This window comes from Dipodomys merriami, unplaced genomic scaffold (genome assembly GCF_024711535.1).
Source record: "Dipodomys merriami isolate MVZ:Mamm:240054 unplaced genomic scaffold, mDipMer1.0.p SCAF_24, whole genome shotgun sequence".
Taxonomy (NCBI): domain Eukaryota; kingdom Metazoa; phylum Chordata; class Mammalia; order Rodentia; family Heteromyidae; genus Dipodomys; species Dipodomys merriami.
The window spans coordinates 22,414,604-22,702,961 of record NW_027203826.1 but is presented as its reverse complement, the minus strand read 5'-3'; the positions used below and the strand labels follow the sequence as shown (position 1 = coordinate 22,702,961).

Genomic DNA, 288,358 nt, shown 5'->3' with positions numbered 1-288,358 from the left:
TTCCTAGAGCAGCCACGCTCAACAGTTTTCTTGGTGGTTCCTGGGGCTGCCTTCGGGAGCACACCCTAATCAGAGACCCCTACATCCCACAGTACCTTCTTCTTGCCACCTAGCTCCATTACTGGCCCACCTGCCACCACCTACCCCCTTCATGGGGCTGAATTATGAAAAGGCGGAGGGTTTTTGAAAACAGGTCTGAACTGTTAAGTGAGGAAGGGGGAAGAGAAGCTTTCTGAATATTGAATTAAGGCTGGCTCCAGGAATATTGATATTCCCATAAGAAAGCCGTTAGCTTGACCACTACTTTAGCCTCCATGAATATTTCATTGGTTGATTTAAGCACTAAGATTTTAAAACACACACACACACACACACACACACACACACACACTCATATACACAGAACACAACACATCTTCCTGTACATGTTGTTTATCTGTGGTAGTTTTGAGACAGAGTCATCTGTTTACCTCACAAGGATCTAAATTTATATCTAACTAAAGACATCTAGGGGACCATGTCAAGGTTTCCAGAAGACAAACAGTGGTTTAGCATGCATTTGTGAGTCACTAAGGGGGCTGACTTCTCCAGCTACCCAGTGCTAGAGCGGCTACTTGTCCAATTAGCTTATTGTTTGTAGCTGAATTAAGGAAGGAAAAAAATCAATTTTAATTATGACATTTGAGAATAAAGGGTAATATTGAAGCTAAGACTGACATTACTCAGATCCTGGATAAGAATAGATGCTCTTAAGAGGATATATCTTTACACATTTCCTGTTTAATACCAAAAATAAAGAGCTTTACTACACCATGGTAGGCCACTTCAATACTTTGACATTTTCCTTTCTTCACTATGAACTGCTCATGTCACAGGAGAAAGGAGGACAGTCATTCAATACAATCCAGAAAAAACATTCTAATCATCTTAAAAGCCAATATCCAAATACTTCTTTCCCCTAAGCTGAGTAATAGAAGCTTTAGATGATATGTATAATGCCAGTCATAATTAATTATGTCACATTCATTAGGAGATGGCATGTGCAGTAGAAGGAAATGTATAGAGTTGGGAGGTCTGGCAAATAGGTTCAGTCGGCATGGTTACAGTCTTCAAAGCTCATTTAATCCATCAAGTATTTTATAGTTCACAGTCACTAATTGTAAGGTACTATTTTGCTCATAATTCTTTGTTGCCAGTAAAAAATATTAAATTATAATTCAACAGTAAAGCATGAAATAATAATTTCATAGAACCAAAAAGTCCAAGGGTAACTTCAAATACAAGTAGATCTCGTATAGGGTCTCTCTCTGTCTCTCTGTCTCTCTGTCTGTCTGTCTATCTGTCTGTCTGTCTGTCTCTCTCCTTCTCCAGTTATTTTCTGTATGTTTGCCACATTTTCAAACATGCTCCATCTTATTTAAGGCAATGTAACTACCAACAACTCTGAGCTTATAGCTTATCTACTCAGCTTTAAGTATAAATGGAAAGGATTTCCATTTCCTGAATGCCCCAGTAAAAGTCCTGGGTGTGACTCTTGTGCTTATCTGGTTTCTGGGCTCTACCAAGAGCTTATCACATTCATTAGAATGGGTGTGCCAGATCTAGTCCACTTGCTCAGCTCTGGATTCAAATGAACTTAAACCTATGTAATGAGAGAGGAATATGGATAAGAGCCTAAGAAAACTCAGGGCATTTATCCCCAAGTTGGAGGGAAGATACTAGATGGGTAAAGTTTATAGATGACCTTTCCAAGGTTACCAAATGTCCTTCATGATGTTGAATATTTTTGCTCCTTTTCTTGCACAATACTCAGCACCGTTTGAGAGAAGGGCTCCCTCCTACCATCTTACAATGTTATCTTCATCTGGACTTACATCCTTCTATACCTCCCAGTCTTTGCCCTACATCGAAGACTCCATTGCTTCTTTTTACTCTTCCTGGAGGTATCATTCAAGACCCAATGAAAAACCACATCAGTAATTCAGACAGAAAACAAAGAAAGAATTATTGTGTGCTAGTACATTGTTCTTATTAGAACACTTAGCAACAGTAAAAAGTGGTTAGAAGAAGGTTAAGAGAGGACTTGAAGGGATAAACAGTGCATATAAAAGCAGCTACTACTTCTGGGTTTGAGAGAGAAAAGAACAAGGAAGGAGCTCTTCCCCAGACCTCTCTGAAGGGGTCTTGGCCGCCTCAGGAAAGGGAAGCCTGCCAGTGGTGAAGAAACTTGACAGATGGCCTGGGCAGAAGCTGGAGGGTGTGGACTGCAGCTGATTAACAAGGGCTACTGAGGTAAAGCCTTGCCATCCCCTGAACCCCATTATCTGCAAATGGTACCACCACAAACCTATCGCTCAGGAAATTGTAACTCTGCCTTGGGACCTCTAAGGCCAAAACATTGGAGTCATCTTCTATTTCTTTTTCTGCATCATATTTAACATGTCAGCAAGTTCTTTTGGTTTCTACATATAGATCATATCTAGGATTGGACCTTCACCATGTTCCCTTCTTGGTCTTGCCACTGTGAACCCTCACCTGGCTCATGGCTCTGCCTCCTAATTAGGTTTCTTTTATCTCAACACTCAAAATGTTTCATTCCGTTCTTGTGTGTACCTAGTCAGTCTCAGTCTTTCTCTCTCTCTCCTTCTCTCTCTCCCTCTCCCTCTTCCCCCTCTCTTTCTGTCTCTCTCTCCTCTCCATCTTTCCCCTTTCTCTTCCTCCTCCTCCTCCTTCTTCTCCTCTCCTCCACACTCAGTTCTAGTATTTGAACTCAAGCCTTCCCTGTGCTTGGCCAGTTTTCTGCCACTTGATCTCCATCCCTAACTTGTGTTTAGCTTCTGATGAGATGTAGGATGCAATTCTCACCTTCAGCTCTCTGTGCAGACAGTGTTATTCCCTTTCTTGATTGTTTCAGGCTGTTTCTTTTTCTTTCTTTCTTTTTTTTTTGGTTGGTCGTGGGGCCTGAAAGCTGGGCCTGGGCGCTGTCCTTCAGCTCTTCAGCTGAAGGCTAGTGCTCTACCACTTGAGCCACAGCACCACTTCCAGCTTTTTCTGCTTATGTGGTACTGAGGAATCGAACTCAGGGCCTCATGCATGTAAAGCAAGCTCTCTACCACTGAGCCACCTTCCCAGCCCCTCAGGCTGTTTCTTTATCTTTACTTTTCTGTAGTTTGAAATTATATGCCCATCTGTAGTTTTTCTAGCCTTTGTCTGTCTTTATTGATGTTTTCTGACCTTCCTGAATCACAGTCTGGCATCTAACACTTAATTTGGGAAAAATCTCAGTCATTGTTCTTTTAAATATTTCTTTTATTCTTTTCTCATTTTCTGTTCTCTCTAATATCCCTATCATGTTAACACCTGTTGTATTATTTCCCAGCACTTGGATAGCCTGTTGCTTTTCCCCCTCCTTTTCTGTTTGCTTCTGATTTTCATAGGTTTCCACTGAGATGTCCTGAGGATTAGTGATTCTTTCTCAGCTGTGTCCAGGCTACCAGAGGGCCCTTCAAAAGTATTTGTCATTTTTTTTTCTAAAAATTTATAGCATTTCTCACCTCTAATGTTTAATTTTTGCTTCTTTCTTAACAAAGGTGTATAGGTTTTACTAATGTTAATGTATATATGGAGCGTAAAAGGAAAAAAGTTAAAACTCAAACAAGATGACATGGCAATGTAGATATGGAGATAAATTTTCTACAGATGACAGGACAAAAAATGGGGGTTGGGGACATCAGGAGTGATAAATTGTGGGAAATAGGAAAATACATCGGGGCTCACTAGTAGGAGGTAAAGGTTATTAATAAGGGTTATTTATGAAGATTCTTTTTAGTGTCCAGTCTTTTAAAAAGGGAACATTCTGACAAGTTGCCTTTCACTAAGGGTTCTTGACTCCCAAAATAGCTTATGGGCTTGTTACTGTCTCTGTTGGAATTCATTTTGGCCTCGTTAACCACAAGCAGGTAGTGGAATCAACCTCAGAAATAAATTGATGAATATCTAAAGCAAAAGTCCTAAACTATGATTAGAAACCTAATTATGAGAAATTCTAGAAATGCTAAATATCCTGGAAGCATTTTTATTATTTCCAATTTTCATTACTTTGTATAACTCCAGTTTTGTTTTTGTTTGTTTTTTAAACCAAAAAACCTGACACATAAAGATGTAAGCAAGAAATAGCCAAGTAGGTGGCCAGGGCTGAAGTCAATAGAATAAACATGGCCTATTCTGCACTCCAGTAGTCAGGCCTGGTGAGATGATTAGGCTGAATTCTATTCCCAGGAGTTCATTGTTTTGATTCTAATAAGCATTTATTGAGTGAGCATGTGTAAGGGCTTGTACAGGGGTTGGGGGCCAAAAGGAAAGAGAATACTGTTCCTGTTCCCAAAAGGATACAGAACCAAGTAGTGGTCAGATATGTGTAATAGCACCAGAGAGGTGACAAAGGAGACAGAGGAGTATGGAGAAAAGTAGTTGGATCCAAGCAGAGTATGACCACTAGTAAACTGTGAGACTCTGGACAAGTTGTTTAACTTCTGTAGATCTCAATACTGACATATATAATGCGTCTACATGCATTTTAAGGAGTTACCTAGTGTATGTATACATAGGTGCACACAAACATAAGCCAGCTCCCACACTCACAAATACAATGGAAATACTCATTTCACAAAACAGTGGTTACCATTGCTACAGGTGAAACATTCTGATTTTTTTTTGTCATGTTCTGTTCTATTCTGTACCATGAAAAAAATACATATCTTAGTCAAGTTAATTGACTTCAAGATCAACCATGAGCTAGGATTGGAGTTCAAACACCTTTAGTCTTAGAACTACCTCTACTCTAATATATGGTTTTCTAATGCTTGTGGTTGCATCCCAAGGGCTGTCATCTCCAGAGCCTTGAGTCAAATATCCTTTATGAATACTTTATGGGAAGTGGCTTCCACTCAGAAGTAACATGTTTTGGAGATATTACCATATTGATTTTCTGGGCCCTCCAAGGAGACTAGTGACACATTATTTCAGTTGGCAGGTAAATATCTGAAATCTGTAAGGATTGTACATATTTAGAGGTAATTGCAGAAAAGGGGTAAGGTCTCAGGCTAAATATTCCTTTTTGGTTACCCTCTTGAGAGAGAGCCAGGATCATGCTTGGCACATGTGTTCTGTAGTCCAGGTATATAGGATTAATTTTACAGATTTATTTTTAATGCCAAGGAATAAAGGAATAAACTGGCCAAGCCTCAGGTCTACTGCTACTCTCTTTGTAATTTAAATTTCATATTGATCTTTGGCACTAAGTGACCTTTATCAGTTTATATATTTGTCTTTCCACTAAACTATTAATTCCTTAACAGGACAAGCTAATTTTCATTCAACTATTTATCCCCACATTTACTATCCTGTTGTATATACTCAACAAATGCTTCACAAATCAATCAATTTATGTCATCCTGTGGAACAACATCCAAGAGTTTATCCTTCTTGGCCTCTCTATGTTGCAGCTAGGCCAGACTCTGGGATGTATGTGTTATCCCTTTAATAAAGACAAAAAGAATGGTGGACTTTTCATGTTAGCTCTTTAGAGATCAAGTAGTTAGGTAATGGAGGTATCTGGGGGTTTAACTGCAAGGTAGAGAAGAAATTGACATAGTGCTGAAGCTCCACAACCAAAGCAGTCACCTTTTCTATTTGCCTATAAAAGGAGATCATCCAAGATTATATTTGTGTGATACAGATGTAGAGTCACCAGGAAACTCATTGTAGGGCACAACTTGGTACTTGGTTAAATATTGCTATGTTTTTTCTTCTAAATATTTCATGTGTTCGTTGTACATGCAGGAAAGTACCACCCTTTTGTGCAGATTGCTTGGGGTTCAAATTTGCTTATGTGAACAGAGCTCAAAAAAGCCAGTGTCTGAATAAGCAATCCGTGGCTCCATCATGCTTTAGTGCTTGTTAATGTAACGGATTCTCTAGGCTTTAATTAGAAAAGTTCAGGAGACCCAGGTCACCAACTCCCTCCCTCCCATGTCATTTGATGGCTTTAGTAGAAACCCTGCACTCTACTTGGAACCCAAGATGCTCAACACTCCAAATATAGCTTGTCTCTTGTCACCACACATTCTATCTTAGAGAGTATTTTATCTACTGTAAGATACCTGCTAACTCACTGGGTACTGGTGGCTCGTATCTGTCATTCTAGCTGCTCAGGAGGCTGAGATCTGAGGATCATAGTTCAAAGCCAGCCTGGACAATAGAGTTCTTGAGACTCTTATCTTCAGTTAACCAGCCAAAAGGCTGGAAAAGGAACCATAGTCTCAAGTAGTAGAGTGCTAGTTTTGAGCACAAAAGCTCAGGACAGCACTCAGGACTGAGTTCAAGCCCCAGGACCAGCACACACACACACACACACACACACACACACACACACACACACACACACACACACACACACACACACACACTGTTTGCTAAATATGTGGTAGTCATCTCAGTGATGTAGTGTTGGGTTTTTCTGTGCCTTTACTGAGGCCTTAGCTCCTGACTGGTTTTGTTGTTCAAAGGAGAACGCATGAATCTCTTCTTCATAACTATGGCAAAAGCTGTGTAGATCTCGAGAAGTCAAAATAACTTGGTTCTTTGGTCAGATTTTATTAACTGCCAGGCACTGTAGAAAGACTTAGTAGTCAAAGGTGGATGGTACAGTCCACATATAAAACAGAACATAAAATTGTGAAGACCTATTCTGAGGCAAGTGGTCCACTATCACTATGTGTTAAGAACTGTAGCAAGTGCTACACTTCTCCTGTGTATTAAGAACTATTGGATTCCTGATGTGGAGAAATTAGCTTATCAACTGTTTTCAGATGCAGGCACATCTGGGCTATATTTAACACAAAGTTTTTGCATGAGCAAAAACACAGTGATGACTGACTTGTTTTGAAAATATAGATATAAATGTGGTCACAGGATAGACTGAGAATAATGACTAGAAAGGTATAAAATTAAGCTAAAATGTGGGTAGAAAGCATTATGAGAGATAATGAATGTAAAAAAGTATTGTTTGGATTGACCAGAGATATAACTGTAAAAAAGTTGTTTCTTTTTTTTTTACATTCACAATAAAGATTAGCATCAAATATGATTAAAAGTAGTGATATAAATCAAGATGCATTGTATTTATTAACTTACATGTTGAATGGTAACTAACCCTTTTGTACAACTACTTCAAGAATAAAAAGTCATTGTTTACAGAACCACTTTCACAGGTCTAAAATATCTTTGTGTAGAATAGCATAGAATAGATAATAAAAGAAAAAGAAAATCGTTCATTTGGACATTATATTTTGAGTAGCGTAAATATTCTCAAATTTTGTTCAGTGCATTTCCTGTTCTAGAACAAAAGTTTGTGGACGGGGATCAGATAAGAATCCATATTCTCTGCAAGAAATACTCAAAGACAAAAGGGGACGAGGGAAAGGCTGGGTTAGGTATTTTGGTTCTTGTCCCAAATTTCCCATTGCTGTAATCCAGTCAGTATTTTACTGGAAAGAAAAGAGTGAAAAGTCAGAAGTACCTCAGAAAACTCTGTTAGATCTTGCCATACAGAAAGAGACTTTTATGAAAGACATCCATTTACCTTCCTTCCAAATAGTTCAGCAGAGATCTGGACCCAAAGCATGGAACAGAACTATGAACAGCTGGTTAGGAAACCCGAAACATCCTAGCTAGGTATTCATTATTATTATTAATTAGTAGTAGTAGTAGTAGTCACAGACCTGCCTCAGTAATGCAATTGACTTACACTTCACCACCAGATGCACAGGTCTGGGAAGCCTAACTGTTAACATCATTACACAAAATTAAATTGAATTTTAAAAACCACTCAAATATTAAGACAAAACTATGGATATGTCCAAATATAAATTACACTGGAAGTTAAGTTGGATACTCTAAGAAGACTAAGCCACTAAACTGCACCACATTAGTTCACCCATCATCTAAGTTAGAGTGTGGAGTTTATTTGGCACAACTAACGAATTCCAGCATTTTCTTTTGTTAAAGCATTTTCTTTTGTTAAGGCCTAGACAAGAAATGGAATCCTGTAACTGATCATGAATTAGAACTGTGTGTTAGGGTTGTATCTGAAGCCACTGGGTTGGCGGTGTGTGGGGGGGAGAGAGGCGGAATCTTGGAATCATATTAAAGGTCTTCCTGCCATGGGAGGCCACACATAACACTTAGGCACAATAGTCTTGGGGCTTCTGAATTAGGCTTAAGAAATTTGGTCCTCATTTAATTATATGGCCTGTGCAATAGAAAAGCTTACCAGTAAAACAGAATTCTCTTGCATTCTTCTGACCCTTTGGGATTTAAATTTGCAACCTGCATCAGCAAGACTTTTGGCACTTGGTTCTATTAAAATCAAAGAGCCAAATTTTGCTCCTGTTACATGAGCACAGTTCTTACTGACGTCAATGAAAGCTGTGCATGCATATCTGAGGGCAGATTTTGGCCTGGGCTATCGACATATGAGATCTGCCACACTCTGCTCACATCAGAACTCTGTCCCTCTGGCCTTCAGATAAAATGGCCTCCTCATGTGTAATTTTCTCTCTCCATGAATGTCTTATTGGATAAATGGGTTCTCATGTGATGTGGTAATACTTTAAATATACACAGTGTTAACTGTGTACAGGCATTGTTTTATATTTATTTAACTACTTAATATCCCACTTTTACTTAATTACTTGATATCACACCTTATTTACTCCTTTGTAAATGGGGGAGACAAAACTGATGTTAAGAAATTTAACAGTTCTTCAAAAAATTAAATCCTCCAACAACAAATCCTCAAAGAAACAACTGCCCAATAAATAAGTGGGCTAAAGACTTAAAGAGAAACTTCTCTGAAGAGGAAAGAAGGATGGGCAATAGACACGTGAAGAAATGCTCAACCTCCCTAGCCATAAAAGAAATGCAAATCAAAACAACATTGAGATACCACTTCACTCCCGTTAGAATGGCTATAATCAAGAACGCTAATAACAACAGATGCTGGAGGGGATGTGGACAGAAGGGAACCTTACTGAATTGTTGGTGGGAGTGTAAACTTGTTCAACGACTTTGGAAAGTAGTATGGAGGTTCCTCAAAAGGCTCCACATAGAGCTCCCCTATGACCCAGCAATCCCACTTTTGGGCATTTCCCCAAATGATCACAAACAAGACCATACTAAAGTTACCAGCACAACTATGTTTATCTAAGCATTATTTACCATAGCTAAGATATGGAACCAACCCAGAAGCCCCTTAGTAGATGAATGGATCAAGAAAATGTGTTATATATACACAATGGAATTCTATGCCTCCATCAGAAAGAATGACATTGCCCCATTTGTTAGGAACTGGAAAGACTTGGAGAAAATTATATTAAGTGAAGTAATCCAGGCCCAAAGAAACATGGGTCCCATGATTTTCCCTTATTTGCAATAACTAGTATATGTCTGAGACAAGCAGAAAAGGTCAGAGAAGTTGATGTTAGGTGAAATAAACCCCAAGATAAGTATTCAACTGTTTTTTCTTTCATGCGGTTGTTTCTAACATATTTATAAAATGATTTCTTTGTTGCTTTGCATGTCCCTCCCCCTACAGTATAACCCCTGCTTTCACTGTAGTTGATGTTGGTATAATTTGTGAAGGGGAAGGGAAAAAACAAATCATTTAAATAGGGATACAGGTGGACCTATTGCAACAATGAGATGTACAAGTCATTATGTGGAAAAACGAACTTTACAACTTTGGCTGGGGGGGGGGGTGGGGGGGAGATGGGAAGGGATGGTAAGAGGAAACAAAGGAGGAGGAAACAATGCTTCATAAGAAATGTACTCATTATCTTGGCCATGTAATTGTAACCCCTCTATATGGTATTTTCACAATAAAAAATTAAAAATTAAAAAAAAGAAATTTAATAGTTCTAAGTTGTGGACCTGGGGTTTGAATCTAGGCATCTGACTCCAGAGGTCAAGCTATTATTCACTCTGCTCAACTACCACTCAGTTCAAATATAGGCATTGTTTATCATTAATTAGTCATTAGGTTAGTAATGTTTATTGATAGCTTGGAAATCCTACTGAGAAAAACAGAAACCTCTTACTAGTAAGAGTCTGTCAAGAACTATTTGTATGATCTTCATTGTCTGACAAAGAGTTTTCCTCCAAGCCAGACAGATTTTTTAAAGCAATATTATAACCTTCATGACCAACTAAGCATTTTAATCTTGACATTCTTTACTAGTAAGGGAGATCAATTTTTCAGTGGATTTTTAAGACAAATTTTATATATGCCAAATTAAGGAAATTAGTCAAGGTTCCATTGATTATCATCACCTAGATCTAATTTTTTTCTGTGGGCACTGTTTCCTTCCTTCCTTCCTTCCTTCCTTCCTTCTTTCCTTCCTTCCTTCCTTCCTTCCTTCCTTCCTTCCTTCCTTCCTTCCTTCCTTCCTTCCTTCCTTCCTTCCTTCCTTCCTTCTTGTAAATTAAATAAATCCAGTTTCCAACTGCTATATTTTGGCAATATTAAAAAGATTCTTATAGCTGGTCACTATGGTAGCTATTCATCCAAGTTGTCACTGAGTTTAAGAAATACATATTATTTGATGTATAATCCCTTGATGTGAAGGCTTGAAGGGCACAGCTCCAATTAGAAGGTGGAACTTTCTCCCTTACCCCAAATCCTACAGGCAAGAATACAAAGAGGACAGTCTTTGTAAAAGCACATATTTATTCTCTATAAAGGGGTTTATGAATTTTGCTTTGGTCTGTATGTCGCCTGTCTCTTAGTTTGGGTATCTGTTTCTGATATCAAGTAGGAATTCTTTTCTCTGTCCTTCTACCCTCAGATTCCATTTTTTCTCTATTTCCTCTTATTGCCCATGATGTCATCTCCCAGATCTCCCTTGTGGTAGTGGGCAAATGAGGGGTCAGTGGAGTGTAGGAAGAGGTCAATTTTTACTGCTTCTCATGACATTAAGAAATCAAGAAAAAGGAGCATGACAGGAAGGGAATGTGGGGATATAATTTTAACAACATTGAATTTGTAAGATAGTAAATCATATGAGTTGTTCGGGGAGTGAAGAATGTGACTTGTCCATGGTCATATGACTTATGAATAACAAAGCAAGGACAAGAATCCAGGACACTTTACCCCTTACACCATGCTCCCTTCATTCCAAATATTCTAAAGCAAGACATTGTGCCAAAAAGCTGTTTGCATGGTATTTTTTCCTTTTTTTTTGGTTGGTCGTGGGGCCTGGACTCTGGGCCCAGGGGCTGTCCCTCAGCAGGTCAGCTCAAGGCTAGTGCTCTACCACTTGAGCCACAGCACCACTTCTGGCTTTTTATGCTTATGGGGTGCTAAGGAATCGAATGCAGGGCCTCATGCATATGAGGCAAGCACTCTACCACTGAGCCACCTCCCCAGTCCTTTTTAACTAGACAAAAAGGGTTTTGAATTTCCATCTATCACAATCTTATTTCATTAGCAGGACATGCGACAAATACATCTTTAAGGTGGTCTTGTCTATACTTAGACACAGTGTGCTGTTTTACCGTTCTTCAGTCTTCCAGAAATGTGTCTAAATTTTAATGAGATCATATAGTTCTTACAAATTAACTCCTACTTCTTTAGAATCACTTTCAGAGGACATTTTCTGAGGTAATTTCAACAAGGAAAAATAGAAGAGATGGAGATACAAAATGCAATATATGCATTTATTCAAATGCCATGATGGAACACTTCTGTGTACAAGTTAATATGTACCAATAAAAGCCCATCTGTAGAGCTTTATCCTGGGCTTCACTAACCACCTTCTACAGGCTTCATCTGTATAATATTCCATAATGATGATTGACAGCTTCTAATATTGTATTTCTGAGGAAAGTACACATACTGTTTCAAAAAAAACTCCAGCTACTCTGTCATAATTAAAGAGTTCTGCTCACTATTTTATTTACACTGAGGTCACTATAATGATCCTTAAAAAAGGGGCACTCAAGGGCTTGAGTGCTAGTGCTAGATGTTCCTTCTTCCACAGAAATTTCAGCCTGGAAGCTCTCAGGCATGGAGAGCCCACATAGCGGTTTTTTTTTAAACTAATGATCCCATTTTGAAGAAACTGAGAGATTTTATAGAAATAAATTAAGTCTTCTGGCTTAAAAAAATCATGCAGTGTTATATCTCTATTCTCTCAGGGTAGACTTAGGTGTTCCTGGATGAGGAGCTCTTCCTTTAGAAGAAGGATAAATTCTTCCTAGATCTCCACTCCCTGATAGTTCCATACGCTGTGTCAGGGAGCCACTTGCCACTTATTTTCTTGTATGTATTATTGTTTTTCAAAATCTAGTTAGCTCCATGCCCTCATGTTACCTTTCTGAGTCCTGTAAGCATTTATTTAGATTTGGTCTAGACTCCTTTTAAAATAAGGCATTTAGAACTGAAGGGAAAGCTGGAGTCATGACATTCTATATTACCTTTTTCAGTTGTTTAAAAATCATGTGTGGCCAGGCACTGGTGGCTCAATGGCTATAATCCTAGATACTCAGGAAGCTGAGATCTGAGGATCATGGTTCAAAGACAGCTGGGGCAGGAAAGTCCATGGGACTCTTAGCTCCAATTAATCACCAGAAAAACCAGAAGTGGTGCTGTAGCTCAAAGTGGTAAGATACTCACTTCAAGTAGCTAAGGGATAGTACCCAGGCCCGGAGTGCAAGCATCACAAAAAATGAAAAAAAAATGTGTTAAGTCAGTAGGGTGAACATTTTTTTATTCTGTCTACAGAGCATCCTTCCTTCAACTAGGCACAACATGCTTCCTTACATGCTGTATTCTGGGAGCTGTTCAGTGTTTATGAGATCTCTCTCTGACCACAAAGATTTATTCTATTGTGAGCCTGTTTCATAAGGCAAGACAATCTATTTTCTTGAAACTTTTCTAACCAGACCATGAAATTCTGAGACCATGAGGATGTAGATCTGAAGTTGCAGGTCATAATCCTCCCTTCTTGTTAGAAATGCTGATCAGAAAGAAATCACCACATGGAGAGGAGTGGATAGAAAAGTTACAAGGAAAAATACAGGAAGTATAATTGAAGTACCAATTACAGCTAAAGTGGTTTCCTCATTTTGGTTATTCAACTTTCTCTTTCTTTCTTTCTTTCTTTCTTTCCTTTCTTTCTTTCTTTCTTTCTTCTTTCATTCTTTCTTTCTTTCTTTCTTTCTTTCTTTCTTTCTTTCTTTCTTTCTTTCCTTTCTTTCTTTCCTTCTTTCTTTCTTTCTTTCTTTCTTTCTTTCTTTCTTTCTTTCTTTCTTTCCTTTCTTTCTTTCCTTCCTTCTTTCTTTCTTTCTTTCTTTCCTTCTTTCTTTCTTTCTTTCTTTCTTTCTTTCTTTCTTTCTTTCTTTCTTTCTTTCTTTCTTTCTTTCTTTCCTTTCTCTCTTCCTTCCTCCCTTCCTTCCTCCTTTCTTTCTTTCTTTCTTTCTTTCTTTCTTTCTTTCTTTCTTTCTTTCTTTCTTTCTTTCTTTCTCTCTTTTATCTTTAAATGCTTTTATCTTATGCCCGTGTAAATCTCCTTTTTTTCCAGGTGTCAACCAAGCTTAAAAATATCCTACCTACCTAATATAATAGGAGACGTTCAGGTGATACAATTGCCTGAACAGACAAGTGGCCATTTGACTGAATGAGAAACTTGTCCCTCACTAGAGACGGCTGTGAATTTGTTGATGTTTAATCTACAGCAGTGAGTTCAGGGCTAAATATTTTGGGGAAATAGTTATAAAGCAACTTCCTTCAACTATGTTTTACTAATCCTTACTTTTAACAAATACTAAGTTAATATCAAATGATGGTTCAATTTAACTGGTTAGAATTTTGAGGTATGTAACCACTCATACCGTGGTCTCACAGCTGATCATAATAGTCTCAAGCTGACCTTTGAAGATTCTGCCTCATACTTAAATACCTACAAAAGGTAATTCATAGCATACATTTTGGGGGAAGTAGTTTTGTAATCCCTGTAGGGCCAGAAAGTTTACACCTAAGTTGATCTTAGGGAGGAAAAGGACTCTGTTTCTGTGGAGTGAATTTGTGATTCTTCAGTTTGATTTCTAGGCCAATTCTCTCTCTCTCTCTCTCTCTCTCTCTCTCTCTCTCTCTCTCTCTCTCTCTCTCTCTGTCACACAAAGCATTTTGTGGCCAAAAGGAACTACTGCAAAGTGGATAGCTTTCCTAAAGTTGGCTTTATTATAGACTATCCCTTCTGGACAATTGGCCAACTCATGCTTTAATTTATTGTGTGGTCAATAACCTTTTGAGTTTGTGAGCAGGTCACTGGCCTTCTGCTTGCTTTCCGTAACTGAATAGTGGTCTGAGTGTATGATGTGTCTCTCTGTGTATGTATGTATTTGGAGATCACCATGTTCTTTCAATAATAAATGAGAACACCCTGATCTAAGTTTGAAATATTTACAACTCTTTGCAATTTAATTAGAAACAAAAATCCTAAGTGAATGTTTAGAGACACATGGACAAATACACTTAAGTCAAGATAGAGGTGTCATTTAAAAAAATCACATTTCTACATGCAAATGCATGTAGAAAGTGGTGAGTCTTCATTTAGTAAAAATGACATATCTTCTGGATATTTTGCTTTTCCCCATATTCTTGAAATCAGGACTTTTTACTACGTATGTTTCTGGTCCTGGGCACTTACATTTCAAAGTAAGAAAAGCAATTTTAAGGACTATACAAACATAGGTTTTTGCTCCTAAACAAAATAAAAGTAACTTTAGTTCACTAAAAATTATTTTCAATTCATTGATATCTCTTATTTCTAAAGAGATTTTTCACTATAACACATTTTGAAGAAAATGTAGCCTCTATGTCTGTGTGCAAATATCCATAAGCAATTAACTTAGATTACATCTGGTGACTTAGGTGCTTTTACTGTTTTACAGTAGTCATTGTAGTTTCGGTTCCCTTATCACAAATCTCTTTGAACCAATAATATGGATTTAGAAAATTGCTGGCTGTATTAAGAAGCATATTCTCTTGTCACAATCAAATATAAACACTTCTTACTGGAATTAATCTTCACTAATGACAATACCAATTTCCCCTAATCTATATTTGTGATAGCATAAATATAAACCATGATTATTGTTGACATCAGTGCTATTAATTGGCTAATGTCTAACATGTCTGCCTAGCTTGTCCTTGAGAATTTTCCCTAGGCAGCTCATTTAAAATATTGACTATATGCTTTACTTTGCTAATGGTCTGAGTAATTTGGTTTTCTGTTGGTTATCTAGAATGCTGCTAGGTTAACATTAACTGTGCTTTAAAATTTTTTTATTAATGGTCTGAGTAACTTGGGTTTCTGTTGGTTATCTAGAATGCTGCTAGGTTAACATTAACTGTGCTTTAAAATTTTTTTTATTGTAAAGGTGATGTACAGAGGGGTTACAGTTGTATAAGTCAGGTAATGAGTGTATTTCTTTTTTAAAGTTTATCTTATTGTAAAGATGATGTATGGGGGGTTACAGTTACATGAGTAAGGCAATGAGTACATTTCTTGTTGAGAATTATCCCTTCCCTTGCTGTTCTTCCACTATCCCTTCCCTTGAACAGTGTTACCTCCTCCCTCATTTTCTCCTCGTTCTTTCCCTCCCTTCCGCTTCCCCAACAAGTTGTATAGTTCATTTCCAACATAGTGTCGGTTGAATTAATTCATCTTTTGTCTTTTAACCATCCTAATTTCCATTTCTATCTATTTTTCTATGTATCTATGTATCTATTTTATATCTATCCATCTGAAAGATAGATGCCGGCTCATAAGACTAAATCAAAAGTACAGCAGCAGCAGCAGCAACAAAGCAAGCTCTCAAATTTAATGAAAGTGTCTTCTCACAATTCTATTATCTCTTGAAAGTTAGTGCTTTCTAATAAATACTTTCTCATATTGTAGTTGTCCCCTTAACAATACTTTTGTTAAGAATTTGAATGGTAATTACCAAAAATAAGGAGTGACATGTCTTTGTAAGAAAATTTATTATTATTGCAAAATTGTTCTAGGTAAATTTGCCTTGTCCAGCTTTATTCTCAGTTTCGTTCCCCAGGCCTCTTTCTCGCAAATCCCAAATTCACACCCTCCTTTGTAGACAAACTAATGTAACACAAAGCTATAGGAATTTACTATGGGACCAAACAAGCTAATAATGAGCTACTATATCCCTTGGTGTTTGTAAGACCTTTTCTCTCTTGGCAATATAACTTTTCAGTCAGAAATGGGGAAGCTTTTCTTGAGGTTATGCCAGTACAAATGGTTGTAGAATAGCCCAGAGACTTTATTTCATTCTTTGACATAGTCAGAGAAGAATGATTGCTTCCTTGAATTTGTGGCCCTGATCATTCTTTAAGTGATTGAGTAAAAAATCAACAGCCCCATCTCCCAAGGAGATCGTCAGAATGGCTTTCCTGTGGTCCATTACCCCTGGGTGCTCCCCACACATCGTGTCTCCATGGTGACACAACACACTTCAGACTCCCTTAGAACTTTCTGTGATAGTGATGCCAACATCTCATTTATAAAATTAATGCACTGTGGTTCAACTTCACAGTTGCTAATAAAAGACACATGTATGTGTAAAAAAGTGATAAACATAGACTAACAAAAAAGTAATGTGGTAAGTTCTCTGTTATGCCTGGATGTTTCTTTCTTAAAAAAATAATGTAAGAAAGACTAACATTAATTGTTGAATTTGGGAATTATCTTTTTAATAGTAAGAAGAAAGCTATTGCAATTGCAATTTCCTCCAAACCTCTGATTCAAGACACTTTAGAATTTCTGCATCATCTTTCCAGAAGTCAGACAATTTGCTTGAGGCCATCAGAACAAAGTGGAGTTGCCAGGGACAATATTCTAGACATGTATCTTTAAACTTAAATGATATTAGTGGAATATGTAGCTGGTATTTTTATACAAGAAACTTAGATAGGTATGAAGGTAGAGTTGGAGTTAGTTTTGCCCCCAGCCATCCTGAAATAATTCTCTACCTAAATCCCCTAAATGATTAATGTAATTGATATCATTAATTGCTGGTTATTTTTTCTTAGAAAATATTTGTTTCATTGGGTTTTGCCATGTTACCTTGTATACATTTTTCTTTAAGTATCCTTACCTGTTAACTTTGATCCACTCCAAATGAAATAGATGTTACATCGGATCAAACTATCAAGTAAAAATGGGTCCTACCTTTGTGTCACCTGATATGGGAAACTATTAAGATGACAGTGTGAATAGTGGTATGTCTCCAGGTAAAAGGCAGGTGAATGCTGCGTAAAGCACATTCATGAGATGGTTGACTAAACTTCTGCCCTGCCCCACACCTTGCTTCACTTACAATTGACACAATCTATTCATGCATCCTCTAAAACTAATTGTGCGGCCTGATTATCAAGAGGATTTCCACCTTTTAATTACTTTGAAGGAAGTAGCACATGATCATGTCCGTACATAGAGTCCATGTTCTAGTTTTGCTTGTAGGCTTATAATGAAAGAAATTTATGTCTTGAGTAAGATTCTATTGCCATGTAGTTTAACATTGGGGAAGAAACCTACTGTATTACTTTCCTATTGCTGCTGAAACCTATTGCCATACATTTCGTGGCTTAAAAGAATGCCAACTTATTATATGTATAAATCTGTAGGTGAGAAGTTTGATGTTGCTATTAGTGAGCTACACAGGAAGTCTGTGTTCCTTCTGGAGATGGGAGGCGAGAATCACTTTCTGTGTTGATGCCATCTTTTAGAGGCTGTTTGCTTTCCTTCGCTGGTGGTCCTTGTCCCGTCTCAAAGCCAGAAGTAACTAATCAAGTCTTCCTTATATTTCATCACTCTGCAGAGATTCTTCTCCTGTCTACCATTTGCTCTTTGAGACCTCTGATTACAATGAGCTCACTTGAATTATGCAGAACAATCTTCCTATGTTTAAAGTCAGTTGATCAGCCATGGTAATTTCATTTGCAAATCTTAATTTCCATATATTCATTTTGTTTCTGTAATTTGGCCCCAGACATACTAACAATCCTTTTAGGTATGAATAAGTATATAACATATGAACAGATTCCAGGGCTAGTGTTTTTTTTTTTAAAGGTGCATAATCTTCAGGCCTTCACACCAACAAGAGAATTTTAAGTATGTTTAAGAAGACAAAACATATCCATACTTATAGCTCTGAAACTTCCTGGATCTTAGTGTTCTGGAAAGCTCTCTATGTTCCTATAATTGGGAGAGCGATATTGAAGAATGCCTCTTCATATTATAAGATAGAATAGTTCATAAGTGTCAGATTGTATTTTTTTCATGTATTTGGAAGACTATGCCCAAGTAAGTATTAAATTCTGGCTTCTGGGATGCGTATATTGTGAATTAAACTTCTTGATTAGTGTGGAATTTATAAAACAGTATCAGTGTCATCCACTTAAGGGAATAATTAAAATTTTTATTTCATATTTTTATTAGGTTGAAAGTCTGCGAAGGACTTTCTGTGAGGTAACTCTGAGAGTTCATTATTGAGAGATTCTGTGATCTCTGTTATGGTCGATCATGCTGCATTATGGTACTGTCTTTCATCTCTGTAATACATTAGAACAGTGCTGGGAAAATCAATAGGCTGATAATCAGTCTCTTCAATGTACATTAGGATGAAATTGTTACTAAACTAGAAAGACAGCCGACCAGTTGGGAAAAGGTGTTTACCAGCAATACATCAGACAAAAGCCTAACATCCAACATATACAAGGAGCTTAAGAAACTAACCCTGACCAAACTTAACACACCAATTATTAAATGCTACGAAGAGACTTCACAGAAGAAGGATAAGAATGGCACAGAAACACATGAGGAAATACTCATCATCCCTGGTCATAAAGGAAATGTAAACCAAAAGAATCCTGAGACACCATCTTACCTCAGTTAGATCGGCCAACAATTTGAATTACAACAACAGATGCTGGTGGGAATGTGGAGGAAAAACTAGGAATAAATCTTCCTTATGACGCAGACACACCACTCCTAGGCATCTAACCTGAGTTTCATGACCCAAGATATGGTAAGGACACCTGAACATCCATGTTCATTGCCACTATTCACAATAGCCAAGATACGGAAACAACCCAGATGCCCCACAATAGATGATTAGTGGATCCAAAAAATGTGGTACCTATATACAATGGAATTTTTCACAACCATTAGAAAGAATAAAATAATGCCACTTGCAGGGAAATTGATGGAACTAGAACAAATCATATTAAGTGAAGTAAGCCAAGATCAGAGAGACAAATGGCACATGTTCTCCCCGATATGCAAAAGTAAGTCTAAAGCACACTGGAATGTGACAAATTACGCAGGATTCTAGATACTCACATACAGTGAGACAAAAAGAGGGTAGTATTAGGAGAGAGTCACAAAGGACATTTCTCTTAATTTGTTTTTTTTTTCTGGTGATTCTATAATCTTTACCTTATATTTGGAATATCCATGTGCACATCTGTGGGAGGGTGCAATGAGGGCACAGAATCCAAGGAAAAAGTGCAGCACTGGAGACCATTGGACATTGATGAAAGTGAGCCATGCAACTCCTGTGTGGAGATGGGAGGGAGGGAATGGGAGAAAATGAGGGAACAGATGATGCCGTGCGAGAGGAAATATACTTATTGCCTGATATATGGAAATGTAACCCTGCTATATAACACCTCTGAAACAATAAAGTGAATTTAAAAATAGAATTTGATTTGAAACAAATTAATGAATTTTTAGACAAAAGCCAAAAGAATTTGCATCTATGAGATTTGAACAATTTGACATGTTAAAAGATCTTCTTGGGGGAAATTTAGGGGTACATAAAGAAATAATAATCCCTATATTTAAGAAATATGTGGAATTGGGTGTTGGTGGCTCTCTTCTTTAATCCTAGCTACTCAGGAGGCTGAGATCTGAGGATCATGATTCAAAGCCAACCTGTGCAGGAAAGTCTGTGAGACTCTTATCTCCAATAAGCCACTCAGAAAACTGGAAGTGGTGCTGTGGCTCAAGTGGTAGAGCACTAGCCTTGAGCTGAAGAGCTGAGGGACAGTGCCCAAGCCCAGAGTTCAAACCCCACTACAGACAAAAAAATACCCAAAGAAATATGTGGGTAAAATCTGAAACTTTATAGTTAACTCATGAAAGAGCCAACCGCTTGAGACAATACTATTCATGAATTTTGTAGTTGATAATGTACAAAGCTGTAAAGTATACATGTGCCAAGGTATACAAGTGTGAAGAGAGAAATAGAAATACACTGTGCTGATGTAGGAAGGATAGCAGCATCTATAGACAAAGTTTGATAAGTTAAAAATGTTAGATATTAAATCATAAAACTGCCATGCACACAACACTAAAACTAAATGAAATAGACATGGGGATAAGAAGACAAAAGTAAAGATAAAAAGCAACCATCAAAAGGTACAATAATTACTTTAATCCAAAAGAAGCCGAGAAAAGAGGAAAAAAAGCAGATACCAACAGCAGATACCATCAAGATCGAGAACTCAAATGAAACATATCAATGATTACATTCACTGTAAACATCCACTATCCCATTACATGTAAACCCTTTAACCATTTCACTTAATGGACTGACAATAGCAGAATAAAAAATCAAGAGCTTATTACTGTTTATGTTTTTTGTATGTTGACTATAAAAATATATGCTACGCCCATTTGTCCATTGAGGAGCATCTGGGCTGATACCTTGGCTATGGAGAATAGTGCTGCAATATAAAAAAATGGTTGTGTTGGTGAATTTACTACAACCTCTTTGTAATCTTTGGGTCAATGCCCAGGTGTGGAATTGCTGGGTCATAGGGTAGTTCTATGTTTAATTTTTTTTTAGGAAACTCCACACTGCTTTCCAGAATGGAATGGTTGAACAAATTTACATTCCCACCAACAGTGTATTAGGATTCCCTTTGAATAACATTCTTGCCAGCATCTATTATCATTTGTTTTCTTGATAATGGCCATTCTAATGGGGGTAATCAAAAAATGAAGTATAGATGCACAATGGAATTTTACTCATCCATTAGAAAGAATAGTATTGAACCATTTGTAAAACCATGGAAAGAAACGGGAAGAATTAGGTTAAGTGAAGCAAATCAGGCCTAGAGAGACAAAGGATGAATGTTTCCCCTTATATGTATAAGATAGACTTAGCTTATAAACTAATAATAAATATGCTGAATGGTATTCAAATATATAAAAACTATATTCACTGAAATATGATAGATTCAGGGGAAAACTCAAGTCATGTGATTCCATATATATTATATAATATATATATATAATTATATAATTTGTATACTATTATTTTGTATATAATATATAATTATATGTAATTATATATATATATAGTACATTTGCAGATATGACAAGTATTATGGACTGACTTGTGCTCTCCCTAGATTTGTATGTTGAAGTGGTTACTTCTAAAACCTCAGTCTACTTGGAGATACGAATACAAAATAACTAAGCAAAAGCAAGGTTTTAAGAGAGCACTTCCTCCATTCTGACTTGTGTCCTTGTAAGAAGAGGAGGTTTGGGTACACCAAGATGCAAAGCACACACAGAGAAGACCAGGAGAGACCCAGAAAATGTGGTCATCTACAAGCCCAGGAAGAACACCTCTGAGGAAATCAGCCTTAGTGACACGTGGAGCCTCCAGACAATAAATGTGACAATAAATTCTGTCTATTAAGCAGTCCAGTCTGTGGTATTTGATATGCTATCCCTGGCAAACAAATACAATGTGATCATGAAAAGCACTAATTTCCCCCACCCCCTGCTGGTCCTGGGGCATGAATGCAGGGCCTAGGCACTGCCCTCAATCCTCTTTGAGCTTAAGACTAGCTTACTACCACTTGAGCCACAGAGCCACTTCTGGATTTTTTGAGTAGTTTATTGGAGAAAAGAGTCTCATGGAGTCTTTTCTGCTTGGGTAGGATTCTAATGGCAATCTTCAGACCTCAGCCTCCTGAGTAGCTAGGATTACAGGCATGAGCCACTGGTGCCTGCCCCTAATCCTTACAAATACAGGAGGCCTAGTAAATATAACAAGATAATATAGCACAGATAAATATATAAAAATCAATCCATTCTGTAAACTACCAACAAATAATAAAATAGAAGAGCATTATCATAGCAACACACATGAAATCAGAAACACTTAAGGATAATTCAGCAAAATATTTCAATATTTATGCAATGAAAACAATGAAACGTTGATGCTCTATCATTCTTGTGGGTCAGAAGACTCAATAGGGTAGTCACTTCGTAGTTAATCTCAGTTAATAGAATCGTGATTATAATTCCAGAGGCCATTCTATACAAATAAAATGCTCATTGTATGTTTATGTGGAAATGTAAAAAGGCCTTGAATAGCCAAAAACATTTTGAAAAATATGTAGAAATATTTTCATTACCTGCTTGAGTTATTTTCAACAAAGGGGAAGTATTCAAACTTGCATGGAATTCATGTAAGGACCATTCATGAAAATAAAATAACATTCAGATAAACAACTTCCCTCACACATATATAACCAACAAAAGAACTAAGGAAATTTAATTGGAGGGAAAAAGCCTTTTAAACAAATGGTGCCACAGCTATTGTGTATTAATGTGAAAAATAGCATTTATCCTTAGTTTTGTCATTAGCTTATCTGAAATCGACCATAGTTCATAGATCATAGTTGTTCACAAGACAGGTAAGTGGTCATGAATATATACTTAATATAATTTCTCATCAGGAAAAGCAATTAAAACTGCAATGACATTCCACCGCATCTCTACCAGAGCTAACTTTTTTTTTGGGTCCGGTTGTGGGCCTGAACTCTGGGCCTGGGCGCTGTCCCTCAGCTCTTCAGCTCAAGGCTAGCGCTCTACCACTTGAGCCATAGTGCCACTTCCAGCTTTTTTTTCTGCTTATGTGGTGCTGAGGAATCGAACCCAGGGCCTTATGCATGCAAGGCAAGCGCTCTACTACTGAGCTACCTTCCCAGCCCCTACCATTTTTTTTTTTTTGAAAAATGACCACATCAAGTGTTGGCAAGAATGTGGAGCAATTGAAACTTTCAGACATTGTTGGTGGGAAGGTAAAATGGTACAACCAAGTTGGAAACCTTTTGGTAATTTATTATAAAGTGACACACACACACACTTATCATATGACTCAATAATCTCATTTCAAGGGAAATGAAAACATGCAAAAACTATTGTATGACAGTTTATTGCAACTTAAATCATAGTAGTCCCAAATATCCATCATCTGGTACCAGACTGTGATATATCCTTCCAAGGGAACAGCTCTCAGCATTAAAGAGGAAAGAATTACTACTACTATATATTACCATGTGGAGGGACCTCAAAAGCATTATTAAAGAAGCTGGACACAAGAGTATATACACACACACAAACACACACAAATCTCCCTGATTTAAAATGTTTGGGATACTGAAGTATTCAGAATTCAGACTTTTCCTCAGATTTGGAAACATTTGCATATACATGATCAAGTATTCATATTGAGGCTGCTAATGAATTCTTGTGTAATCTACACTTCAGGCACTTTTGACAGAAGGTAATTTGATAGAATATTTTTAGTGTGTCTGCATTTCCATTGTGGTCTGTCACATGAGATTAGGTAAAAAATATTTTTATTTGTGGTGTGAGGTAGGTGCTCAAAAAGTTTCAGATTTGCTCAACTTGAGTGTGTGTGTGTGTGTGTGTGTGTGTGTGTGTGTGTGTGTGTGTGTCTATGTGTATGTATGTGTATTTAACATGGGCATTTTAATTGATGACAATCATTATTCAGTACAGTTGTTTAAAATATTTATATATTTTTATCCTGGGGATTGCACCCAGGGTTTTATTTTACAGGTTAAGCATGTGTTCTACCACTGAAACAACTCCAAGTTGATTATAATTTCAGAAATACCAGTAACATATTGAACCCTTTACATTTCAACCTTGGTTCAAATTAGTGAAAGCAAGGAAGAGGTGTACTACCAGATCATAAAACAATGCTTCTGCAAGTCTCATCAGATATGGTTCAGGAGATGGCTAACTTTTTCAAACTTTAGTGAAGATCATTCTCCAAATTGAGAGGGAGTACATGCAGGACATATTCCAAATTGTGAGGGAGTTCATGCAGGACATATATACCATTGGCTCTTGTGCTTCTTAGTCTTTCACACTTGACTGAAGTTACCTGATTGGCTCCTGGAACTGGGGTTGCCTGCAGAATTGTGTGAGGTCATTGCTCTCTTTCTCTGTCTCTCTCCTTGTTGCTTTCTCTGTCTGTATTGGTTCTGTTTTTGACAAGGCACATTTTCCATTCACTGCTTTTGTCTTCTTTGTTTCTGCTACTGGGGTTTGAGCTCAGGGCCTTACTATTTCTTAGCTGGTACTTTACACCTGAGCCAAGCCTCTAGCAGCTAGCTTTCTATAGAGAACCATGATGAATACAGATTTTCCTTCACTTATTTTTCTCACTATTTTTACCATGTATAAACTCTTGCTATTTGATTATATTTCTTCCGAATCTTTAAATTTTTAATTTTCTTTTTGCCACTAGTTTGATCTAATTCTTCAATGGTTTCTAGGAGAGGACACATATAGCAAAAGAGAAATTACAGCTTTTACTCTGAGAAGGGAAATCACAACATGAATAGAAGTTGGGAGGCCTGTGCTCCTATCATAGTTCTACTAAGAACTATCTCTGGCTTCAGTTTCCTCACCCAGAAGACAAAAAGGTTTTTAATCCACTTCGTGCCTTGGAGTTCTTTTGTAAGACTTTAAGAAGCCTCACAGTTACCTACTTCTCATTTATGCATTGCGTTTCTGTTAGATATCAGTTCATATCTTGCTGGTGGCTCAGGAAGGAAATAAACAAGTATTCAGGCATTTTTTAGGGCTTGATATAAAGGCAGTCAGCTTAAGGAAATATGCACTGGAGAAGTCATGTCAACAACCATTTTCTTAAAAAAGCAACACATACACCCCCCGCCCCACACACACCAATATACACAAGGCTCTCACCTGTATGATTTCAATAAGAGTAGCTGGGGAATTCTTTTAAACCACAATTTCAAGGTTGACTGTTTCAGAAGTACCTCATTGTCTCCCTGCTTCATAGATCTTAACCCAGATCATCTCCTGGAGTCATTCCCATTACCTTAGGGATTTGGGTGAACAAGTCAAATCTCCTGCAGAAAAAAAATCACTCAGGCTTTCAGTCATTGGGACTCAAACCCCAATAATAGCATCTTGACAAAATGTAAGGTTTAAGAGAAGAGGCGTGCACTTCTTTCTCCATAGCCTTCTTTATGAAGTAAATCTGTTTCACAGAAATTTTGAACTTGAGTAAAATTTTGAACAACACTAAAATGAAAAAACAGCAACAACAAAGGATTCTTAGTAGATGCATAATAACAAAGATGGAGACCCTCCATCCCCTGTTCATCTGTAGTAGAGTTTGGGGGTTCTAAACTGATCCTCATCCTGTAAGCAGTCTCTCTTTCAGCTGCTAATGTTCGCTAAGCATTGTGGGAAAGACAATAATGAATGGGCAGAATTTGCACTGCTTGTCTTAATCCTATTTGACCAGTCACGTGAACATGGACAAGTTATTTGTGATATTCACTAGACTTTAATCTTCAGTCAAAGAAGGAGGATTAAAATAACCAACCAGAATTATCTGAAATAGAGCCCATAGACATCTGAACCTACATGTGGTTTTTGGAAAGTCTTCAGTGATTCTTAGAAAAGAGCATCATCGTTTTCACCAAAGAAAAGGGATTTAGGTATACTGATAGAAAAATACTTAAAGTAAGGAGCCATTATTTCTGACTAAGGTAGTGAAGATGGTTTCCTAGAGGAAGGACCATGTAAGTCCAAATGCTAAATGGGAGTTTGAAAGAAAAGGTAAAAGAACATTCCTGGTGACTAGGTTAGTAATTCAGTCCTTACATGGTCTCATCCAGGAAGAGTGATCACCTAAACTCTAAAAATACAGAGCCCAAATTCACAATGGAACATCAGCTGGGGAACAGTGGAAGATAATTAAACTGTAGCCTGTCTATGCACTTCCTGCTGAACCTAAAGCAGATCCTCAGACCAATGACTCATCAACAGGACAAACCATGTGTACCTGTTGCATAAATCTGGTCTACTTACTTTATTTTTATCTTGACTCTGGAAACCCTTTTGATTTCATTATTAATACCCAATTCCCTGGGCGAGACAGGCATAAAGATGTAATAAAATCCATTTAGAGGTTTTGTACTTGTTCTATATATTTTTATCTGTGACCAAGAAGATGAGTTCTTAGTCACCCTTTCTTGCTTTTCTTCTAGAAAATAGTTCTTCACCACAAAGTACCTCTGCATGGCCTTTCACACTTTACATGTAATTAGAGTTAGTATTTATTGAATTTTGCACATTAAGTCTTATCTTACTTTAGTCATAATAGTCTTCTGACAGAATTATTGTTTTTCCATAGTTTGAATGAGGCTTAAGGTAATGACACAGCCTGACCAAAGTAAGCTGACCTGATTGTGAGGTGTTCACATATCTTCTTGGTGATTCTCCTTGGTGACTTTAACCCTCATCATGATAAGACACTCATGACTGAAAGAAAAATTTGTAAAGAAAGGCAGTGGATAACATTCATTTGTAAGAATGACTCTCAGCTACTGTATACTGATATCTATCTCCACCATTTTTTTAGCACCAACAACACAGACAAAAGCTCGAAAAGACACGTACATTTTCAGCACAAATGACTTATACCAAATAAACCCCTATTCAATTGTTCCTTTCCTGCCAAGTTTATAGTGCCTCTTCTTCAACTTTCCACATTATACCCAGGAAAAAAATTAAAGAAAAGAACCAGAAGACAAAACAAAAGGTATTTAAAAAATAAACCAGTAAAAAGATTTCTACTAGTTAAAAATGTTCTTTTTTCATGTTGATGCCAATTCTGCTGCGGTATCTCCCTTTCTTCCCCTGCCAGCCTTGCTTTGACTGGTGGTGGCATTAATTGGGCTACGGTCAATCTGCTAAAAGACAGCAAATCAGGAATGGCAGGTGGAAAGGGAGAAGCATGAATATTAATTAGCTAAGATTCCAAACAGAAGCCTTTTAATTATATTAAAACGTACAGGCCTGCGGGCAGAGAGATGGTTCCTGCTATAAATCTGTCAACAAGCCAATACCTTAGCAACGTCAATGAGTTTTAATGAATGAATATATACATTTCAAGTGGGGGAGAGAAAAATAGTTTTGTGTTTATAAATATTAAAAAGAAAACTATTAATGTGAAGAGATATTCGTGACAGTTGTTCTCAGGCTGGAGGCTTTTGAGGAAAGCTGCACAGCTCATTCCAAACTGTGAAACTAAAGCCTGTGGCTAATATCAGGACTGATTCTGTGACAAATAGATGCCTGAGCCAAGGCTAGTCAGAGCTGCTACTTCTCTGCAGGTCAGTGAGTGAAGCATTTAAGGAAGTTGCAGTGACATTTCCGGTCACCACTGAAAACAAAGAAGTCAGGTGCCTTTCTCTGGTACTTGTTAATGTGAAGCAAACATTTGAAGGTTGAAGGGTGACTGCCTAGTGGAAGATGCCATAAACTGAGAAAAGCTTAGTATTCCAAGGAAATAAAGCAATGCAATTTAAGAATGCTGTTTTCAGTAAGGCCAGAGTCACCTTGAAGGATCCATGGAAGAGAACTCAGGGCCAGGAGGGGGTAGGGTGGAGGGAGGGAACAGGAACAAGAAGGAAAAGCTAATCATGGATTGCTAGATGCAAAGGCCAAGTCAACTTTAGTGAGCAGTTTGTCCAACATGTCTCATTTTAGAGAACTGAAAACAGATCCAGGCAAGGGTTTGGTAATGAAATTGTGATTTGCTCTCTACCTACCTATCCCCCATTTTATTTACCTACCTAACTACTTATGTTACCATTTGCCTCCTTCTCTATTTACCTACTTTACTTACCAATCTACCTTTCTATTTACCTACCTACTTATTTGCCTACTTGTGTACCTACCTAGTTGCCTGCATACCTTACTTCTTACCTTCCTATCTACCTACCTACCTTACCTACTTACCTACCTGTCTACCTAACTACCTAATTGCCTGCACACCTTACTTCTTATCTTCCTATCTACCTACTTACCTACCTTACGTACTTTCCTACCTACTTGTTTACTTATCTACCTAATTGCCTACATATAAACATATATACATACTTACCTACCTACCTGCCTATATTTTCTACCTACCTATATTATCTACTCTTTTTACCTACCTATCTACCTTATGAACTGAATACCTATCTACTTACCTCATTACCTTATCTACCTACCTACCTACCCACCCAACTAACTACCCACCCAACTAACTTCCCTAGAAAGCTACTTATTTATCCACTTACCTACTTACCTGTTCATATACTATTTATTTTTATAAGGTGTTTTAAGCCTACAGACCTCCAGATTATAAATTTGGAGAATTTTCTAATACTTCGAACTTTAAGCATACATGTGAGAGAATTTGGAGTACTACATACCACATACATATTTTATAATCATGAACTGGGCCAAAATAGTTCAGCTCATTTGCAGAGAATAGATAAGCTCTATCTGGATCATGTGGAATGTCAACAGCAAGACTTTGGTACCTTTGATATAGGAAAAATTTAAAGGTAAATAAAGAAACTCACCAGAAGACATTTGAATACACTCAGATGTTGAAGTTTGAAATTGGTAATTATGAAAAAATTCTTTTAGGTTCGGTGAAAAATTAATTGTACGTATTTGAAATTCATCCAAGACCCCTGTGGGATTTTCAAGGCTAAACTCAGAAATCATCTGCATTTGTGCACATTCTTTGTACATGAATCTACATGCGTGTGGAGGTATATATGCAAGGGTTGTTGAGGTACGAGCCGGTTCCTCTAGGTAATGAGACTGAATTTCCAGAACGGAGACATGTCTCTCAAACCTCTGCTTTTGGTTCGGAAGATATTCAGTAGAGGATGTGAATGTGAGTGAGTTACCAAAGGATATTTTTACTGGAAACACAACTCAAAAACAGTGGAAACTACTGCTACTATATCATACCAATGTAAATGTTTACAAACATTGGTCTAGAAAGAAACTTTAAGCCATTCAGATGTAAAGTAATTCTGAGATGCAATATGAGTATGAGATATAGTAATGCAACTTATTTGGTAAAACAGGAGAATAAAGAAGATACTGAAAGTTACACAGCAGTATATAAAATATCTCTTCATTCCACTTTAACATGGACTAAATACCTTTCATACGCCAGAAATGGGTCTACAGTCTAATGATACATAGCAGAATATGGTTTCGCATTCTCAGCCTTTTCTTCCTGAGAGGCCCATGTGAGGTAACTTGAGTGCTATGTATTAAGTACAATAATGAGATGTGGAAATGAAACAAATAAGCACAGAAGAGCAGCATTTGTTCTCACCTGCTTCAGGTGTCAGGCAAAATTCCTGGAGCAGATAGATTTTGAGTATGAGTTGAACCAACCCAAGAGTGTGGGAGAGAGAAAGAGGTAGGAAAAGAAGAGGGCGTGACCTTCAGACTTTAGAATGATAGCAAGGGTACACAATATCTTATTACAGTGTACTGTTCCTGTTCTCCACCTTTGTTTCTTTAGCAGAAATCCTATTTTGCAGTTCTTTGCCTGATTAAGGAATTTGCTTCTTTATGAGAGAATGATAAGAGAAAATTAATAAAAACAATATTTAGAAACCTATTATTTACTGTTCTGAGTTGCTCTGGTTTTACTGCTGAGGCATTTGAAAGATCCTGCAACTGATCAGTCCCACAAAAGGGAAAAAGTAAGAACATCCATCACCTGTCTAGATAATGAATTAATTAATCACAATAGGACAAGATGATGATTTATTACAACAATCCACACTTGCTGATTGTATATTTTTCCTTTTTAATATACATAAGCAGATAGCAAAACTGTCAGTATTTGTTTATTAGAATAAATTCTTTCATTGCCCCTTTGGCTCTTTTCCTTGACCATATTTTTAATGTTTCTATAGGGGAAGGAGGAGAAGCTGGACTGCGGCAGCCATATTTTATCTCTGGTTCAAGTAGCCTAATCAGTTGACTGTCTTTGGATAAAGTCTTAGAAACTGGCCAAGGGCAGAATCTGGTTGCATGAAGAGGGAGTAGGAAGAAAGCTATCCTTTTCAGGTTTAGCACTTTCAGTTTACTCTAGACCAGGGATAATAATGGATTTGAAAATGCATCATTGATTTCTTTTCTGTTCTTTCACTGTCTCTTGCTCTTGAAATGCTAGGTTTTTTGCTAGTCCCAGATATACCCAAGGCTGGTCTAGCTAGGTCTGTATTGTGCTTGGAATTTGCTTCATGAGAGAAATGTGTCATGCTTTTAGTATTTCAGAATGACCACAGAATTCTAGAGCTACCCCAATTCAGATTAGTTTGAAAATTTGACTCATTAGAATCTTTCTAGAGTAGCCAAGCTTATAAGAGTTGAGGTAACCTATGAAACAGCAGAACTGATGACCTAGAGTTCAGTTTGGGGGAATCATCCAGTGATAGATGGCTGTCATAGATATGTTGAAGGCCTTGTCATCTCTGTGCCTGTACTGGGCAAATAGCAGAGACATTTTTTTTTTTATTGTGAAAATACTGTACAGAGGGGTTACAATTACATGGGCAAGATAATGAGTACATTTCTTATCAAGCATTGTAGCCTCCTCCTTTGTTTCCCCTTCCCATCCCTTCGCATCCTTCCCCCCAGCCCCCCTAATCCTCCCCACCGCCCCCCACCACCAAAGTTGTAAAGTTTGTTTTCGACATAATGACTTGTACATCTCATTGTTGCAATGGGTCCACCTGTATCCCTAGTTAAACGATTTGTTTTTCCCCTTCCCCTCCACAAATTATACGGACATCAAATACATTGAAAGCAGGGGTTATACTGTGGGGGAGGGACAGACAAAGCAACAAAGAAATAATCTTATAAATGTGTTAGTAACAATCACATGAAAGAAAAAAATTTGAATATATATCTTAGGGTTCATTTCCCTAACATCGCCTTATCTGACCTTTTCTGCTTGACTCAGACATATACTAGATATTGCAAATAAGGGAAACCATGGGACCTATGTTTCTTTGGGCCTGGCTTACTTCACTTAATATAATTTTTTCCAAGCCTTTCCATTTCCTAACAAATGGGGCAATGTCATTCTGATGGAGGCATAGAATTCCATTGTGTATATATACCACATTTTCTTGATCCATTCATCTACTGAGGGCAGAGACATTTTATAGTGAGACTGTTATCAAAAATGACACATGCATATCTTTCTAAGATGAACTCATTCTTCTTTGGGTAAGTGTATAAAACTAGTGTTTCAAAAGGACATGTGGATTCTTTCATAGATGTACTGGTTACAGGGGAATTGTTGACGAATACAAAAATAAAAAACAAGGGAGTTTGGGAAGAAGACTTCTTGGCAGTGGAAGATTGATTCACTAGAATTGTCATGCAACCAGACTCTCCTGGACTCTAAGGCTTAGGGAGCTGCCAATAGAAACAGATCAAGTGATTCTTAAAAGATTCCCTGCAAAAGGTTGGATGAAAAGAAATGCTTTGGAGTTCAATTAGAGCGATTGTGTGTGTGTGTGTGTGTGTGTGTGTGTGTGTGTGTGTGTGTGTGTGTGTGTGTGTGAGAGAGAGAGAGAGAGAGAGAGAGAGAGAGAGGAGTCTCCTCTACTTCTTTCCTTTGCTTCTTTTCTTTTCCCCCATTCCTTATTTTGTTATTCTTTCCACAGAAAAAGAGGAGTTTATTTTACTTCCTTTTAGATTTCACCAATAGAACATACCAATTAGTGCTTTTAGGGAAGGTCTCAAACAACTCTGTCTTCTCTTTTCACCTTTCTTGGAATACTCCTTCTTGGAACTCAGGTATCACACTATGAAGAAGTTCAAGAAGCCACATGGTGAGACCTATTGGAGAGAAATCAAGGCCCCAGGCAAAAGCCCAGATTGGAAATCATAACCAGCAGCCAGCATTAACTACCAGTTATTGTGACCCAAGGCCTTGTTTGATCTTCCACTCATTCAACAGCTCTGCTTAATACCCCATGAAGCAGAAGAAATGCTCGGTCAACTTATGGGATCATAAGAAATAAATCGTCCTTTGAAAACATTAAGTTTTGAGGTGGCTTATCATACAGTAATAACCAAAATGAATGACATCTCTCTGTTTAAGGAGATATAATCTAACTGGAGTGCCATTTTGGTTAGAGGAGGGAGGACAGTGACTGGAAGTGATACCTATTATAAGAAGGTAGTCTAGCTGTCATTAGAGAGGTTACTTTCACAGAGCAAGTGTGGAAGGGAAAAAGTGATGGCCATCAAGTGTCAGCAGATAGCCTTTATTTTAGAATACTTGGGGAGTGGTTCTGAAAGGAAGGTCGAATGTCAAGGAAGATTTGTAGATACTGATTAGAGTGACAGGGAGATCACAGGATGCCACAAGGAGTAGATGTGAACTTGGACACCTGTGTGGCCATGCGCTCAGTGTTATAGCTCTGATGTTAGCTGGATCTTTTCCTTGGGTTCTAAAAATGTTTGGTTTGAACCTCTAACTCCATCATTTGGGAAAGACTCTCTAGGATTACTGCAAGGTTCTAGGGGAATTTCTCCTCATTAGTTCTAGACCTAAACTCTTGCTTCATCCATTTCCTTTTTGATAACCCAATGTCCTTTTTTTTTAAATTTATTTTACTTTTTGGTGACAGTCTTGGAGCTTGAACTCAGGGCTGGGCACTGTCCCTGAGCTTCTTTTTTTTCTTTTTTTTTCATGTAGAGACTTTTGATTTTTTTATTATTATTATTGTGAAAATACTGTACAGAGGGGTTACAATTACATGGGCAAAATAATGAGTACTCTACCACTTGAACCATGGTTTCACTTCTGGCTTTTTGGTAGTTAATTGGAGATAAGAGTCTCAGGGACTTTCCTGCCCAGGCTAGCTGGCTTCAAACCATGATCTTCACATCTCAGTCTCCTGAGTAGCTAGAATTACAGGCATAAACCACCAATTCCTCGTACTGATGTCCTTTTTATGTGGTTTGTGTTTCCCATAATATCCACCCAAATCCAAAACTGAAATCTTCCTTTAGTTTTCACTATCTCTACTAGGAAAAGCAGTCTTTCTGTGATCAGCAGAATTAATTAGGAGTCTGGGAAGTAAGAAGAGGATATGAAAACAAACAATATAAAATTCAGATTGAACCTGAAATTACCATCATTGCTAAAATATTTTGGTTGCCTTGATACTGATGAATTCTCACCAATAGTAACTTCCCATCTACGGATACAGCCATGTTCTGTTATAGTGCCTCTTTCTTTCAATAGTAAATAATAAAGTTATTTTCATTTTCTCCACAGAGCAGCTATTTACTGTGCTCATTGTCTTTCGTGCCATCTTAATCAGCCTATAAGGGCATTTTGCTCAATTGGCTGAGTCAATCACTTAACTGAATATGATTCTTGGTTTCTTACCGATACATTTTAAGTAAGTCTACATTCACATTGCACTGTATTTACTTGTGTAGTTCAACACTACGCAAGACATATTAAGAAAGATATTCTACTTTATTTAACAAATTATGAAGTAGATAAAGGGGAATATGAAAAAGATTTTCAAGGTTTCTTCTAGGATAATGTGCAGTGGTTCTTAAGGAGGGTAATAGAATCAGGCCAGTTTGCCTATTTTAGAAACACTTGGAGAATATTTTAAAATTTAGATTTCTGGACTTTATTTCCTCTGTAATTTTAAAGTTTTTTTAAACCATGAGTCTTATGGATAGCTCAATTCAAAAGTCATTTCATTAATCTTTAAAATATAATTTAAATTCCAAAATCTACGTTACAGGTTATCTTCCAGAAGTGGACCATATGGCTTAGGTGCATTGATGTCTTGTATAGTCAGCTATGGGGAGGAAAGTACCCGTCTCTTTGAAAGTCAGATTTTACCTACTTGTGATGATTAATCTTGATTATTGACTGCACTGAGAGATGCCTAGCAGATTAGTAAAGCATGTTTCTGGGTGTGTCTATGAAGACACTTCCAGAAATGAATGATAGCAGAAATGTAGGATAATAACTGAAGGGAAAAGAGCCACCCTAAATGGAGGGAGAGCACAATCTAATAGGTAGAGATCCAGGTGGAACAAAAGCAGGAGAGGGAGCAATTCAGTGAGAATATTCAAGTTCTATTCTTTCAGAGTAAGTGTGTCTACTGTTGTTGCCACAGGCTTTGGATATCAGAGTCTAGCTTTTCAGCCTTTCAACACTAACTCACACCAACTACTCTCTAGATGCTTCCAGGCCTTCACCCTTGCACAATCATTGTGGGATTGTGTATTCTCCAGGTGTGTAAGGCTAATAAATCCCCTTTTATAAATATATCTATATCTGTCTGTCTATGTATCTAGCTTCAGAGGTATATATTCTGTTCCCTTTCTTTAGAGGACCCCGAGCAATACACTAATGCTTCTCCACTAACATTATATTTAGATTAACTGTCAGTCTAGTCTCTTTCTTGAATGGATATAAGTAGTTATTAATTTGGAGCATGTGGGCCAATTGTCAAGCAATCTTCTGTGTCATTCTCATGAGTAGAAATGAGTGACTAGTATCCGGATTTTGAGAGGTAGTTCCATTCATTGTTGGTGAAGGGACCTTGAGGCTCTGCTTGTCTTGCCATACCCGACTGCTTCTCCCTGGTGACTATTGGCTGAGGGCTCACAGTGTCTCTGGAGCCGCAAAAGTATTCCTTTAGTGCTTGCAACAACCCTTCAAAGAAAATAGTCCCTGGAGTCCTCCATTTTGGGATGGGATGTTGCAAGAGTTGATTATCTCCAGGAGATTGTTACCATATTCATGCTGGGACTTGTTTTCTCTCTGGCAAAAGATGCTTCTGTGTTCATTCAGCTTCAATGCTCTGGGTACAGAGCTCATTCAGTACGTTTCCCATTATGATCGTATGACTAGCTCTGGCTAATACAATAGAGGCAACTGATTCCATTGATTCTAAATTCTACTTTCATGCTTAGTTCCTTTAGAAGTTCTCATGTAATCTTTTATGTCCTTTCTCTTTCCCTATCTACAGGCAGAGTGCAGCAGATGAAGTCTTATATGACTGAAAAACAACACAGAAATAGAATAGCAAAGCATGAGCCAGTTTTTGAATGATTGTGTGGATCCTCATTAGAGTCTTCTGGCGGGAGGGGGGGATGTTAAACCTTTAAGATGCTGAAGTTTTCTACTGATTTGGTATATCAGCTTCTCCTGGTTAATAAAGCTTCTTTACCTTTCTTCCACAGCCTCTGCAGCTGAAGTGTCCACTTTCAATCTGAGTTCCCCCAAGGAGTGGGCAAGGGAAAGAAGTGTTTCAAAGGAGCTTCAAAGAGAGCCATGTGGCACAGGCAAAGCCAGAGGACTTAGAGTTGGAAGGGATGGGTTTTAAATTCTCACTCTCTGCCTAATGGTGTGACCTACACCAGAGATTCTTACACTGCAAAATGCGAATAACATGAGATAACACATGTAAAAGAACCTGGCGACCACACTCAATAAGTGTTTTTAAATCTGAAGGCTTCAGTACTGCACTTCAAGTCTAGAAGAAGTTCATGAAGCATCAGAGCAACAATCTGTAGCTTCAAATAGCAAGTCCAGAAAGCCAGAAGATGTCTCTGTGACTATTTTGAGCTGAGATCTGTGTGACGGGCTCCATGGTGGGTGCTTTACATGCATTATCACATTTGACACTGAGACAACTCTGTGAGGTATGAACTATTCTCTCCACTTTGGAGGGGAGGAAATGGAGCCTTGTATGGATTACTTGCAGCTGCATTTTGTTGTTGTTTGTGTGAAGCAAATTTCTTTCTATTTCTTTCTTGCTTCGGTATAAGAACAATGTAAATTAAGTACCTATCTTTTTCCCACTATAGGCAAAACAGCATTTGCCCGATGTGGGCATTTTTGGATACATGATTAATCTCTCAGAGAAGTAAAAGGGCAATATGAGTCTTTGCTTTATCCCTCACATTGTCTTTATCTTACCTACAAGCAAAGTGGTTAAGCCTAGGTATGCAAAGTTCTGGGCTCCTTTGTTCCTAGGGTTGTTAGGTGTTTTTTTTTTTTTTTTGTTTGTTTGTTTGTTTGGTTTTTTTTGGGGGGGGGTCCGGTCATGGGGCCTGAACTCTGGGCCTGGGCGATGTCCCGCAGCTCTTCAGCTCAAGGCTAGCGTGCTACCACTTGAGCCATAGCACCACTTCCAGCGTTTTTCTTTTTTCTTTTGTGGGGCTGAGGAATCCAAACAAGGGCCTCATGCATGCAAGGCAAGCGCTCTACCACTGAGCCACCTTCCCAGCCCCTTGTTATTTTTTTTTATCCCCAAAGAAAAGTTGCCAAGCATGCAAAAGGACAGACACTCTCTCTTCCCACTCTTCTTCAGGTTGCTGGGGTTTTTTAAAAATTATTATTTGAAAGATAGAAGGGAGTGTAGTAGCAATTCCATTGATGACTAACAGCTTCTTCCAGCTCCTTGATTGAGATCTGGGTGAGGGCCAGGCCTTTGGTAGGGTGGATGAGGATATCATTGACCTGGTAACAAAGCTCATTCAAGTTTTTCTCTGGATCCTTGTTTTTAAAACTCAAATTTAAATACCCTGGTAATACATTTAATCCTGAATTAAGCCATGATAGAAAGAGGGATAAGAGAATAACTAACAGCCTGCTTTATTCTAGATGTCCCTCAAAATCCAGAAAGAACCTCACAGACTGATCTCTCTGACCTCCAGCCAAGTGTCAGTACACACCTCTCTGTGGTTTGAAAGCCCACTGTGAGGCCCTTCTTCCAGCCACAAACCAGTGGAGGCAGAAAATCAAGAGAATGAATGCTCTGGATCAGATCTCTTGGCATCCCAGGCTGCCTAGGCTTGCACTTTGAAGTCCAGGGGATGTCAGTTACATAAAGTTACATGGCATCTTCTGTCTTGGAGTGGGGTGGGGTGATGGGGGGGGAGAAGGAGGGAAGGAGAGCAGCTCTCAGATCCAAAGAGCCACCGTAGAGCAAGTGCTCAGTGAGACACCAGCTCTGCCTCTTTTACCACACACACACATCTCTTCCAAATGTGCTCCAACCCAAATAAAACACCTGGAGGAAAAGTGATTTTGTGGTGATCTGTTTTCAAAACCGTGGATCGTTTGCCAACACGGTGATCCATCACCAAAAGTTTTTAAAAAAAGAAAGAAAAAGGAAAAAAGAAAAAAAATCCTTAAAGATGGCTGCTTGCCTTTTTTATCAGCATATTTGTATCCATGTTGCTACTAACTTTTTTGAAGCCAGGGTATCTTTCCCCTGATTTTTGCCATCTGTGCCATATTTCTTTAAAGTGTTTTTTCTCTAATCCTTTCTTTGATGCCAGAAGAAGTAATACCAATGGGTTGGAGAAATTCCAACGTTTGATGCACTGAGACTAGCTAAAAAGCTCAATGACATTACTTCACACACATTCTGGAAACATCTCCTTCTTCTTTTAATGTTTTAAAGAGTTTCTTCCAAGTGGGTATGGGTAAGTGATCTGTACCAGAAAGGACAACAGGGCTCATAGCTCAGCTCCTCTCAGAGACTGACGTACTACTTGCTTTTAGGACTTAAAGTGAGAGGCCTGGGCCTTTTATCCTCTGAGACCCAAAACTTTCAGAGATTTGGGATGACCACGGCTGCCAATCTCATTCTCAAGTAAAACTAATAAAACTTCACTTTTCCTGCACACTGGAACTTTGTCTCTAGTTGAGAGCTATAAAATTTATAAATCTTCAGACCTACTAGATTTTAAGAAAGTATAAAAAAGAAAAACCATACTAACCAATATAATATACTCAACAGCATTAGACCCACAAGGAACACAGCAGCGGGCATTATATCATGGAATAAAGTTGGTGTATGATAATTCAAAAGAAGTGCTTGCTTAGTAAGTTGGAGACTGAGTTTAAAAGCCAGTACCTCCAAAAATTAAAAAAAAATACCAAAAGGAAAAGTGAAGAACCACTGAAGTTAATGACTCACTCTTGAGATAAAATCCTGGTGGGAAGAAAGTGTTAAGCTTTACTAGTCTAATTTGAGATTGGGATTGGCAATAGTGGCCATCTCAAATCTCTAGAAGTGTTGTGTATCCTAGCATGAGAAGCTGTAGAAAGAGCCCCGGCCATTTTCTCTAGGTCCTGGTTTACTTGACCTGAATCAAGAAATAGGAGAAGTACTTAAAAATCAAAATAACAGTATGTGAGGGAGTGTAGCTCAGTGGCAGACTACATACACGCAGTCCTAGATTTGATCCCGATCACCAAAAGAGAAAAGAAAATCTCGGTGTTGTTATACCTAAAGAAGACCACTTAACATTATATATTTTATATATATTATCTATTTTAAACTTTTTCATAATTTGACAATGAAGCCTGATGAGTATATAAAATATATTCATCTCTTTGAAAACTCTGGTTGAAGATTCTCTTTTTCCTCTTAAATTGTGTGGTGAAGAAGGCTGAGACCAAGAAGCAGAGACTTCCAGCAAATAGCTTTGTGGTCTTGGAAAAGTCATTTAAAGTCCCTGAGTATTCATTTCTTTACTTGCAAATTGTATGAGTTGAAAAAATTGTACATTTGTATGGTAGGGACATATATTTCCTAAGGTTCTCTTAGAGATTAGAGTTGAATTGATATAGAAAACAGGGATTGGGAGCTAGAACTCAAAATATTATTAGGCTAAGGAAGTTTATGCACTTTTTTTCCTTTCCTTTTTCTTCCCACTTTCATACATTTGCACTTCTTGCTTGCTTCCAACTGGGAGACTCAATTCTATGACCACATGAAAATCTCATTAGGCCTGATATCTCAGGCCACTTTGGTGGTTCATAAAAGACAACTGAAGTTTTAGTTCCACCTACATGTGGCCTCCAGGCCAAACTGGAACTGAATGTTCTAATTTGTATTGAATTATTTGCCAAGCAAATATGGAGCTCTTTTGATGTAAACAGGAAAATTCACAGGAATATTCACACCAACACGGTTCTTAGCAGGAGGCAGTTCCAAGCAGTTCCAACTTGGCTTCGGCCTGCTTCCAGTAGCTCTGCATTAATGTTGATGTAAGTCAGTCCAGCGAGCTCCTGTGGGATGTTCAAGGATCACCATCATTGGTTTTAGTGTACTGTATCAGAGGCTGAGGCTGAGGTTGCCAGATACGATGTCCTGAACCAAGATGGGATCTGAGGATAGGCATTTGGATGTTTAGAAGGGTCACATGGATGCTATCCAGATGACCATTCTTACCCTGGAATTATTATCACAGAGTTATTCAATATTTATTAAAAACGTATCCTAAGTGCTGGAGGTGTAAAACTGATGATGTTTCCTGAAGAGATATTTGTCTCTTTCAAGATTTCTCCCAGGATTTAGATTTTCCATTGATTTCATTGGGCAAATGAACCAGTATTCTCCCTTCATAAAGGAGAGCTGCCTACCTTTCTAACATTTGTGTGAGTGGGAGGCTTCTTCCATGGCTGTGCTAAAGGTCTCTGATGAGCAATCCCTGTCTTGTGACTTTCGATCCGGGGTCTAGAGGTCAGTGTTTCTCTTTTCATGGATCTCCAAAATTTTCTTCCTTTCTGGAGTGTTCCTGGTACATAGATCACAAACATAACATCAGAGGAATATTCCTTAGGTTTTTTTCCTTTCTTTTTTTTTTTTTTTTTAGGGCAATCACACTGTGTGTGAGCTGGCCCCTAGCACACAATGGTTGGTGTGAACGGCAACACGTTTATATCCAGAGAACTAGGTTCACTAGAAATGCCGGTGGAAGGGCTTTCTGAAGCTTGAGAGCTGGCCTGACATTTTGGCAGGAGTGCTAAAGAAAATCTGTCTCTCACGCCGAGGTTTTTCAGTCCATAAACCAGCAGCAATTTGGTTGTGGAAGACCCCGGCAGAAACAACAAGAGAAAATTGAAAACACATAAGCACATTTGCTGGGTTTAATAGCCCTGCTCCCTCTCTCTACCTCCGGTACCTTAGGCATAAATTGCTGACCTCTATTTAATTTTCTGAACTGCAAGAATTATGGGCCCAAAGTTCAGTGAATTGGAAGAGGTAAGCTTTTATGCCTTTGAGCCAGCTTCCCCATAAGCATTAAGTCTACAAATAAAAGCAACATTTCTATTTATACATCCTGGGGTTTATGTATTAGGGAAGCCAAGCACGTCTCTGCTGCTCTGCGAAGGTGACTACATGGTCAAATCTACGTTCAGGTAATGCGATGAAGCTTTCCATTCCGGGCCAGAGAAAACAACCAAAGCAGATGGACAAGAGATATTAAAAATAACACACGCAATTTCATTCAGAAAAGGGCACCTGCTCAAATAGTGTCTGTTTGATTCTCATCAAGCCCACGGGTCACAAATGTGTGCTAGAGGAAGTCGTACGTGCATAGCCTTCCTGAGTACTCACCTTTCATCAGAGCAGGATCTGATTATCTACATGGTGACGAGCCAACACAACATCACATCTCACTTCCAAAACAACAATGGCTAAACATGCGGGACATTCATACATCTGCATCATGTCTTCTTTGTGGCCATACCTGACTCTGTTCCCCTAGATCTATCTCTACCTCCAGCAACATAATCGTTCTATTCCACACATATAAATGGTTCCTGGGTGAGGGGGTACACCCTCTACAAGAGAGACATTTTCTCAAATTTCTCCTGGGAATTCCTGTAGGTTTCTTGGGATGAGGCTCATGGAGATATGAGATGTTTACCTTCTAGTCCTGACTGTTGCCTTAAAAAAAATATCCCTTGGGCTGGGAAGGTGGCTCAGTGGTAGAGCACTTGCCTTGCATGCTCGAGGCCCTGGGTTCGATTCTTCAGCACCACATAAGCAAAAAGAAAAAAGCCAGAAGTGGCGCTGTGGCTCAAGTGGTAGAGCGCTAGCCTTGAGCTGAAGAGCTGAGGGACAGCGCCCAGGCCCAGAGTTCAGGCCCCATGACCGGACCCAAAAAAAAAAAATATATCCCTTATCCTACATTGGTGTCACTCTGCTTTCTTCATACCTGAAAACCTTTCCTTCTCTGCTCAAAGCTTTGATTTTGCCATTCAATCCCTTCTGCATGTGTCCTACAAACAAATTTTCAGTATGGTATAAGTAGACTTATTTGTCTGGGTACTCCTTTTCAGACATGAGGGTTTTTTTGGGTTTTTTTTTTTTTGTTTTGTTTTGTTTTTGGTGTGTGTGTTTCCAGGGGCTTTCTGGAAATAATACCTGGGTCCAAAAGTATGGATCAAATTATGTGGTAAATACATTTTAGGTTCCTAGGCAGACTCCGATAATTATTACATGGCAGGCAGTGGTCCTACTTGAACTATTCTATCCCATTCACCCTTCCTTAAGCCATTTTAAAAGGCTGAGCCTAGAGTAGGAGACTCCTGTGAAGTCTCCAACTGCTAAAAAGTTAGTAACTGGTGTGTTTCCTCAAAGCACTCAAATTTCAGTGATTTGTTACTCAAATATAATAGTATCATAAAAAAAATTCTGTGAGGAGCCAATGAGGGAAATAGGACATTTCCCTCTTCTCCCTGCCCCTTCTATAGCTGAGCTTATACTTTTGTAGTCATTTACCACCTCAGCTTTTCATCTAAGGGTCTCCTGCTTTTGCCCACCACAACATTTCTCAAACTTGACAGCATCTATCACTTGACCATTCTGTTAAATTGCAGATTCTGTCTCAGTGGAAAGACCTGAGATTCGGCAATTCCAACAAGTTCACAGAGATGTGGGATGATCTTAGTTTGGGGACCACATTTGGATTCTGTCCAAGACAGCAGTCACTAGGATATGTGGCTACTAAGCTCTTGAAATGCACTTAGTGCCAGCAATGACTTGACATAAGAATAAATACCAAATTTCACAGACCCAGTACATCCAAGAATGTAAATGATCTGATTAATCATTAAAAGTAGTGACTTGGTTTTGAAATAGTCATATTTTAGATACATTTGATTATATAAAATTTGATAATCTAGCTACTCAAGAAGCTGAGATTTGAGGACTGTAGTTGAAAATGAGCTCGGGCAAGAAGTCTATGAGATGTTTATCTCCAAATAAATACCACAAAGTCAGAAGTGGAGCTGTGGCTCAAGTGGTAAAGCATAAGCCTTGAGCAATAAAGTTAAGGGACAGGGCCCAGGCCCTGAGTTTAAACCCCAACACACATATACACACATACACACACACACACACACACACACACACACACACACACACGCACACACACACACACACACACACACACACACACACACAAAACCTGATCATTTATTTTTAATAAAACATGCTTCTTTTATTATTATTTTGCATATATATGTTTTGCTCAGTGCTGGGGTTTTAACTCAGGGTTTCCAGTTTGCTAGGCAGATGCTCTACCACTTGAACCCTGCCTCCCACCTTTACCCGTTTTTTCATTATTATTTTTAACATGGCAATTAGATAACTTAAAATTCTATGTAGCTTGTGTTATAGAGAACCTTGCTTATGGAAGCCACAGAGGAAGAAAGTCACTTGGGCCAGAATCATTCTCAGCTCTGGGACCTCCCGGTATTCTTGCCCTGTTGCCCCATGTTTTCATTCCCATTGGTTCCCTGCCTGTTTTTGCTGGCTTCTAATGTTAAAATGTAGGCTGTTAATTTCTGAGTCCTCTCTAGGCCCAAGATTCTCATTTGCTTTCTATTCTAGTCTTGACCTTTCTCCCAGTCTCCATAATTCATGGCTTCTCTTGGTCTCATCTACATGGCAGTTCAGAGCTGTCCAGATGGGATGAACCATTTCTGGATGCTCATAAAAGAGGGAGAATGTGCTGTAAGTATCAGATTGCCTTGAGATAAGAAAAATATTAAAAAATGATAAACACATATAAAGATATTTAGTAGCTTACAACTAGAAGGGCATCATTTTACTGTGGATTGTTAACTGCAGGAGAGCCTGTTTTAACATGAGCTGTGGCTTATCTGAACCTGAGTATATGATAGATGTGTACCTGGGAGAAACGATGCACACACCAGAGCTAACATCTGGACATAGCAAGAGCTCCCAGATTCAGAACTCTTGAGTAGCTAACTATTCCAAACTGGTGATCTCAGCTGCTCAAAACTTTATCACATGTGATTCAACTGCAAACACCTAGGTATGTAGGTCTGGGGGGATTTGGAAAGAAGAATGAAAAAGTATGAGGCATCCTGCATTGTTGAGATGGTAATGATTTTTTTTTTCTGGGAATCTGGATCAGATGAAAAACTTTAGATTACATTCCTCAGATTACATCCTATTTGGATTATTATCTCTTGTTCCTTGCTAAATGTCTTGATTAACTGGGTACAAGAAGAACCCAGTGGTTCTTTAGCATGTTCCTCATTCTCTCACCTCCCTTGAACATCAGAAAATCAGAGGGAAATTATAGCATGTTGTTATACAAATGAAGAGTGGAGAGGAATAAACTAGCTAGCTAGCCACCAAGTGGGGAGAAATGGTGAGAAAGACATCAAAGAGACATAAAGAAATAGGAGAAATATTTCAGGCTACACTGCTTGCTGGACTGTGGATGTGATTGCAGGCAGTCACATGAGTGATTATGAGTCAGAACCCCACGTGAAGGTTAAGAATCTGAAAAGAAGGAAAACAGACTCTCCATAACTGGGAAACCCATACCCAACCTGTGTTTGCTGGTTTCTAGCTTCCATTTAGTAACAGCTCAACAACAATTCTTCCCACTTTGTCACCATTTGAGTTTGGCCTCCATCTACTACTTACCTGAGTTTGCTCTCCCTTTGCAATTATAATACTTCTTTGATAATAGAGGCACAACGACTTAGAAGAAGGAAGCATTCTGAAGGCACAGGGGACTTGCAGGGGCTAGTATTGGATTTCTCCTGAAAGCAGATTTTAAAAAGAAGAATAAGGTTGTAGAAGAGCACCAAGTTTGAGGGAGAGAGTGTAGGAGAGGGTCAGCAAGCCAACATCCACAGCATTTATGAAGATGAGATATGACAAACCCCCTGGTCTGTCATCATACTAGTTTGAGTCTTTTGAATTATTTTGTGAGGCATAAATGTGACCATACACATGACACAGAGTAAATGCTACCTAGCAAGGGAAGTCATCAAGCCCTGGGAGATGCAGGCTATCTTGCTATTGGATTTTGACTGTCTCCTGACATGTGCTTTCTTAGGACCTCGTACCACAAATTTCCTCTGAGAATACAACAGGCTAGAATCTAAGTGGATGGGAGAAAGGTTCTTCACTAATTAAACTAATTAACAATTCATCAGAACTGCCTGTGAGGTTATGCTGTCACGGGTCTCTCTACACACAAGAAAAATAATAGCATCATTAGCAACAACCTGTCAGGAAATTGAGGCAAGAAGTTCTGAAAAAGCAGCCACCTGCTCATTTGTTCTCATGTTTTTGTTTTAATTATTATTCTTTTGTTCTTTTTTTTTCCTAGAGAAAAAAAATAAACAGGTTGAGAAGAACATGTTTTACTTCTGACAGCTAGGTAAGGCCTGTTGTCAGTCTTTTGGGGATCTTCTCTTAAAGGAGGTGATTATAAAAATGACAACAGTAATGATACTAATAATAATAACTTACACCATTGTCTATTACTACAATAATGTTACACGACAATCTTGCAACAAATGAAACTTCAATGATAGACATCAATATAGGTTTAGTTAGCTCATGAGTTTATAAGGATTAGTTGACCCATCTTGGCTGATCTTGGTTAGGCCAGTTCATGTGTCCAAGGTCAGCAGCATATTGGCTGAGCAGCTTTGTTGATCCTGGTTTGCTAGTACTGGCTGATCTAGAATGACCTTGGCCAGGATTATTGGGATCTCATTCATCTATTTATCCTGGTTCTCATTCTCCATCATGTTAAACGGGGCATGTTCTCTAGGCTAGGGCACAGCAGGGAAGAGAAATAACTTGCGAACACTTTTCAGCTAATGAACTACAAATAGGATTGGATCTTCACAGTCTATGGTGTCACTGTGCTTAGCTCTATTCATACATTAGCTCATTTAGTCTGCCTATGGCTTTGTGAGAGAGCTACATTTACCACTCTGATTTTATATATAAGGATAGAGGCTTAACAGGCACATATGTTTAATGTGCCATAAAGAAGACATGAAATTCAGATATCTCCCTCCACAGCCCATGTATTTAGCTTCCATGACATATCATCTGCATTCAATTTGGGTCTATTATCTTTTTCCCTCCCTTCCTCCCTTTCCCCTTCCTTTCCTCTCTCCTTTTTTCTTCCTTTTTCCTTCCTTCCTTTCTTCCATACTTCTTTCCCTCTTTCTTTTCTTTTGAGATCTTGAATCTGTGAGGAAGACTTGTCTCAACTCTTGTTATCCATCCAATCATGACAATAAAAAGTGTTATGGATATTGTTTTGATCTCACCATCCCCTGCTAGTATGTCATAGTTTACACACTCCCAAGTGGCAGTGCTGCCTCTTGTCGAGTTCCTCTTCGTATTTTTCCTTCCATCAGGTGGAAAACCCTTAGGCCCCACTCATATATTTGGAGCACGTGGAAGGTGTCTGTAGTGAACCCAATAGTCCACATTCGTTCTTGAATTTGGTCTCATATATAATACTATATGGAATCAGTTCTATTCTTTTCTTTTCTCTGTCTTATACAAGAGGAGATAGGGAAGACATTATCCAGAGTCAAACTGATAGTAAATGACAATACCATCCTCCAGAACCACATCGGAATCTCACCAAGAGCTGTGCCTTGATTCACTGTGTTTTAACACACATTTCTTCCTGCAACCAAACCAACGTGTATTTCCTGCTGCACAAGCTCCTATAGTTCTTTTACAGGTGAGGGGGAGAAATGGATGCTTTACTCGTTCTTCGTTCCCCTTTTGACTATTTGCTTTCCTCAATATCTTCCCTTGTGTTCTCCCACCCCACCCCCATCTCTACCATGGTGGTCCACGTTTACCCTGCAGAATTCACACTCAAGGTAATCTATTTCTCAGGTCTCTAGACAACATTTTACAAATGCAAGCCACCTATAAACCTGATTGCCAGCTCTTCACTCATGAGTCTTTGAAAGGCAGACTCAGAAGAGAAGCCAGTTGAGCTTCTGGATCTAAAAGTCTCACAGTATGCTTTTGTTTGGCCTCACAAGTGGGAAAAGTCTTGGTTAAAATTACGACTGTTTATATAACCTTTAGGGATTATCCCTCGGATTCTTGAGAAGACTTCAGTCACCCTGCATCCTGTTCCTTTCCCCTACATGCTAATTCTGTGGCTGGTCCTAAGGTTGGTCCAGTGATGACTACAATGGAAATCCAAGCTTATTAGATGCTGAGTACAGGCCTTCGTTTCTGTTAGATAAGCCCTTCATTCAAGCAACCCTTTCAGTTCAAATGATGAGTAAGTTCCACCAAGTAAGTAAGGGCCATTAGGACAATGGTGCTAAGAGAACTTGAGTTGCTCACATTTCTTATGGGGCTGCCAAGCTTGGTGTGGAATGTGGGACATGAGCTGGGGCTGTATAAATTATATGGGAGCCAGACACTAAGGAGGTTGCAGAAAGCAGTTTGAAGGTACAGGCTTTCCTTCCAGGAAGCACAGGCCCAGGTTATATTAGCCTGACTCAGTGGGAACCACAGGTGCCTCTCTCAGCAGGGGGGATCCTTCACACATGTCTTTTGTTTGGTTCTACAAACATTTGTGTCCCTAGAGTCTAGTACAGTGCGTGGATAAGTGGAATGGTACGTGCACTTAAGAAGCTCAGGGTCCAGGCAGAGAGTGATGTTCATGCTGTTAGCCATGATGCCCCTGAGTGTCCTGTGGGTTTTTCCTAATGATCTGTGTATGGCTTGTGTTGGGCAGGTGGACAGGAGACTTGTGCACTAGAGAATGAATGCTACTGTTGTAGGACTGCAGTCTCCTCACCAGATTACCAGCAAGGTTTGAATACCCAATGTCTTGCCCTTCACTTCATTGGGAGACTATGGAAGTTGTAATCTGTGGTCAGAAATCTCACACTGGCCAGAAAATCATAGAACATTTTTTGGTTTGGGCCGTGCTTCCTTTCAGGTGGGATCATGGCTGAGCCTGATGTTGGAAATATAATTGAAGGGCAGATAACCTTTCACTGGGTACATACTTTTCACTCCTCATCTCTTGGAGAGCTATGAGCTATGTCCTTACCTTTTTCTTCTCTGTCAGGTTTTAGTGTGCTAGCAAGGGCTCCAGGATCTCCTGCAGGAAGTTAAGGAAAGAGGCTAGCATCATCTTCGAAGAATCTTTTTTTTCCTCTACAATGTCACCTTTTCTTACGTTTCCATAATTGAGCCAGGGCTACAGAGGTATTAGCAGGCTCCACTCTAGGTGATCAACAGTCTTGAAGCACAGGAGCTGCAAGGTATTGAAATTAATACTAAGACTTGAATAAAGTGATATTCCCTAGAAATGCCCTTCATTCAAGAGCTACTCATCTTTACTTAAGATCTGTCCCAAAGCCTCTATCTAGGCAATTCATTGACTATAAAATAATTGTTAGCTTTGTCTTTGCTGTCTGACAGCATTTTATTCAAACTTCTGAGGACATCACTGATAGAGACTTCTTACACTTTATTCATGGCTGTGTCCTCTGCTCTAGCATGTCTGCAAGACAACGTAGATCGCTGCACTATTATCATGTGTACATCTTGTGTAGCAAGTGGTATCTAAAAGGCTCATCCTGACTGCTGGACAGTTAGGAAAGTTATCACGAGGAAGGCCTAACAGCATCTTCCCTAAAACTCTGAAGCAGAAGTTGAGATGCAGCTGAAATAATGAATGAAGATACAACACCTACATCATGCTCTGAACCATACTATACAATGAACTGACTTAATTCGTTCAGGCCAAGAAAAGTAAGAACTCAGACACCTGTTAGCTGGTGAAGCATTATGTGGTAAAATATTCATCACCAGCCAAAACCTTTGCTTCCACTTTTTGGAAGATCTTATTGAGATCTTACTGCTGTTGCCCAAGAACTGCTCAGAACACATGCTGGCCTTGGCCTCTGAAACTAATGTTTTACAGTGATAATTTGAGGCCAGTCTGTGTGGCACTGGAAACAAGGGGTTATGCTTGGTCCCCATCCCTTCTTTCTCTACTTTTGGTCCACCATAAGGTGAGTAGTCTCTGAGACATGTTCCTGCTGTCTTGATATTCTGCTTCACTATAGCCCCTGAATCAACAGAGACAAGAGGTACACATGAAAACATCTGAAACGGGGAGCCAAAATAAATCACTTCTCTCTTAAGTAGTTTGTGACAGGTATTTTGTCACAGTGATGAAAATTCTGACTCAAGCATATTCTCAGCACTGACATGTTTCTACCACACAAGCGAGGGGTCGAACCCAGATAAGGAATCGCATCTGTTAGCCTACAAAACCTTCTGTCTTTACAAAGCCACATAATGAGAGATGAGAGTTCAGTTTATTCAAAGGAAACTTGAACTTTTTCTGGTACCTGGTCTGTGTGGCTTGTAAGACATCTGACAAGGGCCTCTCTGGTTCATCTATGGGCTGATTTGGTGTTTTCAGAACATAACTTCACCCTCAGGCCCACTCCTGGCCGATGGTGTTTCCAAGACCACATTTCAACAATTAAAATAATGACACGGTCCATCAACAAGAACTGCCTTCAGCATTTAAAGTATATTTCAAGTAGTTTAAAGTATTTAAAATGCTCTCTGCGCTACACACTTTTCTAGTAGGAGTTACTTTAGTTCCGGAATATTGAAATCAGTGACACTGATCAAGATATATTTGGAGTCATAAACTGCTTTGTCCAAATAGTTAAAGATAATGATAAAAAGGGAAAAAATGCATTTTTAACTGTCATCCCTACAGATTTTGGTCTGTGGCTCTGTTCCTTTCCTTGCAGTTTCAAGGCGGGGGAGACATTCCATAGCCACCTACCACCTCTGTGCTACTTTATTTCAGACAGAGGGAAATGCATTCCAAATATGAGAATGGGCTTCTACAGGGCCCTGGTAGTTTTGGGAGTCGTTCAGTTCAGAAGCACATGTAGGGAGAAGAGGTATCCAGCCTCTGAGAAAGAGTCCATCTGGGCTTCACTAGACTTCCATATGTGTGTCCAAGGAAAGTGGCACTGTCCGGTCCACTCTGAATTCAGTGATTCTTCCCTCCATTGTTTTGGCATAAGAAGTAGCCTGTGTTTAAGGAAAGCTCTCCCTCAAAAGTTCTCTCCATCTCCTTGTTCTCTTCTTTCTTCTTTCTGCATACTGAGCTCCCTATTCCAGCCACATCTCTACACCTGCTCTTTTCATGTTTGGCACTCTCTGGGACCACTGTCTGCCTTCTCTCTCTTTCATGTGTGTTTGGTGTGGAGCTTTACTTGAGGTAGCCCTTCCCTGGTGATTTCTTTGAGGAACTGTCCCAAACCTTTCCGAACCTCAACACCCAGTCAGAATTTCCCTTCCTGTTCCCTGAGATACTCAAGGACATAGGCTGAGAGGATGGAATACTTGAGCATGCCCTCTGTGGCAAGCCTAGCTAGATGTCTTTCAGGACTTTGGGAAGCTATTTTAAGCAAAGAATTGTTTCCAGCCCTTTGATTTCCAGGTAAAGATGGTGACTATTTGTTTCCAATGAAGTGTGATTTCTGATTTCTTTCCAGATGGAAGTGGTTAAAGAAATGGGCCACCTCTTTTTTCCCTATTTACCAGCTAAAGGCTATAAGGAAGGAGGGTGGAGCCCAGAATGTAGGGACCTTGAGGGGCCTTGAGTCACCACTCACCACTTGGAAAGGAACAAATTCCACCATGGAAGCACTTAGATTGGAGCTTTATCTCTTACAACAGATGGCTTTTCCCTGACATAGCTTCAGGGCCAACAGGTATTGAACCTGTATGTGCAAAGTTTCTCTGCCCATGGTTACAGCCTAGGGAAAAGTCTTGACCCTAGATCTCTTAGAAGTATCTTATAATTCAGAACTGATTTACCTCAGTCCTGGCACTTTCTGTCTGGGTTGACTAAAGCATGCTCCTTCAAGAATCCAAGTCTCAACCAACTTGTACCTCCATAAAATGACAATGATCTTATCTGCCTCAGTTGATGTCATGCAGGCCTTGTACAAGAATAAAACATGTTCCATACATGGTAAGTGCCATACAAACAATAGGTTCACAAATACTGTTGTCTTTTCTTTACGTTGGCACTGATTTAGAATTGTAAGTTTTAACCCAGATTACAAATAATGAGTAGTACTCATGACATTTCTCAACTATATTTTCCTTACCTTCAGCTAGTTTTGAATAAGACAAAACAGCTGATTTTCTCCATATGCACATTCAATTCTTCTGGCTACTGATTATATACCTCTAGCCTACGCACACCAAATGGTTCTCCAACTCTGTGAGAACACCAGCAGTGAATCCTACAATTCACTTCATTCTGGCACTATCTACTACGCCCATAACCTATTTCATAGATTGTGGGTATCATCCTGCATGACTGTCCTCCCCATGTTCAGATAGATACCTACAAAAAGGATGGGTCCCCTCATTATTTACGACCTCTAACCTAGCCTAAAATTGGAGGTCCCCACAAAGCTCCTCCTTGTGTGAGGTCAGTTGCTAGATCAGCTTGTAGAGTTTAAGAAAACAGTTTACTTACTGATCATCACCTTGTGTAAAAAGGATACAACTCAGGAGCAGCCAAGCTGCTCAAGGCAAGTTAAGAGGAAGGGACATAGAGTTTTGAGGCTCTTCAAGGTAGACTACCCTCCAGCACTGTGTTCACCTACTTGGAAGGTCTCAGAACCATCATTTGATCATTTGAGGTGTTTTATGGATACTCCATTACATGGCATATTAATTAAACTACTGGCCATTAGTGATTAAATCTATCTCCAGTCTCTTTCTCTTACTTGGAGGTCATAGAAATGAGATGAATAGTTCTAACCCTGTAATCAAATAGTTGGTTTCTCTAACATTAGGCCAAGGCCATAAAAACCACCTTACTAACATAAATTTCTTTAACTGAGCAGTGAATTTGAATTTCTTTCATTTCCACCCTGTTCATTATTGCTTTCTTCCCTTTTTTTGTTGTCAGGGGCCATATTATTGAGTCTTAGTTAGTACTCAACTCAAGTGGTCAATTCTTAATGTGCACACTAGTCTCTTTCATGGAAATATTTCTTTGTATTCTTTTAATCACACTTCTCAAACCAGTAAAGATGTTGGCATGCAAAAGGAAGGCAAGAACACAGGATTCATATAGCATTTATTCCTAGAATGTCATTTTACTCAATTTTTATTAATACTATATTAAGGATGGATAGATTATAGAGTTAAATGTAAAATCATTTATTTTTTAGTGAATAAAAAACATCGCATTTACTCTTTTTTGTCCAGGACTGTTTCCTGGAAATTGGAGAAACCCTGCTCTAAAATCTGTGATGGCCTTGCTAAGTCAAGTTAATTTTCATCACCAATTTGAGCCCTAAATATAGACCTCCTGTCCATACCCCATCGTACTCATTCATGCCTGGAGCATTTTGTTGCTGTCAATCTCTTCTCTTCCTCATGTGGATAGTTAGGGTATCCCACGTGAAGTAATTAGATATAATTTAGATTGGCCAATCTTTGCTTGATAGGAGAGCAAATCTAAAATATTGGAGAAAAATGTTCAATTTTTATTATAGATTGGACCCATTAAATCAATTCAGACAGCCAAACTAACCCCAACTCATAATACATATTCCAATAAAATAGTTATTGAAAAATATACCTTATAACAAGTCAAAATGTACGTGGTGAAATTCAACATGAAAAATTTGTCTTAGGAAATGTGGACTTGGTAGTAATATTTGCCACAAAGTAAAACTCACCATGGGAGCTGTAAATGATAAAAGTCTCAGATGGGGAAAAGATTATCTGTACATTACATTTTTGTCCTCAGCACATAACAACTAGGAATTTATCTGGGTGGAATTTATTTTAATAAAATAAACAGAACTATGACATAATAGAAGTGAGTTAGTAACACTGATAGGAACTGGACTCAAGAGACAAATGGCTTAATGTATGTAATTCTTGAGATCTAATCCATTTTTGGGTGATGTTTATTTTACTTCATTAAGCGAATCAGTAATTTTCAGTGTTTTTCCTAATAATGTGAGGTCAATTGATTCACCGGAACCAAAAACTGGGGGGGAGTCAAATCATGTGGGTCAAATTGATGAAGTCAGAATTGATCAAAATAAGTGTGCCAAAATATTCTGAGCTGCTGGTTTTCATATAGAAATCATGTAGGGAAAGCCAGTCCATAGCTACATTCCTCATGTACCTCTGCATGCTGAGAACTATGTAATGAATGCAAATCTACATATATGGTTTCATGACTCCTTTGGACAGCCTGTATGATAGGTATTAGTAGCTCCCTTCTTCTAGTGAGCCAGGATATGTATCTCAATTAAAGGGCCAACTCCTCATAGATTTGACTCTCTAGAACCCTTTACTTTGTACTCTACTGCCACCCACAGAACAACCATCTTGGGACAGTTCAAAGCCCTTGGGCCTAATTTTGCATTCATTATCTCAAATCAGTTAATACTGTGGTAATTTTTCCTATGATTTCCAATGATTTTTTTTTCTTGCTCATGGCATAAGATTATATAATATGCCTATTGTCTTAGAACTTTTTGCAGAACCTTCTGGTGTGAAGGAATGATTTCCCTACCTCATTGACCTCCACCTCGATCCTGACTTACTTCATTCAGTAGAACAGAGACAGAAGTAACCCTGTGGCATCTAATCAGAAACGTGAAGACCTGGAACATGCTATACCATTGCTCACTTTACCTCTGCGTAGGGTTGGTCAACCTCAACACTACTTACATTTTAGGCAGAGAATTCTTTGTCGAGGGTAAGTGTGAGCATTGACATCTGTCCAATGCATCTAAGTATATTTAGCAGCATATCTCACCTCTACTCCACTCTTGATAGTAATATCCTTCTTTTGGGTGTGACTCTAAAGATATAGAAGAGGTGTCTAAGACATTACCAGTTGTTCCTTGAAGGAAATCATCCAAAATTGAGAGCTGCTGCTTTTCTACAAGATTGGCATATCATCTAGGTGTTCCTTATTCTTATTTTTTTTGCCAGTCCTGGGACTTGAACTCAGGGCCTGAGCTTCTTTTGCTCAAGGTTAGCACTTTACCTCTTGAGCTACAGCACCACTCCCAGCTTTTTCTGCTTATGTGGTACTGGGGAATCAGCCCAGGGCTTCATGTATGCTAGACAAGCACTCTACCACTAAGCCACATTCCTAGCCTCTCCTTATTTCTGATTTTAGAATTAAAAAAATATTATGGTGAACATAGCCACAGTGAATATATATGACAAGTAAGAAATAAATCTTCTTACATGTAAGTCTCTAAGGTTTTAGTACTGAGTGTTGCTATAAAAGAACCTGGTAAATACTAATACTGAAATGAGTTAGAAGGAAAGGCAGGGTACATTTCAGATAGTCATATTCTGTTTTAAATAAGTTAAAAATAAAGTATATATTTAATGATAATTCATGGGCCAGTAACTAATAGCTGTTGTTAGCATAAAAGGTCAGTATTAGTTAACTAAACAATGTAACATTTATTTATCTTGTATGACTTCACTCTGTTGGAGTTAAGGAGTTGATGGAATGATTAGGATTTTTTAATTTATATAGTTGGTTAATTATTTGTACCTTAGATGTCAATGGGGACATGATGGATTTGGAGGGCCAGAGTAGAGGGTCTCTGGAAAGTTCCTTATCTCTGACAAGAAGTGAAGTTTACCCTTGACCACTCCTTTTGTCTGGGGCCACATTTCCTACAGACCATAGACCTTCACCCAGGGGAGGCTGAAGGAAAAGACCATTCTACTAGTCTAGCAAAAGCACTGGGATAGTGTCATCAGGACAAGTTTGGTTTTGTCATGCTCAGAATAAAGTTATAACCTGTGTGCCTTTATGTCCTTCAGGTCAAGGCAGTGAAATGGTGACTGAGGTCTCTGGAGTCAATTCTCTTCTGGGTGGATGAGTTCATTTGTTTGAACTCTTTATGTCTGGCTTTCCCGTCCAAAAATAAAGATGATAGTGGAGTTATGTCATAGGTTAGCTGTTGGATCAAATTTTATACATACATCACTTTGTAGATTTACAATGATGCTACATTGAGCATGTAGTGTTCAATTAATGTTAGCTGCTACTAGTCTTCATTTAAAAATGAGGATAATAGAAATATTCACCTCATAGAAATATTGTGAGGACTGAATCAATCAGTCCATATAAAGTGACCAGAACAGTGCCTGAAATATTGCAATGGATAGATTTTATTATTATTATTATTATTGTCATTTTATTATTAATATTATTACTATCTTTGGGAAATAACCAAATTTTAAAATTTAAGTAATACGAACATTTAAAAACTGCTCCTATTTAACTATTCTAATACTAATACTCTATGTTCCAATATTCTAGTATAGAATGCTTAGAATTTTGACCATTTTGCACAGTCATGCATCATCACTATAATTTGGATTTTAAAAAAATGGTCCTGTAACTCCAAAACCTCCCAGTAATGAATTTTGTCCCCTTAATCTGACCTTCCAGAGAGTCATAGAAATGGAACCCTCTGAGATGTAGCCTCTTGAGTTTAGCTTCTTTCACGTAGCATAATGCATTGAAAGTTTGCGCTGGCTGTTTTCTACTGGCTTCAGGTTTGCCGGTAAGTTGTTTAACCTTTCCACCATCGCTGTCCTTATCTGTAAAATGGTCATGATACTTAGCTTTGCATTTATGCCAACGTGCTTAGGAAGAAAGAATGCACATGACAGTCCCTTAGGTAAAAGCTGAAACAGTATGTACACAGTTTTCTTGTTCCTGTTGTGAAATTGCCCTATGAACTGATTCCAGGTGCAAAGGCAATCCTTTTTGCCTTTGTTGTCTGTTCAGCAAGGCACCATCTAGCATTACTGTCAAATCCTTCTCCAGCTAACAGACTCTACAAGCTGGTTCCAAGACTCAAAAATCTTACAGGAAACACTTACTCAGTAAGGACTGCCACCAGGGGATAGAGATTGCTGGCATAATGCTTCTGTCATACCATGTCCCTCAGGTGTTACGAATCCTAACCTGTCTTTGAAATGTTTTCATCTATTTGGATGAAGGCAGAGCACCAAATAAAATCACTGCCATCATGAATAATCTGTCCTAGTAATTGTAGTTTGAAAAGAAAAAGAAGCTCATCTAACATACGGAGCACCAAAGCATTTGACAAGAAGATAGGGCTTCTTTTGGCTCAGTATGAGCCAGGGAGGCGAGCAAGATCCAGATTTGCATTTCCATCTGATCGCTATGTGATTTTTGAGCTACAGATCACACATGACCAACCTGAATTTCCTGGGCATTTTTACCTGGATCGGGAGCCTGGGAGGGGCTGTTTTCCCATCCAATGACATGTGCCTGGCAGACTAAAAAGGCAGGTAGAGTCAGAGTACTTGAAGAGAAAAAAGGCCTGAAGACCAGGATGTCATTAAGTGGTACTCCCATTGATGGTGTGACTTTGCCTCACCTCGAGAAGACAGGACTGTTGTATGTTCTCTTGAAGGAAATTCCCAACATATCCACCCCATGAATGACAGGGCCGCTGACACCCAGTTTGGAGAACAGGGCAAGGGTGTGTGTGTGTATGTGCAGAAAACCACTCGTCTAAGCCTTCGAGTAAAATTCTTCAGAGAAGCTCACTCTTTCCAGCACTAGTTGAATAAGATTCCAATAAACATATTGCTGAAATGTTTGTTTCCAGGTGTCATTTTAGACTGCAAGTAGCAAAAACAGATCCGGCTCCTATATATAGATATTGCATTTGGTTGTGTTCTAGGAGGCTTTCATTACTATGCTCCTTGGCTGGCTCCCAGCAGAGCTTTTCCCCTCAAGGGATCAGATTTTGGAACTAGAACATCAAAGAGGATCAGTGACCTTTTTTTTTTTTTTATTTTAGTTGGTCATGGGGCCTGAACTCTGGGCCTAGGCACTGTCCCTCAGCTCTTCAGCTCAAGGCTAGCGCTCTACCACTTGAGCCACAGCACCACTTCTGGCTTTTTCTGCTTATGTGGTGCTGAGGAATCAAACCCAGGGCCTCAGGCATGCAAGGCAAGCACTCTACCACTGAGCCACCTTCCCAGCCTTCAGTGACCATCTTAAGGGGCCCGCTCACTCTCTTTTCCTCTGTTAATGCTTTATCCTGCAGATGAATACACACTGACCAGCTCTTGCCCTGGTTTAATGCCTCCAAATAGTGACTGGAAATGCTAATGCTAACGGACCACCCCCTCAATGGCAGGACATATAAGAAAGACCTTCTTGAAATAAAGCTCAAATGATCACAAACAGCCCAAACTGGATAAGAGGATCTTTGTGGACAGAACAAATAAAAGGGCTTTTAAGGGTGGGAGGGTAGATGGGTGGGTAGCTGGATTTTTTTTTCCCCTCAGGCATTCTCTTGGGGAAGACATCAAGAAAACACAAAATTGAAAGAAAGATGGAGGTGGATGTCAGAGGAGATGATGGGGGAGCCGAAGAGGGGGAGGGAAGAAAGTCTTCCTTTAGGAGACAACCAACGTGACAGCCTTCCCATCTATGTTTTTAAAAGTGTGTCCCATCGCTAAGAGGCAATCTCTCTACCTTGTGACCTTTGTTTTCTCTGCCCCATTTTACAGTATCTCCCTTCACCAGCCTCTGTAATGGCTCAGTGTTTACCCATCATGGGTCTGAATGCCTTCCTGGTCTCCATAGTTTACGTGCCTCTCTACCTCTTTCTCTGTTCCATGCCTCCCTCTTCTCTTCCTTACTTCTCTCTTTTAGTCCTCTCTGTCCTCCCAGACTTTCTCTAGTCTTCCTGCCTCCTACCATTTCAGTTCTTTCCCCTACTGCTCCCCCTCCTCCTCGCCTCCCTCCTGTCCCTTTTCCCCTTTCTTTCTTTTCTCCTCCCTCTTCCTTCCCTTCCCTTTCCCCTTTATCCTTCGCAGCCCTCCCTAGCCTTCCCTCTCTCCACATTCCCATCCCTCTATCCCCTAGCCTTTTTCCTTTCTTTCCTCTCTTCCCTCTCCCTCCCCCCTTCTCTCTGTCCAGGTCCTTGTTTGTCTGTAAGCTCCAATTTCTTGCCTTATAGATTTACCTGCAAAACAAGACACTGCTCCTCTTGCAAAACTGTTTAAGAAATCCATATTCTCTCCTTTTATTCCTGGGGCATTTCAGAAATGATATTCCTCCCCCATCTACCCCCGTCAAAATAAAATGAATCCAGTCAGCTCCTGCTGTGTGTCCTTAAATTCATTCCCTCTAGCTTCGCTGGTTTGAAAGCCTGTACCCTAGAAGGGGCCTCCTGCATTTGCTGGCAACCCTGCTTGAGTCTGATCGCCACAGATAGTGCTTTGGAGTGAAAAAAAAAAGGGGGAAAAACCCTCTCGTTGGAGATTTCAAAACAGATTCTACCAGCTTTCAAATCTGTGCACTTGCGGAGTGGCAGGGTTTGAGGGAGAGAGGTTGAGGACTTTGGGGTGTGGGTGTTTGTCATAAACAAATAAGCAACAGAATTTATATATGTATAAATTTGGGCTTCCCTTGTCATGTTTGGTGTCTTTCTCCCTGGCATGGAGTGTGGGTGCTGTGTAAGTCTGACTTCTCTCACACTTTTGCTGGGGTTTGGGGTGTGTGTGTGTGTGGTGTGTGTGTGTGATGGAATTGAGGAGGGGGGAATGCTGTGTTTTTGATCTGATTCACTTGACAGATTATTTGAATCCAGCCCACCTTTCCGCACACGTCAAACAGATGGGATCATTGTTAAAAGCCTGGAGAGCCCGGGCTGAGCAGTGGGTAAGACAGGGAGGGGGAGGCAGGAGGGGCAACCGAGGGGAGGGGAGGGGCACCTTCCAGGAGCTTTGTGTTTTCACACATTGGAACTGACAGGAGTCCTTCTTGCCTGTGGGTGGGGGAGTGTTTGGGGGCATGGGGCTGATGAGGGGGGGGGATGGAAAGGGGAGAGGTGGGGTGTTGGTGGGCAGGGTTATGATGTCACAGCCAAAGTTACAACAGGAGGAAAACACAGAAATGGTTCAACATTTTTTTTTAAACTTTGGGCTGCCAAGAGCTGAAGGAGAGTGGTGAGCAGAGGAATGAAGGGGAGAGAGAGAAACTAAACTGGAAGCTTGAGTTTTGTGTTGCCTCTTGAAACCTTATGAATGGATTACTAGCAGCTGGGAGCCAGGAGAGATCTATAGGGGATTCAAGATCACTTACACAGTAAAAGGGGGAGAAAAGCAGGCGGAATCCTTCTTTCTTGCTGTGTATTCCCTCCTTCCTGAAATGAATGGTAGGAATCCTTTTTCTGAGGGTCCTTGGGATGGCATGTGGGGAGGAGGAAATGGATTTCTCCTTTTCTTACCTGTCTTCCCGTTCCTAAATAAGGCTCTCCCCTTCCTTCTCCCTCTCTTCTTCCTTCCTCTGCTTTGCTGGTTTTCTCTATATGACACCTCCCCCAACTCTCAGCCTCAAATTTTATTCATAAAAGAATTGAGTCAGAAAAGTGAGGAGATCTAAGGCAATGACACAAGAAATGGACATTCAAGGGCCGAAGGCTAGCTGCTTAGTAATATCCACGTGTTTCTTTGGGGACTGGCCTTGAGGCTCCAGAAGATGCTACGTGGAGAAACAGCATGTTGGGGACAGAGGGCATAGGGTATAGAATTTTTAAAGCAGATAAGTCAGTCACTGGTTGTGGAAGTGAAGTTTAGAAGATAATGAGAAGATCTAAAGCAGGGGAGACAGTGTGATCTGGCCCCAAAGTATGTGCACAGCATGTTGTAGATGGGCAGCAATACAAGCCCTGATCTTAAAAGTGGAAATAATTTTTCTTACTACTTGAAAGAAGAATCCAGTAGATTTCTCTACCTGTTTTCCCCACCTGGGGTCAAATATGCTTGTGTTGAGAATTCTGAAGCATGCTGTATATGTGTTGTGTGTGTGTGCACGTGCACGTGTGTGTGCATTTGTGTACACACACATGCATGTAAGGGATAGGGACGCTTTTAGAAAACTAGCAGCTAGCACCTGATCAAACAGCACAGTGGTTACTGTCACAGTATCAGTTCCTTATTCTAACCATTCATTACAAGTCAATTAGGGAATATACTTGCTTGACTTTCCATGTTCAGTTTTGTAAATGACTTATTTTGAACATCTCAATTGTTTATTTGCTCATTCAGCATATGGTGACTTTTACTAACTTCAGATTGAGAAACTTCTTAGAAAAAACAAGATCTCTGTCCTATGAATGCCTGGCATTTCCATTTACTGCTCTTCACAGTAGGCTAATTGATTTCTTTTTTCCTCTTTATGTCCAATAGGAAGTGAATCTGGATTCTTGTTCTTTTAAATCTGAAATGATTGAAATCAGAAACAATACCTAATGGTAACAAGACAAAACAAAGCAAAAAATTTACAAATGGTTCCTGAAGAGCTAGTATAGGCTTATTAAACAGGAATGTATGTGTGTGTGTGTGTGTGTGTGAGAGAGAGAGAGAGAGAGAGAGAGAGAGAGAGAGAGAGAGAGAGAGAGAGAGAGAGAGAGAGAGAGAGAGAGAGAGAGAGAGAGAGAGACCACAGAAAAAGAGTGCTCCAAAACAGTATTGATTGTTTGTTATTGATTGTGTAGGCTGCGGCTGCTGGAAGAGAAAGCTTGAGATGTTTACTGGGCAAACCAAGAGCATCCTCTGTCCCCTTCGCTTCAGTGAGGTGGGGAGGTTTTCAGGAAGGGAGGAGGGGACAGGGAGTAGGTGGAGTGAAGCACCAAACTTATTAGCTTTGACATCATCATTGTCTTTAAATGAGACAGACAGGAAGATAATTACAGGCAGAGAGACAGGGAGAGAGAGGGAGAAGGGGAGCAGGGGAGACTGCTGGGACAGATCCCTTGAACTATGTGGTCTTTTTGCTCTGTTTTCATCTTTGCAGGGACCCACGAGGCTCCCAGGAGGTGAATTCAAGGGCTCTCAGCCTCATTTGGTCAAGGGAACAGCAGACAGGCAACCCAGAGGAGAACTTTACAGAGACTTCCAACATACCAACAAGTTGGAAGGGGATTCAAAAAACCTTCAGCAATCAACAACCCCAGGCACCAAGCTGAGGGGAACATTCTAACCTGCACTGGCAATTGGGAGCTGGATGAAGCGCTGGCTGGGGACTTCGGGAGAGTGAAAGTTAAGTACCAGCTTGGATGTTTGTGCCCCTAGATTTTTTTTTTTTTTTGCCTTTTTAGATAGTAAGTGTCCAATCGTCTGTCTCTGTAGAAAAGTTTTTTCTAGCAATTTGATTCCAGCTGAGCATACTTTTGGTTTAAGAGTGACAGGAAGAGAAGGAATCTCCCAGGGAAGGAAGGAAAAGAAAGAAAGGCGAATTAGAGAATAAGATCATTTTTGAATGACTTCAGGTAGCACAGTGTTGTGTGCTTGTGAGTGTGTATTTGAGAGAATTTGGCTTGTAATCATAAGCTTCCTTCTGTAAGGAAGGAAGGAAGGAAGGAGGAAGAAGAAGAAGAAGAAGAAGAAGAAGAAGAAGAAGAAGAAGAAGAAGAAGAAGAAGAAGAAGAAGAAGAAGAAGAAGAAGGAGAAGAAGAGAAGAAAGAAAGAAAGAAAGAAAGAAAGAAAGAAAGAAAGAAAGAAAGAAAGAAAGAAAGAAAGAAAGAAAGAAAGAAAGAAACCTGAGGTCTTTGGGAGGAAATTCAAAGGAACTAAGATCAATTAACTCTATTCTTTAAGGACTAAAATACAGAGAGGTAGAAGGCAAGGGCTGAGCCAGCACACAGTGGGCAGAGAAGGTTCTGGCAGCGTTTTCCTGCACAGGTAGCCAGGAGAGGCTCTCTTCTGGGGGCTCCCTGAAGAAGTTTAGTTGGTGAACTAAACAGTTTCCCTGGTGACTGCAAATCCATTCCTAGCTGTCTCTTCCTCTTCTCGTCATTGTGGTGTGGTACCCAGAACTTGATTTCTGGCTCAGTGGGAAGAATTAAGGGAAGTATGATGTATTTCAAGATCCTGAGAATCAGCCTGGTGATCCTGGCTGGGTGGGTGTTCAGCACTGGCAGCTCTGAGCTGGATAGGACACCCAAGAAACCCTTGGCTCCCAGGTCAAGCCCGAAGCAGGTGCAGTTGGAAGGAGAACGTTGTTGGTTGGGGACTACATCTCAAAGACCCAGATTTGCTCCTCAGCATCACCCCTTTGGGGTCTATCCCAGAAGACATGGAAATCATCTGAGGCCCTACCCAGCCAGGGAACAGAAAACCCATCAGGAAGAATACAGTACACCAGTGACCCCGGGGCCGGCTGGCAGCCCTGCTCCCCAAGACCCGACTGACAGACCAGCAAGAGCCAGGAGCGAGGCTGAGCAGCCTGCTGACCTGTGGGTACAAGAAGGTCCCATTGGACAAGCGGAGCTGCTGACAGATGATGGCACTCATCTGGACAACAGAGGATTCCAGGTGACTCTAGGTGAGCTTGAGACAGGGGTAGGCTCGGCCTCAGCTGCCTCCCTTCCCACCACCACCTTTACACCCCTGGAGGAAGCCCAAGCAGAGACGCAAAAGCAGGACTCCCCCATGTCCCCACAGCCTCACCAAGTCACCAAGAGGCAAGTAGAGCAGGGACCCGAAGAACCCCACGTAGCTCCTCCACGCTTCCACCTGTGGCCTAAGCACCTCTTTAGGTATGGGGTTCGAAACCATCCCCTGAACAGTGGCAGGAGCCCCGGCAGGGAAGAGGACACCTCTAACCCCCAAGGAGGGCTGCCTGTCTTGTACTTCTCTGGGAGGCGGGAGCGGCTGCTACTGCAACCAGAAGTCCTGGCTGAGAGTCCTCGGGAGGCGTTCACTGTGGAAGTGTGGGTGAGGCCCGAGGGAGGTCAGAGCAACCCAGCCATCATCGCAGGTAATCACCAACTTCTGGGCCGGGATGGGGTGGGGCTGGGGGGCTGGAGTGAGGTGTATGTCGGGGGTACTGGCTCCAGGTCTGCTTGGGTTAGACATTGGGAGCCAGGAGGGGAAGGGGAGAGAGCTGGCAATCCAGGGAGGAGGAAGGGGGCAGGGGGAGGGGGAGAAGGGCTTTATTTATTCACACATCAGTATCCTAGGCACCATTTTAGGGAAGATAATGACTCATGAACAATACCAACATTCGGTCTACATATCCCTATCATGTTGTTCTGTAGGTTCCTCATTCGTGGGAGACCTCCAGCTCAGCTTTCTTATCTTATTTAAAGGGAAAGAGCTCTGAGGGTTTTTGTCTTCCAAGGGGAAGGGATTTCAGGCTCTTTCTCATGGTCTAGTATGATGGGACATCCAGGCAGTTTTGAACTAGATCAGAGTCTGAAGACCTAGGCAGTGAATCATGCCTGGGCTGGTGCAGGCAGGGAGGCCACAGGATGTCAGTTTTGACCGGTTGCTTGTTCTCTGAGCATCTCTGGAACTAGGTAGTAAGGCAACACCTGTTCCACTTTCTAGATCACCTTCACTTTGTCCCAACCATCATATGGCCAGTGGGTCTACTGGAAAAGAGGCACTCGAAAGTCAGTTTTCTGGCTTCTAGCCCTAGCTGTTGTAAGAGACACTTAAGATGAATCCTGGTAGAGAACTCCGTGCTGTTAATCAGTGGTCCTTACCTGAGCATCTTATCTGTATTTATTTCTCCTTCTCCCTTCAGCTTTCCTTCTATGGAAAGTCACCCAGAAGGGCAAAGAAAAAAGTGTGATCAGGAGTACCTGTTTCTTTTTGCCTTCTGGAGGAGGTTGATTTCAAACAAGGGAGGAGGGATTGGAATTCATATTTTCCATTGAATGTCTATGCATCCCTTTGCATCCCTTATATCAGAACTGTACACAAGGCAAGTAGAACCACTTCATCTTATTAGTTGGGATTAGCCTCAGTATGCTGTGATGTTTGCTGGGGCCATTACATTGATGAGGAAATTGAGACAATGAGAGATATGTTAGAGGCAAGTTTGGCAGAACTCTAAGGCCCCTGGGTTGCTTGACAAGTCTTCCAATTAAACACTTGTCAGATTACTGGATGCCTTCAGATAACTTTCAGAGGAAGGACAGAAATCAGGAAGGAAGGAGCCTATTCCACTGGGGTGTTGCTGGAACATCCCTTCCGGACACTCTGTCTCCCCTTCTTTGGCTGTGATTTCTTCTTTGGAAGCTGGGATTCCCAGACACTGAACACTCTTGAGTCTTGTGGTTTTGCTCTATTTTATTTTTAGGTGGGAGGGGGAGAAGGGAAGGGGAGAGAAAAGGGGCTGGGCTGGAAGTGAGGTCGAGGCAGAGAAAGAATCGAAGGAAATCCTTATTCTGGGGCCAAATGGAAGAATTAATGAGATGATTTTCTGTTCGGAGTTGGCAGCTTCACAGTTTTTTCCCAGATGACATCTTCTTTCTGCTTAAACTTGCTTCCTAGTACCCATCTGCCAGGGAAGCTGGATGCTTGCTGTCTAGACACACATCCACTACTCTGCTGACCTCTCCTCTTGCAGAAGCAACAATACGTACCTAGAACAGATTCTAGGAATTAGAGAAAGATTGACTAGGGTTATATGTGAGAGGTTTTGCCTTTTTGCTTCTGTTGTTGCTGCTGCTGCTGTGTTTTTGGTACCAGTATTAGAACTCAGGGCCCAGGCACTGTCCCTTAGCATTTTGCTCAAGGCTAGTGCTCTACCACTTGAGCCACAACTTCACGTCTTAATTGGAGATAAGAGTCTCAAAGACTTCGCTGCCTAGGCAGATTTTTGAACTGTGATCCTCAGACCTCAGCCTCACTGGTGTGAACCAACAGTGGTACCTGGAGGCTTTGTATTTTTAAAGCTCAGATCTAAGAAAGAGATTCAGGACCATTGGTGCCTGGGTCCTATTTTGCAGCCCCCCCCCCCATTCTTCTATAGCATGCTCTGCCCAGAGAAGAATAGGGCCATGATGTAATTCCAGTTCTTTTCGGCATCACTTACTCTCACCCCATGCACCTGCCTGCCTGCCTCTCCCAGCTGCCCATCACAATGAACGGTCCCCACACAGCAAGAGCACACGTTCACATCCTTCTCCTAAGCACGCATATGAAATCTGGAAACCCTTTTCAATTAGGCAGGGACTCTTTTGCAGATAGTCTATCTGCTGGGATTTCTTTCTTTTCTTCTTTTAGTTTTTAAATCCAAGTGGCCCCTATGATGCTCTGGGATTTCCCCTTTAGGGATGTCCGAACTCTAGGAACATCTAGGGAAGAGACCACCCAGGCCTAACTTCCTCACCTTTCCCTCTGTAATTTTCTCCAGTTTGCACACACACCGGGAAGCATTTAGGAAGGGTTCAGGGTAAAAATCTGTGAGAGAAAGGGGCTGCAAAACAAGATCTCCATTCTTTGAGATTCCAGTAAGAGAGCTTCAGAGAATTTAACTATCTTTTGCCTACTCATTGTCTTAGTTGATGACATTTAGAGTCCATAGACCCCATGCTGGGGCTACAAGGTTGCCAAAGGATAAGGTATCCCAACTGTAGTAATTTATTCAGACCCACTGACAGCCCATCTTTACTCTCACCCTGCTACCAGCCCTTGGGCACTCACCACTTGTTTTTCACGGATCCAGTATGACAATGGAGAATCCAGACCCTGGGAGTTACATATTTTAAGTGGAACAGTTCTGCTACTCTACTCATGGCAGAGCAAGGTGCTGCTCCAAGACTTCACTCCCACACCCTTCCAGAAGCTCTCATTCTTCATCTCTCATCTACTCCAATTTCAAAATTCTCTATCTACCAAAGTGGATTCTTTTCTCTTCAGCAGAGGACTCAAACAATTCAACCATACCAGTCACTATGGGGGAATCTCTTACCCTAGACCAGGGGCATTGGGGAATACTTTCAACAGTTGGCACTAGGTGGCAGTGTTGCTTCATGCACAGGAAGGTAAGCAAGCCACTGGGGAAATGTCAGATTTCTTGGAGGGGCGTCCTGAGCTGGTCTGTGGGTTTAATTTAATTGTCCTGTCCCAGAATGTTATTGGTAGGCATCCCTTGGGATCCGCTTCATATAAGGCTCTTCTTTCTTTCTTAATTTCTGCAATGACTTCTTTGGAGGTTTTGACTAACAGGTACTTTTGTCAACCAGTAAAGCAAACAAAACCAACCAACCAAATGGTATTACCCGTCCCTCCTTTCCAATTGCCACATCCTTCCAAAGTAGGAAGTTGGACTCCAGAATGGATTACAAAAATATTTTTATGAGGGTCTACAACAAATTAGACATGGCTGCTAAGAGATTCTCAGAGTGGGAATGGACTAAAGGAAGGCTCGAAAGGTGCTTAGAGTAGGAATGAGGGTAAATTTTCCATCGTTCATCAGGTAAGCAAATATACCAAAGTCTGAGGGAGAATGATATGCAAGCATTCCACTCCAGTGTTTTCCACAAAAGTCACTAGCCAAGGGTCCAGCAATTCAGGGCTCTGTGGCTTCCTACGAGTAGCCTGAGGTCAGAAGCCCAGCTGTTTAGGCCACTGGAGCCAGGGAGTGGAATGAGCCAGATCCTGGCCTTTCTTGGTGTGACTTAAAGCTTAAAGAAGCTTCCGCATGTAATCCCCAAACCATACTGTGCCTTTCCCTCTGTCTCAACTTCCTTTCTTCTACTTCAACCCCAACATACACAAAAGGGGAAAAAAACATAATAGGGTCTTCTGTACCCATAATTGATTTCAAATGTTCCCTGAATTCTCCCAGCTGAGTAACCACCTGCAAATCCAAGCTACAGAAGACTGAGTCACTGAGTCACTAAGCCTATGGTAGACCTAGAGCCCAAGTCCAGGTTTTCTTCTTCCAACAAATATTTATCAAGCGTCCTGCCCTGTGAAGGGGGCAAGCCGCTTTGGGGAATACAAAGATATCTAAGAAAGTGTCCGGCACGAAGGCGAGGTCTCCTCCTCTGAAGACCCAAGCTTTATAGAGCATGTCCCCGGTGGAACTTGGGAGGCAGACTGACCTGGAATCCATCCTTTCTCCAACATTTATCTGCACTACAGTCTTTGGCAATCCATGGAGCATCCTGAGCTTTGATTTCATCACATTGAAAAAAATGGGAAAGGAGACTCTTTATAAATGTGTGGTTCAATTCAAATAAATTGAATATATATATATATATATATATATATATATATAGAGAGAGAGAGAGAGAGAGAGAGAGAGAGAGAGAGAGAGAGATGGATGAAATGTCCTGAGAGCTATGGTAATATTAAGTGAGTCACATGATTTTTATGGTGCACAACACTGGGATTGACCCATAGGATTTGTTTCATTCCTTCATTTGTCCATTCATTCATTTGTTTATTTGCCTACTTGCTTTTTACCAGTATATGGCAGGGAAGCGGGGGATGGGGGGGTGAACTCAAGGTCTGGATGCTATCCCTAATTATTTTCGCTCAAAGGTGGTACCCTACTGTTTGACCACCCTTCACTTCTGGCTTTTCTAGTTAATTTAGAGATGAGAGTCTCATGGACTTTCTTCTCTTGGCTGGCTTTGACCTTGATCCTCAGATCTCAGCCTCCTGAGTGGCTAGGATTTCAGGTACAAGCTACTGACACCTGGCTTCCTATGGGATTTATTAATCATATAAAAGTTATTAAACAGTGTGAGGAATCCACACGAAGGACTGTTTCTTAAGCAGCACTTCTCTGGTGCTAACCCAATAATGTCTCATTTTTCCTTAGAGAAGATACTAACTTTAATCCCTTAGCAATTTAGTTTGCTAATTTGTCAAACTGGGAAGGTGATAAATAGGTTCATTCTTTCATGAACCAGTCTCAAGATGAGAACACTAGAATCAGTTTCAAAAGGACTCATTTATTTTATTTACAGGGTCATCTGTTCTCTTTTAGCCTGGGCAGTACTCTTAAATACATTGAACAAAGGTATTAAACCTTTTATGGAGCCATAAACTGTATTGAAATCTGATTAAATCTCTGCTTAGTCCCTAGAAAAATGTTCATGTTTACATGGCTTGCATAATATTCAGAGCTGTCTGGGTTTCCTGAGGGCCAGGGTCGAAGCATGAGGTCATTGTAGAGCCTATTGACAACTTTTCCGTTTTGGGGCAGAGCTTCAAAATGGGATTTTTATAGGATATTGTGACATCCTCTTCTCTGCAAAAAGTGGTTTTGTGTTTGGCAAGAAGAGTGCATGCTGGTATGGGGACTTGAATTCAGGGCCTCATGCTCTCGCTTGGCTTTTTTGCTGAAGGCTGGCACCCTACGATTTGAGCCACACTTCTACTTCCAACTTTTTGCTAGTTAATTGCAGATAAGAGTTTCATGGACAGGCTGGGAAGGTGGCTCAGTGGTAGAGCGCTTGCCTTGCATGTCTGAGGCCCTGGGTTCCATTCCTCAGCACCACATAAGCAAAAAGAAAAAAGCCGGAAGTGGTGCTGTGGCTCAAGTGGTAGAGCGGTTGCCTTGAGCTGAAGAGCTGAGGGACAGTGCCCAGGCCCAGAGTTCAGGCCCCACAACCGAACCAAAAAAACAAAAAGGTTTCATGGACTTTTCTGCCCCCATTGGTTTCAAGCCAACCTGCATGTGGTATAGAGCTTTGTAGAAGGCCAATTTAAGTAGATGGAAAGAGAACATGGGTAGGGAAGAGCTACAAGATAGCTGCTTTCACCCAACAGAACTGCAGACCAGGTGAAGAGCTTCATACACCTTTCCCAGGGCTCCTCTGAGCATGCATTTCCATGGTCTTCTCCTCTGTTGCCTCTTCCAATAGGGAGCAATTCTGGAAGTCAGACAGTCTGTCCTTAGCAGACCCTGAGCAGCTGCTCAGCTCCTCACATGCGGTTCCTGGATCAGGACCTTGTCATACAGTGGTGTGGCCCCCCTTGCCCTTACAGAGCCAGGGATGTGGAGGCCTGGCAGAGTATGCCTGCCCCTCAGAGGATACCATGGGTTTTCTTTTCAGAACAGGTTGTCTGCTGTGATGGTTTGGAATTAGCATCTGCGTGAAGGAGAATTTCCATTACGTGGCTTTCTGACCCTCCAGAAGAGCGTTGGCATGGGGGTTGCCTGGTTCTGGTTCTATCTGGTTCTATCTCTCATCTTTTCATATCCCATGGCAGGACATGCAACCCTGGAGCATCCCCAGTTCCCTGTGTGATGATGATTGCTCTCTCTGGTCTGCTCCCATAGCCTTTCACATGGCATTTCCTGGGCTGTGTACTACTTGTCACCTTATTACTTCTTTCTGTACCTGTCTTATTTCTGTTAGCTAAGAAATTCCCCAGGAATCAGTTCACTGGTGTCATCCACAAACCTCGACCCCAGTGATAGATACCTCTCAGTTGTGTTTGTAGAATAAACTAGAAATTTAGATGCACATTAGAGATGAGTAAGACAGGTAGGGAGAAGTTTCTAGAACTGGAGGAACTATGTGGTGAGCAAAGACTGGGTGTTTCTGCACCCCTGAAGAGATGGCTTAGGAGCTTTTGTAGGAGACTTTTGAGTTCAGGGCAGGAATAGCCTGTCTTATCTGTTTCATAGACAACATGCTTTAACTACTTCAAGAAAGCCTAAACTCCACAACTCTAGAGCAGGGTTTGAGGCATTATGGCCAAAGGGCCACAGCAAGTACAAGGTCAGAGCCTGTTTTTGTAAACAGGAATATAGTGGAATATAGCCACACTTACTAGACTGTATGTTCTATGTGGCCGCCTCCATGCTAAATGACAGCACTTAAAAGTTGTGACTAAGACCTTATAGCGCGAAAAGCCTCTGGCCCTTGCCATAAAAATACTTTGCCATCCTCTGCTCTGGACTGTGGCTACTTGAACTTCACTATGCAGAGAGATTGGATGGCCACTGTGGGAGTATACGGGGCAACAGATACAAAGAGAATATGCCTCCCGGCGCTCCAACTACAGAGAGCTTCATTGAGCAAGGACCATGGGCCCTATGTTCTCAAGTTCACCACTATCATTGTATGGAGACCACACATCCTTGTGGTAGCAGGGGAAAAGATGTGGTTGACTTTGGCTTGGGGACTATCAAAGGCCTTGCAAGGCATTTCTGAAGACTGCTGGGCGGTCTAGAAGGCTCTTCCCCCTCAACTTTTCTTTTCTCTCTCTTTCCTTCAGCATTACACTTGCATCATAGACTCGTGGCGCTCATGGCCTTTTCTGACTCCTTCCATGTTTTCTCTCAGAGTTGTCTCCTTCATACTATCTTTGCATATTCAATCCTGTCTTGGCATCTGCTGCTTGTACTAGCACCACTCTCTAAACCAAATGCAGAGTTGGATTCAGTAGAGAGCGGTGGCCTGAGATTCTGCATCTCTCACAGGCTTCTAGCTGCTGCTGCTTCTTGAGGGAAAGAAGCAGGTTAAGCAGCAACACTTGGACTTGGAGCAGGCAGCAGCCTTTTTCAAAAGGAACAGGAATAGGAGGGGAATTACCAGGTTATACAATGACTCCGCTTATCATTTGGAGACATGGACACACACACACACACACACACACACACACACACACACACACACAGAGTGAACCAATTTGTAATGCACCATCCTTAGGGTTCATTTTTATATTTCTGACTCTTGGAAACGAAATGGGCTTCCGTGGCCTTGGAGAAATGTGGCTGTTGGCTTGCACATTACAAAGAAAAAGAGCCGGGAGGGCTGGGAAGGTGGCTTAGTGGTAGAGCATTTGCCTTGCATGCATGAGGCCCTGGGTTCGATTCCTCAGCACCACATAAGCAAAAAGAAAAAAGCCGGAAGTGGCGCTGTGGCTCAAGTGGTAGAGCGCTAGCCTTGAGCTGAAGAGCTGAGGGACAGTGCCCAGGCCCAGAGTTCAGGCCCCACGACTGGACCCCCCCCCCCCCAAAAAAAAAAAAAAAGAAAAGAAAAGAAAAGAAAAAGAGCCAGGAGCCACTGGCTCATGCCTATAATCCTAACTACTCAGGAGGCTGAGATCTGAGGATTGCAATTCAAAGCCAGCTCAAGTAGAAAAGTCCATGGGACTCTTAGCTCCAATTAACTACCAGACAATTGGAAGGTAGAGCTGTGGCTCCAAGTGGTAGGACACTAGCCTTGAACAAAAGAACTCAATGACAGCACTCAGGCCCTGAGTTCAAGCCCCACGACTGACAAAAAAGAAAAGAAAAGAAAAGAGAAGAGCAAAAGACCTTTGGTTCTGTCCATGGGGCCCCAATAATCCCAGGGAAGCCCTCTCATCAAACTACCCTGTTTCCCCAGGGTATCCTGGGAATGGATTCTCTCCTTCCTGAACTGAGATCTGTACAAAGGAGTCCATCCTTATCCCAGAGTGCTTCACTCCCTGTTGAGCACTAAATGACAGACATATGGAGAGCCCTGAGCCCCTCAGAAGTCGTGGTACAACAACACTTTCTGAAGGTAAAGGAGAATGGGATGGGGGCTGGAGAATGATAACACTCATACTTTGGTATCCTAAACTTCTCCAGTCCACTCCCAGTCTTAGACCTGGGATTGTGTAGTTACCCAGTTGCCTGAGGTTTGGTTGGCAAGGAAGGAGCTCCCCTGAGGCTGGTGATGTGACCATCTAACTTGTTGTATTTCAGCCAGAAGGCCTCACACCTGCCATTACTTGCTCTCCCCCATCCCCTCTAGCTTCGGTTGCTATAAAAGCCTCTCCCAGGTCCTTTTGATCTCAGAGACGCAATGTGGTGCGTGAGGCTTGGAGTGCCCAGGCACCATTGGTGCTCACTGCTCATTCTCTGCTGCCTCCTTCTCCCAGGCCTCCAGAAGGAGATGCAAACCCCAGGCAACCACTCTGGGTGCTGTTCTAGGGTGGGCCACAGACTGTTGGATTGGAAATCTTTAGGAGCGACAGAGGCAAGGCTAGAAAGTAGGAAGCACTTTTGGCAGCCCAAACAAATTCAGCTGCGCCACTTCATACTTCCTCATCTCCTGCTTCCTCCTTTGTGAACATTTTTTTTCTTATTCTCTGGAACTGACCATCTGATTCATTCAGAATGTGTGTGCCAGGAGGTCTGGCTCTGCCTCTTTCCTGTTTTACTCCATGCTTTGAGGAGGCCAAATAAACACCTTATTTGGTGTTTATTAAGAAGAAGGTAACACCTTCATTTGGACCCTGAGCCTGTATACTCTGGATATCCATTAACTTTGGTTCCTGAGGTCATAAACAAGTACATAAATCCCTTGCTTCTGTTCAAGTACATGGAATTAGGCGGCTCTGGGGGCCCATCAAATTTGTTTCTGCTCACATCACCCACACTCTCATTCTAGCACCTTCCAGAGTATATTTCTCTGCCAAGATTTGTGTCCAAAAAATAACAGCATTCTTCCCTTCTTCTCTGTTTACTACCTGCTCTAAAACAATCTTCTATTATGACTTTTATTTTTTAAAAGAGGAACAGCCAGGAAATAAAGCTCAGTGGGCAAACAAAAACATCCCGGTTCCCTTTCTGAGTCAGAAGTAAGTGGTGAGTAAAAAGTGGTCTTGCTCAAATATACAATATGAGAATTGGAACCCAGCATCTCAGAAGGTGTTGACGTGAATGCATTGTCATGACAACCAGTTGGGATGTCAAGACCAGTGATTGGCGCTTATTTCTGGATATGAAGGTCAGTTACCTGATCAGAAGTGAGGTCAAGAGCTTGGGAATCAGTTAGTCACCTTTTACGTGGTAACTCAACAGTTGGTAACTTTCTTGCAAAGAGGTGCTGCACATTCTAGATGGGTTATGAGAAGAGTAGATTGGTTCGTTCATTTGTTAACATTTATTCACTCATGGGGCATTTATTGAGCTTTAGTTAGGTGAAGTAGTAGGCATACAGTCACATGCTAGAGAATTAAAAAGGGTCTCTTAAGACAGAAACTGTGCTTGGCAGGAATCATCTTAAAATTGATTAGAGAAGTCTGGTAGGAATCTTCTTAAAATTGATTAGAGCAAGAACCATGGGAGTGGCCAGTCTGGCTAGTAAGAGCAAAAGCAACCAGAGATTCGGAAGAAAGACTGAAATGTTAGGTTAGAGTGTCAGATGGCATAGATGTACTAAGAAAGCCACAGGCCCCAAGTAAGTGAGTGCTTTGGGCCTAGAAATTAGGAATCACTGATAATGTTAGAGAGAGCGATTTCACTCCAGAGTTGTAGGTAAGAAGAATCAAGAGATATGAATGAGAGGAAAAGTAATGAACATGGGTAGAAGGTCTTGTCTATACAGAAACTGAGCTGTGAAAGAGGACTTCAAAATTAGATCACAGTGAGGAGACATCTAAGACTCAAGACCTAAAACAAAGAAGTAGAATCTAGAGAGTCAATCTAAAGAGGATAAAGCAATGGAATACAAATAAACAGAAATATAAAGCATACAAATGCGAACAATCATTCCAAGAAATGATTGCACAAATACTTTTTGACAAATACTTATGAAATATTTACTTTGTGCCAGACATTACAGCAGTTAATTTACAAATATAAACTCAAGTATTCCTTAAGACAACTCGAGGAAGGGGATGGAGAGACAGGAGCACACAGAGAAGCAGGACATTGCCACTCAAGGTCCACACAGAACAGTCATACAGCTTGTTTACACCAAGCAATCCTGTACAGGACCAAAGTCATGCAGCTAGACCCCGTGTTGCCAGGGTTTCACTCTGGATATTTTGCTCCCAGAATACATGTTCTTATCTACTATGTACTCGTCTCTAACTGCATGACAGGAGCAATAAGGAGTGAAGGGTCCCGCCCTGCCTCCCAATTCTGTCTACCTGAGATCCTTTCTTCTGATTCCTTCTGCAGTGAAGGGCACATTCACCAAGGCTGACCTCTGGGAGGTTTGGTTTCTCTTTGTTACCCCTCTCCCTTCAGTGCATCACATGTGAAACACCAATTACCAATCACTGAATTGTATCTGGTTTGCCTTTACACTTGGCCCTGGTATATTAATCACATTTCCTTTACTATTGGCCAAAGTAGTTCTGGCCATCTTTTACAGGAAGCTCAGTTTATGTGACTCCAGTCACAGGGAGATTTCTCAAATGGAAGGCAGTTCAAGTGACTTTCATGCTTAAACACACTGGAAGCCCCTCCTGTGCACTTAGGATAAAGTTAGCTTCTTTCATACATCAAAACGAACACTACTTACATTACCTCCTGATGTTCCTACTGGTGTCCAAGGTTCACACAGAGGCACGTTTGCACATACATCTGGATGTGAACACGTGTACAAACTGACACACACAGAAGGGCTGGAATGCAATGCATAAATTGTGTCTTACAGCTCAACTTCTAAGAGTACCACATTGCTTCTACCGAGATGTACCCTCTGTCCCCAGCCTTTGACATCTGCCCTTCATGCTTTACAACTAACTAGAAACCTCTCCAAGACCACAGCCATCTGATTTGTTCTTATTTTCACCAGCTGCATTTTTAGCTGCCAGAACATCTCTTCAGGGAGTCTTCCTTGGTCCTTTTCAAGAAAGATTGATTTTTTGTTTTGTTCTCTGATGGATTTTTCTGAAACCCTGTACTCTATCTTATCCGAATGTAGTTCCCATTTTGCTTTCTAGCCATTAGGCACATCCTCATGAACTCACTTGTGCTGTTTGCTGGACACTGTGCTGCTGGTATTAATCAGACATTTTGAGCCTCAAATGCTCTGCCATTTCTATTGGAAGAGTAGGTTGGCTCTAACTTTCACCTCACCTGGTTCATTACTGAATCCATACTGCCTCATAACCTAGAGAGCCAACAACTCTTCTAATAAATGTTTGAAAGAGGATGAATGAATGAAGATTCAGACTCATAAATTAGGAAGTGAATTATCCTATTTTGGAAATAGGAAAAGGAAGGCCTGGTGATCTTTGAATCCTATTGACTTTGTAGATGTCTAAGAGATTGGAGATTCCTGGTATAATATCTAGAACGTTTTCCCCAACTCCCACTTTTCCAGCCACCCATCCCTCCCCCCACTCTGTTTACATTTGACAGATATTGACCAGGAGCTATTCTATAAAAATTGTATGCAGTTTACATCTTGCTTTAACAGTGATGATTTTTAAACTTTCAGAAACTTTGCTTTTACTTGTCTCCTCTGTTTTGCAAGTATAGTCCCTTCCTATGGGACTTTTGTCTGTACACATGTTTGTTCACATTATTATCCACAGGTAGGTTAGCAAGCAGAGTGTGTAACCAGAGACAAATGAGTATCACCATCCTGCAGTGGCGGCCCCTAGGGGCCTGGGAATGGGCCTTGAGTTCCAATCTTTCTGTTCCTTCTCTGGTCTTCTAAAAATCTGAAGTGTGTTTTGATTATTAATTTTTGGTGGATAACACCATGTTAGTTAAAAATATACCTATACACAGGTCCTAGTTCAGGTACTTGTATTAATCCATTCACTCACTCACTAGTCCTTTATTCAAGAGATGTTTATGAACACAAAGAAGTGTGAAATGATTATTTTTGAAATAAACTCCGGTTTCACATAGAATAATTATAAACAAAAGCCATAGCAGAAGAAGTCTGTTTTGGACACTGTTTGCTTCAAGCTACATTAATAACTTGAAACAATTGCCAGTCCAATATCATTAGAATACAACCCATGGCCTGGATCTTGAAGAAAGAGGTAATCTTGGTCAGGATTCCCTCCATGGGTGTGACAGACTTGTTGGGCTCTTGGATATAGCATGTGGTGACCTTGGCCAGGGACCAGCATGGCTGAGGAGGGGGCTCCGCTGTGGTGGTGTCACCTTCTCTACCTCAGGTAACTGAGCAGTGATCTGCCATACAGGGTATGCTGCTGAAATCCAGGAACTGAAGGAAGAGGCTGCTGTTCCCTAAAAGTTCCTGTTTCTTTTGTGAACATCACTCTTCCCAGACCTAGCTCTTACTGGCTGGTAACTTTCCTTCTCTCCAAGCATATACTTATAGTTCTAACTTTAGGTAAAGTTTGAGCCTCTTTTCTCATCTAGGAAAACCATGTGTGATGTTCTGTAAGCTCCCAGAGAGCTTCTCTGGATCTCAGTCATCTGTGATCCACTCCAGCACAGAGCAGGGCCTAGAACAGAGTGTGCACTTTGGGTTGAATGAGGGACTAGAGAATAATCTGAGGATTTGTTGTTGGGAGATTTAATTTTTTGAGTTCGAGGTATATTTTAGATAGGAGACCCTTTTCCGTTGTATGGCTAGTGAAGATCTTCTCCCAGTCTGTGGGGTTTCTATTGATCTTGCTAGCTATGTCCTTTGCCAGGCAGAAGCTCCTCTGGCCTCTTGCACAGAACTTGGCCTCTCCTGACTCCCAACATGAACTATGTTCCTGAACATCCTTTCCACATGACCTGCTTACCTCCACACGATCATGACCTGCCTTCCTGCCTGTCACTAGCTCCTTGCCTCTGTGCAAGTTTTTCTCTTCCCCTTCAATGTGCTTAACTTCATCCAAATCTGTTTCTTTCCTCCGGTGGGCTGAAAGGCTGGATTTGGGGACCAGTATTTCAGCTTCAATTTCTATGCCAGTACTTCTTTACCACTGGTTGGTGGGACATGATGGGTAAATTGGAGCACAGGGTGATTTTTCTATCAGATTTATGATGATTAAGTACATTTAAGTGAATTTGCAGGCTTAACGCTGTGCTCTGAGTGCTTAGTCAGTGTTGGGTGCTGTTTCATCTTCTGTGGAGATGCATAGAACACAAGAATCCAGAGTTTGCTCTCAGGACACTCCTAGCTGAGCTGCCAGGCCTGCTCAGATTCCTTTTCCTAAAGGCCTTTCCTGCCCGTTCTAGTTCCTGCAAACTCTCCTTTCTCAAGCTCTTATCAAATGCACATCTATGCCGTACAATTTAGCATGGAATTGTTTGTAGGGAAAATTGATTAACAAGTATCCTTAGCTAACTTGAATGACTATGATGTTTGACTTGCTCTGCTTTTTAGGAGATGGAAGGACATGATTACAAGATGAATTCCAAGGAGGAATCCAGTAGAAAACAACCTCGTCAATAACTATATCATTAACAGTGATACAAGCTCAATGCTTTCTATGTGCTATTGCTCTGGTCGCAGGCACAGGGTACCAAGACACAGGAGGATGGCCTTGAATCCATCAAGGTGAACCTAGAGACTAAGCTTCTGAACATTTTCTGTCCATGTAACAAAGTCAGTGCAGCTCATCTTCCCACATGGGGCAATTAGGCACAGAGAGGAAAATACATTTACCTGATATCACAAAAGGTAGACCGAGGATGATACATGCTCAAAGGTCTTGGTTATTAGTTTGACTTTATTTCAACTCCTGCAGGATGCCTCAGCTTAATTTAAATCTTGCATTAGAAAGCAGAAGAAAACAAGAAAAGTTACAAAGGACCCTAACAGCTTTAATCTTTCTCTAACACGAATATCAGTTAATTAGATCATTTATTTTCCTCTGTCGTTTCTATTTCTCACTCAGAGATCAAGCAGCCAAAACCACTCCATAGCAGGGGTTTACTCAGAGGTCAGCTTTAAGAGCCTCCTTTGAACACTGGGCTCTGAAACCCCACCTGGGTTCAATTTGTGAGCAAACACGCCACATCCTCTCAGATTTTCACAGTGCGGGAATAAAGGGCTTTGAGACTTTTAGTTCTGACTGGCAAAGTATTTGGGTGTGTGGTCTCTGGGTCACCAACCTCATGATATCATTCTCCCTAGAATTGACATGTGATACCAATTGACAGGTGTTTCCCAGTAGGTAGGTTCTACAAACTATTTATCTATCAAAAGTAGGGTATTTTGATGGGAGGGTGATATTGTGTTGCTCAAGGGGTCTGGTTTGGTTTTCTATTACAGATGATGCTTTTGTGAACATCCTTGTGAGTACTTCCTAGATTGCTTCTTTGTCAGTGATTGTTAGCAATGGAAGTTCAGAGCTGAAGAGTATATTATAAGTGGTTTTTAGTAAGCGACTGTCAAGTATTTTTCCAGCATGGATATGGTTTACCAACAATCTCTTTCCACAATAGTTCTCAAATGTGCCTTTTACTCTGCAATATCACTTGATCTCTAGACAAAAACCAATTTTCCTCTTTTCCACCTTTCAAGATAGTAATTTTATTTATCTTGTCTTCATTTGTCTTTCTTAAAAACCTCCTCCTCCTTTTTCTTTTTCTTTTTCTTCTTCTTCTTTCTTCTTCTTCTTCTTCTTCTTCTTCTTCTTCTTCTTCTTCTTCTTCTTCTTCTTCTTCTTCTTCTTCTTCTTCTTCTTCTTCTTCTTCTTCTTCTTCTTCTTCTTCTCCTTCTTCTCCTTCTTCTCCTTCTTCTCCTTCTTCTCCTTCTTCTCCTTCTTCTCCTTCTCCTTCTCCTTCTCCTCCTCCTCCTCCTCCTCCTCCTCCTTCTCCTTCTTCTTCCTCCTCCTCCTCCTCCTCCTCCTCCTCCTCCTCCTCCTCCTCCTCCTCCTCCTCCTCCTCCTCCTCCTCCTCCTCCTCCTCCTCCTCCTCCTCCTCCTCTTTAGGATTCCCTACTCATGTCTTTACATCTCCTAAGTAGATGATAATGTAAGAAATGGGAAGTGTCTCAGATGGATACAGGCAAACATGTTCATAATGTGTGTGTGTATGTGTGTGTGTATGTGTGTATGTGTGTGTGTGTGTGTGTGAGTGAGTGAAATAAATGAAATGCAAGTGGAGTGGAGGAGATGAACTTGTGGGTGTTATTTGTCTATTAGTCCCTAGATGAATCTTTTCCCTTACTCACTACTGAAGAAAGCCCAATATATTCTCACATCCACAATAAACACTGAGAATCCCTGGCGTAAGTCTTCCAGGAGTTCTAAGTATGTGCAATTTCAAGCAGATGATGCTAATGTCAGTTACCTCCATGCTGGGTACTTCTAACTTTGTTCCCTACACCACCCTTCTCTCAATCAATACTACTACTACTACTACTATTAATAATAATAATTGGAAGAGTATCTAGTTCATGTTGTGCTGGACCAGAGCCTGTGCTAACTATACTCTATAGGACCATGCATGGGCCACTTTTTCTGTAGGTGTAAACTCCCTTGGATTCTTATCTCATACCTTGCAATTTCAGGCAATTTCAAAGCGTCCTCTTTGCCTCATGGACTCCCATGCTATACATGGGTGGCCCGTGGGAAGCCTCCATCCTGCTTTTTATCATCCTTGCCCGTGATGAGAGCATGACTAAAATGAAAAGTTTGCTGGAAAGATGCTAGGAGAATGGTCCCCAGGAGGTTTCTTCCCACTCTGCGCTCTAATTGGTAAACCCTTGGACTTGTAGATGAAAAGCTGAGACTAATCCTGTTCCATGGAAAGTTATCTAGAACAGCTGAAGAACACTGCTTTGCTCCCCCTCCCCTTTCACATTTTTTTCTACTTTTCCTGCTTTCTGCCAAGCTTGCCTTTTCTTTGATGGATGACTTTTTCCTTCTGCTCCTTTTATCCACTCATGCTATCTGGGGTGGGGGGAATGGGGTCAGTAGTTCTGCAGAGGGCAGCACATACAGATGTAAGGCAGCCCAGGCATAACATCCTGAGAAAGGCTCTTCCCTTGTATCAGACTGAGTTATGGTCATGACCTAACCTGGCCCTGGTTCTGCTCAGTTTTCCTCCTACAAAACAAACTTGCACCACATAGCATTGTCTTTTCCAGTTACCAGCCAGTGAGATGATGCGTGGACTCCTTGTTTTCTCAAGTGGAGCTTCACCTTCCTGGAAGCTGCTGGGGCTTCTCGGAGAAGCAGGACTTCTCACCTCTGTTTCATCGTCCAGATGTGTAGAGCAGAACTCTGCCATGAGGATTTCTTGGAAGGGAGGGTCCACAGCTGTGCTGCCAAAAGCAGCATTTCTGCAAAAAAACAAAAACCCTTCCTTTTACCTCTGCCACCTTGGCTTGCTGTTGAGTGATCTCCTTTGTGAGACTCTGCCAGGATTTGATGTTGTATCCTGGGTGGAGATTTCCCTAAGGAAATCTCCCAGGAGGGTTTCTTCTAGGTGCTGTCATCCTTTTTGTTTTCTAGGTCTAGGAGCAAGGAGCTCATTCTACGATGCCTGGGGAAAAGCGAAGGTAAAATAGGGAGGAATGTCTATCTGTAGTTGCAGAGTGAGGAGAATGCTGGGTCCCTGTTGGTTCATTCTTCTGCATGTTTCTAGGTGCTCCTTAAGATGCACAGAAATGCTCTTGCTGTGCTCCCCACAACCCACAGTCTCCTGCGCCGTCTTCAAGAGCAGTGGGTGTAATATTGGAGCAAGAGCCCACCCTTCCTTAACCCTGTGGGAAGTTCACTGACAGGTGATACAGGCTCTTGTTATCTAGGATCTCTCAAACTGCTTGATTAAATAATTAAACAAATAGCAGCAATATAGGGCTCAGTAAGCTGTAGGTGGTCACGGTCAAATACTTCATAGACAACATGAAATTGAGGATGGTTTGGGGAGGGCCTCCCAGAGACAGACGGCATTTCAGATGGGACAGATACAATACCATTTGTGGGGTCCACTGTACTCGAATGGTTGGTGTTGAGGAAGTGATTTACAGACCAAGGAGGAAAGTTTTAATTGGGGTAGAGGAGAAGATTTTGGAGCTCAAGAGCTCAAGAGCCAGAGCATCTGCTCAGCATTGGTTGTTTTTTTTTTTAAACTATTTATTTGGTTCTTCTAAAACAAGTTTTCATGGTGCTCTTAACAGACGTACAGCAACTCCTCTGCTTTGAGGAAGAAAAATGTATAGATGCTATTTTTCCACTTTTATCAGTACAATCAAATAAGCATACTAACCTGGCACCAGTGGCTCACGCCTAAAATCCTAGCTACTCAGGAGGCTGAGATCTGAGGATCACAGTTCAAAGCCAGCCCAGGCAAGAAAGCCTGTGAGACTCTTATCTCCAATAAACCACTCAGAAAACTGGAAGTGGCGCTTTGGCTCAAGTGGTAGAGCGCTAGCCTTGAACTGAATTGCTGAGGGACAGTGCCCAGGCCCAGAGTTCAAGCCCCACGATTAACAACAACAACAAAAAAGCATACTAAAGACAGTGAGTTTCCTGAGAGCCCTCCAAAGATCAGAATTCTCTCTTTCTCTCTCTTTTCCCTCCAGGTTGGCCTTAGACTTCAAGCTGTACAGCTAGGATTACAGGCCTAGCTCACACCACTGACTGGTTGATTTGTTGAAATGAAACTCTGGCTGGCTTTTGCTCAGGCTGGCTTCAAACTACAAATGTTCTGATTTCCACTACCGAAACAGCTGACATTAGAGTTGTGTGTCACCAGGCCTGGCCCTATTTTTCTCCCTCATTTTTAGGTTGATGTTTATAACTCCTGAGGTAGATGACACCTTTCCTCTTTATTGTGGTGCCAAGAGCACTGTGGAAGCACCACTCCCTTTATTCGGTCCTGTGGCTAAGGGAATCCATTCTATGAAACCAACTGACAGAACCTCCCATGAGGAGATAGGAGAGATTGCTAATAGAGAAGGGAGTAAGCCACCAGAAGCAGTCCTGCTGGAGCCCTGGAAAAGGTGTGAATGGCTCCTAGCAGGATCATGTCACATTCCCTTTTGATTACATTCCCTACAAGCACAATTTCCTATGCTACCAGTTGCAAACCTAATTGAGAGTCCGAGAAAAAGAGCAGTGAAAATCATTGGCTTGGAACAAGTTTCTGGATGTGTGATATTTAAATTAGCCTCCTTCCACCTCTCCCCTTCCCCAATATCATACTCCTGGACACAGGTCAAAAAGCTCCCAAACCCTTTGCCTAGGTCCGTTAGAACTGATTATTGGGTATGATATGTCACAGAAGAACTTGGGAGGTCTACCTAGAAATGTGAACAGATATTCAGTAAGGTAGCCTGTCAATTTAGGCTTTGGTCAATAGTGAAAGATAAATGATTGAATCAGTCACTTACTTTTTTCTTCTCCCATTGTGGATACTTTCGAGAAACCAGATCCTAGTTGTCTTCAAGATCCAAAGAAAGAAAGTGGGTCTACAAATTCATTCCTGCCATTTTTACTAGTCCACACCACAGGCAGCTTACAACTTTCTTCCTAGCAACTCTTAACTTTTGAAAGTATCTGAAATGTTTCAGTGTAGTACAAAATACATGTGGTTTGGATTCTTGTCTCTTGCACTTGCTAGATGTGAGATTGTGAATTGCTTGTATAATAGCCTAATGCTTAGTTTATGGCCTATAAGAGAAGATACTAAAATTCAGGTCATACATTTGTGGTATGGTTTACTAGGACTGGCGAATGATCTATGGTTGGAGTGTAGTAGATATTTAATAAAAGGTGGTTTAAGGCTCTTTATGCCTTCTTGGGCATAAGCAAGTGAAAAGACCTAATTTAAGAAATGGAAATAAAATTATTTCTCTACAAGGGGCTACATTTAGAATTCCTCCCACTGAACAGTTATTTGTGACCCTCTAAATCATGAGGCTCACACATTTTTACATTTATTTCCTAATAGCTTGGAATATTACATTTCTGTTTGTATGAAGGGCTTGTTCCTGGTAACTGGATCTTTTACTTCCAAATCCTGATAATTTGTGATAATAGAACAATAGATGCAAATAATTTTTGTTGCAGACACATGCATCTATTGTTCTATTAAGAAACTCGTGGTCTCTAAATACGATTTTTAGAGTTGAGAGCAGGAATAAAATGAACAAGACATGCTCCTTTAATTTACTTTATTTTCTTTCCAAACTCAGTTTTAAAAGATGGCAAGGTGTTCAAACAAGTTTAAATTTAGTAAACATTGATATATACCAGAGGACATTTGGATGAAAGTGCTGAAAAAATTATTCATAAGGTTTTAAGACAATATGGTCCAAATGTTTGGCTTCAAGCTCACCCCCATCTTTTGTGTTACATCATTTGATCTGATGTTTCTAACCATGGGCTATCATAGTTCAGTTTGGTGTTGAGTGATCTCATAAATCATATTAGTGATCTGGTCCCTCTGTTCTTCCCAAGAATGTGGCTTTGATGAACAAACAACAGTTGTAATGTGTTTGTTTCTATCACATGTACATCCAAAGTTATAAAAACTCAATGTTGCACAAGCTCAGAGTTTCACCACGTATATTGTATTGGCTTAGACTGTGTTGGTTTGTCAGCCTTTGCTGTGCTAGACTAAGTAGAAAGGGAAGTCTTCTGAATATTAAGGTTCTGTAAAAATCTTTTGAAACACAATTCATCTTGTTTCTGTGTCATGAGATCAAGGGAGCAGGACAAAGGGAAAGCTTCCTGAGGGCATGTGGGAAGCTGGGCTGGCTGCTTGATAAATGGTTGGACAGAATTTATTTGCAGGTGCAGCTGGTCACAGAGCGTTCTGGTAAACAGCGTAAAGCTCAAAATCCAAAGTGGAGGCAATATTTACTCCCCTTTCATTGCAGAAGGTCACATCTTCAGCAAAGCAGGCTGTCCGCTTTTGTTAGAGGGAAGTGGAGACGCTTGAAAGCTTGTACTTGCTTTCCTTTTGTGAATCTAGAAGTGCTGGAACTAGCTCCTGCTGGATCACCAGAGCCAATTGTACATTTCTCTTCCCAACTCCATGCACACTGACATCATAGTGGTAACTTGAAATTGGCCATTGTGGGAGTAATATGCACCACATCAATTGGCTAATGCTGCAGATTTTCCACTTCAGGACAAAGCTGCCTTTGAGACAAGTATGGAGAAATAATTATTTTATTGATTATCAATCAAGAATCTAAGGATAAGATGTTAAAGTGTTCACAATTGAAAATTAGATACCTCATGTAAGTTAATTAGTCATTTATATGGGAAGTCTAGTAATTTATACTCCAATTTCATCACATACTATGTGTGCATCAAAATGTAGACTTTCTCTTAAAAGCCAACATTGTTCATAAGTCAACAGGAAGACATAATTAAGGCTCTATAATGTTTATTAAAATATGTGAACCAAGAAGAAAATGTGGGTTAGGGAAACAGTATTGATCATGCAATTTTGTTTTCTTTTTTGAAAATCCACCAATGGATTTTCAATGGAAAGAGATTTCAAAGCAATATTTCTTAATTCTCTTGACAAGCTTTGTGTAAAACCAAGAAAACAAACAAAATACTAGACACTTTCCATTGCATCATAGCTAGTCATTACTAGTATTTTAAAGGTGAATTGTTAGAATTACTAGGTAGAGGCTGTTTTGGTTAAAAATGACTTTTATTTTTATTTATTTTAAATTTATTTATTTTATTGTAAAGGTGATGTATGAGGGGTTACAGTTACATAAGTCAGGCACTAAGTATGTTTCTTTTTGAACAGTGTCATCTTGCCCATTGTTTTCTCCCAGTTTTTCCCTTCCCAATCCCCCTCTCTACAAGGTGTATACTGTAGTTCATTTTCAACACAGCGTCTAGTGAATGTCACTGCTGCATTTGTTCAACCCTTTGGCCCACCATTTCTGTACTTCCAATTACCTCCCCAAATCAGATAAATTTACATACAAGACAAAAGGTACAGAAATCAAAAACAGCAACCCAGGAGAAACAAACAAAAACAAAGAAACCAAAACCAAACTGAAAAGCAAAAGAACAAAAATCCTCTTAAGGGCAAGTTTTTACTTATGTTAGACACAAGCGAAGCTATTTATAAAGATCACTTTAATAAAAATGTGGCTACTTATTAAACATTTGGTGTCATCAAAAGCAGAAGCTTATGATTTAGAAATCCAGAACACCCATCAACAAGGGCTATTGGAGGGAACTCTATAAGGTCAAGGAATACATAAAATTCTTGTTTCATGATTTTTGATATGAACCTCAAGCACCTGGTCCTGCAACTATCAGATCATTATCATTCATTCATCAGCTCAAGATATATTTATTAAGCATTTCTGTGTAGATAGAAGTACATATTTATAAGAATGCCTTCATGTAGTTTACAAGTAAAGGCTCATCCTGACACTATATCCTAAAATAAGTACCCAGGAGGTTGGGAAAAAATCACCCACCAATGGCATACTGGGAATGTCATGGGCCTCCACTCTGTCTCATGGTTCTCTTCCATTTGTAGTTTTGTAGTTCTGCCACATTTGACATGACTCCCTTTTGCTGTTATCTACAAGTGCTGTCTTTGTTTATCAAGTAGATTTCTTGTTTCGGTGGCTTTTCTGAGCAAGGACATGAGGCAGTGAGTGGAAAGGACCTTCTTTTACCTGGAAAGTTTTGCTTGTTACTGTGGTAGGCACTGCTGGATGTAGAATAACCACCTTTGTAATTGACTCGCTGGGGCTTATTCCATTTTGCTTTCTTTGGGAACAGTTGCACTCTACAGATGACAGGTCTTTCTTTACCCCCAGGAACAATGTCTAGAAGTGATAGTCTTCTCCAAGAGACCTCCTTATTTTCCCTCTGAGAATCATTTCCATGTTCAAAGGAGGAAACGACTTTTTGAAGGGACATGCAATTTGCTGTCTTTTGTAAATGTCTAGAGCTGCCCTCCTGGGTCCCCAGGATATAAGAGGGCTGGGGTAGGGGTGGGGGGAAGTCAGTGATCAGGAAGAATATTCTTGATGAAGTGATAATAGATGGCCATCATTTGCACTGGCTGTCCACTTCCCAGATTTCGTTAGGTATTTTTAAATATATAAGGAAACGCAATTGGGTGGAATCTCCAGTGAGCTGCCACATGGTCCAATATGAGAGTATGGCCGGGCAGCGCAGGTGGGGAATCTGTGTCATTTATATATTATTCTTCCAATTCAAAGGCCTTCATTCTCGCTATTGACATGTGGTTTTCCCCTCCTCCCCCCATTCCTTTCTCCATTCTCTTTGTATTTGGTGTTTCTCCCCTGGATTCTTCCTTCTTTCCCAGGTGTGTTTGATAACTGCTCCCACACCATCACTGACAAGGGCTGGGCGCTGGGGATCCGCACGGGCAAAGAGAGGGGAAGGAGAGACCCTCGCTTCTTCTTCTCCCTCCGAACCGACCGTGTGAAGAAAGCCACCCTTGTGACGGGCCACAGTCACTACCAGCCGGGCATGTGGACACACGTGGCCGCCACGTACGACGGGCAGCGCATGGTCCTGTACGTGGACGGCGCGCAGGTGGCCAGCAGGACGGAGCAGTCTGGTCCTCTGCACAGCCCCTTCATGGCATCCTGTCGCTCTCTGCTCCTGGGTGGCGACGCCTCGGAGAGCGGGCATTATTTCCGTGGTCATCTGGGCACGCTGATCATTTGGTCCACCGCGCTCTCACAGAGCCAACTGCAGTCTTCCAGCCAGGCGGGGGACGTGGGCGCCCTCCTGCTGACCGCCACGTTCGAGCTCCTGAAGGAGCAATGGATCCCCTTCAAGGACGAGACCTACCCTCAGCTGGAGGTGCTCAAGGCCTGGGAGGAGCCCCAGCCCGAGGTTCTGTCACCCTTGCACCCCCCGCCCTGCGGGCAGACGGTCTGCGACAACGTGGAGCTGATCTCCCAGTACAACGAGCACTGGCCCCTCCGCGGGGAGAAGGTGATCCGCTACCAGGTGGTGAACGTGTGCGACGACGCGGGGCTGCGCCCCACGGTGAGCGAGGAGCAGATCGGCCGGCAGCACGCGGCGCTGGCGCACGCCTTCGCGCGCTACAACATCAGCTGGCAGCTGAGCGTGCACCGCGTCCACAACTCCACCCTGCGGCACCGGGTGGTGCTGGTGAACTGCGAGCCCAGCAAGATCGGCAACGACCACTGCGACCCCGAATGTGAGCACCCTCTCACGGGCTACGACGGGGGGGACTGCCGCCTGCAGGGCCGCTGCTACTCCTGGAACCGCAGGGACTCGGTGTGTCACCCCGAGTGCAACAACATCCTGAACGACTTCGACGGCGGGGACTGCTGTAACCCCCGCGTGACGGACGTGCGCAAGACCTGCTTTGACCCGGAATCACCCCTGAGGTAAGGAGCTGGGGACCTGTCTGCTGTGGGGGGGGAGCTGTCCTGGCTACTTCTAGAGGCAAAATGGGGTGCGCCTTAGTCCCCAAAGACAGCATTCGTGACATCTTTCCCCATCAGACTCTATGGAACTTCCGTGAAGTAAGCCAGGTAAGTGGGAGCAGACGGGTGGCTGAGGTCACAGACAATTGTGCGCGCCAGTGTGCAATGCACCGACCACCTGTGTGCACCAGGAGCCTGGGGTGCAGGAAAGCTGAGCCATTTTCTTTACCAGTGGGGCGGGGTTGGGATGGGGGGGGGGACAAGGAATCTTCCAGGACAAGCATTCTAAAGAGTAATAGAATCCAGTCAACAGCACTTGGGCACGACTGTTCATTCTACCTGTTCCCAGAGGCGTTCAGCACAGTAATGTGGATACAAAGGGAAGTCACAATCTCTGTCCTTGGTACAGATTGAGCAATTCATTGGAGGCATGGATGCCACAAATCTTTCTGTGCAAATTTCTCCTGGTTCCCCTACTGGCTCCAATCTTCACAGAGCGTCCGGAAAGATCTTTTGAAAAAGGACTCAGATCTGGCCATTCCCATTGATGCTGCACTTGAAATAAGAGCTAACCTTCTGACCTAGCTCCCTAGCTGGACTACCATCAGCTCCTGCCCACTTTCTCTTCAACTTCACATCCAACCACTGCCCCCGTGCATACAGCACAGCGTGGCTGACTGTGCTGGTTTGGTGGAACAGGTCAAGCCTGCTTCTGCCCCTAGGATTTTGCATTGATGGCTCCATCTTCCCGGGAATTCTTTTTCTCTTGGTATCCTTCCAGTGGGCTCTGACTCCTCATTCAAATATCTACCTAAGGATCAACTCCCAAGCCTTTCCTGATCTTCCAATCTAAAACAGTTACTAAATCATGTTAACATCGACTAACCTTAACGACCTGTACAGTACATACTTCTGACCATTTTTCTTTTGCACCCAGGTGCGTATCTTCCTCTCATTTGGAATATCAGCTCCAGGAGATCAAAAGCCTTGTGTGTGCAGTTACTTCTGCACAGTGACACACACAGTGCCACAACAAGGCCACACTGTCTCTACTTCCTTCCAATAATGCTATCAAATTATTGATGGATTGCTCTAGTGATAAAATTCAAGTACTCAGGAGCTAATCATTTCTAAAACACCTCATCAGTGGCAACCAACACTTTAGCACAAGAATCTGTGAAGGACATTTCAGGCTGAAACTGTAACAGCAGTCTTTAAATGTAGCCAGACAGTGTTTTCCTCAGAGTGGCCCTTTGTCTCTATTTATTTACAATACTATGACTATGAAATTTTATTTGTTGCAGGACAAAATATCATTCTATTATTTCCTTTCTTGATCAGCTTCTTCTTATACCACCAGAGTCCCTTCCTTCCTTCTCAATAACCACAAATGTTTCCAATTGCTTTTTCCTACATGCTTATTTATTAAATATGTGTTTTAAATAGTTGTTTTTTGTAACATCCTTTTCTGGCACTCTCCGTTCTAGTTCATTCTATATTCTTCTAATGTTGTCCAGTTATCTTAGGCTTGTAGTTCAGTTATCATTGTGGAACTTCACTACATTTTTTTTTGGATTGGAGGCACTGGATCCTGAATTACATCAATATCTCTTAATTTACTACTTTTTTTTTTTTTTACTAGAATATGTTCTTAAATAACTCTCTAGGAAAAGATGTTCTAGGTAACTTTTCTGAAAATGACTTCTCAGAATTGTTTTTAGGCCTTTACATGAAACAGATAACTTTTCTTTGTGTAAAATGTTAAGTTTGAAAACATTTTTGCTGAAACTTTGAAGAAATTTATCAATTGCTTCTAATTCTGTTCTGATACTTCTGTCTGTGATAGTTCCCCCCCCAAACTTCTTCCTTTTTTTCTTTCTCACTCTCTACATATTATATAATACATAATACATAATATGTATATACTAAAGATACACAAACACACTTATGTGTGTATATATGTATTTATTTATATGTTTCTTTTGGGCTTATTTAAAATGTTGCCTCTTGTCTGCTGTTTTAAAGAATTTACGGTAATTGTACTTAGGAACTAATAAGAACCTTCTATTATTCTTTCATTATAAGCACATAGTGGGTCCTATCAATTTAGACACTCATACTCCATATTTATGAAAACATTTCTAAAATTATTACTTTGACTTCTTTCCCTGAGATAGCTGGAAATAAAGCTCTCAAATTTATTCTCTAACATTCCAAATTTTTGTCATTTTGTTCTACTTTAGGGCATTTCTTTGAATTTAATTTTCCAATTATTCTATTACTTTTTACCTTAACAAACATGTGTTAAGACCTCTATTTTGTCATTTGTGGGACTTGAACTGAGAGCTTGGCACTGTCCCTGAGTTTTTTCCCTAAGAGCTAGTGCTCCACTTTTGGTTTTTTGGTGGTTAACTGGAGATAAGAGTCTCACAGACTTTCCTGTGTAGGCTGGCTTTGAACTGAGTTCCTCAGATCTTTAAAGCCTGTGGCTTTAAATTGTGATCCTCAGGTCTCAGCCTTCTGAGTAGCTAGAATTACCAGCCTGAGCCACCAGTGCCCGGCAAAATCCTTTATAATCATTGTTTAGTCTATCAAGTGCTGAGTGCTTACTCACAATGACAAGAATTCTGTCTAATAGCTGGCTAGAAAAAGGATAATTTTCTGTAAGTCTCCCCTTTTGGAAGAAGAAATCTGAAGGCAAAAATATGGGGGAGGTGTAAGATTTTCTTTTTATGTCCCTCATATTTAATTCATTATGGAGTCTTGTCACTTTGCTTCTGCCTTAAATGCTCTGTGCTAAATTTTTATTATTAAAAATATTGAGTGTTTTATAGTTCTCATTGGCAGGAAAGGTATTTTGAAAATTTATTACTTACCAAGTTCTTCCAATATGCCAATATGCCAGATACAATTAGATGAACAGAGGATTAATTTATATCTATATCTATGTCTATATCTATATATATCAGCTAAATGTTATTTAGCAGAGGAATTTAGAAATTTCATGTAGCTTCTTTAGGTTTAAATCTAAGCTCTAAATGTTATTTAGCAGAGGAATTTAGAAATTTCATGTAACTTCTTTAGGTTTAAATCTAAGCTGAGGTACAGAAAGGAGAACTTGGTGTAGACTATTCTGCACTATTGGTTTGAATTATTTGAAAACATTGTATTTAGAGACATAGATCTCTGGGGTTTTAAGGGGTCCTGGATTTGGTGGAGTTAGTGACCATTTCTGAAATAAATTACCCATATATAGCATCTTTATCATTACAATTAAGTCATAGACCTTAAATTCATAATCCCATCATAATGTTTCTCTTAAGGGATCCAATGTCAACAAATACTCTGCAAGACATTTATTGAATAAACAGTGTGCTGAACACAGTTGTTCTACTCAGAAGCTCAAGTTTACTGGCGGGTAATGGAAAGTAGAAGAAAAAAAACCTAGAGGTAGATTGATAACTAACATGCATTAGTAACTGATTAGTAATTGATGATAGTTCTCTTCCCAGATCTACTTAACATTTCTTACCACACCCTGTGAGAACCAGAAATCTAGCTCAAAGAACTTTCTTTCCCAAAGGTTCTGAGAAGAGGAGAGAGCCTAAGGAATGTATTTACAAACATCTGTAACCCAGATGGGTCTATCAAAGGGAGAGTATTTTTCAGGCTTGGGACTGGTCAGAGGAGATATGAATTATAGATATGTTACATAGCCAATTGAACAGAATTACCAAGATAGAAGAACTTGGCTTGTGGATTTGGAGGGCTGCATAAGCCAGATGTCTCTTTCTACTTGAGAGAGAGGGGGGACGGGGGGGGGGGGGAGGGTGAGAGGGGAAGAGGGAGAGGGAGGAGAAGAGTTGAGGGGGAGAGGGAGAGGGAGAGGGAGAGAGAGTTGAAGAAACAGAGTTGAACAGTTGAAGAAAGGGAGTTGAAGAAAGGAAGTTGAGTGTCTACTTCACAAAAAAATCACAAATATCCTTAACCATTTCTTATGGTGTGCTCTAGGTAGCCAAGCCAAAAGAAGCTCTGCTTCAAGGTGAACTCAGTTTCCTTGACCTTTACAGGCATCGGCTTCATTTGATTATTCACTCTGTTACTTTTATTCCTCTAAAATTATATCTGAAAGATATCCACTCTGCTGCTGTGTCTACTTTCCATCCTTCACTTTTCTCCTTTTTCTAAGAGTAAACTAGATCTGGAACGGTGGACTCTTCCTGCCCAACCCCCTCCCACCTCTCTCCGGTTTCATAATATTGTTGATGAGGGGAAAAAATTACCAAGTGAAAACAAATGGCTGAGCACAGATGGTTTTTTAAGTTGTCAATCAGCCAGTGTCAGACCATGCTATAAAGCAGACAGGGGGATACTATTCCGTTTCTGAGGCTTGGGGTGAGCTAACATCTCTGTGTGTTGGTGACTCCATTTCTCATCCCTGCTACCTTTTCTGAGTCTTATTGGGCGCAGAGGTCAATTACACGTAGAACACTAGCACCTGGTGTTAAGCCCTCAGAAGGTGAACTGAGAGATGTTTAACAGGTGTGTGGCAGAGTATCATCTACAGTTGTGCCTAGAAAGAGCATATTTTGGAACAGGAGAGAAGATGCATAAGGAATGAGAGGGAACAAATGAAGAAGCTGGTAATTCACAAACTTGGATACCAAGGAGGGGTTAGCTGGGGTGTGTTTACACACACATTGAGGCTGTTGAGCTGAAGGAATGGTAGGATTAGGTCCTTCAGTGGTTGAGTCTGTTAAACATCAGCCAGTTTTCATTATAGATTTCTTTTGAAGTCAGGATTCAAGATCCCTGGCGCCAAAAATAACATGGACAAGGAAAATAAGTGTAAAGCATAGAAGAGGGTAGGGAGAAAATAAAAGGTGGAGAAACTTTAAAACTGAACAGTAAGAAAACTTCTCAATCCCTTTCCACTTGGAATGCTCAAAGTGTGCACTTGACAAAGGTACTGGGGGGAAGAAATAAGAGATAAGCTTGGGAAAGTTACCTAGATAATAGAAATGTCACCTGTTTATTTTAGTGCACACAACGTTTTCTTCAATTCCATTAGATACTCTCTTATAGAATTTACACAATCCAGCTTTCTTGCTCACCTGGCTGAGGGCAAAGTCCTTTCCAGGTGAGTGGGGAAAGGCTGTTTTTCTCCTTTTTGTGGTTATTTCTTGGCCACATACACAGACTTTTGAATGAGCCATGTGGTCTGCCTGGGTTACAAATATTTCCTTTTATAAAAATTTTTAAGAGAGACCTTAACAGCCAACCATAGTTAGTCAGTCATTCAAGATAGTTGGGAATTTTCCTGGGAGCTGGATGGAGTGTTCGCTCTGGTACTCTTACCAGTTCCAGTCTGTTTCTCTTGTGACTTAGGCTCCCTTCCTAGGATTTATACCTAAGAAACGGAAAGACAGCTGTTCGTTTACAAACCTTGTCTCTCCCTACCCCAGGAACCTTGTTTGCAAGTTACTTTGTTGATTATAGAAATGTTAGGTTATGATTTTAGATCATTCTTCAACCCTGACACTATTTCCTTTGACGTTAGAGATGTAGGTTGGGTAGTTGATGGAGTACAGCGTTTTCTAGGCACTGGTTTTTGTTTTTTGTTTTTTCTGAACCTGTGTTTCATCAAAACACCCCCACCTCCCTGCATAAAGCTGCTGACTAATTAACTTGTTGAACTCTAAAGATTCTCTTACTCTCTTATTCTCTTCCAGAGACTCTTGGACAGATTCCCTAGGTTCAGAATTTGGATAATAAGGCCTGTTTGTCTATCGAGTATCAAAGTCTTATTTCCTCTTTCCTGTGAACGGTCCTTAGTCTAAAAGTAGAACTGAGTACCTTATTTGAACCATTACTTATCAACCCAGTGCCGATGCCCAGCTCCTGGGCCTGTCATCTCTCACTTAGGTCATTGTAAGAGCCTTGTAACTGATTTTCTACTTTTACTCTTCTATTTACCTCTGAGTCATTTTCAACAACCCTTATTGGAGCCTAACTCAGACCATGTCTTTCTTTTGCCTCAAACTCTCCAAGCCGCTCCTCAGCTCGCTCAAATCTCCAAGCTAAAGAGCAATGTTACTGTGGTCTTCAGGACCTAACTGACCTGCATTGGTCACTTCTGTGCCTTTCTTCTTGCCACACTACTCTATCTCATGGGATTCCCATCACGCTTGCCTGTTCTCTGTCTCTCACTCCTGCTTCAGGACTTTTCCTGTGGCTTAGCATATTGCTGGAATCGCTCTTCTTCCAGATTGATGCAGGGCCCCTTTCCCACCTTCTTCCCGTCATTTCCCACGTCACCCACTAAGTTGGAAGCTTTCCCTGGTGACTCCCATGGATAATGTTACAACATCACCTTGACTTTTCATGCTTTCGTTCCTGCTTTACTCTTCTTTTTAGAATTTTATCACCAGTATGCTATTTGGCTTGTTTGCCTCACTGTTGATCCTCTCCGCTGGAATGTAAATTGCACTAAGGAAGCGGTTTTGGTGTGTTTGGGTTACTGCTGTACCCTAGCACCTAGAACACCAGAAGGAACACACTAAGTAGTCAATAAATAATTGCTGAAAATGGCATGTTCTTACTCTAGCACCGTGGTTGGGAAATTGTGGGCTCGTGGACTAAATTTGCCTCACTGTTTTTGTAAATAAAATTGTCTTTGGAACACAGCCACTCCCACTAGCTTGCATATTGTTTGTGACTCCTTTCATGCGGCAGAATTGTATAGTTATAACAGAGACCATATGACCCACAAACCCCAAAATATTTACTATTTGGACTTTTGAAAGAAGTTTGCCAATCTCAGCCCTAGTACATGTCTGTCATACTATATTGTAATTATCCAGTGTTACTCATCTTTTGTATAAGACTTCATATTCTTTGATCACAGGGAACCAAGAAATGCTCACTTAATATAGCTTAAATAGATATATATGTATATATGTTTAAATATGTATGTGTAATATATGTATACATATATAATAATATATAATATATCATGTAATATGTATAATATACATAAAAGTTGTAGGGTAAATGGTAGTGTTGAACAAGGGCCTTAGTAGGGCATCAACTTAAAGGCAGAAAACATTATTTTTGTAAATAGAAGGTTATTGACAGTCTACACTCTATTGCCTTTTTCCTACTGGTATCATCATCTTGTCAGAGTTGCCACAGTATGAAGAAGCAAATAAAATAACTGAGATACCTCTGGAAAGTGAATATGCTAGCTAAGGGGGGAATGGGTTGAAGTCATTTTGTTCATTTCCTTATTGGTTGAATGACGGGACCTCCAGAGGGCTCTTGGAAGCAGAGTCATGGGTATATTTTGATAAGAGAGAAATGGTCAACCATAATAGCCAGGAAGTAAAATAACTAACTTTTACTTGGGAGGAGAGGGCAGTTCATGAAATTAAAAAAACAAACAAACTCCAAAAAAGGGAGTATGATATGTATTCTGTACCTATCATCTCCTTGAAATGGTGTCACAGATTTGCTAAGACTCTGACCAAACATTTTACTTAGGCTTTTGTGGCTCTAAGAAAGAGAAATTCATAGCCATTAACTAAAGAAAATGGAATAATTATATCAATATGTTACAACATCACCTTGACTTTTCATGCTTTCGTTCCTGCTTTACTCTTCTTTTTAGAATTTTATCACCAATATGCTATTTGGTTTGTTTGTCTCACTGTTGATCCTCGCTGCTGGAATGTAACTTGCACTAAGGAAGCAGTTTTGGTGTGTTTGGGTTACTGCTGCACCCTAGCACCTAGAACACCAGAAGGAACACACTAAGTAACCAATCAATAATGGCTGAAAATGGCATGTTCTTACTCTAGCACCATGGTTGGGAAATCGTGGGCTAGAAAGGTACTGGCAATAGGCAACCTCTGGAACTCTTTCTCTCAAAGCTGCATAGTTCTCCACATTTTATTATTTTGCAGTTTCCATATCTTGTTCACATTCTACTAGATACTCATAGTTTCTGCTCCTTTGTGACTTTGAAAACATGGCTTCAGTTTGCTGTCTCAGCAGAAGCAAACCTCACTAAGTCTCTCTTCAGATTCATATCCTCTTGCTTATAACAGCAGCCTGTTGCAATATCTTGTTCCAGTTCAATGTTTGGTCAATTTGGTCTAATTTGCCTTTACGTGTGAGGTCAGAAGTTACAGGCTTCTGGCCAGCCTATAGTTCTAGCAACTGTGGTCAAAACAAAAGATACTTGGGAGGTCCTGAGAGCCCCAGGGGAGCAGTTTTCTGTGATGCAACACCCTGGGTAGAGTGAGCTGCTTGTTTATGTTTTCTTTTTAGCGTTGAAATATGGATAACATACTTTTTTTGGTCTGAGGTTTAAACACAGGGCTTTGTACTTGCTTGGAAGGTACTATATCACTGATCTATACTTTCAGCCTCTTCTACTCTTGTTTGAGATAAGTCCTTGCTTTAGGCCAAGCTGGCCTGTACTACAATCCTCCTATTTATGCTTCCTATGAGACTCACCTTTCTACCTTCTTATTCTCCTTCCTATTCTATTCTCCTTTCTTCAGAAAAGAAATATTGTTCAGGAAGACTTATACTTATTGGTTGTACTTGGTACTTAGTAGATATTCAGAAGTTTTAAGTGAATGTTACAAAGTTTGGGGTGGAAGTGACCACTTTGAGAACTAAGACAAGAAGTAAGGATTCAAAATTATTTCAAAAGGATTACTGACTGTGCTCAGCACACTGCTGTAGAAATGTATACAGTGAGTTTAGGGTTTAATGTATAAAAATCTTGTCATACAAGCCTAAAGAATCCTTTGTAGTAGTCAATGTATAAATAACCATGGATAGTGAAAAGCATGATGCAGTCACTAAAAAATATGGCAACAATCTTGGGTTCTGTTAAAAAGGATAAAGTGCCTAAATTATTGGAAGAGATGTTTCTCCCCCCCCCACCTATACATGGCCCAAAGTCAGACTTTGCCTGGAGTCTGTACTTGGTTCTGGATAGCTGGTTTTATAAGGAACAACAATCTGACACGGGCCCAAGGTTTGAGAGAGAGTGGAGACAATTGGGATGGTAAAATGACCCTGTTCTCTTTCAGATATGAATTTTCAATGTCTGTGAACCTGGTTAAGGGGCCAGTATAAAGGGAATGAAACAGAAGAGTCACTCTGGCTTCTTTTACCTCGCATTCACCCTATTCACCCATTTACTCAACTCATTCAGCTTATAACAACTATTTATTAAATATTTACTCTGCTTTAGACACAGTAGCATACACTAGGGACATCAGATATTATCTGTGTCTTTATTCATAAAGAAGAGAGACAATAAACATATGTATATGTGCATGAATATGTACATTTATATGCAGAATTGAACTGAGTACAGTAACGTTCTAGTTTAGTCTCTAATCACCTTTGTCCTCCTAAGTCTGGGTGTCTATGGTAATGAACAATTTATCTTTTACTTCTAGTCTCCTTCTACCCTAACCCCAGATTAGCTTTCAATGGTTTTTATACTAAGCATAATTTCTATGTTCAGTACTTCCCAACTAAGAGGATTCAGACTGAAGGGTAACACAATTTCCAGTGGTTGCTGAAAGGTATCCAGGAACAGAAAGAAAAGTTTATTATATGAAGGATAAGGTCAGTAGAGAACAGGTACCTGGAAGAGAGTAAAATTTAGGAAAATAACCATACAAATAACTACTATTTGTTCAGCGGCCTAACCATTAACTAGGGCATTAGGACAGCACTATGGGTCATTTTTAGCACAATGTTAGGACAATTACTCAAACTGCCTGGGTGTGTAGCTGAGTGCTTTCAGTTAGAAGATGTTTTATAGTTATATCTGACTATTATGTTCAGTAATTTGGTCTACTTCTTTCTCATGAAGTTTTAGATAATGGGAAAAAATACCATCACCCTTACCTTTGCTCTTTGGGTACTATTCTTCATCATCATAGGTCTTTGGTTGATAAGTACATAGCGTAATTTTTCCTGTTTTCTAGGTAGTTCAAGCTACCTCACTCAGTGGGGTTTGCCAAAGACAATGAAGGTGGATTTCTAGCAATATCATAGTGTCATCACAGAATGTTTATGCAGTTAATTGAGTAACACAAAATCCAGTATCTAAGGAATCCTTTTCTAAGGGTTAGCCCACTGCCCTTAGTTTTAGGCTGTAATATATTTGGATTTTATTTTTACAGTGAGAGAAATCCTTATGGATTTGTGTACATATTTCTAGATAATGGTGCTCTGGACGAAATGTTTACTCATAGGCCAGGTGCTTGTTACATCATACATTATCATAGGCAAGACGTTAGGTAGTTTTTATATTTTCAGATGATACAGCAATTTAAAATAAGAAATGTTTATATGTTGACTTAGTTTCTTCAAATATATACACAGGAGTGGCTAGCAGGGTCATATAGTAGTTCCATTTTTAGCTTTTTAAGGAAACTCCATACTTAATTTGCACTAATTTGCATTCTCACCAACTGTATAAATGTTCCTCTTTCCCCTCTAACATTCTTGTCAGCTTTTGTTATTTGTTTACTTTTCAAATCTCTTTTGTTTTTCTTTCTTTTTTCTTGCAGGTAGTAGGCCTTTAACTCAGGGTCTCTTGCTCTTGTGTAGCATTCCTGATCATGACTGCTGCTCTACCCCATAAGCAATATCTCCAATTCATCTTTTGATGGTTAGTTGGAGATTGAGTCTCTCAGCTGGTTCTTCTCTCTCCTCTTTCCCCTTCCTCTTTCTCTCTCTCTTGGCTGGTTTCCAACAGTGATCCTAGAGGTCTCAATTTCCTAAGTAGTAGGAATAAATGTATGAGCCACTGGCACCCAGTTCTTGGTGATAGCCATTCTCCCTGGAGTGAGATAAAACCTCATTGTAATTTGGATTTGCATATTCTTTACAGTTAAAGATATTGTACATCATTTCTTTATATGTTTATTGGCCACTTTATCTCTTCTTTTGAGAAATATCTATTCAGTTTATTCACCTAGTTTCATTAAATTTTTCTATTAGTATCAAATTTTTTGGGTTCTTTATATATTCTGAGTCTTAGTCTCTTATTAGTGAATAGCTTGTAAAGATTTTCTCCTATTTTATAGGCTGCCACTTTAGTAATTGTTTAATAAGGAAGAATAATGAAGAGAAAGCCCCCCATGTGGAGGTTGAATGGGAGGGACTCAGAGCTCCAGCCCTAATGGTAGTTGTGAACTGAGGAATGCAAGCATCCTTCCCTAGGAGGAAGGATGTGAAAGTGGATGCAGATTTGTGAGTTGCTGGCATGTCTGGCATGTGGGCAAGTATTGGGGCCTGATGGTCATGATGAGAAAGGAGGCAGCTATCCTGTGAAGAAGGGATTGTCAGCAATATAGGGACTTGAGGAAGGTGGAAATTGTTCATAATTGCCTTTTTGAATTAGTCTTGTGTGCATTTTCACTATTAAAAGGAGAATAATTTTTAAAAGAGATACTTAAGACTCTTAAGATGCTGCAGCCCAGGTAAATTCTGGGAGATACAATAAGTCTGCTTGGATTTAGACATATAAAATGCCACTGAGCAATCGTGGAAACCGTGTAGATCAAGTGATTTACTTTATTTTGCAGATGAGGATGCCTGTTTCTAGTCACAAATCTGATTGCCTGGCTGACTGATCATAGGAGAGTTTGTATGACTTCTGTTTATTTCCTCATAGGACCTAACCACTCAAGGTGTTAGACAAGAGGCCAAGAACTCTAGATCAGGGACTTTCTGACTTAGTTTCTCCAGCTCAGTCTTTGCCTGTGCTTCATGTTATGAAGCATCCAAATCATCTTTCGAAGTTCAGGGCAAGTTGGAAATCATGGATTCTTTTGTCTATGTGGCCATGTGTTTCTCTGGTTTTCTAGTTTCAACAAAGTCATAATGTAGCTATTCATGTAGTAGATGATATTGAAGAAGGAGAAAAATAAGAAAGATGATTAGAAAAATTCACAACGACAAATTCACAGTGAGATTAAAGCTCAGAGCTGTTAGGTTGGATAATGGGGCTCCCCAGAAAGCAGAGGGGAGGGTCAAGGGTCTGTGAGGGTCAAGGATGGGCACTTGAGTGACTATTGGCTTGGTAACCAAATAGCATGGGTCTTGGCAGTTGGCATGGAAAGTGCATGCTAGTCATTGATCCGATTAGTGTCCTAATGGGTAATAGGCCAGTTAATTCAGACTTCATAGATAATGTTGCAAAGCATTTTAAAAATGCTGTAAGCTGTTGTTTCACAACAGACAGGCAGGCACTTGGAGATTCTATTACCATTCAAAGAAAGGGACCCTGTATAGAGAGATGTTTCCTGAGGGCCAGGTCACTCAGTGAAAATGCTTTCTGTCAACTCTCACAGGGGAAATGCTAAGCACATGTTCCTGGAAGACTCTCATCACCATGTTTCTATTAATACCCCTTTTGGTAAAGAAGGAGCTCTTGGGAGCACACTTACCCAACTAATTCTTTTTTTCCTTTAAATATTCATATCTTCTTATCCATATCAGAGTTTTTAGGAGACATGGAAATACTTTTAAGTGGGTCTTTGTCAGCCTCTAAGTTACTCTTGGTGACCTTGGTATCTGAGTGAGGGTCTAGCCAATTGATTGATTTCTGAGATGTCAGGCTGGTGCCCTTACCCTCAAGTTCCTTCAGAAAATTGAAATCAATGGGAAAACACTGAAAGTGAGACATGATTTTAAGAAATTTGCTCTGTGGTCAAATAGTCTCAAAAGAAACTTAGCACTAAATTAAAATGAAGTTCTCTTTCCATTTAAAATTCTTTGGACAGGGTCTTGAGGAAGTCATTAACCTAATTTCTCTTTTCTCACAGTTAATAAGGTCTAACAAGGATACAATCACTAATGTCTTAATAATGACATAATAACTTCCTGCACTTTCTCTCCATTCATGTTGTCGAGCCACCAGAGATTTTAGTGATAAAGTACAATATTCCACATGGGTTCAATGGGGAGGAGCAAGAGGAGGGTAACAGAGTGGATGAACATGGGATGGTGGACAGGGACTGAAGATGAAAGGGAGGGATGATATGCTCGAGATGCATTGTATACATGAATCACTTCAATGGCAAAAATTCAATATATAACCTAAAAGTTCAGAGAGGTAAAGGAGGAGAAGGGGTGAGATGGGAGGGATGGATGAGAATGTTAAACGTGATGGCATTTATCGAGAGGTATTGTGTTCATAAACTGCTCCGTTGAATGACAACTCCTTTCTACAACAACTTAAAAATATATATTAAAAACACTTTTGGAATTTGACATTAAGAATGTGAATAATCCAATTAAAAGAAGTCAAAATAAAAAAAGAAAGGTCAGAGGAGAAAATTCTAGACCAAGAGAAACTGCTGAAAGACAGAGAAAGCCTAACTAATTTTTTTGTTGGTGGTGGGGCTTCAACGCAAGGCCTGGGCATGATTCTTGAGCTTGTTTTTGCTCAAGGCTAACACTCTACCACTTTGAGCCACAGCTCCACTTCTGGATTTCTGGTGGTAAACTGGAGATGAGAGTCTAATGGACTTTTCTGCACATGCTAGTTTTGAACCATGATCCTCAGATCTTAGCTTCTTCTTAGTAACTAAGATCACAGGTATGAGTCAACAGTGCCTGATTTTCTAACCTAGTCTTAATAGGGAGAAAATTTGCTTCATAAATATGCTGTCTTAATCTGTCTTCTAAGGTTAAGGGCAACTAGTAATTATTTGAGGTTTACTGAGTTATCCCCAAGTTTAGTTGTTTTATTTTTCTTTTAATAATTAATAGAAGGCACAGTGAGCCCAAAACCAAGAAGGAAGGAATGGGTTCATCATGAAATTGAGATAAACTGAGAGTGAAGCTGTAATCCCAGCTATTCAGGAGATAGAGGTTGGAGGGATTGCAGTTTGAGGCCAGGCCTTGCGAAATACTATCAAAAGACAAGTCTTAATCAATAAACCATCTCTTAAGCCAGATGGGCAGGAGACAGGTAGTAGGATTGTAGCTAAGGCCAACCAGACCCTATTTGTACAATAACCAAAAGGAGTAGGGTCATAACTAACCTGTAGAGTGCCTGCCTAGCGAGTGTGTGGTCCTGAGTTCAGGCCCCAGTACTGGCCAACAACAACAGCAACAGTGACTAAATAAACCCAGGTAAGAGCTGGGCTCACTAATGGACAAAGGGACATCTGTTCTCACTCGGGTGCTGTTCACAGTCATCACTCTTGGCACCCTGGCTTCCTAACCCAATGTCTGGATTGCTTGACACATCTGTTAGCTTTGGTCTGTACTTCCCAGGCAAACATCATTTCTTCTTCTTTGATTTTTCTTCAAATAATTTAGCACACCAGGTCTGATATTTAAAAAAAAAAACAACCTGAAAAAAAAAACAAAGAGAAGGAAAGCAATAGTAGTTGTTTTTGATGAAGTCAATTTCTTGAGAGTGGAGATCAAAATTCCATTCACAACTCCAGGAAGGACCAGCTGATGGCAGCGATTTTTCTTTGGCACAGACAGCTCCCGAGAGGCACCTGCTTTCTCAGTGAGGAGTCGAGTGGGGTCAATGGCTTGTCTGCTGTAGTAACTACCTCTAGTAAACACAATTCTACCTCGTGCCAGGAAACTACTCTCTTTGCCTTTCTCTCTTAAAATAATAATTAAGAATACTTACTACAAATTATTAAGTGTGTTGGGCTAGAGGTTTTATTCATGTCTGTCATCACATGAGAACACCTTCCTGGGGTCCTCCTAAATTAAAAAAAAATACTAAAACTTTAAATAGCCCACAACTTTCTTTTTTATCTTCTAGCTTTATTGAAGGATAATTTACATGCAATAAAACACACTCATTTCATGGGCATTTCTTTTCTTTTTCTCTTTGTGCTATTGGGGTCTGCCTCATGCTTGCTAGGCTACCACTTAATCCAATATTTTTTTATTTTTTTAAATAATTTTTTATTGTGAGAATACTGTACGAGGAGGTGTTACAGTGACATGAGCAAGGTAATGAGTACATTTCTTATCAAGCATTGTTGTCTCCTCCTTTGTTTTTCCCTTACCATCCCTTCCCTCCAATCTTCACAACTACACTCTCCCCCTAAATTGTAAAGTTTGTTTTTCGACGTAGCATCTTGTCCATCTCATTGTTATGATGGGTCAATCTGTATCCCTGTTTAAACAATTTGTTTTTTCCCTTCTGCTCCTCAAATTATACCAACATCAAATACAGTGAAAACAGGGGTTTTATTGTGGGGGAGGGACATACAAAGCAAATCATGTGGTACCTTATAAATACGTTAGAAGCAATAGCAAGAAAGAAAAAAAACCACTTGTATTCTTATCTTGGTGTTCATTTTACTTAGCATCATCTTATCTGACCCTTTCTGCCTGTTTCAGGCATATACTAGTTATTGCAAATAAGGGAAATCACAACATTTTTTAAAATTTGACAAGCTCAAGGGGGATGGATGAATGGATGGATGGAAGTGATTCAGGAGAAAGCTCTTGTCCTCACTGATAGTGCTGAGAGTTCATCTTAGACCTGAGTTGGGGAAAACAGTTCCTAGAGCTGTGAAGAGTGGGTAGCTAAAGGTCATCTCCAGTTCATACTGTTTGTTGGGCACTAGGTGATCTCAAGCAGGACTTACCCTGTGCATTCCCTGAGAGCAAAGATGTGTCCCAATTTCTCTTTGTTTTGTTATAAATGAGAACAATGACCACTACATTCTGAGTTTCATATTAGGCACAGCATATTTTATATTTTAGCATTTAATTACCATCCTGATGGATGATTTTCCTTATTCATCCTTATCCTAATTTGAAGGACAAAATGTCTTCAATATTTCATAGTTGGCTTGTAAAACCTAGTAGAGAAAACATGGTAGATGCTGAGTAAGTTCGTGATACATAAATTGGTTGGAAATATACATGTAAACAATTTGACCTGTAGAGGCCCAGGGTGTTTGCTAAAGGACTAAAGGCTGCTCAAATGACCAGCTTAGGGTACCAGTTGTCCTAAGCTGATGTCTCTTATCAGTCAGATTTCTTTCAGTTTTTGGAAGCAAATGTCATTACACTAATGATAATAAGCCATAAGATTGTAAAGCTCCTTAAAAGAAGTTTGAATATTGAATCTATCTATCTATCTATCTATCTATCTATCTATCTATCTATCTATCTATCTATCTATCTATATTTGAGTATAATTGGTGTATGTAGAATTGGTGAAACATGATGATGTGATTGATGTATAAGAAAATGGGACTTGCAAAATTATACTCTCTATGATCCCACCAAATCCAAGAGAAATAGAAATAAGGCAAAATGATGTGCTAGTTAATATTGGAAAAGATTATTAGACAGATGCAGAAGAGTTACCAGAGACTTACTGATCAGGGTTGAGAACCCAATTTTATAGATGATATATTCTGTGCCTTTATGTAGTAAGAGGAGACAAGGAAGATCTTACCAACCTCTTTTAAAAGAAGGACATACTTCCTCTTATTTCTAAAGGTAAAGTCCTTATAAATTAACCACTTCCCCAAACCTCCACCTCCTACAACTCTCCCATTGGGGGATTAGATTTCAACACAGGAATTTTGGAGAGATACAGACATTTTGATGGAGTAAATGGTAAGGGGATTCATTGACCAAATTAACAGTTCTAAATATTTTGTTCTCTTTACTGTATTTCATTATGGTTGTTATTATAACCATTCTACATTTGTCCCAAGAGCTTCCATTTTTCTTCCTACTCCCTGGCTCAGTATTTTTTCCCCTTTCTCTTTTGTTACAAGCAGTCATTTTGGCTAGCTGCGTCAGTGTGCTTCTAATTCAAAGAGGTGAGCAGGTCCCTGTGTCTCTGATGATTCACTGTTGGCCACATAGCTGCCTGGGCAGTAAAGAGGTTCTGGCAGTCACAAGACATTGAAATGAGTAGTGTAAACTCTAGCGATTCCAGGAAGAGTTAGAGCCAACCTTCACGATGGTCGAGCCAGAAAAACAGCTAGTCCTCATTTCACCTGGGACTGTCCCTGTTAACGACCTCCCTCTCTAAAACAGCTTGCCATTCCTACATTGAACAGAATGGACAGCTGGCACTCAAAGAAATAGAATGAAGAAGTATAAAATTCTGGGGAGATTTCCCAAACATTCAGTTCTGTGGTTGCTTTAGTTCAAATACATTCACCAATGGTTACCGAATATCTCCTTTGTTAGCGACCTTAAATAAGCTCGTGAAAAACACAGTGGATTTGGACAGGTACCCTTCTTGCTTCTGACACCTAGCTAGGGAAATGGGGCCGAGGATTGTAATAGGACTAATAAGCCTCAGAATTCACTGCAAACTAAGTCTTGCCAATCATGACAGAGTGGACCCATATTAATTCCCAAGTCAAAGAATACATTATTCTGTTTCAAATCTGTTAGTGACATTGTCATTATTATGATAAAATATATTAGATTCAGGCCAACTTCAATATGTTTTTATAAGCATAGTGTTTAAGATCTTTGCTTTCCGCTTATCTATTGTTTTCTACTTACTTATCTTTCATTATTCCTGAGTATACTAAACATTCTGTTTCCCAAATATATCAAACTTCTTTCTCTATTTCTGCTTTTGAAGAAGCCATTGTTTTCTTCCTAAACTATCTCTTTTCTCCTTGGTAAACGTATCAAAACCCAGATTAACTATTTCTTCTATGTCTGTCCCCAGTACTTTCTCTCTGTGGTTCTATCAGCCTGTTGGCACCTGTATTACTACACTTCTTACATTGATGTCTGGATTTTTGAAAGTTTGGTAGGTAATTCTACTGAGACTCTTCAGGAGAAAAGTGGAAAGAGTGAGTATTTGGCAGGGTTGGAGCTGAGTGACTTTACCAGGTTTCAGGGTGAACTCCTACAAGAGACGGTAGACGGATATTCAGAGGATGTAAGCAGGTGGGTGTTAGCAATAGTCTTCACAAGGCATTGAAATCAAGGTTTACTGAACCTTTCAAAATTTCTCCACAATGGAGAAATATGGGGTCTACATTGTGAGAGAACATTCTTAGGTAAACTCAGCAACTCAGCCTCAAGAGGAATTCCTGGCCAGTGTAGAATGGGAAATTGTCCAGTGAATTCAGTCAGGATCACAAGGCTGGGCACAGTGGCCATCTATCCGTCATCCCCAATGACAGAAGGAAGGAAAAGGCCAGCCCAATCTGGCCTGGGCACAAAGTTAAGATCCTACTTGAAAAGAACAAATGTGATGAGGGGTTGGAGGTATGACTCAAGTGGCAGAGTGCCCATCTAGAAAATGTAAGGCCCTGAATTCAATCCCAAGAAAAAAACATTGAAACAAACATTGAAGGTGGTTATTTGTTTTACAAAACGATGCACCGTAACAGCCATTTTAAAACATGTTGGAATTAAAAACATAATCGTATTGTTTGGAAATTTTTATCAATTGAGTTATACCTGAAATAAGTTTACCTGGACATCAAAGGAAATCAAAGATGAGATATAGAACAAAGAAGAGTGTGGTAGTTAGAATGAGGGTTAGGGAAGAAAGCTGACAACTCCATATCCAGATAATACAAGCTGATGAAAAAATCTTGCTACATTTCAAGATCAGGTGTCCAGAGAAGAGAATACTGTAATTTTTGGCAATAGGACTGGGTATGTGGATAGTTGGCAGAACACACCTGTTTTTCCCCTTGTAACCTTTATTTCTACTTATATCTTCAATCATTCCATTCTGTACATCTAGACACTGTTGGCAACAAATGAAAGACTGGTGCTAGTTCTTTTCATTTGAGGCATCTAGCGTTCAAGAGGGTACATTTTAATGATTATTCAACTCACTTCAGCTGTATGGATTGGAGTTCAGAATATGTCAATGTGTACCCACTGGTTTAGTATCAAACCCAAAATGATATCAGTTCACAAGCTTTGGAAATAATTAATTGGACTGATTTAACAACTTCTTATCTGCTAGTTATTTTTAAGCAAACTAAAGGAATAAACTTTTAGATAAGAAATGGATGGGTGGGTAGAATGATAAAAATGTCTGTGTTGAATATTCTGAGACTGAAAAACATATTGAATTGCCCCCAAAACAATACCTAGACACAGCTGTTTTTATTACTGGGAAAGATAATTCTATTGTCTATAGGTTTTCATTTAATTTTTGTGTTTATGAGATTGTAGGATGGGTGAGAATCATGAAATGACATTGATCATGCCTTGTATTACGAATTGCTTCATTCACGGCAACTCCTTTATACAACTCCTTGATAAAATGAATTTCAAAAACAAAGAAGTACTTATTTTATGTTATTCTTTAAAAATTATAATAGATTATTTTTCATTGCTTCAAAAACCTATTTCACAGTATAAGTTTATTCCATCTTATAACAAATATCTCAGGTACTCTCTGAGGCTGGAAGATATCATTTCATAATTTAATCTGCCTTGGGTGGGGAGAATTGTTGGGAGCTCTTTTAGGAAAGGTGATTAAAAGAGGTATAGATGGATTCAGATCAAAAGCTTCCCAGTTCACTCACTTAATGGGAGAAGCAGAGTAGAAGGCTCTAGTAAGATAGGTATGGTGATGAGAAATCTAAACTCTCCTCTCAAGTCTATTACCGTTGAAATGCTGGATCAAATCTAGTACCTTGTACATGCAAGACAAGTGCTTTCCCACTGAGCTACATTCCTAGCCCTTCGGGTCTATTTCCTTGTAAAAGAAACATTAATTAGATTATTTGAGAACAAGGATGTAAAGAGGTATATGTTACAGATTGGGACAGAAGAAAAAAAATGTGTGAAAAGCCATGAAGGGAGAAGGAAAATTAATGAGCTAGAGAAATGTAGTAGCATCTGGATGGTACACATCCAGATGTAAATTGCACATGTAAATTGAATCCAGAAAGTATACTTCTGTGGTCACCTTAATCTAGTTGAGTATACACAGGTTTTAGAAGTTAGTTTGACTAGGTTTGGGGTTTTGCCAAGGGAGAGAAAAGGATAAGTAAAAAATCAAGTTAAAAGGGTTGAAAATGTATGCAAATGAATGGTCTAATGATAAGAGATAATGATAGCCATGTCTCAGGAATCTTCATGTCCTATAGAGCTATTTTCCAATCATAAATCTGTCTACAGTGTTAGATATGGTGGGCAGAATATGTATATATATATATGTATATATACATACACACTTTATATATACATTTTGTATGCCTTTTATTTATATATAATTTAATTTATATATATATACACACTATATATACATACATATATATTTTGCACACATAACTTTTACTTTAGAAATACATTATTTTTCATATATTTCCACTGCTGTCCTAGAGTAGAGAGGGACTATGAGGGATATATAGAGACACAGCCATGAGCTCCCCTCTAAAGGGCTTTATAATTGATTGATTAACAAAACATAATGTAAAAAAAGAAGAAACTAAACCCTTTTTATGTTTTATGATGTCACTATTTATTAATTTAAGTTTTTATTGTGAAAATACTGTACAAAGGGGTTACAGTTACATGGGCAAGGTAATGAGTACATTTCTTATCCAGCATTGTTGCCTCCTCTGGTGTCAATATTTGAATTAACCCTTGAGTATTTTCTGCTAGCGATTGCTATGTCTTGCACATATACTAGTGTACAGAGTTATATATGGATGATAAATCCAAGCAAAACAGAAGTAAATATCATGGCCTATGTAGGTTGGTTTTTAAGGTTTCTTTTAAAACATAATCTAGTGTTTACCTTTTCATTTGGTTTATTGTCAGTCTTGAAACTGTCCCTGAGTGTTGAGTAAGGATCTGTAGACTCCTGTTTTTAAAGGGCTTGCTTACAGATGAAATTCAATCTTCCTTTCTGGCTCTGCTCTTCACAAGATGTATTGTGTTTGACAGGTCTTTTATGTGAAGAGCTGAATATGGAATCCTAGACTGAAGTTGCAGTTTAAACTACCCATAAAACTTAAGACCTTCACCAGAAATGGAAAAGCAATCAAGAATGGATGTAAACAGGCCAAGCTGACCCCTATCTGTTGTGGTTTAGAATTTTCTCAGAAAGACACATTTTCTCCAATTAGTCTCATGTTAACAGGAGGTTATACACAGCATCAGAACCTATGTGGGTAATAGGATTATGATTTCAGTCTTCAAAGAAAATGTTCCATCCAAATTTGGCTCCTCATCACATTGATAATGTCTTAAGTTACAGAGTTAATCCATTAATTTCATAATTTTAACCGCATGAAATTTTTGCCCTGTTGATGACTTAGTGACAGATGAAAATAACAAATGATGAGGTATCTAAGTGATGGAAACATTTGGTGATGATAAGGATATAGTTAGCTTGGTAAAGGTGAAAATGTAAGATATGGTATGAATTCTAAGCTGTCCAAAAGCTCACAGGTGTTAAATGGCAGTCAAGTCTTGTGAATTTGGAACAAAAATGTATTAGAGGAAAGGCTGATAACTATAATGGAGTATTAATCAAGAATAAGGAAGAGCCCCATGTACCCAGCGGCTAAGAGAAGTCATGGAAGGTTATTAAGATAATATGACGAGTACATTTTATAGAAATATGGAGGATATTTTGCACAGAACATTGTATGGACTATTTTTGGAAATTCTCAGGATAAGTGACAAATGCTTAGGTTAATAGAAGTCAAAGATGATAGAATTGGACAAAGGATAAATGTTTGAGAGGCATTAAGAATGATACAGACTTTGGGGACTGATTAAAAATGTGAGGGGCCCAGGTACTTAAGGCATGGATAACCACATGGTAGAATATCACTCATAATAATAATTTAGGAGAAGTATGGAACCGGGTTATAAGCATAATAAAGAAATAAACACTGAACTAACTAAATTGGAAATGGTCAGAGATATACCTAGGTTAAACATCCACCAGATGCTGGTGGAATGGCTAAAACAATAAAGTACCTGCTTAGTAACTGCAAAGCCTTGAGTTAAAATTCCAGTATATAAAATAAGATAAAATAAATACATCATCATGCTCTCAGCTGGCAGTGAATAAATTTCAGGACAGATTACCATGTAGCTTCTATTTTCCCATAAATTGGGAATATGTTAAGGGTGAGTGTGATTTGGCTTGGTAAGTGACTTAGAGATGAAGGGAGAATATTTTAATAGTGGAGGGAATATACGAACAAGATTATTAGAGTTGTATTGGATTGCTGAGCAACAAGGAACTTTCAACTGAGGGTAAAGAGGGTAAAGACCAAAAATTAGTGATAATAGTCTAGCAGTCTGTAGGGTGCTCTGTGGGGGGGGGGGGGCGGGGATGTGTGCATGTTCTAGCAACTCTTGGGAAAATGGAAAGCATAGCTAATGCTGGGATTGATTCATATTTGAAAGTTTGTTCAAAGCAAACCAGGAATTCCAAGTGTGGTAGTTCAAACCTTTAATCACAGCTAATCAGTGGAGATAGGAAAGATCCTGTTTGGGCAAAAAGATTGTGAGATCCCATTTCAATGAACTAGCTGGGTGTAATGGCATATACATATTATTTAAACTATATGGGGAGCATAGATTCAAGAATTGTTGCCCAAACAAGCCCAAGTAAGAACTCAAAACACTTATCATAGCAGAACTAAAGCACCAAAGGTTTGGAGATGTACATTAAGTGGTAGAGCACCTGCATAACTAGCATGAGATTCTTTTTTCGAAACTCAGAATTGAATCAAATTATTAAATTATTTAAAAAAAATCTCAGTATCCAAACAACAAAAACAAAATGAAAAGAACCAGAGAATTAAATGTCAGTACAAATGATTACTATGATGTGTGGACTGGACATAGGGTAAGAAAGTGATATTTGAGGGTGCCCATGGTGATTTAGTACTGTGGAAGATGGCTGTTCAAACCTTGTTTAAGAAATGGAACTATGCTGCTTAATGTGTCACTGTGTAGTGCTTGAAAGTATCTCATCTTTCAAATCTTCTCTTAGACTTCAAGGTACCAGGACAGCATGGCCAAGCTGTGAGTTCTCAGGTCGACCAGTTGTTTTAAAATCTAAGCAACTATGAATGATTCTCAGCTGACAGTCCTGTATAATTTATCATGAGAAACTTCGGCAATAACCCCATCTTTAAGGTTCGTTCTCTTTCTATTTCCCTGACCCAAGATTTGTTTTCTTCTCCCTTAATTTCCTGTTTTTCACTCAACTTTCCTTAGTTCCTTTGGTTTTGGAAATTAATTCTTCCTGGGTTTGTTCTTCTTTTTATTGTTATTTTTTTCTAAATGAATTAAAATAATTTTAAGGCTGACCTTTCCATGTCATTTTCAATCTTCCCTTGTGGTTGTTTTATGCTTAAGTATACTGTACCACACTATGAGAACTGAACACTTTATTGTGTGGCACATAGTTTTCATTACATAATAATTTAATTATATGACAAATGAGGTTGCAAAACTGATGTTACTCATAGCACCTCATGCAATGCTGCCAAATGCCCTGAGTTAACCTGACATTACCAGGAATGAATCCTGGAGACCCAGAACCCACAGATCCTGGAATGCCAGATGAAGTTTGTCATCATTTCAGAAACCGTGCAATCTGAGTAAATAACATGAAACAGCAATGTCTCCATGCTTCCCCCCTTACACCTTCACACAATGGCTGCCTGTGGTTGCTGTCTGCTATAGAAATCTTGAGAGGATACCATCACTAAACACAATAGTGCTTGAGAGAATTTCAATGGAAACATCTTCAATTTAAAGTGATAATTTGAGAATTTTAAGAAGCACTGTCCTTGACTTTATATGGTTTGTTTCCCTATTGGGAAAACTGAAGTTTGAGAGTTTAAGTTGCTTATGTTAAGGTTGCCCAGTTCCTAATTTAGACAGCCTGGACTAGATTTCAGTAGTGGGCTTGGATATGCTCCAGATTGAAATAGCTTCCAAAACTCTCTGGACTAATGTTTTACAAAAAAAAGTTTTGCTATATATGTTAATCAATTAAAATAACCAATTGAACAGAAAGTGGAGCAGGGGACTTGAGAGAAGTGATTTTCATTTTCTTCGTATGGCTTACAGATGAGAAAGTTGGTTGAATTGGTGGACTTATTTCGAGTTTGAAGTTGAACTAGTTTGGGATCATTTAAGATCCCTAAGTCAAGTTGTTTTCTATCATTACAATTTTGTACCACAAGTTGTGGTACATGAGAATTGTCAACAGAATCATCAGCTTAAAAATAAACTAGTGTTTTAACTCTACTCACATATATATTTTAATTAATATAATTTTGTTTTATTATTATGGTGTGGTACAGAAGAATTACAATTCCATAAGCCAAATAATGAGTTCCATTCTTCTTGGACAATGTCAGTCCTTCTTTAATTTCCTCCAGTTTCCCTACTCATATATGTGTATATATTTACAAACATTAATATTTATTACACTACTAGGGGAAATTACAGTCACAAAGCCCATACCAATTTATAATTCACATTATTGATAGCTTAGAGTTGCATACTAGGATACAGATGTAAATGCAAAGAGAATATTTTCTTTTTATTTTTAAATGTTAATCAACAAGTCTGGTAATCTCACTGGTGTTTGGAAAACATTGGAAATCTCTTGATTTAATAAGTGAGGCATAAAGCTTATAATTAATTCATTTTATAAAATAATAATTATGAAGTGTAGCCATTGGAAATCTAAGGCTTTTTCCCATGGGAGACAAAAAAGCTGCAAGACATGAATAAATGCACAGTATTGTATGGGGACATTTGCACATATTCATATTAACTAGGTAAAACGTGTTAAACAGAGGTATGGTATTTCATTTTACTTACAATACAATCAAAGTGAAGAGGTAAGAATGAAATTATACTTCTGAAGGAAGTCAAACTCATCAATTAATAAGACCTTCACATATAGAGGTGTGAAATTACAGGTTACAGGGAGAGAATACCTGTAAATGTATAAAAGGAGCACCATTACAAATCATGCCATTCAGAAGGCTCAGGACATTAACAGAAGGCTGAAAAGGAAATGCGCATAATTGTATTTAGCGTCAGTCTAAGAATCTTAAAAGTAGTTATTGGCCATGAGGAACAGAGACTAACATGACTAGCACAGATTTCTTGAAAAATTTTCTTATATTGGGGTTCAGGATGGGTGGAGGAAGGACAACTTGGATATGAATAGATTGATTAGAAGCTGTGTTAATTCAGGTTGATGTCTCTCCATTGCCTGCTTGAGGCCTCTCATAGCAGCAACATTTTCCGCATCTTCCATCTCTGCCTTGCTACTTTCTAAATAAGTGAGACTAATTCTGTGAGATCTCAGTGCTTGGGTTGACAGAGGTACTGAACCATAGTTGTTTTGTACGCCACATGAATTGTATTAGAAATAGGGAATGCTTTCAGGGTTAATGACAATTGTATTGGAAGAGAAAACTTGAAGATGGTGTTTCAAATCATATTAATAGCATTTTTCTCTTAAGGGAATGATGTGTGTCTGTGGCTCATGCTTGTAATTATAGCTACGCAAGAGGCTGAGATCTTAGGATGATGGTTTGAAACCAGGCCAGTAGAAAAATCTTGGAGACTTTCTTATCTCTAATTGACCACCAGGAAGCCAGAAATGGTACTATATGGCTCAAGTGGTGAAGTAATAACCTTAAGCAAAAAAGCTCAGGGACAGTGCTTAAGCCTTGAGTTCAAGCCTCAGGCTGGATGGTAACAAAAAGTAAAAAGAAATTGAACAAATTAAGAGCTATTGGTTGATAATTTAAGGTAAAGAGGAGTGAATTCAAATTCTAGCTCCATGAAGTTGCTTTGGATTTGTTATTAGTACTGGAGATTGAACTTGAGGTCTTTTGATTGCTAGGTAGGTACTCTATTACTTGATCCTACAGCCTCTGGCTCCTTTTTTTTTTTCAACATTGGATTGGTGTGCGTGTGTGTGTGTGTGTGTGTGTGTGTGTGTGTGTGTTATGTAAGATCTAGCTTCATGTCCATGCTGACCTGGACTGCAATCCTACTTGTGTTCCACCATGTTGCTGGGAATATTAGGTACACATAATCACACCCAGCCAGTGGTTCAGATAGTCTTAAGAATTTTTATTCCTGGGCTAGATAAACACCATTATCCATTGATGTTGGCCTCTTATGTAGCTAGTACTAAAGGCTTGAGCCACCACCTTCAACCTTAGTTGTTTTTCTTATACAAAGATGGATCAGAGTGGTCTTGGTAGACAATATTGGCTCTTTCTTCAATAATTGTGAGTTTGTCTTATTAGGCATATTTTAATTTTCTCTTCCCCTTTATACTCTTTTGCTTGTTACTTTGTTGTATATTCTAATCTGAAGTTCTTTTTTTTCCTTCTTTTTTTCTTTTCTCTCTTGAACTTCTCATGTAGGTCTGCTCACGAAGGTCACCATGACCCCTTTCCCTTGGGAAGAGAGGGTGGGGATAAGTTGTTAATTATTGTTTAGAGTGGAGATTTCTCTTTTTAGTTAAAATAGTTCAATATCTTTGCAAATGTGTTGCATGGTGCAAGTATAGTAAATTTAGTAAATTATTTTAAAAATATTTTGAAAAAATATGGCATTCACTTTTAGGTATGTTTATATTCCTATAAAGGAGGGTTGACTCAACTTTTCAACATGGTTTCAAATATCCTATCTTATTGTTTTATGACACTCTTATACTACAAAACAATACACTCACTTTTGGTTTTAAAATATGTTCTCTATACCCATGGAAATTAAACCTGTAAATGTGCCCTAGACATAATACATATTGAATAGAGTACATTCTTGGGGAATTTCCCATATTCCTCTTGGAAAGAGCAAAAATGAACAGAAAAAAAATAAAAAGAAGGAAAGAAAAAAAAAACAACCTTGAGTGACAGGAAGCACGAGGTGGTGGGTAGAGATTTGGCAAGTGTTGTTTAGCTCTGGTAGAATGCTCTCTGGAACAATTTAGCCATCGTTTTCATTGGCAGGCCGCAGCAGAACCATTAGAGGTATTAAGCAAATGTATTGTTTTGAGTTTTTATTGGCTCTGGCTCTCCCATTATTTAGGGAAATGGAATTGTACATTCAAAGGGGAGAGAGAAGACTGCATGTCAGTGAATTTGAACCCTCCTTCATGGCACACTACAAAGGAGCAGGCAGGAGAGTTGAGGAGCTAAGAGTGTGTAGCTTCTACATATTCCCAAGTGCCAAGTTCAGGGTTGGAACTTATCAGGATGCTTGTAATTTTTCCCCCTTCTGGTTAAAAAGTAATCAGAGCTTTCTGAAAGTTCCTCTAATAAATTATACAGTGGCCTTTTTATATCTGGCAGTGAGGCTTTTTTAGAATGTCTGCTGAGGAGCAGAGAGCCCTGATCTGGAATTCCTAATCTCTAGCCTAAAAATAAACCTGAGTTCTAAGAAATGAAGTGGGGAGTGTGTGTGTGTGTGTGTGTGTGTGTGTGTGTGTGTGTGTGTGTGTGTGTGTGTGTGTGTGTGTGTGTGTGTGTGTGTGAAACAGAGAACTCTGAGTGTCAAAAAAACATATAGTTAATTGATCCTGGAGTTGAAAATGCTGAGGTTGTCTTTTATCTTTTTTTTTCTTTCAATTTTTTTAAAGAAAGGATGAGTCTAAACAGACGACTTATCCATCCTCCTGTTTAGCTTTTCAAGAGTGTCTTTGGGAGAAATTCCAAAATAAAAAGCTAGGATGAAATCACTTGGTTCTTTTCCCTTGTGTTTGTATTTTCTGTTAACTATTATTGGTGACCTTACTTTTTATTCCAAATGCTATATTAGAGTTAGAATACTAGAGACTAAGAAGCCCAAATTGTGCCTCAGAAGTACCTGACACAGAGAAAGAAGCACAATCCCCAAAGGTCACTGCATAGTCTGGATTACAGTCTGTACTTCCTGCTCCTTTTGCTGTGAGATTGCTACAGGAGTATTATCTGAAGATTGTGTAGTACAGGGGAATATTCCATCCCAAACCATTTTTTCTCATCTTCTTCTTAAAAAATGAGTTTTTCTTTTAAAAGAAATACATTATCTTTGTAAATTTTCATTTTCCCTGCCTATTTTCTCACCATCTTTCTTCAATGTTTGAAAATAAGCCTGATTCTGAATTCAGTCCACTTCATGAAAGTATGTTTCATTGGCTTTTAAATAGACATTATTTTTAGAACAATACAAAGTGGCCAGGCATCGGTGGCTCATGCTTGTTATCCTAGCTACTCGGGAGGCTGAGATCTGAGGATTGCAATTCGAAGCCAGCCAGGGCAGGAAAGTCTGTGAGACTCTTATCTCCAATTAACCTCCAGAAAACCAGAAGAGGCGCTGTGGCTCAAGTGGTAGAGTGCTAGCCTTGAGCTGAAGAACTAAGGGACAGCGCCTAGGCCCAGGGTTTAAGCCCCACAACTGGCCCACAAAAAACAAACTAACAAAAAATTTGCTTTAAAATTCTAGGGAAATTACAATTGTCTATATATGTGTAGTTTGCTGTTGTTGTTCCTTTTTTTTTTTTTTTTGTCAATTGTGGGGTTTGAACTCAGGGCCAGGGTGCTATCCCTGAGCTTTTGTGATCAAGGCTAAGACTACCACTTTGAGCCATGTACCATTTCCAATTTTCTGGTGGTTAATTAGAGATAAGAGCCTCACGACCTTTCCTGATTGGATTGGTTTTGAACAGCGATCCCCATAGCTCAGCATACTTTGCAGACAGGTTTGTAGGAATAAGACAATTGTGGCTGGTTATATGTGGTGTTTTGCCAGGTGCTTTGTGAACATTATTTAATCTGTGCCTATTTTAGGAAGTTGATACTGTGATTATTCAAATGTTTGGGATCATTTTATGTTTGGTTTTAAGAGCAAACATGTTCACGTTTAACATCATGAAACTGATTGCTAGAGTTGTGATGTAATTCCTCCAAATCATCTCAGAAGAAATGACCAGACCCAAATAATCCCAGAAAAGTTTTAATTTAGAGATACGATCTTTATCAATAGTTTTATGTCATTCCAGAGGAATTTAAATTGATAGACTTTAATTGTTCCATATAGACATGTTCATAACTTTTAATAATCTGTGATCAGAATAAGGCTGGGAATGTATTTCACTGCTCTCTTTATGAAAAGCATCTTGGGAAACTATTGTTTCTCATAAAATTCAGCCTAGTGTGAGTCAGCCTCACCATCACGTTTATCTTCCCTTGCTTACTTCCAGTCAGGCTAATAGTTGCCAAATGTATATAGGAACACCATAAAAAGTCACTGAGTGTGCAAGTTCACATTGAAACCAGCTCAAACGCTCAGAGAGCTTCCAGAACTACTATGTTAACCAAATTGATACTTTTCATTTAGCACATTTAGATAAAATGGTGAAGCAGCAAGACTCCAAGCTCTCAGAATTTCCTCTTGACTGAGTGAGTACTCCACTTTCCTGGGAATAGCCCAAATTATCTTTGCTCTACAAAAATGGTTCCAAATGGGAGAATGTTTACCTCAAGGAATAAAAGACTGAGGAAGTCATGATTGTTGGTTGGCTGTGGCTTGTCATTATTTAAATGATGATAATTGCAACTGGTAATTTGTTAAGTATTTGGTTGAATTTAAAAGAATTTTGTGCAGGTCAACAAGTAGTAAATTACCAGCAAATCAATATTCAAAGAAATAACATGATATTGATTATGTAAGTATACGCAGTGAAATAATAGAAGCAAGTGCATCAAAATGTCAAGAATAGTAACATGTAGAAGATTGGAATTTAAGTACTAAATAGTTTTTTCATATTTGAAATTGTTGATAACATATATGCTCTTTTACAATTAAAGAAGAAGGGATTATATAGGAGGTCTAGCACAAGAAAGATTAAAATCACAACCAACACAATCACCAGCATAGGTTTAAGTTCTTTAATGTTGCTGGAACTTAAAGAATGAGTTTGATAATAACAAGAGATGAAGTAATTGTAAACAAGCCACTTGGTCAGATTCATAGCTCAGATGGATTGCTCTAGTAGCTACATGACAGACAGTTCGGGGTGAAGAAATTGTTGAGTACAAGATAAAAGATTACTGTTATAGTTTCAGCAGGAGTTAACAATGACATTGGCATTAGAGTAAAGGTGATGGAGTTGAAAACAATTACTAAGAAAAATAGGTAAGCTTCTATGATTGAAAGGATGTTAAATGTGAAAAGGCCATTGAAGAGAAAGGATGGTTTCTAATTTCTCACTCAAGATGAAATGAAGTAGTTCTAAGTTGTTTTTTTCTCACTAAGACTTTCTAGAGCCATATATGGGACTATTTGTCTTACATCTAATTTCTAAGGAACATTTCTTCTTGAGAGCAACAAAATCCAATCATGGGGTGTTCAGAGTGTTAGCTTGGGTGTTTCATTTTCCCGTATGAGCATAAGAAGTGTATTTGTCCTTAGTGAATCCAAAAGATAATAACAATTAAATACTATTTGTCCTTTCCTTTAGATAACAGCACTATGCTGTCTTCACATCAGTTGGGAACATTATTTCTTAATGCTACAGATGAGAAAACAGAAGGTCAGAGAGGCTGGATCGTGTGCTTGGATCACATAACTGGTTAGATGACAGAGCTAACCTTTAAGTCATAGACCTCTGTCTAAATAATACCTTACTATATAGCCTGGGGGGTCTGCAAATTATTTTCCACAGATGGCTACATAGGAAATATTTAGGCTTTGTGGATTTCTTGACCATATATAACATATAACATCTCTTATATTTTCTTCTGTTTATTTTGATGTTGTCATTGTTAGAACTTAAAAAAAAGTGAAGGAAAACCATTCTCAGTTCATAGGCCTTATAAAAACTAGCCAAAGCTTAGATTTGAACTATAGTCCATAGTTTACAAATTTCTGGTCAAGAGTACACATGTACATGCATGCATGCATACATGTATACACTCGCCTACACACACAATTCCTTGTAGAGTCATTGATGGTAAAAGGGTATATGAGGTTGAAAAAGAAAAATGGTGAAATCTCTTAAATCTAGGTTTCCTGGGGAAAGGGAAATCCAGCTGGAATAGAGTATCCATGGTAAACACAGGGAGACCACAAGGGTGTGAGTCATCACTAGACCATAGTCTGAACACAATCCCTCAGCCAACAAATGATCCTCAGATGGCTTCAAAATATTAATAATGTCAGGGGTGGGATAGTATAAAGGCTTGAGTAGAGGAAATGTATTCTCTAGATACAACACAGCCTCTGTCCTTCTGGAAAAGAAAACACTGTAGGGATGCTTGAAAGGGTGTGCCTTTCTGGATCCTATCAGAGGAGAGGAGGTGGGAAGGATTAAGAAGAGGAGGGAGTGAGGCAGGGAGAGTTGAGGTGCCTCTCTGTGTGCACATACAGAATTCCTTTCCCCAGCCACTAAAATACTTTCAGATGGATGGGGTTGGCCTGAGATCATTCTGGAAAAGCCAAAGTTTACAAGTGAATATTTGTGCACAAGTATTCCCCAACAAAAGCTACGTCTTCATAAGGAGACAAGCATACTAAATATTTCTACAGAGTTTGTGGGCTTATGAGAATCTAGCAGGAGAGAGGGTGAAAATAGTAGTCCTTTGCTCCTTGATACAGGATAGTAAGTAATCCTGTGACTCATGTTCAAGCAAGACTTAAGACTTCTGAGAAGTCTTAAGAACCCTCAGAAAGTTTCAGAGAGCACCGAATACTGTGTCTTCCTGTGCTGTATGTTCTTATAGCCAATAGATGTGTCCTGATGTGGCTGAGTGGTGAGATTTTTACTTCTTTCCTTTGTACTTGTACCACCTAAGGAACTCAAATTTAGATTCAGAAAGTATCTTTTCTTTTTCTGCATTATAATCTATATAAATACCACAATGGGATGTATTTAAATTCCTTTCAGAGTCATGACTGGGAAAGTCTGTAATAGAGGCAGAGGCATTATGGCTAGAGAAAGAAATCTAGAGGCAGATGGTATACCCATCACTTCTACTGGGTGACCTGTGCTACACTGGAGGGACACTATGTGTAAACAAAGAAAGTAGCTGGGCTTAGAACCAAATGTGGACTCAGAGGTTGGAGTGGATGTTAAAAAAACATTCTGCAAGAGGTGACATCTATACAAAGCACTGATAGATGGGTAGTTAGCATGAAGTCATACCAGAAAAGAACATTCTAGGCATCAAAATGATTTGTTCAATTTTGGGGACTCATGAGAACATAACACAAGCAGAGAGCTAAAAGTACTTTGGGAATGAAAGATGAATAATGACCAGAGATCAAGCTAGACAGCATGGAACCAGAAGGGCCTTGAAAATTTATTAAGACAATGGATTTCATCCCAAATGCACAGGAAACTTCTGGAGGGGTTTGGAGCAAAGAAATGGCTGGATCTGATTTCCATGAGGAAGATGGAGGGGAATGGGAAAAGACTGGAGATAGGCCAGAAAACAAGGATTTCACTCAATAAATCATAAAAGAATGTAAAGTAATATTGCAGTGAGCAGTCAAAAGAATTTAGAATTATTAATAGTTGTATAGGACATACTGGACTTGGTGAGTGATTTGGATTGAAACTGAGAAACAGAAAAGGATCTAGGACCACTCCCTTCTGGGATTCTGGATTAGATACAAGTCATAGTGTGACTTATCTTCATGACAGGGAAATAGAAGAAGTAGAACTTTCAGAGGAACAATAAGTTGACTTTTAGATGCGGTGAGTTTGAGCTCCTGGGGACATCTAGGGGACTATGTTTAGTAAACAGTCACATTTTAGACCAAGTTTCAAAAGCAAGCAGCCACTAGGCACCAGTGTCTCATGTATGTAATTCTAGCTATCCTGGAGGCTGAGATCTGAAGAATAAAGTTGGAAGCCAGCCTGGGCAAACAAAGCAGAGAGATCTTATCTCAAATTAACTAGCAAAATGCAGGAAGTAGAGGTGTGGCTCCAGTGGTAAAGTGCCAGTCAACCTTGAGTAAAACTTGTAAGAGCCTGAGGACCTGAATTCAAGAAGCATGTGTGTGTGAATGCATGTGTTCTCTCTCTCTCTCTCTCTCTCTCTCTCTCTCTCTCTCTCTCTCTCTCTCTCTCTCTCTCACACACACACACACACACACACAGAGAAGTAGCTAATGGTAACAGGTGCTTCAGAGAACAGCAAGTAAGGATAGATAGGTATCTGTCTACTTTTACTCTCAGGTACCTCTAAGCAGGAATTATAACTGTATATATGAGCATGGAAGTACTATAGTTCATGAATCCTACCTAACTAACCTTCCTGTGTTTGCCTAGTGCATTGTATCATGTTCTGTGTTCTTTCCCAATGAGTGTTTTATACTTTCTGAGGCTTTTGTACCTTTCATCTGTTCCGCACTTGTAGGAGATCACTCATCTCCTAATGAAAATTAATCAGACAGTATCTAATCATGTTCTTTCAGTGTAGTGTCATCAACCTTCAATATCTTCTGTCTTTGTCTTTCCTCCTTTTGCTCCTCCCTTGGTGTTAAAGTGGCATTCATTCCTTTTTGTCCAACGAAGAGCCAAGGTCAGGGACTGGAGATCATGTGATTTGCAGTGAGTTCTTTTTGAACAACTAACAGGATATGTCAGGGCAAAGGATTAGGCAGAGATGTGAGGTTAGCTGGGATCTACCTCTCTGATGTCACTAGGCTCTGATGCATGATGTCTATTATTGATTTAGTCCCACTTTGAGGTTAAATGATTGACTTTTTTTCTTTTTTTGTTCATGGGGCTTGATATTTGGGCTTGGGCGCTGGCCCTGTACTTTTCAGCTCAAGGCAAGCGTTGTACTGCTTGAACCACAGCGCCTCTTCCGATAAGAGTCTCAAGGACTTCCCTGCCTGGGCTAGCTTTGGACCATGATCCTCAGATCTCAGCCTCCTGAGTAGCTAGGATTACAGGCGTGATCAACCGGCACTGGGCAAATAATTGACTTTTGTGTGCTGCTGTGAGCTGCTTCTGAGGGGGCAGTGTGATCATCTCCTGGAGTTCTAGCTATTGGGTTAAATGAATTCTTCAAAGAAAGGGACGACATAGCTGTCAGCAGCCACTATTCAGAGTAGCTCAAGGATGGACGTACCTGCTTGGGTGGTATGCTAACAGTACCTTGCACGGTGCTATTTAAGGTATGTTTCACCTGCTGGGCTTCACTCCTTCTCTCATTTATCTGTGTTCTTTTTTCACTCTCTTCATTCTCTTTCATACTGACATCCTTCTATTCAGTTGATCTCATAGTGTTATAACTGTCCAAAAAGTTTTCCCATCCCTTCTCCATACTATCTTTCCTTCCAGCCTCACTGACTTCCTTTTGCAGCTAAAATTCTTGTCTGTATCCATTGTCTTCTTCTACAGGCCATATTCACTCTCCAACCCACTACAATCTGGTTTCTGTCTCCACAGTTCTTCTGAAATTACTTTTGTCAGAGTTACCAACCTCTTCCTTATTTCTACTTCTGATAGACGCTTTTCTGTTCTTCTCTAACTTCCATTGCCAGGAACTTTTGGAATGATCTTCTCCCTTGGTTTTAGAGAAGCCAGCTCTGCTGGATTTCTTCCTACCTCATCACTGTGTGTCAGGCCTTGGTGCCAATTTCTTCTCTTCCTCCTACCCTTGAAAAGTTACTATTTACCAGGATTTATCCTCTGCCTTCTATCTCACTCCATGCACAATTGCCCCAGTTTGACTGAGGCCTTTCAGATTTAGAATGATATCTCTCCTTGACTGTCCCATGATGTGTATTTCAAAGGTGAGCAGGAGTTTTCTTTAACAAAGAAAGAATATATTTATAGCTCTCTGTCACTCTTTAACTTTCTCCCTCTGTCTTTCTGTTTCTGCCATCTCTGACTCTCTATGTCTATGTCTCTCTGTCTCTGTCTCTCTGTCTCTGTCTGTCTGTCTCTCTCTCTGTGGTGGTTCCCTATGCATATAATGTATTGAGAATCAATTAGTAATGACTACTTGATTCATTGTCATCTAGTTGTCAATGCTTTCTAAATGTAAATGTAGTTCAGGTCTATAGGACATTACAAATATTGTGTAAGTATCTCTAATTTGATTATTATAGGGACCTAAATCTGCTCCCTAAACTCATATCACTTGAGTGACTCAGCTCTCCTGTTTCTCAAATAGAAACTCAGGAATTATTCTGGGTCCTTCTCTTTTATGATTTACCTCATCTGATTAACTACCAGCATATCTGGGTTTTATTGATTAATGTCTTTTAAGCCAGTTAGATAGAAAATCCAGAGCTTAATTTGGTGCTTGTGTGATAAAATAACTAAATTCTGGGAGGTGTGTATGTGTGTGTGAGAGAGAGAGAGAGAGAGAGAGAGAGAGAGAGAGAGAGAGAGAGAGAGAGAGAGAGAGAGAGAGAGAGAGAGAGAGAGAGAGAGAGAGAGAGAGAGAGAGAGAGAGAGAGAGAGAGAGAGAGAGAGAGAGAGAGAGAGAGAGAAAGAGAGAGAGAGAAAGAGAGAGAGAAAGAGAGAGAAAGAGAGAGATTAAGAAATAATGTTTAGCTAGAAAACAAGGCTAGGAAAAAAACCTTTTAAGATGTTCTAAATGGAGGGAAGAGCTTCAGGAAAAGAGGAAAAAAAGCACAGAAATGAGTATGTATTAAGTGACTTCATGGTTTTATTCCTTTCCTTTTTCTTTCTTTCTTTTTTCCATTAACTGCAACACATTGTCGCCGCTCCAGTTACCCACAAGGACCACTCCTCCTGGGAAAAGCTGCCTATTTTTAAACACAGGGTAATGCCTGTGACATGACATTGCCCATTCCTACCCAAGCCCTGAGAGTATAGTATTACGGAATGTTTTTGCCACAAACCTGCTCTGCCTTTAGTGACTATATAGAGATGCAAACGATTGAAGAAGGGAGAGTGGAAGGAAGGGAAAAGGAGAGAGAAAGTAGAGGGAGAGAGATTGGGATTTGGATATATTTTATCTCTTTCTGCTTATATGAGAGAAAGCAGCTACTAATCTACTCTTCAAAGTTCACTTTTTCAGATGCAATTGAACCCTGTATGGGGGGGAGGGGTTAGGAGGGTAATACCAGTAAACTGGAGAGAGGAAGAACAAGCAAGTATTTTCTGTTTACTTTTCCATTTTGAGTTCTTCTTCACCATTAATCTAGACAGCTAATTTTGAATAAGCACATCGTAATATGCAAATAATATACTGAATTGCTGTTGCATCGAGAAAGGCATAATACTTTCTGAGAACTTTGTCTACTTAAGGAAAGAAGAAATGTTCTAAAGCACACACATTCACACACACATGCACACAGGTGTGCATATATATATATTCTTTGGAAAATGCATTGTTTCTAAAAAAAACAATACAAAGATCACAGAAAGTACAAAGAAGAGTAAATTACTTAAAATCTTACTACCTTGCCTTCTGGAATCTAGCTATCTAGATTGAGCAACATATAAAATTTTAGATAAATAATATTATCTTAGACTTGCTGCTATATTATCTGCTTTTTCAATCAACAACATGTTGTGGATTTTTTTGTCCATTATTGTAACTGTAACAAAATATCCAAGACTGAGTAACATTTTACAGTTCTGGAGGCTGGGAAAGCCAAGAACAAGGTGGCAGGTTTGGTGTCTGGTGAAAGCAGTACTTGCTTCCAACATGACACCTGTTACTACAATCTCTGGAGGGGATGAGCTGTCCTCTGACATGGTAGAAGTTAGAAAGACAAACAAGCCAAATGCTCTGTGAAGCTTTTAAGAACCTTGCACTCACTTACTAGGAAAGAAACCTCATGAACCAGTCACTTAATGTCCAATCACCTGGTAATGCTTTCTCATTGGCCATTAAATTTCAACACCCAACTTATATAGGGTGTTTGGTGTTCCAATAAACAGTGACTTATACAATCATTTTTAGTGACCTCATGGTAGAAAGATCCCATACGGATACTTCAATTATCAGTACATATGCTTCTGTACTGCTTTGTTACTATAATATGTACTATTTCTAAAAATAAAATATTGCATAGTGCTTTCTTGGTTTGTATACAAAATTTAAATTAAGATCTTAGGTAAAATATGTAGAAGTAGGGTTTCTGTTGCTTGTTGGCAATAATTCACAATAAGGCATACATATAATAATTTATTGTGTGTTACCAGTGATTCTAGGTGATATAGGGTACAGATACAGAAGTTCATTTTAGGCAATTACCAGTGGAGGTATCTTGGAAGACAGACAGAAAAGCAGCCTTGAGTGTGAATAGGTTTTTCAACATTGAAGATGATAGGGAAGGCAGGATGAACCAGTAAAAGGAAAAAAGGGACAAGTAGACATCTACATGATTAATGTCAATGCGTAAATCACTTTAGCTCAACCCAAGGCTAGGGCTGGATAGAAGGGCTTCAAGTAACAACTTAAGGTAACCTATTAAAATTTATTACATAAACACAAGAATAGATGTTCTAGAGGGTTCATATTCATGGAAGACAAATAAGAAAGTGGAGTTTTCTCTTCTTTTTGGCAATTCTGGAAATTGAACTCAGTATTTCATACTTGCTAGACAAGTGATTTACCCTTTGAGCCATAACTCCAGCCAATATTTGCTTTAATATTTTATATATTTATTTATAACACACTAGGTATACAAGCAGAGTTTCCCCGTAATATTTCTACACATGTATACAATGATCTTCATGTCCCCATCGGTCTCCTTCATTCCTTGCCCCCTTTTAAAAACTATTTCCCCAGGGTTCATTGTTATCTATCTATCTATCTATCTATCTATCTATCTATCTATCTATCTATCTATCTATCTATCTATCTATCTATCTATCTATCTATCTATCTATCTATCTATCTATCTATTTTTGTTGGTTTGGGGGCTTGAACTCAGGGCCTGAGTGCTGTCCCTGAGACTCTTTGTGTTCAAGGCTAGCACTCTACCACTTGGACACAATGTAACTTGTTTTTTGAGTTTAATTGGCGATAAGGGTTTCACCCAAACTTTTCTGCCTGGGCTGGCTTTGAAATGGGATCCTCAGCCTCCTGAGTAGCTAAAATTACAGGCATGGGCCACCGCTGTCTGGCTCATTGTTTTATTTTCATATTTGCAACTAAAGCTAATTGGACTGTATTCACCCTCATTCATCTTCCTTGTAAATTTGCCCTAGTCCTATTTGTATTCTCCCCCAACAGGGTCTATTTGACTTTCCATTCATTTCTTTTCTAAATTGTTTAGTGGATTAGTTTTACAAAGAATGTTTTAGTTTGTTTGAGATATGATCTTCTGCTTTTTCCCATAGATATTATTTGACTTCTTCCTCCTGAATAGCTAACATTACAGGCATGTACTGCCATGCTAGGCTTGTTTTAAAGGTAAAAGTCTTGCTAAATTTTGTCCTGGAGTGGCCCTAATAATGATCCTCCTACCTCAACCTCCCAGGTTGATGGGTAAACAGGCTTGAGATACCACCACTGCAGAAGGTATTTCAGAACATCAGACTAAAGTGGAAAAGATCTCTTCTAGATGAGGATTGTGAGAAGGGAAAGATTGGGGTATGTTCTAAAGACTTTGCGAAAGAGGACTCTATAAAATTTGGCAATGAATTGAGTGATTAGATGTCTAGCTGTAGTTTAAAGCTAAGCAACCAGTAGGAATACTTTTACACAAATAGGAAAAGAACATTAAGTTAAACCAGAGATTTGGGTCAGGTGGAAAGAGTAAATCTATAAAGTTGTTTGCATGAAGGTAATGAGGGCTATAGCAGTTTTTCTGGCTGTTACAACAAAGCAACAACTGTGTACCTAAAACAACGGAAATGTATTGTCGTGCAGCACGGGAGGACAGAATCCAAGATCAAGGTGTTGGTTCCTTCTGGAGACGATGATTAAGACTCTGCTTCTAACCTCATGCCTAGCTTGGGATAGCACCAGGCAGTAGTCCTTGTCTTGAGGATGGTGTTCTCCTGTCTCTTCCAGTCCTCTTCCTCATATGTTTATCTTTCTATTCCGATGTCTCCCTTCACCAGGTCACACTCCCCTCCCAATTGCCTCTTCCTAATCATTTACAAAGAACCTATATCCAAATAAGATCACATTCACAGGTATTTCAACACCTTTTTGGAATGACACAATTCAACCCATAAAAATGCCCATCCCAGTCCATGTTTAAAGAATGTGAGAACATTAAAATGGGAGAGGGACAAACAGATTAGTGGGATTAATGTATTAATAATCCTCAACATATTGAGAAAGCATTGGATCCTTAAGTGTCGAGAGATGGTTCAGTTTAATGTTCTGTTTAATGTAACATTTGCCTTTTTAATCGCTATGAAAAGTGACTTGACATCTGCTTGGATCTTTATAGTGACAGGGAAGTCATTTCCTTGTTAAGCTTTAATAAGTTTCTACATTGAGGGAAAATATGGCACCTAATGCTATTGCTCATTCCTCCCAGTCTTTCCTCCAAGCTTACAAACAGCCAGGCCCTTACGTGTTATTGGGTTGCAAATATTTAAGCTACTTTCAGGCTGTCCCCTTTCTTGCCATCAAAACCCAATTCTTTTGCCACCGCTATATAACATAACTGTCAGATCTTCCTTGTTTGACCCTTATGAGCATACCTCTCAAAGTTCCAATGACTAGAGACAATGCACTGATCATACCCAGAACAATTTGTGTATGAGGAGGTGCACTGTTATGTCTAGTATTGCACACCAGGAGTCTGTGCACTTACCCACAGGGGTACTTTATAATAATGTGAGCAATTGAAATATGTAGGCATTTTTCCTTATTAATAGATATTTGACATAGAGTTTCTAATACTGAATTTTAGCAATCATTATCAAGTGTTGCACTTATGTTTAAACATAGATTTTACTTTGGAAACCTGAATTTTATCTTTGGTATTTTCCCCGTATTTATAGATTTGTGAGATCTCCTTGAATCCCTCTCTTGGCATTCACTATTACCACTGCCCTTAATGTTACACCACTTTCAAACTTGATAAATTTACATGATAGGAATTCTTTAAAGATATTGATTAAAATATTGAATGAGATAAGGGTAAATGCATATATATGTACCCCAAAAAAGCAAACTGGGCAGTCTCAATATTTGGTGAAAGTCATTATAAATGTAGAACTACACACATTCCCACCATTTTACTAACATATCACAAATGAAATTTTATCTAATGTCCCATTATATTAACTTACACTTTCTCTAAGGAATGGTCTTGGTCTAGGAATACAACTAAACAACCAAAGCAATATCACTGGTGAACATAGCTATGCTGGTTCCAACAATCACCTCTTTTTTATCTAATCAATTAAAATTGCCTAAATAAAACATTGAAGATATTTCTGGGAATTGACATGAATCTCACTAATCTTTAATTTCAACATCTGTCCCTTTCTCTGTACTAAAATTAAAATATCATTCAGTCTTCAGTCTTCTTACATTGCTCATTATCTACAAAGCCCACTGATAATTCTTGTTCAATCATCAAAACAGGTCATATTTTAATCTTAGGTTCAGTAGTAAAACAACAGAAACTTCTTCATGGGTTATTAGCAGGTGTTTGATTATTGTGAGACCGTAGGAGGAGAGGAAAGGAAGGAGGGAAGATTTCTGGATTTTCTATTTGTATCATGAGAATATAAGAAATATGGCACCAATTCAGAGTGACCAGGACACACAGGCATAGGAAGATTGGATCTGTAATGCTTAAGCAAACGTGCATATGATTTAGTCCACATAGTCTTTGGGTATGGATAAGAGCATACTACCAGTAACTATCAAATGGCATTTCATAACTACACAATCTTATCCTCATGGAATATCCCCCTTCCCTATTATTTATTGGAATCATGAAAAGAACATGACTTACAAATCAGTGTCCACCACATTAGGCAGTTCTACTGTTTTCCATTGAACTCTGGCAATAGTCTGTAGCATGTCTGCTGATGCTCAGTGTTTCCAGATGATGTTCTGCCCCTACGGTTTCTCTGGGGGAGAGCTGGCTTCTAGTGTGGCCCAAGGCTGTAAAATTCTTAAGTGCCTAAATGGTGCTGATATCCTTCATTCATGCCAGCAATGGAGAGAATGATCCTTATCCTCAATTAATGCTATCATTTTTTATTAGGCTTTAAAGCAGAATTGCCTGTGAATTGTGGGATTCTTGCATTTGCTTATAAAGGTTTCCTTTTAGTTTCTTCCCAAGATACCCAGAGCCTAGATTGTAAAATTGTGTAATTGATGAAATGCCATTGTAGTTTTTCCTTTATCCTTGATGTTTTATCTGTCCATAGACACAAGCACATACCTCCTCTTTATGTAACCAAAACCTCAGCCCTTCTTGAGATCTATTTATGGAAATACTGTGTCCATTGATTTACCAGATGTACCACTATTTCTGGTATATTGAAATTCACTTTGTCTTCATTTCTGTTGTATTTGGGTAGAATCTCTCATCACATGACATGTTGATTCCAAAGCTTCTGTAGATAAACAAGGTAGACATATCTACTTACTAAAGGGAAATAAGAATCTCATCTTGAAGGAAAAGTTGGAATAGATACATTTATATATTTGAGAGTCACCCAGTAATTCTGTTTGCAAGCTTAATAATAGAAAGAGTTGCCAATGGTGGTCATGGAGAGTGAGGAAAATGTGGGGCGCAAACAGGACACTAGGAATAAGTTTTAAGTATTAGAATAGAGAAATTGAACTACCATGGAGACTGAAAACTGATGTCTAGAAATATGAACAAAACCAGGAAAGAGCATTGCAATGAAAGCAAAGGAAGTAGGGAGCTCAAAATATTACCCCCCCTCAAAAAATCCTCAAAGAAATAACCACCCCATTAATAAATGGACTAAAGACTTAAAGACTTTGCTGAAGAAGAAATATGAATGGCCAATAGAAACATGAAGAAACGTTCAACATTACTGGCCATAAACAACATTGAGATTCCACCTCACCCCAGTTAGAATGGCCATTATCAAGAAATCTAATAACGACAGATACTGGCTGGGATGTAGCCAAAAGGGAATATTACTACACTGTTGGTGGGAGTGTAAACTTATTCAACCACTCTGGAAAGCAGTATGGAGGTTTCTTAAAAGATTAAACTAGAGGAAGTGGCGCTGTGGCTCAAGCGGTAGAGTGCTCGTCTTGAGCTGAAGAGCTGAGGGATAGTGCCCAAGCCCAGAGTTCAAGCCTCACGACTGACAAAAAAAAGTCACAAAAAGATTAAACTAGAGCTCCCCTATGACCCAGCAATCCAACTCCTGGGCATTTACCCAAATGACCACAAACCATCACACACTAAAGCCACCAGCACAACCATGTTCATTGCGGCCTTATTTACCATAACTAAGATGTGGAATCAATCCCCCTCAGTGGATGAATGGTTCCAGAAAATGTGGTATATATACATTCTTTCCATAAGAAAGAATGACATTGCCCCATTAATAAGGAAATGAAAGCCTCAGAAACATAGTCTGCATACACTGTTTCCCTCATTTGTAATAACTAGAATGTGTATAGGATTTTCTTAGGAGAATACCACAATAGCTCAATAGCTATGTGCATATGAGCATATAAAAATGATGCTTATTGAAATGAACTCCAAGAAATGGAAACAAAATATTTTTAATTGTACAGTTTGCAGTTATTTCTTCCTTTTTCCCCTTTGGTTTATTTCCTGATGTCATTGTTTTTTTATTTCTGTACATGTTGTCTTATATATAAGTATATCTAATTTGGGGAAGAGAAGTGGAATCACAGAAACAAACAGTGGGGCAAAGGGTGAACCAATTCAGCAGTGACACTCACTAGACACAATGTTGGAAATTACAACTTTGGAAGGAAGGGCGTTGGGATGGGGAAAAGTGGGAGAAAACCAGGAAAGGGGTAACACTGCTCAAAAAGAAATATACTCATTATCTGACTTATGTAACTGTAACCCCTCTGTACATCACCTTTACAGTAAAATGTAAGTTAAGAAAGGAAAGAATGGGGAAGCAACTATTAGTACAAATCACAACGGCTTCCAACAAGAGGGCGACTTGGTACCTTTCTATTGTGGAAAGGAAAATGGGATTTTGATAAAGTGATGCAAATGAGTGATGTGCTATAATTATGTGGAAGAATGAAGTATGTGGAAGATGAGGAAATTATTCTCTTAGGAAGTTTGAATTGGAAACGAAGAAGGAAAAGAGAGGGTGTTAGTTATAGTTTGCTCAGAAAACCTCATCCTGTGGGACCAAAGGAAAGAGACTAAAAATAGGTACAGAAGTAAGTTTAAGTGTGTGTGTGTGTGTGTGTGTGTGTGTGTGTGTGTGTGTGTGGTGTACACTTTCATTTGTGTTTTAGAGGGAGTGTTGCAGTTCACAATGAATTGCCCCTATTTTATTATCAAAGAAAGAGGCATTATCATTATGTATCAAAGGTCATGGGAATACAGTTAACTTATAACAGTTAACTGAACCAATAGAAGCAAGAGAAAAATATTAAGTATTTCAGATAGCCCCTAGAGAGGAGAGGAAATAACTTTTTAAAAAGGCAAAGAAAAGAAAAATAGGGAAACAAATAAGAAATGAAAGCCATGAGAATGGATGGCCAAAGGAGAAAGGAAGGAAGGTCATCAGAGGTGAAGACGTCAAGAATAAGATTGGGATTAAATGGCTGTTTCACATAAATATTTAAGTTTTCTAATATAAAGATAGAAACTGGGGTGGAGTGGGAGACTGAGCCAGCTGATACTCTCAATCCACACGGACTAACCAGGGGTTGGATAGTAGTGAAAGACTCCAAAACTATTTGGTGAAGAAGGAAGGAGAGTGAAAGATATATCTAGTTATCATATGGAGAATTCAGGTAAAGGCAGTTTCTGGGACACATGAAACAGATGCAGTTTCTCCCTTTTAATACATAGCTACGGTCAGTTTATGAACCTTAGGTATTTTGCTGTATTTATATATTCCCTTGAAAATAATAAGCTTGTTTGTCTCTTCATAATCTCTAAAGCGAAATGTTAAGCTTTGAACTAAGAACTCTACCCATTGTTCCCTACACTCAGCCAGACTCCGATCATATTAGCTGAGTAACTAAGGCATTTGTCTTCATTAGCTCAGATTGACTTCTGAAACGCTTTGCATGCAAAAGAGACAGTGACCTTCACTCTTTCATCCTCATAGATTCGGAGAATAATCTAGATGCTAGTTTTTGCTTCCAGCAAAAATAAAACTTGTCCCTATCAATTTAATTAACTGTTTCCAATTGTCTCTAGTGTTTTACAATGTATTTGCAACCTTAGTCACACAGACTTCTATCTATATTTCTGTGGAGTACAAGAATTTGAGCAACCCCGCCCAGTTTGCCACCAGCATGACATAAACACTCTCATCTGGAAGGGTGATTTATTACTGGGGAAGGAATTGGGCAACAAAGAAAAGGGAGATGAGTGGAACCCACTAATGAGGTTGGTGGAGAAGTCTTTTGGAGGATGCTCAAGAGAAATGAGCAGAAGTGCTGGGTTGAGGGAGGACAAAGTATCAGTAGCCAAGACTGGTAAGTGGCAGGGAAGCCAGTATCACACAGATAGCTCAAGTAAAACATCCCAGGAAAAGAAGAATTTGAGGGAAGTTGGGGAGATCAAAACAAAGAAAACTATTAAAATAAAATCTGGAATAGGAACAGAGAATGGTATCCATTTTCTTCCTGAGTTCCCAGAGCAGAAAGTAGGCCCAGTGTTGAGTTCCTCCCTCCTCTCCTCTCCCCTCCTTTCCCTTGCCCTCCCCTCCTCTCCTCTCCCCTCCTTTCCCTTGCCTTCCCCTCCTTTCCTCTCCCCTCCTTTCCCTTCCCCTCCCCTCCTCTCCTCTCCCCTCCTTTCCCTTCCCCTCCCTCCTCTCCTCTCCTCTCCCCTCCTTTCCCTTCCCCTCCCCTCCTCTCTTCTCCTCTCCTCTCCTCTCCTCTCCTCTCCTCTCCTCTCTTCCCCTCTCGCCCCTCCACTCCCCTTTCTTCTCCTCTCCCATCCCGTCTCTCTTCTCCTCTCCCCTCCACTCCCCTCTCCTCTCCTCTCCGTTCCTTCCCTCTCCTCTTATCTTCCCATCGCCTTTTCTCTTCCCTTCTCCTCTCCTCTCTTCTCCCTTCTCTTCTATTCTTCACATTGAAGATTTACTTAATATCATAAACTCAAACCATCAGTAATATATATATATATGTGTGTGTATATATATATATACACATATATATATAATTATTTCAATAAAGAAAAGGGAAGTGTGATTAATGTCCAGGGTAAACCAAGCAACGGTCTCTAAACTATGTGTCTCCAGGAAAGCAGTTAAAGGGATAGCGCTTCGATCACATTTGATGCGAGGTTGTGGAGCTTAGATGATTTCTTGTGGTTGAGAGCTATTGTTCCAAGATATTATGTCAATAAAAATACTACTTTAAAAATTCTTTTCTCCCAAGCATCCTTGGTTTGAAAGCAAGATCTTTTTGTTTGTTTGTTTCTTTGGGTTCCAATGAACACAAAAGCAGTCTCTTTGTGGGGGCACTCCGTGGTTTCGTGTGCTCATTGCCAATACATCAGATTCATGGGTTAAATAGATGTCATCAATGATATGATTGGGAGCAGGGAAAGCAAGAGAAAAGTGTCACACTGTCCTGGTATGAGCTTCTGAGTTTGGGTTTGCCTGCAGCTGGTCTAGCAAAGCTGCAACCACGAACATTCTGTAATAGAATTTCCAGCTTGTGCGGAGTGGTCTGTCTTCCTAGCTAAAGCTGTGATAGAGGTATACCTTGGCTTGCAATGGCAGATCATGGTCCCTATGGGAAACAGCTAGTGAATCTAATTCCAATCTAACTGAATCTGAATCTGAACTCTGACTAAGTTCCTCCTTTTAAAAATCATTGCTTCTGGGTTTTCGTTTGCTTGTTTGTTTGTACTGGTCCTGGGCTTGCAGTGCCTGGGCACTGGCCCATCATTTTTGTGCTCAAGGCTAGCACTGTACCACTTGAACTACAGCTACACTTTTGGCTTTTTGGTGGTTGATTGGAGATAAGAATCTCAAGGACTTTTCTGCCTGGGCTGGCTTTGAATTGTGATCTTCAGGTCTCGGTCTCCTGAGTAGTTAGGATTACAGGAGTGAGCCATCAGTGCCAAGCCAAATGATAACATTTTAAGGTTGACTTATGCCTGCAAAATGAAGGCCTTTGACTTATTTCAGCTTACAGAGACCAAATGCATGTTTCTTTTTTTTTGGGGGGGGGGAATGGTAGGACATGTGTTTTTAATAGACCTTTAATTCTGCAAGTGAGTACAAACATAATATTGCTTAGTACATTGCAGGCTACCAGTAAAGATATTGGAAAGTATGATGAATTAACAGGGGTGAGGGCAAGAGTTTATATGGTTTAAGAGTTGAGAAATGGAGCATCTGTACATTATTTGCATTATATATGGTATCATTATGATGTCCCATCTGTCTATAACTCTTCCTGTTTTTAACCTCTCTGTCATCATTAAATTACAGTTGGTGCTGGTGGCCCAACCCTGTAATTGTAGATAATTAGGAGGCTGAGATCTGAGGATCGTGGTTGGAAGCCAGTCCAGCAGCAAAGTCCATGAGACTCTTATCTTTAACTGCCAAAATACCAGAAGTAGAGCTTTGGTTCAGGTGGCAGAGTGTGAGCCTTGAGAAAAAGAAAACAAAACAAAAGAAAAAACAAACTGAGGGCCAGCACCCAGTCCCTAAGTTTAAGCCTCAGTACTGGCACATCCCTCAAAATAAATGTATTCAGCATATAGAAAAATGGAGATTTAAAGGGACTTCCCGTCATCATAATGCTTGCACACTGTGTTAAAAAGAAGCAGAGACTAAGAGCTGGAAGCTTTTCTTTCACTATGCATGGCCTGGAGAAAATTCTCAAGGCAAAAAAATAAAAACAGGGCTGGGAAGGTGGCTCAGTGGTAGAGCGCTTGCCTTGCATGCCTGAGGCCCTGGGTTCGATTCCTCAGCACCACATAAGCAAAAAGAAAAAAGCCGGAAGTGGCGCTGTGACTCAAGTGGTAGAGCGCTAGCCTTGAGCTGAAGAGCTGAGGGACAGCGCCCAGGCCCAGAGTTCAGGCCCCATGACCGGACCCAAAAAAAATAAAAAAATAAAAAAAAAAACATAGTAATATCATTAGATTCATCTTGAAGAAATAATTTGGGTATAAGTGGAAAATTAAGAATGATGTCAAATACCAAGTATTCACAGAGATATGGAAGTGTTTTTTTTTAAGGCAGAGTATTCTTTATCTTGGAACAAATATATCAAATGTGTGTTTTAGTGTCTATTTTTTAGTGGTCCTCATGATAGGCTGAACTCAGTGTCTGTTTCTGTCCTTTCAAAGGGGAATGCTGTCTGGAAAGGCCACCAGAGTAACTAAGTCTGACTGTGTTATTCTCTACATGTCAATCCTTTGGTGTGACATTCTCTCTCCTCTCATGTTCTCCAGGGTATATATGAGCATGAAGGAGCTAAAGGAGACCCTGAAGCTCAACAGTACTCATTTCCTCAACATCTACTTTGCCAGCTCAGTGCGGGAAGACCTGGCAGGTGCAGCCACCTGGCCTTGGGACAAGGAAGCTCTCGGTCACCTTGGTAAGTGAGATTAAAAACCAAATACAGTAGAAAGGTCAAGGAGGTCTAAAGGCATTTGTGTAAGTGAATGTGGGGGTGGGGTGGGAGAAAGACTAAAATAAACGTGTTCAATGAATTAACAGTTCACAGCTTTGGGTTAAGAAAGCTATTTAGGAGATTATCAAACGTTTCAGTGTAGGCAAATAAGAGACATTAGGGAAAGAGAATAATCTAGATGGATTGTAGTATCTAAATACAAATAAATTGTTGGGATGAATGAGGGAAGGGGTAACAAGTTTGACAAGAAATGTACTTATTACCTTACTTATGTAACTCTAACCCCTCTGTACATTAGCTTGACAATAAAAAAATACTAAAAAAAAAAAAAAGAGATTCATTTAAAGCTTAGAGAGCTCACAGTGGATAAGCTATGAAGAACATCCCTAGATGGTAAAAGCTGGTTAACAAAATACATTGTACCAAGCCAGGAACCTATGGTTTACATCTGTCATCCTACCTACTCTGGAAGCTGAGATCTGAGGTGATATCACAGTTCAAAGCCAGCCTGGGCAGGAAAGTCCATGAGACTCTTATCTCCAATAAACTACTCAGACTATTTAGAAAATGCAGAAAGTGGCATTATGGCTTAAGTGGTAGAGCACTAGATTTGAGCACAATGAGGCCCAAGGATTACACCCAGGCCAGGAGTTCAAGGTCAGGCCAAAAAAAATCACTGTATCAAAATCTGGTGGGCATTTTGCTGGGACTGGGCACTCAAGGAATTCTGGAAAATTCAGACAGGTAGAGCTTCCTTGCTCACTTAGGAAAGTAGCAGGCACTTTCATGTTGAGTGTAACTACTGAATACGCATGAGAGACCATCTGTTTTAATTGTCTTACCTATTATTGTACAAAAAATCTTAATTAGCTACCACCAAGGGGCATTACCTATTTAATCAAAGCTAGTTTGTACATATGTATATACATATACACCCATACATACATATGTATATATGCATACATGTATATATGACACATTGATATATGTATATACACATGTATGCATATATACATGTATATATAGATACATATATATCAATATGGATGGATATTGAGAGTTACATGTGTTTATTTGTGTGCATTATATCTGTGTATATGTATCAGAGCACTGGTGGGCTTCTTACATAGACTAGACCCTCAAGAAGATCCTAGGAGATATATATGTGTCTTGATAGGGATGTATCTATGCCTTAGGCAATGGAGGAGACAGTAAAATTAACTGTTTAAGGATCTGAAAAAAGGGTTTCTCTAGTAAGGATGACTGGGTGTTATTAACTCTATAGAATCTGAAACAGTTTTAGGAATAGGCAGCTCTCTTTTAAAAATTTATGTATATATTATTATTATTGTAAAGGTGATATACAGAGGGGTTACAGTTAAATCATTCAGGTAACAAGTATATTTCTTTTTAACAGTGTCATCCTTTGCCTTGCCCTCTCCCAGCTTTTCCCTTCCATTCCCCATCTACAAGTTGTACAGTTCATTTTCAATATAGTGTCTAGTGTGTATTACTACTGCATTTGATTACCGTTTGCCCTACCCTTTCTGTGCCTTCCTTACTCTCGGGGCAGATAAACCGAACAAGACGAAAAGTACAGAAGACAAAAACAGCAACAAAGAAAAAATCCTCTTGTTTCCATTTCTTGGAGTTCATTTTCACGAATATTTTATGTGATCGTATGCATGTAGCTATTGGGCCTTTTTGATCCTCTCCTAAGAATATCCTCACTTAGTTTCACCGTGTGAATATTCTAGAAACCTGTATGATTTATCATGTCCTAGTGTAGTGTTGACTTGTAGATTTATAGGCTCATGCTAGTTACCACAAATGAGGGATATCATGCAATCTGTTTCTTTAAGTCTGGCTTACTTCTTTTAATTACTATAACTTTTTTCCAAGTCTTTCCATTTCCTTTTGAAGGGTACTAGGGTACAATATCACTCTTTTTGGTGGAGGAGTAGAATTCCATTGTGTGTGTGTGTGTGTGTGTGTGTGTGTGTGTGTGTATGTGTGTGTGTATCTCACATTTTTGTGTATATATGTGTGTATACATATATATGACATTTTCTTGACCCATTTGTCCATTGAGCGGTATCTGGGTTGGTTCCCGCTCTTGGATATAGTACACAATACTTATGAAGCTATTTTTTTTTTTTACCACAAGCCCTTCTATTCCTGGATCTAAGCCTGTGAGGAATTAGAAAACTTATGATATTTTTTGTGATCTGAGCCTATGAAGGCAGGGCATTATTTGTGTTGATGGCATATTTCTTGGCTTTAAAATATAAGAAAAATTTCAGAGTTTAAAAGGTTTAACAACCTCTGTTGCTCATACCTGGTTTAGGTGGTTTTAGACCCTAGTAAGTAAATATTCATGTTATGATCTTTAGTGTCTATTATAGAACAATTGAATTATCATAACTAGAAAATGAGGAAATAACCCAGACAAGATTACAAAGGATGAGAAAACAAATAAATAACAAGTAAGAGAAATAAATTGTAGGGTATTGATTCAAACTTCCCACATTTGTAACTATTAATGTAGATGAACGAAAGACACCAATTCAAACTCAAAAAATGTCAGACTGAAAACAACGTTAGCTTTAGACTATTTGTAAAAGATGTATATTACATAAAATGTCAGGCAGTTTGAAAGTAAAAGGATGAGATAACACATAAAAGGCAAATACTAATCTAAAGAAAAACAATGTTGTTTTTAATACCAGATAAAGTACACTGTGAGGTACTATTATCAGATATAGATAGGACTACTTATGTGATAACAAAGTAAATTAAGTTGGCTAGTGCAATCACAATGAATTTGGCCATAATCAATAATATGCTCTAAGATATATAAAAAAACATTTGATTTAAAAAATGTAAAAAAGAAACAGATAAACCCACAATCATAGTTGCAAGTCTTAAATAACTTTTCTCAGAAAGTAATAGATTAAAGACATAAATATTGAGTAGAGACATGAATATTTGAAAGCATGAAGAACAATTTTGACTCATTTCACACAATTAAACCAGTGTATTTACACAGAGCAATGTATATGTTCTTTGTTCATGTGACTTGGAAGACTTATCAAAGGAGTTCTGTACCAAAGTAATTTCAAAGGATTGAAACAAAAAAAACCTTGTTCTCTGATTACATTGGAAATAGGCTAGAAATCAATAATAACAAGACAATAAAAATGAGGAAATCCTCATGTATTTAGAAACTGAGCAATTTATTTATAATTATCCAATGACTCAAGCAGCAAATTATAATGGAAATAAGAAAATATTTTAAACAAAATGATTATAACAACATGGCATATCAGAACTTGTATATACAAGAAGACTCACACAGGGCAAAATTTATAGCTTTGTGTTTTAGAAAAGAATAAAGTCTGATCTAATTATCCAGCTTAAGAAGCCAGCAAAGAATATCATATTAAGCTCAAAGAATGAGGACAGAAGGAAATAATAAAAAGAAGACAAGACATAAATAGAGAATAAACTTTCATTAGAAAAAATTAATAGAGCAAAAATTCTTTGGATAAAGAAAAAAAGTCTTTGAGGGAGAAAAAGTATTGCTAGGTCCCTGGAAAGACTAAGCCATGGAAGACTTACTCAGGAAAAGTATATATTACCACTATAAAGAGTAAAAGAAGTAACATCTTTTCATATACAACAAAATATTCATAGGCAACAACTATTTTCAACAAGTAGTGTTAGAGCATTTGAATAATCAGAGGCAAAAGAAAATGAACCTAACCTAATTAAGCCTCATAACTTACTAAAATAATTCAAACTAGATCATATATTTAAATATAAAAGGCAAAATTGTAGATCTCTTTTTTTTTTCTGGTCCTATGGCTTGAACTCAGGACTTGGGTGGTATCTCTGAGTGTCTGTGTGATCAAGGCTCATACTCTGTACTTGAGCCACAATGCCACTTCTGGCTTTTTCTGAGTAGTTTATTGGAGATAAGAGTCTTACGTACTTTCCTACCCTAGCTGACTTTGAACCACGATCCTCAGATCTTACCCCTCTGAGTAGCTAAGATTATAGGTGTGAGCCCTGAGCGCCCAGAAAAACTGTAGAACTTTTGAAAAAAATGTGTAGAAAATATGTGGGGCAGGACTAAGCAGTGTGCTTATCTAGGATGCCAATAGCATAGTTAAGAAAAATAGAAACTCATCAATTGGACTTGATCAAAATTTAAAACTTTTCCCCCCTAAGGACTGCTAAATGCAAAATGAAAGAGCAAACTTTGCAAAGCACATTTCTGACAAATACTTTGCATCTAGTAAATAGAGAGCTCTCAAAACCAAACAGTAAGAAGAAACTAACATTTCAGTTAGAAGTGGGCCAAGAAACCAGTAGACATTTTACTAGTTACAGAAATTGAAAATCAGCACATCTAATGATGGTCAACATCATTAGACATTAGGAAAATGCAAATGGAAACCACAGGGATAAGTCATTGTACCTATCTGTAGAACTCAACTGTGCGTAGAAACAATACTAAGTGCTTGTAAGATTGGAAATAGCTCTCATATTTTGCTGGTGGGGAAGTGGTATGGCTTGGTCACCCTGAATATTTGGAAAATGCCTTATTAAACAAAATAAGTCAAACTCTATTATCCAGTAATTAGATTCTTGGTTGTTGATCTCCTAGAAATGAAAAATACAAGTTTCATTTGAAAACCTCTACAGGAATGTCCATAGCTTTATATGTAATTGCCAAAACTGGAAATGCCTTACCTCCTTCTCCTCCTCCTCCTTCTCTTGCTCCATCTCTTCCTCTTTCTTCTTTCTCTTCTTCGTTCTCCTTTCCCATTCCTTTTCCTCTTCCTCCTCCTCTTCCTTCTCCATAACTTTCTTTTTGTCCATCCTCCTATGCCATTTTCTTTTCTTATGCTTCTCCAAACTTCTCCTTCCTTGGACCGCAAAAATCCTTTTTATATTTTGCTCTTAATTGTGGAGAAGTTATTTTGAGGGCGTCTATGTCAGCCAGTAACTGGAAGTTATTATGTAGACACCTGCAGACTGGCCCTCATCCCCCATTTTATGGGCATATAACATTCAACCCTAAAAGTTTTACAGAGTCACTTTAAAAACTATTGCAACCAATATCTTTTTCTCAAACTGCCTGAGTTAATTTTTTATATAAGTGCTCTAGGAATTATATTCTTTATCATGAACTACTATGGTGGTCTGTGTCAAGCTGAGGAAAGTCAGTTCGAACTTGGAAACATTGCATCCCTTTGGAAGCTCTGTTGTCTGCTGCTAAGGTTTCATCTTTCAATCAACAACTTCTCTCTCTGCTTCCTCTGCACCATCCCCTAGACCACACAACAACTCTGTCTTATTGTTTTAGCGTGTTCTTCATAATCAAAGCTGAAAGGTCTTCTGAGAAGGCACATTTGCATTCTCCCTGCCAACCCATTAGGAACAGCTGTGTCACACATGGCTACCAAGTGCTAAATCCAGGGAACTCAACTTCCAATAATCTATGTGCAGGTTTATAATACTAGCTCCATTTTGAGTTCAAATCTCAGTACACACATTGAAGTACATTGATTCTTCCAGAATAAAGTTTACGTTCTACATTGAACCTTCCTGTTTTTTTTTTTAATTTTATTTTCACTCCACTGCAAAGTATACGTTTTATTGAACAGAAAAATGCTAATATTTCACTTACTATATTTTTCTGCATAGATCTTAGTAACTCATGGACTTGATGGAAATACTGATTGAATAAGCAAATGTAATTGTTAAAATAATAAAACCAAGCCACGCACCAGTGGCTCATGCCTGTAATCCTAGCTACTTAAGAGGCTGAGATCTGAGGATCTTGGTTCGAAGCCAATCCAGGCAGAAAAGTCTCCACAAGACTCTTATCTCCAATATACTACTCACGAAAAGCTTAAAGATGCGCTGTGGCTCAAATGATAGAGCTCTAGCCTTGAGCACTAAGACACTGCAGGACAGCACCAAGGCCCAGAGTTCTAAGCTCCAGGATCGGCAAAAAAAAAGAATAAATAAAACCAAACAAAATATGACAACATGCATTTGAAATGTCTGAACATTTAAGATATTAATTTCTCCTCCAGATAGAAATTGCATTTATTATTTTATTATTGTTTTTATTATTACCTTTAAGTCAATGTACAAAAGGTTTGCCGCTTAACAAAGCAGTTCCTGTATCTTGCTCAATGTTAGCCTTTTTAACATTCCCACCCACTCCTCCAACTTACCCCTTCCCTGACTCTTCTTAATTTTGTAGCACCCTTGTGTTTTTGTGGGAGGCTTTATCTCTCTATGACCACAGAGGAAATGGCATGTTTTATCCTTACTCATCTGGTGATGCCGCTAACCTGGGATGACCCTCATTTCTCTCACAAAAGCAGGAAATTTCTGTCAGGCTCTTGGCCACTCTTGGGGCTATACCTCACTGATCAGTGATTCCTCTTTAGATATGGGCCACTTACTCAGGAATCTATCAGGCTGATCTTCATACAAGCCTGTTTAGGGTTTTGATTCTCAGAAGGGAGGGTTTAGTCAACTTTACTGTATCCATTAAGTTCCCTTTATCTCTCTTCCTTCAGTTTGAGAGGCTGATCGGGGTCTTTTGGGGCTAACATAGCAGTGGCCATACTGGCTAAACCAGAGTACCCTCAGAGTCCCACAAGCACAGACTTCCAGAAAGATCTTCTCTTTCCTTCATTTCATTCTGCTTTTGACTTCTTAGTAAAGAAATAAAGGCAGGAAATTCTGGCACCCTGTATTGACAGGGGAGGGAAAGACAACAAAACCTGGCATGAGACATTGGTAGTTTTAGAATGTTCTGTATCCCTTTCTGTTGCCTTGAGTTGGTGCTTCTGGTTAGTCATTCATTGTTCAGCAGCCTCACAGGTTGGTATAGACTGGAGAGTGGGAGGTGGTTGCGGGGAGTCTCCATTCAGAGAGAAGATTGAGGGGCCAGAGTATGCTGCCATATATTTTTACTTCCTGTTTCAATGTGGCAGGTGAGAAGAGAAAGCACAAGAAGAAAAATTAAATGGTAGGTGAGAGGATCCCATTTGTGTGTTAGCTTTAGTTTCTGATGCAAAATTCTGTCTCCAAAAGGAAAGCTGAACAGGAGCAGTGGGTTTGAGTACAGGAAATGATAAATATATTCTTCCTTAACTAAACATCAGTACTATAGAACAAAGATCTTTTGTGTAGAGCTGATTTACTGTCAGGATCTACAAAGAATTGCAATAACAGCCCTAATTTCTTTCCTTCCTTTCATTTTCTTCTCTTTCCAGTTTTGTTTTTGGTTTTCTTTTTGAGACAAAGTATTATTACATAACCCAGGATAGTCTTAGACTCACCCATTTCAGCCTCCAAAATGCCGGGATTATAAGAATGTCACATTACACCTGGCTTAAATGTCTCAAGTTTGTAAAATTTTACCTCACCCTCCCAATCACAAATTTTTAAGCTGAGTGGCTTGGAGTGATTTTCAAATCTCAATGTGACGGCTGGGGTGTTTGCCTATTTGAAACAATGTCCAAGTTTTGTCTGTCTTCTGGGTGTCTATGATCTCAGCATCAGAACAATATAGAAGCAAAGCATGAGTGGCTGAGGGTCACTAAGAGTGCATTGTATGAGGTGTTTGTCTCTCTAGCATCAATGACTGTTTCCTAACAGATCTGTCCTGTTTGTGGACAGTCCCTGGCACCTATTCTCTTGATAAATGAAGATGGTTTAGAGGAAAGCCACAAAGGATGAGGGGAAAATGCGTGTGCACACTGCATCATAGAATGGTATCCATACTGGAAAACTGGCTAATGTTATTTTTCCAGTGATTTTGTTCTAGGAAATAAGCTAGATATATACATTTATTTACCTTAGTATAACCTTTTAGGCTGGATTCTTATTTATTGACCTTACCACTTTAACCTTATAACAACCCATTGATGTCAGGACTCTTGCTATTATCACTGATTATATCATTAAATAGCCCAAGAGCTTTTAAGGCATATCTCCAAAGGAAAGATAAATAGATGTCCAGTGAGTGTCCACAGCCATAAAAGAAAAGCACCCTGGTCATTTCAAGGTTATCATGTGAAAGGGCTTCCTAGACCATGATGTAAACTCCCAAAGGTAGGCACTCACTGGTGGTAATGAACGCGGAAGGAAGTGGGAAATGTAGGTACTGGCATCCAACAATAATCCTGGTTTGTTTGAATATTACCATTAAATAGTTCTGGCAAGAAGCATGTCATACGATTGTCTCATCATTTCCACATTATTGCTTCTGAAAAAGGATAACAACACATTTCTCTGGAACAGTGGGAAGACACAGCTCCTTGGCCTTCCCTGGCCAGACTCAAATGTCGAAGAGGGCAGGGAAGGATTGACACTCTGGGGATTTGTTTTTTTAATTATTATTTGTTATTATGTCTTGTTTCTTCTTAATGAAAACAAGTCCTTTCACTCCTCTTTTTAGATTTTTGGGCACCAAGTTGTATGCCTCAGTCAGGCTTTGGCCTGAATTCACAGCTGTGTATTTGTCATTTTTTTTTATTAAAACATGAAAGAACTTTTCTAAACTGAATCATGAAATGATGTCTTTCCTCTCATCCGTGTACGTGTGTGTGTGTGTGTGTGTGTGTGTGTGTGTGTGTGTGTGTGTGTGTATGTGTGATTCAAACCTACTCCCCTAATGTGCGAGTAGAATTGTTTTAGCTGGGATAAAGGATTAGTGTGAAGAATTGTTGGGGAGATCTGATCACAGAAGAGTGAATGGGAAAATACACTTGGTGGACAGGGAGTGAGGACTAATAAGAGGGAGTTGGTATCACTGAAAAATCTGTAGAAGACATGATTGTAGCAAGTGTGACTGTTCCCCCAAGCTACCAAGAAATGGGAATCTTGGGACATAAAATAGGAAATTAATATGGGCACAGTCCATGATCACACAATTCTGTACACAATACTTTCTAATCATTTTACAAATTCCTGCGTGTTAGTTCTTCTAGGCATGGAAGTAAAAGTAGAGAAATCTTAATAAGACATTAGAGCCTCTCATTTAGGAGACCCAGGGCAGAACTGCAGAGCCAAAATTACAGAGTTAGACTCCAAGTTTCCATAGCCCCAGTGTCTCTAAGACGTGGTACACTGGCAGGGGAGTTATTTAGGGAGTCTACAATCTTGGACTTTTCTCTCAATATGTTTTGATCTGCACAGCACTTTTCCTTACACCAGAACCGTATATAATTCTGCATTTCCAACATTTCTATAGTTTCTATATTTTGTGCAACGTGCCAAGTGTCATAATGTAATGACTAAGTTCATTGATTTAGATGATAGTAAAAACACGTAGATGATATTTAGCAGATGTTTCTTAAATTAAAAAAATCACTGTAAATATGGGTTAAAATTCTAATGTTTTTTAAATTAAAATTTACATACTGTCTGGTGAACTCTCTATTCTTCTGTTTGAGGTGTGCAGTAAAAGAAATTTTGGCCAAATGACCTGGATGTGGAAGGGGTTTTCTAGGAGTGCTGAAGACTTCCCTTTTTATGCTTTTTCCAAATTTATATATATAGGATGGTTCACTGAAAGCTGAATGTTTATTGCAGAATTTTCTCAGACAAAGGATATCTCCCTTGGAATTGAAACAGAGGCTTCTAGAAGTTGTCTGAAATCATACTGTTTTGAGGATCATATTTGCATTCTCCTGAAGGGTCTAAAAGGTCACACTACTGGCTATCCCTTCTTTCTTGATACATGTTGTTTTCCCTATGCCTTGTCCTTAGAACCTTCTTAATGTTCATCTATACTTATTTTGTCAATAGCAGGAGGAAATCACAAAAAGACTTGAGCTGGCCTATGCATAAAGTGAGGGAACATTTACTGTTTGCTCATAGACACATGGGTAGAAAATAACTATTGGTTAGGATTTTCCTTTATTTTTGGTAGCATTCTCGGAAGTTTCTCTAAGAAATATTGTATTCTAAGAATGGCAAAAAGGATCTGTGTTCAAATATGTCCAACCAGCAAAGGGTTATACAATATTTCTGTGGCCTTTATTGAAATAATTCTTACAGACATCATAAATTTTCAGGAAATTATGGCATGCTGCAGTCTTCTCCAGTAGATTTAAGCATTTTGCCACTTTGTTCCTCCAGAATATCAGCCAGGATCAGAATTAATGAATTTAGGCAAAACTGATCAATGTGGATACTTGAATCTTGCAGATGAACTGCATAGCCTTTTAAAGGCTTACTTCTAGCATATTCAATTTTTGTAATTAAAAACTTTTTTAGAAAAGAATGTAAGCTAAGGAAACTGCAAAAAGACACTAAATGTGAAAAGAGGGAAGAGATTTGATACAGGAAGGAGGATGAGGAAGAAAGCACTTGACAGGCAACAGGGAGAAAACAGAAAACTGCCTTCTTAAATTATCTTCATGGAAGTCAATATTGATATTCTTGCTAAATAACTGAATGTGTAATTGTATGTGCACCTGGATAACGATGATTTCTATACTTGTATATGTTGACATGAAATGGTAGCCATCTTGGGAAGTGGGAATATTGCATTTCACTGGGTTTTTTTCAGCAATAGATGTTACTGATTTCAAGACCTGATTTCAAGGCACATTAATCTTGATCGTGGTATGATACATTATCAGCTATGTACAAGTGAAAGAGAATTGTTGCTGAAATTGTTCTTCTGGAGGGCCAGACAGCCTTTGGACACTGTAATATAGAGAAGACTCCATTGTTGTGAATGAATCCAACCTTGGAAACTAGTATTAGACTGGGTCACAAAGACAGGGTCAGCCAGGGAATACAGCCAAGGGTGACTGAGCTTAAGAGGATTAATCTAGGCCTCTTGACATTCTTGTCTCAGGCTCCAGAGATGAGACTCAGCCTGACCCTGACAATTTTGAGGACTAAAGAAATATAGCCAGGTCAAGTGGTTCAATTACAGGATGAAGAGGGAAACAAGGAATGGATATTTTTTATGGTGATCCTAGGGATTGAATTCAGGGCCTGGGTTCTGTCCCTGACCTTCTTTGCTCAGGGCTAGCACTCTGCCATTTGCACCACAGCTCCACTTCAAGCTTTGTAGTAGTTAAGTAGTGATAAAGGTCTCTTGGATTTTCCTGCACAGGCTGGCTTTGAACTCTAATCTTCAGATCTCATCCTCCTGAGTAGATAGGATTTTAAGCATGAGCCACAGTCATCCTGTGGGAGTGGAATTTTACTAAGCCAGAGAGATAGTTGTTTGGACTTTTGCCCCTTCTTTTTCAAGAAAACAAACCAGTTACTGGTGGTTCACACGTGCAATCCTTCCTACTCAGGAGGCTGAGACTCAGAGAATGAGGTCTCAAAGACAGCTTCGTCAGAAAAATGTGTGAAACTGTCCCCCATATGACCAGCAAAAACCCAGGCTGAAGGTGTGGCTCAAGTGGTAGAAAGTCAACTGGGCAAACAGAAGGCCTTGAGTTCAAACCTCAAGGCCAAGAACCAGCCAAGAACAAAACAAAAACCAATGCTAGTGTTTTAGCCTCCATTTTCTAGACAACAATACTGAGTTCTAGGAAATCTGACAGCCATCTAGTCCTTGTAGCTGGTATATGGAGGGGCCAGGTAGCAGACTTACATTTCCACAGCTCCTGATCCCCTCTACTCTCACCTAGAACAACAGCCCTTTACCTAGTAAGTTGGTTTTTCTGTTGTTATTTTATTTAAATACGATGTGTAAAGCACATCCTGAAAAGTTTTTTATTTAATTTATCAGGAGTAGCCTGATAGGCTTTATTTTTTATTTTTTATTTATTTATTTTTTGGGTCCGGTCGTGGGGCCTGAACTCTGGGCCTGGGCGCTGTCCCTCAGCTCTTCAGCTCAAGGCTAACACTCTACCACTTGAGCCACAGCGCCTCTTCTGGCTTTTTTCTTTTTGCTTATGTGGTGCTGAGGAATCGAACCCAGGGCCTTGAGCATGCAAGGCAAGCGCTCTATCACTGAGCCACCTTCCCAGCCCTAGGCTTTATTTTTTAAACTCCTTTGGATGATTTTTTTCCATTTGAAAATATAATCATTGCTGGAGGTGTGGCTCAGGGGTCAAGTCCCTGCCAACCAAGCACTGAATTCAAATCCCAGGACTTAGAAAACACTTTAAAAAACACAAAAATATCATCTAAAACCTTATTTCCATGAACTATTACTAACTACTATTAATGCCTGAATAGAACCAAGGCATTGAAAGTAAGAGTTCACAAAAAATACAGAGAAAGTGACTTTACAATATGATTTCAAAGCTAAGCAGAATAGTCATATTTAATGAGATATAGGGTAACATCAACTTTTTGAAAGCAGTCATTTAATAAAAATGGAAGTCTAAGAGATCTTATTTAAACAATGCTATTCGGGATGTTCTATAGCATGGGTGATTTTAATAGTAGAAAATGAATCCTGAGCTTAAGTCACCATGATACACGCTCATATTGCTCTGTCCGTACACGTAACCCTATACACATATCTAGACCCACACGCACCCATGGAAGGAGTGAGAGGAATGTTTATTGGTTAGTTCTGAGTGTCTTTGTGGCAGGAGGGAAGTATAATGATTATGCCAATAAAAGTCATAAAATATCTCCTTAGAGGCTGAAATATAATATTTGAAGTATATCAGAACACATAGCTCAGAACAGAATGACTGATATGCATTGAATGCTCAGAGATGTTTTCTAAACCTTCCATTGTAGGTGGTATTGTCCTCAATCCCACATACTATGGCATGCCTGGCCACACCGACATCATGATCCATGAAATAGGACATGTCCTGGGACTCTACCATGTCTTCAAGGGGGTCAGTGAAAGAGAATCCTGTGATGACCCTTGCATGGAGACAGTGCCATCCATGGAAACAGGGGACCTCTGTGCCGACACTGTCCCCACTCCCAAGAGTAAGCTGTGCAGGGACCCAGACCCGGCCAATGACACCTGTGGCCTCGCCCACTTCCCAGGAGCTCCCTTCAACAACTACATGAGCTACACAGGTATGATTGGATTTCCCCTAAAGATCACCTCTACTCTGGAGACTCTCCTAGTGGAGGTGTGGGAGCTAGAGAGATTACTGAGCAGTCATTAGTGCCAAAGAATTGAAGTATATTTATTATGGAAATGTTCTCTTTCCCTTCACCCCCTCCTTATCAAGCTATGTTGGACCTGAGGATTACTGAAATATTAGAAACCTTGTCGAATGAGTTTTTTCCCACTAGCTTTCTTGAATTATAAAAATAGGACAAAGCCAAAAAGCCACTATTTTCCCACTATTCTTTCTTGAATTATAAAAATAGGACAAAGCCAAAAAGCCTTCCTGAGCTCTAGTCAACTTAGAGAATTTAGGGATTCTTGCTATTGTTCATTTTTGGAAACATTCAAGTCCAATGTGTGAAAGAGGTTTTAGGTTCAAGGTAGTTCTTTATGGCATTTTTTCTTACAGATGAATAACATGAGGACCTGGTTAATTTAAGCTCAGGATTCATTTTCTACTATTAAGAATTCAGATTCTCTTCTCCTAACAGTAGCTGTACACTGATTCTTGGCTTGCACTCCATATACCCTGCTCAAAATGATACTCTTTAGAAAATGGTGTCCTGAGAGTCACTTCACTGTTTGCTCTTGTCTTTTCTGGATGTAAACTCTGTATTATCCTTCTTGCCTATAGCTTCTATCTTCCTCGTTTCTGGAAAATTGTAACACTAACCAGTGTCCTGAGGATAGACTTCAATTGGATCCTAAACTTAACGTCTAATTTGACTTGATCCATTTAATCCAATGGTGAAAAAAATGGTTTTACAGTTCCAAATACTCCTTCTAGAGCTAACCCCCAATGCACGGTAATGACTTTTACGGAAGAAAGAGTTGGTCCTGCCTGTGACCTATTAAGATATTTTTCTCCATTCAAGTTTCATTGAGGTGAATAATTAAGGTGTAATAAATTTGTAAGCACCAACACCTGCTCCTTCTCTAGTCACAACACGGTGGCCTTTGCCAGGGGCCGAGTTCAGATAAGGAGCAGAGGTAGGAACTCCTTAAGTGTCACCTTTGAGGTTTACAGAGGAATCATATAAGAGAAAAGATGAGGTAATATTTGACTGGCATGTTTTCAGTGGAAACATCCCCAATTCTGAGATAACTGATTTGGGGCTGAGGGCATAGTTCATGTAGTATGGTGCTTCCTCGCCTAGCATATATGCATCCCAGTACTCCATCAGAAAACAAAGCAAACCAAAACGACAACAACAAATCCTCTCTCAACACTATGAACACATGGATGGAAAATAGGGGGACTTTCTGGTTCCAAAAGTTAGACTGTTTCCTTGACATTTGGCTTTCTCCCCCTTGAGACTCTCCACTGAATTTTCACTAGTCTTGGCCGGCATCACAGGGCAATAAAGCAAAGCAGGTGTCTGCGACTTGAAGCATGAAAGGCCCTCTGCTGAAACAGTGCCATCTTGTGGTTTACCGAATAAGCAACTGTTAACTCTGCAACCCTGTATGTAACTCCAGGGTGCCAAGTTCACTCTGGGTCAGCTCCACTATTAAATTAATGGCCTGGCTTTCGAGATAAGCAAGTCTTATGCTTCTGCCTTCTCTTTCCCACTTCTAGCTTAGACACCTTCTGAAACAGAATGTACTTACTCTTTCAACAAGTGTTTATTGAGACTAGTACATGCCAAGGTATTGGTAACAATTGGTATCAATTACCTTGGTGGGCTTTCACAAGTACAATCACTCCATTTCTTATGCTTTCTTATTTTGCCTCCACAGATGATGACTGTACTGACAGCTTCACCCCCAACCAAGTGGCCCGCATGCACTGCTATTTGGACCTCGTATACCAGCAATGGAGTCAAAGCAGAAAGCCCACCCCCATTCCCATCCCACCCATGGTCATTGGGCAGACCCAGAAGTCCCTCACGATCCATTGGCTGCCTCCTATTGGTGGAGTTATATATGACAGGTGAGACAGGTCTTGCAGTGGGTGAGCTGATGTATTTTCCTTGCAGAATTTTATAGGAGAGGAAGAATGAGAAGCTTGGGGACCCCTCTTTGCAATTGGAAATGGGTCCAGCACTACTCAGGGCTGCCTCCTCCAGCCAGCTCTGGGCTCAGCTCCTCAGCCCAGTTCATGGGCCACTTTGTGAGACAGTAGTTCAGCACAGTGTTTACTTCTCAGCCAAGGGTCTGGAGAGGATGGTCAGTATAATAAAGATGGCCTGTAAGAAGTGAGGTGGCATTTGCCACCTGTCTCATTCGTCTGTTCTTCTGTGGTATGATGATAGAACAGAGGCTTGCTACTTAAATGGTGCAGTTCAGGGGACGGGAACTAAGTAAGGCAAATTCCTCCAGGCAGTTCTGCAGGTAGATGGGAGTGTACAAATCGCCATGACTGCATTCTATCTCTCTCTCCTGCCTTGGTGTGCCTTTATGGCCACTCTCTCCTGGAATTATCACTATCTGTTCCTTTTCCTATCTGCCTCTCTCATCTGGCCTTTGGGGGTGGAAGTGGAACTACATTTTGTATCTTTTGCCTCTTGATCTGCCACACTGGACACTTCATAAGGCTGATCAAAGAAAAGCATGATAAATAAAGCTAGCGTTCATTCAATTGTCCTTCGCATAACTAATGCCAGGGATTTTTTTTTTGTAAGCACTAAAGGAAGCTGGGAGAAAGAACAATAATTAACAGGGTTATTGGGCTTCAGGTTTAATTGGAAAAGATGAGAATCCCATCGGTGACTTCTGCCGACTGGCCTTGACAGGCAGAAAACCCCATACTAGATATTTCATTGCACTTATCTTAGGCAGTTCTTGCAGTATGCAGAACTCAAAGCCATAGAAGTGAGAAATCTGAGGCAGAGAAACAAATACAGGTGGCCTAAGACCCCGCACTAAGTGGAAATGACTTGGGGAAAGTCACTGGAAATTCAGAAAAGAGGAAGAGGAATTATTTCTTTGAATTTAGTGCTGTTGCATTAAGGAGGTTGATATCTCCTCTTTCTTGTTCCATGTCTCCTTTCTGGGTGTCAAGGCCCATCTAAGTAGCGAGGTGTCCCCAAACTATGTCATTGTGCCCTTGGGTTTTAATAAAAACTTCCAAGAGAGAATACAGAGAGAGGAGGTTATTATAACACCAATAAATCCCTCTCCAAAGTGGTATTCACAAACTCTTGCGATCTTCATGCTTGTTCTTGATTCTTTGACCCATACTTAGTAATGACATCACTTTAGACCTCACAGGTCTACAATAGAGTTTGCATTGTCAACAGTACCAGGGACTCTCAGAGGCTTGCTTTGGTAACTCAGCACACATCTATGCGATGTGTATAAGAATCATCTTCCTGCAAGTGTGACCTTCTGCCACTCTGGTCACACTGGCTGAACAGTAAGTCCTCTGTGGGTATGTGCAAACTGGAGTTTTACATCAGTTTATGTAACACATGTAAACAATTTAATCTTTCAATTCTCTCTCTGGTACAAATGTTACGATAAAGCAGACATCAGAACTGGCTCAGTCAGGAGTCTGTTGGCAGAAAAGACTGCAATTTGCTTCCTCTTCTCGGCGAGGTGGGCTAGCTTGGAGACCTCCTCACACGTGTGTCGGGCGGACTCGCGTCACATACTCAACGATTTGTGTCATGTCTGGAGTTCTGTTTACTCCATCCCAGTAGGTATTTGGAATCCTATGCCAGAGAGGAGTCCTAGCTACGCACTCGGCAGCAGCCCCGGAAGGGCCAAGTACATCAGGGAAATGTGGTTTGGAGCGGTGTCCTCACTAGACGTGAGTGTGGACTGGAGTCAGTGGGTGGTTTTTAACTACTCCTTTTATTTGCCAAAGTACAGGACAGTATCAAGTTGGTGAAGTTGCTCACAGGAATGAATAAACCCGTATCTTTGGGAAATTTAATTAACCTCTCTGAGCCTGAATGTTTTCATTTGTTTCATTTCATTGTAGGGATGAGAAATAATGTGTGAAAAACACGTGTAGCCCAAGGCTGGGTAGGTGAGATGTTTAATAAGTAGGCGCTGATGTTTTCATTACTACCTCTACCTAACAGTACTGTTTTACTAGCATTTTACAGGATAGCGATATGCTATTAATACGTGCTGTTGATACATTGCTTGATGAACCTCTCTGAGTTGATGCCTGTATTTTAGATATATTTTTGTTCACAGTTAGACTTCTACAAGAGATTTCTAGTATGATGAGACTCACAAAGTGCAAGTCTCTTGTTATCTGACTAGTATTCTTTATTATTCTGGTTATCCCCACATATGGTGCCTGTGGAGCACTTTATACACTGTGCTGATCCTTTCATAACCAACTCCTGGAAGGGCTGTGGAAGCCATTCCCTGGGCTAAGTGCTGGGGACAAAGGGACAATAGTATTGGTCTGATGCAGCTCACAGGCAAAGGAGAGTATTGGAATATCTAAATTTCTAACGCCACATACAAATATCCAAAGGGAAGAGATAGTAGGAGTGGTGGGAGCACAGAAGAATGGGTCCTAATTCTCAGAAGAGGATGGTGAATACACTGTCAGGAACATAGAGCATAGAGGTAAGTATTTAAGAAACTGAGAAGCTTAAAAAGGTCACTTGAAGGCCAGAAGCAGCACAGCATGTCTCATCGAGCTGCGCACAGGGCGTGATGTAGACATGGCATGGTGATATGTTCATTGGGGTTTTTACATTGCTGTCCATTTCGTGAAGGTGAGATCTACCCAATTAGGACATCAGCTGAGAGATGATGCTGTCTCCTTTGGCTCTCTAGGGCTTCCTGTGCAGTGCCATCCTCCTTCCTCAGGGCCTTCCTTATCCTAGTTCTTCTGAGGGACACTGATCATCTTTGTCTTTTCCTCTTCTCAGGACCCCGGGCAGCATGTGTGATGCTTGCACTGAAGATGGGACGTTCCGTCAGTATGTCTACAAGGCATCCTCACAGAGAGTGTGTGACTCTTCGGGTTACTGGACCCCAGAGGAAGCTGTTGGTAAAGTACCATGACTTTTTTGATTTATATGTTATTGACCACTGAGCTTGGGGATGAAGGGAAAGGGTGAGGGCTAGCATGGGGAGGAACAGACAATGCATATGTGTTGCTGCATATATACCCGGCCTTGGAAAGACTTCTTGAGGCAGATGGGTGTGGCAGCTGTCCCATCGCTGCTCAATGTGGATATTCAATGGCTGTGATGATGCAGAGGTCAGCACATAATACAGATGGAAAAAGAAGTCAGCCAAAACTTAGGGGTAGCTTTGATGCCTACTTGTCCCTGGATGAGCCTTGGCATACGATAGAGTAAGCTGATCTCCTACTCTCCTCCATCAGGAGGATAATACAGAACAGATTTCAGGGAACACTCATTCACTGGCTTGGCGAATCTGGGTGAGGGTAGGGTGGACTAGGTGTTCCACACGGGTTGTTCTCATCTATGCTATTTTATGAGTCTATTAATGCCGGTACTACTTGTGCTTTGGATGTGATCTAAGCTAGGCTCTCGGAGGGGGAAGATGTTTTTGTTATCTTTTTTCCTGTCCCTCCCTCGACTTCTCAGGCACATACTCACATACTTATATCAGGAACGGGGGAGAAAATTTCAGCATGAATCTTTTCCCAGTTCCAATCCAGAAAGTGTTATTGACATGACTTTTAGCACCTTGTGATGAATGGTTTGATTTCTTCCCTCATCATCCTCTTCAGTGTTTCCTAATCATCATCTGTTAGCTTTGCTTTCCCCTCCCTGCCCCTGCTTATGTTTGTTAAGTTCCAAAAACTTACTCAGAAATATGTGTTGGATTCAGTCTTTCTGAATTAACTTGTAGCTTGGCCATGAAAATCAAAAGGAAGACAGTGGCCTAAGAGTGCATAGTACCTGAGCAATACCATCTGGGGCTTCCAGGAATTCCAGTGGCAGAGTTAAAGGGAGACCATTCCATGACTGACTGTATATGATCATTTAAATAAAGCTTTTCAGGGAATAAAGAAAAGTGGATATAACATTTATGGAACTTCAAGATTGGCACTTCAAAAAAATCCATTTTCTGTGGTAAATAAAGCTTTTCAGGGAATAAAGAAAAGTGGATATAACATTTATGGAACTTCAAGATTGGCACTTCAAAAAAATCCATTTTCTGTGGTAAACAGTTGGTTCAGTGCTGGAGCTTTAATGTCTGTTTGCCTTCCTGATCCCAAACTTTTCTTAATGCTTATTTTTTCTAAATAACATTCTTATCAGAATTCAAAGTTATCTGGTGGTGGAAGTCAATGGAATTAGAAATTCTGGATTCTAATTCTTGTATCTTTAGGCAAACCAAGTCAACTTTGAAGTCACCTACTTAATGCTTCACAAGAACTTCTAATAAAAACTTTCTGACAGTGCTGTAGGGTGACTGAAAAGGGCCTTTAATTAGCTAGTATTCTGGGGTAAGCACTGGAAAACTGCTAAAAATCAAACAAACTACTGTTCCTTTGCAAAAGGGAGAAAGATCTATCTATCTATTCTCTCTCTCTCTCTTTCTCTTTCTGTTCTTCTAAGGTGGGGATTAAATATTAGTACTTATTTCTAAGTAGGAAAATCAATACAGGCTTGCTATAGCCACACAACATCTGACCTAGGGCCAATGAAAAGCTGACCCTACTGATCTCTAATTCACTACTGTCTCTTCAATTTCCTTCATGTGATATTTAAAAAAAAAAACTTGTATGGATTATTTTCACAGAGCTGACCTTACTATGTTTGTGATACCTGTTTTTTCACCATTGCACTTTTATTTGACTACTAATACACCATTTTTTTTCTTATGCAATCACGCAGGCTTCTATTTCCTGCTTACCTTTTCTTCCCTGGGGTTACTTACCTGTTACTTACATGTTACTTACATGCCCAAATTCTATAACATATGGTTTTCATATTTGGCTAATCATCAAGGAGCTGAGGTACCCACATAAGATTTTAGAGAAAAGGGAGGATTTTTGTGAATAATACCACCAAGACAAATGGAAATTCACACTGGTCTTCAGGAACAAAAATTTTTCATAAATGCATAATAAACTAAGTGTATATATATATACATATGTATATATATATATATATATATATATATATATATATATATATATATATTCTATGCTTACGGGTTCTTTAAGAACCCTTTCTGATTGTCCCTTTCCCAATTTCCTGCTAGATTCCCTTGGTAAAAATAGAAGAGTAACAAGAGCATCATATGGTTTAGTTTTACACTTTTATCCTTAGTAATAGGTAAGATATCAGCCACTAAGCCACATGACTTTCTCAGGAGCTCCAGATCCTTTCCTGCTTTCTCATTCTGGCTGCTAATGTAAGCTAGTCATTTTCAGACCCTTAGTGGTAATTGCGGATGTGTCTTTCTGCTGGTCTCCCCCAGGGCCTCCCGATGTGCATCAGCCTTGTGAGCCGAGCTTACAGGCCTGGAGTCCTGAGCTTCACCTGTACAACACGAACATGACGGTGCCCTGCCCCCCGGAAGGCTGTAGTTTGGAGCTGCTCTTCCAATACCCCGTGCAAGCCGACACGTTCACCCTGTGGATCACTTACCTCTCCGTGAATTCCTCCGTAGCCCTCTTGGACACAGAGATCTTGCTGGAAAACCAGGAGTCAGTGCACCTGGGCCCGTATCATACTTTCTGTGACACGCCGCTCACCATCAAATTGCCCACGGAAGGGAAAGTCTTGGGAGTGAAAGTGTACACCTTGGATGAGCGGATGGAGATTGATGCAGCACTGCTGACCTCGCTGCCCGGCAGTGCCCTGTGCTCTGGCTGTCAGCCTGTGAGGTACCAGGTTCTGCGAGACCCGCCCTTTGCCAGCGGCTCGCCAATGCTGATGACACATCCTTACAGGACATTCACGGATAGGTGCGTTGTGCAAAACAGCCTTCTACACCAGGGGCCAGCTTTGTCCCCTCCTCTACTGTGACTTTCTATTGTTCCGTTACGTCCTCCATTGGAGAACTGTTTGGGATTGGCAGGGAAGCAGACTTTCATTCTAAAGTGGCTTATCTAAGATGAATAAAAATCTTTCCCCTAAAGGAGACAAATAGCTCACTGTCCCCTGTCATCGTGATGGTAGGAAAGGGGGAGACATTACTTGTGTGAAGGCTTTCGGTTGGACTCAGTGAAATTGCCACACATAAGTTCTCAGAAGCAGTCTTCAACCTGGTGACAATTTGATTTCTGGTTCCTTGCTGTGGCTCTTTAACAACCTGCCGTGGCTTCTGTAACAGAGTTACAATCACCCCTTTCATACCCCAGCAGAAAGATGACGGACATTGCAGAGTGACATTATGCTCTAGTTTCGTGACTCATATATGGTGTATTTTATCCCTTCTCCTTCTTTTCTGATTCTCCTTCCTTTCTCTTTTTCTCCCTTTCTTCCACGTGTTCATTCTCTTATTTCTATTCTTTGTATGTTTAGTGAGTTAAGACTCAGTGTACTTAAGTGCTGAGGTCAGAAGATATAAGGCCCTGGCCTTATTTAGTGTCTATGTAATGTCTATAATAGGAGGCTGGTATCTCCAGAGAACATCCCTCCACCTCATACTTTCTTTGCTGCTGTTGTTCTGGTGGTGGTGGTGGGGCTTGAACTCAGGATTCAAGCCTGAGCACTGTCCCTGAACTCTTTCACTCAAGACTAGTGTTCTACCACTTTGAGCCACAGGGCTACTTTCCGTTTTCTGCTGGTTAACTGGAGATCAGAGTCTCATGGACTTTCTTGCCCAATTCTCAGATCTCAACCTCCTGTGCCTAGCTTGTAATTTTCTGTTTTGTTTTTTTTTGGGGGGGGTCTGGTCGTGGGGCCTGGACTCTGGGCCTGAGCAGTGTCCCTCAGCTCTTCAGCTCAAAGCTAACGCTCTACCACTTAAGCCACAGCGCCACTTCCAGCTTTTTCCTTTTTGCTTATGTGGTGCTGAGGAATCGAACCCAGGGCCTCGAGCATGCAAGGCAAGTGCTCTACCACTGAGCCACCTTCCCAGCCCCTAGCTTGTAATTTTCTTAAGAGAATGATCCAAGGTCAGAACCAGGAAAAAACCAAGCCTTGGCAAAGGTGTTATATCATTTAGTTTTTGCTATCACAAAATAGAGTGGGTCAAAACAACAAATGTTGTTTCTCACAGTTCTATGGATGGGCTGGGCGTTCTCATCCAGATGGCTTGCCCAGAGCCAGATGGTGGCCCCAGCTGACCTCCTGTGTATGTTGAAGGCCTCAGCTTAGGCAGCTAGCATGGGGCCTCTTTGCTCATGGTCTCCATAAGCCTGGACTGGTCTTCCCTTGGTGATGGAAAGGTTCTAGCAGCAAAGGGACAAGCCCTACTTCACCTGTGTCTACCACGTCTGTGCTTCACATTGTTATTATGTTCTTCCTTCCCAGTTGAGTCACTCAGCTAATTCCAGATTCCAGGGGCAACAAAATAAATGTTCCTTTCCATGGGCAACACAGCAGTCAAATCCCAGCAAGCACAGCCTGGTTGGAGTGGTCTTTTGGCAATCTAGCACAACTACAAAAAGTCAAGCAAATTCCTACCTGTGATCTAATATATTTTTCTTCCCATATTGGCTTTCATCCTTAGAATGAGAGGGCAATAAAAGGATCTTTTTTTTTCAAATTGGAAGATGGAATACAGGGATAATTTAAATGAAAAACAAAACTAAAAAAGCAAGTCGTGTGCTGGTGTGGCTCACATATGTAATCATAGCTATATCCTAACTATCTAGGAGGAGGTTGAGATCTGAGGACCATGGTTCAGGTTCAAAGCCAGCTAGGTCAGGAAAGCCTGTAAGACTCTTATCTACAACTAACAAGCAAAAAGCCTGAAGTGGAGTTGTAGTTCAAGCGGTTGAGTGCCAACCTTGAGCAAAAAAGCCAGGCAAGTATATGAGACACTGAGTTCAATCCCCAGTACTGGGAATAAATAAATGAATGGATGGATTAATCAATTAAATAATATGTAAAAATACCACTTTTTAGCGTCTCTGGTAAGGCAATTAATATGCTATTTGTTACCTAATGATATCCTCATTCCTGCACATAAACTTTTAAGGCCAATAATTTCCCAGTTTATAGATAGAAAACAGACACTTTATTTGGTTGCCTAGCCTGGTAAATAAATGACAGACTCAGGATTAAAATCCAATTTTCCTACAAAATCTCATTTCTATTCTCTTTGCTCAGTAGCACATTGACTTTTACAAACTCAGATTATTGAATGCCTGAGCTAACTGCCATTATGATTCTCCCACCCCAAGAAGAGTAAACACATACTGACATTTCCATCTAATCCTTTCCCAGCCAAAGAACAGTGTAAGACTTTTATGCACGGCTGGACAAGAAGCCCTGGAGAAACGACCTTGTACAGAGGACCAGGATATACAATTGGGCTTGCTTTAGAAATATCTGTCACTGTCATGACAGGGTTGTTCCCTCAAAAAAGAAAACTAATTTGGAAGTTTAAAAGTCTCTTCTATTTAGGTAACTTTCCTATTAAAATTTCTTAAAAGCCAGCCTAGAGGTTTATGGAGGTATTTGGGAAACCCCAAGCTATTTCCTGTTTGCTGGGTGTGTTATACCAGGTGAGCAAATGGAGGCTTTGCGGTTGAATTGAAGAGTTTTAGAGAAAAGAACGACTTGGCAAGATCCATTGAGATTTTGTCCTTTCAAATACCTTTCATCCTAGCTTAACTTTGGTGGTACTTTTTAAATCAGGGCAAACCTGGGATAAAAGTAAGATGAAGACAGGGTTTATCTTTGGAACTAGCACCTCTCTTGTTGACGCCTCTCCTCCACTAACTATCTTTCTCTCCTGTCTCCTCTTGATCACTGAATTAGGGCTCTATTGAGTCCAATCTATTTCTTATATCAACTGTTACAACTGCCCACTTCCAGGTTTTCATAGCTACAAAAAACATAGAGGGAAAATAGTTAGTGGGTTTAATTCCTGGAATTATGAAGAAACAAATCGAATATATTTCTAACTGGGAATATTTTGCCCCTCCCACATATTAATGAAAAGTGTTTCAATCTCCTACAACAAGATAGCTGCTCTTACCTTTAAGGATTTAATCTCTTCAAGACACAAATTCTCCTGAGAGATGAGAAAGCTGGGATCCACAGACTGAGCCCCACTCTGAACCTCAATTCCAGTTTCTCTGATTACTTTAAGAAACAGAGCATTGGTTTTTCAGTGCTTGTCTTGTTTTCACTTAGTTAAAACTCATACAAGTTCCCTAGGTTGTCTAGGACTGTTATATTTAATGTTAACTCACCCTGCACTTATTTCATGTCTATTGTGTGGCATGTATGGGGAATACTGGTTTTTATTTCATACAATGCACCATGTTCAACATTTCTGTCCTCCATCACTGTCTTCTAAAACTCCTATGAGCCATTTGCAAAGGCCCCAGTGCAGGCTTCCCTTTGAGTCTGTCATGGTCATTAACCCATTGATTTCCACAGGGAGGTCACGCCTGGGCAGATGTATGAGTACCAAGTCCAAGCTGAAGCTGGAGGAGAACTGGGAGAAGCTTCACCTCCCCTAAACCACATCCATGGAGATCCCTACTGTGGAGATGGGAAGGTCACAGGGTGAGTCGTGTGTGTGTGTGTGTGTGTGTGTGTGTGTGTGTGTGTGTGTGTGTGTGTGTGTGTGTGTGTGTGTAGGAATGTGTGAGTTAGGCCACTCTGTCTAGGACTCTCAGCCTCCAGTGTTTGGAAACGGATAGGGTAACCTACGTTACAAATTCTGGAACTTCGTGTGATCACCTTAAGAGGTCACTGACATTATCTGTAGTTACGAAAGAATCCACTTCGATTTACAACTCATCCTAGGTTAGCTGGATCTTTGGGACAACTTTATGGCCTCAATGAATAATTGCCGGGGATGGATACAGGGAAGAAATTTGTACAGAAAGTTACTTGTTAACTAATGCTGGAAGAGTATCAGCCAAATGACCTGTACTTTAATTAACTGTGTGGATTTATTAACTAAGTGTTTAAATTGAGGAAGTCAGCAGCTCCTTTGACCCCAGAAAGATTAATTACAATGCAATTTCCAGCTTTTCGGTAAGCACTACCAAGATGAAGATAGAATTGCTTCTGGTTATTTCTCAAACATGCCATGCTTCTTTCATTATAGTTGACCAGGAATTGTTCCCGATGTGTATACTGAATTATCACTAAGACCAGGAAATTCAGGGCAGATGAACACATTATATAAACCTGTCCTTAAGCTCATCTAGCTGTTCATCATCCTAGATACCATCATCTGAGCTGCTTTCCCCATGGTGGATTAAATGACTCTCCCTTAAATTCTTCAACTAAGTCATTCTTATTTTTAATATTTTGTATACTTCTAGTTTACCACTTTATATATATATATATATATGTATATATATATATATAACATTATTGTATCCACAGCAAACTTTTAACTCATGTAAATAATTTTTCTCATGTATTTATTTAACCATCAATCTGTCTTTATAATAATATTCTGAAGTTCAGTGCATATCCACTGGCTGGGGGGAGGTGGATGGTAACCATCATCTATTTTGCAATAGCTAAATTGAGTTGTAACCAAAGTTTATTTTGTTCTTGCAAAATTCTTTCTATTCCTCTCCCTGTAAGCTAGCTTACCTACCTTGATCTATATTTACTCACCCACTCAGGATTTGAGGTTCAAAATGACATTTGTTATCCAGCTCTTAGAAAATTCTGCCCTGCAATACATAATGGCTGCCACCAGGTGGTAATAAGGAGTAATGTTAGTGACCTGGACCCTAGAAGGATGCTCACTCAGAACTAAGTTACATCCTAGCTGCTTGAACATCCTAATAGTTATACAAAAAGGAGATACAAGTTTACCAAATAAATATTATTACCCAAGGAAAAACAATGAATTAAAAGCACAACCGGGTAGGCTACTTTGTTGTTGAGGATTATTTGGATTTTTGGTATTTTTGTCATTTTGTATCAATTTTAGATGGTTTCCTTTAGTTCTTTTTTTTGGGGCGGGGGGTGTCCGGTTGTGGGGACCTGAACTCTGGTCTTCAGCTCAAGGCTAGCGCTCTACCATTTGAGCCACAGCGCCACTTCTGGCTTTTTTTCTTTTTTGTGGTACTTGCATGCCTCAGGCATGAACATAGATTCTTTCTATTTTGTGTGGGGATGTGATGTGTATGTCCTCTTTTATGGTTTTCATCAATATTTTACAATTTAAATGGAGAGACTTTTACTTTCCTGGTTAAATTTGTTTCTAGGTATGTTCTGAATTGGTAGCTATTATAAATGAGATTGCTTAGTTGATTTCTATTTCAGATAATAGGCTATTAGTAGAGTATAGTAATGCTACTGATTTTGTAACTATTGGATTATTACTTTTTATTAATACATTTAACCAATTGAAAAATAAAATCACCCTTCTAAAACTCCACTAATCATTAAGTTAAAAGGCATTTTTATGCTTCTGACCCTCTACCAGAAATAGTTTATCAGATCTTTTCTGGGTACTCTGTAAATATTTCAAATCAGGAAGACACTTTAGACTTCCCACCACACACCAGATACAACCATTGACTAAAATAGGACCTTTTTTAATGTCTGTGTATTTATATATTTGTTTTGTTTACTTGCAGTGCTAGAGATAGAACTCAAAAGTTCCTAGACAGCTACTCTGCCATTGAGCGACAGCCTTAGCCTAGGCTTGATCTTAGCCAAAAAACCAGAAGCATTGAATCCCCATCCCAAATGTCTGTGTGTTGGTTTGTTTTCTATAAAGGCATCCCTCTTAGCTCCCACCCTTCCATTATGTACTGCTTAATTAGGAATCTTAACACATTGAAAAATACATAGACAAATCCCCAAAACAACCCTGTTATGTGTGTGTTTGTATGTGTATGTCTAGAAGCCTGGGAGAAGAGTGTGATGGCGGAGACCTGTTGAACGGAGATGGATGCTCAAGGGCATGTAAACTAGAGGAAGGCTTCAACTGTGTAGGTGAGTGTGAGTTCCTACCTAGAATTATACCTTTTAAAATAGTATAAACATGATGTACAGAAGGGTTACAGTTTCATAACTAAGGTAATAAGGACATTTCTTTATGAACAGTGTCACCTCTTCATTTTCTACCACTCACCCCCGACTCCCCTCCCCTCAAGTTGTAAAGTTAGTTTCCAACATAGTGTCTAGTGAGCAGCACTGTTGCGTGGATTCACCCTTTCTCCCACCATTTCTGTGATTACCCTTCCTTTCCCCAAATCAGGTATATATACAAGACGAAGGGTACAGAAATACAAAACAGTGACAAAAGGGAATACATCAAAAGAGAAAAAGAAAGAAAGAAAAGAAAGATAGAAAGAGAGAGAGGGGGGAGGGAAAGAAAAGAAAGGAGAAATGACTGCAAACAGAATACTAAAATATACCTCTTGTTTCCATTTCTTGGAGTTCATTTCATAAAGATCTTTTAATATAGTCATACGTATATAGCTATTGAACTATTGTGGGCCTCTACTAAGAATATCTATATTCTAGTTATTACAAATGAAGGAAACCATGAAGCCAGTGTTTCTTTGGTTTGGCTTGCTTTGCTTAAAACAATTTTTCAAAGTCTTTCCATTTACCTTAATTGTAGATGTCTCAGTGTATTATTTTGTGAGTTCTCGATATAGTAGAACATACAGCTTAATGAACATGATGATAACATTTGATGTACCCCAATCACTATCTCACACAGATCAACCCATTTAACACTTACCTAGTGAAGAGTGAACTAAACTGAAGTAGGGAAGGATTATAGCATTTATATTTGCTTATTTAGGTGGAGGCGTTAAAATTAGGATTAAATGCAAGTTAATATAGCTCTAAGAGCTCATCTTAAACCATTTGGTTATATTTGTGCCTACCTTTCTTCTACCAAAAATCTCTCTTGAGTCCCCATGTGAAGCACCAAAATATACATTTGAGAATACAGATTTGAGTAAGGAAGTTCTCTAAGCCAGGGTGAAGGCAAACTGGTATCTGTATTTAATATATAAGATTATGTAAAATGACAGAAGGGAATGTCCTTTTCTTTTTAGCCATGGAGAATCACTGGTAGTAACTTGTGTCTAATAGACTTTGACCCTAAACTCTCGGAACTCCAAGGTCTGGCCTACAGCACTCTTCCCAGTGCCGATGGGCCTGCACACTATCAGGTTTCTTTACAGAAGATGTTTTCTATTCCAGGTTAAAACACCAAAATGATTCTGTGGGGCACAAGCACATGTCCAAGTTATTTCAAATAGTAGTGCATTTGAAAATACTTTAATATCTATACAGTGTAAGTTAAAGTAAGAAATTATAATTATGTATAATTGAATAAGATGTCAAGATTGTACAGAACACACAAATGCCCCTGCTCTTTATGGGCAGAGTAGAATCACAGAGTCTTAATGTTTACCCCTCTATCCATCCATCTATCATCCACCTGTCATCTATCCCTTCATTACCCATTCTTCATTGATTATCCATCCATCCACCCATCCATCCATCACAAGTTATCTATCCTTCTACTATCCATTTATCCATCATCCATTTATCATCAATTTTCTATCCATTCCTCAATTCATCCACACATCATCTATACATTTAATGAACAAATGCCCACAAATATACCATGTATTCAGTAGTTCCACCACATATTCAGTACTTATTATGTGCCAAGAGCTTGACAGAGACCTATTCCTTTCAAGCAGTGACTCAGCATTCAGTTTTGCTTTCTTTTAGAAAGCACTTTTACAAAATCCTTGGCGTTTTATAGCTTCTGTTTACATAATTATAGCAGTGACAAATGCACCTTGAAATAGACCTTTTTTTTAACAACAAAAAGGCTTGGTTATAGATACTTCTCCCATTTTTCAGTTTGTAAACTGAGGCTCAGAATATTTGAATGACTCATCCAAGAACATTCAACAAGGCTGCTGCAGATCCATTCCTGAATCCAGCTTTTCCTGTGCTCAATTAAGAGCATTTTCCTTGATCTGAAGCTACAGAGAATACATTTTTCCTATTTTATTTGACTACCATTCAGATATTTGAAATGCCTCCTTATTATTTTCCTTTCCAATCCAAATATCCCCTCATGTGATTAGGTTTCCAGACCCTTTCCTATTTACCTCAACCTGGCATGTTTCTCATGGTCAATGTCCAGAAAGGAATCTAATACTGCAGATGTGGTTTGGCTATGCAGAATACACAGAATGGATTACCTCCCTCTTCTGTGCAGAAGTATTTGTTAATGCCACCTCTGTTTGCATCCTTTCTTTTTTGGTAGCCACACAGTGGTCTCGTAATGAAAATAAACATACATTCTCCAAACACTGTGCTGTCCAGATCAAGTCTCATTTAACTTAAGCACAAATTTCACTTTTTTTTCTATCACATTTGATCCCATGAAATTTGACTCATATTTCCTCAGACTCTAACTCCAGTAAGACTATATCTAAATTATTTTAACTATGCTTAAATACTATACTTAAGAGTATATTTAAATTATTTACCGGGTATCGTTAACATGGAATGTTCTACCACTAAGACATTGTTTTCAGTGAGTACTGAATTCATTTTATGCTAAGCATATAGTTCCATTTTATTATTTTTCAAAATATTAGATTCAAAGGAAGCATTTGAAATGTATTTTTAAAGTGGTCTGTTGTTTTCAGATGAATTTGAAAAGAAAAATAAACAGTTTTAAATCTATGGCATAAAAAGTCGACAAGAGGAAGAGGAGCTGTGGCCTAAGTGCAGAGTGTTAGCCTTGAGCTGAAAAGCTCAAAGACAGCACTCAGGCCCTGAGTTCAAGCCCCACAACCACCATCAACAAAAAGCAGATAGGAAACAAGGAGACTTGGTTTATAAATATTTACACCTTGAAGCAAATGAGTCTCCATGTCTGATTAATAGGAAGTATCCTGTGAGCAAATAGGTTGCTTGCCCAATGAATCAAACCTTGCTTTCCAGTTTTCTTTTCGGAACAGTTACTTAGCCAAAGAAATAGAATTCAGTGAGAAGAGAGATGGAAAGAAACACAATTCAATGAACAAACTCCTCAATTATTTTAGTATTTCAAGAAGCAAAAAAGGACATTTAAAAAACCATAATACATTACACCTATCATTTGAATCCTCTTTCTGCTTCATTCACATCTCCAACATTCCCTAGATGTCTTGTTAACTTTTTTCCTCTATCCATCTTGCAGCTGAATTCCTCACCAATCCCCTTCTGCCCCTGTCCCAGCCCTTGCTATAGCTTTATTTTGTGGGTGGATTTTAACCCTTCCCCAGTTTAAAAAAAAAAAGATCCTCTTCCTTAAAGTTGTAAGTGTGGTGTGTTTGGGGTAAGAATTGGGCTAGTGGGAATTCACAGGATCTTTTTGGTGGGCTAGAGGAATAACGTGGTGAACACAGCTGTTATTCCCCCCTCCATGAAATGTAATAACATTTTCCAATAAAATACATACTTCTTGTCAGGAGAGCCAAGCCTCTGCTACAGGTATGAAGGAGATGGAATCTGTGAGCCCTTTGAGAAGGAAACCAGCATTGTAGACTGTGGCTTCCACACGCCTGAAGGGTATTTGGATCAGTGGGCCACCCAGGCTTACTCATCTCTTGAAGACAAGAAATACACTGTTGCCTTGGTAACAGGAGAGCCTCATTCCATGGTAAGTCAAGCCAGGTGAATTGGGTCACGGTTGTAAAACAAGATTGTAAAAGTTACTCCTCTAGTTGCTGAATGGGAGCTTGCATCTTTCTCCAGATATTGGCATTCTTTTTTTCTTTAACCTCACTGATCTCAGATCAAGATAATATTAGTGGAAAAGCTTGTGGATTGGCATTGAAATCGTATCATTCATACCCACCCCCACCCAATCTCTGTGGCTTACATCTAGGAACCTTTGATCATTAGCTGACTCTAGGGTATATGCACAGAATCCCCAAATTGGATTTACAAATACTCTTGACCTCTGTTTTGGAGAATATATTGTGAAAGAATAAAAAGAAGTAGGAAGAACTCAGAAATCTTGAGGTACACCACTGAATTTGCTAGCATTACCGTTATGTCATCTTGGACAAGTCCCCAAATTTCTCGTATGTAAATGAATATGTGATTATCTTTTGTATTTAATGGAATGATAAATTATAAAGATCAAATGAGATGTAAAGTATGTGTTAAATATCAAAGGATAACTACCTTTAATAATTATTACTGTAGAACTCTTAGACTTAGTCATTAGACAGTTTCTCCTGAACATCTTCCTAAATAGATGGGAAATCCTCTGTAGATTCTACAATGTAACACTAGTCATATTTATAAATTATTCTTGATTACTAAAACAAGATTAAAGGCTCTTGGGTACCTTTCAGATGCTTCTCATTGCCAAATACTCTCTTCCACACTTCCTAGCAGTAGGTAATTCAGTCCTTCATAGATACGTTAGCTTGCCGGTTGATTCAAGCCAGGATGAAATCATTGTATTTTAGATCTAAGGAAACTTTTCAGAAGAGGCTGAGGAACCACCAGGCTGTTGCTCTGGTTCAAGCATCTCCTCAACAACCCCTCTGTCTTCTGAACTCCAGTTCTTCCACTCTTGGCTTGCAGTATTTTTTTTTCTCCTCCTCCTAAATGACTCCTGCTCTACTAGGCATGAAATCAGCCTTTCCAGGAGGAAGAATTTAGCAGGTCAGAGAGAAATTAGTATATGCCAGCTGAGCATTTCCTTTTTGTTTGGAAAATGGCATCTTTTCTGGAAGCTCAACACTACAGACTTCCACCCACATTATACTGGTCAGGTAAAGCTCACTTCCCCTTTACTTGTAAGGAACCCTGTGAAGATGAGCCAATTATGTCAGTAGTGACCTTAAAGGACATTGGAGTTCATTAACAAGAGAGTCAGGGGAATTAGATGCGATAAGGTAACTTTCTGTCATACTATCTCAGCCAAATTATAGCATCTTTCTCTGGAAGACAGGAAAGTTGGGCGATTTCAATTAGTGACCCTTCTCTGAAGTAGTTTTTAGTCTAATCTATCTTCCCAAAGTAAAGTAAGCAAAGTTTTCCTGGAGTTCTGTTATTCTTCTTTGAAGAAGAAAACCATAACCCAGACCAATGCCCAATAGCTTCCTTAGTCAGCAGCTTCCAATTGGTAGCCAGACAAAGTTGCATGATTAGAATTTATCCAGCATGTTAGAAAGAGTGGAATGATTGATCCTAGGAATAATTACCTGAAATATGCCAGGGCTGTTCTTTGGGCAAGATCTCTTGGCCAATAGTGGACTGAAAATTGTATATGTTTTTTTTTTTAACCTCTCATGTCATGTTATTAATGCTAAGAGAAAACATTGAAAAGTTATTCTACATTGAGAAGACTGAGACTTTTTTTGTTTGTTTCCTGCTAAAAGGAGAGTTTCTCTTTACTTATCACTCATACTCAACACCTGATTTTTGGTTGAACTTACATTTCAGATTTGCACATCATACCATCCAGATTCACCCAAGCACCTGCCCCTAACTGGCTGGTTTCCCCATGTTACCAGTGGAAAAAGACCGCATGATAACGAGAGTGAGCAGATGGAGGCTAGCCTGGAAAAGAATGATGAGATATGGCTTGAAGTAAGTGGCCTTGATTTTTGTAAATGGTGGAGGTGTGTGTATGTCACTGTGTGTGTGTGTGTATGTGTGCACATGCGCACGCATGCAAAGTTCTTCATTCAATGACTTGTCAAAGATCACATTTTGTTATTTTAAGGCTTATTATTATTATTATTATTATTATTATTATTATTATTATTATTGTCAGTTGTGGGGCTTACATTCTGGGCCTGGGCACTGTCCCTCAGCTCTTCAGCTCAAGGCTAGCGCTCCACCACTTAAGCCACAGTACTACTTCCAGTTTTCTGGTAGTTTATTGGAGAGAAGAGTCTCACAATCTTTCCTGCCCAGGCTGGCTTTGAACTGCGATCCTCAGATCTCAGCCTCCTGAGTAGCTAGGATTAAGGCATGAGCCACCAGCCCCCCCCCGATATTTCAATGTTTTTATATATTTAAAAAATGATGACAGTGGAGTTGTGATTCAAGGCCTCCTGCTTGCTGCCATACCTCCAGCCTTGAGCCTACATAGTTGAATATATTTGGTCTCAGACTTTTCCTCTGTGAGATTCTTTCTTACTCCTTCAATCTCATTGCTAATTATAGATCTTTTTAGGCTGCTTATATCCTCGTGGCTTGATTTTGGTAGGTTAGACGTGTCTAGAAAATCATCCATTTCTTTTAGATTTTCAAATTTATAGGAATATAAGCTTTTGAAGTGTTTCCTAATGATTCTCTTCATTTCATTGCAAGTATTACAATATCCTTTTCACTTTAGTTGTATTAATTTGAGTCTTTTCTTTCATTTGTTAGTTTAGCTAAGAATTTGTCAATTTTATTTATATTTCCAAAGAACCAAAATTTTGCTTCACTGATCCTTTGTATATAAGACTCCATTTAGTGATTTTTTTCCACCTTGATCTTTACTATTTCTTTCCATGTATTAATTTTGGGTTTCACTTGCCTTCATTTTTCTAACACTTTGAGAGGTCAATTTTACTTAACAGTAGTAAGTTTAAGATTTTTAAAAAAGACAAATTACATAAACACTCAACTTACCAAAGGCACTCAGTTTCCTTCTAAGCATGACATTAGCAATATCCCACATTTCCCATTTTATTTTTGTTGTTATTCAGTTCACACATACTTTCAAGATTTTATTTTGATTTCATTCTTGACTCTTAAATGAATTGTTAGTGGGCTGTTTAACTTAAAGATATTTTTAGAGTTTGGGGCTTTTGTCTTTATTTACAGATAGATGTTGGTCAAAAGTTTATTGTGTATTTCAATGCTTTGAAATTTGTTGAACCTTGACTATACATGGGTATGGATGAGCATATGGTCAATGTTAGTAACGACAAGTTTACATGTACAAGTAATGTGTAATTTGCAATTGTTAGATGCTATACTGATCTTTATGTTTGATAGGACAAGTTTGAACATCATTTTTTTATTTTTATTTCCTATATCATAGATGATATATAAAATATAGATATTTTATGTATATATTTTCCCTAATTCTTTTTGCATCACTTTACAAAGATGTGCTAAAATTCTCCCATCATAAACTTGAATTTGTTTATCTTTCTTTTGCTTTTGTTGCTTTTGGATTCATAAATTTCAGTGCATATTAATACTTATGTAGGCGGTCCTCTACATGGGAAAGTAGGACCACAAAATGACTATGAAGGTGAAACTATGCGAAGAAAATATTTACAATGGGAAACATTACAATGTTTCATGGCTTCTAACTTTTTTTGCCAAATGCTCTTATTTTTAGTTAAACATATGTAGGCAAATGAAGCAAACAGTAATTCTTATAGCTCCTTGCCTCACTAATTGAAAACATAAAGAAAATGCAGAATTAAAGTATTACATTCCTTTGTACATAGAAAAGATGCCAAGAATAGTTTGGTCATTGCTTGTCTTTTTCTTTTTCTGAATTATGTTACAAACTAGGCAAGTTTTTTATGTCTCTAGGAATTGTCTTATTCCTCACTGAGCTCATTATCAGCTTCTAACACTTTATCCCTCATTCTCCCTTTGTTGTGAAATGTCCCTGAGGATTTAGTGACAGGAAGTTTTTACTTGGTATCACTTCCTCTAAGGCATCTTCATCCTTTTTGTCAAGACTCCTTTTCTCGTTAAAGATGACCAAGGAGCCTCCCTCCATTGAGGTTCTCTGGCTTTGGTGGCACTGATGTCTCCATTCTCTGTTAACTATTCTGCAACTCTGTTTACTATTAACTAAATTTAACTTCAGGAATGATCATTTATCCTTTCTTTGCCTCATTTTCAGCCTTGCTCAGTTACCTCCTTTGACATCCATTTTTTGTGGATTGTCATGTAGATTTATCACTAGAGAAACAGAAATGACATGGCTACATACTTTACTGTGTCTGTGTGGCTCAAGTTAGCTGATAACTAGTGTCCTGCCAATAGCAGACTCTGAAACAAGTGGTAAACTTGGTCATAGTCATGATTAACACTTGGTATTTTTTTTGATTGAAAGGATAGCAGTAAAATTTCTACTTTATGCATTTGCAATGAGTACTTTACCGACTGAAACTTGAATCCTCTTGTTGAGAGACATATTTAATAAAGTAGATTGCTATTTTTGGTTGTTGTTTTTTATTTTTTGGTCAGTTGTGGGGCTTGAACTCTGGGCCTGGACGCTGTCCCTCAGCTAGTCAGCTGAAGACTAGCACTCTACCACTTGAGCCTCAGCCCCACTTCCGGCTTTTTCTGCTTATGGGGTGCTGAGGAATCGAACCAAGGGCCTCATGCATGCAAGGCAAGCACTCTACCACTGAGCCACCTTCCCAACCTCTAGATTGCTAATTTTTTTTGTGGAAACAAGAACTGTATAAATTGGAAACTATGAGTATATAATTTAAGAGTTCGTCTGTCATAGTAATTTGTCTAAGTGAAGAAATACCTTATTTTCTCTCTAGTAATACCAAATTGATTTTCTCTATACTTATTTTGTTTGAAATGTTCTATCTTGTAATCAGTTTAAAATATATTAATCTTACTAATTTTAAAGTTCGTAACACTAATGTCTTAGTGATCTAAGCTTTTTTTTAGTTTTTATTTCCTTTTAGTTGTTATTCATTTGGTTCATAAAGATGTGTTCATTGAATATCAGACAATGAATACACTGAACAGTTCCAGTTAATACTATTTTTTTCAATATGATCATCTGATGCTTATTAAGATGTGGGGAAGGGCTGGGAAGTTGGCTCAGTGGTAGAGCGCTTGCCTTGCATGTCTGAGGCCCTGGGTTCGATTCCTCAGCACCACATAAGCAAAAAGAAAAAAGCCGGAAGTGGCACTGTGGCTCAAGTGGTAGAGCACTAGCCTTGAGCTGAAGAGCTGAGGGACAGCGCCCAGGCCCAGAGTTCAGGCCCCACGACCGGACCCAAAAAAAAAAAAAGATGTGGGGAAGGTCATTTTAATCCAATAAGTAATCAAGAAATTCAAGCTGTGCTCTTGTTCTGCTGTGTGGTCCTTGATAGATTTCTTCCAAGGCCTTGCTCTTCTGAGGTTTGCATGAACAGCATGAATTGGACCCTCCATTTTGGGATCTCTGACATGCAATTTCTATTTTCTCAACTGTATGTGTCTGCCAATGGTTGTTGGCTTCTCTCTAGCCAATTTTTGCTAGACTTTCTATACTTTTAGTCTGCATAGTTGAGGAGGTGTATCTCAGAGGCACAGAATGCTAAATTCCATTCATGTTGTTTCTTTCCTTTTGAAATATTGTGCTCTTACATCCTGAGTCTTGATTGTTCTCAAATGCTTCCAATTATTATTGCTTTTTTATGTAATTCACATTTTACATTTATATTTGTCAGCGGTGCTTGTTCTACTACAAGATTACTTTATCATAACTGGAAGCAAACATTTTCAACTGGAATAATATATCAATTTACTACTTCATATATTTATGGTAATAATGTGTTCTTATGAATGACCCAAATGAATAATCCTAGGAAAACAAACTCAATGATATCTTTGAAAGTTACATTAGTATGTAAAAATCTATTAATAAAACATAGATTTCAAAACACACACATTGTATCAAATAAATTTGAAAGTAAATTTGAAAAATAACCTAGTTAGAATTTTTTTTTTGGCTGTTGTGGGGCCTGAACTTCTGGGCCTGGGTGCTGTCCCTCAGTTCTTCAGCTCAAGGTTAGCCCTCTACCAATTGAGCCACAGCGCCACTTCCAGCTTTTTCTGCTTATATGGTGCTAAAGAATCGAACCCAGGGCCTCATGCATGCAAGGCAAGTACTCTACCACTGAGCCACCTTTCCAGCCCTGTAGTTAGAATTTTTTGCCCTTTGAAAAAAGTTTTTTGACAGGTTTAGGATTTCTGACACTTCATTCTTCCTTTCACTGTAATTTAATCATAATTTGATACACTAATATGACTTGTATGCTGTGGATCAGAGTGAAATTGATTGCACATGAGAGAAATAACAGTACTGGAAAACATTCACCTTGCAAATATCTTTCCAAGTTCTTTCATTTAGTAAAATACTACTTGCCCTGCCCTCAAGACTTCTAGCATTTTATTTCACTATTTACTGGGTTATGATATTCCCTTAGTTTTTTTATTTTCTTCTTGAGTTTAATAGACTGTAAGAATCTTCTTAAATAACATAAAGTGTAAATTCTTTTTGTTAGCTGAAATATTAAACACATTTTACAGCCATTTATGGCTTACAAAATGCATTTTCTTGCCTGGTTTTTAATCCCTATAATCCCCAAACATTTCACAAGTGTTCTTCTGTTTTATAGATGAAACAAGTTAATATATATATATATGTATATATATATATATGTATATATGATTCACAGTGCCTTTTCTATCTCCAAAGAATAAGATGGTGAACCTGAAGTTCAGGTTTTGACCTCTTGATTCTAATCCCATTTACATTCTCTACAATCTGTTGTTCCACCAATCAAAATTCATTAAGTACTTCCAATATGCCAAGTCCAGAATGAAGGACTGGAGATGGGCAAAAGATAAGCAAGAACACAAATTAAAACCTCTGGGAAATTGACAAAATAAAAAGATTTTTTTGCCTTCTGCTGAATTTCTTCTAAACTTTTCATGGCTGGTACTCAATCACTTAAGCCATGGCTCCACTCCAGTTTTTTGCTGGTTAAGTGTAGGTAAGAGTCTCTTGGATGTGTTTTCAGGCTTGGTTTTGAACCTTAATTAGTCTTCTGTGTGGCTAGGATTCTAGGCATGAGCCACTTTCACCTGGCTTTTTCTTTCCATTTTCATTAGCATACATTGGTTGTACAAAGGGATCTCATAATAACATGTGTGTGGATGTATACACTGGACTTTAATCAAAGCCATCCCTCAAACACTCCCTTGCATCAACCTTCTCACTTCCTGGATTTCAAAAGGTTCCCTTGATCCATTTCCACAGATGTATATAGAATATGTCATCAATATTCACCCCCCCCATCCCCTTTCTATTCACTCTCTCCCCCACCACTTAGGCCACCCTTAAACCAAACCTCTTTTGTATTCCTATCATTCATTTTAAAAGAGTAGATTAGGACTGCAGGGATTATTAAGTGCTTATTATAAACTCTAGGTGTGAGAAACCAACAAACAGATGCGTGATTTCTTCCAGGAAGCTCTTAGGATCTAAGCAGTAGACATCACATGAAGCCGTATGAGAAGCAAATGCCCACATCACTGTTTGTTGTTTGGTTCATAGGGAGGCAGTGAACATATGCAAAATCATATGTTCATGTTTATATTCATGGTTGTTCTAAACTGTCTCCAATTTGAAATGAATGGTCTCATTCAGACTGGACTGGTTAGCAATCCTACCACATGCTCTCAGTATTTTAAATACCAGCGTCCTCTCCCACATGAGTTACAAATTATGGACCATTGCCTGGAAAACCTTGCTGCATAAAGCCTGATGTCTGTTAACCATAATTTCTGCCCTTTGTTTGAATTCAACAGCCAAACACTGAATATGAATCCTTAGCAGCTAGTATATTGTGAGGTTGATTGGATTCTGAAGATGAGAATACTTTGTTCATGGAAAGGAAATATGTTTATTGAAATGGACTGAATTTCACTTATTTATTATGAATTCTCCCACAAATTCTCTAGAAAAAATATGATTTCTCTCTGTACTCATTACTTGACTTAAGAAACAGTAATCCCTCTGTACATCACCTTTATAATAACAATTAAAAAGGAAAAAGAGAAATATGATTTCCCTCATTTAAAAAACCCCACAAATACTAAGTATTTTAGGTAATATAGCTAATACAGATATAGATAGGACAAAAATTGAAATTGTTTTTCCAAAGCCTCTGGTGCTTCTACTCTGTATAAAGTTTTGAAACACTTTTTGTGAAGAGAGATTTACAAAAGGAAATATTTTTAGAATTGTGGGTCAATAGCCAATGTCACAGCTACTGAACATTGCTGTTAGTGTGAAGGTAGCCAAGAAATATGTACATGAATGGTATGGCCGCGATCCAATAAAATTAGACTTAGGAACACTGAAGTTAGAGTTCTAGGTGGTTTTTCACATTTTGTTTGAAAATGCAAATAAATTTAGCTCATAAGCTATAAAAAATTGACATTGGGTCAGAGTTCACATATGGGTGTGTAGCTTGCTAACTCTTTTTCTATTCTGTGATTCCAGCAAATACTAACAATATTCCATTCTATGACAACATCCACTTTTTAAAAATATGAATTTGTTGTTATTATAGAAGTGATATATGGAGAGATTACAATTACATGAGTCAGGTAATGAGTACATTTCCTTTGATAGAATGTCTTCCATTCCTTCATTCTCTCCCAATCTCCCCCTCCTGTTTCTACCCATGAGTTTTATAGTTCACTTTCATCCGTGTCCAGTGAGCACCTGATGTACTTTTTCTCCATTTTCTCCTGGAATTCCCACCCTCCTGAAGATACATATGTAAATATACCATGCATAAAGGAAAAAGACAGAATCATCAAAAACTAAAATATGAAACAAAACACAAAGCAACATCTTCTCTTAATAAACACTCCTTTATATAATCAACACAGTTTTCTGTAGAAGATTCAAAAATGAATGGGGAACTGTTTAAGTTGCATATATGGTAGTAGGTTTGTTTACACTGATATTGTGGAGGAAAAATAGTGTAAGCATATGCTACAGATACAGTAAAGTACAAAATCAACACAAATGTTCTGGAAACTGATTTGATATGAGAACAATAGACATAATGCTTATCATATGCTGATTCTTCCATTTATCACATCTTTTGTATTCTTTTTAAATAAGTTTTTTATTGTGGAAATACCATACAGAGGGGTTACAATTATATGAGCAAGGTAATGAGTACATATCTTATCAAGCATTGTTGCCTCCTCCTTTGTTTTTACCCTACCATCCCTGCTTTCCCATCTCCACAACTACACTCCCCACTCTTCCCACCACCGCCAAAGTTGTAAAGTTCATTTTTTGACATAGCGTCTTGTACATCTCATTGTTGCAATTTATATCCTATTTAAACAATTTATACATGAAACCTGACTAGTGCATTCAACTAACCTTTTCTTTTTCTCATATTTCTTCTGGTTCTATCTTTCTCTATTTCATTGATTTCTACCCTTATCTTTATTATTTGTTTCTTACTTCTATAGATTTACACTGATGTTCTTTTTCTAGCTCCTTGTGTTGAATCCTTGGCTGATTTATTTTTTTCTTGTTCTTCAGTTTTTCCTTTTAAATACTATTAACATTAAAATTAAATTAAATTAAAATTTTGTTTTAATAAAATTTAACAAATTTTGACATACAGAGATATTATTATCAGTTTGTTCTAGGAAATAGGTAGTTTTACTCAATTCCTTTTTAAAATCTTGAATTTTAAATATCATTTTGTTTGTATCTAGCATTGATGTTTTCCAAACAAAGCATAGTAATATTTTTATTATGTCAGGTAGGACATTTTATTTATTTTTTGTTTATGTGGTACTGAGGAATCGAACCCGGGGCCACATTCCCAGCCCAGGTAGGACATTATTAGAGGCTGCTTTTTTCTTTCCTCCTTTTGGTAGTATATCTTTTCAGAAGCAGATAAATTGTGAGTCTTTATTCATTCAAGAATTAATGACCAGGGGCTGGGAAGGTGGCTCAGTGGTAGAGCGCTTGCCTTGCATGCATGAGGCCCTGGGTTCGATTCCTCAGCACCACATAAGCAAAAAGAAAAAAGCCGGAAGTGGCGCTGTGACTCAAGTGGTAGAGTGCTAGCCTTGAGCTGAAGAGCTGAGGGACAGTGCCCAGGCCCAGAGTACAGGCCCTGCAATCGGACCAAAAAAAAAAAAAAAAAAAGAATTAATGACCAGTCCATTATAAAAATGTGCACTGCATTAGTTAATGAAAAAGTCTCTATTACTCTTACTATTTTCCCCATATGAATATTATTTATACAAATAACCACATAATTCTTTCATTCATTCCTTGATTTCCTCTATTTGCTTGATTTGTATTTCATTATCTCCTTCCTTTTCTTTCTTCCTTTTTTTCTCATATTCTTTCTTCAATCTTTGGTACATGATATTCCTGCCTCAGCTTCTGAATTGTGACAATTGCAATCATAACCAGATTATATCTCAATATATTTATACATTATAAAATAATTATCACAATCCTATGTAAGTGCTTTCTTATATTTTTACAATATTGAATTGTAAAAATTAAAACATTCAGTTTACTTTAAAATTCAGATATGTGGTCAATGGTATTTAGTTTAAATATGTCCATGCAATATATGTAAATATTACTACTAAAATTATTTTATCAGATGATCAAATTTAGGCAGATATTGTCCTTTGAGATTTTTTTTATCTGGTAACTCATCTAATTTATTTTTAATCATTCAGGTGTAAATCACTTATTCAGAGATGGTTTATACCATGTAGGAGCTGTTTAGCTTTCATAATTTGGCAAAAAATAAAAGAGCATATGTAAAAGACATTAAGTCTGCTTTGGATTTTTGTTTATAGAAAAACATAAAAAACAAAGAAATTCCAAAAAAGTTTGTAAGACCTTTTCTGTGGAGATCTTACATAGAACTCTGGCAATATGAGCTATTTGAATGTCCTATAGGAATGGAGCAACAGAGTAGGTGGGTTAGAAATGAGAAGAATATATGCATTCAGAAGAACAATATTGTAATCTCTATTTTTGTCATTAGCCAGTCAAGTAGCCTTTATATAAATCATCTAATCTCCCCTCCGCATCAGTTTTCTTTTCAATTTTCTTTCAAATGAGATGTTTATACTAGATGATTCCTTCCAGGTTTTCATTTAGATTTAAGCTTGGTAGTGAATTTTAAAAAGAAGATAAAAAAACAAATGCAATGAGTAGCAAAAGTAAAGTCTTAAGTGTTCCTGTTGCTAAGGAGAAAGATAATGCTATCTATTGATATCTTCAAAGACATGTTTCTTAATAAACAGTTGTCAAAGTCTGCTAATATTACAGTATCGCAGGTGCACTAATGTTGTCTGCATTTTAGCAAGATTCTTAGGCAATTTGGATGAGCATTTGAGTTTGAGAAACACTGCCTCTTTAAGACCATTATCTCATCATTCACAAAATAGTTGATGTTCAGAATAATGCAAAATTATTTCAGATGCATCAAGTGAAAATTTAGTTAAGTACAGAATTCTTTGTTTAATAGGGAGGAAAAATTCCTATGATAAATTGAAGATATTTCTATCATCATGATGGCAATTTCTAAAAAGTCCTTGTGCTTCCCAAGGAAAATATTTTGTTAGGAATATTAACATTTATGATTCCCCATGATCCTTGGGGATGCTGAAAAAAGTAAAAATGTCTACGTGTATGATTGGCTTTTCCATCAGAGACCAGCCTAGCTCTCTAACACAGAATGGCCATTGCCAGTGACTGAGCAATCCGTTTCCAGATGGTAAAACACTCATAGGATTGCCACAAATCTACATGATTAATTTTGTATTGATTTCATGTGGAAGCTTTTGCCAGTCCTTAGTATGGCAATTTCACAGACACTAAATTCACTAATAAATGAGAAAGTGGTATTTTTCCTGCAGGATGGGCATTTGCTAGCTTGGGGATATGCTCATCCCTCTCCTTGGTTATGCATTCTTTTTTTCTTTTCATGGTGTTTTCTTTTCTTTTCTTTTTTTTTTTTATTGTGAAAATACCATACAGAGGAGCTGCAATTACATGGGCAAGATAATGAGTACATTTCTTATCAAGCATTGTTTGTTGCCTCCTCCTTTGTTTCCCCTTCCTATCCCTTCCTGGCCAAAGTTGTAAAGTTTGTTTTTCAACATAACGACTTGTACATCTCATTGTTGCAATGGGTCCACCTGTATCTCTATTTAAACGATTGTGTTATGCATTCTTATGTTGAAGAAGACCTTCTTCAGCTATAGTCCTTACCATGGTTTCTCAAGTTTGATCTTAAAAAGGGGGTTCCCCAGGATCCAGGGTCTGAGATGAAGTATTGCATGCAGTAAGTTTGTTGTGAATGTGCAGTGATGTCCACATGTGTGAGGGACTGGGAAGGAGGCCTATGCCATAGTGCCATAGGGATCTAGGATGGCCTTGGAGGTGTCTTACTTTGTACCATTTTCCCCCTACCATAAAATCACTGCCTACCTCCCCCCTACCTCCTGGGAAGTGGCATAATCTTTCATAAGATCAAGTTTGCTTTAAGCACAACTTCAGAAAGACTTGGCTGTGTGCTGAGTGCCACAGTTATGAAATATGGTCCTGTCCCCTCTCACCCAATTTCTACATCTCATAATCTCTTTCGACAATCTCTGCAGGCTGGCTCTTGATAGCTAAAATCACAGATGAGGAAACTCACTTACAAGCTTCGGAGCCTGTGACCTGATTTGATTCAAACCTCTTCTACCAATCTGCCAAATGATACATTTTTTGACTCTCAGCCCGTGCACACTAGTATTCATAAACTCATGGAGTTTTTTTACTTCCTTGTACTGTAAATGAATGGTGCAGAAAAGTCATCTGCTTTTTGATCAATACTAGAACAGAGGCTTTGATTTGGGAAGGAAGTTGAATAAGCCGTGAAACCCACGGCTGCTTTTACTTATATCCTAAAACCTGGAAATAACCAAGCTAACTTTCACAAAGTTTGATTGCCACTTACCCTTCCATTGACTAGTAACTTTGGAATTTAGGTAAGAACCTCTGGAACTTCAGAAGTCAATCTCTACTTTGGGAACATTTCTAAAATCTACAAAAGTAACAATATTAGTAGGCTGTGACATATAAAATTGCCCAAATCTTATGATTATTTTTATTTATAGATAAAGTACATGGTTGAACCAATAGTACAAGTATCTTTATTCTAATACTTGATGACTCTAATTGGATTACATGTGGCTATTAAAAGTATCTCTCAAGCTCTTTAAAACTGCATAAAACTTTCACGACTAAGTGTTTAAATGACTTTTTTTTTTCTTTTTGAGGAGGAGGAGGAAAGACATCTCAAATATCAACAAATTTTCTAAAGAATCTGCTCTCCTGCTCACCTCAAATTAAAAACACTGGTGCCATCCAAAAAAAAAAAAAGGAGAAATATTACAATGAGAAAATCTAGCTTTCTCTCTTGGATTTACTTAGGAGACATTCATTTTCGCTTTTAGAATCCTTGTTCAGAATCCTATATAACAAAATCTAGGTATCCCGAAGACAGTAAAATTCAAAAATCTCCAATAGGAATCGAAATCCACTGAGCTTGCTGAGGAAGCTCCCACAAAGCATGAAATCCCCCAGTGCAAACAGAATGTAGTATCTGCCTTCTCTTGTCCAAGGCCTCCCTTTACCCTCTGGAATCAGGAAGTGCCATAAGTGAGCAACAGTTGGAAAGGCACAGAAAAACAACAACCCAAGAACTAAGCAAACACATTTTAAAACCTCAGAGAAGATTCTTTTCAAGTTTGTGGTATAGTGTCAGGGCCTGTTATCCAGTGACCACCACAAAGGATGACCTGGAAGTTGAAATGCTTGGGTTGGGTACATATTGAATATGTCAGTGCCCAGCAGGCAAGCTGGAGAGGGATTTCTTAAGCCTAAACAGTTCTTGCATAGAGAGACTTTTTTTCTTCTTAAACTTCACTAGTGGCCAGTAGTTAAGCTGGGTTTTTAAGGTGTAGTCTTCAAATGAAAAAGCAAGTGCATGAATAGCTGGTTCTTCCCAAATCTCTGTCCATATCTATCTGTCTGTCTGTTTGTCAGTCTGCCTGCCTGTCTGTCTATCTGCCATCTATCTACATTCCTATCTAGCTACCTAGCATCAATATCATCTCTGCTTAACTTTATTATCAACATCTAACTACCTCTGTCACACATTTGTCCAGATCTCTATCAATTGTTAAAGATCAATCATCTGTCTCTATCATATCCATTTACCTCCCTATGATATTTATCTCCCTATGATATTACTCCTTTATGGTTTTTTTTCTGTGTTTCCAATTACTTTGTGATAGATTTGCTTTCTTTTACTGACAATCACTCTGTCTTGGAACCATTCCTTAGACTTCAGGCTCATTTGATTTTTTGAAAGTTCTTGCCTCTTTTTTGAAATCTAATCATAGTTTCTTTGCTTTGTAGACATATTCAAAATAGTTTTATAGTGTATACAAATGAAATTTCCTTGCTAAAACAAATAAGAAAATGTTACACATAAATCAAATACTCTTTCTGATTTTTTATTCATTAGGATTTTTCTCATGAAGTGTTTGGTGCACATCTCAGGTCTAAGTAGACCCTGGGATGTTTTGGTGATCTCTGTCCTAAATAGGAATCCTATAACTATTACACTTCATGGGTCATGCTTGAGAGATCAGGGTGACAAAGATGTAAAGTAGAAGAGATTCCAGTTGCCAAATTTTCTGACCAAGCTACTTAATTGCTTTCACATATAAGAACATGAAATTCATTCTCCCATATATAGCAAAAATAGTTTGGGCCATTTATATATAAATATATGTGTTATATATTGTATATACCATTCAGTGTATATTATATATCATCTAATATATTATATATAATATTACACATATAATATATTATATATAATAATTATATATTATATTACATATAACATATAATATTGATTATTTAATTATGTAATATATTACATATAATATATTATGAACACATTAAATATATTTTAAATATATAATTGTTACTTCAATATTTAAAACACTTTCAGAAGAAATAAACTTCTAATTTTACTCACCATTAGTTTCTCTATTTCTCAATTGTTGAGAAGAACCTCAAGCTCTAACCAGAGAAAGGATTTCTCAGCTTTATCTAGCTAAGACATATTCATTTAAGAATTAAACTCAGAGCAGTTCCTTTAACCCCTGTTTGGGTACCTAATATATATAATGTATATATGGGGAGATTTCAACAGACCTCAGTTTCAGTTGCCAGTAGTTGTGGGAGAGAATTTACATCTTCTCATACCATCGTTGTTATGGGATGTGCTTGGGTTCAACTGAGAATGAAACTAGACTCATCCCACTGGGCTTGTTGGATGTAGTAATTCTACTTTGGCTTTGTTCCTGATAGCTTCATGTCATTCCTGGTGTCTGTTGAAAATAAATCCCAGTTTTTCCTAGTGTTACATGTATGTCGTAATCTTAGGAATCAGTCCTGGGTGAGATGTTCAAGACTCAGCCTCCCATTTACTTGATCCAATGCATGTGTGTCTTTGTGTTGTGTAGCAAACATTCTTCTGCCCCTATATTCTTACTGAAGCTTTGCTTTATAAAATCTCTTCCCACAAATCATGGCACAGAGAAACAACCATTGAAGATAGCAAGGTGATTTGGTACTGAGAGGCAAAGAACAAAGGAGAATATTACCAGGAGATGCAGAATGACTTGAAAGGTTTGGGCATGGGCTCTCAGCACACTTTTACTAACTAGTTTGGAGTGAGTGATATCTATTTTTGAATCCAACAGAATGTGGAAAAGATTGAGTTCTCCCATTAGACATGAATTTGCCCTGCCCTTTACGTCTGAGACATACTGAGGTAAAGACACCAGGTACTTGTTTGGAAGTTGTGTGTCCCTGTCTCAGGAAGTGATCCAGAATTTCTTCTAGTGCTCAGGTCTCTTTTGTGGTATATGGAAAGGAAGAAGTTATGAGAGTTCCCTGGGGACTTTGATGTCATTTGCTGCTGGGGTCCACAGCTGGGCTCTTGGTTTCCCGAGTATTCATTTCATGCTCAGTCCTGACCCAGCCAGACACAGAGAACTTCATATTGATGCCATAATCTATGGGTCTGGAAGTCTCTTAAGTTTTAGAGGGATGTTTATTACTTCAAAGAGGAGAAATGGAAGGGACAGGGTGAAGATACCTTGTGTGTGGCTGGTTTTTCCCTCAAAGGAGGGAGGAAGAAGAGAAAGCTGTGTTGCTTTGACCGCCGAAATCATAAAATCACCCTAATTAAGCTAGCAGTGTAATGGACACTATAAACACACTGCCAAGACTCAGGAAACACCAGTCTGTGGATAAAAAGAATGCTTGTTAAAGTAGAAAACATGTTTTACTCTCCTGCTGCCCACTTGCAAGGTAGTCCCTGCCATTAGGAGTCAGACCTTGCTTTTACACCCAGAACAGATTTCATTGGGCCACATCACCCTTAGAACCTGAGAAAAAGCCAGAGAAATACACATAGAGTTTCTAAGAATACAGCACCTATGTAGGAAAAGTTGGAGTTATTTTCAACAGAAATTAGGAGTAATATTCAACAATCAGAAATACTCCATCAAATAGATATAGCATGGAAAATAAGGTCTGGATCCTTAAACTTGGCTTGTAGAATAAAAGCTTTACTTTGTACATGAGTCTCATAAGTTTCATTTTCTATTGATGGATTTCCATGACAAAGTTTTCATAGTTTACATTGAAACTTTGGTATAGTATTAATCAGCCTAACCACATAGAATACGTCTTATAAACAACTGAATTTTTCTGTCTCTGTGTTGATTTCTTTACCAGTCAGGCATAGGGGAAGCCTGGGACACCAGGCAAACAGAAAGGAATACGCAGTTTGAGGATTCTGCAATAGTCTTTCTCCTATGTCATAATTCGCATGTTAAATGAGACACTCTGAGAAAAATGTGGGCCTAGAGGAGTTATGTAGGGAGATGGAGAAGGAAAACTAGGTTTAACAGTTCAGAAGTTGAGGCTGTTCACAACTTGGCTTGTTAACTTAGATGTTGGCTGGGTGATCATTTTGTTCACTGCTCTCACTTGAGTGGAAAGGGGGTATTGACGAGCTCAGTGGTGGCTTATTGTCTCCAGCAATGTTCTTTCCGAATGATTATTTTGAGAAGTTTAAAGAATGACAAGTCCAACTAAAATAAACAGTTGTGGTAAGCAAGTTTCAGAAAAAGATAGAACCACAGTAGCTGAAAATTATCTTCTTCCCATCCCATCTCAGTGTTTGATGCTACTTTGGATACTTTTCTATGCCACTGTGTGTGTGTGTGTGTGTGTGTGTGTGTGTGTGTGTGTGTGTGTGTGTGTGTGTGTGTATGTGTGTGTAATTGTATATATAGATAATAAAGAATATATAACTATATTATGTAAGTGTATATAAGATAGAATATATACATATTCATATATTCCATTTGTAAAGAAGAAGGAAGCCAGGCACTGGTAAACTCACTCCTGTAATCCCAAATCTTAGCTGTGTAGAAGGCAGAGACTGAGGACTGAGGTTTGTAGCCAGCCCAGGAAGTGAAGTCCATGACACTCTTTTCTCCAATTAACCACCAAAAAGCTTGAAGTGGAGTTATGACTCAGGTGGTAAAGCAGTAGCCTTGAGGTCTTTAATCAAAAAGCCAAGCAAGGTCATAAGTCCCTGAGTTCAAGCTCTAGTACTTGTGCACACACAGAAAGAAAGGAAGGAAAGAAGGAAGGAAGGAAGGGAAGGAAGGAAGAAAGGAAGGGAAGGAAGGAAGGAAGGAAGGAAGGAAGGAAGGAAGGAAGGAAGGAAGGAAGGAAGGAAGGAAGGAAAGAAGGAAAAGGAACCATACTTTATGAATAGAAAGCTATCTGGAAGGATAGGACTGGGATAGCATATATCTTAATTGCCTATGACATAATGATTCTTCCATGCATGTGCTTGTGCCTAGGTGTGTTTCAATAGGCCAGGACTTGCCACAGAAGTTTTTATTTTCTTGGCATCTGATGGCCTGGCCTCTGGGGAGCATCAGCGGCCAACATTGACCCTTTACCTGATTGATGTCAATGGAGGAAACCACTCTCTTGGTGAGTATGAGAATTATATCTTCAGAGCCACTAGTCTATCTCTGATAATGTTTGGAGAGGTACCTGCATCACACAGCTATTGAGTAGATAAAATGAACACTAGACCTGGAAACATGGTTCTAGATGAATGCCTCTAAAATATTATTCATGTCCTTATGCCTCTCCAGGAACCCATGAACTGTCGTGCCAGCACAATCCACTGGTTATTAATGTGACCCATCATGCAAATACCCTCTTCCACCAAACCACCTCCATGTTGCTAAATTTCTCATCCCCACTGGTGGGCGTCTCAGCAGTGGCTCTAAGGACAGTAGAGGGTATCAGTCCTTCAGTTCCCATTGACTGCATTTCAGAGCAAGATCATCTGGAACAGAGGTACAAAGTCTCCTCTCTTCCTTAACTCTCTTTTTCTTGTAGCTATGATACCCTGATACTTCTTAGGTATGTAATATGTATAATCAGTGGCTGCTTAATTATGAAAATATGGACACAGAAGCTATTAAAAACTCAGGGCTGGGCACTGGTGGCTCATACCTGTAATACTAGCTACTCAGGAGGCTGAGATCTGAGGATCGTGATTCAAAGCCAGCAGGAAAATCCATGAAGACTCTTATCTCCAATTTACCACCAGAAAACCTGAAGTGGCACTGTGGCTCAAGTGGTAGAGCTGTGACCTACCTCAGCTGAAGAGCTGAGGGACAGTGCCCAGGCCCAGGGTTCAAGCCCCACAACCGACTAAAAAATAAAAAGCCTTAGGGCAGAAGCATCCCCCAAAACCTCTTATCTCCAATTAACCACTCAAAAACTGGAAGTGGTGCTGTGGCTTAATTGGTAGAGCGCTACCCTTGAGCACAAAGAGGCTCAAGGACAGTGCTCAGGCCCTGAGTTCAAGCCCCACAATCAATAACAACAACAAAATATCTTAGGAAGCAAGCAAACAATAACTTGTAGAAGCATCATTGTGTATTTTATGTTTCCCTTCTTTTCTTAGCTTTGCATAATTTTATGTAAATATTTTAACATCCTACAAGGTCTTAACATCTTTTTTACATAAAACCACTGACTTCAAATCAACATTGTTATATAAACTGCCAAAAATCCTCTGCCAAAAACTCAATGTTCCCTGAGCAATGTACATTTTTCCACTTGTTCCCACCTGGACAGTGTATAGAGCAAATTTAACAATTATTTGTCAAGTCATGTCATGTGTCCATTGAAGGTTACATATGGAAATAGAGAATATTTCAACTACTTGCATCTTTCTGTTGACATTTGTGATTGCGATTGTCTAGGCAGATAAAGGTCCCTTGTCTAGCTAGAAGGTTGGTGTGTCCAAGATTGGAGACAGGGAACAGTTTGAACTCAACCGTGCATGCTGAAGTTCAAGTAGAATCATTCTAGGGTTTAATCAAGTAAGTGGAACCAAAGTAACAGGTTTATTATTTCTGGGAGGGCAATAAGACCACTGGCTTATTACAAGTGGTCAGGAACGTGATCACAAAAGCTTATTTATACCAGAAAATACACCAGAAACCCATCTCTGAGAGGGAGATGGAGATAGTGCTATTAGGACATACTACATATCTCTTGCTACAAAGAAAATGATACCAAATTTAGTGATTTAACACAACAAATGGTACCTCAAAGTTCCTGTGTTCACCTGGTGCATCTAGACGCACCTTGGTTGAGTGACTTAGACTTAGGATCTCTTCTGAACTTTCAATCACGCTCAAGAGGGGTTGGAGAACTTCCTCTTAAGCTTATCTGTGTGGCTGGTGGTATGTCAGAAGGTCCACATCCAGGTTCACCCTCAGAGGTGTTGGTAGTGAGCATGCTCACATAGGTGTATCTCAGTTCCCTGCCATGTGGACCTCTCTCTAAGGTATTCAAACATCTTAGGTGTGATAGCTAATGATCCAAGGGCAAATGGGAACCTGAAATTGTGAAGACATTGTAGACTTCCCAAGAGGGAAACCAAAATCTTTTCATAATGTAATGTTTATAGGAAAAGTAGCTTACTATTTTTAGCATATTCCTCTCATACCACATGCCCCATTGATATCACTCTTGAGTGATTATCCAAAAGATTGCATGTCAGGATACAATAGGGCATCTGCACACCTATGTTCATTGCTATCATTGCTGCACAATTCATCATGTCCAAGTTATAGAAACCACCCAAAATGGATCAAGAAAATGTGATATGTATGTGTGTGTGATCTATCGATCTTTATCTAAAATGAGCAGAAACACACAGTATATATATATATATATGTATATATTTATATGTATATATATACATCTATATGTATAAATATATACATATACATACGTACACATATATACATATATGTATATATTTTATACATATAGATGTGTATATATGTATATATATGTTGAATTGTCCATGCAAGTTAGCATATTGAATTGAAACCCCTTGTATAACTATCTAAGGATATACAACTATCAAAGGATCCTCCTCCTCCTCATCATCATCAGGTAATAAACAAATCCAGCCTATTCTCAGCGGAAGCATTTTTCATAAGGACACAATCTACTGGGTTTCCTTAGAAACTATCCACCAACTGCAGAAATGTTGTTTTCTTGAATTGATCACTAGCTAGATGCTGATATTGTGCTAAGAGCCAGGAAAAGAGAAAAGGGAAGGGATTACATCTGGATACTGGTCATTGTGACAACTGGGTCTGCTTAGTAAGAAAATACCCCCATCATTAACATGAGAATGCGGAATGAGAAAGTCAAAATCCCAGTGCTTATGAGAATTATAGCCTCTTCCTGATGTGTTTTCAAATTAACGTTTGTACTGACTCTACATCTAGCCTTAAACCATACAGAATTTCTTTCTGCTCCCTGTAGCCTGTGTTCTTCATGAATTATGTACATAATGCTCTTAGCTTTCTGAATGTGTCCATTCCTCTTTCACTAGAACTCCTCCTCATCCATCAGGAATCACCTTCTGTGAAGTTCTGGCAAACTCTTTTACTGTTGCTGTAGGATGTAATACACAATCCAAACTGTACAAAGTGGCTAACCTGCTGAGTAATAATTATTCATTTACTTGTTGTGCATTTATCAACCTCCAAGCTCCCTTTGTGGAGTGGGGAGTTCTTCTCTGTATCTCCTAGTGCTAAGCAGAGGGCCTGGCACATGGTTAGATAACAGAAACTATGTACGTAAGGGCAGATGTTGACTTTATCTTTTAATGTGGAACAGAACTGAACAAGAAAACCAATGAAGTAGAAGTCATAGCCTCTCTCGCTGTAAGGGAAAAGAATTCTCACGATCAGATCACAGTTGTGAAATTTCAACCAAGAAGTTGATTAATTGTGAGCACTACTGCTCGTTCTTCACTTGTTTTCATGTGGCACTGTGGGAAAACAAGTTTTATATGCATGCATGCAAACCAGTGGAAATAGGATATGATTCTCCAGTTTACAGAGTCCATCTGGAATGCATAAGTATTTCCAAACCACATGTGACTGACAGGAGCCATGCAAATTGGATTTTCCTTCTCAGCTAGCAGATTGGTGCAAAATAGTAAAAATTTATACACAGAAAACCCAATAGATCTCATATATTTTTGTCATGAATATATTTTAATCCTTACAAAATTTTCAAAAATAGAAGTCTTTTTGCAGTCTTGGGGCAATCACTGTTTTATGTGTAGATACACTATAATATGAAACCCTCATATTTTGGGCACGGTGAAAGAAAATGCTGGCTACCTTCGTCTTACCCTTTATGATCTAAATTCCATTAAAACTTCCACAGACAGGAGAGAACTGACCAATGTCTAATGGTCACTGTATTATCCATTTTGTATTTAACTCTTGATGACCATTCCCCATCCTTTCTACAATACGTCTTTAACCAGATTAGCGCACAGTAAGCCAATAAATCCAACTCTATCCCTCCAGTGTTATCCATGACATTTGCTCAGTTAGACCAAGTAATTTCTTCTTGCTTCCTACTGAAATATCAACAATATAGAAAAATATGCAAAGTCTTACTAAAACCAGACTTAAATCTGACCCTCAGAGTTATGGTGGATTTCCTTCTGATTATCAGAAAAAAATGTATGTGATGTAAGTTAGGAAACATCCTTGGATACAAAAACATATGCTTGTTGCTTTCTGGGAAACAATCAACACATCAGCTAAGGAACAGTTATACTTAAAGACAAGTGGGGGGAAAAGTCAGTGTTTCCCCATCCACTGCCCCTTTGACTGCTGTTAGATGAACAGTGGTTTCATTCATTACAGTGGAAATTGGAGTCAAGTACAGGGAGAAGAAAAAAATTTTGGGAGCTGGAAATGTGGCTTAGTGGTAGAGTGCTTGCCTAGCCTGCAGGAAGCCCTGGGTTCAGTTCCTCAGTACCACATAAACAGAAGTAGCTCTGTGGCTCAAGTGGTAGAGTGCTAGCCTTGAGCAAAAGAGGGTTAGGGACAGTGCCTGCACCCTGAATTTAAGCCACAGGACTTGCAAAAAAAGGAAAAGAAAGAAAAAAAGGAAAGAAAAGAAAAGAAAAATATTTTGGAGTTGGACCATTTTTTGGGGGGGGGTCTGGTCGTGGGGCCTGAACTCTGGGCCTGGGCACTGTCCCTCAGCTCTTCAGCTCAAGGCTAGCATGCTACCACTTGAGCCACAGCACCACTTCCAGCTTTTTTCTTTTGGCTTATGTGGTGCTGAGGAATCGAACCCAAGGCCTCAGGCATGCAAGGCAAGCACTCTACCACTGAGCCACCTTCCCAGCCCTGGAGTTGGACCATTTTGAAACAGTTTCTGTATCTAGATAGAGTAGATATAATTAAGAATTGTGACCTGAGAAATAGGTCAGATATGCAGAAACTTAGAAGCAAAGCAAGGGAGAAAAGAAGGAAAGAAGAAACATTCCTTTCTCTGTGGTGTATCTCTGTTAGTCTTGTTTCTCATTCTGTTATAATGACTGCCCAGTTTTTGACTCTTTGGGCTTAATCTACTGATTATTAGTTGGGAAGGTCAAGTTTAGTCTTATTGGTTTAGGTCATGAGTGGTCAACATGAGCTCAGATCAATTCTCACTCACCCATGGGTTTGAGCTCTGTCCACTCTAGAGAAAGGTCACACACAGCCCATAGCCTCAGGACCAGGCTGACCTCAGCTTTCCTAGGACCATGTTGATGAATTTGGGAAGTGAAGCTATCTTTGCATTCCCTGTAATGGGATTCAGAGTGTGTCTAAGAAAGAATCCAGGCACATATGTTAATTTGTCTAAGTGAATAGATTAGCTTGCAGACAATAAGGACTCTTTATTTCCAACTTTGGAAACTTGCAAGGTCAAATCTGGAAAGAATTTACTAGTAAGACAAGAATTGTTGGGCGGGATTTTGTTCTTCCAGACACAAGGATAGCGTATAAATATTGACTGTAACTTCTATAACCCTATGTGATGGCATATCCATACAGTACCCAGTACAGGATTTCTGGAGATGGAGTACATTATGCCCTTGTCCAGTACATGAATTGATAGAAGTGATTGAAACTTTCGAATGCCTACTGCTTGATGGCATTGTGTTTTCCCTTCTGTTTAGCTAAATTTTTTTCTATTCAACTGCTTTATAAAAGGTGAAAATGTGGTATAAACCTCCCAACCAATTATGCTTCTGTCAAGTTTTTCTTGCATTTCCAACAGTTTCTGCTTTTTTCTAATTGGACATTATATAATTAGGTGTATAACTTTTTGTGACTGGTCTTTATTAGGATCATACCTCTTGCCAAACCTTTTTGCATTTTCAATGCTTTTTGGCTTTGAATTCAACTTCGTCTGGAATTAAAATTTCCATCCCTGTTTCCCTTTTGTTTGTATTTGTTTGATAAATATTTGCCTCTTTCATTTTCAACCTTTCTTTATCTTCAGTGCCAATGAGCCCAGGGCATATTGCTTCACAGCGCTGTTTACAAAGACTAGTAGTGCAATATAAAAGTATTCCAAGATTTTATTCTGAAAACTTATCTCATGAACCTTAAGCCTCTAAAATCCTTCAGGACTCCATAATATTTTTGAATTTGAAATTTTATAGAGGTGTAAGTCTTGACATGGGTAAAGACAGTGAGGTGTTACTCAGTATTCATTTTTCTGGTATTTACAGGGACAAGAGAATGAAGAATGAATCATGGGATTAAAAGAAAAAATCAATTACCTATTTTTTTCTTTAGTATAGTTCCATTCTTGTTTTCTCTTTCAAAAAAGATGAAAAACAGGGCTAGGAAGGTGGCTCAGTGGTAGAATACTTGCCTTGCATGCATGAGGCTCTGGGTTTGATTCTTTTGCACTAGTTAAGCATAAAAATCTGGAAGTGGTGCTGTGCCTCAAGTGGTAGAGTGCTAGCCTTGAGCTGAAGAGCTGAGGGACAGCGCCCAGGCCCAGAGTTCAGACCCAACAATCGACCATAAAAATAAGAAAAAGAAACAGAAAAGAAAGACATGCCTTCCACAATGTATCTGAATTTAACGCAATATGTTCAGTCAGGACAAAATCTGCAGAGATTCTAGCTATCATTCATTCTTGTTTTTAAAAATATTTTTGATTGCTTTTAATTTTTTACATCATCAAAATGTAAGTTGGAAGTAGGGAGAAGTTACTTTAAAGGGTACTTTTATGAGATTAACTGAAAGCAACACATTCTTCAGGTTGAAGTAATACTCAGGACAGTTACCACCCACTTCTCTCGTTATTTTTTAAGCCTGTCTTTTTCAATCAGTCTTATCAATCAGTCTGTTGGCTTTTGATTTACCCTTATCATCTGCATTGTAATATACTAGAACTGGATATTGAATAATAGTTATCATTTACCACTGTGCTATTCTACAGCACTTGTTTCATTTAGCTCTTTACAGTCAACTAAAGGTGACGAATAGCTAGTTCAATTATGATGTCATTGTATACCACACAGTATTTGCGTAACAGTTCCCACTGGCAAGGTGCTCAGCATTGCACTTAAGCCTGAAGCACAACCAAATTGATTTCCAGATCCCATTTTTGAGAAAATTTTTCCAGTACTATTCTCAATAGCATTTTCCCACAATTGGGACCAAGTCAGCACACCGTAATTAGAACAGGGAACAACTAAAATAAATAATTATGAATTAGCAACAGGGATTAGCTCCTGAGGAGTAGAGATGATCTTATTGATGGCTGGTAGATAAAAGGAGTAATCATTACTTTTTGGAACTGACGGAAGCTTATCCAAGGAAGTAACAAACGTGGAAAGACTCCACACCCAAAGCAAGATTCAGTTCCCACTGGAGAGAATAATGCTATGGCACACTAAATGCAGAGAAGTTTGCTGGAATCCAAGAAGGATACTTGCAATCTTGAGCCCATCCCCAGGAAGTGCTGTTAGCAGCTGCTTCTAAAACTACATCTTGGGGAAGTGGGCTTACTAGGAAGCTAGCATTGAGTGCTGCTGGATCTTTCTGGGAGTATATTCACTGGGCACTGATGCACCTTGATAGGAAGCATCCACTGAGGTCCACTTAAACTGATTGGAATGCCAGCTAGGTTGGGTGAAACTTGCTGAGACATGCAGAGTATAGTCACAGCTCTCTTGGTGGTGAGCACCAATGGTCTGTCACACATGACACACTGGAAGCAGGGCGAAGAGAACTCATGGCAGGGAAAGGGTGATTCACCTTCATCCTGCACAATCTCTCCAGTGCCTCTTGGAAAAGGAGGGCATCATACTAGCTGGCCAAAGAGAAATGTTCACATGGCCCACTTCTAGTATTCAAGCAGGACATGGTCTTGGAACTGAGCAGCAGTAAGTTGATAAGTCACAGAGACTGTATTGCCAAATAAGCAAGAAGAAATCCTGTTCTCCCTGCCTTTTACTCAAGATAGAATTTAAGTTACTATTTTTAATATAACTTCTAAACAGATTTTTCTAACTAGAAATGAATAAGTCCTTCTTTTAAGGATTTGAAGTTAAGTCCAAGGCAGCCATAAGTATAAATACTTCATTAGATTACTGATGAGATATAAATACCTCACTAGATTATTTAGTATAAATATACATTGTGAATTTAAAATTATTTTGAGTACTGAGGTTGGTCTTAAACAAAAGCTTATCAAGACCAAATACTCTAATATAAAATGCAATAATATCTTTAGCTTTCCTAATAAATGTACGTGTGGGATCCCAAGTTTTTCTATCTCTTGTCTCCTCTATATATTTATGCATGCATTGATCCATTTTTACCATCATGGATAATTGAGAATTGATTTTTTGTAATGACTTTTATCTATTATAGTGGTTATGTTTATGTTTGTACACATTAAGAAAACATTGCTTTACTTTAAGTGAAAAAAAAACACTTTAATCTCATGCAAGTAACTTTGAAAAGTTTAATGTAAATTTATCTATAAAGCAAATTACTCTATACGGTGCTTTTATCTGAGTGCACAAATATCGTAGACTGTTGACCATCTAAGAAGATATTTAAGTACCTCAAAGTGCTAGGAATTGCTTTTCAATTAAGAAAATTGAAACTTACAGATTCACCCTATTTTAGATTAGCAGAACTAAGACTGGAATCAATCTGATTCATTATACAAACATATGCACATATATGTTAATGTAATTAACAGGAACGATTCATTTCTAATTAGAAAATATTTTATTGCAACAATGGCAAACTGTTTCAAAAGTATGTTCATGTCTACAAGTTTTCAAAAACTTCAACTACCCTCTCTCTGACTCTATTTAGTTTAGTATAATAGGAGTTGAACTGGCTCTAGAGTAATCAAAGTGCACCTGTATTTTAGATTCAGTGCTCTAATGAACTATACCTTTAAGGAATAATGCAAGTTGAAAATATTTAATGGAGTGGGTTAAGAAGAATGTAATTTTTATTGGCTTATATTAGTTATGGATGGGGATATCATGGTTATAACTCTAAATATTCATACTATGTTCTGATAAATCTCATGCCCTTTATCAAAATATCTGTTCCCCTCTCCCTAATAATTGTCTCCACAATTTTCTTATTTCATGTTCATAGTTGTAATCTATCTGAATAGCATTCCTTTATCCTTTTGCCAGTAGAATCCCTCACTTTAGACCCCACGCACACCTTCTATTTCTCTCCTTCCTTTTCCTCTCTCTATTGATTATCATCAGCTTTTGTTGTTTCTTTATGATAACTTTATATATACATGCAAGGTAATATGAAGTTATTCATCCTTTATTGGAAGAATAAAATGATAACTATACATTGGACTAATGGAGATGGTGATAAAATATAAAATACAGCCCAGGGAAATTTTTATGGGTAGACTCTAGGAATATTAGGGTCACTGGGAGATGAGAAGTTTGGGCCCAGGTCCTTTGTGACCTTAGCTCCTATGAAGACCATCTTCCTTCTTAAGACAAAATCTGAGAAAAAAAAAAAAACATTCTATGAGAAGTGTAGGAAATACAGGAAGAGAAATTTTGAAGCCTGCTTATGTATGGGTTAGTTTTCTATTAATGTGTAATGGTATTATTACACAGGTAGCACTTTAACCAATGCATTTATAATCTTCTGACACACATATAGGCAAGGTTAGCTGAGTCCATTTGGAGAAAATAATGAGGTGTCAGCCAGGAACAAGTTTTTGTTTGACATTTTGACAAGAGAAAAAGACTTTAAAGTTCACTTGGATATTGGAATTTGGTTCCAAATCACTGTCAAATTGCACCTCTGTTTCCTGCCCCAACCTCCTTGTCATATATCCCTCTCTGTTGAGTACTGTACTCCTAGCACCTTGTTTCTTAGCCAGAGACCAATAGTCAATCTAAGCAAGAAGGCCTTATAATCTTTTTTTTTTTTAACAGAATACAGAAGGAACATCTTGTCAATTAGTTAGAAGAGAATTACTTGTCCTAACCACATTCAAGTTGAGGGGGCTTAAAGAGCATGGATTCTGAGAAGACAAAGTCACCTCTACCCCATTATATTAGCTTAAGCTATGTACATAGCCCATGGCGTTATAAAGATCTAAGTGTGTGTGTGTCTCTTATTATGATCTATCCATGCACTATAGTCATGAAGTTCAACCTACTCACAGCTGGGGCCACAACAACACACAATGAAGTGGCACACAAGTATAAATCTCATGATATAAGATAATGATTCCAAGGGAAACGCCTTCCCATAGAAATTCCGGAGATGTTGGTTGGTGAATTGTCTAGGCATCTCACATTAGAAACTGTCCTCTCAACTCTATTATCCAGATACCATCATCCTAAGAGAGGTCCCTTTCCAAAGTATATGTACAACTCATTTCCTTTATTACTTAGCATGCTTCAGAGACCCCTTCCCCAAGGCTCAACTGAAATGATTATCATGTGCATCAAAGTGATATTTAATCAGTAGTATCAGGGTTTTTTCTTCTTATAAAATGGTAAAAATCATCCCCCAAATTCAAAAATAGAAACGTGTTAGTCATTGTTTGAAGTATCTCTATTTTGATTCTCTTCATAATGATCGATGAGAATGTTTCACATTTATGCCAAGCAATCTTTTAGATAAAGGTTAATGTAATGTGAATTGAACTAGAAAACTAATTTTTTAAATGATTTCATGTTTTAAATGGTTGTGCATTTCAAAAGAGCACTGCATATCAGTAGTAAAGATTTTGTTCTTTGAAAGCCAGTTTTACGTTGACAACACAACTGGGTGAAGAGCTCTCCCATAAGATTCCTCCCCTCACACAGGGATAGCTTTCCTCATTGTCAATAATCAATGGCCAATGAACTAAACTTAAATTTCTACCTACCTGTGTGTAATTAATATACTTGCCATGCACTGCTAATGATGCTGGTACAAAGAAGAGAATGTGACTGGGCACCAGTGGCTCAAGACTGTCATTCTAGCTTCACAGAAGGCTGAGGCTTAGAGGATTACAGTGTGAAGCCAACATAGGTAGAAAAGTATATGAGACTCAAACACCAATAAAAAGCCAGACTGAAGGCCTAGGCTTAAGTGATAGAGTGCCAGCTATAAGAAAGCCAAGAGACAATTGGAAGCTCTGGATTTAAGCCCCAGTATAGGTACCAAAAAATAAAATAAAATAAAAACTAAAACAAAGCAACACAAAAAACCAAACCCAACAATACCCACATAAAAAACAACCGGAAAGTAGCTGGGTAGCTTTTCTAAAACAGACAGACAGACAGACAGACAGACAGACAGACAGACAGATAGATAGATAGATAGATAGATAGATAGATAGATAGATAGATAGATAGATAGATAGATAGATAGATAGATAGATAGATAGATAGATTTGGTTTGATTGGTATGTCTCAGGATCCACAGATTGAGATTTGCTATTTATTGTGGTTTCCCGACCTAATTTACCGCAGGGGATATGTCTTCATACCCCCTGTCAATGGCACCTCTGTGCTTGTGACACAAAAGAGATTTTAAACCTAGAAAGCTATTCTCAAAAAAGATGGGTCTGTGAATTGAGATGATAATTTATTGATTACCTTTCATTGTTCACAAAGAATTCACTCTAGACAAAATGGCTTGGGCATAGAAGAAATGGTAAAAAGGAAAGCATTTTTCCCATAGATTTCATTTTGCCACTCTAATAATCTTCAGTGTTTCTAGGAGGGAGTGGCTACATTTTCTCTTCAAGAGACATGGGCATCTGGTGTGAAATATTTCTTCTTGGTTTTGCTGTAGGTTACCCAAAGGATTTAGGGCTGGGTGACAGAGCCTCTGAACTCCAGGGTGGGCAAGCTAAAACACAGGTCATTAACTTAGCTTTCTGTCCTTATTGTGATCAGGTTGGGGGGCCTATCTCACCAATAATCTTTCCATCTCTGTCATCGGTCATTTTGCTTCATTATTCCCTGGAATAATGGCTGCTACTTTCTCAATTGCTTTTGTGCTTCGAATATTTGGAGATCAGATTTGAAATGCCAACTCTTTCCCTTCCTGATCTGCTAGGTTCAGACCCCAGTATTTGGCCAGACCTCTCCTTCTGCTCATTTTACACACCATTTTCAGATTACCTCCCTTTTGATGTCCTCATGGAAGGAAGAGCTCTTGTCTTTCACTTAGGGACTATAAGTTCAAACTTTTGCTTATTCTTTAGCTCTTCATGTTTTCCTTCTAGCAAAAGTTTTCTTCTTAGTGTTCTAGGGTGATGGGAAATGTTCTTTCTTGTTGCTGGGAAAGGCACTATAGAAATGAAATATGTATTACATTTCTACTCATTTGATTATCTTCTTCCCCAGAGCAGTTTAGCAAATTAACGTTGAATCTGTTTTTGTTTCTGCCCAGTTTCTTTTGAGCAAGGAAAGAATTATAGCTGTTCAATTGTTCCCTAGGTTTCTTGCCCAACTTTCTTTTCCCAGAATGATTTACCCATAAAATCAGAGGGAAGGTTCTCCACCAACTAGAGAGGAATTTTATTCCCCTGCCCAGTGACAAATGGTCCAGTGAACAACAGGTCTGCATTAGGAGACACACTGCGCTGTTTGAGTCTCTTGAACTGACTTATCCCAGGGAAATATAAGGGAATTTTCTTATAAGGGAATTTTTTAATGGACATTTTCTCACTTGAAGCTTATTGAAATATGGCAAAGTTGATTTATCATATCTTTTATTAAAACTAAAGCATTGACATAGCTGACATTGTTCTTAGGCAAAGTTAGCAACAGGTACACCAACTGAAGAAGAGCCATGGCTAAAATCTGACCCTAAGGAATAATAATTTATTTATTATTTCAAAGCAATATGTTTGAAACAAATGTCTTCCCAGTGAGTCACCACAGCGTCTTAGATATTACCAATAGCAATTATTTTTATAAAGCCTTGATAAACCTTTAAGAGTCTCTTTAAAATATTAGTACCTGTGTGTTAGTGGCAAACATGTTTTATGTCTTTATCAATTAGATATACCATTATCTTCTCCTATAGATATTTACATTTTACACAAATAGATCAAGGTCCCATTGAAATGTAATCTAGGCACTTGAAGTTTGGAAGGAAAATAGGAAAAGTGCATATAGTACACAAAAATATATGAATTAAAAGTGCCAGCTGAAGGCTGGCTATGTCAGTTTGGTCTGTACTCATGAAAGACGGTAAAGATGGAGAAAGCACAGAAAATAAAAATAGACTTCTGTCCTTTTTCCAGCCTGTCAAATAGGCAGACTCTATTGATAGATTTGACCATAGTTCTGGTTGGAACGACTCTCAGGCCAGGCCTGCTTTTTGTTCCACTATAGCTGTAGGGACAACAAATCTGGCAATTGGAGTGGTGGCAAGGCCAATTCCAGATCCCTCTCTCCTATTACTTTGAGATGCATTATCTAATCTCACCACAGGATTTTAGTACTATCTTTTCCTTCTTTGGGCTTTATAAGCAAGGTAGTTCTTAATGTTTAAAAGACCCAAAGTATTAGGAAGAGCAAAAGAACAGAAGCCAATCATATTCCAAGTCTGTTGCCAACCAAGTGATGGCAAATTCTGGGTTTAGGAGATCATGAAAGCAGCAAGGTGTTCTGTCAGGGGCTCCAGAAAGTTATTCAGGAAAGACTCCTCAAATGACCTAGCATACCTTGTTGTTCCACTGCTGCATACAAATTTGAGAGCTATGAAAAATACTGGCACAAGATCTCCATTTACCTCTAGCTAGAGTTTAGACCACAGATAGTTCAAGCTCCCCTGCCTTCCTTCCTTCCTGTTGGTGCCATTCTAAGAGGAACACAGTCAGAAGCTTATGCCTGTTAAACTTTATCCGCATTGTGTCTTAGTGCCACATGTTTTACAGTTCCCCAGGCTTAGGCTGTGAATGTGGCCGTGGCAGAGGAAATGTCACTCTCAGATGAATAGTTTCATTGGAACCCACAGATGACTCAAAGGCAGGGGAAGGAGTCAACAGCGCAGTCCTTTGGGGGTTCCAGTGGTCATTTCATATTAAGAAGTACACCTTCTGGAGGTAGCTACTGCCTGGGGAAATTAGAGGATATGTGTATGGAGATCTTGACTTTTTTCTGTCATTTCAAATGGGTGATTCTGCTTCTCCGGGCAAGTTCTAGGAAGCCTAAGCTCTGCAGGTTAAGCCAGTAACTGAATTACATTGCTTCTTTCTCTGGTATTCCGCAGCTTTTTTAATTGACATGAAAATTTTGAATTTTGAAACTTAGTGAGGCATGGCTTTTGAAAGGGAGCACTTTGGGCTGTTTGATGTAAATCTGTTTCTCTTTAAAAGGACCCTTGGATGGTACTTGTGGTATTACTGCCAGGCATGGTTAAAGAAAAAAACAAATGATAATAACCTATGCCCAGAATTAGAAATGAGCAAAGTGAATTACCCAGGACTGGGCCACCAATGTCCAGTCTTGAACTTTCAAATAGGTCACATTCTAGGGAGAGAAAGACATGCCCCAACAGAGCTATGGTGAAAATCCAACTGTGTGCCGAGGCTTAAATGATCAGGGACAACCTCCAAATTACTGGGGGTGGGTGACAGGAATAGAAGGAGGGTGTGCTGGGTGCAAGCATCTGTCATTTCTCTGCATCATAAAGGAATAATCTGAATGATTGCAGAGATCCTGTCTTCTTCAAACGAGAATCAAATCTTGGAGAGAACAAATTGAATCAATTTTTCTGTCCTAATTGATTTGATCCTTCAAAGTACCATCATTGATTTGCCCAAGAAGCTGGTTAGCAATGTATTTAACATGTAATCTGGCTCCTGTTCTACAAAGCAGAAATGAAACTTGTGGAGATGGAGAGCCAAAGTGGAGACTGCTTAGACTGGTTTTGAAAAGTAGCAAAATTCTCTGAGAATGAATGCTATTATTATTACATTTGGTTTTGCAGTTAGTAGTGGGAAGATTAATGAGCACTCAGTCTCTTCCAGTCCATTCTGCACTCTGTACATCTCCTCTGTTGCCAAATCCAGAGCATGCATTCCTTCTGAACCCACTCCCTATTCTATTAATAGGAATCACCAAAATGGAGAGAAATCTGATCCCCATTTTTTATTATTTAGCCATAACAGAGCTGTTCTAGAGAAACCACTGGGTTTGCTATTTAGTCAATGGTGGTAGTTTTTAGATAAAGGCAATGCAGTATTTTGTTCAGCAAAACAATTGAAAAATTGAGACATTAAGTAAAGGATTTATATTGGGCAAGAAAGATTCTAAGAGGATCTGCATTCCCTGCCACATCCTGTCTGTTCAAGGGCTTTCTGTGCTCCCACACCAATACCACCATCACTTCATCTGTGAAATTAAATACCATGTTAAAGCTGGAAAGGATTTTTTGATTGAACCTAGTTTAGCCCTGTCATTTTGCAAATTTGCAGATGGAGGGCCAGAATGATTGAGAGACTTGCCCAAGGTCATAGAGGTCAGTAGGAGCAAGCCAAGACCAGAACCAATGTCACATGGTCTTGTTCTACTGCTCTCTTCCTCATACAAGGCTATTTCTTGAAAGGTGTGGTAGAGATGCAAGCCAGGGAGTTTCTTTCTCACTAACCTAGAGTTTAGAAAAAAACAAAATGAAGTTGTGTCAGACATGTCTGGACACCCTGGAAAGGGTGGGTTATTGACTTTAGAAAAATGTGTGAGCTGTTGTAATCCTGCTTTTGAATTTGGGCCCAAGATTAATAAATCTTCTTTGTTGTTATGTTACAGTCTCAATGCTATAGGAAGAGTTGGAATACCCCATTATTAATTTGGGACTCTTTATTTTCCAAAGTGAGGAAATGTGGGTTACATTATCTTTCAACTCCATTTCAGTTTTAGCAGTCTTCCATTGTTAAATGTCTCCCTACTCCCATTTTCACAGTAGGAAATGGGGTTTCTAGCCCATAAACTTTTCTCAAACCTTATATGAGAGAATCAGGAATTTCAGTTTTGACTGACTGAGTCTGGAATACTGACCTAGCCTTCTGAGGTCTTCCAAGGTGGCCAGAGTCTCAGAGGTAACTTGGTCCAAAGCTGCAGGGCAGCTGTAAGGAAAACAGCCTGGATTTCCCTCATTTTTACAGGAGCTACCCAGCTTCTCAAATGTGGACCTGGGCAATAAGTGATGCCAACATCCCCACAGTGGCCTCAAGGACTGGAAAACTAATATCATATGTTTGGTTTGGCTTCCTGTGGGAGTCAGCTTAAGAGTATGTGAGTGAATTTGCCAGTCTGTCTATAGAGAATATTTGTCTTCAGGTGTCAGCCTTAACCTCCTCTTCACTTGCCATAGAAACCCTAGGAATACTTGAGAGTCTGACTGTAAGATATCTTTAGACAAAGCTATTGATTCCTTTCAATATAGAGTTGTCTTTGTTGTTGTTCTGCAGTATTAGGGTTTAAGCTGAGAATAAGGCCTTGCTATTGTGTCTCATATAGTGATGGTGAAGACTGCAGGCCTCACTGATGGAACTATGCCATCAGAAGTGGAAGTTTCTCAGATCCGAGCATCATTTGCATGCCCAAACAGCCAAGGAGAAATCACACATGATCATTTATTGTAAGATATTGTTAAGACATAATGAGGATGGGAACCCAGAAACAACTTCACTTTAGAGGAGGTTAAAATACATGTTATATAGCAATTCTGCACTTGAGTGCCCTTTAAGGAAAATCCAAAACAGAAAACAATTAACAACAAACATCCCATTGAGCACTATGGCTTATACCTGTAATCTTTTGTTACTCCGGAGCCTGAGATCTAAGGAGCTATCAGATAGCAGATAGCTTGAACAGGAAAGTCCATAAGGTTCTAATTTCCAATTAACCACCAGAAAACCAGAGGTGGCACTGTGGGTCAAAATGATAGAGCACTAGCCTTGAGGGAAATAAGCTCAGGGATAGCATCCAGGCCCCGAGTTCAAGCTCTGTGACCACCACCACCAACAACAAAATAATATTCCAATGACTTTTCAGTAGGGACCAGAAGAAAGATGGTAGAGGGTTCAAAGAGAAATAGTAAAGCTAGAATGATGGTAGGTACCCTTTTCTATTTGTGATTCCAAAGGACCTACTGACTTAAAACTCAATCATAAATTCAACCTTTTGGCTTGAAACTCTGTCACTTGTTAAGATGGAAATATCTATGAATCACATCTAATTGGGAATATTTTTTTTTTGTTGGTCATGGGGCTTGAATACAGGGCCTGGGTCTGGGTACTGTCCCTCAGCCCTTTAGTTCAAGACTAACACTCTACCACTTGAGCAACAGTGACACTTCCAGCTTTCTGGTGGTTTGTTTTATTGGAGACTATTGTCTCATGGACTTTGCTGCCTGGGCTGGCTTTGAACAGCGATTCTCAGATCTCAGCCTCCTGAGTAGCTAGGATGACAGGCAGGAGACACCGGCGCCCAGCTTGATTGGGTCTATTCTATCCCTACCTGAGAACATAATGTGATGAAGTGGGGGAAGGGGGGTGCAAAAGAAAGAAAGAAGCATATTTATCAGGGCATTTTGCAGGTAGCCACAGCTAAACAAATATTTCTACCTTGAATTGCTACCGTTTAAAAAGAAAGCTGCTCAAAATTAAGAAGAGTGAATAAATATCCCCTGCTCCTGCCTGCCTGCCTGTCCTCTAAGAGATCCTTGGTTTACTTGGCTGATATTACTTGCTTCTGAGCTGGACAGAAAGCAGCAGAAAGGCAACCTAGAGCTGGGCCTGAGCTGGGTCTGGAAATGGGAGGAACTGAGATCCAGTCTGAGGATTTTTCTCTGGCTTGCTGTGTGGTCCTCTAGCTAGTTTCCAGATGACTTTAGTTTCCTCGTATGTCTAACTAAGATAAACACCTAACTTCCTACATCTCTGGGTGTCATTTCTGTCACTTTCATTAGCTTTATGGAAAAAAGAGCATAGGGATAAATTCTTAGAGAAAATTTGAGATGAATTATTTGTACTGCTAACATCATCTTTATGCTATGAGAACTTGCATAGGATTAAGAGCAAGAGTAATGGGAGGAAGGGATAAGAGAACACAGTACACTCACTCTAGAAGCAGCCATTGTAGTGCTTTGTAGTGTTGGGGTACAAGGGAGAGAAGTCTACAATTGGTACCAGATGCCATCAGAAACTAACGACCTGACAAACACCGTCCTCATAAAACAAATTCCTTCAAAAAGGAAGCAAATGGAAATATAAGCTAGTGAAAGAATTTGTAGCCACTGCCCTAAAACCATTTCTCACTTCATAACTAGGACTTTGGTTCCCCTCTCTCTTTCTCACTCTCTGTTTCTCTCTGGCCTTAGTCATATTTCATGCCACTTTTCCCTCCTGTGTGCTTCTGTCTTGCTCTTTCTTCTCTGCTGCTAATGTTGATAGACTCCTCCAACTGTTGGAGTGATCAGAGATCAGAGCAGCAGCCTTCAGTACAGCTCAGCATCTCCTCCATAGGAGAAGGCTCATGCACAGTGTTTGCTTTCTGTCTTGTCACAGCATGTGTTTGTGCTCAGTAACCATGAGGATTAACTACATGATGTCACTAAAAACAGCACACCCTCTTTTGCCTGAATTTCTTGGCAATCAGTTGATATGAAGCAGCGTGTTAATGGCTGGGTTTTCCAATGCTTCCTGTTCAACTCAATGAGGAAGATACTGTATTTGGGGCACAGTAGTCCATAGCATCTGTGGAGTTCAGAGTTCTTCACATCCCTGGAGACTTACACTCCATATTTTATACCCAATAATCAGCATTAGATTTGGGGAACAATGCTGATTCATTAAGAGCCATCCCTCCCTCCACTCATATATTTCTCCCTTCATCAGGTTGATAATTGATACTGTACCATCACAAGGAAAAGCTAGAATACAAAGGAGTAAAATGTGTTCCCTCATATCATTTACCTCCAATGCCTACATCCTCTATCAAGTATGTGTAAAGGAAATGAGAATGTCCCTGGAATATGGTTTAAATCCAAAAAGTTTAAGGTCAGGGACAGCAAATTAATCACAGTCAGATCAAATCTGCCCTTTGGGAAATGCTGCATTTTAATCAACTTTCAATTATCTAAGCCACTATGTGCATATGCAATGACATTTTACTTTCCACTTTCTTAAATTATTGCCCAGCTTATTGATAAAATCGCTGACTAATACAATCTAGAAGCAAACAACACATTATTGATGACAAGTGGTTATCACTTTGATTGATAGTTAGGACCAGTGGCAATGACACACAAAACAGGAAAACACCTTGTTAATGTCCTTCACTAGACTGTGAGTTCTCTCAGAGCAGCATCCTTATTATATCACTAGTGCTGCGATCAATACCTTGAAAACAATGAAGTGCTTACTAAATGTTTATTAATGAATGTATAAGTAAAGCATTATTAGATAATTTTCTTATTTCAGATCCTTATCTGAAATAAATATAATTTAGCAAATTTTCCATTTTGATAGCCAGGAGCTTACTTGTTATCTATACTACAGTACAAACAAATTTAACCAGTAAACATTTCTTATATCTACTACGGCAAGGTGTGTGGTGAATATAGAGATGGGTAAGAGGAAATATTTGTCTTCCAAAAGTTTATGCTCCAGTTAGGAGATTGGAAGACATTCAGATATAAATTTTCTTGTGGGTTAAGAAAATAAGTTAAGCCGGGCGCTGGTGGCTCACGCGTGTAATCCTAGCTACTCAGGAGGCTGAGATCTGAGGATCGTGGTTCAAAGCCAGCCCGGGCAGGAGAGACCGTGAGACTCCTATCTCCAATAAACCACCAGAAAACCGGAAGTAGTGCTGTAGCTCAAGTGGTAGAGCGCTCGCCTTGAGCTGAAGAGCTGAGGCACAGCTCCCAGGCCCAGAGTTCAAGCACCAGGACTGACAAAAATAAAAGAAAAAGAAAGAAAATAAGTTAATTTAAGAACAATAAAATAACATATACAACAGAAAGTAAAAGAGATCTTAGAAAGCAGGGTTGTTTTTTTTTTTTTGTAACTTCACTGAGGGAAGAGAGCTGGAGAGACTTCTTGAAAAAGAAGGCCTTTTTAATAAATAAAGCCAACAAAGGCAAAGAGGGATCAGAAAACTAAAAAGAGCTAACCTCCAACTGACAACTGGGAGGTATTGACAGTAGAGTAGCAGAGAAAACTAACTAACATGGAAATGAATCAACCTTATAAGATATTACTCTAATTATCTCATTTCATGGGAATGAGTGACTCCCTCCAGTATCTAGTAGAACCAGGATTCAAAGCCATTCTCTTTATGCTGATTTCCAGTCTCTGGTTTGGCCATAGAAGGAGTGTTGTACTCTTCTTGCTCTACTGCATTCTTACTGCTCTTGTAGTTCAGACTGAGCTTCCTTGAAGTCTGGGGAGTTTATCTATCTCTCCTTTTCCTGAAGGTTGGCCCTAATGATCCAGGAAATAGCTTTCTGCTGAGGGAATGTCTCTCAAAGTACCTAGCACGTTGACAAACGTGTGATGGGGATTCAATATGTGAGATTTTCCACTTAGCACAGGCGGTGAGTGGCTTATACTGGTCGTTAATGGTGTGTACTACTATGACTGTACAAGAAGGTAAAATATTTTCAGATGAATCAGTCAACAGCTGTTATTGACTTTGGTCATTTCATATACCCAGGCCTTTGTTGTAGGACCCCTGGGGCAGTCCTGTTATCAAGCATCCAAAAGGTTGATGTTGACACAACAAAGGGTCTCCAAGATCCACTCCTTAGCTCGTTCTGCATCTATTCTGATTGTTTGGGAACCAACCAATATTTGAATATCTTCCCTTAATCGAGATCACCCAGTACTCTTGGGAACCTTTCTTTTCCTTCATCCCATCACTATTTGACTTTCCTGGAAGAGCCATGATAAGTTGGTGAATTCTTACTTGTTAATTGATATCATTTATATGATGCCTCATAGTTCCAAGTAATACAGGAGAAAACGACAAGCTCAATGGAGTTTTGAAGACTAAGTTGTTCAGAGTAAATTGCTAGAGGCATTTCTCACAGGAACCACTGAAATCCTTGCTGCTGCGCATTGAGTCTCACCCAGTCCTGCGATGTTGTGTTTCTGTCATTCTAGCTGTGCCCATTGGCTTTGTGGGGACCAGCGCAGCTGTGCACCCATGCTGTTTGAGAACACAGAAAAGGTGAACTGTTCTTCTAGCAGCCCTGGTCAGCTGGAGTGTGCTATTACCTGTCAAAAGGGGTTTGTCCTACAGACCAGCAGGGGGCAGCAGCTCAGGCCTATGCAGGTGAGTTGGAATCCTCTGAGTAGCAGGGCCAGGTTTTCCAGAAACTCATGCACTTCTCCCTGGCTAGACTAATGAGGAGAGGGTGTTTTAATTTTTTGCCCTAACAAGCAAAGAGGAGTATGGCTTAATAGAAATGTAAGGTATCTAACAGCATGTGTGAATCTGATTAACCAGGATGTAAATTTACCCTCTAGGAGGGCAATACATAGCCATGCTCATTCCACTCTCCTTTGTTTTTATTTTCCAGTCAGAAATTATATGTCTCCCTTTCTTTTCCTTCAAGGTAAAAATGCAAAACATAGACATGTGCATTATTTCTAGGAACAACAGTTGCAACTAACTTGTCTGGGGTTCATTGTCCATTCCTGACCTCTGTCTTCTCTTTTGCCAAAATAGAGAAATACAGACTAATTTCTCTCTAAAAGCATTAAGATGTCACAGAGGCAGAGATTCTATCAAGATGCTAGTTTTGGTTGAATTTTCCTGATTTCTACAAGCCCCATTATTCCAAATATCTACTGTACCATTTTCAAGATCTCAAGGTATGGTGGAGGTAGTTAGAATATGTTAGTTATGAGCATTACTTAGGAAAGCAATTTGGATGAAATTTTGGTTCCCCCATGTATTAGGTATGTACTTTAAAAAAAGCAAGCATTGTTACCCTCTCCTTTGCTTTTCTCCCCCTATCCTGACAAGAAATGTACTCATTACCTTACTGATGTAACTGTAACCTCTCCGTACAGCCTCTTTACAAGAAAATATTTTTTTAAAGCAAACAAAAGAAGCTATAATCTCTTTAAGCTTATTTCCACATTTGTAAAATAATCAGGACATTAAGGATTTAACTCATTGACTTACTATAATGACTAATGGGCAATTGTTTTAAAGCTCTTAGAAAAATGTCACTCACTAGCTGCTGTTGGGTCTCCATTATTATAAGCGTGAACATATATTCCCAGCTTTAAGGGCTTTGTTTTCTGTCATTCTTTTAGAGAGGAGTTTTAAACATGGACAGAACTTTTAGAAAAAGTGAGAATATAATGAGACATACATAATCAGGCAGATTAGTGGTATTTAAGTAGAAAATTAAAAGATGTATATTAACATTAGAAAAGAGTGAACTCATGATTATTGGTCAGATGTCAATGGTTTGTATAATTGAAATTTTTTATCTTGTGCAATTGATTGCTTAACAGGTGGTAAGCCTGTGAAAGAATTTCATATGCTTAGAGATGGTCAGAATTTAAAGGGCTACTCACATTTCAGAAGGTTTAAGACTTGTCTAGACTGAATCAATTTTAATTATCTTGAGGGGTCAATTCCTTTATGTGGTATACTTTACTTGAAAAGAAAGAACATCTATCACCTGTTTTGCAACTCCAACAAAGGTATGTACACACTAAAAACAAAGTAGAAGATATTTTAAAAAGAGTGAAAAAATATAGGGACAGAATTAATATATGTGGTAGGTTATGGAGAACCAAGAAGAGGCAATGTTGGCAATGCCTTCCAATTAAGATCAAAGGACAATTCCTAACAAAGTCAGGAGAATACCCAGGCAATCTATGCAGGATTTGGTGATGATCTTTAAGTGATTCCTGGCTTGTTGTGGGCAGAGCCAGGTTTCCTGAATGTGATAAACGTACCGGGGTCAGAGCCCTGTTGGAAGGAGAGAGATGGACAGTCACTATCTGCCAGCCATGTGATACAGTCAAGCAACACAGCTCTGCAGCTGACCAGCTGCTCGCATCCAAATCTGGCCCCATTAAGGAAATTATACAACCCTGACTGGTGATCACAAGACAGTAGGGACATTTGCTTTTTGTTGACACAAGAACTGAAGCTAAATAGAAAAATGTGTCTGGCTTGTCCTTCTGGCAGACAACAGAGACACACTGGGAAGCAGTGGGGAAGAGCTTGCCAGGAGTTGGTGTCGGGGGTGACAGGTGCCTTGGGCAGTCACTGGGCGTTTAGCGTTTGTGCCACTGTTGCCTTCTGACAGGATAGCTGTCTCAGCCGCAGATACTCCCTTTCCACTTTTGACCTTTAACCCAGCTTCTGGAGTGACTGTTGTACGTTTCCCAAAGGAACAGAGAACTTCTGGCTTCTAGGACCTGTTCATTTTCATCTCCATTCCATATACTTCTTCTGTCCCTTTGTTTCTCCTTTAGTGAAACTCCCCTAAATATTCTCCTCAGCCCAAGAGTGACCGTCCTCCTCCAGAGCTGGAGGATCATAGCATGTGGCTTGACTTCATGTAGTTATATTTTCCTTTCTAAAATTTATGGTAAAGGTGTTTTGCAGAGGGGTTGCAGTTATATAAGTAAGGCAATAAGTACATTTCTGTTGATCATTGCTAACCTCTCCCTCGTTTTCTCCCACTCTCCCTCTCTCCCTTGACTCTCCTCCTCCCTAAGTTATAAAGTTCATTTCCAACATAGTATCTTGTGAATATCCCTGTTGCATTGGTTCACGCTTTGTCCTTTATCTCACCATTTTGTTAATCTCCTTCTCTTCTCCAAATCAGATAAACATATATACAAGACACAGGGTACCAAAATAAATGAAGGAAAACAGAAATAACTTCACACAGCACATTAGAAAAACAAAACTAAAACAAAAATACCTCTTGTTTCCCTATCTTAGAATTCATTTTGATTACCATCGTTTTATATGGTCATATAGACATACCTATTGAGCTATTGTGACAAAGAAAATTGCATCTGCATTATTTTATTTATTTCCTTTCTGCCTTTTCTCCTTTTCTCTCTCTTTCCAAGTTTTGACATCTTTAGACATATTCTTAGCTACTTCTTCAGCATGAGATTTACTCTCCTGGTTGATTTTTAGCTCCTGAAGTTTTATCTTTCTTAACACCTTCCACTTCTAGCTACCCAATAAATAATCTCTTTATTTAATTAATGATTGTATTCTAGGGCTGCCTGACTAAAATGGCAGGCCCTGGACATAGTTGGACTCACTCCCACTTAACCACTTTGGGTACCTTCTAAGTTCAGCTGTTCTTAGATACTATGTCCTTCTCTCAGAATTATTCATTGGCTTATAATAAGGTATGGCAGGACATGAGTGACAAAGCAGGCAATTTGAGAAATTTTAATAAAAAGACTACTCCTAAAGGTTTAAGAAGGATCACAGGAGATATACAGTAGCCAGGGAGTAAAGGGCTCAGCTGTCACCCTTAGTCCTGAACAGTCAGTGAGGAGCCGCAGAGGCCATGAGGAGAAATAACATCAGCTGAATGGAAAGATAGCCAAGGATGACCCAAGGTGCCGACACTTCCTCCAGAGAAAGCAGGAAGAATAAGCACTCAAGTCTCCCATTTCCACCCCCATCTCCAGGTTCCTTCCACAGAGTCCTAGGACAAAACCAAATACAAGGCAGAAGCATAAAGCCTGCAGGAGCTAATGTCTTTGGGTGTAGAAGAGGGGGAAAGGAGCAAGTGCATGGCAGCCAGCAGAGGTATCTGAGCACAGCACTGCCATTTAGTGATTCTCTTGCTTAGACAAGCTCCTTTCATCAGCATCGTACCCAAGTGTTGTGAGCTGCTGAAGTAGAACTGCGAGGCCTAAGAAGAGACAGAGGCATGATTGTTTTATCTATATTAAATTTGGGTGCAAATGATCGTCGGGACCCTTCAGAGACCTGAAAATTATGTTTTGGATATGGCTCAGTGGTGGAGCATTTCCCTAGCAAAGCCTGATAATTATTCTGATAACCTGAAAGAAATGAATTCTCTGTCATTTCTAGGAGATTGTGCTCACCTGTTTCTCCGGGCACTGGGACCAGAATGTGAGCTGCGTTCCCCTGGACTGTGGCATCCCTGACTCATCCTTGGTGAACTTTGCAAACTTCTCCTGCTCCGAAGGCACTGAATTTCTGAAACGCTGTTCCATCTCCTGTATCCCACCAGCCAAGCTCCGAGGTATTGTCTGACCAGCTGGGAGGATGCAGGTTCTCCTTGGCCTCTGGGGGAGAAGAGGCTCACTCTTTCTTTATCTCTACACGGTTTCTACCTGCTCTCCTGTTATGCATTCTCCTGATAACCAGGAAAGCCCCAAAAGACAAACCATTCTTTGTCCTTGATCACCTAGAAAGCTCAAGGTGACTGTCCTGGAGGAAACTCAATTGTCCTTATATATGCATAACCATGGTATATGGCACCATGTTTGTTTTAAAATTAAATATGTGTAATCATTCGATGGGTTAGATGTGATTTGTTGCGATTATATAACTTGCCTCTGGCCGCACTGCTACTAGAGATGGGGTGGATTCTGCTTTCACTGGCTCCTATACCTTGCTCTTTTCCTCACCAAGCCTCTCAGATTTGGATGTGTCTAACAATTATGTGTTACCCATGCAAGTTCCCAAGTCTTACTCTGAGACATTCTGATTTAGTGGATCTGGAGTGGGCTGGCTTAGGCTATTGTGAATAGTCCATCGTTTGTACTTGGAGAAACTGAGGCCTCTGATGGTTAAGCTGCCTGACTTAACCCTAACTCTACCCTTTAAGTGCTTAGGCAGGTTACCAAACTCTAATTTCATTTTTTATACAACAAGGAATAATGACTGAATCCAGTTTATATGATTTTTACTTGAGATCTGTGCAAGTTAATACAGACACAGTGGCTGCAATACAATAACACTATATAAGTGTTATCTGCTACTGTTTTATTATTATCTATGGTTACTGTCACAAAAATATTTTTATCATTTGTGAGAGGGAGCAAAGAAGATAACAATTTTTGGTTCTAAGCATTCTTTCATTCAAGCCAAAAAAATACTTATATGACTTCTGCACAGGAGATCCCATTGGCTCACACAGCTAATAACACATAGGATGAACATTTGATGCAAGACTTTAGAGACACTGTTCAACCAAGAACAATGTGATGATTGGAAGAATGTCAATGTATCAATATGTATCAATGATTTTTATTTTTTCTGCTGAACTCTCTGTTCTGAGTACCCTATGCTTCTCTTTTCTGCAATCAGGACTGAATCCATGGCTGACCTGTCTTGAAGATGGGCTCTGGTCTCTCCCTGAAGTCTACTGCAAATTGGAATGCGATGCTCCCCCCGTGATACCAAATGCCAACTTGCTTCTGCCTCGCTGTCTCAGGGACAACCAGGATGTGGGTACCATCTGCAAATATGAATGCAAACCTGGCTACTATGTGTTGGAAAGTGCAGAGAGTCAAGTCAAGAAGTAAGTTGCAGTTGTCTTGGTCTTCACTGTCTTTAACTCATGTATACCTTGCTCCTCTTGCATTCATTTGCACATGACAGATCATTCCTCTGCAAATGATACCGATACGCCCACTCCTTGTGTATTTTTGTCTGTGCAATCTCTCTTTTTCAATACAGATATATTAACCAGTCATGAGAGGAAAGTGATTTCAATTCTTTCCTTTAAAATATTCTCTCTCATAGGAGATTTCACAGTGTCACTTAGGTGGTTTATTTTAAAGAATTTCGGCCCTACTCATCATTTTCCTTGAAAGTAAGCATTAATTAGGCTCCTCCTGAGTGCTTGGCGTGTCATCTAAATCCAATCCTGTGCTGGTACAACCAACCTTATCCATACATAACCCACGCAGCATTCAGGGAGAAACTGCCTGGTTTGGACCAGATACTTAATAAATGCATGATGCAGAGAAGATTTCTCTCTCTGTTTCACTTTCTTATCTATAAAACTGGATGATAATAAATTCTACCTGATAAAGCTGATTTAGTGACTTGTTGAATTAATATGTAGAAGACATACAAGTCAGTGAGCTAATTTTCAAAACTGAAAATCAACCACCACGTAGTGGTTTTTGCATTGTGATCATAATCTTTATGCCTTCTTTTCCCTGAACTCTGGTTGTCCACTCGGTGAGCTATAGAGAGAAGAGCTTTCCTTTTGAATATGCAGGGTGGGGAGGGAAGAAATGAAAGATTCACAGCACAAGTTAAGATGAAGGACTTTCAAGAGAGTCCGGCTAGGGTGCATTCTTCCTTCACCAACTGAGGAACTCCTGGCACGTTACCTGACTTGGATTCTCCATCTCCTTTTAAATGGATGATGACACTCATGCCTCAAAGTGTTGAGTTGAGGATTAAATGAGATAATCATATCCAGTACAGCACCGGGTTTATGCCAATTACTCAATAAATGGTTTCAGAAAAGAGACTTTGTAACAACAAATAGTAATAATCACAATAACTTTCAGCAAAACGAACTCCATGCATTTTCCTACCATTCATAATGTAGTTACAGCAAATATAAATAAATAAATAAATAAATTTCTTACTCAAGATTTAGTTGAAAGGATAGGTCTTCTTTTTGTTAGCTTTTTATTGTCTTGAAATAGCGACAGTACCCACCCATACCATTACCAATGATGCCAGCAGATACAAACTTTGCTATAAACTAGTCTTCTCTAAGCAGACAGAGGAAATGGAGGAAGCTTATTCTCTGAATCATACTCACCCTTCCTCTAGTTGACCCCAGACATATTAACATGAGGTCTATCGTAGTGGTACAGCCAGGATCAGGGACTAGCACATAGAGGAAGCCATAACTGAAGAATAAGGGATGAAGTGCAAACCCTTTCTGATTCTCTGATTCTCTCAGCTCAGGGGGGAAGAACCAGGCTGATTAGAATGTGAATAATACTGATGAAAAAAGTCATAGGATGCTCCCTGTGCTTCAGTGGAGTCTAGCAGGTACTATAAACAGTCCAACAGCTAATAGCACATTTGACCACATGTTTCATCGGCTCTAGATGCAGAATGCTTTTCTTGATACACTCTGGCAACAGTGTGTATCCACATAATTTTCAAGGGTTATTGCAACTGGCTTGAGGACTGCAGTTTTCTTGCCTTATTTTTCTCCCCACTGCTTTCTCTCCTTGCCTGTCTTTGCACAGACCAGCATCCCTCTCTGCATCTCAGATACCTGCAGATCAGTTAAGTCAGGAGTAATAAAGAGGGGCAGAAGTATGTCAGGACCAGGAAGAATTAAGAGATGAACACCAGCATTCTGGGCCCATGGCTGACCTTTATGCTGGGGAAAAATGAGGTCTCTATCCAGATCTCTGGATGTTCTACTTCACCCCTTCCATCTATCTGCCTGGGCAGGGGCACTTGAAAGTCTTTCGTGGACACAGCTTTTCTGGTTGAGAAACTGGATGCTTGCATCACAACATGAACATCAGTTAGGGCTTAAACATTTACATTTGCAAGCACTGTGCTAAGGAGAGATTAAATTATTTACTGTGCTGTGTAAACTGATTAAATCTTAGTTTGCACCTGTTTATATAGCAGGCGAGGGACTGGTAATCAGAAGTGTGCAAGTTGGGTATAAATCACTGTCACTTGTCACTTGTGTTTACCTAACAGACTGTGTCAGCCTTGTTCTTCCCATGTGGAAAAAGCCCAGTGTTGTAGAAATGGGGCCCTGAAACCCTTCCTAGGACATGAGTGCATGAAGAAAGTGGGCAGAGGAATCAGCCCACAGAAATCAAGAGCATGCTTATTTTATGCCACTCTACAATATAGTGGGAGAAAACACAATTACTTGATGGCTAGATTTGTAACTTGTTTACGTGACTGAGCAATATATTCAACATCCATGTGTCTTAGATTTTGTCTCCTTATTACAAAGGATAGTAATGAAGTCCAGCAACATTATTTTGCAGCTGATAGTTGTATAATTCACCAAAATCATTGTATAAATGATTAAATTTAGTACATATGCCATATTCTTATCTGTTACTCCTTGCTTATTTCTTTTGTAAAAGAAGTGTAATTTTTTCCAAGTCTTTCCATTTCCTTATAAAGGGTGCAATATCATTCTTTCTAATGGAAGAGTAGAATTCAATTGTGTGTACAAATATAGATATGTATGTATATGTATACATATATAGTCTGATTTGTTAGTTTTTCTGTCTTTGGGAAGGTAACGGGGTGCCAAGAAAAGGTGGGACAAAGGGTGAATAAATGCAGCAATGGTCTTCCCTAGGCATTCGATTGAAAATGAACTATACAAGTTGTGGCTGAAGAATGAAGGGAACACTGGGAGAGATCAAGGGAAGGGGGTGACACTATTCAAAAAGAAATGCACTCATTACCTGACTTAAATAACTCATTACCTGACTTGTATAAATGTATCCCCTTTGTACATCACTTTTACAATTATATATATACATATATATACATATGTATATATATGTGTGTGTGTGTATATATATATATATATATATATATATATACATATAAATACTAAAAGTAAGGAAATGGGCTTGGAAGGTGGTAGAGCACTTGCCTTGCATGCATGAGGCCTTAGGTTCGATTCCTCAGCACCACATAAGCAGGAAAAAAAGCCAGAAGTGGCCCTGTGGCTCAAGTGGTAGAGTGCTAGCCTTGAACTGAAGAGCTGAGGGACAGCACTCAGGCCCAGAGTTCAGGCCCCACGACTGGACCCCCTGACCAAAAAAAAAAAAAAAACCAGAAAATGACAACCAAAATATGAGCAGAATGTGTTCCCACCTTCTTTTTCCAAAATCTGTGTTCCAAGAGAACAGAAAGCCACGTGCTGGCTCTGACTTGATCTGAGAGCTCTGTTCCAGCTTCATTCATTCCACCTGGGGATGGCAGGAAGGCATGTTTGCCTTTACACAGTGAGTAGCACTCTGCTTCTTGAAAGTCTTCCTCCTGTGTTCTATTCATGCTCACACGTCTTCCTTTCTAACAAAGAGACAGACAGAAGGCAGCTAGTGCACAAAACATCTTCCAGGCTCCTGCCCTCAGCCGCGTACAACTGCATCCCCCCTCCTAAACTTTCTAGCACTCACCCAAATAGCGCTAAAAAGCTGGGCATCAAAATCCTATCACATGAGCCTTGGGGGAGCATTTTATGTTCAAACCATAATCTTCCTTTGCAGCACTAATAGTATGTGGTATAACACTTGGAGCGGCTACAGTGACCTCTCATGAGAGTAAACTATCACTGGCGTGAACAGCATTTCCCCTGCAATGGACTATGTAGTCAAATTGTGTCGTTCTGTAGGTTTTGGTGTGTTGAATGTAGTTTTGACGTTTTATCATGGATTGATTGGACTACAACTGTACTGTTAAATCAAAGGATATCTTTCTATCCAATTGTAGCGTCCATGCAGTGATAGTTTGAAAAGCTTCCTATGCCAAAGCAATGTGTAACCAAAGTCACTGTTCTCAAGGAAACTTTGTTCTTCTTAAACAATATCTGTCATGAGCTTGTTTTTGTTTTTAAATTTCTTTATTGTTATTGTAAAGGTGATGTACAGAGGGGTTACAGTAACATAAGTCAGATAAAGAGTATACTTCTTTTTGAACAATGTCACCCTTTCCCAGATCTTGACTATCAGTGTTTTTTTAAAGAAAGCCTAGAGTAAACTTCCATCTATTTTCAAAATTACTGTATTGGCCCTTTTGTATGGCAGATTTTGGCATGTCATTTTTAGGATTCTTATTTCGAAGGTAATAGAGAAAATACAAATAGAACTAGAACCAATAAGCTTGCAAAAATGTCATGGATAAGGGAGCATTTACCTTTTCACAATGTATAATACACACATTTTCTTTTAGACTCTTTCCATTTTCTTCTATGTAATTTACTTCCACATGCACATCAACATTAATCATTCCTTTGTAATTTCATTAGCCTGACTTCCTAGGAAGCTAAAATAAATGTTTTTAACTTATATTTTATCAAAGAGACCATATTATAGTCTCGCTTATCATTCATGGCTGCTTTTTCTCATTACATGTTATCTTTACCTGTGAAGGTTAGGTTAACCTCATTAAGGCCCATAATTAATTTAGCTTCTAAAGAAAATGTTTCAGACTTCTCACTTACTTAGACATTTTCTCCTTCCCTACATAATTCCTGAGAATGACATCAGATGATATAGTAGTCAGATCTTCTTGAAGGTAATTGCAAATAGCCATGCTTTTTATTTTGACTTGAACTCTGGGCTTGGGCACTCTCCCTGAGCAACTTTTGCTCAAAGCTAGCACTCTACCACTTAAGACAAAGTGCCATTTCTGGCTTTTTCTGTGATAAATTGGACACAAGAGCCCCATGGACTTTTCTCTTAGTATGTACTTTTCCAATGCACATAAAAACTATTTAAGTTCTTTTTTTTTTTTTTTGTCTGTCGTAGGGCATGAACTCTGGGCCTGAGTGCTGTCCCTCAGTATTTCAGCTCAAGGCTTGTGCTCTACCACTTGAGCCACAGCACTACTTCTGTTTTTTCTAGTGGTATATTGGAGATAAGAGTCTCACGGACTTTACTGCCCAAGATGGCTTTGAACCACGATCTCCAGATCTCAGCCTCCTAAGTAGCTAGAATTACAGGTGTGAGCCACTGGCACCCAGATCATCTAAGTTCTATAAGCACAATTGTAGATCAAGACTGGGTTCAGTAAACCTTAAATCACAATTACTTATTTTTGAACATACTTTTGGCTAGTGAAAGCCTTCAGTAGAGCTCTGTCTGATCTAATTTCAGGAAAGAACCTGGATATGTACTTGACCGACCCATCAATACACACACATAGATTAGTGTAGCAGAGAGTTAAAAATGTAGGTGTTGGTGTCTATTCTATTGGTTTGTTGACAATTATGGTGGCAATGATTACTTGTTGTGTGCCATGTGCTAAGTATTATATATACATATATGTATATATATCCATGTATTTCTCATGGCAATAATATATTTTATATAAAATTTTAGTAAAACTTTCTGTAGTAATGCAATACCTGTCGCTACCGCCTCGACCAGCAAGGAAGACGCGACACCGGACTCTTCTCTCTGCAGTTTATTCAGGACCTTTTAGTAATCTTCTGACCCCAACCCCGGGGAGAATTCCCCACAGCCTTAAGTACCCGCTGGGTAGCCAACCCTGATATGCCACGTGGGAACCACCAATAGGTTCAGGTGTGCGGAAGCAAGCCAGATTCTTTGCCTTAGCCATATCAGGAGTTGTTTACTACAGAGAGCACTTGCCATCGGGAAGGCGGAGGGCGGAAGCTGGCACCATCTTCCAGGTGCGGCCTCTCACAGCTCTCTACAGTTCCCCCTTTTTTGTTTAAAGAACACAGATGAGAACAGAGGTCTGATCCCTGTTGTGCAATTGCAAGGACTGCATACAAGCCTTCTCCCAGAGGGCGCCTTCTCTAGGGATGACTCAGCCTGTCCATTGATTCGTTTTTCACAAGGATGGGAAAAGGCGAATCGAACCCGTGTGCAATCAAACATGCTCTCCTCGAGGGCAAAACTCATGCCTCTCGACTGCAGTACTTTGGCTTTGCAATCTGTGTTCATTGTTTTAGGGTGGCAAGCCACGCTTAGGGGGACTGACCTGCTCCAATGACTGTAAAGGCTTGGATAATCATGGCTGCACTGCGACGCTGAGAACCTCTAATTTGGCAAATGCACCACAGACATACCAAGGAGGCTAACACCAGGAGGCCTGTCAGGGCTCCCAAACCTGCCCCCTCCTTGAGATGAATCATAGCAGCGGAGATCCATGAAGATAACCCCTCCGCCAATCCGGCATCCACTCGGGTCGAGTTCACCATGACGATGGCAACCCTGAGCTGTTCCATGAGGCTGTCGAACTCCCCAGTTCAATTACCTAAAAGATAACTAAACAACTGTTTAGACAAATTTGCAGCATTTTTTGAATAGGTTTTTTCCTGGGCCTGAACTCTGGGCCTGGGCGCTGTCCCTCAGCTCTTCAGCTCAAGGCCAGCGCTCTACCACTTGAGTCACAGTGCCACTTCTGGCTTTTTCTGCTTATGTGGTGCTGAGGAATTGAACCCAGGGCCTCAGGCATGCAAGGCAAGAGCTCTACCACTGAGCCACCTTCCCAGCCCCCTTCTTCTGGGTTAATTGCACCACAGCAGCAGCTAATCCAGCATTAGTTAGTGGTCCGCCCAGCTCTCTGCAAACTTTCATCCATGCTTCTAGTCCCCTATTCTTATATGGGGTTATGGTGGCTCTGCATTCCTTAGTGCACTGCTCGTAAACAAGCTGTTTAATTAATGGCATGGCTGCATCTGGGTCACCAAAAATTCTGCCAGCAGCCTCGACCATACGAGCAACAAAGTCCGAAAACGGCTCCATAGAGCCCTGCAGGATTTCGGTGAGATTGCCACTTACCTCGCCTTTATTTGGTAAGGCCTTCCATGCCTTTATGCCAATTTTATTGATTTGTTCATAAACTTGGACCGGGTAGCCTATCTGCTGATTGGTGAATCTCCCCTGTCCAAGCAGCATATCTCTGTCCCAAGCTGGGTTTCCCCCAGCCTGATTGGCCGCAGCCTCTTCACTAGCAAATTCAATCAAAAAAGCCTTCCAATCTAAATACTGACCTGGGCTCAAACAAGCTCGTGCGAGCCCACTCCAATCACCGGGTGTCATGCAATGTCTGTTTAGGGCCTCCACCTGGGCTACAGTAAAGGAGGCTGTGATTCCATATGTCCTCCCAGACTCAGCTAAAGATTTTATAACCTTAAAATCTAAGGGTTCATGATATCGCTGTCCCTGTGGATCCTGAAATATTGGACAGGCTAGATGTAACTCGGTTCTGACCGCTTTCCACACGCCTGGGCTGAAAGAACAGCTGGGGCTGCCACTTCCGGGGTCCTCCGCATAGAGTGGAGGGGCTGAAGGTGTGGCGCGGTGCACGGAGGGCGTGCATTCGTCTTTATCTGGGTCCTCTCTCTCCTTCCCTTTCCTCCTCTTTCTTATCTTCGTTTTTTCTATTTGTTCTATGAGTGATTGTAGTTCCTCTGAGTCTGTAGACTCAGAGGTCTCTAGTTCAGCAAAATCAGGGTATGACCCCCCCCCCCTGCTCTCCTCCTTTTCGCTGTCTGCCCTTTCCGATCTTTCTTCCTGCAGCATTTCTAAGGCGGCCTGACCATTCTCTACCGCCTCACTGCAACGCTGGTCCTGGAGACAGCCTCTTATCAGTTTCCATATTGGTCTCACTCCGCTCTTAAGTGTTCCTTGTTCAGAGGCAAAATCTAGGTCCCTCCCTAGTTTCTCCCAAGAGGCCACCGTGAGGCTACCGGAGACAGCGAACCATGGGGCAACGATGTCACATTCATTCAAAAATCTCTCTAAAGTACTCTTTTTTATTTTTAACTTTTTTGAGTGCAGTAGCTCATTGAGAGCCAAAAAAATTGGGTGCGAAGAAGAAGCGCCCATGTTTTAAACATTTAAAGCTGGTAAACAAACTTTTACTTTCACTTTTGGCTACTCTATTGACTAGCCCCTGGTTCTCACTCTCTCTTTATCTACCGAGAAGAGCAAAAATCCCCCTGCTCTTGTGGTGGATTCCCTTTACCTGGGAACTTACTCCCCGCTCTTGTGGCAGATTCCCCTTTTACCTGGGGACTTACCCCCGCTTTTGTCGCGGATTCCCCTTTTACCTGGGGACTTACGGGTGCACCACCCTGACCGCAGAGAGTTCTGAGTCCTCGTTGGGTTTATGGCTGAGTCCCCGTACGGGCCACCACGTGTCGCTACCGCCTCGACCAGCAAGGAAGACGCGACACCGGACTCTTCTCTCTGCAGTTTATTCAGGACCTTTTAGTAATCTTCTGACCCCAACCCCGGGGAGAATTCCCCACAGCCTTAAGTACCCGCTGGGTAGCCAACCCTGATATGCCACGTGGGAACCACCAATAGGTTCAGGTGCGCGGAAGCAAGCCAGATTCTTTGCCTTAGCCATATCAGGAGTTGTTTACCACAGAGAGCACTCGCCATCGGGAAGGCGGAGGGCGGAAGCTGGCACCATCTTCCAGGTGCGGCCTCTCGCAGCTCTCTACAAATGCCTTTTTGTATATTATTTTTGTATATTATTATCCCCCAGTGCAGATGAGAATACCACAACTCAGAGTGTGCTATAGCCGTCTCATGATCATTCAGACAACAGATGGCAAACACGAGTTTTGAACCATCCTAACTCAAAAGCCTAGGCTCTTGGTTTGCAATACTTTTTATCTTAAATATTTCAAGTCATTTCTCTGGACCTCTTTTCCCTTTTTGTAAAATAAAACCTTGAATGCTTATACTTCTGAAAATCTGCTCTACTATACTTTTTAGCAAATAGAGCTTTATTAGATCTTCTTATTTGTTTTCTTTTCATAAAGAAAACAAATTTGTTTTCTTTTAGAATTAATAGAGCTTGCCTATGTGGCCCAGGTCCAATGCCTTGTACTGCACAGGGTATAAAGAGAAGTTGTTCTAATTTAGATAGGCATGGTGCTGCATGCTTGTAAGCCCAGCACTCAGGAGGAAGAGCTAGGAGGATCATAACTTTGAGACTATCTTAGGCTACCCAGTGAGACACTATCTAATAACAAAGCAGAAACAACCAACTATTGACACAAATCAAAAGACTGTATAGCACATTGGCTTTGGAGGTAACTGACATAATTTATTAACATGAGAAAAAAATCAGTGATTGTAATAAATACAAATTTGTGTACTTCAATGCTAGATTCTTAGAAAACATTTAGAGAACTAGAATAATTCTTAGAGAAGTATTTGTCTAAATAAACAGAATTTTATTTTCTTCATTGGCTGTGTTCTGGTGACTTATTCTCCATTCATATAAAAGAGAAAGGGATCTAGGTTTCCTTTGAGAATAGGATACTAGGTACATTTTTGAGATTTATGGGCTTGAGTTTAGAAATTACACATTTTCACTAAAATTTCTAAAGAATTATTTTAGTTAAACTATGAAGAATTTCTTTCATTCAAGATTTGTATCCTGCTTTCCTAATTATACAAGCTTTGGAGTTAGTGAGATGTAAATTTAAATCCTAACTCTGCTATATGTTAGTTCTTGGATGTTAGTAAGTCACTGATATATAGTGAACATTATTATACTTATTTGCAAAGTGGAGATAATAAGAGCACTTACAAGTTTTTGAGAATTAAATGTGGCAAAATGCTAAAGAAACCTTCTGGCCACCACCAGCATCATGATTATCATCATTACTACCCCTACCCATCACCATTATTATCACCACCATTACTGATAGACTACTGCCAACAGCACCACCCCATCCTCACTACCACTACCCCTCCATCACTATCATTACTATAACTGCCATCCCCACCTCCAACAGCATCAGGATCATTATCAACGGTTATCACTAACATGATCTTCAGCAGATGAAGGGCCTTTGTAAATTAACTTGTACTTACTGGATTGGATTTCTGACATTAAACATTTAAGAATAAATAGTATCAGCTATGATGATTTTGTTTTTTATCAGTGGCTGTTTTCTCCTCTTTGTAGTTGGTTCTTATATTCTAGAACAATAACTTAGAGATCAGAAAGACAGAATTAGAATTCAAAGGAAGAGGGTACAGGTCTTTGATTGCTAGATGGGAAAGTAATTGTCCCTTCCTAAATAAAAGAAATACACATCCCAGCACAAAGTTCATTAAGAGGAAAAAATGTACTTTCCTCTTTCAGTTAGACCCCTCTCTATATGTTTTATATTAAGCCCTGGTCAAGTCACTGAGTTGTACACATACTACAGTAGCTGTAAGTAGATCATAGAAGGAATAAAATGGAGGAAAGCAATCTAAACAAATGTGAATATACATCTGGACATACTTTAATAAGTAGGGTTGCAAATGAAGTTAGGCTCATCTGGAAGGCAAATCACCAAAACAGGTCTTAGACATATGATGTCAATATTTAATTTCCCCTTCTTTTTGGACAATAGCTCAAACCTCTGAAGTTCCATTGGTTTTATGCCACCATAGTAAGTGGGCTAGTTGGCCAATGAACCAAAAACATGCAGCAAGGTAATACTAAAAGTTAAATATTCTGGATTTATAACTTCTAAAAGTTGCTAAAGCAAGCTAGTGACACATATATTGTGTGCATATATATGTGACTAGATGCCAAACCTTTATACCTGTTTGCATGTCTGCATGTGATACATTCATAGATCCATGCATAAGTATGTGTGTATTATCTATGATCTTCCAAGAAAGGGAAACATTGATCTCTGTATGCTCATGCACCTGTAAGAAATACAAATTTGTTTTCTGTCCATTAACACTTTGTCTGACTTTATAATTAGCGGTTAGAGTAAATACATTCAAAGTTTGTCCTAGGAGTACACAACTCTCCTGCCATTGTAGGATAATGTGAGCTTTGAGCGAATGTATTGCAACTTCTTTTGATTTCAGTGAATGAAACTCTGCTCAAAGCCTTGGCCATGCAAATTTACACCTGGGTATAGGCCAGCTCACTGCTACAGGATTTACAGGGCTGGCAACTGGCATACAGATCCTCACTTCAAACACAGCACATGCTGCACTTGTAGATGTCCTTGTAACCTCAAATCCTAAGCTACAGGGCATCTTATTAGATAACTTTCTATGCTACGTTGATTGAAAATTTTTCTATTAACTGAAAACAAATTTTGACTAGGAGTTCTTTACCTATAAACCAATAAGACTTTCCTTAAGCCTTAACTTTACACCCTGATGCTTTCTTATTTCTTTTCCAGCCTCTTGCTCTGCTTGTTTCAGGCTTTGCTAACACTTTCTTTAGCCTAATGTGTGAGCATGTGGTTGGTGATCTTGCCATTACTGTCTAACGATGGGGTCAGGCCAGGCCAAACTGATTCATAAACTGCCTCCCTGTGGGTTTCTGGGTGTGACAGAAATCTGAAGAACTAAGTAGGGTGGGAACACTGAGTAGAATGTTAACATCATGCACTCATCACACACAGTGAGGAGAGAAAGAGAAGACAGATAGACAAAGAAGCAGAGACAGAGATGGGTAGATAGGTGAAAGAGTAGTGTCGGGCTGAGTAGATCCTTCGGTCATCAGGGAGAATGATTTCTGCTGCTTGGTAAGCATGTAGCACAGTTGTGGTACTGGTTTAAATACACTAACTTACATGATCTTCTAATGAGGCTGTTAAGAATGCATGATCACTCCTATTTTTCAGATAGGAAAGAGGAGCACAAGAATTTATTTCAAGCTAATGATTTATAAAGAGGCCAGGCTGTAGTTCCAGCATTAATTTTATTTCACAGCATGTGGTTTCTACCACTCAGACACATGTATTTCCCGAAGAGAATCACCTGGTGCAACCACTAAAAGCTTGCTGAAGGGTCACTGTGACTTCTGCCTTCAGACAGGAAAAACTGACCAAGAAAATGTTCATCATCCATTTTCTCTTCAGCCCACATCAAAGGATGTACTGTCAAGGTGGTGGATGAGTGAATTCCTATGTGAGGTGTGTGTGTGTGTGTGTGTGTGTGTGTGTGTGTGTGTGTGTGTGTGTGTGTGTGTGTGTGTGTATGTACACATGCATGCACTTATATACCTGTGTGTACTTCCAATCACATTTCACTTTGAGTGGAATTAACTAACAGAGATACAATTATGCCTTGAAGAAAAAAATACCTGTGCCGAAACTTTTGAATATAGACAAAAGATTTCTCAAAAATGAGAGAACTTAGAAGATGGAGTGAACATATATAGTTCATGGTCCTTCTCTGCACCTTTATTTTCCATTGGACTCAATCTAGGCTCTCTTCCTGAACTGAGTCCTTCCTATTACAGAGGAAAAAAGGAGTGAGAGAAAGAGAATGCTTCACTTTGCTAACACTTTGTCAAATCTTGAACAAGCATTACTTTTAAACCTCTATGATCTTACATACATACTTGTTCTTGCAAGCTACCATGTCTATCTTCTCCTTCTCAGACTATGAACAGGCCTCAGAGTGTTTTGTTTTTGTTTTTATAATCCTTCACATCTTTAGGAAGTGTTGGATGTTCCTTTTGGATTCCCATATATTAATAACTTTGCACTATAACAGAATTTCTATTTGATTCTAAAATGGAAAGACTTAAAGCAGTACACAGGGATGTTTTAAGTGCCGAATGACTAATTGCTGAATGCACATATGAACTGACAGATAATTGAATGGTATAAGATAGTGAAGATGGTTTCTTTGTTTTAGGTCCAATTAAGCCCCACTTTTGCATGCAATCTCAAGTTCCTTAAACATGTACCGATAGGAATTCATACTAGGATTCTGAGCAATAATTGTAGTAAATTTTCTACAGGTTAGGTTTAAATTTTGCATACATTGGGGAAACTAGCTAGTATACTCTATGGAGTGTTACTCCAGAGAGTGTTACTCTGGAGAATGGACCAGAAAATCATGGAATGGGATGTTGTGAGAGTTGTTGAACTTAAAGTGAGGCTAGCTGAGGTACACTGGGGAAATGGAAGATGGAAAAGGAACCCTAAATTGTGGCATTCAAAGGTAGTGACAGAGTGTAATTGCACCTATCAGTCTGGATATCTGTGCTTTAGCAGCAGAAATTCCAAAGACAGAAAGGAAGAGTTAGACATATAAATAGAACAAATAGCCCATGTACTTTGAGGCATTAGCAAGTTGTTCACTCTGACAGATGGGCTCTGTTTTGCTTGGGAAGAGAGTTTACTAATGGAGCATTTTGGTTTGAATTAAAGAAGAAAGGAAGTCCAAAACCAATATGTCTGTTTCAATGATCCTGCTGATACTATTTCTTTCCTAGAAGAAAGGGATGGGGCAGGCCATCAGGATGCTTGGTGTTTCAGAGCAGAGTAACTATGGTCAGGTTTGGACTATGAAGCCTGAAGTCTGCCTGCTGTCTTTTAAGGATATTGGCCTGAGAAACAGGCCTACAATTGGTTAGGAGGAAACTTGGCATGGAATTTGGAAGTGATGGGGGTAGAAAAGAGTTCTTAGATCAATACTGATGAAGGTTTTAAATGTATAGGACTCACTCAGGAGAAACTTCTTAAAATTCAGATTCTGAATATGTCAATCTGGGGTAGATCATAAAATTTATTTCTTAGAATGATTCCAATACTACTGGATATGATGTTAGTAGTAAGGGGCCAGACTGTATTTTGAATAAAGAGACTGTTTAGTTTTGGTCCATAAACTGACTCTGTAGCAGAAAAATACACTTGGCCAATGAATACTTTAGTATTTACCTCTAGAGAAATAACATTGCTTCCTCTTCCTCTTAAAGCTCCTGTGTAGAACAGGACAAGTGCATCCGTGCAAGGGAAGGCAATTTATTTGCAGCTTCATTTCCAGAAGTAGAAATGCTTTTATGTTATAATGCCAGCATTGGTAGCAGAATGAACATAATATATTGACTTGTTGATTACCTTCTGGCAAGTGGCTTTAAGTTTCTAAACCTTAATTATCTCATATATACATTATCTCATTTATACATTCATTGAAGAAAATGTATTAGCACCTACAATGTACAAAACATTGTTCTTGGAGCTGAAGAAACAGTCTATCATGTCATCAACCTGATATTACAGTAGGGGTGAGGCTGTTAATGAACAAGTAAAACCAATAAATAAATACATTATAGACTCTACAGTCCATTACAGAAGAAAAGATGCTTCATTTTTTAAGTGAGGAGGTAACATTAGGAGATGAGAAAGAAGAAAAGTAGGGCAAACAGAGGGAATGGTGCCTAATTCCTATGGTAGGAAGGATACTGGTTTGTACTTGGGCACCAAAGTTAGCATGGATTAAGTATATTAAAGAAGGTGAATATGAAACAGAATGAAGTCAGAGAACATAGGATCATATTTTGTGGAGCCTCACTGGGCTAACATGCTAAGTGTGAGTTTATTTATTTATGTATGTACGTATTTATTTAGCAACCAGAAGCACTCCAAGTGTTCTCTACAGGAAAATGACCTCATCTAATTGATTTACTTATTTTTTTTAATGTTCTGTCCAGCTGAGGGGAACGGAAGAGATGTGAGGATTTCAGAAATATTTGAGGTGTGAAATTGATGTGAAATTGCTGGCTGATGGAGGTTGTGAGATCATAGGGGGCTTAGGAACAGGTAAGACTAGGAGAGAGTAGAATTCCAAAGTTGAGCAGCACTGCCCATGGTGAGGCCTTCTAATGAGTTGGTGATGACTGAGGAGCTACATATATAGAGATACAGGAACCAATGATTCAGATAATACTCCCTATCACACAAATTGGGTATGAGGATCAAATTGTATAGATATATATTTTTTGTACATAATGACTAGGACTTAAATGTTGTATACCTTAGTTTATTTTTTCTGTGCCTATTACTATTCACAAGGAAATACCCATCAGGGACACCAGATGCCCTTGAATGGCAAAGACATGATAATTCCTTCAGACTCAACAAATCATCCTTTTTATTTTCTCCAGTGAAAAATAAATATTACTTTTGAAAAGCCTTCAGTGGTGATAGAAGGATGGGGTAGACTCATGTGTGCCTCAAGCAACATCAATCAAATTTGCAGCCAAGTTTTGATTACAAGATCTTTATTTCTGGCAATGATGTAAGAAGCAGAAGAGGCACAGCTGGATTTTCAGCACGAGGTGGATACCACAAGTTCTGGAAATTGGAAAAGGCACCTTCTCACTTGGAAATTGTGGTGATTTGTCTGGAGAAGTTTGAAGGAAAATAAATGCAAACCTTACACCAACTCCAACTTCTCATAATGCTACTTACAAAGGAAGAAATCATAGAGTAATATCACTCAGTTAACAACCCCAGCCAGAAAGCTAAATGCTCATCAAAGACCAAACAGGATGACCGCAGATTTGTTAGGAGAATGGTCTTGTTCTGGTTTCTACACTTATGGCTTTTTACTAGCTAAGGAACAAAGAATTTTTGATGTTTCAACCTGATTGCATATAAAAACTAATGGCGAGTTTAACAATAGAGTCTAGACTAGGGATATAAGTCAGTGGTAGAACACATTCAAGGTTCTGGGTTTCTACTGCAAATAAGAAAGAGAGAAAGAGAGAGGGAGAAGAGATGGACAGGAAGAGAAGGGAAAAGTGGGGAGAAGAAAATGGAAGAGAACAGAAGGGAGAAAAAAGAAAATGGAATTCTGAGGCAGCCCCAGATTTGGTTCAGTAGACATGAAAATCTAGGTTTTCAAAAATAGTTGTGATAAGAAAAGTCTACAAATTCCAATAGGAAACAATTGGTTAAGTGGTAGGGATGCTATATTATAAATTGAAAACTTTGAAAGTGTAGAGGATAGATAGGCTTGAGTAGAATATGTCAATTGAAAGGTGCTTGGAATGGGCTTTCAGAGTAGTCCTGGAATCTCTGTTCTGGTAAGGAACTGTATGGGTGCATTGTCACCATTCTTTAAATTGTTTAGCCATTCATCTTATGAATTTAGAGTCTCTTGGCTCTTGATTTATACAAATAATAACTTTAAAGAAATGTAAGGTAAGAACTCAACAGCATTAAACTAGGAGAAAGGTAAAGATATCTGCATTTTAGTAGCACCACTGAAGATCAGAGTCCTGACACTGCTCTCTCTTGGTCAGATAAGTGTCTCTAACAGAATAATGTGAGCTTGTTGGCTTAAACAACAAACATTTATGTCTCCCAATTACAGAATTTGTAAAGCCCAAGATCAATTGAGAGCACTCTTCTCAATTTTCATGCCTTTTATTTTCTCTGTGAGTACAAAGAAGGAAAACTCTTGAGTCTCTTCTTTTAAGAGCACTAATTCCATAAAAAAGGCTCTATCCTGATGACTAGCTTACCTCCAAACACAATCACACTGGGAGTTAGGAATTTCACATGAATTGAGAAGAAAGATGAACTATTTAGTCCATATCACTAGGTAAGCCTATCACTAAGCCTGAATTAGGCTTCAGTCGGCTCCAGGGTCTTTCCAAGGAAACCAAATCTCTTGAAACCAGAAATAATCGCAAGTGCTCTGATTTTGTGTGATAATTGCAATCCATTTTGAACAAAATGGCCAGAGGAGCTCATGGCATTCAAGGGCAAAAGTCTATTCTATAATCTCAGCTTCATTCCCTAAGTGAAGATCTACAGGTGTGTACATCAGAAACATGTTCTTGGATTCCAAGAAACCAGCCAAGTGCCTTAAGAGCTGTTTAATGATAGGACTTCAAGAGAGAGGTGACAAGTGTAATAACTAGAATATATCTATAAATGTACAAGTTAATCCAATGGATAACAAAAGACAAATAATTACACTTGGACATGATTAATTAAACAGCATCACACAGTGAGAACTCAGGAAGATATTCTTAGGAGAGGATCATAATGGCTCAATGTGCATATGACCATAGAAAAGGATGCATATCAAAATGAACTCCAAGAAATGGAAATGAAAGGTTTATTTTTATTGTACTGCTTGCAGTTATGTCTTTCTTCTTTCCTTTGGCTTATTTCCTGTTGTCACTGTTTTTGATTTCTGTGTCCATTGTCTTCTAGATAAGTTTACCTGACTTGGGGAAGGGAATGGGAATCACAGAAACAAACAGTGGGACAAAGGGTGTACCAATACAACACTAATACTCACTAGAAACTGTTGGAAATAAACTTTACAATTTAGAGGGAAGAAAATGGGGGAGGGATGTGGGAGAAAATGAGGGAGGGGGTAACACAGTTTTTAAAAAAAGATACTCATTACCTAAGTTGTATAATTATAACCCCACTCTGAATATCACCTTTACAATAAAATTTCAATGAATGAAAATGGGAGAGAGGTGAAAACTAGGAAAGATCTCTAGAGAGATCACTGTATAAGACCATTTTCGTTACAAGGGAGGAGAAACTGTGAGGAGATTCCACGAGGTAGAGTGGAATAGAGAAACTCCTGTTGAAGGGAAATAGGATCTCCTAGGAACTCAAAATTCTCACCCAGCCTCTCCTCCCTCCTATCTACAAGCCTTCCCTCTCTGGTCCAGGGACCCTTGCTTTTGGGCTGAAGTGCACGGCTTATCACATTGTCTGGGCATCACTCAAAACATTCAAACACGGTCTTCTTTATCCCAGTTTGATTTGTCTACCCTCACCCTGAGGTTATTAAACTGGCAAGGAAATATATGAAATCAGCATTCTTGAATAGTTCCTCACTGGGAAGGGAAAGGGAGGACTATTTCCATGGTTGAAATGTTCTAACCAATTCAGAGAAAAATACCACATGAAGTAAAAATATTATCATCCTGGCCAAGGAAGGGTTTCCTTTATAACCATGCTGACATGCAAGGATTTTACAGCCTTGTCTTCTCCCGGGTGTCAGTGGTATTGCCTGCTCTCTCCATCTGGGGGCTGTTGATTCGACAGAAGCAGAGGAAGGATTTCATCTGTGGGATGTGGAAGAAAGGAGAGAGTCCCTGGGAGGGTTTAAACTCTGCATTGTGAAGTAAGCGTCAAATATCCAGCTTAGGAGAGAGATAAAGAGGAGCCTTATGTGGCAAAAGAATTGTAAAGCCTTCACGGACATAGATTTGACAAGTATTTTTAAGTAGGACTTTCTTGAGTACCAGAAGCCACATACCAAAGAATATGTAGTGTGCTATTTCATTTCTATAAATTTCAAGAACAAAGAAAGCTAATCCAGGTTGTGAAAGTGCATATAATAGAATACTTTATGTTGTGGGAGATTTTACTGAGAAGAATCACAAAGAGGAATGTTGAAGAGCTGAAATTGTTCAGGATCTTGGGCTCAGCAATATTACCAAATCCCTCAGGCTCTATACTAATGTGTATTTTGATATGTCTAATTAAGTATTCACTTCAAAAATTATAAACCAGTCATCTGTTTTTCTGCTATACTTACGGATGTAGCATGTGGCACTGGCACAAAAGGCATCTGGGATGTTCTAGAAGATGGAGATGCTGTTAATGACCCCGGAAAGAATTAAAGAACACCAGAACAGTCAAGTGACACAGAAGGATATTAGGTTCTGTCACTAAGCAGACATAGAGCATAATATACATCCTGCCTATGGGTTTTTGATTAAGCTTTACATTTCAGTATTCTCTAAAATATGAATAATAACATTTGCCTTTAAATGCTCTTTGAAGGAATCAAATATGTAATGTGCATAGGATTTTCCCCCCAAATAATTGGAAATATAGCTCAAAAATGATATTTATTGTTAATAAACAGTAGATATGTGGCAACAAAGACTATGATGCTAAAACATCCTAGTTTTAAATATTTTTATCCTAAAATAACTCTTGAAAATAAAGGTTGGCTTTTAATAATTACCTAATTATATAAATAATATAATATATAAACACTATATCTAATACCATATATTATATGTTTTATTATGTATGTAACATTTCATTTATTTCTAAGTAGGTATTATTAACATGTTAAGCTATTAAAGTATTTTTTGTTCTTATTAAAACTATTTGAAATCAGAGACAACTCCATGATTCAGATCTTGGAAAAAACTTAAACTCTTTCTGTGTATTTCTTTATCTACAAAGTAGGAATAAAAACATGACTTTATTAGAAGTGTTTTGATTAATCAATTTATTATGAGGCAATCTCTTTCAAGATGCCTGATGATGTTAATTTCAGATCAGTGATTCAATTTAGCAAATATTTACTTAATGTCCAAAGTAAGCCAGATATTATTTTAGATTCCGAGAATTAAAAACAGTAAGACACATCTTCTACCTTGTAGAAACTTCCAATCTAGTGGCAAAGACTGACGTGTCCATCTCTAGAAAACAGTATGACTAATGTAAATAGAGTAAGATATTAGAACACTGGGCAAACACACAAATCAGGGCACAATGGTCAGTGAGAAGTCTGCATGGGATGGTGGTCTCATCTAAATGCTGAAGAGAAATCATGGCATATGAAAATGGCAATTTAAATCCACCAATGCTGTAATGGCCAAAAGGTTATTTATTATTTGAGAAGCACAGTTGTGTCTGTAACCACAAGAGTCTGAATCAGAACTGGGCTCTTCCAACAGTAAAACTGGAAGGTACCTTCTCTCTGCAATGAGTCAGAAGGGAATGGAATGGAATTCCATCCACCTTAAACAGCTTCTCTGGAGGCCATGTGTGTACATGAGAAGGAGGGGCAATTCTTTCAAGGCAGTATTGAGTCATAACTGCTTTAGAATCTGTGGAAAAGTATGAAAACTTTTCCAAGGAAAAATAAGCATGTAAATATACAAAAACAATTGTAGTAGTAACCTCAGGGAGATTATTGCCCTTCCGAAGGATAGACTGAATCTGTTTTAAAACAATACTTGTACCGCTGTACCACTCTCCTCTTTGAAGAACCAACAGATATTAGAACAACATTATTGTCACAGCAACTGAGTATCTGTGTAACAATTTTTCTATCCTCTATACTCCCTGGCATTTTCCAGTGTACTTGCATGTGAGATTTCTCCAACATGAAACTGAACTATAAATAGATACTTTGGAATTTCTCATAATCTTTTGGGAGAGATTTTTCAAATACTATTATTGCTAATCAATAGTCATGATTATTTTAAGTTTCTTAGCTTCAAGTTCAAAGTGGACTGATAGGACTTTTGGCTTAAATGAACTATTTGTCTATCTGCTGATTTGCCTATCTTTCTCACATATTACTGAGAGAGAATCCAGGCTTCTCTGATGGGGGTCTATTTTGTTTTATGTCTTATCAGTAAGTTCCTGAGTATACAATGCTTGGAAAGTGGAATATGGAATCAAGGCAGTTGCATCCCTGTGGTGTGTGAGCCTCTATCACCTGTTTTCGAAGGCATGTATGAATGTACCAATGGCTTCAATCTGGACAGCCAGTGTGTACTCAACTGCACCCAGGAAAGTGAAAGGGTAAGGAAGGCTCCTTGAGCTTTGTTTTGGATCAAGCTGTTCTTGGATCTTGGCTGTGCCAAGAATGCTAAGTAGAAATTATCTGAAAGGATCCCAACAGACAGGACTTTACTCAATTGGGATTCTAACTGAGGATGTTGATATTATCACATAGGGAACTCAGCTAAGAGACCATGTTTTTGGAATATTTTCTCCCCAACTGAGAACATTTTTGGGGAAAATAAGAATCTGGTGAATAGGAGACTGGTACATCCCAAATAATACTAGAATCCTCATTTGGTAAAATAATCTCCTCTTACCAGTGACCACTGATTTAACTTGGCTAGCACTGCTAGTTTTATACTTTATTATTATTTTTAATAGAACAGAATCCTGAGCAGAAACACAAATTCCTCAGCAGGGTTGAAAGCACTCTTGGACTATGATAATCCCTAGGATTTTGGCACACAAGTATCAAATGAAAACCACAGCCTTATCACAGTTGTGTGACTAAAATCAGTTTTTGTGATTTTTAAGAATCTTTTTCAGCACGACACAAACACATTAGACAGGAAATCAAGCAGACTTCCTAGGCAAAGATCAGTGACCTTGACTATTCCTTTGGCATATGTCTCTAACTTTGTGCCTAGCACTCCAAGGTAAGCATCGTAGATATGAAAGGAATATGCCATAAAATGACACCATGAGACATCAAACACATCCATCTGCACAGATTGGTTAAAGACCAAGGAGCCGGCCAGATGGAGTTTCCAAACTCTTATTTCCTTGGGTTTTTGTTAGTTTTTACTACACTGTGGTCTAGATAGAATATGCTTTGTGTTTATTGGGGCTGTGAAGCCAAGAGTTACACAAGCCAGCAAACATGCGGAGAAAAGAAAATTAACCTTTGCTGAGATCAAAAGCAACTGTGCTGTGTCTGTTCCAACAGAAAGGCAAAAACACACCTTGAAGAAAATTATGAATTTGTTTCAATGGAGGTAACTTATCTTGGAAAAAAATGTGCTACTTGCCATAGGCAGTATTTATTTAAGAGTGTGAATCAATTAATATGAAATAATACCACATAGAGAACGAGGGAGGGGTGACACTGTTCAAAAGAAAATATACTTATTACCCGATTCATGTAACTGTAACCCCTTGTTCATCACCTTTACAATAAAATATTTTTAAAAATTAAAATAAAAAAACAAAATAATACCATCTCTAGAAGTCTCCCCAAAATAGCTCAAAATATATAGAATATGGCCAATAGCTCATCATAGGTTTATATCTAAAGAAAAATACATTGCTGAAAATATCATTCATAGTAAAATTGTTCACGATTTCTTCCCATGGAAACAGTATGAAGTTTCTTTCTTTCTTTCTGCTATTTCCAACACCAAGTTTTTCAATAAAATTTTTCTTCCTTCCCCTCCCTCCCTCCCTCCCTCCCTCCCTCCCTCCCTCCCTCCCTCCCTCCCTCCCTTCCTCCCTTCCTCCCTTCCTTTCTTCCTTCCTTCCTTCCTTCCTTCCTTCCTTCTTTCCTTCCTTCCTTCCTTCCTTCCTTCCTTCCTTCCCTCCTTCCTTCCCTCCTTCTTTCCTTCCTTCTTTCCTTTCTTTCTTTTTTCAAGCTCTGGGTTTGAATTTGGGGCTTCACACTTGCTAGGCAGGCACTGCACTACGGTCAGCTATTTTTGCATTCATTGGTGTTGTGAGATGGTATCTCCCTTTGTATCTGAGCCAGCCTGAATTGCCATCCCTTCCTGGCACAAATCATAGGTGCACACCACCATGCCCTGTGTTGGTGGTGATGAAGCCTCACGATATTTTTGTACTTTTGTTGCTGTTTTTGCCCAGGGTGGCCTTCTGTCACAGTTCTTAGATTTCTGTTTAAGAAGAAGCTGAGTTTACATGCTTGGTCCACCATGTTTGGCTCAGTAAAGTCTGTTAGAACAAGTACTAGAAACGGACGCACATTACCCTTTAATCACAGCACCATTTCCCGCTTTGCATAATGTAGTTTAAAGACAATAATGGAAATGAGCTTTCCCTTTTATATTCCTAGATTCCTATCCTCTGCAATAAGGATGGAAAATGGACTCAGGAGTTCAAGTTGTGTGCAAATCTGCAAGGGGAGTGCCCACCACCACCCTCAGAGCTGAATTTTGTGGAGTACAAATGCGAAGAAGGATACGGGATTGGTAAGGACGGGAAGGGCAGGCTGGAGTCAGGTCAAAAGCCATCCTTACATTAAGTCTGCCATGGAATCAGTGTTTTCTCTGAGGAGAGAATAGGAACACAAACTGACTCTACTTCAGTAAGAAGGAAATTTGTGGCAAATTTGTTCTTTTAATTGTTCCACTTAGATATAATACCCATATCACGTCATCTGGTCATGTTACCAGAGTTGAGAGTGGTTCAGTTTGTGGCAAGAGAGTAGCTCCAAGATGAAAGTTAGGAACATGAAGCCACATCCACTTGTGTGTTGAGTTCCTCCTTTCTCTCTGTAGTTGTTACTAGCTCAGAGTGTTGCTGAATCAAGCAGGTTGAAACTGTTCTTACTGGTGCTTCTCTTCAGCCATTAAGCTCTATAGGGGACTAAGCTCCAAAGCCTATGGGCATTTTCCCATTTCAGTCATTGCAATGGCAGGTCTTTGTGGCTTGAGTTCACTTAAAGAAGTGTTGACCCAATTTAGCCTATGCTGGTACTCAGCATTGTAGCAAATAATATGAAATACTGTGCTAGTACTTGTGACTTCTGGATAGCATTGGCAAGGCAAAACATGACAGCACATTGAAAGCTGTGTAATACCGATAAATATAATTTATGTTAATTAGAATATTTATTCATTTCTGAAATGGTTCTTTACTATGTTTAAAGTGTTCTGCATTATATATAATATCTTGTGACTGGTGAATCAAGAGGTTCCCTATATCTCTTGTGTTATGTTTCATGAACAGATTCTCATCCTTAGAACCATCAAGTATTACATAAGAATAGCAAATGTTTACATATCCACAGTCCTAAAGAGTGATGTAATTTCTTTATTACAAAAGTTACCTAGAAACATACAGATAGGAAATGCTGAGAAGCGTGGCTAACATCACATCAATAGACAAAGGAGTAGCAAACCCTGACACTATGCTATCTTTGAATAGAATCTTAAGAGATGTTTGGATCCCATGTGAAAATGAAGACCAAAAAAATTTCCTCTGAGAGTCAACATGCAGCCAAAATCTCTGCTTCTGATTTTCTATTGTTTCCTTCTTTAGTCACGTAGGTTACTTGGCTGTCTGTGTAACCATCTTTATTATATCAACGGGCAATATATTCCCTGTAGTAATTTTGTAATCACTGGACCATTTTCTTTCAGACATTTGAGTTATTAGTTAGTAGTCATCACAAAGATGATAAGCTACCAGGAGACCATATAAGTAGGAAGGATATTAATTATACTTAAACGACATCAACAATCAAGACAGAGTTTGGCAAGCCAATGCTAGAGAAGGGAGATGTGTATGCCTCTTGGTCCAGAATAGATTATTAATTGCTGGATGGTAGAGAGACTAAGAGATCCCAAAGGAAAAGATATTCAGCATTAGGCAATGAGGGGTGGGAAGTGAGAAAAGACTTGGGTAAGGAAAGTCAGCTTCTGACAGTAACATTTACTAATTTATGTAAAAGTACTCCTACAGGTACATATAAATATAATATGTACTAGATGAGTATCAGTCCTGAATATAACCATCACAAAGTGATGACCCATAATGACCCATATCCTTTTTGAAAATAAAGCTGTTGATATAAGATTTGTGTGTGTTAAATCTGCTTTTACATAAATTTTATTGTCAAGGTGATATACAGAGTGGTTACAGTTGCATAAGTAACTGTCTAACTTCTTACCCCTTCCCTCACTTTTTTCCTCTTTCCCGCCTTCCCCTAACCCCCTCCCAAGTTGTACAGATCATTTCCAACATATTGTCTTGTGAGTATTGTGTTGCATAAGTTCCCCTTTTGTCCTTTGTCTCACCATTTTGTTGTTCTCCTTCCCTTCCCTAGTTCAGAAAATGTATATACAATACCCAGGTACCAAAATCAAATACAGTGATAACAGGGGATAAATCATAGGGGTGGAAAACACAAAAGAAAAAAGAAATCATGTAGTACATTGAGAACAACAACAACAACAACAACAACAACAACAAATCCCTTGTGTCCATGTCTTGGAGTTCATTTCACTTAACATCATCTTATATGGTCATATGGAGCATAGTTATAGAACTATTCTGCTCAGCTGCTAAGATTATTCTAGATATAAACTAATTATTACAAATAAGGGAGACCATGGGATTTATGTTTCTTTGGATCTGGATTACTTCACTTGAGATGACTTTTTTCCAACTCCTTCCATTTCCTTACAAATGGAGCAGTGCCATTCTTTTATATATATATATATATATATATATATAGAGAGAGAGAGAGAGAGAGAGAGAGAGAGAGAGAGAGAGAGAGAGAGAGAGAGAGAGAGAGAGAGGGAGAGAGAGGGAGAGAGAGGGAGAGAGAGGGAGAGAGAGGGAGATAGATAGATAGATAGATAGATAGATAGATAGATAGATAGATAGATACCACATTTTCTTTTTTTTTATTTAATTTTATTTTATTTGTGAACATACTGTACAGAGGAGTTACAATTACATGGGCAGGATAATGCGTACATTTCTTACCAAGCATTGCAGCCTCCTCCTGTGTTTACCCTTCACATCCCTTCCCAGCCTCCCCCCTTCCCCCCAATCCCAATCCTTCTCCTTTCCCCCCTTCCCCCTCCCCCCGCACCAACGTTGTAAAGCTCATTTTGGACATGACAACTTGTACTTCTCATTGTTGCAACAGGTCCACCTGTATCCTTAAACAACTGGTTTTTCCCCATCTCCTCCACAAGTTATACTGACATCAAATATAGTGAAAGCAGGGGTTTTACTGTGGGGGAGGGACATACAAAGCATCAAAGAGATAATCTTATAAATGCATTAGAAACACATGCATGAAAGAAAAAAACCTTAAAATATACATCTAAGGGTTCATTTTCCTGAAATCTCATTATCTGACCTTTTCCGCTTGACTCATACATATACTAGATATTACAAATAAGGGAAACCATGGGACCTATGTTTCTTTGGGCCTGGCTTACTTCATTTAATATAATTTTTTCCAAGTTTTTCCATTTCCTAACAAATGGGGCAGTGTCATTCTTTCTGATGGAGGCATAGAATTCCATTGTGTATATATACCACATTTTCTTGATCCATTCATCTACTGAGGGGCATCTGGGTTGGTTCCATATCTTAGCTATGGTAAATAATGCTGCAATAAACATAGTTGTGCTAGTAGCTTTAGTGTGGTCTTGTTTGTAAACATTTGGGTAAATGCCCAAAAGTGGGATTGCTGGGTCATAGGGGAGTTCTATGTGAAGTCTTTTGAGGAACCTCCATACTGCTTTCCAAAGTGGTTGAACAAGTTTACATTCCCACCAACAATGAAGTAAGGTTCCTTTCTGTCCACATCCCCTCCAGCATCTGTTGTTGTTAGAGTTCTTGATTTTTGCCGTTCTAACTGGAGTGAGGTGATATCTCAATGTTGTTTTGATTTGCATTTCTTTTATGGCTAGGGATGTTGAACATTTCTTCATGTGTCTATTGGCCATCCTTCTTTCTTCTTCAGAGAAGTTTCTCTTTAAGTCTTTCACCCACTTATTTATTGGGCAGTTGTTTCTTTGAGGATTTGTGTGCCGGAAACACAACAAATCAAAGAAAGGTTGGACAAATGGGATTGCATAAAGTTGCAGAGCTTCTGCAGGGCAGATACCACACTTTCTTGATCCATTCATCTGAGGAGCATCTGGGTTTGGTTCCATATCTTAGCTATGGTAGCACAGATGCTTTCTTGGCTGCAGGAGCAAAAAAAAAAATCAAACCTGATGTAAGATTTTTAGAAGAAATCTATGAGTTGGGAAATTCACATCTCTGCTTCGTTTTGTTTTATTTCTTTAGGTGCAGTGTGTTTCCCATCCTGTGTAATGCCTGCTAGAGATCCCGTGACCCTGCCCAAGAACGTCACTGTTGACACGATGGAGCACTGGGTGGAAGCAGCCACAGTTGAGGTAAGAAATGGGAGTGAGTACAATTTTGTGCGCCAAAGATGTTAAGGCTGCTGAGCGATTCTCAACTGGTAGGATATTTCCTGGGGTAATTTTGAGCCTTTCAAAGCATCCTTGACACAACCAACCAGACAGACCATTCCTATAACCAAAGATAATCAATCAGGTAGAGAAAGGAGAGAGGAAAGAAGAAGCAATTTCCCTTGTCTGAAGGAACATTTAAAAACATAAGGCAGAAAGAAGGTTCAGAGGCATAAGTAATTGGGAAGAAAGTGACTACTAACTAAACCTGTGCAGTAGAAATTAGAACAATCCAAAGAAATATTTTTTAAAGTTAAAGGAAATAGGGTGATAAATTAGAAATACGTAGTTCCTTTGTCCATTTATTTAATGGGATTATTAATTCTTTGAGAGTTTAGTTTCTGGAACTCATAAATAGGAAGTAGTACCTAATAAACTAAAGCAGTCATATTGAATGAAACTCCACAGTGCATAAAAATCCTTATAATTCAAATTGACTGTACCCAACCTTAAATCTGGGTGTCTTTTGCTTGTGGTCCTAGGAATTGAACCCAGCTACTCTTGAGCATACTAGGCAAGTGTCTATCCCTTGAGCCATGCTCCATCAGTTTTGCTCTTATATTTTGTTTTTGAACTGGTGTCTCTAACTTTCCCTGAGTGGACCTCAAACTTGTAATCCTCCTGCCTTTGCCTTCTGAGTAGCTTGGATTATAGGCACACCACAACACCTGGCTTTGGGTGTCTTCAAGGGTCACTTAGACACTATCTATATTAAGGAATAGTATAGGTTCCACCTTCTGAAACACTGGAATGAAGTGGACTGCATATCTTTCACAACCATTCCAGGTAATTTCACTGTCATTGCTTTAACAACCTCTACATTTACAAAATAAAATACTTAGAAGTATTTTAAGTATGAGCACACCTGTTTGGAGCATGGCTTTTTGTTTTGCAAATCACATTTTACTGTGTCATGAAAATCCCCACCATCTATCATATTTCAAATACCCTTTTTTTTCTGGAAAGACTAGAGCAATGGATCAAAATTGCATAATTTTCTCTATTCTGCTTCCAATGACTTCATTCTTTAGAATAAAAAATGATAACATATTTGGACAATATGTTATTGTCTTCAGAGTTACATGTGTATGTGTTATTGTTTTGAATCTCATCACAAATGAGTAAGATAGAGATTTTTATTATCTTCTCTTTACTAATACATTATATGTTGTTAGATAATCTGCCCAAGATTTTATTTGGCAAAAAGCAGAAGTATTACCAACCCTTTTGACTCCAAGTTCAGAATGACACCATCCATGTCACCCTGTTCGTTATTGGTTTGTGTGTGTGTGGGGGAAGGGTGGGTTAGTTTGTCTATGAAATTTTTTAAAAATTCATTTTTCTCAACCACAAGACCATGTAATTTCTAGACTTTCCTCCATCATGAAATCTAAGAAAAATAATTTAAGAAAAATATAATAATAAACAATGCTTCAATTTTCCTTCCTTTTAAGCATGGGACCATTCTCTCTAGTCATCAACTTTGCATTACTGGGAAGAGCAGATGAAACAGACTTGAGAGAAGAAAATCCAAAAAGCAAATTGTTTTGGTCCAAATGAACAGACAACATGATGCTATGTTTTATTTAGTTATAGCCACGAGCAATTTGCTGCAAGCCAATTGAAGAAAGATATAGTATTCTTATTTTGAGAGGATTTGTTATTTTATTTGTTTTTTTTAAAGAACCAAAAAGTATATGTTTAGATATCTACAGAGTTTATTTGACTTTCTTGGGGTTCCTGTTGATTTTTATTCCTGCAAATTCTGTCAGACTTCTACCTAGAATAACATACTTTTTTAATGTTTTTAAATTAGTTTAGTTTATTGTTATCATAAAGGTAATGTACAGAGGGATTACAGTTACGTGTGTTAGGTAATGAGTGCATTTCCTTTCATACATTGTCTTCTATTCTCTCATTCTCTCCCAGTTCCTCCCTCCCATCTCTATCCACAATTTACAGAGTTCACTTTCACCAGTGTCCATTGAGCTCCATGGTTGCATTTTTTTACAAGTTTTCCTTCAAGGTCTGTACCCTCTCCCACCCTCACAAAGATATACACTCGAATACACCATATGTAAAAAAACAGAAGACAGAATCATCAAAAGTATTTAAGAGAGACATCTTATTTCTATATCTTGGAGTTTGTTTTGATATATATATATATATATATATATAATTTGATATACATATGAAGAGGCAGGTAAACATAGTGCCTTTTTGTTTCTTTCTATACCCTTTTGGTCTCACTGTGTGTCAGTGAATAATATACTTTTTATTAAATATACTTTATTAAATATACTTTTTATTAAAGGATAAACAATAAAACAAGCAAACAAAAACTTAAACCTGTGAGGTTGAACTTTTTATGATTGTCTTTACTCGCTATGTTTAGAGAGTGTTTTATTATATTTTATGCCTGAAATCAGAAATTTAAGTTTCAAAGCAGTGATCCATCAGGAAACCAATTTTACGAGAAGTTTTTTTTTTAAAACACAATGTGGCAATTGTTTGCCTCTAAATGAGTTTTCCTAAATTGTATTTGAAAGTATTTCTTGTTGAAGTACAAAGGCATGCATGGTAACCTCTCATTTCCCCTATTATTTTGCTTCATAAATTCCGTTTTCATAGGTTGAATAATGCTTTTGTTTTCTTTTTTTAGTACTGTCATAATTATGAATTAGTCAGATCCACATTAATGAGATTTCTCTGTGTCTGCAAAGGATGGTTTTGCAGAGTCTTAAAACAGTGTGAAATCTCTCTATGCTCCTCAGATCATCGACAGAATGGTTCAGTCACATTAAATGTGTTTTCCCAAATCCACCCTCAAAGGACTGTTAATTTTGTAAAGGAATAGAAAAGATTAATGAGAAGAGAAAAGCAGGGGGAAAAGGTAAAGGTAGTTCCTTCCTAAAGCTGTAGCTTTGAACTTAATGACTATTAGTACTCAGTACCTAGTATTTCTGGCTTAGTACTGAATCCTGTCCCCAAAATGTCCTCTTGTGTGAATGATGTGTGTGAGATTCCCAGTGACACTTGCTACAAATGAGAGCAGATAGGACATGAGGCATGAAATGCCTTGGTTTTCTTTCCTTTTAAGCATGGGACTATTCTCTCTTGTCATCAAGTTTGCATCACTGGGAAGAGCAGATGAGACAGACTTGAGAGAAGAAAACCCAAAAAGCCAATTGTTTTGGTCCAGATGAACGGACAACATGATACTATGTTTTATTTAGTGGCACACACATATATATCCATGAGCAATTTGATGCAGGCCAAGGCAAATGTAACACTTTGTGTGCTGCTGTGACTAGCAGCTATTAGTTAACTATTCCTGACAAAAACTCAACTATTACTACTAAGAATAACTGATACATTTTTGTTAGGTTTTAATCTTTTAATGTCATTTGTGTGACATTTCACAAGAAATGTAACTAGCAACAGCCTTTACAAAGTCTTATGACCATCTTAAATACCTATAACTTTTGCTTTATTTCCCCCGTTTCTTTTCTCCTTTCCTTCCTCCTCTTTCTACCTCTCTTTCCTTTTTTTCTTTATTAAAGATATTTTTAAATATTATTAGATTCAGAATAGTTGCTTAGCAATAGGGGGAAAAGATAATGATATTGGAGGGCCAGATGTAGAGAACAAGGCCAGAATTTGTTATGAGTTACACTCTGGAAGCCGAAAGAGGAAAGTGTCAAGGCTTGGTGAAGATGGGCAGAGGATTTTGAATTGTTCTCTTATTCTCTGTAGCTTTCAAATGAAAACTATGCAATGGTCACCTGCCAAGAATATTCCATATACAAGAAAGTCAAATTCACCCCTGGCTAGCTAGCTCCTCTATCTGTCCCTCTGCTCCTTTCCTGATTCACTCTCCTCTTACCTTTCCAGCATGCCTGTAAAATCCAGTCCTGAAAAACCCTTGGAATTGCCTTCTAATTAGAATAAATAACTAGTAGTTCCATTAAGAGCATAAGCATATCTGTAGATAAGAGATGTCTTTATAGGATGCTTGATTTGCATAGACGGGAACAGGAAAAATATAGACATCTAGCATTGCCTTTTATGGTGGCAAATTCTTAACAAATATATTTTTGTAAGTCAGAGTTAAGGACTAGCAAGATTGTTCTCCCCAGGGGTTTTGAACGCTGGTAAAAGATTATGACAACAATTAGGAGTGTACCAATCTGAATTTGTCTCAAGACTGAAGTATACAGCATTAGAACATTGGTGTGATAGGTGCTGACAAATCTATTTGTATGAGTTTGTTTTATAAATATAATTTTATGAGTAAAAAGATTTTATATAAACTTTTATTGTTACAACAAAATGACAAAAAATGACTAAGTATCCACCCATTTCAATCTAGCTAAATAAGTTAGGGTACATTTATGAGATGAATTTCTATTCATTCAATATAATACCACATCTCAGATATCACAAAGTAAACAGAACTCCATAACACTTATCCAGTAGGATAAAGTAAAACTGTAATAATACCAATAATAATAAGCTGAAGTGAAAAATGAAATTATAGTAGTCTATGGTTTGTGAAGAAAATTATAGATAGAATATATAATGTACATTATATATTATACACACACATATAGTTTGCATAGTTTGCTTGTAGTTGTATGTGTGGAATTCCTCAGTATGATTCAAAAAATAACCTTATATAAAAGAAGCTAGGTAGTTGGGAAAGAGGAGTAGGAGAAGGCTGTGTTCTTCTATGCCATTTATATTTTACTATATGAACATTTTATTATATTTAATAAAAATAAAATTACATAAAAATACAAATACCTCCAAATAAATTGAAAATAAGAGAATTAGGAAAATGTGCCTTAGGGGGAAAATTGGATATGAAGACAAATTCTTTTTCCTTTTCTTTCTTTTACAATATTTTGTATAATTTATGGACTGTTGGAAGACATAACTGCATTTTTATAAAATCTGTAAACAAGTTGAAGGTGGAAAGGGCATAAAAGATTTTGACCCAATCAGTTCAGAATATTTTGGTGATTTCTGATTGTCAGGGCCATATATATGAGTTTGCCAAAGACAAGACTTCCCTTATTTAGAAGAACTGGTATTCTTTAAGTATCCTCTATCCCAAATTTTGAGCTCTTTAGGAGCCACACTATGGGTTTATACATCGTCTTGCTCATTGAAATCTGGTTGTTAGCAAGTAAGACTTGTATTATCCATCTGTTCTGGGGAAGGGACCTCTAAAGGCAGTGTTATACAGAGGAATAAGACTGCTAGCATCTGTCAAGGGGACAAGTTAAGGCAATTTTCCATTCCCACTTTCTGAGGTCAACAAAGAAACAAAACATCAGTGCATGAAGTAGTAATAATCATGAACCCTACCAAGTAGAAATCCAAGGAGCTGTGTTTCAGCACATAAATCAACATCATTTCTAGTTATCAGAGATGTAGTTAATATGCAAATGGTTTTGCTAAAGTGGCTTTATGTGCAGGAAAATAATAATAATTTTTCATCCTGGTTATGTTTACTTTATATATTTGTTTTAACAATCCCTTTTTCATTGCAGTGATAACAAATCAAATCATTTTCTAATAATAATAGATAACAGTATGGAAATTTGAGTATCAGACTTTGTGATGATTTATTCTATTTCCTCTTTAGAGAAGATGTGAAAAATAATTTTGGCTTTAGTAGTAAAACTCTCTAAAAATATTGCAGACCCCTATTCTCATGGCCAACCATGAGGTATATTATATATATGTAACACATTAATATACACAAATACCTCTTACTGAATTATTGAATGTATATAGCCTACAATCTATTCTAGAATGAATGATATGTAAAAGCAGAGTTATAGGGAGGAGTAAGACTGCCAGCATAATATTTAATATCATGCATTCTAGAATGCGTAATGTCTAGTTTCTGGAAACTCTAGACAGTATAAGGCTCATATCTCATCATTTGTTACATTTCTTCATATTGTACTTGGTTTTCATTGAACTGATTGAAATGTGAGAATGTCTATAAGCTCTATACAGAACCTTTTTTTCTTTCTTTCCCCTCCCTGAAACCTGCTACAAGACTTTCTGTTTTCCTGAAGCTTACTGTTTAAAGCTTACTGAGAATAAGATTACTAATTAAACTTCTGTGGAACTGTGCACCTGAAAATAACTTCTACCAATAGAACATTCACTGGTGTTCAAAATGAAGATGCTCCTGTTATACCCCATGACCACCACCCCAGCTTTATGTTGGTGCCATTTTGAATGTTGGCACCAACAGTAATCTTGTGTGTTCAGTGTGTTCTCTTTGCAGTAAGGAAGGTCTAAATGGTGTCAACAATAATTGCAGAGTGTGTATGTTGGTCTCTGGTCCCAGCTAGGGCACATGTATTCTATTATTTAGTATATCTGAGATCTATTGTGTTAGTCAGTTTTTATAAATAACTACCTGAGGCTGGGAACCTTATAAAGCCGGAGGTTTATTTGGCTCATGATCCTGGTTGTCAGAGGATCCCATTAACATGGTACCAATTTCCTAGTGAGGGCTGCAAGATAAAATAAATGTACTAGGTTTAATTAGGTAGCCCATAAGAGAACACTACAAGATATTCAGGCAGGAAGAGAAATTTGTTGTTTTACCAAACAAGGTGGAGACCACATGGCCGAAAGGAAAGGGGCAGGCTGAGGTCTGAGCTGGGTTTAAGTAGGGAAGGAGAAGGGGGAAGGTGCAGCCAGGTGAGGGAAAGTGTGGCCACACTGGATTCAGTTGTAATCAGGGCCTGAGACCCTCTTCTGGTCCAATGGGAAGTATGACTAGGGGGAAGAGGGGCCTGGGACCCTCCCCTGGTCCAATGGGAAGTATGACTGGGGGGAAAGGGGGAGGGTACAATGTACCTCCAGGAATGCCAGTTACCTAGGTGAACCTAGGTGACACAGGAAGTGGGCGGAGACTTAGCTAAGAGGAGGGAGGAACCTGCCTCCCCTTCCCAGAGTGAACCTTACAAGGGTCTCTTGGCCTCATTACAACATTGTGTTTGGCTTTGTGACAGGAGCATCTCAAGAAGGAGAGAGCAAATGGCAAAGCAAGAAGCTGGAGAGACTTGTCTACCAGGGTTGCTGTATTTATAATTGACTCTTAGGGAAACTAGCCAGAGTCCCAGAGAACGCATCCTGTTCACTTGTTAAAGATATTTTTGTTCACTTAAACCCCATCATAGTGGGAGCCAGACTTCCAGCACATGAACCTGTGGGAAGCATAGTAAAAACAAATCCAAATACCTGCATTCATTTTTGGCTAAAAAGTTTTCTGTATACACATTACGCTGGGTGGTATGTAAATGTACACCAATGTAATTCACTGACATCAATAGATGCAGTGTAGAACTCAATGAAATTCCTTAGGCAGGGAAAAAAATCATAGTTCAACAAAGTAAATACCGTGAAAGGGGTACTTGAATGGTGTGGGGTAAAGGGGAAAAGGGTAGATGAATGAAGAGAAGTGTTGGAATGCAGTAAAAATAACTCGATGTATATCTTGCAAAATGGAGAAAAGTGAAGGAGGGAGTAGGAGGAGAAGGAGAAGGATGAATGTTGAAATGGGTGACATTGGTCAAGGTCATTGCATTTATAAACTTCTTTGTTGAGTGGCAAGTCCTTTATACAACCACTAAAAGATCATGAAACAAAGAATGAAAAAAGAGGCTGGGAAGGTGGCTCAGTGGTAGAGTGCTTGCCTTGCATGCATGAGGCCCTAGGTTCCATTCCTCAGCACCACATAAACAGAAAAAGCTGGAAATGGCACTGTGGCTCAAGTGGTAGAGTGCTAGCCTTGAGCTGAAGAGCTGAGGAACAGTGCCCAGGCCCAAAGTTCAGGCCCCACGATGGACAAAAAGAAAGAAAAAAAAGAAAAAAGAACCCATGGTGCTTCTTTTCTCACATATCATATAACATGATCGAAAAATTCACAACAAATGCACTCTGTATTGTGCTTCAGAACCAATGAAACTCGTTATCATGTGGACTGTGACTTTGTTTTTCAATCACATCTGCAATACTTGAAATTTGAGGGGGTAACAATGCTCGAGAGGAAATGTACTCATTAGCTTACTTATGTAACTGTAACCCCTCTGTACAGTATCTTTACAATAAAAATATTTTTTTAAAAAAAGACTAGAAAGAGCCGGGTGCTGGTGGCTCATGCCTATAATCCTAGCTACTCAGGAGGCTGAGATCTGAGGATCACTGTTCAAAGCCAGCCCTGGCAGAAAAGTCCATGAGAGTCTTATCTCCAATTAACCACCAAAAAACCAAAAGTGGCATTGTGGCTGAAGTGGTAGAGTGCTCGCCTTGAGCTGAATTGCTGAGGGACAGTGCCCAGGCCCAGAGTTCAAGCCCCACAACCAACAACAACAACAAAAAAAAGAAGAACAAAGAAAGGTAAGAAGAGGAAGAAGATGGAGGGAAAAGTCGCTCTGAGGAGTATTTCTGCTTTGGAACATTCCGGGAGGGTTAGCAGCTTCCACAGCAATGCCAGCGCCTCGGTAGGATACACAATCAAAGTCTGAATACTGAAAAAAGGGAGTTGGCTATGTGGGCTGTGTGCAGGTCCGAACCCTGGTCTCGCAGAAAAAAATCATTTTACTGTTGTTTTTCCCTTCCTTTAGAGCATCGTGTGCACTGGTCGACGTCAATGGTACCCAGACCCCTCCCTGGTCCACTGCATCCAGTCATGTGAGGTAAGCAATCCTCTTCCTCAAGCCCACTTTACAGAGAAGTGAGGTAAGCAATCTTCTTCTTCTTCAAGTCCATTTTACAGAGCAGTGGTCAGCTTGCCATTCAAGACCCTGTCCCTCTCCTGCTCCTGTGCTCTCTCTGTGGTTTCTGAATGTGACTAGGTCCACAATCCCAAATTCAGAAAAACTAGGATTCCCGACCTTTAGCTTTAGAAAGATCCTCTTCTTAATAAAAATAAAATCCTCTTAATAAAATAAATCCTCTGACTTAATAAAAAGGAAGTTTAAGCCAGGTGCTGGTGGTTCACGCCTATAATCCTAGCTACTCAGAAGGCTGAGGTCTGAAGATCACGGTTTGAAGCCAGTCCCGGCAAGAAAGTCTTTTAGAATCTAATATCCAATTAATCACAGAAAAAAGCCAGCAGGGGTTCTGTGGTTAAAGTGGTAGAGTGCTAGCTTTGAGCAAAAGGAGCTCAGGGACAGCACCCAGGCCCAGAGTTCAAATCCCAGGATCAGCAAAAAATAAAAGGAAAGAAAGTTTAAAGGTAAGTCAGAATTACAGCTTTGGGTTTCTATAAAGCCTTGTACTTAGATTAGGCTTTTGCAACAAAGGTGTCCCTCAGATACCTTTGTTGGTATAGCACAGTATCTAGAACTGCTTTAATTCAATTGCAAGTATTTAAAAATTGAGACTTTTTACATAAAATTCAAATGTGTATTCATAATATTATATGCATACACAACAAATAAAAATAAGTATAAAAATTATTTGGGCAAAAGTTTTCTTTTTAAGAAGCAAGAATACTTGGTATTCATGGACAAAGTCAGCTAGAGCTGAGGAGCAGCTGCAACTTCAGAGGGGAACTGGTTCTAGTTTAGCAGAATCTTTCCCATTCTGTAGCCACTCACCTGATAACCTCCTTCCTTAGGTTAACCACACGAGTCACAAAGCATCTATGGTTGTAACCCTCATGGTAGATCTATAATCTAATGTTCTCTGATGCAGACTAGACTTTGAGTCCCTCAAGAAATCCTGTCTACTTTACCTTGGATGCTCCTCCCAGTGGGGATCTTGGAGAGCAGTTAATTCCTGGCTAGCTCATCTGGAACTAACTTAACAAAGAACAGTCAAGAATGAGGCAAAACCTTGTAGGGAGAAGATGATGCAGGAATTCAGAAGAAAGAAGGAAGCTATACACACTCTATAGTCAGTGACAAATACAAATATTCTAGTCTCAGTTACATCAGACTCTCTTTTTCAATCCAAATCTCTCTGGAAGTAAATAAGCCACTTAGCAGCAATACCCTAATAGTTCTGGCTCCTTCTTGTGTACTAGTGAGAGCTGTTTTACTGCCATTGATTTCCAGCATTCTCCTCCAAAACACACCCAACCCACATGCATGTCAATCCCTCTATTCTTCTGTATTTCTGTGTCTCTTGTTCTAATTCTGGGAAAGCTGAAATCCACACAAAGCCTGACAAGGGGTGTGTGGGGGGGGAAGGGCAGGGTTTGAAAGGAAAGGGAAAACTTGGTGAGGGGAGTGATACCCATAAAATAATGTTCTGTGAGGGCATGGGGAAATGCTAGCAGAGAGTGTGCTTTGTTATGGTGTGGGCCAACAAAACAGCTCATCTTCTGCCATCATTAGAAAAACAGATGGTAGTGGCGGGGGCCAGGCGGGAGAGAAGGGGAGTGAATCATTCACTGGGCAGGGGGCAGGAAGGGGAAAGAGGAGGCCAGGGAAAGATGGAGATAAACAGACAGAGGACTTGGGGAGCTGGGAAGACATCAAAGGGATCCTGAGAATTCCCTTCTGCTGTTTCTATGCATGACCGCAAACGGGAGGGTGGATGACAGGGCTTGGAGCTGGCTTTGGTGTTTCCCAGAAGGTTATGATATAACGCTTTCCCCAGTTGTCCTCCCCTCCACCCTGAATCCCAGCAGACACTCTAGATCTTTCATCCAGAGTCTCCCAGGCTGCCATAGCCCTTATGTCGTTCTGACAAACAGTAACTTTCCCTTCGCTGTTGCTTCTCCTATACTCCTCCCTCGACCCTGCCCATATCATGAACAGCTGATCTTTAACATCTTGATAGGTTTTGGTCCCCCACTCAACGGGGCTCAAAGTGTGGCCCCTGGACCAGCATCTCTGGCTTCATCAGGAAGCTTGTTAAAGATGCACATTCCCAGGCCCCACCCCAGGCCTACTGACTCACAAACTCTGGGCATAGAGCCCAGCAGTCTGAGTTTTACCAAGCAGGCCCTCTAGGGGATTCTTCCGACCACTAAAGTTAGAGAACTACCACCTAACCACTGTGGAAGCAGACAGGAAGATTCCTAACCTGTGTGTCCCTATTTGAAGACTTCATTGTCCACAAGTAATTCTAGCCAATTACATTTTACATTTTGATTTTTCTATATTATTTTGGATTCTTTCTACGCTGTGATTCCCCATTCCCTGTGTCAGATTTGAAAGCCTGGTTTTTGGCTTCTGTTCACTCAGCAAAGCTAAGAACAAGAAAGTTCACTTATGGATCAGAAGGGAGAAAAATAAAAAGAGAGTTCATAACCATAGGAAAGGAAAGAGACCTGGTTAGGAGAAGAAGGAGAAACAGTTTGGAAGAAACAAACAAGAAGAACTGTGAAGAGGGAGAATGAGAAAGGAGAAAATAGGCTGAAACTGGCATGTATAAGGGCAAGTTGGCTGATTCCTAATTCTTTACTGGAAAAATCAGCTAAACATATTAGGGAGAAATGAAAAGCATCAACAGCAGAAGAGGGAAAACAAACCCTGAAGCAAGATAAGGCAAAAGAAGCCTGGAAGGCTAAAGGAAGTCTTTTTATAAAAGTTATTTAAAAAAAAAAGCAGCCCAGAAATTTGAGCTCAAATTAGACACTTTGCAACCTAATGTCCAGAGGGGATTCTCTGTTTTGCTTTCCAATACTGAAAATAATTCTGAGATGTCCCCTTTAGCCATTCAGCCTTGTAAGCGTGGGGTGTGTCATCCATTATTTCTCCCAGTAAGCCCAAGGCAGTTAGTTCATTCCCTCACTGTTCACCGTGCACTGCCTGCTTCCTGTCTCTTCCATCCTTGTTTGTGTCTTTTCCCCTTTGCCATGCACATTGTGCTCCCATTTTCCACTACTGTGCTTCTTGGGTTCTTTGAGAGACACCCACAGGGTTTCCTCTAACAATCATGTCAAAATAATTGCCTCTTCTTATGGTGACTTGTGTTTCCATTGTTGGAGCAAGAATATGTGGGCATTACACATCTGCAATACAAATCTGTTCATCTGTCATATTCTATCTTTCTATTTGCTTTTCTTGACATTCTTGACCTGGATATTCCTGTGTTTTCTCTCTCTTTCATACGTTGAAAATGGACAAGGATGGCAAAAAAAAATTTTGTAGCCAATCAAGTCCAGATTCAAATCCTGAGTTGACTAGTTGTGTGAGCCTCAGTGACTTGATTTGGATTGGGAAATGAGATACAATGCTATTTGAAGAACTTGTTAGGAGAGATTAATGTGCATGATACATTTAATGTCAGGTCTGGCCCATAATCAATTCTTACAAAGTGGCATCGTTGGTTGTAAGCTCTTAGCCGCTGTGTATATGTTTACCAAATAAGTAAAAAAGTAAACAGGGGAATTGCTGATGGTATGTCCTCAATATAATCAGGGGAAAAAAAAAACCTCAAAGAAAGAAGCAGCAACAGGAAATTGTTTCCACAGAGAACCACTGAGATTTTTAATTCACAAATCACTTGGAGACAACTAGTTGTCTGTTGTGTTCAATCAGCCACCAACTCAGTAGTCAACATCTCATTCTGAGAAACTCTATTCACTCCTACTCTTTTCCTCCTATCTTAGGCCTTAACATGGCTCATTTGAGCTATAGTAGCTGTTTGTTACGTGTTCTCCCTCATTCTTAGACTTGTGTCTAACAATTGCCCTCACCTTTGTCTCTATTGTTACAACAGAATTCTGTCTCTCTTTTGCGACCCATTGTTTCCACACTTCAGTCAATAATGAATCTCTAGGTAGTAAATGGTTTTAATACTTCCATCTCAGTACTAGTTCACAAGTGAAGAAAACTCTGTCTCATAGATATGACAATCCAAGTGTGAGAAAGGATGTAGCAATATCTATTCTGTGATTGTTTGATCAACATTAATGGGTTCTGATAAAAATAAAAGTTACCAAATTTTATTTATCACTAATACTGAATTACTCTGGCACTGAAAGCAAAGTGGTGCTTTATCACATTATTAAGCCTCATGAGATCTTGCCCCCCAGCAGGTACTGAGAAGAGGAGAAACAAAGCTCTGTTGATCTGATCACTTAAAAGGCCTCCTTAAATCTTAGGCTTAATAAGAGCATTGGGTCATGTGTGATTCACCATTATGATGTTTTATAAAGGATTCAGGAACTGTCTAAAGGAAGGAAAGCCAAGTCGTATATGTCATTTTAAATGAAAAAGAGGTTGAACAAAAACTACCCATATTTACAAGTCTGACATTTCTACTAGAAAAGTTGAAGGATAAATATCTCCAAGTCCAAGTCTTATATTTATAAGGAACGTCCTCTCCTTTTCTGATGTTGCGCTCTATAACAGAATGATTGGTCAAAGAGATAAAGGAGAAGTTACTCCTGAAATTTAGTAGCTATGTCATCGTAGTCCAAATGACGTAGCCCTACATCACTTTCTACATGTCCTTCTGGAAGGGGCAGTCTACCCAGTGGAGCACTGAGGACTTGTTCTGGCCACATTTTGCCTTTCAACATTTCCTGGGCAATAGGATCAGCTGATAGCTTCTTTAGAAGCATGCTTAATGCTGATTCTTCCTTTAAAATGCAGATGCTTAGGTTTGGCCTCTCCTTCCTGTTGTTTTTAATAAGAAGCATGCTATAAAAACCCAAAATATTTATATTTAAAACAAAGATTCCAGGTGGTTCTAATGCAAGTGACCTTAAGATGAACTTTAAGGAACACTGGATAGGGATTAATCCCCTAGCAGGCAATTAAATACAGTAGTGCCTAGCTCATATCTAGGAAGAAAAACATACATCTTACAAAAGTTCTGCAATAAATTTTTTAAATTATTTGAAATAAGATAGAGTTCAAAGGGTTCAAAATAGAGGTAACAATGATTGATAACAATGGTTAAGGCTGTATTACTGTAAACTAGAAAAGGCTAGGTTGTTTAAAAATATGGTCCATTCTTTCTAGAAAACAAAACACTTATGGCTCATTTTGGGGAAAGAGCAGCATAGCTCTAATCTTCAAACAACAACCTACATACAAGAAAGTTTTCAGTAAGCCTATCAGAAAACCTGGACAGTTGAATATCTCTCTCTCTCTCTCTCTCTCTCTCTCTCTCTCTCTCTCTCTCTCTCTCTCTCTCTCTCTCTCTCTCTCTGTCTGTCTGTCTGTCTGTCTGTCTGTCTGTCTGTCTGTCTGTCTGTCTCAGTATTCTCATCAATAACCCAGTTCCATTTTCTCAATGTCTAGCTTACATTCTACAGACACTAGAAACCACAGAGGTAGCAAGAGTTAAACATTGGATGTTAATACCTTTGGGGAAAAATAATCAAAATAACTAGGATTCCAAAGCCTATAACAAGAAAGAAAAAGACTAACATAGTATGTAGAACAAAACTAAAACTAGCACTCATTACCTGCCCCAATAATAAAAGAAGCAGAAAACAGTGGACTTTAAATACTGAATGAATTTAGTTAAAAGTAAATCTGTGGAAGGATGACCTGAATATTTTAATCTTTATACAAGGTTATAAGGGGAAATGTTTCAAAGGCACACTAGTCTTTAGAGAGTTTTAAAAAGAGATATATTTCTTCTCTTTCTGACATGGATAACCACTTGCTCCTGTCTCAAACAAGTATTCTCTTTCTCTATAAACCAGCACTGTGTATTTAAATATAAATAGATTTGTGCTTTGTTAAAGAAGTTAGTGGCTATATTTTTATTTGTCATTACCATGAGAGTCCTACGTCTATCGGAATGTACACAAGAGGGCATTGGGAATGGAAAATGGAGCTTTGGGGACACATTTAACTCCATCTGAGTTAGCTGCATTACTGAAACATAGGTGGGGATTTGTATTGTTTTTACACATTTAGTAGTTCATACCAACACTGCTCCCATCACTAATTCATTCCATCTGCTACACCATTCCTTGGATTCTTTCTCCTGTTGTCTTGGACCTCTCTCTGTTCTCTTTTATTATTTATACTCCAGATGGTAGTCCTGTTAGCTGCGTCTGGGACATGTGCATCTTCTTCACTCATGGGCATTACCCAGCTTTCCTGTTTTGTATCTTCAGAATATGGGGACTAAAATATAATTCATGAGGTGGAAAATAGCAACATGAAAATTGTGATTTTCTTGCACCAATTTTTCTCATCCAGAATCTGAGCCAACACAGGGTTAAAAAATTAGCTAAATCCTGACTAACAAGACAAAATTTAGGGGCTATGTTTTATTCTGGGGTACAGAATGTCTACATACAGATGTAGGATTGACATACTCAGAGGAAGAGAGGACAGGAAAACCTGACAGTGATAAGGTAATACCTGCCTGAGATAAGGCAGGATAAATAGGTGTGATTGTGGGCTTCTACATTTTCAGGTCCTTCTGAAAGAAGGACATTGTTAGAATTCTGGTCCTGTAGTTTTTAGGACAAGATGGTGTGTGTGTGTGTGTGTGTGTGTGTGTGTGTGTGTGTGGTGTGTGTGTGTGTGTGTGTGTGTGTGTGTGTGTTCTATTCTTCAGATTTGACTATATGAGGCTCCATAGTAAGATGTCACAATTACCATGAATTTGAGAGATCTGTTCAAAGAGCTGGGCTGAAATGTAGAAGTGCCTCTAGACTTCATTGTTCTGCCTTCCTGTGACGGCAGAAGTAATCTCAGGCTCACCTCCAGGAAAGCATGAGGGAAGTTTTCTCTCAACACTAAATATTTCAAAATAGCAAGGGAGGCAGATAGCTCTGCATTTCAACAAGGATCTCGGAGACATGACTGTTGAAGAAAAACAACCTAGGCTCAGAAAGAGCCAGAATGGTCTCGCACCATTATATGGTTCCCATGGAGGGCACCTGCCTTATCTGGCAACCTTTTAGCTATGTGGGGGCTTAGGTTCCACTCTGGACTTGTTAATCAGAAAATCTAGAGGTGTAGTCCTACATTAGTCTTAATAAAGCTTTCCCTGGTATCCACAGCAGTCTCAGGAGGATAGTACCTGCCTGGAGGAACATGGAGAGCTCAATGCTAAGGCCCTTTCTCTGGTCCCAGATATCTCTGCTCTCTTTTCTGGTCCTCTATGTAGTGAAGTTGCTCAAAGGTTGTTTATTTTTTGTTTTCATAATAATTACTACTTGCTATGTTTATCTTTATTACTATGCCTTAGTAATATGCTTTTCATCACTGGTTAGTCCAAATTACTCTTAACAAATGCCAGGGCTTGGTAGTGTTAGAGCAACCCCAAATGGAATTCAAAATCTGCCCAGATAGAATTACTAGTCACCTTTCAGAAAGCACTCTCACCCGAGTGTGTCTTAATGAATTCTCTATTAAAAAGAGAGAAAAGAATGAATCATATTTAGGATTCGATGCCCTGTGTAACTATGAAGTTAACTTACTTTGTCTTTATTTGTATATTCTTAGTGAAATAATAGTCACCAAAGTCAAAACTTCTCTTTGTTATGTTTTAGCTGTTTACAAGCCATATTATAACTATTTTTTCCCCTGCTTCTCAGAGCACAGATCTTCTGGGCCTCATTTTCTTTTAATTCATGCAAGTTCTTTAGGATCTGTGGGTAAGAAGGAATTAGAAAAATGATCATTAGAGTTGGGATGATAACGTCCTAGAAAACAATAATGGCAACAGCTACTAACTTTTTTGGTACGGATGCTGTAGGTCCTGACAGATCTAAATCTAAATATGTGTTAGACGTGTTAAAATCCAAAGAGAAATTGAAAATTAGCTTAAGTTGGAACTGTCTTCCAGGCTTACTAGTGCCAAATTCCAATCCTCTTGAGATTTGTTTGTGAATTTTCTGCCAGTTTTGTGCAATATCTCCACCAGGCTGGGAATCCAAGCATGTCTTTAGGCCCATCCAGACACCTATTCGGTGCAGGGCTCAACTTCAGAGTCTCTAGCTGGAATCTCTGAAAAGAAGACTCCAAAGGTTAATTAAGATGAGATTTTCTCTTGGAAAACTGAAACCATTGTGGGGTGTGTGTGTGTGGGGTGTGTGTGTGTGTGTGTGTGTGCATACATATGTGTGTTTTAATTCCCTGCTTTTTAAAAGAGTAAAACTTTAAAAGCACAACCATGCAAATTGTAAAGCCTCATGTAGACAAACAACACTTCACGAGGTTTTATGCTTGTCTGAACCTCCTCTGGAGCTGCTCTGTGACATCTTGGTGGCCTCTGTACCAGGCTTCGTTTCATTTGCCCTCTGGGTCTCCTAGTAAGCTACCTTTCACTCTGTTTTCTCTCTTCAGTCATGCTGCCTTTTCTTACTCTACCCTTTGCATCAGACACTCTGTTCTTTCCTTTATATTTCTGTTCCATCTCTTTTCATTGCCCTTCCATTTCTAGCCTATACGTGCAGACCATGTGAGTATTAAATTAATATTTCATATTAAGACCTGTAGCACTGGCATTGTAGAAACATTCTCTTCTTGTATTTAGTCTGCCAGACCTTTCAACTCTGTCCCAAAGATTATGCTGTGCGTGTGAGAATGCACAGTAAACAAAGTTATGTCTACAAATTGTTCTCTCCTTGCCACTTCTCAGTAGCACGTTGTTCCGTGAAGACATTTGTTTTCAAATTGTATTTTAAATGCATTATCACTATGACACAAATACCTGGGTCCTCTAGAGCATTAAATGTTTCTTCAATTTACCATCATTGCATCTGGCATAACTCCTTCATTTGATGGTCAGATGGAAGAAGTCTTTCAGAAATGTTGTAATTTGAATTTCTAATTATCTGGTAAAATAAATATACTTTTAAGTGGAATTATTTGTATTATACCAACTAAGTCCTAACAAAACCTTAGACTCTATGATACTTTGTTTAAAAGAATATAAAATATATATTTATAGTGAGGTACCAGTGGCTCATGCCTGTAATCCTAGCTACTGTAAATCATGATCACCTTTTCCCTGTCCTCTGTCTCCCTCCCAGAAGCCACATTCCGTGTCTTTTGCTTTTCCTTTGTCATCTTCTTATATTTCTTCTTGAAATTACATGTTTTATTTTACATCTACCTCTCTATCTACCATCTATCTATATGTAATATACTTCTGCTAAGTCTGAAATTTTGATTTAGTACATTATCTTCTGGCATTCTAATGTAAAAGGTGAAGTTTATCTCTGACATCATTACAAACACACATGCGTGTGCACACACATGCATACACACATGTACTACTGCCTTTGTGGGTACTGGATATTTCTAATAACTAGGCCTTTTGGTGTGTGGCATTCCAGGAATTTAGGTTTCTGTTTCCCTGCTATGCCAACCAATACTTGCCCATTCATTTTTTAGTTTCTTGCATGTTGAATTCTCTACTGGCTACCATCATCTCATTTGGCCTCTTTTATGCATTGCTATTTTTTTAATTCCTTGTTATCATTTGACAAGCAGATAAGAAAGAGGAAGCAGCAAGTAGAATCTTCTTTTTCTCCCAAAAGTTATCCAATGTAGTAGTGTTAACAAATATAAAACAGTGTTTCTTAGGAAGATTTTTGATGAGAACACACCTACTGGCTGTGGGTGACAATCTGGTGGAGAAAATGGAAACAAAAGATAAAGGCGGTCGGAGGGACTATAAATACCATTTCTTCTGAGTCTCATGGGAAGGGAGTAACAATGATTACAAAGTTTGTAAACTAGGAGGTGAAATTCAGAAATACCAGGTATAGCATGTGAAACAACTTGTCATTTCTTTGTGTACACTTTCCCATCTGTTTTTTGACAGCAAATATTCTCCTTCCAGTTGCTCAGGATAACATCATTCTTCTATTTCCTTTACCCTCCATATCCAATTCATTGGACAAGCTGGTCTTTCTCCTCTGATTACCTACAAGCTCCTCTCAACATAGTAGCCAAAGCACCCTGCTAAAATATAAGTTAAATCACAACACTCCTCTGCTAAAGGCTTAACAAGTCCTCATTTCATCCAGAGTAAAAGTCCTTACAATGGCTTACATCATTCCACCAAAAGTTTCCTTTCTGATCATTTATTGACCAAACCAACTTCCCAGTCTTCCCCTCTGCCCATCTTCTAACATAAAGCACCGTAGAATTCCTTACACTGCTACTATCTCTTACTTTCTAATTTACTGTGCCATTCATTGTTATGTTTAATGTCAATTTTCTCCATTGGGTGGTAGTTTTCTTGGGGAGAGAATGTTATTTGACCTCATTCACTGTTATACATCAATCCGTTAATAGGGCACTATAGGCACTGTCACATAGAAGATGCTCATATTTTTTTGAGCAAATGAGTTTGATAATCTAAGAATGCCCACAGAGCGGCATCTGGGTATGAATCTTAACAAGCAGCCTAATGATCATGGGCAAAGAAAAGTCTTGCTGATATGTGAAGAATAAAAGATTTCCAAGAAACCCTAAGTTTTATAACTTCTTTAAGAGCCTTTTCTATTCAGTGTTTTTTGTGTTAAACTTAAGGTTCCTATCTCCTTGTACTAAGACGTTGGGGGTGGGGGTGGATGAAATTTAGATTCCCAAGGTCCCTTCAGCTCTTTTAAAGACTATTTTTGTACTGGAGGAAGAGGACATAATTCCCATAGATTGCCTTTCTTCTCTTTGAGTATATGACCCAAATCAAAGTCATTTAACTCCTATAGGAAAAGAATATCTCCCTCAGTTGACTTATAATGTTCTTTTTGATTCTCAAATGATGTATCATTTGTGATGTATCATTTGTAGACTGGAAAATGCTACACACATGTGTCAGACTATCATCTTTATTATCATCCCTGTGTGTGAGAAGCCTTCAAAAACAAGCCCAGGCAGAGACAGGGCAATGATTCAAGTAACATAACCTCCATGCTACCCGCTAGCAGTTCCCAAGGAAGAGAAGTATCTCCAGGAGGCATGCATGAGAAACTGCAGCAAGGATGGCTGGGAGACATAGATCTACTTATTTCCTTTCAACTCCATCTGACTCCTCGCAGTCCTACCTCTTTGAGCTAGTTTTTGCATCTCTTTCATTTTACTTTTCCAAAGGTAGACACTCAAATTGTATGGCAGAACCTTGATTAATCTGGCTCATGGCAGCTCCAATCGGAAGCTTTCTAGTAGCATCCCAGCATCGACAAAACAGCTTCCTACAGAACTTTCCCTTAAGTGTATCACCATCCTCAGCTATACACCCCCTGTTACATTTTTGCCTTCAGTTCCTTAAACTGAGTAACAAGAGAGAAAAACAAGTCATTGAAACCATAGTCCAACCAAACCAAATCAAACAATGCCCACATACCTATTTTGGCAAGAGTGCGGCTTACTGCCTGACCCTGGTCTAAATACCTTAACCCAAGGACACTGAGACATTATTTTACCAGTTGGTTCAGCATGGTCTCTTCAACCTTATATATCGTTTTCCATCCAATTTAAGATCAGCCTTTGCAACACGGCGGGAGAATCATTGCAGTGGATCAGGAGGCCCCTGTGGCTTTTCTCAGGCTGGTTTTCCAACAGCTGATTCTAGCCTGTAATATGCTTTGCCAGAATAAGGTGGCTGGAGATCTAACCATACTGAGAGGCCACCATAGAGGCTGCATTTCAGACTAGTGAGGCTCAACCCAACAGCATCCTTTCTGCAGCACAGAGCCTGGTGTCTCATTACACACACACACACACACACACACACACACACACACACACACACACACACACACACACACACACACACACACACACACACACACACAGGTAGGCATACACCAGGGGGATTCTCATGGAGAATAGATGTTAATGCCCATGTGGCCAGCCACTTGTCAGGTATGGCATATTCTTTTAACTTTGGTTAACTCTTCTTTCCTTTTCTCTACCCTCACCCTCTTTTGCCCTCTCCTCCCTACACCCACTGTCTGTACAAATTTTTCTCCTGATTCATACTGGGCAGCCTCAAATTTTTGTTGTTGTTACTGTTATTGCAGACATTAGATGCTTTCAATATGAGAGAGAGAGAGACAGAGACAGAGACAGAGAAAGACAGAGACAGAGAGAGAGAGAAACCACAACAAACCTGAAAGAAAACATATTCTACCTCAGGAATGTAGAATACTGCATGCACGGGAAACATCTTCCTACCTCTCTAGGATTAGCTACAGAAGCCAGGGCTCCAAATTCTAGCACACAGAAATGCAAATTTGCCAAGCCTCTTTGGTGTGAACCTCATACAAATTCTCAGTCTCAGACTTTGCTGTCCCCCACCATGGCTAAGATGTATGGAATATCACTGCCGCTCTCTTCTGAATTTGCTCCATGGTAACAAAACTACAGGCATTTCTTCAAGGCCATTTCTTCATTTGGTCACTTCAAGTAGTATTTTCTGGGTGGCTACTATAGGTTTAGATTACAGAAGTGAATAAGAGGCTCCCAACACGTGTATACAATAAAGACTAATCAGTTTGCTATCTAAGCAGTAATAATCCAAATCCACGAGACTGGAGATTAAAGCAGAGTTTAACCAAATCACATGGTGAAAGACTTGGAGAGAATCACCATCTGATGTGAGTATGAAGGATAATTAGGAGCCTGTAAACATTCAAAAATGAGAAGAAAAATGTTTTCTTTCTTTTCTGTTATAATCATGATTCACAAAGGGTCCATGAGAATCAATGTAGAATCAAATCCACTCCAGCCCAAGTCATTGCAAAATCCTTATCCAGATTCAGAATTGAGTTTGACAGCTAGACCCAGGAGACTGATATCAGGTTCAATGGCCCGTCTCTTAATCTAGAACCCTGCATGGTGAAACTGTGAACTCCCCGCCTCCCACTCAGCCCAGGTACAAAGTAGAGCAGAAACAAAACAACCACAATAAACATTCCCATTCGAGAAGAGTAATGAGAGTCATCTGAAAGTCACTGATTTACAGCAGTTCCAAAATCCTATTGAGCAAACATTGCAAAAGCCTCTGTGGTGAGAAGGGGTGTGTTTCTAGGATAATAACTTCTCAATACTCCCCGGGTGCAGCTCCCAGTTGATCATTCTTCGTGGCTCTTGGCTCTTGGCTCTTTCCTATTAGAAGTTGCTCCTGTCCCTCATCCTCTTTGGTCACATAAATGGAGCTTTGGAGAATATTTCTTTTTGAGAAGCTGGACCATTTAGTCAATCTATTTTCTCCTGTCAAAAGATAGAAAAGGTCTTTTTTGTGTTCTCTTACAGTAAATCTCCTTTAATCCGAGTTGATGGTGATTTTGGCAATTCAAACTCTTCATAAGCTTTATGATCTTGTGCATATTTTAATTCCAGGCAAATTCATATGCCAAAAATTATACTTGTAAGTCTTTTCAAGAACCCTATCTCTCCATCCCTGTCTCTTTCTCTATCCTCTCTCTCTCTAAAAATTTAACATGCTGTTCTGCTTATTTGTCTTCTCTTGGTCAGCAATTTTATAAACTGCAAGAGACTCCTATGTACTAACCAATCCACTTGAAGATCCTAACAAATGGTTTGATTATATTTTTAATTGTTATAATATGTAGGGCAGAATATTTATTAATGTTTTATTTACTTTGAGTAAGGAGAAATTAAGGACTATTATTAGGGTTTATGGGTGGATAATAACTTCATTTCATAAGACGTACAAAAGGGGATGAGCAGAGTCAAAAGGGAATATCAAATATTAAAAATTCAGTGAGTTCCAAGATATGGTGGTACTTGCCTGTAATCCTAGCATGCAGGAGGCTGAAAAAGGGAGATAGTGAGTTCAGGGTCAGCCTGCACTACAGGGACAGGAGGGAGGGAAGGAGGGAGAGAGAAAGAGAGAGAGACAGACAGACAGAGAGATAGAGACAGATACAGAGAGACAGAGAGGAGAGAGATTTTATGATTACAGTATTGAAAAATAAAGCTATTTTTCAGCTCCATAATGTAGTTGACTCTCAGTACCAATGGGAAACTGATTGCAGGATGCATGTTTATACCAAGATTTGCAGCTGTTTAATTCTGGGTAGGAGTGAGAGAAAGAGAATAACACTGAGTGAATAATATTGAAATACATTGCATCCATGTAAAAGACAACATAAGGGAACACAAAAAATCAAAGCTCCTCAGTAATAGAGTGTTGGGAGGATAAAATGTATGCATGTGTGAAACTCCACAGTGTGACTAACACCTTTGTAAAATGAATATACACTAAAATGCATGACTTGAATGTTGGGAGAAAGCTCCACTTCAAGACCAGAGGTCAATGGGCAGGAGGTGAAGAACAGAGGATATGGTTGCAACACTTCATATGCACAAATGCTTGGGGTTTTGTCCTCTAAAGTTTGGTGTTCTACTACTTGCATCATGCCTCTGAGGACTCTGGCTTTTTGCTAGTTAATTGGAGTCTCTTACTACCTTTCTTCCTGGGCTGGCTTTGAACAAAGATTCACTTATCTCAACCTTCTAAGTAGCTAGGATTACAGGTGAGCCATGAGTGCCAAACTACATTAGCTTTGTTTTTTGTTAGTGTGTGTGTATGTACATGTAATATGCTTAATATATATGTGTGTATTTATGTGTGTATATATTATGTCCTTAGATGTATATGTGTCTAAAACACATAATACATATGTATGCATATGTGTGGCATATATATATACATGTACACACATATACATAGCTATTTGGGAACCTTGCCATGTAAGGCTTGATCCCTTGGCCTCATGCATGCTAGGTGTGTGCATATCTACTAGCTGTGCCCCAACCCTGATATTCTTATTTTGAATGACCAGTCATACCAGCTGCTAGAGGGCAGAAGCCATGTTTAATTATTTGTGTTTATAACCCACCCCTGCTGATAATTTAGTACTAAGCATTCCATAAATAGTCCTGTTTGACTAAGTATTGTTCATTTTATTCTCTTCTTTGGCTCTTCTTATCATGTATTCTTGGCTAACATCCTTAGGCTTTAAAAATGGAGTTATTGGAATTCAGATTTAAAACTAGTATTAGAATTAATAGAGAAACCAAAAAGCAGCTTGGATATGCATTATGCATTATGCAAATGTGAAGGCTCTGAACAAAGAAAGATAAAACATACACCCAAATGTCCTCTACCTTGTTGTTTGTTGAAGTTTAAAAAATGCAAGCTTAATTTTCAAATCTGTTGCTCATTCTCCAAGTGACCTTGGGCCACAGCCCTTTGTCTCACTTTTCCCATCAATGGAATATGGATAATTATATTAATCTGCCTCACCAGGTCATGTGATAACTAAAAATGAAATTAGATTCAACTCAAGTCTTTCTAATGTGAGAAGTATTAAAGTTGGTGATGCATGTCTGAAATGCTGTTAAATTTCTAGCATGGTTCTCTGGTTCCACAGCCACTTGTGACCCAAACATCCCTGTAGCTAAGATGAGGGTACTTGTGGCCTTCCTGTGTTGGCCCTATATTCCCAGTCCTGTTTTTTTTCTTTCTTATTTTGTCGGTCATGGGGCTTGAACTCTGGGCCTAGGCGCTGTCCCTCAGCTCTTCAGCTCAAGGCTAGCTCTCTACTGCTTGAGCCACAGGGCTACTTCTTGTTTATTGGAGATAAGTATCTCAGGGACTTTCCTGCCCTGGCTGGCTTTGAACTGCGATCCTCATATCTCAGCCTCCTGAGTAGCTAGGATTACAGGCATGAGCCACTGGCTCCCTGCTAAAGGGTTGTTTTTTGTTGTTGTTGTTGTTTGGTTGGTTTTTTAAAACTGTGTTTTTTGTCTTTTCTTTTTTGGTACTGGGGATCGAACCCAGGACGTTGCACTTGCTAGGCAGGTGCTTTGCCACTGAGCTACATCCCAGCCCAAGAACACAATCTTAAGCTTGGTACTTTACATACATAGGAGCACTGCTGAAGAATGGCTATTTTATGCATCATCCTTTGTCCCATATTGGGCTGGGTAAATGGTAGTATCTGTGAGGTTATAGAACATGGGAAAGAAAGGAAGAATGATAAGGTTAGATAGCACCCTCCTCTAGGAGCAACGTGTTCCACCTCCACAGGCAAGGATCCATTGATTCTCAAAAGCACCCCAGGCTTGCTGTGCTCAGAACATGAGAGCAAAGCTTGCCACTCATCACATGGCAAACTTAATAGCATTATCAATGCCAGGGTCATTGAATGAGGAACTATTACAATTATGAAGAAACTGAGTAGTTGCCAATAAGTTTATCTTCCCAAAGCTCCAGAGCCAGAAAATGTGGAACCAGTCGATGAGCCCAAGCAGTCTGGTTGCTAAAGTGCCTGTTCTTAAACTAGTAGGAAGAGTAACACTAGAACAAGGAAAACATGTCATGTAAACTAGGAATGTGAAATTTTAGGAGATGAATTCAGGGTGCTGATCACTTGCAAGGGAACTTTTCTCATCTTTCCAAGCTTTAAACCAGAGGAAGAAAGGGTAGAGGAGGTATGCCAATGAACTTTGCTTAGCAAGGATCAGAAACTAGAGAACATGTTGTAAAAACAGATGCAGTTGATCAGAAGATGAGTGGATAAGATACACAGACCAGCATCCCGTAGATAAAGGGAATGTAAACAAGACACTTACACAGAGAATAGGTTCCATATGGGAGAAAGTGATCTTGGAAAGACCAACCAATTAACAGAAAACAGAACAGCTGGGTTGAAAACTCATGATGGCGTGACAGGTTGAAGAGGAGAACCACAAAATCAGCCTCAGAAATTGAATTGTCCATAGACACAAGAGCTTACAAAGCAGACGGAGGCTAAAAGAAACAAGACTATTGGCAAGAAAGTTTTCTAGAATAAACATGACACCTCCCTCTTGCCATTCCTCAACTCAGCTTGGACCTGGGTATTTCTGGAGGTGATCAAATAGTTCCATCTAAGTTGTGAAGGAGGTCTGCCCCCAAATTGGGCAAACAGCAAAAACTGGGACCTGCTAGACTTCTACTAAAGGGGCAGCATCTCCCAAAACAGGGTCTGTTGTCTGATTATGATCTCTGTCCCATGGCTCCATTCTTAGATTATGTATAGGATTTGTTCTAGTTTGTTTTTCAGTGAGCAATTGTTTTGAGGAAAGTTTATCCCAAGTGTCATAAACTTTAATCACCACCTATCTTCTCCAATATTCTTATATTTAGATATAAGTATTCAACACTATTGACAATCTTCTTCAAAACACTGATTCTGACTTTTTTCTGTTCCATATTATAAGCAGCCAATTCTGTTCTTAGTTTGAAGTACTTTAAATTAACTTTTACCTGCTCTGGGCCCCTCATGTTCTTTTCTTGATTAGGTTCTGTATTTTTCCAACCTTTGAAACATAACTTTCATCATGTTTTTCTACTCAAATAAGTTTCAGTTGTTTCCTATTGTCTTCATAATATGGCTACGATTCCCTCTGGATGGAGATTTTGACACAGTTCCAAACTTAGATCATTAATACTGAAAGCAGAAAACTATAGACATTTATTTTTTTTCTTTTTCCATCTCAAATCTTGGCAAGTATTTGGCCTTCCTTCTGGGATTATTCTCCCCACTTCTCTATCCAAATCCTATCCATCCTTCAAAGATGAGCATCAATCCCAGATACTTTACAAAGCCTTCATGCAAGACAACATCCCTTAGGCCTTGTCCCTTTTTATACTTCTGTAGCTCTTATTAGTGGTGCCATTGATTACTATGGTAATGTGCCCTCCCTTTGTTTGTGATTTCTTCTCTTCTATCTCCAGTAGTGTGCAAATTCTATCTTACTCAGAGTTCATGCTATAAACGCTACATTAAAGCAAAGATACTATCATTCATAGAATCCACTGTGGCATGTAGAGGAGACTCATTAAACCTGCATTGACTGAGTATCCCAGAATTCTGCAGAGGAACATCATGGCAGGATCAGAGTGGATTGCCACTGAATATCTTATATGATACATTTGTCATGAATTTCTAGGCATTGGCCTTTCCTAAGGCAGAAGGGAGCAGCATCAAACATGTAGATTCTGTGAGAGATTGGACCAGGTGTGCTGTACTGAGAAACAGAATGAAGAACATTTTCGATACGAGATGGTAATGCTAGAGGCAGTGTGAGAATGTCAGGATGGTTATAATATAGGACAGGACATCACAATTGCTCTATACCTTGGCTACAGACGCATTGCTTTATAGCTCTGGGCCTTAGGCTTTTCATGTATGAAGTGAGCAAAATCCTGGTACCTATTTCACTGATAATTATAAGGATTCATGTGTACAGACTCCATAGTACACAGCATGTGTGACATAAGAAATTAAAATATATGATGCTTTATATTTTGTTAAAACGGTTTTACCATTAGGTTTGTTCCTTACGTCTATTGGTTTCCAAGGAAAGTGTGTGTGTGTGTGTGTGTGTGTGTGTGTGTGTGTGTGTGTGTGTGTGTGTACATGTGTGTGTGTACATGTGTGTACACCTTTGTAAAATAAAAACATGTGGCCAAGGGTGTGGCTCAAGTAATTGGCTGCACAAAGATTCTGAGTTCAATCCCTAGTTCCACAAAAAAAACCCTGTTGTATGTTATATAACCATAATACAGCTCTATTTTACTAATTATTACACATACGTTTATCACATACATGAGAGAGAAAATACCCAAAACATATTCACATTTACAAATGTGTGCGTGTGTGTACATGTGATTTCATGTGTGCATGTATATATCACATATATTGGATATACATGAAAAAGAGAATAGAAGAGAGAAAAGGAGTCCATAGATATCAATCAAAGCTCAAAGAAATGCAACATGGTTCTACCCAAACTAGAACATGCCAATCTTGTGGAGAACTGGCTGTGGAAGCAAAAATGGGAATCAACTACTTTGGTTTCCTTCAGTTACTCTTCTCATCCTAGGAATCTTTGCCTTTACCTCAATAATTCTGTCAGTGGGTTTTCCTGCTTGGGAAGATAGGGAAGCAAAAAGAGAGACAGATGAAAGTAGTGAAAGAGCAAGAGAAATTGGGAGAGGAAAACATAAGACATTCAGCAAACAGTAGGCTCTCCAAGAACAACACTTACTCCAAACAATGAATATTGTCATTTCCTCCCACAGTTTGCATTCCCAGTCCTCTTCCACAGCAAACTTGGGGAGCCAAGAAATGTAGAGCTGCCTGGCATGTGTATGTGCCTGGTAGGGGGTAAGGGGAGAGCATGTGTCTCGGGGATGCGGTAGAACATTCCAGGGGCCAGTTCAGCCTGCCTTAATCTCCCATAACTGAAGGCTGTCCAAGGATCTAGAAGACCAGATTCAGGGAAGTGTAGGCTCAAAGTCCATGCAAGACCCAAAGAGCCTGCTTCAGGCCAGGCCCCACACAACTTTCCTTTTTGTCCCTCTATGGCAGGATTTTAACTCTGAATTATGCCTACTTCTCAGCTTTCCTATCATCCATGCAGCCCATAGTGACATGAGCTCCTGAGCAAAGCATGGTGTCCCTGAGCATTTTAAACATATGGAGAATGACCGAACAAGGATCAGAAAGGGCAGAGGGACTGGCCACTTACAGAGGAAGGCCACTGGCCAGAAGCAGGCATCAGAAGGTTGTACCGCTCTCAGCAAGATACTCAGGGCACCTGAAATTCTAGTATGTTTCATTTGTTTGATTCTATTTATTTATTTATTTAGGTCCTGGGGCTTGAACTCAGGGTCTGAGTGCTGTCTCTGAGTTTTTGTGTTCAAGGCTAACATTCTACCACTTTGAGTCACAGCTACACTTCCACAATTAGGTAAAAAATTGGTGATAAGTGTCTCACAGACTTTCCTGCCTGGGCTGGCTTTGAACTGCAGTCTGCAGATCTCAGTCTCCTGAGTAGCTAGGATTATAGGTGTGAGCCACCAATGCTGGGCTTTTGTTTGAATTTTTAAGTTTGGTGTCTACTCCGATTGACCTGGAAGGTCAAGTACATTTTAGGAATAATTATTAATAAAGATCTAACCCGGGAGGCTAGGGAAAATACTGGGAAAAGTAACTTTGTCCTAAATGGGAAGGCAAGATAAATTGGAAAGAAAAACTGACTTCTTAGCTTACAGAGCTGACTCTGGGGAGATTTCACTCTCCAGAAATGTCCAAACATTCCTTAAGCACCAGCCATCATACGTCGGGTAAGTGTTGATGCACATGGCTCAATGCAGATGGAGGGAAGGAAGTGGTAAAAGGAAGAGAGCAATGTGGCTGTGCCCTGGCCTCTTTGGTCTCTTTAGAATTAGAACCTCCTGTGTTCCAAGTCTCCATTCTAACCTAGAAACACAGTTGACTGCCTTCAATTAGCTAGTAGAAGACAGAAAAGTCCCTGAACCAACAGTCATTAGGCCATTATCTTCTAAAGAAGAAAGCCAGATGCCATACAGCAAGACAATGTCGGAAGGCCCATTTTATGTCTGTTGTGAAAAACAAGAGAAAGGAAATCATGAGATGTGGGCTGGCCAGCTCCACAAGCAAGACTCCCCAGAGGTCTGACAGCGTGCCATTATTAATTCTTGTGTGAGTCCCAGCTCAGACCTCCTATGACAACCAGGCTACCTGGAGGTCTACTGCCAGCTGTTACTGGACAACATTTTGAGAAGTGTTGCTGTGTGATTCAAGTAGAGAGAATAATCTGACTACGAAACAGACTTTGACAACAAAGAGTGAGGAATCACTGGCTAAGTCTACACTTGAGTGTATGGAATCAGCTACACCAGATAAAAGGGAAGTTACCACCGCCCTAGTGGTGAAAGAGAAAAACATTGTTTGGGTGGGCTCTTTGTCTTAGGTCATAGAGTGTGGATTTCAATACACAAAGACCAAGGAATGACTCAGTAGTAATGAAGATTAGTGTAAGGAATGAAGTTGTGCCTGCGAATGGAACTCAGGGTGCTTTCACGTTCTGTAAAGGTTTAGTGACAGATTGAGCATGACAAGAGGCAAAAGGTATGGAAGAGCTTTCCTTGGTGAGTCTTCTGGCTGATGGGAGAGCCTGGCCTTATAGTTCACAGCATGACTTTCAGTAGAAGGACGGATGGACACTGCTCAGACTTGTGTGGAACTGTGTGGAGAGATTTGCTGTTCACCTAGCTACCTTAAGGAGCAGGAATTCTGGCTGGACCAACATTGTTCTGGTATGGAGACATGCGAACTCCACTGGAATCTTCCCCTAACTATCCTGTCCTTGCTGCCATTCATAACCAATTCTGTCTGCGCCTGCCGAATTGTAGGCAAACACCAGTCATATTGGATTTTGTTGGGCTCTGAGCAGAAGCCATATGTGGAGTAGGTTGGTGTATTCGAACCTGAGTTGGGGAATTTGTATAACTCTGAGTTCTAACTACTCTAGCTACATGAAAGTGGATAAAGGGAGATTATTTTTGGATGGAAATCCAGAAAGTTTTCTTGCCTTTCTGTTTTTCTGTCATATCTTTCAGGGAAGAGATGTCTGTGATGGTTTGTGTTTTCACATAGGCTAGGAGACCCAGGTCATCATGATGATTTTGAAGACTGACATTTTCTAGAGCCCAGGCAGGCCTTCCCTGGCTTCTGTTTTTCCATGTCCTAGACTCATTTCTCATGCACTTGACCCATGCTCCTTCACAAATGTGTGTTCATGGGGGAGACAAATGGGAAGAAGACTATCAAAGATAACAATAGCCATGATTTTGCCTCTGAGGTGTTCGTGATGGAATCTCCAGGGTTTTTTAACCAGAGTCTATTTGCAAGGAACTCGCTCACTGTGAAAGGAAAAGCAGAAGTTTCCCTGAAACATTCATCATGCTGACTTACTGAGTGGTTACTGTGCCTCAGGACTGTGCTAAGAATTCAACCTCCTTTGCTTACTTGTCCCATGTCTTGAGACAAGGGAGTCATGTGCTTACCAGAAGAAGACTACTGCTTGTAGTGACGTAAACTGTTCAGACTCTGATAGCTGGAAAGCAGCAGAGCAGGGGTCTGAGCATGGCTTGTCTATCGCCACATTCCATGCTCTTAACCAGCTTGCTCTCTGGTTGTAATATTTTGTAATGTTTTGTTGGACAAGAGTTCTTAAGTTCTGAGCGCCTTTAAACCATTATAAATGAAAGAAGTAGTCACTTGATTTTATTTTGCTTGATTTTTATTTCCATCTCGATTTATCTCAATTACTTCTCTCAGTGGAGATTACTTCTTGATTTCATTGTCAAATTTTGCTTTGCTCTTGAATCAAATTTAGATGAGCTGATTGTAAGACATTTCATGCAGCCCTTCAGAAATACTTTTTCCTTCACACTTGGTGTGGTAAATTGTACAAGCAGAAGTTTGAGGTCCTACACAGAGGTTCTAAAACCACACATGGACCAGAACTCCATAGAAGACCACAAGACTAGACATCACTTCAGCGATCCAACAGTATGTGTATCTTCACTGTCTTTCTTAAAACTACTGGCTAATCAACTGGCCTTCAAGGGGATAGTCTGAAGTTTGCTGTTATCTGCTAAATGAGCGCATCCATGGCATCCTAACAATTACTGACTTAGACAGGGTCTGGATTTGAGTTATGATGGATTTGAATCATGAAACCTTCAGGGCTGGTAAGCAGAAACAGCATTAACATAGGACTGTAGCATTTCATATCAGCCCTGGAAAAGAGTCTTCTTTTCCCAACAGGGTCACTTATAATTCTCCACCTTGTAAAAGCCCCAGATCCAGTCCTCTATTCCTGAATCAATCACTTGATTATAGATTTACATATATTCCCATGGGAGTCATAGTATAGTGTCTTCTTTCTGTTCTAATATTCAGTCTCTTTCTGATTTGGTCCCTGAGAAATTCCCTTTCAATTCTTAAGATCTAAGCTCTGGAACTGGAAGAGTATTGCCAAATTTTATTCATCATTTTAGATGGCTGACAGCAGAAGAATATTCAGATGGTAAGTACTGTTACTTCTCCCAACCTCCAGAAATAGGTGTATGCCAGTACTCTGTTTCTAGTAAAAATAGATAAAACATAGAAAGACATCTATCCAATTAGTATGCACGTATATGAATCTTTCTCAACTCCAAAGGCTATCTTTATAATAAAGAATGAAAAAAAAAGTACTGGGTATTCTTAAAAGCTAGAGATGAGTCTATGTTTTGTGATCTTCATAAAGCAACATACCTAGTAAAATTATTCTAGAGGAATAATAAAAGGGAGGAACCTGTGCAAATGGTTATTTGCTGGGGAAATGCTGTGCTTGGCATGGCACTACTGGCTGGAACTACAAAGATGATAGGATCTGATAGTCTTTCAGAATATGAAGTTCTGTAACAGGTGTGCACAAAATATCCTGTTGTATCCCAGAGGTTGGAAGAACCCTTTGGATCCAAGAAGGTAGACAAAATTTTCCACATGAGATATCTAAGAAATTGTTCCTGCAGGGTCCACCTCAAGATACCTATTCTGAGTATTTTACAGTTTCCAAAATGATTGTAGCAAGTCTACAAATGTGATATCATTGGAGTCCTCCCATCCCAAGGGGGTGAAAGCTGGAGGAGTGGAACAACTCTATTTATTTGTTTCACCATATGACTGCAGTGAGGAGCAAAGTACTTGGCTTTTATACTCTGAGCCCCAGAAATCAATGCTTCTGGATTGTGGGGACCTGTTGGTATGGCTAGCACATGTGGGAATGCGAGGCTCCACGGAATGTGGGTCTACCAAGCCTCAATCTTCAGAGTAACTAGAGTGCTGGGGATCTTATTTGGGATAAATCTTGCCCACACCTGAAGCAAAGAGAGGTAATATTATAAGGGTGCAGGAGAATTAGATTAACTATATGGCCTATTTATCTTTACATTGGATTGCTATGTTCATTTTGAATTAATGGTTGCAGACCTAAGCCTCTTTGGTGGAGGTACCCCAGGAAATTTAATTTTTTGAGATGAGTACAATTCATCAGAAAGTGAGAGTATAATATAGCAAAAAGAATATTAAAATCCAGAATGAAGAGATCTAGGCTCTTTTCACTGATTGCCACTAACGAGCCTTGAAAACAAGACAGTTCACCTTTTAAGGCTCCATTTGCTCATTTGTAAGAAGGAGATTGGGTACTAAGTAGTTTTCAAGATGTCATCTGTCTTTTGGATTTCATCTGTCTATACTCCTTGAAAACAAGCCAGCAAACAAACAAGCAAAAATATAAATCTCTCTTTAAACATTGTGGCTTTATTTCCTGATGTATACCCTGTGGCAGGATTGCTGAATCATGATGATTCAAGGAACCTCCATACTACTGTCCATAAGGACTTTCCTGAGTCCCATTCCCATCACAGGAAAGAGTTCCCTTTGCTCCTGATCTGTTGCCAGCGTGTGTTATCTTTTTGTGTTAATGATGAGCAGGTAGTGTTCTAGTAACCAAGCATCAGTGAGAGGTCTCTAAGACCTCCCAAGTTTTGCTTGAAACAGGGTTTCAATTTTTATGATTTTTGAAGCCTTTGGGTGGGAAGCTCAGATAATCATACTGAGCAGAACTATAAAGCCTTGGTCTATCTGTAGCTAGCAACCAAGACTGAGTAATTTAAAATGAATAAACGTTTATTGGCTGACGTCATGTCTGGAGGCTAAGTCCAAGATCAAGAGATCAGCATCTGCTGATGACCCTCTTGATGCATTATCTCATGGTAGGGAATAGAAGAGAGAGAGGGGATGGAAAAGAGCAAGCCAGAAAGAGAGAGAAAGAGAAAGTACCTTTTTAAAATCCATATCTTTACTATTATTATTATTATTATTGTCAGTTGTAAGGCTTAAACTCAGGGCCTGTGTGCTATCCCTGAGCCTCTGTTGTGTTCAAGGCTAGCGCTCTACCACTGGAGCCATGGGACCACTTCCAGTTTCACAGGGATTTTCTGCCTCAACTGGCTTTGAACCACGATCCTCAGATCTCAGCCTTCTGAGTAGCTAGGACTATACATATGAGCCACTGGTGCCCAGCTGAGAAAGAAGGAAAGGGGCAGAGAAAGAAAAAGAGAAAAAGAGAAGAGGCAAACTGGTCATTATGTGAGAAATTCTTTCCTGCCACTATTCTACAGAAGAGAGCCCTCAGGACCCTACTTATGGAATGTAGGTTAGATCCTTTTCTCATGTTTGTGTCTTAATGTTAACACTGAGCTACTATACTCAGCTAAGATAGAGTTCAGTGGGTTTCCTCAAGGGCTAGAACCATGTTTAAACTCTTTCTTTATCCTCATAACAGTACCTGCTATGGATACTGATAGAGAGTAAAGAATATTGAGCAACTACATGGCTAACTACAAGCACAGAAAAGAGAGAGCCACTGTCGCCAAGGCTGTCACTATGGTAACCATAAGAAATAGGAAATGCCATTAGACAGAGAGGGGAAAAATAGGTCCCATGGTTTCCCTTATTTGCAATAACTAGTACATGTATAGGACAAGCAGAAAAGGCCAAAAGCTATGTACATATGACCAGATAAGATGATGTTAAGTGAAATGAACCCTAAGATAGGGATACAAATATCTTTTTTCTTTCTTGCTATTGTTTCTAACGTATTTATAATGTACCATGCGATATCTTTGTTTCTTTGTATGTTCCTCCCTGATGTCAGTACCCTGCATCTTGTATATACACTTCTCCAGCTTGGGGAGGGGAAGGGAAAAAATAAAATGCTTAAATGGGTTGAGCCATTGTAACAATGAGATATACAAAACACTATGTTGAAAATGAACTTTACAACTTCACAGTGTGTGTCGGGGGTGGGGAGGGAGTTGTGAAGATGGGAGGGAAGGGATGGTAGGGGGAAAACAAAGGAGGAGGCAACAATGCTCAATAGGAAATGTACTCATTACCTTGCTGTAACCCCTCTGTACAAAATTTTTACAATAAAAAATGTGCAAAAAAAGAAATAGGAAATGCCATTGGACAGAGAGGGGTCGAACTCATCCTATCGTAAGAGTTCTTTCCTGTAATAATAGCAATTATACATAAAGAGGAAATTATGTTCATCTTAGGTAATTTCCAAGGTAGTAGAGGTCATATAGAATAACATTCTTTCTTCTTTTTACTTCCTCTTTTATAGCCAGTTATTTTGACATCTCAATTTCTCAGACTACAACTACCACCAGGAAGCTGGCAGCATGAGCTTTAGAGTAACACCTAAAGTAGGTGTAAAGCTTATACATTACAAGAAGACTAATCCAGGCAGTCTGATTTATTTATTTTTCCTAAATTCTTTTTTTTTTCTTGCCTATCCTGGGGCTTAAACTCTGGGCATGGGTGCTGTCCCTGAGCTTCTTTTGCTCAAGGTGAGTGCTCTATTTCTTGAGCCACAGCACCACTTCTGGCTTTTTTTGAGTAGTATATTGGAGAAAAAGAGTCTCATGGACTTTCCTGCACAGGCTAGTTTTGAACCGTGATCCTCAGATCTCAGCCTTCTGAGTAGGTAGGCATGAGCCACTGGTACCTGGCACTTTTGCTAATTCTAAGGGCTTAAAATTTTTGCCTCAAAGATAAGTCCCAGGTTGTGTGTGTATATCTGCATATATGTCTATGCATGTGCCTGTGTGTGTGTCTGTGTATGATGCATGTATGTGTGTTTGTGTGTGTATGTGAGCACATGTTGGTCTCTACAAATTTATCAAGCTCACCTTCTAGTATAATGAAAATTACAAATACTTACTCTGTAAGTAGTTTCATGTCAAATAAACACGCATTTTCTAAGGAGTGTTTTTTTTTCTTTTCATCAGCATAGATACAATGAGAGTTAGCAGTTTATTCCTTTAGGGAATTTGAAAAGTAGACTTTCATGGAACATCATTTTCTGTTGTTACAGGGTAGGTGAGGTTCACTAGTGAATGGTGAAATTCAGCCCCATCAAGATGGGCTTAGAAACCAAGCGTGGGATCCTCTCTCGGGAATCTTTCCTGAAAGAGGAGACATGACCTGAGGCCAACACCTTTAAGTCCTAAGATTTAAAATCTCCTTTACATTCAGCCTTCAGATACTTTCAAATTTTAGATCAATTACTCACTTTTCCCTTCCTAGTTTTTCCCCCTTTGTAACTTTGGATTCAAGCTGCTGGGCTTCCCAGGCCCATGTTGCCATAGGAGACTGTTTGTTGAGGGTGGAGTGGTTGTTTTTGGCAGGTTCAAGGGTGGGGATCAATTAATCCTAATAGGTATATAGTGCAGTAGACACTTGGGACTTTTTGATCTTTTCTCTGTATTTCTGTCTCTTTTATAAATCCTCTTCTCTTCCCTGATGATCCTTGAAGAGAAGGAAAGGAGGAAGCTTCAGGACGTTATTTGAGGGTCTCACAATAAAAGCTCAGTGGGACCTTGAGCAGGTCACCTAGGCTGTGGTTGCTTTTTGACTTGTCTTCCCTAGAGTTGTTGAGATGAAAAGCATTCCTGCTATAAACTCTGCAAAGAAAGCTTATCCAGGATTCTTTACTAAACTTATTCAAAGTGTAGGCTGTACTTATGAAAAGATATCTAGGATACCTTTAGTAATGCCTTAGGAAGGGCATATTGCTATATATAAGAACATGTTATTTGGGGAGCTCCTTTGGACTTTTATAGATAATAACATGGAAAAGAAAGGAAGGAGGGATGAAGTTTTGCCAGTGAGTCAAGGTTGGAAGGAAAGTAACAGATGTCATGTTGGATGTGTCAAAGGCACTCCCAACATATTTGTAAAAGAGAAAATAAACTCTGGGAAACCTCAGAAGTTGTAGGTGGTCCTCTCAGAGAACCCATAGGTGCAAAGGATGCACTAGTTGTATTTCATCTCTGATCATTTGGCTGCAATTTTTGACCCAAGTCCTGACTGTATAGTTATTCCAAGTTCTCTAAAGCCAGGGTAAATGGCTCAAGTATTAAAGACATATGCTCATCTTGAAATCTTTTATTCCAGTGAAGCCTGAGTTGAAAACAATTCATTTTGCTTCTTTCCTCCTAATAGACATTGCTGTACAGCTGGGGGACAGCTGTTGAGTTGAGATCCACCCACAAGTAGCAGCTTTCCAGTGGTTGGCAAACTGGTACACAGCTGGAATGGGATATTCAAATGACTTCAGGACCCCATAGAATAAATCAAACATCGAAGTAATAACTTGGATGCGCTTGTTCTGATGTAACTCAATTGCTAAAAATTATTTAATGGCCATTTTTGAGTTGAGTGGTCTATCTCATCAAAGCCCAGTGTACTAGGAAATAATCTTTCTCTTTGACATTTCAGGAGAGCAGAGAAGAGAAAGTGAATGGAACATGTAAACTAGAAAGTAACCTCAGAACTCTACATTCTGGGGTTTGACCCTAAGACCCTTCCTAAGCCTTTGCATTTGGGCATTTGCTCAGAATGGTGATCAGCCAATGTTCTCAAAGACATGGACTGGCTGATAGAACCTCCTGGACAAAATGGGACCATGTTTCTCTTCAGAGATAGCTCTGGCTGTGTAAAAGCAATGTATTGAGCCCCTAAGCTAATTTTTGCCAATTCTGTGGCTTGAACTCACAGCCTAGACACTGTCTCTGAGCTTGATTTTGCTCAAAGCTAGCACCCTATCGCTTGAGCCACTTCCAGCTTTTTCTGTTTATGTGGTACTGAGGAAACAAACCCACGGCTTCGTGCATGCTAGACAAGCACTCTACCACTAAACCACATTCCTAGTCCCACGGAATTATTTTTTAACTGCTGTTCTTATCACACATTCCCTTTTGGGGTGAAACAGTCCATTAGCTCTGGTTTAGTCTGGACCCCTTCCTCACTTTGGTTCCTATTAGCTGGCAGCAATAAGAAGAGTCTTAGTTCTCTCTAGTCTGACCATAGGACTAGCTTCTGTGCATCAAGTGGCTGCATATGTGGGAATATTCCACTTTCAACCCTGGTGTCTTCAATTTTCAGACAGCTGCTCTTTGGACAGCCATCAATTGAGTCATTGTAGCCTCCAAATACTTTTAAATAAAGACTTCACAGGTGGACCCATTGCAACAATGAAATGTACAAGATGCTATGTTGAAAAGAGAACTTTACAACTTTGGCAGGGAGGAGGGAGAGAGATGGGAGGGCAGAGATGGGAAGGGGAAACAAAGGAGGAGGCAACAATGCTTGATAAGAAATGTACTCATTACCTTGCTCATGTAATTGTAACCCCTCTGTACGGTATTCTCACAATAAAAAACATTAATAATAAAAAAGACTTCAGTGTACCAGGAGAAGGGCTGGAGGTTTTAGCTTAATAGAAGCAATGCAAAGCCAAAGCATATGACAACTAAAACCAAATTCTGTTTCACCCTGGCTGTGGGACCTGGAGAGATTTTTATCATCTTTACGCATCTAATAACATAGGAGTTTTAAAACCAATCTTGCCTCGAACTCTGGCTTTTTCTGAAGGTGGTGAGTTCTGATGTGTGAGACTGTTTGTAATCTATATAACTGTAAAGACCAGTTACTTCAAGAAAGCAAAATGATTGGTCAAAGAGTTTAACCACCCATCCCAGACCTTAAACTAGGCCAGAACCTGATGTTGCAACATTGGGCAATTCCTGAGACCTAGTTTTCTTACTTCAAGGTTTTTCAGCTTCTTGAGAATGTGTCCTGCCCTTGGGTACTCTCCCATACTGTCTAGAATTCTACAGATTGGATTGGAGGGTGGGGAAGGTGAGTGAGAAAGAAAGAGAGGTCTAGGAAAGCTGCTTAGAGACCTCTGGCTCTGTCTCAACAGCCTTTTCAAGCAGATGGTTGGTGTGACACTATCAACAACCGGGCCTACTGCCACTATGATGGGGGTGACTGCTGCTCTTCCACACTCTCCTCCAAGAAGGTAAGTAAGAGCCCTTAGGACTCAGGGGAAGACAAGGAGATTCTAGGATGTGAGTGGTTCTCCTTAATGGTGTATGATGAACGAATACTCGAGGTTCTAAACTTGAGCGTCATGGTATTTAGTGTATACTTGCAGAAAATAGTGACATTGTGTCTCTTTATTCCAAATATTCACTGGCCATTTAACAGTATTCTCACCGCTGATTCTAATTTGTCAATCCAGTGGCCCAAAGATTTTGCGGCTGGAAGTCTCATACTCACCCCAGGTGACTCTATAGGCCAGAATAATAATGGTATCTTCCTCTTGAGAATGCTGGATCATCAACAAAATGCTTTTGTTTATTATCCATCTTCATAATTAAACTAATAATCTTAGATAGCACCTTATAGGCTAGTGTAAGCACATGTTGAATGAATGGCTTCTACAAACCACCTACAATACTTTGGCCCCTATCCTGAGCAGTAGCCTTTTATTTGATGTGCTTTATACTCATTCTTAGATGATAATCTGCTGAAATCTTGTACTGCTATGAGTAAATATCTAAGTACTCCAAAGATGTTTGAAGCTGTTTGACCAACCAGCTTGATGAATCAGAAATATGCCGGTGTTCTTTCCTTTCATGTCTCTACATGCCTAATGTGATCATCTCTAAGCAGACTTGAATACTCTCTTTGTTGCAATTATTTATTAATCACCTACAATATTCAGGGCACTATTCTCAACACATATGTATTAATTTATTTAGTACAGAACACGTAGGAATTTATCACATGATTATCCAATCTGTGCCTCTTTTGTCTAAAAAAAAAACAAAACAATAAATTCTGAGCAAAGAGCAACAGATCAAGACTTTGGGTAGAAAGTCAGAAACCTAGTTTTTATCTAGCTAGTTTTGATTCTCAGTTGTGAGAGGAATGTGGCAAAGCACCTGTCCCTGCACAGGAAGGCCTGGCCAATTAGGAGGAAAGCAAACAAGCCCACCTCACCCAATGCAAACCTGTTCACAGATTTCAGTGCCTGGGGCCAATATATACAACAATCACGATTGTTGATTTGGCTACTAAGTCACATTTGAATCAAATGTGCACATATGCTTGGAAATTTCCCCAAACAGCCCCATCCATTCTCGAACCTAGATGTCCAACCATCACTGAAAATGTACGTGGAACTAGTACTATAAAAAATCATATTTGATAACCAATGCCCAAAGAGTATAACCTTTACTACTTTTCCATGGTATTAAAACATGGAAACCAAGCCACTTTGATCATATTTCCAAAATGTCCTGTTCTGTTTGGTGGTACATTTGAGTACACAAAAAGAGGTGTGTATCTGTTGCTAGCAAGGTAAGCAGGAGCAGACCAACTTTTGCTGAAGTATCTCTGGCATGGAAGAGGGATTACTATGTATAAGGAGGGTAATCAAGCCAAAATATATCATGCACTCAAGTAAGACAAAATATGATGCTTCTTAGGATGTCAAAGATGGTCTCAATGCCTAGAGAACACCTAGGAGTCAAAGTCAGAGAGCTAGCCTGTAGATTCTGAGCTTTAATTGTCACTACTCTAAATGAAGTCACTCAACCTCTGGCCTTTCAAGTAAATATGAAGTACTAGTGTTTATATTTCCTGATATTTTAAGGAATTTTGTTATATTGAGGGCAGCAACAAAAATAATATTAGACATCAGTGGGAATATTAGAAATGGTTCTAACAGAAACTAATTATAGGTGCCTGACAACATATGTAAACCCATCCATTTATTTTAACCACACAAGCACTGTCTGTTGTCTCTCTCACTTTACATAAGAAAAAAGCCAAGCAAGGAGTGATTATCTTGTCTAAAATGACATGATGTATAAATGAGAGACACAAGTGTTCATTTCAACTCTATGATATTAACAAACAATTCTCTACTTCTTCCTGGACCAAGTGAGAAAGGCCAACTTGTAGAAAAGGAGGAAACTTGGTACACACATGCACACACACACAGTGAGTTACTTCAACCTGCCTTTCTTTCCCCTAGGTCATTCCATTTGCTGCTAACTGTGACCAGGATGAATGCACCTGCCGAGACCCCAAGGCGGAAGAAAATCAGTAATTGTGGGATCGAGCTCCTCCCTCCTCTACCCTGGAGGCAGCCAGAGAGAGGAAACAAGGGGCAAATGAAGAAGAGAGGCCATGTAGTGGAGGCAGATTATAAGATGGCTGGTTTAGAAACAGAGGAGGATGCTTATAGGTGCCAACTAATATATTGAGTAGCCTGAGTAGTGAAGAATTATAAACTAAACTTTCTTTGAAATGTCAGTTGGCTAAAAATGGAAGGAGAAATATAATAAACAGCATCCTCCTCCCCCATCTCTATTCTACCCAACCTTATCCTCAACTTTTGACCTACTCCCCAATTTGCACCCTGTCAACTGCTCAGCCCCACCCAATGTGTAGATCCATATCAAAATATCAGAAGAGAAGTTGCCAGGACACTCTGTTAATACTGGTATCAAACTGATTAACATCTTTTAGGGTCTGTCTACTCTAAACTGGCCCTTGCCCTTTCTTTTGTGTAGTCTCTTAAATCATAAGGTTAGTTATTAATTCTTTATGAGTATTTAAACATAATTCTATAAATATATTATAATATTATATTTTTTGCTGTTTACTAAGCTAAAAAATTTATCCATTGTTCCACATATGCTGCTGAGAAGTTCATGTCCAAAATTAATGCTGAGGCTTTGAGGACAGAAACACCAGTTTTTCTGCCATCTTTTTATGGAGAGAGACTAGCAGGTTGAGTGGGAAGTGGGAAAAGAGAGGAGAATAAATGGAATTCACAATGCTAGCATGTCAGCTGATCATCTTCTCATAACCGGGAAGCCAAGCCCACTTCACAGGATATGCAGGTTGGAAGAATAATTTAGAGAGACATGGACAATGAGGTGTGATGGATCAGGAGATCTAGACAATGATTTATAAGTATCTATCACATAAACTTCATATGAAGTTTGCTCCATTTCTCAGATTGTGCAGCTGGCGTTGGTAAGACAGGGCTGTCTATATGGACCTCTTCAAAGTGTGGGTGGCAGGTAGTCAGCCGGTCAAAAAGTTGTTATTAGGGCTCATTCTCTAAATACCAGGATGATAGGAACTTAAACACTCTTCATATCTAGTGGATGGTCTCCTTCCTTGTTAGAAGTCCAAACCCTGTCCATCACTCACAGCCGTATCACCAACTGTTGATTTTCTGAGATAAAATACTTTGGAAATGAGATGAGATTAAAGTGGGAAGACAGGAAGGAAGGGGTCAAATAAGATCAAAGAAAGAGAGATGAGAGGTCAGGCTGAAATCAAGTTTGAGTTTAAGGGGATGAAGCGAGACAAAGAGACTAGGCCATTGTTCCAAGTCTCCAAATTGGACCAAAGTGGCTTCTTTGAGCAATGCAGCGGCTGACATAAATTGTATTGAAACACAACCTATATCATCATATCTGGGCAAACCTATAGCATCAAGTTGGGCAAATTATGGAAACACATGGAACAAGGGTGACACTCTGTGGGGAGAAAGAAGAATTTCAACTATTTAGGATCCATTTTGTTGTCTTTCCTCTTGTTCAGATGAATTACACAGGACATGGCCATTTTAACCTTGCTTCTGTTCATATGCATCCCATCTTCATTAATTTTTTGCCATGTGGTCAATTTAAGTTTTTTTTTCCTTGAAATAGTTTCTGAGTTAGAGATAGTAAGGAACAGTTTCTGTTCAACATCCTGTCTTACCATCATCTTAAAAAAGGACATGAGTCATGCCTCTCCCCGTTTCTTCTCTAATAGAGACCAAGAACCAAACTTAGAGCTCAACTTCAGGGTTTCCACATCATCTGCTCTTTGTGCTGACCAGCTATTTGCCTCTTCCCATAAACACTGAAACAATGGCTTTTCAAAAAGGAAATATTATGTGCCACAGTAACCTATGACCCCCCAATATCATATATGAAGAAAAATATTGTAGAATGAAAAATCAAAAATATAACCATATATATCCATTTATCTGTAGGCATGTGCAGAGTTTGTCCATCTGAAATTCCCTATTGTCTGTGGCTAACCATAAAGGAAACTATCGCCTAAGTATAATTCACTTCATAAGCTTTGCTTATGTAGCCCTGGGAAGGCAATTAACATTTATTTCTGGGATACTGATAGGCTTTAATATGGAAAAGAACATGGAAAGCTTTAGATTTTCTATTTAAAAAAACAAAACACAAAGCACATTGTAAACTTGTTTTCCTGTGGGGAGAGGAGGGGACATCCAAATTCCTGGATGTGTGTCAAGCTCTGTCTTAGACCATCCATCCAGAGACTTGGGCAGAGTTTTACTTATGGTGGATGTGATCCAGCACAGCAAGGATACAGCCTTCACAAGAACTATGGAGCTCACGATGTCCACCAGTATGTGTCTATGCTCAGTCCCTTCCCAAGAGTAATAGTGGACACCTGTGTTTCTTTCTTCATTTAAAAAATAGTTGCTTCTCTGTTGGCAACATGTACAACTCAAAACTGTGCAGTATTTGAAAATTCCCTAGGTTGAGGGCTGCCCAAGTGTCTTTCAGTCCTTGTCCCTGGGCCCTAGGGTTCTGAACCATTCTGGTCACTGTTAAAATAAAAGGACCAATAAACCATGTTATAGATCCCAAGATAACAACTCACATTTGCTTCAGAGGGTTGTTTGCATTCTGCTACTCTTACCTACCCATAGATTCCTTGAGAAGCTGTCCCACGGGGTCTTTATTTGTTGTTGTTGTTGTTTCAGGGTCACTGCTCTGTTTCTTCTGTTTCCTAGTAATTAGAAGCTCTGGTACAAAGGTTGCCCAGGAAGAGCTGACTAAGCAGGTAGCCTCCGATCAGAAGCACAAGTGAGAAGTCAGAGTGACATGAATGGACAGATCCTGGCAAAAATAAATGAATAAAGGAAGTAAAGAGCTCTGCTTGATTCTCTACTTCCCTTTCCTCCATGATACAGCATTGGACTTGGCACTTCATCTATTCTGTGTGATCACTATTGAGTGTGTCAGTTAGCACCCAACAGGATAGCTTGATTTAAAAAAAAACATAGTGAAAGGAGCTGATCTACTGTATTGTAACGTAAAATAGCTACAACCAGTTATTTTGTAAGATTATAAAATGTTCATTAAAAAAAATCAGCACACAAAATGTGAAGGGTGTATGGTGTTTTATTCTTGAGTTTATATCATCTCCTGATTTCCAAATCACCTTCCTTGGGCTCTATGTAGATTCAAATCTCAGTTATTTGTTAAGTGGTTGGTTGTCCATTCTTTTCTGTCACTTAAAAACTACTATTTACATGAATAGGATGTGTAAGGGAGATAAATGTGACAATTCACAAGAAACAACACATAGGAAAATGAACTGTGTGCAATGGTAATGTCCAGTGCCTCAGATGTCATTTAAAGAGGAAATAGGCATCACTCTTAGAGGCCAAAGGTAGGTGCATTTGAAGGATGGTTGGTAAAAGATGCACATGACTTGACAAGGAGTTGGGGAAAGAGAAGGCTAGAGAAAAGATGTAAAAGCTAGGAATGAGAAAGATTACCCATTGTGGCCATCAGTGAGGCCTCCATCTAAGCTGGAAGGTAGGCTAATATGTGCTTAGCATATGGTAAGCACCATCGTAATTAACCCCAGAAAGATCTGCAAATCATGTATTCTTACTTCACAGAAGAGAACACCAAGCAATACCCTGGACAAGGAAACTAAGTTAGGTTGGAGTCCAATCTGTGGGACACTAAAATGTAAGGTGGAACAGAAAGATTGAGACTAATCAGGCAAGGAAAGAGAAGAGAATACCCAGAATGATGTCCCACAATTTGTAGCCATGATCATCAGTGAGTAAATGGAGGCAGAATGAGTAGACTTTAGGGGATGGGTAGTTATTTGCTCTTTTTAAAACTTAATTGAGGACTAGATAGATAGAAATTGGTTGGAAATGTCATAGAAAAAAAAATGTTCTCCAGATACCATTGGCCCATGACTATGATCCTAACTACTCAGAAGGCTGAGATCTGAGGATCATGATTAGAAGCCAGACAGGGAAGTCCTGAAAGACCCTGATCTCCAGCTAACCACCAAATTCATATAGTCACAGTAGAGCTGTGGCTTAAGTGGTAGCCTTGTACAAAAAGAAAAGCTCAGGGAAGTACTCAAGCTATGAGTTCAAGCCCCAGAAGAACCAGCATGCAAACACACACACACACACACACACACACACACACACACACACACACACACACTCGTGTTCATCTCCCTGGAGTAAACTTCTACAGCTGGGACTAGGTTGTAACTAAGATCTCTGGACATGCCAGGCCCCATTTGGCTACTGGCAGTGTGGGATGGATATCTCAGCACACCTAGCAAACACAGGAAGCTTTGAGAAATAAGTAGTTGGATTCATGGAATTGGAACTTGGGAGACAGTTCTGTGGTTAGAAATAAACACATTATAGTAAAAAAAAGAATACTACCTGCCATCTTCTTTGAAGGTTTGCAAAGTGCTTTCACATGTTTTCTGGTTACCCAAGGGCAAAGCAGAGCAGGAACAGTTCTGATTTTTTTTTCCTTATTTTTATAGAAGAAGAAACTTAGAGAGATTATTGGACAAACTAAGTTCACATATCAAAGTTCAAATTGGGATGGGAATCCAAATGTTTTTGCCCCCAAATACAATGTATTTTCTGCTCCATCATTCTTAGACCCCCCCAGGCCCAAGAGAGAGCCCAGCTCCCAAAGGTAATGGGAAATGTTAACATCTATTTTACCTATTTCAAGATACCCCTCATTGGTTTCCTTGTCATTTTCTTACTAGTTTCCCTCTCCTGCCAGCTTGCCATTGCAAATGGGAAGAAAGTCGTCTTGAGCACCCTTCCAGGACCCTCTCCTCATGCCAGGCCCTGAGGATAAGCAGATGCCCTTGCACATGCCAGTTAGGACAGCTGGACAGAAACATCTGGCAGGGCTGCCTCCTTTTTTAATAGCTTCCCCAGGGAGAGCTCTGGTCAGAGACTTTGGAGCTCTGGTTTCCACTGACTGACAAACTTAAATGATGTGATGAGTCACTCATAGCCTGGGAGATTCACTACTCTGAGATTTAGGCCAAGAAGAGGATGGGGCCCTCAGTCGGGTGGAGGAGTCAATGAGAATGGTTTACATTTAGAAATAGCTTCAGTGTGTCTCTGGAGTCACCTGTTTTTGTATAACCCCAAGAATACCACTAATACTGGGCCATTTATGGTTTCCCAATGGTAGACTCAGAAGACAAAAAGGGTAGTAATAGAACCTTCCATATATGTCATAGGTATTTGTCTTGAAGAAACAAAACTGATTTAGATACTAGTCTGCTATGGGCTTGAAAACATATTTTCCAGTCAGCACCTAGGTCAATGCCCTGAGGATCATGTCTAAGGGAGGCTGAAGGCAAGGATTTGCTACATTTAGGTCCTTGCTAGTAATTGGTTTTGTTTGCTTGTTTGTGTTCTAATCCTGCCACTCGAGCTTTAGGGTATATTGTTTAGTGTCTATAGTAACTGGTGTGATAATGACAAAGCACGTCTCCAAAGAAGCCTATCAGACCAATCCAGTTAATGCTTCAGATGAAGATAACCGGAACATTTCTATACATCTGTGTAGTCTCTATGCTGGGAAATATTGCTTATTAACACAAGACTGCTCAGTTTTTTCTCCTCCTGGACTGAGGTACTCTTCTAGGGAATGCAAGGCAAGGATGGCTCAATCTGGGCCTTGAAAGTCAATGTGTCGGTATATGGGTAACTTGAGATCCATGGGCAACTCAATGCTTATCTGCAAGGGTGGAATATCCAAGTGTCCAAGTTGGTAGATTTGAATCTACACCTTATTATTGAGTCTCTCAAACTTACTGCCTAGATATGTGTCTTTGCAGCACCATGTTTCCAGCACAGTTCCTAAACTGCACCAAGGAGACAGTGAGTAAGGAGAGTAGAAGGGACTCCATGAGTGTGAACTAGTCTCTTGAGAGTGTGAAAGTGGAAAGGGGAGGAAGTTGCCCTTCTATGGATTGCATAAGTGCTCCGAGTTCTCAAGCACCCTGGGACTCTGACATTAAAAGGCTTCTGAGTTGCACACCAGCATTAGTTATGTTCTCAGGACAGAGAGAACAGATGGAGACTCTTGAGTAGTTTGGCTGCCAGGAAATGTTCTAGACCACTGATCCAGAGAGAAACAGAATGGATATGTAGGATAATTGTGGCAAAGCCTGGCACTGAGAAAAAAGGAGGAAAGGATAAAAGGATGAAAGGAAATATTAGACAGTAGAAGAAATGTTTATAAGCTCAGCTGGAATCTTCTTGGAAAATTGCATTACCTATGTAAACTGCTGAAACTTTTCCTCAAAAGACAACTGAAAGTATCTAGTTTATAGAATAGCAATGTCCTACATACATTTTTTATGATGTTCTATACCTGCATTGTGGACACAGGTTGCTGTCTAGCCTTAATAAGACAGGGCAATTGAATCTTGAATTTTACTTAATAAGTTAAATGTGACTAGCCACATGTAGCAAGTGGCTACTGAATTGGAGAGCACAGTTCTAGCATATTTTTTTTCACATACATCATTTAATTTTCTCTTAAAAGATTTTTCTAGGGGCTGGGAAGGTGGCTCAGTGGTAGAGCGCTTGCCTTGCATGCCTGAGGCCTTGGGTTTGATTCCTCAGCACCACATAAACAAAAAAGAAAAAATTCGGAAGTGACACTGTGTCTCAAGTGTTAGAGCACTAGCCTTAAGCTGAAGAGCTGAGGGACAGCGCCCAAGCCTCACGACCAGACCCCCCCCCAAAAAAAGATTTTTCTAATGATTTTTAAAATTGTAACTGACATAAAGCACATTATGTTCACTTAGATATTTCTGGTTAGATTATTGGAGTTCAGTAAAAATAAATGCAATAAAGCACCTACAAATTATACAGGCAGAAACCTCAAACCATGAATTAAACAGAAACATAATCCCATGTAGTTGAAAGGCACAGATGAGTGGATAACAGTTCAAAGTTAGCCCAAGTACAAAGTTCACTAGATTTTATCTGGGGGAAAAAAAAAAGCTGGCTGTGGTAGCAGACACCTGTAATCCCAGCTGCTAAACAGATATAGGAAGTGGCACAGGCACTAGACTATCTAAAAACAAATTAACAAAGTAAATAGAGTTAGTACAGTGTGTAGGGCTCCAGTAGAGCCCAAATGGTAGAACACTTGCTAGTAAGTGCAAAGCACCGAGTTCTAACTCCAGTACTGCAGATTTCTGGGGGCAATAAAATAGTTGGGTCTAAATTGAGAGGAAAGTCTGTCAGAAAGAACCCAGAATGTGTGCCATCATGTTAAGCTTTGGCTGGTTCTTTAACAATAATTCAGGTAGTGGTGACAATACAAAGCCAATACAGATGACTATAGGTTTTAAGTTCATAGTATCAAAATAACTCATTCTCAAGTTGACCTTGGGGATTGAGGTTCACACTAAGGTTGAGACCTACTTTGCCCCAGCTGAGGAATATACATGCACATTGCAGATATACACATGTAGTCCACATGAGCTGGGAAAAGGAAGTAGCAGCTGTTTATTGACCAGGAAATTGTTTATTGATCAGGGTTAAAGAGGCTTCCTGCTAGAATATTGATTGTTGGGTGATCTTGAGCAAAGGTGGGTAATAGCTTGTGATTCAATTTTCTCATCTGTAAAAAGAGAACAACAATAATCCCCAGCTCAAAATGGTTATGCAGATGTGTTACAGTGATCATAAAGCACGAATTATGGAACAGCCACTCTGTTGTTGTATGTATTCTTTACCCAGGTGAATGGAAGTATCGCTGACTTAAGAAATAGAGGATGGGTTATGGTGAGTGGCTGACATGTGAATTGCTATGTACTTTTGCACTTTGACCTTGGATGTAAGTTATTCTAACAGGTTGGTACTCTCTCTCTCTCTGTTTTCTCTATCTTCTCTCTCTCATCTAATTCCTTTCCCTACCTTTCCCTTCCTCTCATATATTTCAATTATAATTAAGTGCTTCATTCAAATCTATATCATGTTCCATGTTCCAGTTTGAGACTTCAGATTATTTAATTCTAATTCTAATTTCAAGTATTAAGGGAAGGAAAAATATTCCTCAATTATGTCAGCAAGACAAAGTAATTTATCAGCTCATTCAGAAGGTCATCTCACTGACAACCTGGTCCCCAGACTCTCCCTAGGTAACATTCACTAATCCATACTCAATTTTTAAGCTAAACAATTTACCTTCATGACGATGAGAACCCAGTAGTAGCAGGAATCATTTGTAAGTATACATAAAGGTCAAGGTAGGACCAAGACATCTGGAATCAGGTCTTGATACCCTTAAAGTGCCTTGGCAGACAGTCTGGATGCTTCCATATTTGTGTGAGCGGGTTCAGAACGTAGACCTCATTTGGAATCCCAGCTCAGCGAGTCCCTGAGCAGATTGGCTCAAGTCTTGTAGGGCTCATGTGTAAAATGGAGAGTGAGTTTAAATTTGCTAGGTTGCAACACACATTCAAGTAAGTCACACTAGTAACACTTGGCATTGCAAAGAGTTCTCCATACTTTCTTGTAGTATAACTGAAATTAAATACGACTACTATATACCTTTCAATAAACATTGATTAAAGAACCAATTTCCTTCCTTGTCGATGAGGTGCCTTATGGAACTTGATTAGCATTAAAACCTTATTATTTACCTCCAGTTTCTAATCACACTGTATCTTCTGCACGAGTTTCTTCTTAAGTACTTAAGGTTTAGGGTAGGACAAAAAAGGTTAACTTAGGAGTAAAGAAATTAAGTGGCAAGGTCTGATTCTGGCATTGTCTATTTCCTGGGATGTCACAGGAGCTCCAGGTGACCTGGCCAGCACTCAACTTCACTGGATTGTGCCTGGTTTTCCCTGAACTCATATTTATGTGTGTGTGTGTGTGTGTGTGTGTGTGTGTGTGTGTGTGTGTGTGTGTATGTATATATATATATATATATATATATATATATATATGGTCATGGAAAAAATATATAGATAGATTGCCAGTCCTGGCCTTGAACTCAGGGCCTGGGCACTGTCCCCAAGCTTCTTTTGCTCAAGTCTAGCACTCTATCACTTGAGCCACACACAGTGCCACTACTTCTGGCTTTTTCCTCTGTATGTGGTGCTGAGGAATCAGATTCAGGACTTCATGCATGCTAGGCAAGCATTAAAGCCGGACCTCCTAGCTATTGATTGCTTTGTCTAACCACTGGTCTTCAGTCTTAATATCTGAATTTTTTTAACTCTCTAATTCAAGTCCCTGTGTCATGCTGGCCTTAGCTCTTCACTGTACTTGTGGACTAAACGTTCAGGATTCAGCCTTTTTTCCAGATTCACTCCTCTGCCACCCACATCTTCTGGCTGACCAATGGCTTTTCTTTGATCACACTGTGAGGGCTGAGGTCCCAGGTCCATCCTTACAGTGGAAATGCCACCTTTGAGAAGGCAGGCAGGAAATGGCCGAAGTGAGCTTCTTCAGAGAAGGACTTTCAAAATACCTTCTCATTTCATGAAGAATGTCAGTCTCAGAGTTTGGGGGGCCGGGGGGAGGGGGAGGAAGACATGATTTGTACATTGAGTCTCTTTTGGCTCTCTGAGGAGTTTTCCAGATTTCTTCTGGGAAGCCCCTATTCTGTGGCCAGCAGGAGGAAAACCTGCACCTGGGAGGCCTGCTTGACTTTTCCATTCCTGTCTTCATCCCGAGCATTCCTGAGAGGTACAGGCAGTCCTGCTAGTGGCCTGGCTCCAGGCTCTGTGGGAAGAAAACGCAGCTATGCTCAGACATTCCAATTGCTGCTCAAACCCAATGGCACTTCATTAAGTCCTGGGCCACACCCTCCTCCTCTGGAGTGTTTGCTGGTTGCCATAGCAACCAAATAGCTTTCTTTATGTTCCCTTCCTCGCCATGCTCCAGTCGGCTGCTTCACCAACACCTCTATTGCAGGCCTTTCCAATCCTTTTCCAGTTGCCAAGGGACACAAAGGCTATGGGGTGAGAATGAAAACATCCTTTCCTGCCTGCTACCCAGCAGTGAGACTGTTTTCAATGTCAGAGGTCTGAAATGCAGTAACTGACCTTCCTGGTTAGGAGGTGACCATGGTGTAGACACAGGAATGAAAATGGAAGTGTGAGAACATTTCTGCTCAATAAGTGAAGATACTTCTAAGTAGCTGGAAAGCTCTTAGGATATGACCAGACTCAGGTGGGGTTGGTGATTATGCTTTGGCTTTTATGCTAGTATAGATCAAAAGGTAATGAGACCAGAGAAGAGGGGCACTTTGGAGTTCTATCTATGGTAATTGATGCCTAGTACCAGGAGCCTGAATTGTGCATAGGTCTAGGCCCACAGCTGATCCTTCACCATAGCCTAGACTAACATTGTGAGAAAGACCTACAGGAACACAACACTGCATTTGTCTCTTAGAACACAACAAATAAACATCCCACTGCTCCCAAACACAGCCAGCCAGATGAACAAACTTGTTCAACTAAATGCTGCCATTTGATGAGTTCTCTGGTCAGGGAAAACTAACCTAGGTCATTTCAGTGAGCCACAGAACACTGTTGAGAGTAGCACACAATACCAATTGCCTTTAAGAGGTTGCTTACATTCTCCAAGTTTCCTTATGGAAAAATGTAGATAGCGGTGATTATGGGTTCACAGTGTTATTAAGAGGATTAGGAAAAAGAAAAGATTTATAATAAAAGAATAAGGTATTTTATTCTAAAATAATTAGATTAAGCAAGGTGCTTTTATGGTCCTGGCACACAGTAAAGAATCAGTGGCAGTTGCTATTAACACAACAGCATCTTCAGCAACAAAAGATATTCCATTTTTTAAAAATGGTAAAAGTGAATGTCAAAAATTCAACAGGAGCTAGGCATCAGTGGTGCTCGCCTGTAATCCTAGATACTCAGGAGGCTGAGATCTGAGGACTGTGGTTCAAAGACAGCCTGGACAAGGAAAGTCTGTGAGACTCTTATCTCCAATTAACTACCAGAAAAGCAGGAGTGGCACTGTGGCTCAAGTGGTAGAGCACTTGCCTTGAGCTGAAGAGCTGAGGGACAGCACCCAGGCCCAACGTTCAAGC

The 288,358-nt window shown here is 39.4% G+C and overlaps 1 protein-coding gene across 3 annotated transcripts; it reads left to right on the top strand.

Annotated features, from left to right (window-relative positions):
• The first annotated feature begins 58,531 nt into the window (after positions 1-58,531).
• On the top strand, positions 58,532-280,332 carry Pappa2 (pappalysin 2). Of its 3 annotated transcripts, none has more exons than XM_070034409.1 (23): positions 58,532-58,755; positions 60,396-62,360; positions 85,275-86,337; positions 133,927-134,072; positions 146,877-147,170; positions 148,948-149,140; positions 152,049-152,170; positions 154,585-155,074; positions 158,670-158,798; positions 161,116-161,207; positions 164,717-164,907; positions 166,710-166,856; positions 183,060-183,195; positions 183,363-183,570; positions 204,259-204,430; positions 208,199-208,373; positions 209,444-209,657; positions 230,012-230,180; positions 232,225-232,360; positions 236,208-236,317; positions 245,056-245,127; positions 275,044-275,142; positions 277,168-280,332. In XM_070034409.1, the coding sequence occupies exons 2-23, from the start codon at positions 61,454-61,456 to the stop codon at positions 277,240-277,242; spliced, it is 5,340 nt and encodes a 1,779-aa protein (XP_069890510.1). In that variant the 5' UTR covers positions 58,532-58,755; positions 60,396-61,453; the 3' UTR covers positions 277,243-280,332. The 3 variants fall into 3 exon arrangements, with proteins under 3 accessions (XP_069890510.1, XP_069890511.1, XP_069890512.1); XM_070034410.1 differs by lacking the exon at positions 58,532-58,755 and adding an exon at positions 60,091-60,176; XM_070034411.1 differs by lacking the exon at positions 58,532-58,755 and having other exon boundaries at positions 60,310-61,925.
• Positions 280,333-288,358: the final 8,026 nt, after the last annotated feature.

What these genes read in the sequence shown, in the direction of transcription:
- Pappa2 (XM_070034409.1), top strand. Translation starts at nt 61,454, where the DNA reads ATGATGTATTTCAAGATCCTGAGAATCAGCCTGGTGATCCTGGCTGGG. An exon ending in CAACTACATGAGCTACACAG is followed by an intron (nt 147,171 to 148,947) that starts GTATGATTGGAT and finishes TTGCCTCCACAG; the next exon opens with ATGATGACTGTACTGACAGC. An exon ending in GGAAGGCTTCAACTGTGTAG is followed by an intron (nt 161,208 to 164,716) that starts GTGAGTGTGAGT and finishes ACTTCTTGTCAG; the next exon opens with GAGAGCCAAGCCTCTGCTAC.